Below are 288,358 nucleotides of genomic sequence, written 5' to 3'. Positions count from 1 at the left end.
CTATTTTCCATCTTTCAATCCTACCTGTTGCAGTATAACTTAAAACTAGCAAATGTGTGCAGGATTTTTATTACTTAATAGTTGTAGGATTAATAGTAATGGGTGATGCTTATATTTAATATATGAATGAGGCTGTGATATCCAAGTTAAATAGTTTTAATTCATATTTATTCTATTTGTGAACCTACAAAAACACTTGAACCAGAAAATATTCAAACCAAGATCAGTATTGATTCTGATCCCTGAAAAATGCAGGCATTGTGATAATTAAAAATGAGACATGTCTAAAGAATACTTGCCAATACTGACAGGAAGACAGCTGTCTAGAATCATATGAAAACAAACTATGATGAACAAATATGACATTTTTCTTACATTACTTATAGGATTCAGAGTAAAAACATACCATTGAGAAAAACCTAAAGTACTACTTGCCTGCTACAGCTACTTGGTCTTGAGGGCAGCACTGTGCGAAGGAATTCCATTTGTTTTATATCATAAAAGGATTTATAATAATGTCCTTTTCATTTCTCCTGACAGTTCACTATAAATATATCTCATTCACTTTCAAATGCCACAGCCCACCTGTTGAGAAATGCTACTCTGCTTCTAGAAACTTGCTGGCCACGAGATGGTAAGGACAGCCAGGTTCTCTTGCTTCCACTCTGGGGTGCTCAGGTCTGCTGCTCTGTCCTGTCCTGACAGAGGTACTGCCCATGGCAGAGGATGCTGTCACTGCTGCAGCAATCAGATTCTGGGCCACAGTTTGCATCATCAATCAATAATATCAGTAAGGTGGCAGGTTATCTCTATGGCATAAGTACAAGGTTAATGTTACTATTAACCTTCTCATAAGGACTATATAAGTTTATTTACACAAACATATACAAAAATGTAAGTTTCTATACCCACCTATTTTTAAAAAACAAATGCTAAGAAGCAGTTAGCAAGCTGCCAGTCACTCAAATTGTCCTGCCATGCAGCCACGTCTGGTGTGTGGGGTTTAGGGATGTTTGGAAGTCACTGTGCTTATGGTCCATCTGCTCAAGCAATATCAACAATGTGCCAGGTTTCTAACTGTATTCTTCAGCTACATTGTTTATTGTTCAAGTAGATTGTTTTCCTACCACTCAATACTGATTTGTAAACTGTGTCTCTTTTTAGCATTGTTTTCATGAAAATGAAAGGAAACACAAATGAGTAACAACCTTTTCTTCCTGGTACTGCAGTTTAGGGGAGTGCAGGGGGGAGCCCATTATTGTTGGTTACAGCTAATTTACTGAATAAGAGAAGGCTCTCCATCTAAATTTGAATATGTAAATAATCCAGTCAGAAACACATCTCTCTGCTGTGTATTTAATTTCTACTTGCTATGCTATTCCCCATGCTGCTTTATTCCCCATGCTGCTTTGCATCTCTGTAAGTCTTCAGTTATTATCATTGAATCAGTCACAGAGCGTACATCCTGACTGTCACATGAATCTGCATCAAAGTCACACAAATATTCTCATGCCTATAGTTCAACTTGATTGTTTCTATGGTTATGACAGATATATTAATGCTTTTCCTTAATTATACACCTTGCTATTGACCACTCTGTGAGCCAGCCCCTACATTACACTCTTTACAACAGGGCCTGCTGACATGAAGAACTAATATAGCAATCTATTTTTTCCCCTGAGCTGAGAAAAACTGAAGGCTTGAAGAAACTGTACAATAAAAGTCAATGCAGCCACAGATAGCTATGGACACTGATTTAAAGGAGGCAGTAACATGAGACCTATACTACTGTATGCAACATTTTGTGAGATAAGTGTTTTGATAAGCATGCTTCTGGTTTTAAGCCATTTAATCACCATATCAAACTTCCTGTGGATTTTGCTACATGTCACATGACGCTGTACCCTATTCCTATAGTTGGCACAACAGTAGCTGTTTTCTCTCAGACCTGTTGCATTTTATGCAAACTGCAGCTCTTCAGCAAAAAACATGTGTCTGTTTGGAGAGTTAATAACAATATCCTGCTAATGTCACAGAGGTTTATGCTGCTCCAAACCTAGCTAGCACCATTATCTCATTGTTTACCTAGCATGACTCACAGAGGTTACATCAAGTAATCAGCATAACTCTTACACAATGGCCAAGCTCTTAAGATTCCTTGCTATGATCATCACAGTGCACAACATCAGCATCCGATTCATTCAGCATGTCAATTCAACACAATTATTTTACACCAGGTGCCATCAGCATCTATTCATTGTGACACAGTACATTTTAGAAGAAAACCTTTCTTTAAGAAAAAGAATGGAAGCTCAGAGAAAGAGGGATTTCCACACTATTTCATCTGCCACAGCTCACTAGGCAGTGTGGCACCATCACCCTCCTTACTGAGGCCAATGCACTAACAAAACAGAGGACTGTGCTTCTGATCTTCATCCATGCACTTCTACCCCCAGTCTCCAGAATCTTTTGGGAGCAGGTGGTTAGTACCAACTGCTGGTTCTTACAGCTCATTACAGCACCCATTTCTGCACCAAGACACGTCATTCAGAACAGCATTGCAAAGAACAGGACCGTAAGTGAAATACCATCCCCTCCTCTTTATTGTACAAACTGAATGCTGTGGAGACCCAAGACATTTCCATCTCTTCATCCCTCTGCAGTAATACCACCGTAGATTATACAGACAAACCAAAAAACCAGATGGATCTAACTTTACACCTACTGAAGTCTGCACAGAGCCCTGAGACAGCTTGGTCTGCCTGTGGAGGCACAGGCAGCAGGGAAAGGTATTAAGAATGTAGAATTGTGACGTGAACAGGATGCACATGCACACCATTTACTTGTGAGCAGACCGAGTCCAGAACAGAAAACCTCACTACAAAAAGAGTATTTTAAAGCACAAAGACTGGGGATAACATTGGGGGTGGGGGAGAGGAGATCAATTTCCATGATGGGACACATGTGAGAAAAGGAGAGAAATATGTTGGACAAATACTCCAAGTATTGCAGTAGAGTCCTGCAGAGCAAATAAGACGCTACACCCATTGGAATGGCAGAGAGAAGCACTAAATAAGAACAACCTCTAATTCAGTAAAAGCAAAACATAAAGGAGGGATAGCCTACAAGTTAAAATAATGATAAATAGCATCTTAGACTTCCCCTTTTCCCCAAAGCACATCAGACAGGACAATCTAGCAGGGAAGGTGTGGGCTGAAGCACAGGGACTGCTTAGCAAAGCACACAGTAGTGAGGGGCAGGAACACAGGGATCATCATGTTCAATTCAAAAGGATAAGAAGAACTCAGAAAAACAGAACTAATTACTTAAACTGGAGTCTTGCCTGCTATAAAACCTTCAAGAGGTAGAACATCAGGTACAAAAGAAGACTGGGAAGATCACATATTGGAGTTCTGAGAGCACAAAAAGGAAATGCACCACAGAGAAAGAAAGTAAAGCCACACAAGGGGCTAAGCTAAATAACAAGAAGTTGCAAGTGAATTAAGAACATGAGGTCAGCAAAGGAGACAGTATAACAGTCCTCTAAGAGGTAGGAACTATAATTTATTCACAAGAAGGGGAGGAAAGGCAGTAATTCAAAGTGTGCTAGAGCCAAGAATCTAAGTGTGAGGATCAAAAACCATTCTGTCAAAGGAACTTGAAAGAGAAATAGCACACCAGGTCAAAACATTAGAATGGGGCAAATTACTTGGAAAAGACCAACTAGAACATCACTGGGTTTAACCAAAACCTCAGCTGTAACACAAAGATGCAAAGCAAGTCATGATGGGGATGAGATTTAAATCAAAGTTGTAAATAAAATTTTACGTTCCTAATGGGAAAAAAAGAGAAAAATAAAAAATAAACTATACATAAGTAGCGCAATGAAGGTCGGTGGTCAACAGGAAGCATTTTGCATTATTAAAAGAATTAACTAAAAAAAAAAAAGATGACAGCAAAATGCCAAATCTCTGGGGTAAAGAATATATGGTAAAGCTAAAGTTTCCACCAACTACTGCAGTGTTATATGAGTAGTGAAGAGAAACATGCAATGGCATGACATTTTAAATCATGACCAAAGTCAGGACAGTAAAATGGCCTGAAAATCCAGTCATGGCATCTCTCTGGTATGCAGAAATCTAACACAGTTGGATCCCTCCAGTAATCCTAAACTGTGACCAGATATTCTATAGGAATTCTGGTTCCGGTATGGAATTACAGACTCAGGTCCCTGTGGCTTGATCCATACTTCAATAACGTATTTATTAATGTCCCATCTGCCAAAAGAATCCTTCTACCAGCTTTCCTTTATTTTTAACAAATAAAGCATATAACATCCCCCATGCTTTCATGCCTACCAATAGGAAAAAAATCTGGAAAGGGTTCTTATAGACAAACTAAGTGGCATAATGATTCTATGAGCACTTGCTCATTAAACACTCCTTAGCTCCTCAGGAAAACTCAAGTGTCTTTCAAGCAACAGAAATCCAAATAATAATAATAAATACTTTTTTTCCTCACAAATCTACATTCATAACTAAAATAAGATAATATTATTGAATATTTTGGTATATATTCACAGAGTCACACCCACAAAGAAACCTATCACCTTCCTGATTTAGAAGCCAACTGATTTTGCATAGGATAAAATAAATAAAGACTTAGAAATAAAATGGTGAATCGTTCAATTAGTTTTAGCTTTCCAATGCAGCAGCTAAGGGAAATTCTGATCAATACAGCAAGCATGCAGCTTCCTAAACAAAAAGCACATTTCATACAAAGCTGAACATTTTTCTCCTTGTCACACAGAATTATCTTAATTATTGTTTCAAGGAACAGCTTTACATAGAATCATCTAGGAGTCCAAAATGCTGCTCAGAAACTCATCACTGGAATATTTATGATTTTTTTCTTCCTAACATCTTGGGCTTGTTTGATATGCTTGCCATTTCTCTCTGACAGGGAGGTCGATTAAATCACATTTATATTGTAAACGTATGCATTGCTTTTTACCCTAGGCGGTGGATGAAGAGATACAGAGCCCCATGGGAAACGTGAGCCAATCCACTTTCATATTGCAAACTTCTGCTGCTCCGAAGAAATGAATGGTTGCCAGGGAGAGCTGGGAATTACTCGAGGATGCAAAATGTTATTTTAGAATCCTTTTGAGAGAGATTTTTTTTCTCCCCCACCTCACCATTTTCACATCTCCTGCTAATGCAGCTCACATCAGTTTCTATGAAAACACTGAAGGAATGCACTTCACCAGCATTCTTCAGAGGATCTGTATAAATCAGGCTTTAACTCTGCCTCCATAAAGCAGGCCATTTCTTTACTTTCAAAGGGAGAAGGGAGAAAGGATTTGTAACATTTTCCAAAGCATTATGTCTGCCAAAGATCATTTGAGATGAGGAAGGTCACCACACGTTTTTGAACTAAAAGAAAGTGCTAAAAACAGGGAGGGTAAAGGTCATTGCTTCGGGCCATGAAAAAATGAGGCTGCAGTATCATTAACCTAACAGAACTAATTAGGAAACATTCAGCTTTTATAAATTATGCAAAGCACTCCATTTACACTTTTTCAGATTTTAACCATAACAGAGATAATTAGGAAACATTTACAGCAACAGTGTAACCTAATAAAGCAACCCTTTCATATCAGGATACCTTCCTACTAATACCTGCATATCTACAACAGTCAGAAATAGGTATTATTATCTGAAAAACCTTTATAGAAATCATTTCATTTGTGACCACAGACCAACATAATCATGTTGGTATTTCCCCTTCACTTGAGGCAATAGCAGAAGTCAATCAACCTAGCTAAGTAAATAACTGACTCTTTGTAGTTCTGAGGGCTTCTTGCTAGTTTAATTATAAGAGAAAATTAGTTTGTGTGATTTAACCTTAAGAATATAAACCTTGCCATTCAGGAATTATGTAAACTCAGGGTCAAATCCTACAGTGGAGTCCACTCCCACTTAGAACCCCTGAAAAACTGGAGAGATTTGACATTTTAGTATTAAATTTAACAGCATGAAGTACTCTGAAATATCAGCTTGGTTCTCTGATTAATTTTTACAGGACTTACATTGGCTAAGTGTTTTTAAAATTATGCTCTAATGAAAAATCCTGAAATTAGGAATGCTCAGCAAATAATGACTTCTTTTGCAGATACAAAAATATTCAAGTTTTTTATCTCCATGCATCCTGTGTTTGTTTTCAAAACATAGTTTGTAAAGCTAATCAGATCATTTTCCTCCTCCCAGGGAGAAAGAGACCAAGAACAAAATATAAAACATGGTGAAAAAGAATGGGGGCTGAAATCAAACTGGGGAGGGATGGGTTAGGGGTGGAATTGGATAAGAGGAAAGGGGAGGTAAGGAAAGAAGTCTCATGAAAGTCTAAATTATAAGAATTCAACCACCTCTAGTATTTCAAGAGGTTAAGGAGATAAACAAATACATTCCTCCCTTCAGACCTTCTACTTGTAATGCTCTAAAGGGTGACTTAGAGTGAGACTTAAAGGAGTCAGTGGAAAGATTCCCTGCACTCATCTTTAGATGTTCTGTATGAAATACAGCCTGATTTGGCTATAAGGTTTTGATGACAACACAAAAGACTTAACATATAATCATAGAAATTCAGCTTGTGAGCTGGGGGAGATAAAGTCCAAGGATGAATTTTGGCATACTACAGCTTTCAGAAAAAGTGCAGAACATAACTCAGTGAGTTTTCTTGTCTATCATCCATCATGCTTCCTCCCATGAACTGCACAATGAAAACATATACCATATGACTAGAACATCCACATACATTTCTGATATTTTCCCTCTTCACTAAAAATTAAGTTTTCACAAAAATATTTGGAAAACTTCGATGCTTCTACTACTGACATAACTCTAATACTGACCAGCTCTACAGAAAAATAACTCTGGAAACCTCTTTACAATATCACTGTATAAATCTGCTGCCATGAATCAGATTTAAACCAACATAGCTTTTCTCCATCACCCATGTTTATCTAGTTGTAGCAAAGTCCTCACATTCCAGTGCTCCGGTCTCAAAGCAGTGGATCAGCCCCTCAGCCAGGTACACTGCACTCCTTGATGCATGGGGGAGTTTGCTCAAGTGGTGTGTATAAAAACCAGCCAACATTGAACAATATCTAAGGAGTTTTAAGCCAAACATGAACATTTTCCTTACTAGAACTGTCAACTCTCTAATATTTATATTGGTTTGTATTTATTGTTGTAATTCTATTTATACAAAGTACTGCCGGTGTATGAATCTCTTGCTGTTCATACATTAGAGTTTTGTTCATGATTTTACATAGTTTAGCACTACTTGTACCATAAATGACAGGACAGCAAGAATTTACACTAGCTCATGAAAAACTGTTAAAAGTACACCACAATCAAAATCTACAACAGTATAATTCAGTGTAGTCTGATACTTTTAGTGACATTAGCCCTAAGCAGAAAACAAGAAAACACGAGATTATATCTTTGGTTCTGCCACTCATCTGCTATGTAACCATGGTAAAATAATGATGGCTGCCTACTTCCATTTCTCCTCCTCTTCGCTTCTTAGGTGCATTAGGCAATAATTATTAGGCAATAAGTTTGCTCGAGGGTAATAGGTACAAGCATAATCCTATAATATTACCAAAAGACAACATGGGCCTTGAAAGATTAATTACGTTTCATATTTCTATGCTTTTGATTACATGACTGGAAATTTTCAGCTGAAGACTCACTTACCTGGTGAGTCATGACAGCATTGCACAGACTGACAGCTATACTGGACATCAGGATGTGCAGTAATAGATCTCTGGTACAATTTAGCCAAACTTACTGCAACTATGGTTTAAAAGACAGCCAAGATATTGAAACAAAACACAGAATAAAAAAGAAGCTGTGACAAGTGTTTCATTTTTACTTCCATTTACACTTAACAAAAGACACCTTCCACAGTTGGTATTGAATGCCAGAAAGAAGCATTGCTCCATTTCATAAACAGAGAATTCCAGCAGAGCTGCCGGAGTTGCTGAGTGAACTTTGAGAGCTTCATTATCTTGGGGCTACCATTAAGGCTGAAAGCACAAATTTTTCCATATTATATCCAAATTTACCTTTCTGTAAACTGCAAAGAGATGGAAAAACAAAATAATATTGCAGCTTTGCAAATGGCACACCTTGAAAGCTCAGCTCCAACAGCCACATCTGTGGCTTCAGCCACTCAGCAGAGCCCTACCTACAGATTTTTCAGCTGTTCTCAGATCACCCAAGGGCACTGCTGTGGCTACAGCAGAAATGCTCTGTGTCAATTAATGTGATCTCTCATTGCATCCAAATCCCATCCATGTTTCAGTCCTGATATGATGTGTCATTTGTTTGTTCTTCTCTTGTCTCGTATTCCTTTAAGAGCAGGTGGCTGAGCAAGTTCTCCCTGAACAGCTAACTTTTTCAACTTTAACAACCTACTGCTGTCCCAGGCTTACAGAGACACATAATCCAACCTTACCATCCCATGGCTATTCAGTAATAGAGAGAAATTCCCTCAGCAACTTCTTCATAATATTTAGAAGAACTCTGAAGTTGAAATTTTCTCAAATCTTCCAACACCATCAGTGGTCTTGAAATAATCTTCTCTAAATTCTACAAGAACTCTGTAGCCAGGACCCAAGTTTCATGAATCTAAGCCCATTACCCTAGCTGTTATCATCTTGAGAAAATGTCTTTTTTTAATAATGCAAATTGATAAATTTTTTTTTCAGCCTCAAAAAGCTGAAGACTCAAAACAGTCTTTAAGTAACCCTCCCTTCATTCAAGAGTTCACCTAATAATTCTTTTTCTCTTGAATTCCATATAAGCATAACTATATGAATGAGAAACATTTGCCCACATAAATAAAAGCTGCCTTGCCTGGTCCCTCATTAGTACAACCTGTCCTTTGTTTTCAGCTTCTGGGTGAGAGGAACAGATACACACTGTATTCATTAGAGTCCTCATTATGACTCTCACTACAAGAACAAGACACCCTAATTGTAAGACAGATGAGAAAGACAGCGGCATCCTGTAGTACTGTGACCTTTCCAACACTTCGTATTTTGACTTGCTGACCATTCCATCTGCTTGTTGCACACTGCAGGGAAGAACAGGATAGTCATGCATGACCGCAGCTGGGAGGGAAGTTAACCCTTTACTGTAAACCAATGTAATCTCACTACAAGCTTTAGTTCAGTCCTGTCTCGAGTCCTGCTAAACTGCCAGGGCTTACCCTGCATTTCTGTTAACAGAGGCAATACACATTTCTATTGCATCTCTGAGATCACACTCACAGAGCAAGCTTCTTTTGTGAAAAAGCAATGATGGATTACTATTCCGGGCAACCCTTTACAAAAAGTGACAAATCACTTTTAATTCCTTGGATATTCATTATCATAACACTAATCCATCTGGCATTAAGGAAGGGATAATATTCAGGCCTGTATTCTTTCCTTTGCAATTTAGTACAAGTCTTGAATAGCTTTTGAGATCTTATTATCAGAGATTCCCCAGGTACTTTCATATCACACAAAATACTCCAAAATATTACTGGGACTAATGTCTCAGAATTTTTGTAACTTGACTTGAATATTACAGCGTGAAGTTCTTCAGATAAGACTTGGCCTTTCCAACAGCAGTGGCACTTGGTAACATCATTACTCCCCATTGACTCTAAAAACTGTCAAAATTCCTTGCTGAGCATAAATGTTTGCAAAACTAAAGAAAATAAAAGCCTGAAGCAATAGTCCATACCAGGGGAAATGGGACAGACTGAATCTCTCCAAGTAGACCTGCAGACCCCAATAGCACCTTCCAGCACCTAAAGGTGGTCTAGAAAAATGCCAGAGAGGGATTTCAGAAAAGGGCACATTAAATAAGAGAGAAGGACCTTAAAGCATAAGAGGGCAAGTTTAGATCAAGTGCTAGAAAGAAATGCTTCACCATGTGGATTGTGGGGCACTGGGAGAGGTTGCCCCAAAAAGCTGTGAATGTCCTACTCCTGCAAGTATTCAAGGGCAACTTGGATGAACATCCTCCTGGTCTAGTGGAAGGTGCCTCTAAGGTCCCTTCCAATTGAAATCATTCTCTGTAGGAAGTCATAATATTAAGGCACAAGCTGTGACAAACACTACTCCAAAAATGACCAGAAATATATATATAGATAAAAACATACATATCTTTAAATAAAACTTCAATTTCTTTTAAGATGATGAAGGAAGAACTATGGTAAAATATTACAGATCCAAGATCTACATCCATGTCTTCTTCCCCTGAAGACTGACTGAGCCATGGAAGCAATCTGAAAAGGGTAAACCTCCCCGAGATGTGGCCAAGGGCCAAGGAAGGAGGTGGGTTACAGAATTGTAGGAACAGTTTCAAGGCAACAGTCCAGACTAGAAACAGGAAAAAAAAATACAGCAGAGAAGAAGGTGTCAGATATTTAAAAGAGCAACAAAATGAATAAAAGAGCAATGAATGGAATCAAATTTTCCACAAAATCAAACAGGCAGTCAGCAGAGGGCTGAAAGAATGAGCAGGAGTTGGTTACAGCAGCACAGAAGTTATGCTAAGAAACAGAAAGGGTAGCAGAGCTACAGGAAAGCAATTGAATTTGAGATACTGAATTTAAGACAGCAGTGGTTCAACAGAATATATAAAATACATAGTCAAAACACAAAACTGCTAAAGTGTTACAAGGAGGTCCAGAGGAATATATAAAGCAGGGAATATCAAAGTTAAAATGCTACCTGTTCAAGTGCACATCTAAGAGTACACATATCCACATGGGAAATCTGATGGAAATTTGATTGCCAAAATCACCCAACAAAAACCCAAAGCAAAATCCAACAATAGCAAAAATACAGCATCAAAAAATGGGCAACAGCCTGGTATTCTGGCTTCTTAAAGTTTGATAAAGCTACACCTTTCTAATTGCTCTTTCCCCAAATACTATTCAGTATGTAAATAATCCTAGTCATGAGGAATTAATAATTCATAAATCATGAAGTTAAAATTAATTCTCCCATGTCTGATTTTCTTTAAAAAACACATTATACACAGTGGAAATGAAAATGGCTCAAGCTGTTTCACACTGACTAAATGTATTCATGTTTTCTATAGAGGACTCTTTGTATGAGAACTGTTAAGTCTTATTAATATTATTATTTAATAAGATTAGTAAAAATTAAACTCCATCATTTAAAAACCCAAGAAACATGCTTCCCTTTGTTTACAGGTAATTAGGTAATTTTAAACCCGCAGACAGAGAAAGAAATTAATTAATGGGGGAGGAGGGGATACAATGACTAGAGAGAAGCTGATTGGTACTGTATGAGAACTAAGGCACACTGCTGTTTCATATATTCCAGTTACATAGCAGTATCTAAAGTACAGAGAATTTGAAATGCACAGAAATTTGCAATGCATTAATCACCTTTCCTGTGAAATAAACCATTTAAATCCTTATTACAAATGAGGAAATGGACAGATTGTAAGATTTTCACAGAGATTTTTCATGTGCATTTATAAAACAATACCGTGAGTCAGTGATGTATCCAGTGCTGGAGTGCAGAAACTCCTGGCATTGAAATAAGATGCAGAGTAGTATTTGCAACTATCTAAGGGATAAGTCCTCATGTTGGACATTTTGTTTCTCAAAAAAGTCTTTGATATGCAACCAGTGTTGGAGTATGTGACTTACTGATGCTCAACATGCAGGAAGTTAAATGTATATGTAACTGCTGAGGGCCTCATGCTGCTTACCCCTAAATCACAGAATGGATTCAACATAAGATTTTGTACTTAACCACAATCTGCAAAAGGAGCCTCCAAATTACCCAAATCAGCTACTCCAACACATGCTAAGAAATAGACACACTGAGGGCTGCAGGACAAATGGACAGAACCAATCACAAGCAGAACACACTTCTGTAGTAAGGGTTTGGCAAATACATTAAACACGTGGAAAAGTCACTGAGCTGAAAAAACTGAGTGCCCAAGAAACAATTTTATACCATTCTGAGATAAAGGACTGCAATCATTCATTAGTAACAGCACAGCCATTTATGTACTCATGACTCAGACTGTGTGAAGACCAGATTCCTTCAACACAAACTCCAATTCAGAGAGGCATTTAACCATGTACTTAACACTAAGTGCACACACATGCCAATTCTTATTCATCAAAAGGTCACATGTACACTTCAAGGCGACAGAGGATGGAATACTTTGGCATTTGACCAGGGTGACCAGCCTGGTCCAGCTCTCTCTATTCCAGTTTGTTGCAGCTTGGCAGCCAAGCAGGGCAGGGCCTGCCCTGCACGGGGAGCCGGGGCAGTTGTGCCCAGACCCCTCCCATTTCTCACCTATAATTTTGCTATACTGTACTGAAAGAGTCCTCTCATTAATATGCTTTGTGGGTCAAAGTACAAACAAATATTTTCAACTTGTCCATCACCTGAGTCTTGTAAAGGGAAATCCCTTTCATTCCCTGCAAGAGGCTCTGAGGCAGAGATAGACATTCTTCACCTCTCAGTAATGTGGGGCACACTTGATTTACTCACTGAGTAATGGCCTTGATTCTCGTGTATATGAGCAGCAACTCCTGATCACTGAAAGGTGACTCCTGAGCCTTCAATCTTCACACTGGTTTGTGGGTTGCAGGTTTTGGCTTGGGATTTTTGGTTTCGATTCTTGGTTTGGTTTTTACTGGGTTTTGGGGTTTTGTTTTGGTTTGCATTTTGCTTCCTTTTTCAATACATTTGGTTTGGTGTGGGGGAGGTAACCAAAAGGAAACAGAAAAATATCCCAGGACTTCAGCCCTCAGACATTATTCTCTCATTTTATAAACACAAACAAGCATTGATTAAGTTGTTCCTGAAACTGAACTTCTGAAGTTAACCAACATTAAAGTCTGTTACTAACATATTTGAACAAGATACCAATAGTTCACTGAAAATTCCATTTCAAGTACAGTGTGAAAGGGTGATAAGTTATGTGAAAGTACACCCCTACAGAACATCCAGATGTGGTCAAATTGAACATAAAACCAATGATTATAACTCGTTAGGTTGACATTGAAAGTCTGTGATAGCAATAGATTAGAGTACAAAGCCATGTGACTGCCCAAATTATGTGACAGACACCAGGGTGCAGAGCATAAGCCGCATAACTTGATAACAGTCAAAAATACATCCTTCTTCCATTCTTAGCTTAGTGAAGCAAAAAAAAATCTTAAGAAATAAAATGGATGTGCATCATATCTTGATACTGTGTGTCATACAGTGCCTTTCATGTAATACTTCCCTATTTACCACCATTAACGTGCCATTTGTGCTAGATCATCTTCAGTCAAGAAAATAAATGTCAGGCTATTCTTGAAAGACCTCTACGTTCTTGTTTTGAAATACCAATCGATCACACTGATTTAAAGAAATACCAGTATAGTCATATTATCTTGAAAATTCATTTTTAGTCTTTCTACCTCTACTATCTTAATTCAACTCTATTACCGTGTTTGTCTCAGTAAGAGAAAACTTACTGGTACAAAATCAGAAATGTAATATTCAAACACAGTCAAATAGTACAGGATTACAAATCCAATCTCAGCTATGGTAGAAACACAAACACAGCAGATTTGCAGCATTTTTTAAAAAGATTCTGCTGTATCAGTACTATAAACATAACAGTGTCTGTAAAAAAAACAAACAAATCAGAAGCATCTAGAACATGGTGTATAATTTTTAAGAGAGTGTTTGCTAGCTCCCTAATCCAGAAGGCATTTTTGGAATTTTCATTAGACATTACAGTTTAGGCATGGCCACCTTCTTTTCTAAGGCAACCAAGAGATGCTCTCTCTACTTAACACCTCCAGTGCTGATAGACTGCTCACTGATCTCCTGGCACCATAGTTCCCAAGAGGGACTACGTTCAAATGAAGCGGTATCTGAGGATTCTCACCACAGCTATTATTTCCTAGGTGTACCTGGTGGAAGTCTATCAGCATTAGAAAAGTTAATTAGTCAAGTGAGAGCTGGAATCTCACCAGGCTAATTTTTGCTGTCAGGGATAATGATAGATTTTTCAAGCCTTAAACCAACAATTGGTGCAAAAGATCAACTCACTAATGATTGTCAATTAGTCGTGTGACTGTTGACTTCATTTTTCTGCCTTTGAAAAACATGTCATCCTCATTCAACAACAGCCCACGCCACCTGTATTTTGCAGCTGTGAAAATACAGATATTCCAAATGAATCCCCAGAGACACCAGAGCCAAATGTTTTTCAGTAAACAGTAAAAGCCTTATCATTGTAGTGTTATTAACTATGTTAATTTGTCTAGCAAAGCACAGTGCAGCATTCAAAACTGCAGAATAACACAAACATTTCTGACAATAAACTAAGTCATTCATTGTATTTGCTTATCACTATCTTCACACAGGAACAAAAAACAAGATTCCAGTTAGAAAACTGAAGGTTCCCTCTCAAAGCACTGTCATCTTCAACAGACATGACTGTATCAAGATAGAGAGTTTGCATGTTCAGGTACATAATCTATAATTGTTGCAGCAGCAGAAGGGGTGGAGAGGTTCTATAAAAGAGAGTAACACTTTCCAGAAAGCAATTCAGGTAAGAGACATTTATCTTCAACCCAACTGAACACAGCCTGTACTTTAGCAAGTATTTCCTTTCACATGAAAGAGCACACTTCAGTGAAAGATCTCAAAGCATCACCTCACTGTATAATCTCAGCAACCACAGCCCAGGAAGTAATGGGAACTTCTTGAAGTCTTCCTAATAAATAAGCACGTGCTTATCCAAAGTAAATAGAAGGCTCTACTCCCACAGCAAATTCTCAAATTGGTGTGAAGTTTTCCCCTCATACTAATTCAAGGTGGGCCTCAGACTGAGTTGTTTGATAGAATAGCTCTGCCTCCACTCCACCCCTGCCACTCCCACATGATTAGCAGAAGCCTCAAGTAGTCCTAACAAGCGCAATACTTTTAGCAAAATCTCTGCTATTAGAAATCCAGTCAGAATCAAACTGGACTTTCACCCTTCTTTCACATTTATTAGTGTAGGTTATTAGCAATATAGACACAGAAATAACACCCCAGCATTTAACTGACAATGTTGAACACTGAAAACTTGGTTTTATGTGCAAAAAAACACACTATGGAGCCAGGTTCATGCAGAGAACTGTACAAACCCTCCTTGATTCCTGATCCTTTTAGCCTTTCATCATCCCACCAGGCCCCCAATAAAAAATCTCAACTACAAGTAGTTTAGCACCCTTTACCAAGTTTTTTAGCCTTGCATGGCAAGATCATTCATTTCACATAAAAAAGAACGTGTTCTCTTCCATCTCTCTCCAGCTGTTACTGATGGATAGAGAAGGTCTGGCTGTGTCCTAAAAGCCTTCTACACTGGCTTTCATGGTCACAACCACTCTGCCTCAGCCCTTGTTACTTGAAAAAGGAACAAAAAATGCAAGGATCAGCCCCTGAAGACACAGTATGAGGCTGACACATCTATTTCCCAGATCTTACAGATAGGGGAAGGGACTGCAGGAGGACCAGTGAGACAAAGCCTTAGTGAACAGACACACACACCACACTTAGAAGATGAAGCTCTGAAGGTTATTATAATATATTGCAACATGCCTCTCAGAAGATTTACAGAGACTGCTATCCAGGCTCTACAGAAAGGCAAATATCAATACATGCACAGATCTAACAGGTCTTCCTGAGCTATCTGGAGGAAATTACTTTCCATTATTTTGGAAAGAAGATAGTTCTAAGAAATCTGTTAAAATAAGATCCCTGTGATCTCATTCAAAGACTAAAAATTGATAAATGCTTTCACTGTATTCTAGATATAAAAAAAAGGCCTTGGGAAGCTCAGCAACCAGTTAAGTTCCCCTCATATATCAGTGGTGCTGAGAGGAACTAAGTTGTAACACTAATTTATTTACCATTAAAAACTAACTAATTTATATACATAGAAAAGTGGTTTAGGGCTTATTTTAATAGTTCAATCAGAAGTTCAATTACCACTCAAGTGTTAGGAACTCATTGAAAAAAGATTTTTAAAACTATCCCAGACAATAATAATAATAAAATGTTACTCAGATGCTGGAAAAGGGTGTACTTTTAGCAAATTTAATAATTTTAAATATGCCAGATTTCTCATAAAACTCCATCTGAGTTTTAAGGTCACAACCTAAGCATATCACACACTAAAAAGCCTTCCTTGTAGAGCCACACCAGTCTCAGTGTGTGCTCCTTCTGCTAAAGGGTTTCTTTAATGGCTGCTACTTCCCACTGTCCTTCCTACATATCACAATTGTCTTTCATCCACATTTGTCTCTTCTCCTCTCCTTATGTGTTCATCTGTTCCTTCTATCAGTGGTCTTCAGCTTTTTCCATCTATCTTAAGCCCCTGCTCCAAAGAAAGCAAATGCTAAAGTTTCAGCAATTCAGAATTATGGAGTACCTGATACTCTGAGTAAAAGCTAAAATTTATAAAAGGAAAAAAAGGTGTTCATCTCAATACATAAAACCTGGCATGAGATAACTCCCTCTGAGAAGCTGTGGGCACTCTATGCCATGCATAAGAACATCTAGGAAAAAGAAGAGGTCATCTTAAAGTATAATGCTTGATTCTACCTTTATTGATAACTACTAAGATTCATTCAGAATCAAAGCCTAGATATACAAAATTCATCAAGATATATCATCTCCAAATTATAAGATTTGGAGCTTGGTATTTGATGAGCAGTTTTTGAGCCTCTCCAAATTGCAAGTTTCCCATCAGAAAGGGTTAGGCCTATTTACTTATTTAGTAACAGCAGCTGAATGGATGGTGCAATTTCCTGATTCTGACAGCTGGCACACATAAAAAAACAACAAAACCCATGACAGATCTAATAAAAATCTCAAGAAGTGATACTGCCCCCTCTTACAAAAAGGCTATGAAGGCCAACTCTCCAAAGATGTTGAAAAGACACTGCTCAGTCAGACTGGGAGCTGTGAGTATTTACCAATTCCAAAAGAAAAAAAACCCCAAAACACAAAGTACCCAGGTCCCATCACATATCATGGTCTAGTAATTAATGTACTCTATTTCTGTATGAATCATCACAAGGAAAGCTGATGCTAAAGCAACTTTTTAATTATAATTTTCCTAATTTCCCACATGGAAAAACAACTTTCAGTGATCTTAAAATTAGTATTCAGAATTCGCAGACTGGAGTCTAACTTCTTCTAATTCAGGTCCTAACTTGAGAGCAAAACAGGGAGAACCTTCTACCTGGTACTGCATTCTGTTCACCAGAATTCCCATGTTGATTATTTCCACCAATTTTCATTTTATTATTTATTTTTTAGAAAGCACACTCCTGGGAGTGGAGACTGCATTCTGATTTATGTCCACATGAAAAAACATGATTCCATCTTAGCTAGGGATTTCCGTCCTGCTTGAGGACTGAAACGAAGTAACCTCATTTGTATTTTTAAAAGCAGGCAAACACAGCAAGCTGACCAGTAAATGTAGCAATGCCAGTTCAGTTTTTAACTTCCATAGCTATATTTCAGGAACAGGGAATGCTGTAATGAAGCTTTGTTGGTTTTTTTTGTTGTTTGTTTGTTTTTTGGGGTTTTTTTGGTTTTTTTTTGTTTTTGTTTTTTTTATTGTAGATTAAATCTGGAGCTAGGGTAGACAACACATCATATGGGAAGAGGGAGAAAAAAACTTCATGCCACTGGATTCTGTCTCAGCGGGGGCCGAGAGCTTGACTGTTCTTTGGTTATTGCTATGCTGAGTGCTAAGATGGCTGTTAAATATTTTATCAGCCAAGACTAAAAGCAAGAAATGTGCTGAAAACAAGAGTTGAATGATCTCTGTTTTGAGTCTCACATTGTGTAGATACACAAGCAGGTTTTCTTTCCTTTTTTTTTTCCTCCCCGGCTTCTTCTATTTTCATTTCTCTCAAATGCCTGCCCCCAAAGCAGCTACTCTGAGGGTTTTCTTTTCCACAGCAGCAGCTGTGGTACAGCACACGTTATCAGGGCTGACAGTTAACCGAAGTAAACATAAGGACACAGCAGCATTAGAGTTGTCAGTCTGAAAAGAGAATTTCGTTGTAATTCTCTGCGTGAGGTCTCGGAACAGCCGATGGCTGAATTAAGAACAGTGCTTTTGCAGATTTTATGGGACTGATGCATGTGACTATCCTCCCTCCCTCTGTCACACTCGAGGCTTGGATGATAGAAAATAATGCAATTATCTATGTGTGTATGTATGCATCCACAGCAAAACATTTCTGTTCTCAGGTTCTAGTTTTTCCTTTCTTATGCCAGCTCTTTCCATGACTCCCAAACACCAAATACTCTGTTTTAGTTGTAGTGAACAGGCACAACAACTAAAAAAATGCTCCTTTACCACCTTAGCCCACTTCCCCTTCCCCTCTCCTGCACACACCAAAAAGACCCTCTTAAAATCCGTTCTGCAGCAAACACTAACTTCCAGCTCTGAATTTGTCTTTGCTTTCCATTGTCACCTGCTAATAAGTGTTTTTATCACCATCTGCAACATTGAGCTCTTCCTCTGGTTTCTCTCTGCCATTTCTAAGAATTTGACAAATAAATCACATTTCTTCGGCAGATCAAATGAGAAAAATACGGCCCCCGCATTCCGGCTTTGTTTCAGGGAGTTTAAATGACAGATGTGCGTCTCCTAACACACATGAGCGGAACCAGCGACAGCCCCGGTCAGGCTGAGCACAGTCCAGAGGGGGGAAGGCAGCTGGGACTGGGCTGGAAGCAGAGCGGTGTGACTCGGACAGAGCCCGCCGAACGCGAGAATCCTGCCGAGCCCGAGCTGTGCCTGGAAAGCGTCCATCTTTGTTTCATAAGGTGGAGCCATTTCCTTAAAAGTAGCTGGGTGTCGATAAGCGCAAGAGGAGCTGGCAGTGAGCGCCGCGCTCGGCTGGGTGGTCTGTGCATTTGTCGAGAGCCCTGGGCTGGGAGCGTGTGTGCGGTGGGGCCGCGGTGCGGTTCCCGGGCGATCAGAGGGAATCGATCGTCCCCGGGCAGCCGCTCCCCGCGCGGCGCTGCCGCAGCTGCCGCCGCCGCCGGAGCGCTGGGAACGGCCCCCGCATCTGAGCCCATTAGTCACCAGATGTCACCTTCTGCTGCCAGCGCCTCCAACAACCCGGCACACAATGTCCCCAGCATGCTGAACATGCGAGCGGCGGCTCCGGCAGCCGGGCGGACAGCGGCGAGCGCGGCCCCGAGCCATGTTTACAGTGACACCTACAGCCCGAGGGCACCGCCGCCGCTGCGGCCAGCGCGGGGGGGGCTGTTCGCCTCTCTCCGCCCCGCTTGTTTGGGGGCTTTAATTTATTTTAAAGATACACCTCTTCTGAAGATGTAATTGATTTTATTCACCGGAGGAAATACCAGCTTCTCTATCGATTTCTACATTTGCTGAATTTATTTTGTTTTCTCCTCTGTGTGATACCATAAAATGTTATTAAAAAGGTGGTGTACATCAAACAGAAAATTATTTGTTTTCCCCTGGAAAAACTAATTTTTAAAAACCACCATATTTTAAACATGTCCGCTCGATGGCAGGGAAAGAGATTATTTATCATCCCCAGCCATTACCCGATGCTCGTTAGCAAGTTGTTTATGGGGCTGCAGAGCGCAGGGCAGAGGCTTCTCTGCACCTTCCCTGCATTCACCATTTCTTTTACAGCCTCACCAGCCTCCCAGCATTTCATTGGGAAGGAGCAAAGCATGTATGAGAATAAGATTTTCAGATGTATTTTAAACAGTAAACAAAATCCCATAGAGCAACATCTATGAAAACTACCAGTGCAATAAAAAATAGCATTAATAAGACTGCTGAATTAACTAGGGGAGTGCGTACCTGGGATTGTGTTAAGAGTGTTATACTCCACAATCAAAAACTGATTAGAAATTTGCTCACAGTACAACAGTAGTGTCAGGATACTTGAGTCATTGTTCAAGTATTTCTGAGATGAATCCAACAACATAAAAGCCCAAACAAAATCTATGTCAATTGAAATCTTTAGGTGCTTCTGATTAGACCAAGTAGAAACAAATCGTGCTATCAACTAACATGCATACTGAATATGAAATTTAGAGGACATTTATGGTAAAATCTACCATGGAAGTGTGAGACCTCAGAATTTCCAAGGCAATGAAAAATTTAAGTTAAGCACATGTTTTAACATGATATAACACTGCATAAAGCTTAATTATTTTCAAATGTATAAGAAAAACATTTTCAATTTCTTAGATGGTATACCTTGATGCTGAAATAGACAAGTACACTTTCTACAGATCTTCTGTAAGGTAATTTCCTCTCCTTTCTTTCCACTTTGGGTTTGTGGTGGTCCTGTTTTTTAATCTGATAAAAAATTTTCACATATAATTGTGTTCACACAGCAAATAAAGGATGTTTGGCTACCGTATTGAATGGGCTAATAATCCACTCCTACACTTTGAACAAAATATAGGGAATTAAGCAAAAATGCATTCTGCAGTAAAATAAAGTAGCATTTTGCATCAAACACAAAAATAGCTTTTTTGATACCTTGTACTAATGCTGTTTTTGCAAAACATTAATTTTTGAAAATGCCTTCTTATATTTCAACTATATGTATACATAAAAACAAATACACTTTATCTGTGGGATATTTCACAATGAGGTCTAGATAGTAGGTTTTAGATTTGGATATCCTATGAGATTCCTGCAGCTTCTGCATCTATTGCTGCAGCTAAGGTCAGATACCTTGGGGTACTGAGACACAGAACCCTGTTTCCCATGTTTCACTTTAAAAAAGGGACTGTTCTTATTAATTTCATTTAACTCTCCTACTTCATTTTCTGATATGCATGTAGCAGGGGGTTTAGTTATAGAATATTTGTTTTCTTTTTGGGGGGGAAGGCTTAGTATCCACACCATAACAGAAATGAACTGGTACATTTAAATTTATGCATGACATATTCTAACACAGGTGCAAGAGTATGCAGGTTACACAGTTCAGGAGGTTGTTGATATTTGTTTCCCGTGCATGTTTATCCCATACCAGAGCAATACTGGGGCATCCTTTTTGTGTGCTCAGCCTGAGGTTGGATGCTATTAAATGTAGTCTGCAGTGAAACACCTGAAGTTAATGGAATCTGTCTGAAATAGACCTTAGTATTTTCAAAATTCCCAGAAGATCAAGATTTGTTTCTAAAAACAGCTATTAGCACAAGTGTCTATGAACACAGATCCTTAACCACCACCTACTGGTGCAGGGCACGCACACAGCCAACATATTTGATTCTATGTTGAACTCCAAAGTTATTAATTCAAACAGTCTAAAGTGTTTAGAGAATACTTTCAAACCATTAAGAGCTGCCATTTGTAAGACTTTGGAATCTGCAAATGCTTCATGTAAAAAGCTGTAATGCTTCTATTATCAACACGCCTCAGGACTTAATAAAGCAGGCATTTCAAAACACAGCATGCTGAAATTTGGCATTTTCATTTTAGTGCTTACATGTTATTGAACAGAGGGCAATGTAAGGAAGAAAAAGAGAAAAATCTAGCAGGAAGGTCATTTTCAAAATTACGAATCTGTATTGTTGATGTTGCTGGTCAAAAGGTGCCCCAAACCATGTAAAATTGATTTTCTATTTTAGCACTAATGATCAAAATCTAGGGCACAGGCTCTGAATTAATGATCAGTTGGGTGGAGCTGATTGTATTAACCTCAGGTGCTCATTAATCCCTACAACTACTTCTATCAAGGTCATTAATGCTATTAAAAGCTAAATATTTACCATACAATTATGGGGTTTTGCCTTATGAAAAGGCTTTCAACATAAACTCATTGATTTTTGTTGTGTAGGTGCACTTTCTGGGGTCCCAGTAATATATCTACAACTTGAAAGAACTCACAAAAATTGTTGCCACATTTTCTTACCTTGTTGTGATACAAATGAATTTTAGGGACTGGATCCTGGTATACCTAAATATAGACAAAATGTGCACTTATAGTCAGTACTTGTTATTTACGCTGACATGCAAAGGTAGCAGAGCTGGCAAGGACTCACTCAAAGCCATTCTCAGCTGGGAGGCAGGACTTAAATCCCTTTCCAGCTGAGACAGCCCAGTGCACAATTTTTCTTTTTTTTTTACTTTTATCTCAAGGAGATGGCAGGCTGTGGTTTCCGCTTGTAATGAGCACCTTTTGCTACCACCTCCTAAGAACAGAGGTGAGCACTCCTGCAGTGGGAGCAGCAGTCTGATGTGAAAAGCAGTAACTAGGTGGTGGTCAGGAGGGGTTTTTGGAGTCCCTCAGCTGTGCTTTGTGACACTCGGCCTGTCATGCTCTGTGCTGACAGAACAGCCTGGTGGCAGAGTGTCTGCAGCCTCACTGGGTCACCCCAGGTCAAAGCTTGAGCTCACACCAGGCCAGGCTGACAGTGAGGCCTGGGGAACACAGGAAATGTTTATTAATTTACAAACCCACCCTTCCCTGAACTCTTATGCACTTATTACTAGACTGAGTGGCATAGTCTTTTTATCTGAAAACATAATGGATTCAATATTTATGTAAAAAACATGAGCTAGTTTTGATTTGTGCCATAATATAAATACACCTAATATTTCTTTTTTGCAGCTTTCTTGGTCATTGTCATAAAGTGAGATATAACTAAGTTATCCATTTGGGATAGCACAGCATTGTTTTAGCAGCAAAAGGCCACAGGCTGGTAATGATTTAATAAACTGTTACTCTCATCCCTAAGACCAGTCTACTCTCTGTGGTAGGTCTCAAACCCATAAGATTTTCCTACATCATAGTTTTCACTTTTGTCTTTTGAAAGAGAAACAAGCTTATATTTACCTTCCCAGGAAAGAAAACAAAGCCTGTAGGAAGTGAGCCTGAAATCGACCTCCTTATTATCAATTCCAGTTCTCTATCAGCAGCACCATATAATGTAAACTCCTTGGTAATTTCTTGCCCTTGCTTCTTTAATTAAAAGGCTACTTCAAAGCCTGACTCCTTCCATGACAAGGGTCCTTCTTCTATTTCCAACCTAAAATTTATTCATGACTGACTACTTTATATCCATTTGTTCCTCTGCCTGTCCTTTACATTAGGTAGCTCATCTCTTTTCCCTGTTTAAACTACCTCCACTTTGTTTGATGTCCAGTCAGCTCCATTGTCCAAAGTTAAATGAGCAATTTCTTTTCAGCCTCTTCTCACAAAGGTTTTTCATTAAACTCAGAGTAATTCTGTGTACCTGTTACAGTTTGAGTTCATCTTTCTGGAACATGGATGAACAAACTTGTAGCCTGTAAAGTCTGCCATTATGTTGCACTACTGAGCTAACATTATTCAGTTTCACATGGATATACTTTATTTCCCAAACTCTAGGACCATGTTCCTGCCCTCCTCCAGCTGTCTCTCTCATGGACTGACTGACCAACGTGCAAGTCTTACTCTAACCCTGTAATTTCCAGCTCACGGTCTCAGCAATAGTAAAATCTCTATAAACAGAAAATAAAGAGGAGATACTTACTACAAAATCTCTTTGTGATTAGTCCCCCACTGCGTTGAAACCAGTAACTGGCAAGACACCTCAAATCCCAATAAAAAACTCAAAGCACATCCAATGTTAATAGTCAAATTCTTGATGCATTCATTACCCAATGTTCCACACAATAGCAAATTAATCTATATTTCTGTATTTCTAGTAATAGAATACCAATAGTCTAAGGCTTAGGAGGGTTTATTTTCCAACCAACATGGATGCTTCAGTGCCTCAGGACAAAAAAAAAACCTAACAAAACAACCCACTACAAACAACAAAACACCAAACCAATCTCTTGATTCTGTAAGACACAATATTTTCTTTTATATTGAAGTAATGAAAAAATTTGTCACTGCATACAATGACATTAAGAGTCCTTAATTAGGAGAACCTAATTTTCTCAAAGTTTGTTCCTGGCAAAATTACAGCTCTGAAAGAGTTTTTTGTGTGTCTATTTGCATCATTTTGGTTACCTACTTGCTTAAGTCCAGCTTAGCCGCACTGTCACAGACATTTTACCCAGCAAATTAGCCTGCTAGGGTCAGTGCTTTCCCCAAGCAGGTTTAGAGCTTTATTTACAGTTTTGAGTTTGGCTACATCAAACCTTCAATCAATTCAAGTTTCTTTTCTGTACACAAAATATTTGTATCACTAAAATGAACAATGGGAAAAGAAACCACCACTAAATTGTCACATGCCACCCTTTGTAGACATGTGGGGCATGTGAAGATTTTTGAGGGAAAAGCAAGGGGGTTTTTTTGATCCTTTGTAAGCTAAATGAAGCTTCAGAAGTGGCACACAGAAGCAATTTTATACTAGCAGAAAAACTGCCACAAATTTCTTTCATCTTAGAGGAATGAATAAGAAAAGCAGCAATTTGTACCCACAACTAACATCTGTCAGTCACCATTGATTTCCTGTGCTCCTCAGGTTGCACCACTGTAGCCAGCATGAGACTGCATGGTAAAAACTGACCCCTTTATGTCAAATACAAAATTTAGCTGGTGGGCTGCTCTCAAGTTTTCAGCCCAATCAAACTTCTCAGTATCTCTTTGTACTCATCCTGTTCACTTCTGGCTAACTCAAACATGAGAAAATGCAGCTGATATTTTCAAAAGATAAAGCAATTGTTTAAAACTATAGTTAAGAGTATTAAACCTGTCTGCATGTACAGGCATTTCATTAAAAATAAAATCTCTGAGAAAAAATAACACTACTTTTCCTTTCTTCAAAGATTCACAAAGATCTCAGCAATAAAACCAGAGTTCTATTTAGCAGTGATGTAATTGGGAAATAATTGTTAATATTTCACACATGCTGCAGAACATTCAGTCCTTCTTCATAAACAAATTAAGGATAAGCAAAGTGACTAAACAGAAAAATACAAACATTCATTCTCATTAGGAACTGTAAACAAGGTTTGAACATGAATCTGATGTCTGCTATGAGAACTCCTCCTGTCTCTAGAGACAAGATTGCAAAAGAATTTCTCTCTGACAACTATTCAAAAATATAATGTGCAGAGTACTGTCTTGTTAGAAAAACCTTCCAATATCAAGTTGGTGTTGCTGTAATATCAAAACAATTCTGTCATTTTTCCACAACTAAACACTTGAAAATGAGGGGAAAAGCAAACTGAATAATAACAACAAATTTTTCTGACCAAACACACTCAGCAATGCACGTATTTATAATGATCACCCTTACAGGTATAAAAAAAGAACATAACCTTCTGCAAAATTCTAGTGAAAAAAAATTCAGTCTCACTGATTTTTACATCCCTGAAAAAGCCTTCCTCCACTCCCAGTACACTTTTTGTCTGAGATAGCAGAAACTATTTAGTGCATGAGGTGAGATATAGGCCAGGGTGAAGAAGCACACAGCAATCAGCTTATGGAAGGGCAGTTTGAATAACAGAGTAATTGTCTGCAGTACTGTAGACTGATGGGCTGCTATTCCCCAGCACTTCACCCAATCACATATTGTGGAAGCATCATATGCTAACAGGTATTATTTAACTCTTCATGCTCTTTCTATATTCTTACATCAGGATGTAGCCACCACCACTGGATTGTGGGAGCCCTCATAAATAAAGAAGAAAGCAAATGCCTTCAGTACCTTATCATTGAACTGAGCTAGACAAGCAGGAGGTCAGAAAGAAACACTGAACACAATAAGGCTGTACAGATTCCTTGAATATCTGTACCAGAACAAGTGAAATTGCAAAGAAAACATCTATTTAGATATAGTGAACACAGAACAACATGAGGAGAATATCTGGCAGATAATACGAGGTATCCCTATGTAATTGAGTCACTCACTGCAAAAAAAAAAAAAAAAATGTAGGAACTTGAATCATTCTCTGTCATGACAGCGTCTCTTATCTGTGGGCATTCCACTGCAATTTCAGCAGCTGCCCCCGAAGGAGCAGCAAAGTCTAGCAGCTTTCAGGAGGAGCTACAACACAGAGAGCAAGCAGGAAACAGATTTTCACTTTAAATACCCTGTTCCCCGAGGCACTCCTGAGAGGACAACTACAATTCTGATATTGTAGCCCTCCCTACGCTCCCAGTTACATCCTATTCCCAGTGGAAATTTAATCACTATTTTATGAAGTACAGGATAAGCTACAGAGCATCTCATATCTATGTCATCTAAGAAGGTGCCCTCTAGACAAGTTTTCAAACAAAATGCTTTATGTCCTTGTCAGCAAGAGCCTTATCATTCCAGTAACACCTTACTTCATACATTCCTCCAACAGTGAGACTTCAGGTACTGGTGTGGTACAAACAGTTTCATTCACCTTCAGTAAAGGCTCAATATAATCAAATCATAGATTGGCTGAGGCTGGAGAGAAACCTTTAAGTGTTATGTAGTCCAAGCACACCATGACCTCAGTCAAGAACTGTTTCACAATGACAGCAGCCAGCTCCTCACCCACTGGGGCTGTATCTCAGCAAGTGCCATGGATTTATGAACATCCAGTTAATTTACAAGTCCGTAGCCTGCTCCTCTTCCATTCAAGGGAAGTACCTTCCTCCAGACTTTCTGACTGGTTTGAAAGACCTGTGTCCTGAACATTAGCCTCACCAGTACAGACTGAAGCAGAGAAAACATTGAGTACCACTTCTTTCTCACACCCGTTGAGGTAACAGACATGCTCTGATCCAAGCCCTTTCTCTTGAAACATTTTCTTCACAAGGACAGCTCAATCTCTGAAAAGCAGTCAAGCCATTCAGTAAGGAGGAATTTGTGTAGGACAGCACAAGCTTGTGTCTGTACTTTTAAATGAAGCTCACTAGAGAGTACTTTTCTGTTACATCACTTTCCATTGCAGCATCTTTTCACACTCCTTGCTCAGGTCTTTTCAGCTGCTTTATCCTGACTTCTCAGTGGAGTATCTGCTGCTCACATCCTTGACCTGGCCTCCAGTGATTCCGCAAACCTGCGGGATATTTTCAGTGAGTAATGACTATAGCAGTGCAAGAGGAAAGCTGTAGGGAGAGTAGACATGCTCAAATCACCAGCCAGTCCTGACCAGACAAAAAGAGCCTGTGCTTCAAAGGAAGCAGTTTCTCTGATCCTTCTCCCTGCCAAAATGCTACACCTCTTCAACATAAGGGCCCTAAAATTTCTATTGCTCTGAATATTACCAGCCACTTGCCTGTCACACTTCAGACATGTGGATTTTCTTTTGTGAATCCAGGGGTAGTGATCTGGGCCTGCCAGGTTGCCTAAGAGACTATAATCCCTTCCATTTCAGCTTCTGATTTTTATGTATCTATGACAAAAATGTACAGATACACATGTATAAAAATGTACAGACACACAGAGATATTCTAAACATCAGAATCACATTCCCTGCATCCCAGGGAATCGGTTTACTCATCAGGAGTACTTGGGATGGCATGGGGGGGCCATCTAAGTGTTGCAGTTTTGCATAGAATGCACTACGGCAGTTTATACACTGTTTCCTATCTTAATGCAATCTCTTATCCTTTTCTGTCATAATCTATGGGCTGAATGTGCTCTACAGGAAAGAATTTTTTTTCACTATATATTTTTGTAGAACCTTTACTAAGTCCAACTCTCAAAGTTGGTATTCCCTAGAGCACCTTTCCCAGAAATAATAAAATGCAATGCTTCTCACAAAACAGGATGTCAAAGACAGAGGGAAAATAATCAGTCTTATGGCCCAAAAATTTAATTTTTTCTTCAAATTATGCTGGAGTTCTCTACCTATTCTTCATATGAAGTCTTTCAACATCCTGATACTTCAGCCTCCAATGTCTTTGCTTTTGTTTTTTATCTTTCACGAGATTTTTTCATAGATAAGCTCAGACAATGGAAACCTAACTATTTTAGCCTATTTTATTACCAGAATTAGTCTTAAAAAGGCCTCCCCTTGGCATATAATTCTCCTTGATTACAGTATCACAGATGCAGAGAGAGAGCTGCATATTACAGGTCACAGAACCCACCAGTACTTTCAGCAGTTCATCTTTGCATATATATCCATGTTGCTTTATTACAACACAGTTTTAAATCACAGTTTTCAAACTAAGTCCTCATTTTCACTCCAGGTAATGACCACTAAACCCATAAATCATTTTACAGAACACAGTCCCTTTACAGAACAGTCCCTTTTCCTTAAAATTTTAAACTAATTTCCCATATGAAATTTCACATGTGAAGAATTTCAGTAGTTTAAAAAAATGTTTCTCACATGACTTTACTCATTATCTGAGGTCACGCAAGTCAGTCTCAATACATAACTCTCCCTTTTAGCTTTGAAATTTACCTAATTTTATACATTTCACAAATCAGATTGTTACACTGAATTGATTGTTTTCATTTATTTTACATGTCATCCTCCCATACTTTTCTTCTGTCCTTTCTTGTCATCTCATCCTAAATCAAGCCAGAAATATATTTCCTTGACACAAAATAGGTTCTATTTTATCTCTACATTTAAAATTATTTCTAAGGAAAGGTAAAGCAAATGTAGAATAAGGCACATATTGATGGCGCAGTGCTGCTAAGTCATGTATTGCATGCTGCTAGTTTTCTATAAAGCATCAGACATTAAAGGTGAACTTTTGCTTGGATTCTGTCATTTGATATAATCTATTTCTGCAGGGAGACACATTGGCAGTGTCAGGTAAGGGTCTTTATGGTCTATCTGAACTAACAATCAAGCAAGGCTTTACAGGAAAGCCAAGTATTGACCACAAGGAAAAGGAGAGAAGTAGCAGCTTGTAAGGGCTGACAGGAAGCCTAGCTTCCCTTACCACTTAGTTGTGTGTATGAAAAGGTCAGAACTGCACTGCAGAATTGTTCCAAGCCTTTCAGACTAAATAAATAAATAAATGAAATAAACTAGTCTGGTTTTCTCTCTTCAAGCATTTCAGCTCATTGTTGCGGGTAGATGAAAAATTTACTTGCATTTCTGCAAAGAGAATGTTACACCTAAATGGTCCCTGACAGGGCCACCCATTATGGCATCGCCTTCTGTGGTTGACAACGAAATGGGGCACAGACAAAGTAACTGGACCAAATCCTAATGTAACTTTTTTCCAAACACATTCTTTGTTCTGACCCATTTAAGCACCATCCAGGACCACAACATGGCATGAGGCTCTTCATTTTCCTCTGTGGTGGGGAGTGCCCTACCTATTTTAAGTGACTCTCAGGCTAGGTCATGTTTGTCTATGGGTAAAAAACTGCATCTTGTCATTCCTTCATAACTATTAATAAAACCCCATCTATTAATCAGGGATTATTCTCTGCAGAAAAACGAATTTCCTCTTTTCCCTCCAAGTTATTTTATCCAGCTCAAATATAGTCAATTAAAACAAGTCTATTCATATGAATAGGGCAGATATTGCTCAACAGTGTGCAGGCTCTGTAAGCAAGGGAACCATACACTTGTCTGTAAGAGTTATGGAAAAGAGTAAAGAACTAATACAAAAATGTCTTATACAAGTCAGAAAAAATTCCTTTAATAGAGGTCTTCCTTCTTTTTGGTTTGTTTGAGGCAAGGGTTGTACTTGAAATGCAGTCCATCTCCCTTCAGATTTTTTCCAATTAGCTCTTGTTTAAATGTGTCCCAATCTACTAAGAAATAAATTAGATATGTATGCATAAATTAGTTACAGCAGACATCTATTATGCAATTTGCTTTTTTGTGTGGCAAAATTGCAGCTATTCCATTTGATGCGTGATTTCTTTGTTTCACAACCCAGAGGCAGCAAACATTAGCCAGATTCAGAATACACATCTCAATGCAAGTCCATTAGCCATCATTCCCTTACAGAGAGGGACTGTGTTTACCAGTGGCCTTGTAATCCTCCCAACATTTCCCCAGGTTTTTTATAACTTGGCTTATTTAAAATGTTGCCTACTAGAAAAGTCAGCTTTTATAGTTCACTGTTGCAGATCTTTCAGAGATAAACAGTTCTCTGACACACCTGGTTACTAATTCCCCTAGTAACAAATACCTGTGCAAAAGAGAGTCAGTCAAAACTGGCTGTCTTTGGAGAAACCAACCATCTAATTACACAGGTGCAGAAAGGAATCATTATCATTAGGAAGAACTTCAGTTCACCATAAAACGCACACTACATTTTTTTAGCTGATTTCTTTCTATGCCTTTCACAAGTTTACACATACAATGTCTCGGTTTTTTAAAGGTCAGATAGCACATAACATATTGAGGAAAAAATTGTCCCCTATAAGCACTGTTAAGTGGAGGATCTCTTGTGGAGAGAAAGGCATTTACCTTAACGTTGGGCTGCTGTCCTTAGTCATGCTCTTCTATGTTCTAAAGAATGAAATAAAGCCTAATGATCTTTACCTCTCTCAAAGATCTCAAATTTATTTAAAAAAAAAAAAGACCAAAACAAACTTATTTTGTACACGATCAAATTTTTTTCAGGTTTTGTTTTCATATTTGAATTAAATTCAAATAATTTCAAGAAAGATGTCAAGAAATTACATTCTACTTAAAAGTACATTTAGATGCCTTTATCTGTAAGAAGATACTATAACTTCTCAGCTGCTTGAAATTCATAGAACTTGACTAATTGAATCAAAGTGCTAAAACTGGTGGAGTAAGATCAAAATTTCAATATCAATTTCTACTTCTCATCTGTTAAATTTCACGCATGAGGCAGGTTTTCCACTTTGGGCATTGGGAATATAATTCAAATAATTTACATCATTCATATGCAACAAGAGATGTTACCAACATGCAGTGAAAGAATTAAGTTTAAGGTCAGAGATATAAGATTTTTACATTTGGATCTTTCAAACAGCAGAGGTTTTTATTTTCCTAGGCACATGAAACCAGAAAGTATAGACAGTGTAATTACTACCCCACCCAGAGATTCTCTGCTACACAGTACTGCTCAAGGTACTCAAATACACAGCACAACAAGCACAACACATACTTGGATCAGTTTTATATAGCTTCTTTTCAAAACTCTCCCTGCAGAATTCCTTATCACAGCAGCTGGTTTCCAGCTAATCAAAGGCGCACGGGTGAGAACACCACGTGCAAGCTCACCCTCCAGTGCCGTCCTCGGCCTGGAATTCAGCCACAGCTAAGGGACAGGACTCTGCTCCCATCATAATGCAAAGGCTTCCAGCATGTAGAGAAGGAAATTCTGCTAAACAGCCATTTTTGCTTTTGTCAACCCTCCAAAAAAGGATTTGTCAATATATAAATTACGTACCTTGCTGACTAAAGTGTTTCCTTCAAAACCCTTCCCATACCAGCTTGCTCCAAAACCAACTCGGATCACGCTACCCATTTATACAGTTTTTGCTTCATCCACTCTCTTTTTTTGACCTACTTAGATCTAAAATAACCAACTAGAAGTTTCTTTACTCATTTTAGTGTTTATGCTGTACATTGCCCAAAACTGAGTAAGCAAACATGAATTCATCTTTTCCTTGCTGTTTGTAGAGAATGAAAATGAGATTTCCACTGGAATCTCTCAATCACAAGCTACTTGGGAACCCTACCTCTTTTCACCCAATTTTGCAGAAGTGTGTATGCCATTATAAAGCTAGTGAAAAATAAATATTTGCCTATTGAAAGTAGTGCCCATTTTGCAGGCTTCCTGCACGCACTGACATGGAGTGTTTGAAACTGCATCCCAGGGCTGCATTAATTATGCATTACAACAGCTGCCATGGATCCAGCAGTGCCAGCTCCTTAGGATAGGTAGGCTTTGCTATTTGAGTCATGAATACAGGAGTGACACACTGACAGCACTGTGCCTCCCATCCAAGCTGAGTACAGTCATTAGCTGTGATTCTAGTGCTGCTGCAGAATGCTCTTAAATCTGGATTTAGTCATGTTGGCCCTTCCTCAATGTCAAGAGCTTTGCATTATATTTCATCTTAAATTTTATCAGAAAATTATAATGCTCCTACTTCCACACCTGGGAATTTTCAGGGATGCTACACAGAAAAACAATATCAGAGACGACAAAATCCCTGTCCTTGAAGCACCTTGGATACTGTGAAATGTAGCAGTAGTAGCTGTACAGAAGAGCTTGGTGATAAAGCTGCTTGTACAGAACACAAAGATGCAAGAAAAGGCAGGAAAATACCTGGCAGACCAATAGAATTCTGTAGCAGAATCTTATGAAAGTGGAAAATGCTTCTGGTTTTGACCAAAGAGATAAAAATATTTTGAGTAAGATAGAGGGAACAGGACATGAATGCTAAATACATTTGTTCTGCAGGCAATGCAGCTACTTTTAATGAACTAAATGCAAAATGCTTGAGGTAAAATACATCTTGGAGACCATCAACTACATTTATTATATTTGTCTTTCCTTATGCTTTAATATTTCTGCAAGGTCCTGAGATCTACAGTGACAACAGTCTAGTTAGAGGCCTTTGTACATACCAGCTAGAATATAAAGGTCTAAAAGTAAATTTCTTGAGTTCCAAAGCGCTTCATTTTTGTAATTCACATTAAATTTGTATGTCATACACATAAAAAAAAGGAGAGGTTTAGGAGGAGAAAGAAAAATATCAAGAATAAGCCTGTAAAAACATAAAAGACAACTAATTTGTCCACTGTCTAATCCCTGTAATTCACACAAAATTCTATTCTCAGCTACCACTCTTAGCAGTGCTTTCCTTATTCAGAAATCCCTTTCCAGAGCAGGACACTCACACCTAGCTGTGATAGCATCACACCCACAGCATTGCTTTCAAGAGAGGAAGGGAGTGTTTAATTCTCTATTTTTCATTTCCATTTCATTTTCTAGAATAGCTGCTCATATCCAAGTTGGAAGCATTTTCCTGCAGGAAATGTAAGCACTTAAAGATTTGCTGACTCTTAACTGCAACAAGGTATCAGTCAAAAAAGGAAGGTAAAATAGAAGTTATTCTAAAATTACATGAATTTACCTAAAACTTGTGTTCACACAGTTGATCTGTACTTCTCTTTCTGTCAATGAAAGCAGCCTGTTCTCCCACCAGCACCTGTCTCATGGAGTCATCTTCTCCCCAGACTCTCAGCTCCATCATCCTGTGCTGCTTGACCTAAGACATATGGGTTTAGGCAAGTCCCAGCTCCACAAAGAGCTGGGAGTGGTGACCTCCTCATTTTTATCCACTTACTTAGTTTACAACTTTGATTTTTATGAGCAAGAATATCTAAGAACCAGGAGCTGGACAGCATTTTCTTTCATAATAAAAAATATTTAGGCCCTAATCCAAAAAAAGCTCTTAAGGATGGATGTAACCTCAATTACACTGACTTCAGTGGGATTACATGGAAGTGTTGTGCTGGATTTGAGTATCTGTGGACTAAATTTACATATAGCCAGCACTGTTGAACTGATCTAATTACTATGTGTTAATTACTACAGTAAACATTTCAGCATTTAAATATTCAGGCTAGGATCTGCCAGTACAATAGTTTTTGTTGAGCTATTCAAGAGAAACAGTAAGCCTGCAACAGATTTTCTGATAGCAGATGAGCAGAACTGAGTTGACAACTGTTTTCCGGCATTTGGAGTCTGAAATACACAGAGCTCTCTATACAGATCTTCTCCTGAGATGCTTAAAAAGAAAGTGAGACTGATTTTGAAAGAAAATACTTCTCTGTACCAAGCATACCCCTCCCCCAATATTTTAGAAACAGTCTCTTTTGGTTATTTTACATTTAGAAATTCTCAATGAGCTAACAACATTTCTAGAGGAAAGGAAACATATATAAAAAGAAAATTTTAGAAACCAAAGGATGTACCTAGCAAAAAAGGATCTTGTAAATATTTATACGTTTTGTTTTTCAAAAGAGTATTTTGGGTGAAAAAAGGCAGGTTAATTAAAACTATGAATCAATTCATACAGACAAAGGAATGGAAGAGAAAAAAAAAAACAGTCTTGCTTTTTGGATTTATGAGGTGCCTAGATATTTAGAGCAGATATAATTTTACACAGGACCACACAACAAGCAAATTTCTCCCTAAAATCCTCGGCTGAAACCACTCCAGACCTGGAGGCACTGTTGAGTGAAAATGCAGTGCTGTTACCATCCTCCTGTGTCAGATACCCAAAACTACAGCAACTGAAAACCCGCAGATTTTCCTCAAAATGCAGTATTATGCATTATTAACGCATACTCTGGGAATTGCTTCCATTCATATTATTTGATTGTTTTTCATGCTTCACTCACTATCCCTCCCAGACTTATGTTCAGAAATAAGTTTATATTCTGCTCATTAATTTAAGATCTGAATGAAATTTCAGAAAAGATAATAGAGTATTTTTTCTTCTCCCTAGAATGAGATAAATTAGTTTGAAAAGTCCCAGAAAAGGTGGCAGTAGAGAAATCTGTTCAAGTCACTACTGTAATTTTTGCACCACTGTGATTTTCAGGAGTGACTAGACTGTTTTGGCTCAGGAAAGTGCCAGATATCAAGCATTTTAAATGTTGAACTAGTTGAAGACATATTAACAATACTTTTTAGAGTTGTTACTGATATATTATGACAATTCTTGTAACAACAGAAATTTTAAAATGCTTCCAAAGGTAAATGTTCTTGGAAATACTGCAGGCACTGTTTTTGCTGCAGATTAGCACAGATATGCTTCATTCAGGTTAGTCTCAGGACTAGCTTTACAAGATTCTTGACATTATGACACCACTGTGGATATGTCAAGTGATATAAGTTTCCACATCTTCTTTCAGAAAGAACACTTGCACTACAAAGCTGATGTTCTCCAGGTACAAACTTTCACATTTGAAAGCTTTTTAGGTACTAGAATTGCCTTAAAACCCCCTGGGCTTTAGCACCTCATTGAAACTTTCTCAGTATTTTTAAAAGAGAAGCTGATAATAGCAAAGTAAACAGTAACTTCATCACAACATCAAGCAATCACCAGGAGTCTCAGTTTTAGATATTACTGAAACATACCCCACAGATCACATTGTATTTAACATGAACTCCTACTTGATGTATTACAACATCCACACTAATGGTCACCTTTAATTTTCTGAAATGTGCGACCACTGCCCTGTCCCTGTTACCACATTTGCCTCATTTTAACCACACAGATTTCTTGATGGCACCACGGTAATTTGTTAAAACCTCAGGGCCACTCATTTAGCCACAATTATCCAGTTACAAAATTGCACTTCAGAGGTCTGTCTCCCACAAACGTAAAAGGAATGGGGAAATCTATATACAGGGACAAAGCCGCACTCACTGCATTCCCTTCTGTTACATGGGGAGACATCCAGGCTGAAACCCTGGATTAGGGATTTTATAACTGCAGTTTTTTATGGATGACACCATTGGAAACTTAGGCTAACAAAAGGAACATCACATTTGTTTGCTTTGCATTGCCAAGGAATATGATCTCATTTGAATAGTACAGATTTCCCTTATTTGTCATTATTTTTTATTTTAATAATATGACATTGAACCAATATAGCACAACAGCTAAATACCCATGGCAAACAGCACTGCCGAAATCAAATGTTAGTAGGAATGACCACCTAATACATAGAGGAGTCGTATATTGCATTATAGCTCCTTCAGGATGTGAACTGTGATGACCAAAGAGGGGGGTCCAACCCCCTTATCCAGCCAAAGCCTCTAGAATTACTTAAGCCTTCACACTACTGGTAAGCTTTTCCTTCCTTAGAAACATCATCTAGTGGCTACCAGTAATGCAAGGACATTGGATTGACAACCAGCCATTATTGATGTAGTATTAAATCAACAATGCTACAATTCCTCAAGTAGTTAATTAAACAAGCACTGTTCTAGCACCATGAGCTCAGTCAACTTTGTTATCCACAGTGGTTTATATTATGCATTTTGTGATATAAATTACTTCATACTAAACCACAGTAAAAAAAATAGAAAACACTACAAATTTCCTAAAAACCTGAGCCTAATGTTATTTCTCATTAGTCCATATTATGTACTTACTTACAACTTGGTACTAACAAGGGATTACTTGGTTTCTTGTTTGCATGAACCTCCCTCAGATTTTTAGAGACAACTAGTATAATCACCTTGAAAAGTAAATGACTGATCCACAACTTTTCCTGCCTGGCCTACAGGTTTGATATGAGGACTTATTTCCTATGGAGCAAATATCCCTCCACTGACTCACCCACACAGCCTCATCTCCAGAAGGAGGCCATAGACAAACTGACACAATGCACAACACCTCAAACCCCACTCCTGAAAACACACATAGTTAGTTCACTATTAGCATTCTCTGCTGATAACACAGTGCTTGCTACAGGTCATAATATTTACACTATCTGGCTTTATATAATAAAGTCATGTAAGGCCAGCAGCAGTGAAAACAGGGTAAATCTGGGATATGAAATGGAACAAGTTTATTTCTACTTGGAAGAGACAACAATACAAGCCCTTCTGCCAGCTGTAAAGCAACACCATTACAAAATCATCTCAATCAATTTAAATAAGAAATTAGAGGCAAAATATTTAATTCCCAGTTAAGAAATTTCTAAACCATCAGTGACACACACATCTCCTGTAATGTATCTTGTAGACTTCAACCTGAACCATGATCAGAATGGTCTTGATCTCAGTAAACGCATTTTTAAAGTACTTATAATGTACTGCTTCATCACTGATATTTTTACAAGGTTGTCAAAGAGAAATATAATTTTCATCCTCCTTTATTTCACTTTACTTCAAGATGTAGTAATTAACAAGAGGCTTTAGATGCTGGCAAAACTGTCCCTTTTGAAGTTTCTACATAGCTGTCACCCTGGAGATAAAGGCAGATTATTCAATCTTGACATTATAATGGTGAATTCAAGATAAAAGACTGGATTAGCAACTTCATAACTTCATGCCTAGAAAAAAAATGAGATCACCATGAGGTAATTTTACTTCTAGTTTTGAGGGTTTATGAAGTCTCTTAAGGATGAAGAGAGGAAGAATATAATGTCTTGAAAGGATAAGAAATGAATTATATATCCTTTTAAGCATTCCAGTAAAAATATTAAAGTAGCCTTTTATTTATAAAATCATACAAGAATACTAGGGTAACCACCTGGCAGGCAACTTATTCCTACTTAAATGAGGAGTACTTTTGTATGTTGCAGCTGCATGTCTTGTTATATATTTTTTTTCCTTCCTTTGTACAGGAATAACAGGAAATATGGAACTGAGCACATCAGGAGACTGTCCCAAACCTTTGCACCTAAGACACTGCAAAAAGAAATAGCCTGAACACCAAAGAACTCTGTTCCTATAGGCTATTCTACAACTCTTAGGAGGTGTGTACAGTGGAGTTCATCTCCAACTGAATTCATCATATCTTTGTCATAAAACTGGAAACTCTGAGGCTGAGAATCTGAGTTCTAAATCACGAGGGAAAATTCATTGCTAACTGCCTCTTACGTATCTTTGCAGTATTTTGGTGCATTCTAAAGGAACTGTATAGAATCAAATTCCTTTGCCCTTGGAATACTACTGATCCATTCTGAGGTAAACAGGAAAACACCACAGGAAAATGACCCATCAGGATAGAATTCAGAGATGAAATTTAAGCCTTAAAAAGAAATATTTCATGAGGTCTCCCAAAAAATCAGAGATGCAAACCTCATGTTGTAGCAAACTCAAAAGGCTTAGTGTGGTTCAGAAGCTTATCAATGAAGAGTCTCACTATCAGCAAATCAAAATGACAGAATGAAACCAGCACAGCTCACCAGAAGAGTAAGGAAGCCTCTTTGGAGCAAGATATCATTCAGAAAGCTGGGGCTGTCATCAATTTAAAAACCCTTTCAGAATTAAAAGAAGAAGTTAAACAAAACTCCCCAAGGTACACCAAAAACAAATTCAAATAAAGATTATCAGGACTCATGACTGCAAATAAGTTATTCTCCACATACACCAAGAACATAAATATTATAAGAGAAACTGTAGGAACACAAATAATAACAGATAATCTGAAGGCCAGGTGATGATCACAATACACATGAAGGTTTCAAAGGTGCAGCAAAAAAAACAAAGTGATTTGAATCAGTGCTGATCATGGAAAAGACAAGAGAGATTCCCATGCTGTGGTCCTTCATTTTGGAGGAATTCTAAGGGTCTCTCTAAAATTAAAATGCTCTAAAGAAAATAAGGAAAAACTAGACAAAGTGTCCAATTTCCAGGACTAGGTTATACTCAGCTAAGGATTCAAAAGGAACTCAGAGTGGAGGTTTAATCACTAGCAGTAACAGTTTTGCTATGAACAGTTATAACATTTGAACACCAATCAGTAGCAAATGTGACTCCCAGGCAAAGAGGAACCAGGGAGATCCAACTCAGGGGTAAAACTACACAACTTCAGAGAGGAAAAAAGTACCAAAGTACCAATACAAAATGAACATCCAAACATCTGAACAGGCTGTAAGATCAGAAGTCCCTATAACACAGGACATCCATTTGCCACATTCTTACTCATCCCAGGGCATGCACTTCTGGACACGGTCGGAGATGAGACAGACTGGCTACATAAGCACCCCACTAGTCAGAAACAGTACAAGGTTGTAAGGTCATGTTAATGCACCTAATTAAAAGTCCATCCCCTTATTCATGAATTTTACAAAGTGAAACACAAAGACCAGACCCCACAGACTAGCAGCAATCCTGACATGTAATTGACTGGATTGAGTGAAAAAAACTTAATAATATGCTAGGCATATGTTTAATAAGCTCCTCAACCCTATACAATATTTATGCTGAAGGAGTGAGACAGGGAGCAAAAGTGATCATCCCTATCTCTGTACAAAACACACAGCTTCAGCATCTGATAAAATCCCACAAATTTATCATCTGGTAACAACAGGTGCTATTTCATTCTTAGCTCATTTCGGTAAATGCCTCAGATGTGAAAACCCAGCTAAGTGAATATGTGTGGAACCTTCTCTTAGAACTCTTGAACTATTTGTGTCAGAGGAAGAATTACACAGCTCTTCTTCCTCATGCTCTGCTGGGATACCACAGAGTTTTCCCAGGGGATGAGTGAGAATCCTAGCACACTGCTACCACTTGCATTTGAAGAATTTTGATGGGACTAAAAGTCAAGGTAGAAAGAGCAGGACCTGAATGATATCACTTGGTAAACTGATGTAATAACTCATTACAAATTTCTAAAAGATGTTCATTTGTAACCTTATAGAATAATTCAAAAACCTTCCTGTTCAAAGAAGCTTTGTTTCTATGATGATTACCTATTTTACAGTATTTCTCAAATATGACTGTTTAGCCCAAAAGTAAGGACTTTTCCCTCAAGAAGTCATTTACATCTCTGTTAAACACCATCTTCCAGGTTATGTGCAATCAAAACACTGGTCTGAAATCAGAACTCATTCCTTTTAAATGGATTAATTACATGTGATCGCTGTTCAGCTAAGTGCAGAAGCCTTTTTTTTTTTCAACTGGAAAATATACCAGTAATCTTCAAAGCTATGGAAACCTGGGGAGCAGTGCGCCACTTAAAGAAAAACCTTTTAGATAAAGTGTTTCAAGAGCAAAGCCAGAAAAATCTGCAGTTCTGCTGGAATAGATGGGTATTTGCTAAGCTATGATTGTTAGGAATATTTTTATCGCAGTAAAACAGAATAAACACATTATAAAACTCATTTTGAAGACAATAATTTGCCATGAAATTCACCTGCACTTGTGTTTTCTTCTTTTCCTCCCTACACAGTTCTACAGTTCATTTACATTTGGTAAATAAGATCTTGCAATACTGCACACTTTGACCTCCATTTCCTATAAAAAGGTACTTTTAAACCAAGCCTTTCTCCAATTAATTAATGGAGCAACTGCATTACACTAAACTCTGCTTTTTTCTTTTTGGCTGTTCCCACATGCTAATTGCAGTGACACATCAATAAAGCAGATGCATTTTTCTGTCACGATTGTGTTTAGTGCATATTTAAGGTGACTTTTTTCCCTTAAACATCCCAAAGTAATTTGTAACCCTGAAATATAAAGTCTGAGAAAAACAGGTGTAGAATGCACATTTTTCTTTTTCAAGTTCTTACTCAAAAAAAAAAAAATAAGGGTAAAGACAGCATGAAATGCAGGGTCTAGGAAAAGGAATGCTCAAAATCTGAATTTGATGAACTTAGCTCATTTTAAAGTTAAAAAAACTAACTTGAACCAGCTCTCAGCTGATTCACACCAGATTCATACATTTTGAATTCTCATATCTATATCACTGTGTGAGAATTCACAGAGCACTGAAGTTGCCAGCAGGTCTCAGCTGATTCCAGAACAGAATTGTGAGGGGCAGGTACTTGGGCATACCCACCCAGTCTGTTTAAAGAAATTTTGACTGTTCAACTTTTTTTCCAAATTCAGTATCACATATCTGTTAATTCTTAAGCTCAAGGAACTGATGTCTGTTCAGTGTGATGCAGTATTACTCTACCAGTGCTTAGCTGCAAAGAAACAGCTCTAAGATTTATGATTACTTCAGATTACAAAGATGGAACACCTCTGGAGGCTGCTGGTGTAGGACTTGGAGTGAACTGAGCACAAGTCACACTGCACACAAAACACTGTCAAATTTGCTGCGAGAATTTCTGTACTATCAGCTTCAGCAAAGAGTCTCAACTGAGGGGAGGCTCAGCTACCTCCTTTTCCCCATCAGATCAGGTCAAGGCAAATTTGCCAGGGTTAAAAGAGAATTCTGTACTTCTGATACCTCTGTTTTGCCTGTTCTCACATCCAATGCCATTATTTTGTTGAATTTCTGTGAATCTTGCACATTTCATCAGGAGCCATTTCCTTCCTGAAGTCCTGAAGAGGAAGTTCACCCCCATAACAGGAAGATTAGCAACATGATAAATCACAAATTACTTTTAGAGTACCCTAAAAAGGGAAAGGAAGAAAAGAATACCAGGAAAAAAAGTCCTGTTTAAAGTGTGGGTCCTTATATTCTTTAATTTGAAATGTTAATGAAATTACTGGCAGGCAGTAATCTGTTACTGTCACACGATAGCAGAAATGAAAGAGATGGCTCAGTACTGTCTTTAAATGTTGGAAATAAATTCATAAGAAGCAGGTGTCAAATTATAAAATCAATCAGAAAAAAATTATGTGGTTTTCTGAAGATTTATTAATATAAAAGCAAACACTTAAGAGAACCCTAATATTATTTCAGTGGCATTTAAAAAAATTAAGATATTGTAGAAAATAAAAGATAAGTACTTCCAAATATGGAGGTACTTAGCATTTTAAAGTGCTATACAGCATGTGAAGAACCTCTCATCTCTAAGTGAATCATTCTTACCACTAGGTTAACTTGAGCTGCTGCTATGTCGTCAGTGACTCTACAAGGACAAGGGCAAGTACTTCAGTTAAGGATTCATGCATGAGTTGTTGATAGTTCTGATGAAAGGGTTTGGGTTTCCTTCAGGTTTTTTGTTTGTGCTTGTATTTAATATGTGGGAAGGATACTTTGCAACCTTGGACAATCCTCCAGAGATAACTGAGCGCCAAACACATTATTTACAAAGAAACTCCTTCTGGGAAAGTCTGCCCATGAAGACAAAGTTCCCAATAATTTCCATAAGATCAGGTTTTCATTCTTGCTATTAACTTTAGACTTGAAATAATTCTTAACAAAATAGAAAAAGAAAAAAAAAGGGTGATATCCTAGAAAGCACCAATGTTTCTCTGACTTTCCCTCTAAGATATAAAACGTGAGAACCGGGCAGTAGTCCAAGAGACTCAGCAATATAAAATGGCAAGGAGAAATACAGTTCCTTTCTATAATACATTTCCAAAACAATCTGACAGTCAGGTTTAACTACCAATGAAACCAACTCTGTCCTTGAAATTTTATGCTTGAAGAAAATGCTTCTGTCAAGGCATCCTTATCAAAATGACCAGCATGCAGTTTGCAGCAAATCTGAAACTCCAGACAGCTGAAGTCCTCTACAAGACATATGAGGCAACTCTTACGGAGATGAAATAGAGGATAATGACAGAAGGTAAGTCCACAGGCTCTACTCCCAGCAAAGAAATCACCTGGCACTCCTGTACCTGACCTGAGCAGCAGCTGTGTGGCTGGAGACAAGGGGCTGGGGGTTCATGTGGCACAAATGAGAACAGACACCTATTTCTTCTCACCACTGGTAAATCCTATTATCCTTTAGCTCCTCTGTCCCAACTTACTTCCCATAAGAGCCCGTTTCAGAAATTTAAATAGCCTCTGTGGTTTCCCATAAAAGCAGAAATAATTGGCAAAATCAATTTCCTTCAGTCAGAAGGGGTTTTTTTGGAACACATTGCAAAGAGGGGAGAAGGGAGTTTTCCCATGCTGTCAAAATATTTTGACATATTCCAGATTGAAATAGGCCAAATTTTTAGTTAGCAGTAACCTTTTATTTTTGGTTTGCTTTGAAGCGCTTCTTTCAACAGAAATGCTCTCTGCTGTCCAGCTTTGCCCTCCTGCAGCTTATGGGATGGCACTGGACTCATCTTCTTGTTGTGACCTCCAGCAGCCCTTTATGCGAGCCAAGAAACAGCAGCAAGCTGTCACTTCTACATGGCCATACACTGCAGAGGCTTAGCTAGGAAGAGATTAGTCTGATTGCAATTTGGGGCAGAGGAGAAAACTGGAATCTGCTGTTAGTATTAGAGGCACAGCCACAAAAATGTCAATTCCTTTTTTTCAATTACTTTTTTGTTAATGGGTGTGTTCAATCCCAAGCTCAGCTCTGGTTATTTTGATTTTTTTTAATTGGTAATTTAAAGTATAACTAGGTAGCTGGGTATATGAATACTGCCTCTACCCAGAGAGAATGCCAGTATTCATCTAGGAGCTGTACCTAGCTGCAGTACATTTATATTATATGGAGCTGAAATACTTCAATAGAACTATAGGCAGCTTCTAATTAAACAAAACTGTACAAAGGAAAACTCAACCAACTGTGTCCAGTTCTGGGCCCCTCAGTTTAGGAAGGATGTTGAGATGCTTGAGTGTCCAGAGAAGGGCACTGGTGAGGGGCTTGGAACACAAGCCCTGTGAGGAAGGACTGAGGGAGCTGCGGGTGCTTAGCCTGGAGAAAAGGAGACTCAGAGGTGACCTTATCAGTCTTTACAAGTCCCTGAAAGGTGGCTGTAGCCAGGTAGGGTTGGTCTCCTCCAGGCAGCAGCTGACAGACCCAGAGGACACAGTCTTAAGCTGTGCCAAGGGAAATATGTGTTGGATATTAGGAAAAATTTTTTTACAGAAAGGGTGATAAAGTACTGGAATGGTCTGCTTGGGGAGATGGTGGAGTCACCATCTTTGGATGTGGTTAGGAAAAGATTGGATGTGGCACTTGGTGCCATGGTCTAGTTGAGGTGTTAGGGCTGGGTTGAACTCGATGATCTCTTCCAACCCAGTGATTCTGTGATTACACGCATTCCACCAGTGAAGACATGCAACAGCATAAGTTAGGAGTGTGTTTAAAGTTTAAATCCAATGTAGCCAGATAGATTTGGAAGTCCGTCAGCAAAAACTTGAAAACTAACCCAGTAATGTCATCTAGTACATTAAACGGTCCCATTAGAGAGACCTTATAAGAGCAAAACATGAAACTTGACATCAGCCCAGTAGGGGACAACTTATCCTACACAGCTCAAGGAGAGGAAAGAGCAGGAAGGCTTCCTCTTTGATCTGTCCCCAGCAGAGAAACTAATCAAAACTATTGTCCTCACACTTCACAGGGTAACTTGCACCAGAACTTGTGCAGAAAAGTGTGACAGCAACACACACCAAAAAATCTCCAAGCTCCTGGAATTAATACTGGGATTTATTAATAAAGGCTCTGGAAACAGACACAAAACATACCACTACCTATGGGAAGCAAGGACTAGATTAAGGAAGGGGAGAAAATGGTTCTGCTTCACATAACAAAAATAATTAATAAGGGAAATCAGCCTACACCTTTCTAATGGATTACAGCATGTGTGCCCAGCCTGCCATGACCTGAACAACCCATGAAGAGGCAATTCTGTTCCCCCATACCCTTATGAGACATCATGTTGTCCTCATACTGAAGCTTAACAAAAACTGTTTTTCAGAGACTGCTTGAGGCTAAAGCTTGCAATGATGCAGCCTCACCATGCACAAACAGCACAGGCCCCATGTCTCGTCCTGCTGCAGGCGCAGCTACAGCCCAAAAGGCTGCTCTGAACCCCTCCTGGAGCACCTACTCAAGCACTGGGGCTCTCCCGTGCCCCCTGCCCTGGGGATATTAGCTCAAGTCTAGCCCACCATAGATATGCTAATGCCGCTAAAACTGAGTGCTCCCAAATGAAACTTTTCCACTCACAAGCATATTGTGTGCTTAAATGCCATGAAAAAACATAAATTGTTCTCCTCAAACCCCAGCAGGTTCTTTAATGACTAAGCTCCACTAATTAGTAACAGCTGGTAATGAAGTGAGCAGGTACAAACCTAACCTCTTCAATTAATGCATGAGATTCTTAGACTAAACTAAAATTCAAAGGAAAGCTGTTAAGTTAGAAAAAATAACATTCAATGGTCAATATTTTTTTTGTTGCTGAGACCGTATTATTTCTTCCAAAGCCACAAAAATCAGTGTTTATCAAATGTAGAACCTATTTGTACTAAAACCTTACAATTTCTATACAGCTTAGGCAAACACAGCCTGCCATTACTTTGAAAAAACTAATGCATCCTTTTTGAACAAATAAGTCAAGACACAAATACAACAATCCAAATATGGAACACTGTTAATGGCCAGTTAACTCTATAATTACATCTTACCAAAAGTTATGTTTTCTGAAAGCTTGATTTGTCAGAGAAAGAGTCCTTAAAGAACCTGAGATATTGAAGAGCTCTCCATTTTCCCAAATATTATATGACAGTATTCCAAATACTAGTCCTCTCAATACACCTGTTTTCATTTTAGATAGCATTGGTGAAAACCTCATTTCATGATTATTTACAGAGAATCACTGCACAAAGAGATTTATAGCTATCTTGAAATGTCCTTCTCAAGGATGAAATTAAATTATTTTTCCTGTTATTCCACTAGTGAGGAACCACTACAAGTCTCCTGTTTATCGAGTCCCCAGTGCTAAGAGAAAATTAGATCAGGGACTTCCACTGTCCTCCAATGTAGTAGATTTTCCATCCAAAACATTTAATTGCCAATTAAAATAAAAATATTCAAATGAACACTCAATAGAAAGTTTGCCTTTAACTGCATTCTAAACCTGCTCCACAGAAATACTAAGTGAAAATTCCTTAAATATAAAATGCTACAGAAATCTCCTGTTATCAAAGATGCCATAAAAGAGGGAGGAAAGCAAGTGAGGGAAGGGAAATGCTTTCACTAAGTTACTTGCAAACTGTTTGCCTAACCTTGATTACCACCCTTTGTACTGTAGGCAGATGTGTGCAGATGCCTGATTAGAGCTCTTTAGAGATCCTTTGGGGGCTTCTCCGTGATGAAGTGGCAAGTAGGGAGATATGACTGGGGACTAAGGGTTATGTATTTACATATTGGCCTTAAGGATCCCCACTTTCAAATTCTTTATCCCAAGTGGTATTAGTTCTAAACTAATAATCACTTATTATCTTAGGTAATTAAAACTATAGAAACATCATGAGTTATTTAGCTAACTGTATTAGAACATAAATCTGGGATTACCCAGTAGAGGGATTTTTGCTCAAATGGAATATACCCTAGAAATCCTGAAATGTAAAAGAAGAAAAGAAAAGAAAAGAATCATCTACATGTAATGATTTACAATAATGGGGCAGCTTGGGAGAAAATGTGCAACTCCAAAGAGCAGCATCATAAAAAAAGAAAACAAACCCTCAAACAGATGGTCATCATCTTCTAAAAATAAACATTTGCTTGGTCTTTGCAATTTTTTGGTGTGTGCTTGTATGCCCAGAGCTTCACACAAGTTCTCAAGACCAAATCTGTACAAGCCAGTGGAACACCCCCATTCACATGGCTGCACTTAGATCGCTGCATTGAGATCTGGGTCCAGAACTGTTGTCTGGACACAGTTCCTGTATCAAAGTCTCTGAATTATTTCACTCTTCAGCCCTTGTCCCCTGTGTAGCTGAAGACATATCAGTGCAATCTTGCTTTATACCAGCATATCTTATTCCCATTTCCATTAGAGAATACTTTGCCACCCCCCTGAGTATTCTCTTTACTAAACGATCTGTGGGTTGAACAGGGATCTCATATGCTTTCATGTGCAGATAAACCTCAGACCAAGTACGGAACCTTGCAGTACAAGCCCACATGGTCATGTAAGATTGAAAAAACTCTTGTAACTTCAGAGGGCACGGTGAGCATGAGTTGGGTGCTGAGACTTCTGAATGCCAGCCATGCAATTCAAGTTGTCAAGTACCTGCTGAATAGGCAAAGTGAGGGGAAGCTGGTCTGGAATTGACTGTGAGAGCCAAACAGTGAACTACCAAGCAGCAGTTGTTACAAAAAGTGGTGGCTTATTTCTACATTGGTATGAATATAATTGTGAACTCAATTTGTTTTGTTTCAAACAAAAGATAGCAACAAGATCGTTCTGAAATAAAAGCTTTCATGGTTTTTCCTTTATATTTAGTCTTTCCTTAGGCCATACAAATTTCCTTCCAGTTGATATCTTCAGAGTTAAAAGACAGTTCTGATGGCACACATTCCACACACAAAAATATTGTTAAAATACATTTAGAAACACTATTTACAAGAATAAAAACCAACTTAGTTCCCTTCATTGTCTTGTTCAGCAAGATCTGTCCAGAATAGGCTTTTTTTTCCCTCCAAATCTCAAAACAACAGCAGGAAAAAACCAACCAACCTACTTTGCACAATTTACCAATAGCTGAGTTTGTGCTCAACAGAAGCATTTCAGAATGTTTTGCCAACATTCTGAGGCTCTAGCAAGGGCCTAAAGTCTTCCTCTGGCCTTTAAGATAAGTCACAAAAGTTTGAGGCTCTGCCAGACATCGTCCAGCAAATCTACCTCAAGATGGGTTAACACTGTCACCCTCTATTGTCTACCCTGTCCTTCTGCAAAATGTTACTGATCATAGAGAGTTTCCCCATATAATAAACCCAACCATTAGCCAAATAGCCACCTTGACCACTTGCAAATATGGTACAACATGATTGTCTTTACTAAAAAAATAAAGACTATTTTAAGTTAAGGACAGGAAATTGAGTCAAAAGCTAAACATAAGGCAAAGCTTCCAGATGTTTTTAGTAATGCAAAAATTGACACAACTTCAGTATTGGACAGCAGTACAAACCACGGGCAGTATCATACAGCAAATTTTCCCAGTATAATACACAGTACCAAAAGGACATTATTACATGTCTAGGAACTGGTGTTACTAAACTTGACTAAAACTGACACTGTTGATCTTTCAAATGAGGCATCCAATACACCTGTCTAGGCCATAATTTTTAGTCTGTCTGCTCCCCCTATCCTTGTTTGGTTTTTTTAACCGCCACATTAACTCTGTTGCTGAGCACTTTGGAATTTACCAGCAAATAGTGAAATTTGCAAAAGCACTTGTTCTTTGCTGGTCAGGTTGCAATCTACACAAAACAAATCTTAGTTTCCCTAAAATCATAAAAAAATTAGCTCCAACATATATCAACCATAATAAAGATTAAGATGGTGAGATTTCTTCCAGTTCCTTTTTTTGTCACAGTCCTTCCCAAACACAAATATAAACACAATCCATTTTTTAATATATATATATATGTATGTCTGTGCGTAGATATAATCCATAAATCATTGAATATATGCATTTGAAATTAAATATTGAAACCTTGTTTATTTTGCATGTTTCATCTGTGTGGAGTTTCAAGCTATAACAAGACTCAGTCACATACAGAACTTTAGCATAAAAGAAGCCCAAAAGAGTAATTTAAGTCTGCCTTGAGTGAGTACATTTAATGAGTCTTCTAGATGTTAAGAGGTTTTATACACTTAAAAAAAAAAAAAAATCATTTCCCAAATGCAGCGCCATGCTATTGCCTCTGAGAGCTGAGATAAAGTGATACACATATGCTCAACACATGGATGGGAACGAAGTCGTTACCTTGGCAACAACAACCTTGTAAAAGCTTCCTTCTACTAAATTATAGTAGTGACTATTGGAGAAAATATGTTTTTTCCTCAGTCAGATTTTGAAAATAAGTTATTATATTTCATTTATAGATTTTTCAGAGCCTCGAACTTTTTGCAGTTAAACTACACCTGCTTTATCCCATGTACCTTCAAAGTTCTAATACATAGAACTTTCATAGTATTTGGCTTATATTGATTTCCAAATTCAATAAATTTCTTATTCAAATAAAGCTGCAGATATTTAAATGGACTGAATTTGCCACCATTGTCTGCATCTGCAGATATTCTACATGCAGCAACATATATAAAATAAATACTTTTGCAGGGTTTAACAAATAACTTTGAAAAATAAAGCCACACATAAGAACCTGTTAATAAGAAAAATATATTTCCATTACACAGAACATTTCCAAAGAATTGCCATTTCAAAAACACAGCTTCAACTAAAGGATTCCCATAATTCCAAATTACTTTTCTGCTTATGAAAGTCCTGTGTCACATACAGCTAAAGAATGTATGCCTGGGAGCATTTGCCCAGGCCATCCTTGGCCAAAAGCAAATATGTTCCCTTTTCAGCTAGAAGAGTCTATAGAACATTATTATCACATGTGCTACAATGTGAGACACAAAATAGTTCCAAAAAGTTAGCAAATTTTTGATTTGCTAACAAAAGACAAAAAGTCACAGTTCAGCGTGCCAGAGGAGGAAAGCAAGAAACCTCAAGGATACAGTAAATATATGATCAGGCATCACTGACAAATCCAGCATTCCCAAATTTTGCACAATGCATATAGGCAAAGCCTATAAAGTCTTGTTCATAAGTCATATCTTTCTAGGATCCCACAGGTTTCCCAGTGCCTTCAAGAGATTGGAAGTTTACAATTAATCTCTCAGATACAAAGTACACCTACCAATTTGTATAATATTCAGCCTTATAATGGTGTAAATTACTCATTTTGTTCTTCCTTTCATTCAGTGTAGCCAGCCACTAGGATAATCTTACATTACTTAGTTACCACTTACCCAGAAATACATTAAAACTATATTAGAATGAACATCCAGCCCAGCCCAACTACTTCTTGGACAAAGGGATAGGGGGGTTACCTGTTTATTATATTGAAATTTGTGTTCAACACATTATTAAGCTTTTTATGTGCCTCAGGAAAGACATACTTTCTGAATACTAGTCTAATATGATAATTGCTACCAACTAATAATCACTTGGCTCAAATTATGTTAACAAGTCATGAACCAGACAAGTCTTGGGTACATGAATTTGCCAGTATCCTACCAAAACTAGACAAAGAAAAGGCTGTCATGTCCAGCAGGTCCAGTTACAACTTGATCCCAGTCACATCAGACAAAGTAATGAGCTAGTGAAGACAACAGGAAATTACAATTCTCTACCTCTTCCACCTTCAGTTTCATACACATTGTAACCTAGGAGCAGCAGTACACAGAAGTAGAAATCTTTCTTTAGTTTACAGAAGAACATGGAAATTGCTTGGATGAAAAACTACAGCATCCATTGACATCCACACAAGAAGAAATTTTCCAGTTGTGCCCCATGCCTTTCCATGGGACAGAATCCCACCATGGACTGCACCAATGGGTATAAAGCATGTACATGGGCCATGAGACACATAAGCCAACACAGTCTATAATATACCTTGTTATACCAATAATAAGAGGCACTGGGGACCTGGATGAGGAATGTACCTGCTGGATAAAGCCATCAGAGGAACAGTTTAACATCAGTGTAATCAGGGACACCCTTTGTTGCCTATAATCTACTTAAAGGACACTACACGACCAGAAGACCTCCCTTCTGTATATGCTTTCAGCCTACACGTTTAGAGAAGCCCCTAAATTCAAGTTTCAAGCTTGAAACTTGCATCCCTCCTAAATCCAGCCATCCCCTTTGCTCACTGCTGAAGCCCCACTGGCAGCACATGACACAGCTTTTTCATTTTTTTTTTGTTGCTAAGAGAATGTACGTTTTAGCTCATGACTTGCTTACTCACATTTCCTGGTCATTTGGAAACTACTTCTAAACCTTTCTATGCTGGCATCATTTATTTGAGCAGAAATGCCATTATAGCATCATATAGCATTAACATCTCTCCCACAGAGTTAACTGTTTGTGACCCCACAAGTCAATTACTGTAACTCCTTTCCAGCAGTGATCTGCTGCTTCTGCTTAGAGCCTGGCACACACAGGCCCAAGGAAAGATACACTAAGCAGGATACAAGGACCATATGCTAATAAATGAAAGATGTACTGGGTATCCAAACTGGGGAGAGACAGCTCAAATTAAAACTGCAAGTGCTTCAATAGTTCCTAAAAATTCTTTCTAGTGTTACAGAGGTTTCTTAAAATAATCAATGCAACCAGATTAGAACAGTTTCACATCACAGTGCCATAATTAGCTTCAGCATCCTGGTACAATTACATAAGCAACAGCTGCTGAACTAACCCCTCAACCTTCCAAGGAGCTTCTTGCTTTCTAACTGCCTAGAAAGTGGATGGCCTAAGGCTTCTCAGCCTCTAAGACACTACACAACTTATGTTTTGCACAGTATAAATATTCCAGTCTCATGGCAAAACAGTCATATGGCTGATGGCTTGTATCCATCTTACTCTGTTAGGAAAATAGTCACAAAAGAATGGAGTTAAGTAAAGAGACACTATGTACTTATATTTTTATCCAGAGTTAGCTAAAAAGAGCACAGGATCACCAGATTCCAGACTCTAAATGCTATTTTAAATGCTAATTACTGGACTAGAATCTACTCCCTTCTGTATGACATAAAAGTAAATGGAAGAGAAAGATACATCCATGAGCATTGTTCAAATGCAGTATTAATCAAAGTTGTGCAGTTCAGCAATTAGCATTTATTCCATGTATTTGTGTGTTGCACTCCCCAGCTAGTTCACTTCAACACAATCTTACAGGAAGATACTTGTGATGGATTTTACTGAATCTGGGTGGACATGACAATATGTAAACTTTTGACTAAATTTCTGGTGTAAATCAGTTGCAATAAACTTTGGTGGAAGAGCTTTCTTCTCGAAAATCCAATTAATCTAAGTTACAGTTTCTCTACTATATGTTCAATCTAGTAAGACTTTGATTCCTAACACATCCAGTTCTCTGCTATATGTTGGTTCAACATTTGTGTGCATGTCAGTTCAACATATCAGAACATATGGGATGTGTTGTTTTACACATCTAGTAAGCATACACCAAATTATTTTACATTCTCTTATTTCAGCTATCTGAAGAAGTACAGCGTTTCCAGCTACTGGCGTCCATTAAAAAAAACTTGATGGTATGGATTTCTGGAGCATGATTTTTAAGCAGAAAGGTCATGCCCATGAGCCAGCAAGTAGAAGGACCTATAGCTGTTAATTTAAGATTATGAAAACTGCCATACAAGACTGAAATAAAGCTCTGTCCACTGCAGACACAGGAGCATGCATTGTAAAATTTAAATAATAATAATAGTTTTTAAAACATAATGGCATGTTCCACTTTTAGGTTCAAATGTAACTTATTGATTCATAAATAAACCATTTGAGTAGAAAACTGAATTCTCAATTACTACAGTTAATGCCCAACAAGAGCCAGAGGCCCATCTAGTGAACATACAAGTGGAGCTATTCTTCCTTTCTTACTCTTACCCGGCTCTAAAGAGTCTAAACTGACCAGCTAGGCCACAGTGAGACAGGAAACCAACTATGGTTTCCTGTCTCAAACCTTCCTGAGGTGAACTGATTTGCTCCCTGTCACTTCCCAAATGCATGTCAGAAGTTGTGGGCAGAATCAATGCTCTTGGAAATCCAAATCAGATCGCTTGAGTTTTGTACCACAACTCTGTGAAACTATATAGGGCATTTGAAGATTATCAGGTCTACAGCATTGTTATTTTTACACAGAGGACCTATAAAACAAAGAAACACGTGAAGCAACTTAATTCAGGAAAAATCTGGATGTTGCATTTCATACCAAACAGTTGTTGAAATTAATATGCTGCAGGAAGCAGAAATGGAAGGAAAGAAGAGGTATGAGATAAAGTGATTTATATCACACTTCAGCAACTGTATGTAGCTCCTTGCCACCACAGATCTGCTTTCCAACCGCAAATAATAAAATTATACTTTCTGTGCTGTTAATTATATGCAAATTAAAATTGGGTTCACATCAATGCAAAGAGTTGAATATCCATTTAATCAGATCCTCCCTGCAGGGTCCAATGATAAAAATGACAGAAGACTTGCATTACTAATTCTGAACTTCTCACATTTTGTACCTACTTACCTTGCAAACGAACAGCTACTGTGACACCTGCCTGCTGGGCTGAAGGTTTATGCTGATTAGGTCCTATAGACCTAATGGTAATCCTCCTGAAGGGAAAGTTCAGCTCCCTGAGCTAGGAAATCTAAAGAGCAAATCCCTGCAGTAGCTGCAATCATTTAGCTGCTGAAATCAACAAGTTCCTAATATTCAAGATAATTTGATAAGGATTTAGGCTGTAGCCTATTCTAACATGCTCCATGGTGAGGCCACTGATCTATTGTTTACATTTCACTTCCCTCTCTTAAATCAGCAGGAAAGAGAAGTATCTCTAAACTATCTGATGACATATATCATGTCCATTGAGTTTTCTTTCCTGAAAAAGAGCTGCTGAGTAACTATCCTTTTCTCAAAGTCTATTTTTTTTCTGCTTTCATCTTCACTTCTAACTCTAGCATTGAGAGAATCTTTCCAAGGAATAGAAGGGCAAAAAATCTCCTTGATGTAGATTCTCCACGTTAATAAAAGTGACAAGAGGACCCTTAACCCTGTTTAATAGCTAAAAAGACAAGTGGCAGGGGAAGAAAACAGACATTTTTACGAATGAGACCATATTCTATTATGCTGCCTCACACTGTGACAGAACAGCCTCATGAATTTTCATCTGGCATGACAGTTGAGATCATTCCCTGGGTCCTAGTGCAGGGAATGCAGATTTGCCTTCCTCCCCACCTCACAAGACTGTTCAAATCAGCACCAGGTGGTCTGGCTTCTCATGAAGTCAATTACAGGGAAGAAGGATAAAAATATTCCCACACCACACCCTTCAAATACACTGCTCCATGGAAAAGGTGCAATTCCTTTGGGATAGTAAATACCACCAGCCTCAGGAAAGGCTCCCTTACTGTGCAGATGCACAGCTTTGCCTAAAACCCCCAGGTAGTCCTGTTTAGCAGATAGTAGTGATAAAATTGAGCTGGGGAGAGGGCATTGAGTAGCAGGAGCGATATGTGAAGGGTTAGATAAGTGTCATGGATCAGCTTGCATTCCACCCAAGGCTGCAGAGCTGACAAGGTCAAAGATGCAGACATGATGGGTGACAGCAGGGGGCCCTGATGAAAACCCTTCCTCCTGGGTACAAGTAGGAAGGACTTCTCTTGGAGCCAATTGCTGCAGAAAAAGTACACACGTACTGGAAAACCAGTGCCATCTCAGTGCAACCCTCTCTAGGATCTAGAGCACCTGTGTGTCTAGAAGGAACTCAGTTACTGTTCTCTCATCAAGACCAAAGCAGTAAGAAATTGTTTCTTTTGATGTCATCTAACAAGATCAAAAAAGCATTTCATCACACCATTCAGCCTACCTCATACAGCACCTCTCAGATTCTGCCACTACTTTTCTTCAAAGCTGTGATCTACAGCAAAACTGGGGTTTAAAATCTGTTTCATTTCCTTACTTTAGCGGTTGCTAATCTAACATTGGCTATTAAATAAGCACAGAATATTTTGTTTAAAAGTTTCTACAGTATATTATACATATCTTGAAATTTCCTTAATTAGACATGCAATAAATGCACAAACGTAGACTTCAGAGAGAGTATTCTTTCCTCATTAAAGTACAATCACTGTATATAACTGCCAAGTACATAATTAAACCATGACAATGTTTTAGGTGCCACTGTCTCCCTTGCAAACAGGAATCTTTATGAAACAAATTCTTGATCTAACCTGGTATAGCTCCCCTTAGAAGCTTGTTTACTATATCCATTTGGCTACTGCCATAAGACACACAGCTGTAGAAGAGCTGTTTTCTTGAATGAATGTTTGGGGGTTTTGGTTTTTTTCCAAACACATGCTGTTTTCTTGGTTTTCCTGATTTTATTTTTTTCATAAGCAGGGGTAAATAATTTCAACCTTTTTAATCAGTCATATTAAAGCCAGATTTTTACTTAAAGTCATATTTATTCTCAATGTCTACTAAAAATGGCAATAATGTTTTCTTCACTGGGGTAAACTTATTGAGTAAGTAAAGTTCTCATCCATCTGTAAATTAAGAAAAAGATACAAAAGACTACAAGATTGAAAGCTCTAAAATTCTGAACTATGTGGGGAATGACACTGAAAGTTATTTAGACAACTAAAGATAGGTTGATGGATTTTTCAGTATCTACACCTTTGAAAATACCACGTGTGAGCACAGACATTCACTAGAGCTAATGTACTTTCAGTAGTTACTGAAAAGAGAAACTAAGTTACTGAAAGAGAACTAAGTTACGCTTCTTTAGTGTGTGATTTTTTCAATCATGTACCATCTCCTTATATGTTTTTTCCTTAAGTAACCTAACCAATCACTTAATTTACATTCCATGAACCAAGGTATGCCTCTTGAAAAACCCTACATGAGAAAGTATCCTCATAGCAGACAACAAACAATTCACATTCTCTAATGCCAGAAAATGCAAAAATTAACAATATAAATAAATGCATATTGAGTGATGTAATTACTCACACATGTATTTTAATCTTTCTCTATTAACAAAATATATTATTAATTAATACCATAAGATTGCATCTGTTTGCAAATCAGTGTGTTTTAGTTGTTTATACCTACCAACAGGACTGAAATTTCTTTAAGAAAATAATTAAGTACAGATTAAAATTAATTATCTAAATACAGGGCTCCTGCCTGCTGACTTACATCATGATTAAAATTGGTGATTTAAATCAAGCCACCCTACTGGGACCTACCAAAAAAAGTTTTCTGAATTGTAATGAAATAATATGCAGTATTCAGTATTAATTGGAGTGTTTTATGTTAGTCCTGGTTTCTGGAATAACACATGCAAGGGCTTTTCTAGGACTGAATTCTTAATTTCTCATTTCCCCTTTCATTATAGATGTCAGTTACAAGGTTGTATTGCATAACATGTACAGTTTCCTTCGTACAGAAAGCCACAAAAGATGGAGGGCATGGAACTGCACTGCAGGAGACAGCCTTTCCAAAATCACTGAAATATATCAAATGAGTAACAGGCTGACAGAAAGGCAGGCATGGTCTAGCTGTATCATCAAAATACCTTAAGTACCCTATAGAAACTCATTGGTCAAATTTGTTCGTATCCTTAGATCGTTTGTGACCTTTTATTCTAATTCGGATTTCTAATTACCAACAAAATAAACCCTTCTGAGAGTACCTATGCATGGCTCTTGTCCAACATACATAGAACTTCTAAAGGCTTCTGCATTTACTATCCCAGCAAGCATGCCACATATTCAGTTGCATGGAACTCTAAATATATGTTTTCCCTTATTGTCTTTATATATTGTCTTCCACATTACAAAGAATAATTAAACCTAATGCTGGTCACTAGCAAGTCTGCTTTGGATCTCAGAAAAACCAGCCTTTCTCACAGTTTGTGCATTTTGACTTTCAATCTAGTCATGCTTGCATTTGGCTGTCTTTCATTTGCATAGAGAAATTAATGACAGAAAAGGGGGTTTCTTAGGCAAAATAAGATGCAGCCATATAATCTCAGAACAGGATACAGAGATAGTCTCTACCAAGAAAATTTCCCCATTCCCTAAAAACTCACTCCCTAAAAGTTATATTTGTCAACATCTCAGGAAAATTTTTCACCTCCCACAGGTTACCACAACTATTTAATCATTAGGACATCACTATTACCAGGGCCAGATGATATCTTGAGATCTGTAATTACAACAATAAGGCAGGGAAACTAGTTCAGGAAAAAATGCAATTGCATCATAGAGCTGACATTAGGAGGATGTAGTTTATTAAAATTTTATGCAACTGAAAATTTACTGTTTTGTCATAATGACATACATGGCATTGACCTTTGGAGCTGTAGTACTGCACAGAAAACAGGGACATAGTTGTTTATTAGATGTCCATCAAAATTTAGTTTACCAAGAAAATTAAAAACTGTAAAAATATATCTGCATCTCATGCTATTTCAAACTCCAAAGTCCTGGGAAAGGGACTTGATTACAATTCTGCCAAATCTCCACATTTCCTCTGGTTTCTTCTTGGGGAGCAAAAGAGTAAACATGAGAAAAAAATATTTTGGCATTATATACATCTCTACATTTAAAGTTGCAGCAGACACTATTAGCTAACATATGAACGTACACTTGAGTGACATTGCTGAATCTTCATATTTAATTATTTTCCCATTGCTATGGAAGAAAAAAAATATATATAGCTCCAGTAAAGCTACTCAATTCCATTCACAACTGCAGTGTCTGCTGGAGGCCAAGTGACAAGCTAATATGATAGTCAGCGGTGTGTCGCTTTGAAGTTAATCAAGCCAATACCTACACTTCAGAAATCCTGGGCTGGACTTCAAAAGATTGCAGGAAAAAAAAAAAAATAATCAAGAAATCCTGAGGGGGAAAGTATGATGAAGGACAAAGAGTTGCCCATTTAGATAATTATGCAAATGGTCACAAAACTATGTCTGTGAAACTCCAAGACACTAAAGGGAGAAACATTCATAGCAATGAATTACCTTGATTTGAAATGCAACAAATCATAAAATTTGCACAGAGATCATGTCTTTCATAATTTAATCAAAAGCATCCTTGCTCAACATAATAGTTTTTAAAACTTAGCAGGAACATCCAAGTTAGAGTTACTATTACTTCCTATTATTTCACCTCTGCTTGTGTGCTATCTTAATACAATTACTTTTATCAGCCAAAAATTCACTGCTCAAGATGGTTCTGGGCATCCACCAAAAAGCTCACAAGATAAAAATCCTAACAAGTCCTGAATGAAAAACAAACCAAAACAAAATATGAGTGACAAAGGAGGAAGAAAGCTGTAGTGTGTGCAATTTCCTCCCTTAGTTCTTCCAAGTAAGAACTATCCCAAAATCCTCCAGGGAGGTTTTGAAGGTCGCAGAGGAACCTGAATATCTTAGGACATAGACCCATATGTGTTTGATCTGGCTGTTTGCCAAGAAAGACTTGATGTCAAAAGATACATGATGTTCCTCTGCACCAGTCCTCATCTGTACTTTCCACGAGAGATGGCAACACAGCTGTTGCTTCAGATTTCATTTAGCAATTTTCAGGGAGGGTCTTGAGGCTCTATTTTGGTTCCCACTGCTTGCTACTTTCAGGCGACAAGATGCACTCTTCCTTGCTGTTACTGTCGTTTTTATCACCTCTGGTTTATGTGGCATTTCTCTTCTAGCACTCTGCACTCACCTACTATGGCCTCAATGTATCATCAGATGCTGGAGTTACTCTCAGATACGTGTAGTTCACAAAAGGGCTCCTGTACTTGAAAAACAATTCTAAGTTGTTACAATGCAAATAAAAATAAGTGTTTAATATTAATCTTCTCAGGACTGAATGCTTCCAATGCAGAACTTGCCCTGCAGTGTGAAACCATGTGAGAGGACTACGTGATTTACCAGAATGTCGTGCTGCACCTTGCTAGCATCCTTCCCAAAAAGCTTCACATGCAAAATAAAAGCCTTCAAATAAAGGTAAGTTGCCAGAGCAGGGTCAGGCAGAGGAACAAACACAACTCAGCAACTTATCTGTCCTTATCCTGTGAGCTATAAATCAGGAGGAAAGATGAGAAGGTTCTCAGGTTGGTCATGACAGAAATGGCAAATCCCACAGTTTTCTCACCAGCTAATGGAAAAGAAAATTCTAAAACACAAATATGTCGTATTAATAAAATATTAATTTAGGTGCACAACCATCTCAATAATGACTATTAATAAAATTTTCCTGAAAGTTTATATTAGTCTATAAGCTTTCTTTTTGCAAATAAAGAAACTCACTGAGAATAAAAACAGTTGAGGCTTCAGACACTTGGCCTCTGTTCACTGCTGTAGAGCTGGGAAAATTTTAGTGATTGCGAAGCTAAGAAAATTAGACAGAGAAGGTGCAAGACAGTAGCCTGTCATCAGCCCAGCCCAACACTGCTCTTGCAGGTTTCTTCCTGTTCTCCAACCTCTTCCCTTGCTTGGTTTTACCAGCATGCTCAAAGAACAGGGACACAGATTGTGTTTCACGCTGATCTTATGAGGGGATCTTCCTTCCCTGACTTTGTTGCGCTGTAACTTCAGTGCTTGGGAAGAGACAGCTGCTGAGCACAAAAATCACGGGAAGCAGCTACTCAGGCCCATGTAGTCTTCTACCATTTTTCTTTCCAACTCAGTCAAGACTAATATGTAGGTTTTGGTAGTTGGGTAATCTTTTGAATCTTATTCAATGGTTTAGAAAGCAAGCAGAGGGCAAACTGTTGTATTTCAGACAGATAAAAAGAACTCTGTAAGAAGGATATTTTTCACTGTTTTGCCTAGTTTGCTGATAAACACAAACCGTTGCACTCAGAGGGACCAGGAATTTATAAGGCTTGGCACGTTTGTTGTACTACTAAGGCATTCACATGCACACACACACACAAAAAAAAAAAAAAAAAAAAAAAAAAAAAAAAAAAAAAAAAAAAAAATCAAAGTTTTAATCAGGCCATGAGCAGTAACACAGCCTTCTTCCACTGCACATTTGTCAGATCCACAGAAATTAGGATTGGATTCTACCATTACATGTGTACTGCACACAAAATGTGCTTGACATTGTCCTGGCTCACAAAATTAAAACTGATTGTCACCACTGCCAATCAAGTCAGGACATAAGATAGACATCCCTAAGCAGCTTTCTCAGACATCAAACACTAAATACCAGGAAAAAATATGCCTTTGGAAAAATACCAGGAAAAAATATGCCCTTGGAAAGCTATGTCAGCATGCAAATTTACCTTAAGAAGATGTTCAGAGACTTGTTACAGGAAAATCTGAATTAAAAACCAGCATCAATAAGACTTCCAAAGGACTAGAAAGTCTCACAGAAACTCAATGGCAAACTAATACCAAAATTCCATAGGCTTCCTATATAAATTTGAGCCAAATTATGCAAATCTGCTTTGGATGTTTGGATCAGCATGACACCAAAATGCTTCCAAGTGAAACATCTATTCTATAAACATCCTTCAAGTATCACTGTTTGTTCTCTGACTTACTCGTCTTACTGTCTCTGTGGGCATTTGGAGCTTGAACTCATTTGGATTTTCTGGCTTCATTTTATTATTTTGATGGGGCAATAAATTAAAACTCAGTATAGCAATACAATTGATAATAAACTTAAGTTTCTCCTAATCATTTTGTTAGGAAAGAAAAGTTACATATTTCAAAGTTTCTCTTGTTCCTAAATATTTTCACTTCTGCATTATCCTTTCAATACTTAAGGATCATTTTCTTTGATAGTTCACCTTTAATAGAAATAAGAATATTGTCCCTCTGAATTCATAGTCAAGATAATTTTGACTTGAACGCAGATTCAAACTGCAAAGACATTAATAAGCATTAAAACATAGATGGATGGTTATTGAGTTTCAAAAGCACCTGAAGACACTCAATTCTGAAGATCCCTTGTGGCATCTACTTGTACTTGTGTTGTCAAATACCTTGAAGTCTGACTAGAATTGATTTTCCTGAAAATATAACAATATTTATGGGTAGCTAGAATTTTGATCTTATTTTTAAAACTACTAAACACCCCATTGTTCTCAGATAATTTGGGCTGCAGATTTATTCAGATGATGAAATAGAGCTTTATCAGTCATGAGGAAGATTCTTTTTTTTAAGTACTTAACTGTATTTTGAAAGTAGAGGGGAAACAAACAGTTTCATTGTCCTTTATAATGCTGGACCAGTCACCTTGTTGTTCATGCCAAAACAACTCCCATTTTGAGTATCTAGTCTGGCTAAAATGACATTTCTATTGCCAGGTAGGTTAAAGATGCTGGATGACTCAAGAAAATGAGAGGGACCCTCACTGGCCTCTGAATAGAAAACAGTCAGAACAAACCAGCATGGCCTTGTCTTTAGTCCCCCAAGCTACCACTTAAAACTGTGTTTACCCACAAGGACACAAAAGTTAGCAAGGAAAGGTTCAGTTCAGTGAACATTTTATATCATCACCCTGGTGATTTTTTTCAGCACACTTAATTCCTTCCTCAGATATTTTGCTTACATTTGGAATGCAAAACAACACAGAGTTACAGTTAACAGAGCAGTGAGAGCCTCTTTGAAGACTTGAGTAAATGCTCTGACACACAGAACCATGGTGATTTCCAGACAACACTATGATATCTGCTCCATCATGTAAAAATGAGACTTTACAAAGCCCAACTTCAATTCATGAAAGCCTCATTTGAAGATCCCATTTTAGACCCTCTTGCTGTAGATTTCACTTCCCCAGCTACTTAACATGCACATTGGACCCTCCAACACTGAGCCATATAGATTTGTCTTTGTCTTTTGTGTTAATTATTAGCTGCTGCAGAGCTGTCTCTGTGGGTGAATGCACACAGAAACAAAGGCGGTAAGGTTGTAAAACCTTTTATCTCTATCAGGGCACATTATTTGATAAGGTGCTAAGCTAATAGCAATGCATGTCAAATTGTGTTTAGACAGATCAGTGTGCTGGGAATTGGAGGTTATATTTGTCTCTGCAAACCAGCACCTGCAGAAGCCAAGAGAAATTCATACTAATATTCACAACCCTAGGTAAACCATAAAGCATCTCAAAGTGGTTATTTTACAAATGGCTCTAAGATAACAAAGCTCTGTCAGTTTATTCTTTTGAGCTTTAATCATTCATATTCTCATAAAAGCTGTGAAAATAGGAAACTGAAAAATGGGCAATAAGCAACATTATATGGCCCATGCATTTGGAAGCATACTTGAGCACCCAACTGGAGGCACTAATTTTGCAGTAAGATCTAAAAACCTGTCCTTGAGAAACTGACAAGGATGGGTATTAAGGCATGTAAAGCTGACAAAACAAACCACTTAAATACCCAAAACCTTCTGCATGTTAAAAGCAGTTACACGGTGTCAATTTAAATCCAAAAAATCATTTTCATCTTCTGAGGTTTGAAACTTTTTTTTTTTTTACCTGTATTTACCCACTTCCCTCAAAGGTACTTCTATCCTGATTTTAGTTAACTACACTAAATGTTACGCAGCATCTGGACAAAACCACTAAATAGAAAGGCATCACTTGCCCCAAATGTGAACAAATGATAACGGGACCTAGTCAGCCTGGAAAACACACTGTGGCTCTTGCTCCAGAGACCTGCACCTTTTCAGATGGCTTTGTCAACTTGCACATTTGAAATCTGAGTCTTGTTAATCAAGGCTGTGTAAGTTCATTGCCAGAGTGTCTTTCAAAACCCTTAAGAATTTTTTATGTGAAGATCTTGAGATATCACAAGGAATTACCCCAAATGCTAGGTGTCTAACTTACATAAAGGTTACAACCTTGATTATCTCAGTCACTGGAACCAACAGACACATTTAGAGACTAGATTTCAGATACCCAAGGATGGCTTCAGCACAGTTAATAATTGGACAAAGTTTGAAATAATTAAGGTTCAGATAATCTGAATTATTCTACACACAAAGTCGAGATTAATTCTCTTTCTGTACATACCCTGTGATCCTCTTGAAATTAAAATCTTTCAACAGTTCAGTACTAAAAATTGCACTTGCAGAGCTATGTTAGATTGAGCTTATATGATTTTGTGAGAGTTTCTAAAGGGATACTTAGGCATTTTTGTTCTTGCACTGGTTAATGGGCAAATTTGGGTGCAAAATGCCACACAGACTAAAAAGCACATAAAGCAGATGATTTTTTTGTTCTTCAATCCGTTTTTAAGGAGAACTGTTGATGAAACATCTTTAATGTGAGTAGTGGTAATTAAACTTCAGTCTTCCTCTTAGTTCTGAAGATTAGGCTTCCAGGGGAAAAAAAAAAGAAAAAAATTACTCTTAATGTTGCCTTCAATTACTATTAAAGTTTTCCCTGCTGGAAAACCTTCTGCATCAGTTTTCTAATACTGCATATTGTCTACATCAGCACTGATACCAGCCTGCTTTGCTTATGGTACAAGCCAAGAAGAAAAATACTGACAATATTCAGTATTCAAACCAGGAGTCCATTTTCTACCTCGTAAGAATAACCATAAGAATAGGCTGGAAGACATGTAAATTAATTGAGTGTGAATCAGTAAATGAGGCAAGGAGCTCTATCTGCAACTATGAGGCAACTTCTTCCTTTTTGACCAGAAGACCATAGGAGCTGCAGATGCCACAGACACAGAACTATTCCCTCTCAACTTGCTCTTTACTGTGTGTCTGGAGTAGAGACCTTCTATGTACTCCCTAGTCTTCTGACCACTGCTAATAATACATAATCCTCAGAGAAACTGCTTTCTTCCACCCAAGTTACCCAGTCACAAGTTCATCAACATCATCCAAGCTCTTGATTTTGGACACAGCAAAGAGAAGAAAAAAATTCAGGGTGCAGCCCAGGTCTTTCCATTTGAATAAGCAGGCCAGCAAATAGGCAGATGGCAGGAGCAAAACATATGAGAGTTAATAAACCATTACACAATGTTTTTCATCCAAACACGTGCAAGTGGGTAAACAGAAAGTTCATAATCACTACTCCGATCTTAAAGGTTAAGGCATGCAACTCATACAGAAATGAAAACACTTATCCCAGGAGGCCAGCAGTAGAAATGAGAATAGAGGCAGCAAGGAAATGCACATCTCCAGTCCTCCTTTTCCTGTTCTCTTCCAAATGATTCTGTTCATCCTTAGAAATAAACATGAAGCACCTGCTTTTTTCCCACTCCTACTATAAAGTTATTTTAATACCTTGTAAAATCCATCCTTCTCAGTCTAACTCTGCTATTAGTGTAAGGCTGATAAAATATAACTATTGAGACAAAACGTGAGGAATTACTTCTTACAATATTGATTTTAACAACATCACTGCTTGTATGTTATACCATTTAAATATATTTTCCAGTCATATCAATATGCTTGCATAGGGCTTCTGAGCCACAAATATATGTAATTCATAAGAGCGTGACACTTCAGCGAGAGGATGCAAATGAGAGCAAACAGCACAACCCAGAGAAACCTCATCCACCCACAAAGACGGGTTGTGCAATGTCACATTTTCCAGCCTATTTCTCTTAAACACGTTTTGCACTTTCTAGAGCTAAAAATAACTGTTACATTAGAAAAAAAGCAGTGTCAGAAACCAGTGCTTTGCTGGCTTTCTCTCCCCCAGACACACCATTCTTTATTTTTGATAGAAACGATTTATCTGTAGCTTTTCAGACACATTTAACACAGCTGTTAAATGGCCATATTTAATATGAAATAAGCAGAAAACTGTATTTATTTTGTCTTGTGTAGATCTCATCACATCAATTCTGCTTTTACTGACATCCCTGTTTATCAAGGCGCTGAAAGAAATCTCCCAGCTGCAAAACTAATGAGGGTAGAGTGACTTTAAAAGTGAATACATATGTGCACACACCTAGACACATTTTTTTCATCTGTGAATTTAATAAGAATATCCATTTATTGTATAAGTTACCACACTGGAAAAGCAATGCAACAATGAATCTCCCCTCCCCATAAACAGAGATATCATCTTCACAAGACCATGTTTTGTTTTACCTCTTATGACATGATGAAAAAATTAAAGATTAAAGTGAATGTGAACACAAAGCTATATTTTAAAAACTGATTTTTTTTTTGTAGAGACCTCTAAGCCCTTTAAAAATAATTAATCCTTGATACATACAATTTAAACATGATTACTTCTCCAGAATTTTTCACATGAGTCCAGCACACCTAGTCCAAGCATCAGTTGAAAAATTAGTTCCATAGGTCTTTTTCTTTATTATCGATATAACACAGAACAGCCTTAGACACATTTCATATATATTGAAGTACACAGGAGTTGTTACTATTCCTTAGGAGAAAGGACATATATACCTGCTTCTTCAGACTGGGTACCTTATTTAGTGTTTCCATAAAAACCCAATTGAAAAAATCATCATATATCAACATATACCTGTGCACTGAAATAATTAATGATGTTAAGCATAAGTCACCAAACAGTGCCACCTGCTGTAACCTGCCCAACAGTGCCAGCCAGCAGGCCTGTTCTCTACCTCCTGAAATCAAGTACTGCACAGCCAGACACCTTCATTCAGAGGAGAGACTAAACAGCTATAGAGAGAAAGAAACAAACAAACATCACTTAACAGGGCTCTGCTGGATTCAGAGTGATATAAATAGTCTGTTGTTCCAGTGTCTGTTTTTTAGAGCCACCCAGATCAGTGAATAGGCAGCAATCTGCTTTAAAAAATCCTCATACAAACCCTGATCCTCATAGGGTGATACTGATAGGCTCAAGTGAATGGCTTTAGGGGCTTAATTTATGAACATCTCATTATTAAGTGTGATATGTTACTACTGAGATTCTAACAAGAACCTCCTACAGGTTCCAGATGAATGATTTTGCAGTTGGAGAGACAGAACAAATTGCACTGCCACAACCTGTGTGTCACAGAAATCAACAGCAAAATTCCCAAGATGTTTCTACAGTACTTAAAAACAACTAAGATAAAATTTCACTGTAAACTGTAAGATAGGGCGGTAGGAAACCTTAACCTGGGTATATACATTTTGTGGTGATGAGAATGAGACAAATAATTAGTCAAAACATTACAATACTCAGGAGATACCTGAACCTGAGTGTGTCCAAAAGACAACATGATTAATTCCTAAAATAGCCACAGCTCATGAGAGAGACTTTATTTTTAAGGTGGTCTTCCTACAATTTTCGCAGGATCCTGAGAAACAAGTATAGCAGTTCACACAGCAGAAGATGAACTGATGTAGTTGAATTCACACACAGAGTCAAAACAAAACTAGGTTTCTTCATGCCCACGATGATAAAATCCACCCTAACACAAGTAAAGTGAGCTAAATGTATTGAAACAACATTTTCACCCCACATCTGGATAGAACAAGCTTTCCACACTTTCATAAATGTCTCAGACTTGAAGCTGGCCAAACTGATCAGGCTGGCATCCCATCTTAGAGCAGAGTAGTACTCAGCATTTTCTTTCACCATTTAGATCCTTTACCTGGGGCCAAGAGCTCCACCTCTGCCAAGCTTTACAATTGCTACAAGCCATTTGATCACCACCACCTCAGAAGTGAATCAAGTTGCTCAGTAGAAGCATTTCAACCCAGCAGTTAACCAAACACAATGTGAATGAAATTAGTCAAAATGAATAGAAAATGCTGCATTAATGTAAATTTTTATTAACAGAACCAAGGATATTTCAGTGCTACTTCTATCACTAATGTTTGAAGCACATCTCTACGTGACTTTTAATTTTGAAAAAATATATTAAGTGCGGATTGATTTTTATTTTCTAAATCATGATGAAATTTCAGTTCAAAGTGTCATGTCACAGGTAAAATTGAAAAGCCACAGGAGTAATGACAGTAATGAAAAAGTATCCATTATTTCCTTGTACGCTTATCATGCAATTTATTTTTTTTTAAGGCACTGCTTTTCAGTCTTGTGAACTGGCTTCACTCAATAAAGATAGATCAGGTGAAAATACTGGAGAGACAGATTTTTCATATATCCCTAAGGAGCCCTTCTCCTTGGCTCACTGCAAAGGAACTCTAAATCAAGAAGATACTGAACTGAAGACTGCTACAATATCCCCTGCACAGTTATTCATATTCTGAATAACTAAGCTCTAAGCTCTCATATCTTTTCACTAGGTGAGATCTAAGCCTTCAGGCTTTCCATGTCTCTGCACTCTTTCAAGCCCTATTGCTGTGACAAAGTATAAAACTTCATGCTGCTATGATACAAAAGTGTTTGCACAGAAATTAGCCTTTCCACCAACATCAAAAAATACCAACATACAGCAATTGCAAGTAAACTATTTCCTTGGAAACTCATGTGATAAAAAGTTCATATTGTTCATATTTGGAGTTTAGTACTAGACAGGTTCAGAGCACTTGGGCTTGTTAACACTTGGCACTGATTAGCCCCTTCACATAATGAAGTGGAAGTATTTTTTAGACATTAAAGGAATTAAAACTGAAAATATCCTCGCAAAATAAGAAAGTTCTAATGTCTTAATACAGATGGATGAACTGATGAGGCATTGAAACATTAAGGACAATATCCTTAACTTCAGGTAAGGTAAAGCATACAACTCCTAAATCATGCATTTGAGGAGAGAGGAACTGAACACATGACCTTACAGATCAAAATGTGGCAAAAAAGTTTCTAAATCCAGTGCTAAATCCAAACCCCCAATTAAATAAACAACATTTGAACATTCTGTCTGAAGCATCAATTATATGAAAGAAATAATTAAAAATAATCCAAAAATACAGTTCCATAATTATAGCTTTCAGGTTATCTTGAAAAGACAAATGTCAAGTTTTGGTTTTGTTTTTGATGGCACTAGTGACCCAGAAACCACACAATGCTGTAGTGAAAGACGACTCACTTGGCAATGGCCACAGCCTCCCGTATTCAGGAGTGCTGAAGTGTAATCTAATGCAATTAGTAAAACTGTCCAAGGTAGACACTAGTTTCATATCAGCATATATTATTACATATACCTATATAAGTATGTGTGTCCAAATCCAGCAGAGAAACTTTCAGCATTTTTCTCCTGCTTAGTGTGTGCCAACAGGACTGAAACTGATACAGGTACTTAAACCCTTCCTTATCCCAACTTTATAGAACAAATACAAAATGGTGCTTCAAACATTTGATTGGGGTCTCACCCCCTATATAAAAGTTTATTGGTACCTTCATTGTCACACTCAAGTCACTTCCAGCCAAACACCTAGAAAAAAAGCAAAAAACTTGAAGAGTATTTAGTGAAAAGGCTGCTTTCTATGGCTTGTACAAGGGAATGAAATTTTGTGTGCGTTGAAAACAGTGTTACTTAGAAAACTTAAGTAGACAAACCCTGCAAGTTGAAATGAAAGTTTATTAATTCTTACTATACAAGGTAACTGGATTTCAAGGGAAAAGTTCCAAACTACAATAAATTTTGCAACATCCATTCAAACAAAATTACTGCTGGCATAAGTAGCAGACATTTTTCCTGACTGTTACATGCCTCCAAATTTGAAAAAAAATTGAAAGACCCCTTTGTATAAGCATATGTCAGATACACCCAAGATGAAGAACATGAAAAAATTTCAGCTAAAATTTCTGAATATTTCACTAAGCCATTACCCAGTATCATAAACCACATACTTAACTCCTTTATCAAGACTGTGTCAAGAAAGCAGAGACATAAAAGCTATACAGCTGCATATAATCCACATGGCCACCATCTCTGCACCACTTCTAAAAATATCCATTTGTATTCAACAATTAAATACAAGAGATTCTTGGATGCAACCTAGGATCAATCTTAAAGTATATGTATTCATCTGCAGCCTAGGAATATAAAGATGGCTCAGAGATGTGCAGGTTGATACTCTGGACTTTAGAACCTATTCAATGAGCACTATTTTAAGCATCTTCAGTAAGATGTCACTTAAAACAGTAAATAGCTTTTGTCACATTTATGCACGAAAAACAATTTCAATTGGAACAAATTCAAAGAGGACCTATTACAGTGATTAGGAAAATGGGAGTGTCAGCAAAGTGTAGATAAGAGTGAACAGCTTTATTCTGCTAGAAAAATAAATGCTGAGAAAGAATATCTGACTTCATAGTATAATTATCAAGGAGGGATAAAAACCACTTAGGACAGATTGCAGATCAAATGGCTTTACATTACAAATAGTCACACATATTATCCCAACTAGTCCTACAAGAGTACTCTTTCAGAGTAGCTAGTACAAGAAATATAACACTGTTTTTAAGTTGAAGACAGAAATTATCTCCATATTCGAAGCTGCGTGTATCTGATGTGGTCTCTCAAAGAGAGCACTTAAAATGCAACTAGATTATTATTTCTTTTTCATTATTTTACCTATGAATTCCCTACCTCAGGACAGTAATGGCTACCTACAGAAACCTGGAGAGGAGATACTTTTCCTACAGTCAGCACAGCCTCAATTCTGCATGAAAGAATAAGAGAGGAAGAAAAACACTTCCTCTGAACAAGTGGAAACCGCATGTAGCTCATTAAACAATTTGGGTACTGATGCTTCTAAAGACAGTAACATATTTCTAATACACCTAAAATTTAATTTTTCTAGACTATTCTATCTATAATATTCTTTGTCAAGTTTATATTTCAAGAGATCGTTTGCACTTTGTTTTGGTGTTGAGGATTTTTGAGGTTTGTTTGTTGTTGTTCGGTGCTTTTTATTTTAGTCTTAGTTTTGTAGTGCTGCAAACCAAAGAATCAGCTAGGAACTAAATTAATAAATCCATTGAACCCCATTGTCACTACAGGATCACTGATGTATGCTACTGCCCTTGTATGTCTTACATACACAGACATATTTTAAGTCTTGATAACATATTTCTTACTGTCATATCATAGGGAAACTATGTACTATATACACACATTTATGTGTATGCAGCTACCTATGCATGCAAAAGATACTCTGTGGATTCCTCTAAAGTAGATGCCCACTTCAACATTACTTAAAATTACTAGGCAGCTGCTTGGTGAACCAGTCTGAAAGTCCTTCCCAAAACTTGCTTTATTATTCAATAGTCAGCTTGCAAGAGGAGAGTTGTTATGGAGCATGGTACTTTTAGTGCACTCCTACAAGATATCCATGGTCTAGTAGGGAAACTACCTGGCAGGTAACTTCAAAGGCAACTAGCAAGCTGAAATAATTCCTGCCTCCAGTTGGCAAACTATCTCCAGATTTTTCACAGAAAAAAAAATGTACAGTGTTTGTCCAAGATTGGCCCATTCAATTTGTTTGTGGCTAAGCTTCTTTCTCTCACTGCTGAGGCACTACATGGAAAATAAATTTAAAATCCTATGAGTTTGCAGTTGGGTAATTGGCAGCAAAGGGGCATCACCAACTGCAGTAAACCACTATTTAAGCCATGATTGACATTTATGATTTGTACTACAATTGTTTAAAATGTTAATCTTGACTGTAAATAGCAGTTCAAAGAAAAGAATTTATTAACAAATACAAATATGTTTCCAGATATAAAAATATAGTGTTAGAGTAGTTGATTTTAATTGCAAACTCATATTGTGTTGCTACAAATCAATATTTCTGATTATGGTCTTAAAACCACAAACAAACTGTTAATTTTTATTTCTCTGTTACAACAGTGACAATTACTACACTCGTGAAAACTTTTATGCCTGTTAAAAGGAGCTACTTCAATTCCTGACTCTTTACAAAGCAGCTTGGGAACACATAATCCAACAACTGCTTTCTTCAAAGGACAAGTAAAAAGAAAAAGAATTAAGCAGAAATCATGCTTTAAGAAAAAAATTAAGACCATGAGGGTTTGTGTACCCTTTGCAAGGCTCTATGCTTCTTCAAACTACTTGGAAAACAACTTGCAAGATAACAAACAGAAACAACATCACTCCATAGTGAGTTCTAAAAGCATATTCTGAACACTTACTGTGTTTTAAGACTATGGATATGAAAACTTTAAGAAACAGCATATGGGGCAGTCAGTGTCTGTACCAGAGAAATATAAGACTTAATTTACATCACCACACTGCTGCCTTACTCTCTGCCTGGGGCAGAGACTGGTAGTACTGGGCACAAACATCTTTTTCTTGTCAACCCTCCCTGTCCCTTTGGTACTCTTATCTCAATTCTTCTCTTCCTCTTCCCATTTCAATTTTTTCTCACCTTTAGCAAACTTTCTCACTTAACACCTCTATCTCAATTCATTCACCCATTCTCTCCCTTCCAACCATTCCAAGTTCTTTTTCTTCATGTTTTCCATGCAATGAGCTTTGCGTATCCTCTGAAGGTAGCAATTCACATCAAGATCACGTTCCTCTGTTCAGCTAAGTGATCCAGAAAATAAACGGGGACATCATGTCTCAAGTCTAAATCATTAGCAAACCATTTTACTATCTATGGACCCAGACCAAAAAAAAAACCAAAAAAAACCACACCCATTCCTTGGAAAAAACGTCAGCGTATCTTCAAGCGAGAAGTGCACAGAGACTCAAAGTACAAGTTGTGACTGTAATACATCTGCATTAGCTATGAATGCCTAACCACATGTCTGGTATTCTCCCTCTTGCTCAATAGACAGCAAGAAGGAAAATTATGTTAACCTTATGTGCACTATAAAATAGGATGCAAAAATTAGCATTACATTTCCCATGTTTGTATAAGAGGTTTACACCAACAGGTCAATAAATCTAGGGGCTCACTGGTTTTGCATTAGTAAGTAGCTAGAGTAAATTACCACAAGTGGAAATCCAGTTATCAGCAGCTAGTGGAAATTCAGTTATCAGCCAAGAGCAATGGTAAGCTGAAATTTGCTTCCAATAGTAATATAAGTGACAATTTTTACAGTTTTGCCTTCCTGCTCCTGAAAATACTGAAACTAGCAACTGATGCCAAATGAATATGCCTAAAATAGCAAAGAAAAAAACCAACTGGGGGGTTGGGAGATGGGGGAGGGTGTTTTTCCAGTTGTTTTTTGTTTTGGGGAGGGGGAGTGTGTTTGTGGGTTTGTTTTCAAAGTGCAATAGTATCGAGTCGGGCCCAAGGACCTTTTATAACCACATGCCTTCCAATAAGCTCCAGGAGGTTTTTAATCTTTTTTTTTTTTTCTTTGAAAAGGGCATATTTTTCCCAAAAGCACACATACAACTTTTGATGCCATGAAAGTTCAAGGCAGATGTAAAAGATGCAGGCAGTGGATTCAGGATATTGCCAATTTGGCTCCCATTTCCTGGCTTTATTCTCTCTGCCTATTTTTTGACTAAGCCAGCCAAGTGGAAAATGCTGATAGCAAATAAAATCTACATAGGAATGAGTAGCTTCAGCCTTTAGTTGCACTTTAGAAGAAAATTCAGTACCTGGTAAAAAATTATATCTGGTCTATGTTGTACTTAAAAAACATAATTGTCACAGGACTGATGCTAGAAACAAAACAACGTGGATGCATTATCCTTTTTCAGCCAGACAGAGCAGGTACTCCAAGCCCTTGGCAAGAGCATTGCACCTGCTCCGTCTCCTCTAGTGCATTAAGCAGTCTCTGGCACCGGTGGCAATGTGCCACCTTTGGAAGAAAAGCCATCCATCAGCTAGACTGTTTCAGACCCACTTACAGCTTATGTTAACATGCACATGAAATGAAATCCAATTAGACTACAGCCTCCAAATTCAGAGCCAAACTTCCTATGAAGTTTAACCCCTTGTTTGCAAGGGAAAAACATCTGCAAGCTTGAGATGAATAATAATTCTGTGATAAAGCCACATCTTGTTTTGAAATCGTTACTTCCAATTGCATGAATTCTGGGAAAACATTCTCACCAAACTCCAAGTGTCATGGGCAGGGGGCTGTGATGTGTGGACACAACAGACAAAAAAGCAAAGTCAATTTTTTATCAAATAGTACAGTGTTATCTCCCAGAGCAGCACTTCAGATTCCATATTTGCCCATAGCATTTTGCCTTACAGAAATTCAAATCAAAACCAAAACATCCAAGCTTATTCTCTCCCCAGAGGGCAATTTTTAAGCTGATTCTTTATATATTACAGAACTCTTCTCATTCCAAAAGGATATTCAAAGTGCTAGCTAGGTCTGATCTATAAAGCTTAGGCATATTTTAGCACAAGCTTAATTTTAATATTCTTCAGCATTCCCTTTATTACAGTAATCCTAATTACTGTCAGTTTGAGGCATAGAAAGTTGACTAGAGAAGCAGCACCTTTTGGCAAGAGCGTTGTACACAATAAATATAAAAAATATATTTTCATTCATCTTGGGTTTTCTTTGGTTTATAACATCTCCTAAGACTAAATGGAATGTATCATCCTTTAGCAAAAAATTGCATCCTCCCTCTAACTACTAATGTTTGGGGTATTTTTGTTTCATAAAAAGTTGTTGTGGTTTAACCCCAGTGTCCCCCACAACACTAAACACCACCCAGTCACTCATCTACTCCCTTACACAGTGGAACAGAGAGAAAAATCAAAAGAGTAAAAGTGAGCAAACTTGTGGGTAGAGATAAAGCAAGTCCAATAAAAAGTAAAGCAACAGCCACATGTGTGAGCAAAACAGAACAAGGAAGTGATTCACCACTTCCCATGGGCAGGCAGGTGTTCAGCCATCCCTGTGAAAGCAAGTCTCCATCATACACAAAGAGGACTTGGGAAAACAAACTCCATCACTTTGAATGTCTCTCCTTCCTCCTCTCCTCTCAGCTTCATATGATGAGCATGATGCTATATGATATAGAATATTCCTTTGATCAAGTAGGGTCAGCTGTTGTGGCCTCACAACGTCCTGTGCACCTCCAGCCTTCTTTCTGGTGGGGTAGGGTGAGAAGCTGGAAAGGACTCAGAGGAATTGCTTTTCAGCAGCAGCCAAAAGCCCTCTTATACTATCAACACAATTTCCAGCATAAACCCAAAACACAGTCATACTAATTGCTATGAAGAAAATTAATTCTACCCCAGACAAAACCAGCCCAAATATTAATACAGCCGAAAACTAGTCTAGAAAAATTAAATTTCTTTTCAGAACTGCATGTTCATATAAACCAGCACTTAATCAACTTGTGGACACACCACATAGTTCAAGTGTATCAGACACTAGATGGTGGCAACTGGGAGACACATGACCCTTTTTCCATGAGTGTTCGGCATCATGTCCCCATTTCCTTTGCCATTTATATGGTTTTCATAAGCACATCCAAAACATGTCCTGCAAGGACATCCTTCACATTTTAGTGTTCTCTGCCAAGTTCTACCTTAGCTGGCCTCTAGCATTCCTGTACTTCTCCCAGCTAGCATTCACATCATGCTACAAGTACAGAAAGTATTGGTGCCACCCATCAAGGAGAAAGGGGCCACCTGAGTCTTCTACTTGAAAAATGAGGTTGATGGGCCTAGTTGTGGATTTTTTCAGCTGTGGCCCCAATTCTCTTCTAATATAGGCTTGTCCAGAGCCTAGCAAAGAGAGGCTCCAGCTACGTATCTACTAGCATGCAAATAATAATACAAATTTTCCTGGGATAAACCAAATCTGTACATGTATGGGTAAAGAAGCCTTAAAACAAAGGCAGCCCAAACAGAAATATACTTTTATCCCCTCTAACTGGAGTTATTTGAGGAAAATTCTAACTACATAAACATGTTAAGAAGGTGATGGAGTAGTCTCCTTTGTCTCTGGCATTCTTTATCTAGGGTAGGGTTCACATAAACACGTTCTGTAGAAAGCAGTACTGACAAGGACAGGATTTTTTAAATTATCCTGTATTAAAATAGCTGTGAACAAAATGGTCTCACAAATTATACTCCAACACACTATGGGACTGCTTTCCGTTCATATTTAGATAAGGACAAATTAGTGAGCACTTACATAGAAGACTATTTACTACAGCCCTGGTACATCAGTTGGCAACCTGCATACATAGCTACCCCAAAGTCACTCTGAAATTCAAATGTACAAGCTCAGGCAGGTGTAAATCATGTTAACTTTCTGATGAAAGCATAGAACACCCGTAGCAACAGCGAGACGACTAGATAAGGATGTCTGCATATTAAAATTACACTACAGATCTAAAATCCCTTGAAGCTGGAGCAAAATACCCTGTAACTTTATAGGCTGGGCATTTTCCAAGAAATAATTTCCCAATTCTGCCTCAGTTCTGCTAAAGGAACCCAAACAAACCCAAGTGTGTTACTCAGTTGTATAGTTTTAAAAGATTAGAAAGAGAAGACTGATTCTGTCTGTAGACTGACTTTTTCCTTCCCCATGAAAGAACTGATCCATTTTTTTCTAGTTCTCTGGCTTGGAGCAGGAGAGTCAAAGTATTTATCCAAGTAATAGGAAAGGATTACACATGTAGATGGATTTACGAAACATCAATCCCAGCAGGTTTCTGAAATTAAAAGAGCCTAATGTGTGAGGAGTGATATATTTTACAATAAGGGAAATGTCAAGCTGTGGAAAAACTATTCCAGAAGGTAGCTGTGAGTTAAGTACAGAGTTCACTTCTGTTGTCACTTGATCCTCTCCTTAGAATTAAGAACTGAACTTGCCATTTTGAAACATGTCGAGTAGCAGCTACAAAAATCCACCACGAGAACATTTGTATTTGGAATTTTTTTCTTCTTTTACACAAGTTTAAGGGATTGTCAGAGGTCAAAGAATTGAACATCCCTGCTGAGTCACTTCCATGAAAGGCATGCTGTGGAACGGTGTAGGTGTACTTACTCTTCACAGCTATACAGACAGGACCAAAAGAAAAAAAAAAAGGAGGGGAAAAAAAAAAGACAGACTTCCCCATTATGGAGTCCTTAGGCCTCAGGAGGGACTGATATTTTAAACAGAGAAGCAAGGATTTTCTACTCAAGAAAAAACACATTTTTGAAGATATTTCCAGTAACCACTAACACAATTAATTATGGCTTTTAGGACAAAGTAAGTGGGGTCATTGGGTCACTGTTAGGTTAAATTTGTATCACAAAAGATTTTTTGTCTTTTTGCAAAACAGCAACACAAGACACTTGCAGGTCTCAAAATAGCTTTTAATGAAAAACAGAACCACTTCCTGGCACAGAATGACACATACACCAACTGCCCCTCACCAGCTATCTGTGGTGGCTCCTCTCTCTCCATAGGTGGCAGGGGCCTTTCCCAGGCAGCCAATACCCTGTGTTTGTCTGGCAGGGGGCAGGCTAATGAAGTAGAGCAGGAGCATAACTCCCATTGAAATGCAAGATTGGACTGAATGCTTGTCCAAGCTCTTAGAGATGCAGTGGTTTTATTTAAGAGACTAACAGAACTACTTCTTAACAGCTTTTAAAATCTAAGTGCTGATGAATGAAAGTTTTTCTTGCATTCGGAACACATTAAAGGAAAGATCTACCAGTGTATAACATCATCAAAATCCCTACATAAAACAGTATTTTAATAAATGCTTTCTTAAAAAAACTAACCTTCTACATTCCAGCAGTGCACTTATAGCAGAGGTTGGTGCTAGAAGTAGAACAACTATTGAATTACATTCAGATACACTTCCTTACTGCAGCATCTCCTGCATTTAAAGGAAAGCTGCCCCCTGGTCCTTCCTGAACAAATAACTTTATATACCACCATTAAAAATACACTCCTTGTGACAGATCTGTCCCTTTGGATGTTTAGCAGAAGTGCATCAATAAGTTGATCTCTGTTCAGGAAACATGTTAAACACCTAAGTGCTTAATCTGTGAGTTATCTCATCATCACTACTCCTCTCCATGGTAGGTACAGTGAGCTGTCATTTGCATGTGAATTTTGTCCTGATTTTAACTTTCCGCATTTATCAGCCATAAAACTTCGGCCTGTATAGCTCACTCTTTTAAACAGAGTTCGGATTTAACTGTAATCAGAGCTGTACATCAGATTGAATGCAAACTGTCTGTGTGAAAACCCACACAATGTTTTTTGTTCTAAGAATACCTGTAGAAAAACACCTTAAAAGTGCTAACTAAAGGCCTAATCAGGGGTAAATCAGAAAGAATTAGTACTTTCCCAAGACATTTTCCTATTACTTACAAGAAAATTACTCAGTGTTGCTTCACAACACAGTTATGTATAGACCACAGAAGCTCAGCAGACATTTGCATTTCCCTGAGTGCAAAGAAAGGACGCTCACAAACAGTAAGGTCAAAAGGAAGGCAGAGCCATCCCAAATCTCTGTCCCCTTAAACCTGAGGATTCCATGCTGTCTCGTGGCAACCACCCAACTGAACTGCCAAGAATTAATAACAGCAGATTCATAGCCTCTCCAGCATTATGGCTTACACAGAGAAGGTCCTAAGAAACCTGTCCCTGGTGGAAGGTGGACAGGTGTCTCCCCCTTTTGATTGAGGCTATCCAAATTTCTCTATATTGCTGAGGCCACTGCTGGTGGCAAATATGCCTAGTTGCACATCTGATCCTGTAAGAATATCCAAAGAGTTATTTACTGCTACATCTTAACTCCTTCACACCTTAGGAACTGCAGAGAATACAAAGGCTTGATTACTGGATGGGGAAAACAAATTTTGGCACTAGTCAAAGCTATTGACCACTGGAGTCTGGTACAGAAACATGATGCACAAAAGTCTACCCAAAACCAAGGCATAGTTAATGACAAAGATTTTATAGTATCTGCATCAAAATGGCATAGAGGGACATACATAAGACTGGAGTATAGCACAAATAGGATGGGTGAGTTCTCATAGTGGAAATGCAGCATTAGCAGCAATATCTAATGTGCTGGTAGGCTCCAAGAAAGACTGTTCTCAGACAGCAGCTGTCATAATTGCCTTTAATAGCAAATTATGCTTCAGTGTTTTTTTAAAAACAGCATAATAATAACCTTTAAAGCCTTGAGGCACCCATTGCGAAAATTAATCTGTAGTAAACTGCATTTCCAATATAAGCTAAGAACCAGTGTCCATGCCTTCAGGAGGAAATCAGCCTATGAGAGCACATTCTGATGTTGTGTTTCATCTAAGTGATTGCTGGAGCATGGCATTTCTCTACTCTTACTGTAGAGGTCCAGGGCTAGAGTTCACTCTGAGGTTACAGATTTTTTTCAGCCTGGCTAGAGAGAGGTAATTACATAGGCTGCAAACTCATGCCTGCTATGACAATGGGTTATATTTCATTTTTCTACTACTGCCCTGCACATCCATTGCATGGGTAGAATTTAGACTCCATAGTAAAGAGATATAAGTGCACACGACTATATATTTTTTTAATTAGGGGTTTTTTAACGCAAAATTCTGACAGAATAAAATTACAAACCACTGAAATAACTCACGTGCTTTCTGCTCTAGGTGATTCCACATTAGTAACACAATCTGTGTTCAGGTCATTATACATTTAAAGCCAGAGCTCTAATTGAATAACTGGTGCCTGGTGAGTCTGTAGGTTAAAAAAAAAATCCAGCCCAAGATCCACACTAGACCTGAAGTGCTTCTAGTAATTCTACCTTTGAGCAAGCTTTAAAATTAAAATTAAATGAATTTACAACATGTCATTATTCCTAGACCTTATGGAGAATATACTTTACTGCCAACAGAGACAGCTTCAATCATACCCAGCATTAAGTTGAATTAGTGTCCCAAAGTGCTTACTCCCCTCCTCCTTGTAGCTGGTCTTTGTTTAAGGCACAAGGTCAAAAATGGAGATGGGCTACATGCTGCTTCTGAGTCCCTCATCTGCCTGTTAAGGGGGAATCTTGAGTTTTATGGGTTTATGTCAGCCAACTATTATTAACTTAATTTATTAGGGGAAGTAGGGAATTATATGTTTGAAATAATGTATAATCAAGCTATTCTGGCAATGCCCTATTGACTTATAGGCGAACCTGTTCTACTCAGTACCTCTATACTACAAGTCCAGCTTTCCCTCCAGGCTTACTTAAAATGTTACCTTTCGTATTTATCATCCTTGTGATCAAAACTTGCCATTCTTTTCCCCTAACAAAACTCCCTCGGCATTCTACTCCAAGGTGGCTCTCCTCAACCATTCCTTTTTTTTTTTTCCTCTCTGCATCCTTTGGCAATGTTGTCTTTCCTCCATCTTTAGAAGCATGAGTCATTTGCCTGCATGAGGTCCAGAAGACAATAAGAACTTGAAACAGAGAACAAAGGTAATCCTAATGGAAGATGTGGAGGTAGACTTTGTATTATTTCCAACACTGGGAGCAGCTGTTTTTCCATGTAGAACACACATGTGCTTCTAGGACTTGTTACCAGTTAAGTCAAATGTAAAAATACTATTTCAAGGGATCCCCTAATGGTTCATGAAGCTGGATGAAACCCTGACATTTGTAGAAAAACTTCCTGAAGCTGTACTAGCCTTATTGGTACAACTGCACAGTCCATAAAGAAATGTTAACATGAGTTAAGATAATTTCAGTGCCCCACTGAAGCTTGGAGATGGATCTGAAATGCATAATAGTTCATGTGCCAACAGCTAATACATTCACTTCTCACACTCATCCCAGCATCAGCAGAGCTACTGCAACAGTGACAGATTATCTAAAAGTTTTCTACATGATCCAGACAGCAGGATATGAATGGTACTAATATATAAAGGGTATTAAAGAAAGCACATATTCAAAGCATATTCATTAGGCACTACCAAAAAAAAGTTATATTCCTTCAAATGTTCTCTCATTTTGGTAAAGCACTCAAACTCTGTCTTGTGTTATTCAAATCAGACAATACTTAACAGAACATACAGAGCAATCTGCTATTGTTATCTTCTGCTAATGGTTTCTCAGTGACTTGGTTCCCCCTCTGCCCAGCCATCACCAGAATGCTAATGTTTAGGTAGATTAACAGCTGATTGCCTAAAGAGAACCTAGGAGCACTGAAGATTTATAGCTAAATACTGCATAGGTTTCTTTTAGTTACAAGATGATCTTGGTGTCATTTCTACCCATTTGTCATTAAAGATTACTTTACTCTATCCTAAAGTTATTTTTAGAAAGAAATTGCAGGAGAAAAATCCTTCCATAATAATTTAATTTTAAACTGCATTCTGCTTTTCAAATCTAGACAGCCTTACTATAAACTAAAATAAGAGGTAAAAGGAAAAGGACCTTTTTTTTGTCCCATTATTAGTTTGTCAATTCTGTCATCAAGAGGTTTGATTTAATCACCTCCACAAAACATGTGCCATGTTCACCCTCTTGTCAGTATCTCCCAAGGGCTATGGAACTAGGATGTCAAAGAGTACAGATGTGGTTAAGATCAGCCCCACTTAAACCCTGGCCTCATATCTCCCAGGTATCCTTTCCTCGCTTGGCTCTGGGGATTCATTTTGAAGCAGTAACAGTACTGTTACTGAATTTGAGTGAATGGGATATTCATATTCAAATAGAACTTGCTGAATAAGTTTTTATGTCAAGATTGACATGCTAGTAAGTTTCTTGAGGGTTCAATAGGAATTGGATTGAGTAAACACAGGAAAATGAACAAACAATATTAGCTATATCCTTTGCATTATTAAGACATTAGAACATTGGGAAACAGCCATAATACTGTAATTATTAACCCAAAATTTTAGGTACTGAATTTCTTCATTAACAATTTTCAACATCCAATTATCAAAATTGAGCCTTCAGTGAGAAATGAACAGTCATGGATATTTAACAGTGATTTACAGCTTTGAAATAGCACAATATCATACTTCTGCTGCTTAAAATAGCAGAGACAATTTTCTTTCATACACCCTAGCTCTGGGCTTCACTCTCTCTACCACTAACAGACATAAGAATTCCTTACGGCGTCAAAGTGCAGTGTCCTGGTATTCTCATAAAACACTCAAGAAATGAGCAGCTGGAACATTAAGGTATGGAGAAGACAAACTTTTCCAGAAATTTTTTCAAATAAGCATCCATTCCAAAGACTTGGGTTAACAGAAAGGCTGCGGCTCATGCAAGCATGTTTACAAAGATACTTCATGAGCAGAAGTTGGTCAATCTCTGTTCAAATACCTCACCTGTGTGGGGATTGGTCTCTCGTGCACTGGGTGAAAGAACCCATTCTGGGACAAGTCTTCCAGATGGAAGCTTATGGACAGAAGCAGGGAAGCTCCTATCCAGTATAAAGCAGGGAAGTAGGCATACAATGCTGAGGGTACCCACAAAACCAACTCTGCAGCTAAGTGAGCAGCAGAACCCTAGGCAGTTGCAGCCACAGACCAGCTGACCACACCACAGAAAGCAATGCTGTGCACATCCTGACCGTGCACACCTTGCATTCCCTTCACATATTTGAACAGCTTGAAAGGCTAATATCACATTCACAGTGCCCTTTGTTGTGTATACTCCAGTGAGCTAGGATCAAATTCAAGGGCAAGAAACAGCAGGGTAAATAAATTCCTCTCTAACATGTTCTCATTTTTCTCCAAGTCAGGTTCCACAGCTCAATCCAGCTTCAGTTTTGAAGAGGCTCTCCAAAATGCAGTGGAATATCATGGTGAACAAAATCTTCTGAAAAGCATCTCCAGGTCAGGAACAGAATAGTCTATCAGGCGTAAAGTGCAGATCATGTTAACCAGCACACATGGAGTAAAAAAAAAGTTCCAAGACAAGACTATTTTGCCCAGGACAGTCTTGTAGGGAAAGTTACAAAAAAGCTGAGGAAGGGAAGCTAAAAAACTCACCACGAAGAGTGAGGCATATGAATAAAATGGTCTGCTTTTACTTCACTTCAATCAGCACAAGCCAGGAATTATTTAACTACATTAAGCACAAATATAACGCAATGAAATTAGGTCTAAGGGAAGAAACTCATGTAAATAATGCCAAAGTCAGCTTGTGCATTACCAAGTGGGTACTAGAAAGCAAGAGTAAATTTCAGCAGTCTGTTTATACATGCACATCTCTGTCTGCCATTCTTTAAATAGATATTTTCCCACTCTACCTGTCACATCTAGAAAAACATTTCCCAAAGAAAAAAAGAAGAGCCTCTGCAATCATACTGCCATCTATCTTCTAAATGCTGTCTGGAAACCGATTGTCCTCTCTTTCCTTAAAAAGTCTTAATTTCTGTCTCCTTAACTTGATATCTGGATTATCTAACCACACACAGACTTTGAGATATCATTTTCAACAAAGATGCTATAAAATAAAGTGTTACTACACTATATCATACTACATCACTGTCAGGGCTCTTATCTGAAGTTCACTCTCCTCTGCAGTGAATTATTTGTTCCCCAAGATAAACGATAAAACAACTCCGAAGAATTCTTTATTTCCAGTTCAGTCTGGTGTGCATGTGTCCAAAAAAGCCCAGCTTATTGCTTCAGTGTTTTATCTACAGCATGCAAGAAGGATTTTTGTGTTCTTGTGGTGAAGGACTGACACTCAACAATTTAATGCTTTATATCCTCTATTTAGGGTTATTTACTTCTGCTTCAAGGCAAGCCTACTATCTACCGTAAGGTGCCATAGCCTCAGAAAAAATTCCACCACAAAGACATTTCTCTATGAAAATAAAAGCACTAAAAATCATCTCTATTCAACTCAGGAAAACCTCAGCAAGATATTTGTTGGAAAGATTTGGTGGCCTTTTCTTCAAATGTGCTCACGTATTTTAAGCAATACTTCTTAATGCAACTATAAGCTATTCCTTTAAGTTAGTGTATCTTATGATATCTTTAATACTTTCTAAGACTTTCTCCAACTATGTTGGCTATTTATTTTCATGCATTCACAACCACAAGTAAACAAGTATCTACCACACTTGTTAAGCTCCTATCTCCTGGAGACATCACCTCTATTTACCATGAAATGCTCCTGTCCAAGCAAACAATCTGCTGTTGGCAATTTGAAGAACATTAAAAGAACCAAATGTAGCAGCCTAGAATTAGACAGACACAGCTGATGACATCAAGTCTGAAACCATTAAGTGTCAGAGTTTTCACACCATATTAGCTCACTCTTCAACACTAATTTCAGCAATGAAAGGCTTTTCAAAGGAGGGTACTACAACCATTTTTCTTAACTGACCAGTTACAAGACAGAATCTAGACATCCTGCTGTAAGGTGACACAGAAAGTGTTTCTTGAGTATCTACTTGCAGCCCAAGAAACCTCAGTTACAATATAAGGCATGGGGTTTAACAGCTTGGTCAACAAGCCATGTAGCAATACTGTGAAGAGAAGTTTGGGCCTAGAGCACAGTAATGGAAGTAGTTTATAGAAAAATGAAATCATATTTTGGGTAGTAATTAATATCATAGAATATCCTAGTTTAATACTCCAGTATCTTGAAATAAACATTTTTAATTCATTATCTGATTGTTCTTACTGACCTCAAATATTCTGTAGAAAAAAACCTTACTCTCTGGGATTCCTACTAAATTTTCATCTACAAAGTTAAACTCCCAGTTCACAGACAGCTGCAGAAAGCTTTAATATTTTTATTCAATGCATCTGAGCTCAGCAGTCAGAAACTAATGCTCTGAGACACAGGAACCAGCTGCTGTTTTCTGAGCAAAACCATTTGGAAAATTAATCACTTAGAAATCTAGGAAATATCAGAAACAACCCAACTTTAGCCCTCATTTAGGATGGCAGACATTGCCCAATAGGATAGGTTTTAGAACAAAAAAAAGTCCAAAACTAAACAAAAACAAACCTCTCATCAGAAAAATACAGCACACTGAAGCACAAGTGCTAAACAAGAAACAGAAAAGGCAATAACACACTTTGTTTCTGGTAAGTATAAGAGACAAATTTTGCAAAGGATCTGTTCATTCTTGCAACTGGTCTAAAGAACCTGGTGCTGGCTGCATTCGAGGTCATTACATGACAAAAGGGAATTAAAATGCACAACTTAAGGAAAGGCCAGCAGCTGCAGCATCCAAAAGCACAGCACACCAAAAAGGAAACAGTATTCAAACCAGACAGTGCAGACCAATCCAGATACACCTCACAAATAGCCATGTTATTACTATGTGGAGATAAAAAGAGCAATTTCAAGAAGGTAGAGTTGTGTCAAAATAAGAGCACTGAGTTTCATCAGTACTCCTAGAATTTTTATGCAAGGAAACTGGGTCACAAAAGACCTGAAACCACTAAAACAGATTATGTAGATACTGCTTGACTGAATTACTGTGGTTGCTTCACAAATCTCACCTTGTGTTAATAAAAGACTTTGCACTTGAAAAAAACACACATCTAAGCCACATTTCAGTTGACCCAATTACTTTTTTTGTCCAAAAGAAATAAGGAGCTTTTAAAATCTGGTACAGCCAAATTTAACAAGTTTATTTCTTCATAAACCAGGATGTGTATCTGCCACGATAATTTGCTGTCAAGGTGAGCATCATTTAAAAGCCCAAATCAAGCATGAATGCCACATATGCACACAAAGACAGAATGCTTTCCCAAAAACTAGCTAAGCGCTGCAGAAGGTACTGCTCAATTCAAGGCAAAACACAAGACCACAGTTGGGAGTAGTCTCTCTCTAGTACACTGCCTAAAAGCAAGTGATACAAACCAAGAACTTACACAGTCTCTTTTTGCAGAAATTTGAAACTGTTTTTTCAAACAAAACACAGACAGCTTCATCTCTGTCTCACAGCCAAAAAACAGGCAAAGTAGCAAACAGTCCTTGTTCACTGCAATAGGGAAGATGCATGAGGATGTCTTTACAAACAATTCTATGGGTAAAGGTATGGGTGTTAACATTTTTTAAATGGGGCTTAATGTCTCTACTAAGTTCAAGCAGCAGGTTGTCCCCTGAAACAAGTGGGTCTGCACAAGCCTGAATTTCAGAACTTTGGGGTAAAATGACAGGCTGAAGGGAGACTATATGGTAGGCAGTTTGGGAAGGCTGTATCTTCCTGGTACATCAGCCAAAGGGGAAAGGAAGAGGGCAACATGCAGCCAGGAGTTAAGGAGAAATGGAGGCTGGGCCCTCTGAAATCTCAGGTGAGAAAATCCTAGTGCAATGTGCCCTAGTGGACTCTTTCCCTTTATTCAAATATAATTCCCTTAATGGACACTGGCTTTTCTTAGCCTGTTTTTCCATATACTGCTGTGCTAGGAGCAATGCAGTATAGCACCAAGACACAGGACAACTACCCATGACTTAGCAAAGCTACAGCTGCTTAAAGTATATCTGTAGTGTGATAGCAGACAAATCTGTTCTAATCCCTGTGAGGAGCCAGTACTACTGGTCTTGTTCTGCTGCAACTTGGCTTGCTCTCCCAAACACCCCAACTAACACCCAGATTTGAAATACTACTACTGAGGAGACTGCTTTTCCTACTCTTGGCTTTCCCAATGCAAACAGACCACATCAGTTTAGTTGTAATTCTTGAGGCGTACAACTTGTTACTAACTCTCAAGTAAAAGGATTCATTTTTAGCAGGTACAAACAAAACTACATGACCGACTTGATTTGCTTTCCATTTCACCCTTGGTCTCTTCTTTGTACACGCACTTCATTACCATTGCAAAAGAATTGGTTTTGTTTGGCAAGCTTCTTGTGTCAGCCAGTATTAGGAACACAAAGATCCTTTTGTATATTGTACTTGCTATTTTTCCTTTCTCACTCCTCTTCCTAGCAGACAAAATATACCTCATTAAAAATTACTTTGCAACTGAAAAATGTTTCAGTTACTTAGTGAGTTCTTGCTTTCTGCCTGTCAGTTAACATAGTGAGTTACAGAAAGGTACTTATTATCATGCTAACTAAATAAATAGGAATTTATCTAACTGTACCAATTAAAACATAGGAATGGTAATGTACATTGCAGCAAAGGTAATGTACTCTCAAAAATCTCTGCAAATAACACTGACATTGTAACGTTAGGAATACCATGTGCAAAAGTATCTAACACTGATCAAGAATAGTATTGAATTTCTGAAATATCAGAGCTTTACTCTTACTACAGATAGAAGTTCCCTTTGCATATAAGTTAAGAACAGAGGACGCTAAGTCTACGTTGACAATGCAAAACAATCAATTGCACCTGGTTTCTCATCAGCTATCAGCATGATATACCTACTGATTACCAGATTAATTTAGATCTAAGGTTAAGTCTGTGCCCATGCTTGGGACCACCTTTTGAAAACTTCACTAGACCTGGGTCTATCTTCATCCCGTTTGAAGACATTTCTAAGCTTATTTTTCAACGTTGCCTCATCAGCATAGACAGAAGCATTGAGAACCAGCACAAATAATTTACTAAGTAAAAACTGAGAAAGAGCAAACACCAGGAACAATGTCTGAATGCCCCATCCTACTTTTGAATAAGACTTTCTACTGAAGCATTATCTCTGCAAACTAGATGGTTTTTACAAATAAAATAGGGCTCTTTACAACACAGAGAAATTTAAAATTTCTTCCATTGAATGTGATTTTCTTCATATCCCTAAAACATTGCCATTTCTCTTTTACTAGAATGCAAACTCACATTTTACTACAAAAGCTTCACTTGGTTTTATCCTGCACTTTGTTACTATGAACCTGACAACAGAAGTCCTGGACTTTACAATGCCTCATCCAAGGGGCATGCTGAAATCAAAACATAAATAATTCAGCAAAGAATCAGAGAGTGGCTCACAAAGGACAGTTCAGATAATGGATGATCCAGGGAGCTCGCTATGATAGAGTATCCTCCTACAAGCAGAAAAGGTGTGCTAGTTCTGCACCTGTTCAAAGGAATATAGCTTTGTGTTTTCTACAAACTACTCAAAATGCAGTACAATCAATCATCAGAGGAGTTCAAAAATCTAGCCACTGTAGTCTTACAGAAGTTGCACCTGAAAACAGACCTGAAATTAACTCCTCCAAAATTAAGTGAAGTTTTGTTCAGACTCAAATCTATAGCCCATGGAATTCTAGGGAGAAAAAAAACAAAAACACTAAACAAAAAAAAAAAAAAAAAAAAAACCAAAAAAAAAAAAACCAAAAAAAAAAACCAACAAAACTAAGTCTTTGAGAAAAACCTCTTTCCTAATGCCTATGGATATGGTCTTCTCTGCTCCACCTGTAGAAGTGAAAATTCCAGTTTTATCAGAGAACCAAACTAATGTTAAATACACACTATCAATCGGACCTGCAAACTTTATACCACAGACCAAACCAGTCATTTAGTTTTCATGACAGAAACACCTTGACATGACTGCTTTCTGCTTTTCCTGCTGTAACGCAGGCCAAATACTGTCATATTCATCAAGTGGCAACTACAAAGTCTTCATGAAAATAACAGAATTGGAAACACCAGAGAGCAAACAAGTCTGAGGGAAAAAAAGTCTTGCTTAAAATAATGGTAATAAATTGATTATAAGCCCAACAAGGACCACTTGTAGTGTGACTGCTATAACTTCATAGTCCCGTTTTCATCTCAGTAGAAGGGCTCTGACCAAGTCTTGCTCATTAGCACACATCATCTCCAACACTTACTCTCTTGGACAATGTCTTAACTCATGATCCATGCCATTTGTTGCATATTCTCCTTATGAGCAATTCTGTTTCTCCTTGACATTGCCAGGCTAGCAGGTAAGACACTGCTTTTGGGTCCACAGGCCCAGCACTTTAACATAATGTAAGAAAAAGTTTTAACCAGGCAAAATGGATGAAAACTTGTCACCTATTCTGCTGTACTCAAACAGCAATAAAACTGTGTTAGAGCATATTACTACAAAAGATGCACTTGAATAATTTACAGAAGTCTCAGACAGTAGAAAAAACATTAAAAAGTTTATTTTCTCCCACCAGATGACTCTTCCACATTCTGAATATTTAACATTATTTCTTGTATCAGCTCATACAAGAGATACCAGGGGATTTGCAATGCAAATTTAGCAGCTCAGAGAAATTTTTCAAGTGGTTTGCCACTACAGTGGGGGTTTTTTTGCCCTCCCTCTGCTCAGTGAATGATTTCTGATTTCAATAGGTGTTTGAGGGACCAATTTAGAAGCCAGCAATATCCTTCACTGACTGGCTCCCCCAGGCCAATAGAGCACAGGCAGCACTCCACTATAGTGAGGACTTCTATACGTCTGAGTTTGAGGCATTGCTCTGTTGCAGTACATTTCTGAAGAGCTTCTTCTGCTCTGAATATAAAGGCTATGACATATTTTCTTCTCTTTTTTTTTCTCTACTTATCCAGTTTCTTCATTTCCAAAAGGAAAATGAAGGCAAAGACTTTATGTCAGAATTTTTCTTCTACTAACCCCTAAGTGCTAAAAAAATATGTTTTGGCAATTACATTCAGTTTAGAAAAGTATTTCTCTGAATACCATACTGCTCAGTCTGCAACCACCATGGGCCAGGAATTGCTCCACTGAAAAGACCACAGCGATTTGCCATCAATAAATAGATCAAGATCCTATGTCTGAACAATTTACCACAGCATGTGAAAAATCAGAAGTGTTGTCATAAAATTTTATTGACACAGTTATGCAAGAAATTTTAAAATTTTTGAAAGGAAAAATCATGAAATACCACATTGGAATCCAAAACTGGGACTAATTTAGCCTTGGAATCTCCAAATTTGTCCCAAACTATATAGTAAGTCTCTGTCAGAAGAAAACTTCAATTTCAGAACTACAGCCCTCTACATCCTTCTTCTGCACAGGCTAAACATCTTTGTTAAAACACCTTCTGGGCAAGCTGGTAGTCATCAGAGCTCAAAATCCCAGTAACAACCAAAATCTCACCAAGCAGTTTCATCATGTCCTTACAAAACTTTTCTGCAGTGCTGAGGAGCCTCTGTCCTCATCACAGATTACTATCACACAGCAGCAGCAGCACACACACATTGTTATGCTGCTCACGTCCCAGCCTCCCTCCATCCAGAGACTGCAATCAGGTACCTGATAATAATGCAAGTCACATCAGCCGGACTGCTGCCGCAGTGAGCTGATCCATGCTGCTGCCTTGATGCCAACACAAGGACACCAGGGCCACAAGACACAGGAGCCTGTCTTTGTATTATTACAAATACTGCTCTCCAGATGCAGCATTCCAGGCCTCTTGCTTCTCTTGCAGGTAGGCAGTCTACCTACATTCCCTCTTAGCCTCCAGCTGAGCAATGGCATTGTGCGACACATCAAATAAATAAATCAAAGAGTGCTGCAAAGAGGGAGTTGTGAGAACAAACACCATTGAATCACTAAGTTGCTGCTGCTGTGTTTTCAGTACTGTGGCTCTACTGCTTACTGCAGGTGATATGTTTTCTCATCATCTTTGCCACCATGTGAAAACTTGCCCAATAGCCTTGAAGCACTGAACGTCTAAAAAAAAGATCTGTCAAACACCCTTAAACTGGTTACTGATCAAAAAATACCTTCTTGACCTTGAGGTTGGCACAAATCCCCATCTCCACATGGCCTATGCAATTTCTGTTTGGAGCTTTTCTGTACACAAAGAGGAATAGCAGGTACATAATGAGAACATAAATCTGAGTCTCATTGTTCCAAGTCTGTACCACTAGTACAAGTCTTTTCAAGGTCCCAGAAACAATGTTTTCCATACTCCAATGGTCAAAATTGCATCATGCAGTTTTCTACTCTGTCAGTAGAGCGTGGTAAAGTGGTTCATAGCTGCAAGGAAGCATCAGGGCCTGGCTAAGCCAGCAAACCTGGGGCTGATGCACTGCTTCCTTCCAAGTGAACCTTTGTAAAATTACATACCTCCCTTCAGTATTTGCAGAATTGAAAAAAAACCCTGAAAGCCATGCTCAACAGTACATTTGGATACACCACCTTAACACAGTCCTGAAATTCCTTAGTTGCACAAAATCAAGGTCCTGGGTGAATAAATTAGAAAGAACTGAGATGCAGGGAAGCCTAAGGCCACTGATAGTGTTCCTGCACCCAACATTTCTTGCGAAAGGTGTCTGATAAACTTTTTAATGACTCTGCAGTCACATCTCATTCTGTCCTAAAAGACACTGAATGCTTAATAGTCTACTTTTTGTTTTGTTATGGGATAAAGATAATAACATATTACTGTGATTTTGCCCCAGAGTTTCTGCAGAACTTGAGAGTTTAGTCATTTCATTTGAGTTGCTGCTAATGTGTTATCACAAAAGAAATGGAGCTAAAAACTCTGATACCAATGCACTAAATAGCCACTTCACGAAGTGCAACACCTTAGTAAGGGCTGGTACTGTTCATTGTCCAGTAAATACCTAGCTGGGACTCATGGCACTAAATACAACATACGTTCACATGGACAACTGCAGGATGAAGCTTCACACAACAGTTGCCACGAGACATAGAATCCTGCCAAGCCTTTGCAAAAAACGCTCACATAAACATTCAGAATTTAATTTAAAGTGCTACACTCTCTACAACATGGTTAATACCTATGTGCCTTGTTTTTCTGACAAAAACTACCTTTACATCTGCAGTGGTTGAAACCTGATTCATGAACCATATCTGTGTTAACAACGTCAGGCAAACAATGGCCCATTTTCAATACACATATACGAAGGACTTGAGAACGCTGCCCTCATGCTCATCCTTTCCCAGATGATGGAAAACTCTAGTGAGACAGAGGACATCCTAACAGAGGATTATTCATTAACAAACAGCATAAAAGAAGCATGATCAAACTCACTTGCACAGCTGAAGATAAGTCTGCTTGATGCTCCTCTTTACAGCACAGGAGTCAGTGGAAACCCAAGGACTGCTCCAGCCTCGGTCAGCCGGGCATAGGTGAGGCCGGGCAGGGCTCTGCCACAGTACCAAGCAGCATCAGGCAGCCCAGCCCACCCAGCTCATGGGCACATCACAGTTTGGCCCCCATCTCAATTTTTCAGAACGGCTCAGCCAACTTTTAGCAGCACATCCCCCCGTACACAGCAGACCCTGGCACAGCCCTGAGACTACCAGTGCGCTGTGGGCACACACAGGCCCAGTCGGCCCCCATCAGCCCCACATCTGCTCCAGGCCTCAGCCACCCAAACACTGTATGGAGGAGGGACCCTCAACCTCCCTGCACTGCTCCTGCTGGGGATGGACTCTCACCTGTCCTCCATTGCTCATCTCTGCACCTTTTCATCCTGCCATGGCCCAGACTTGTAGCCCAGTGCGCCCTGCCCAGGCCGGGCGTAGGGTCTGCTGGACACCCGACTGCAGTGACCACTGCTGAGGTGGGAGTGGGACACCGGAGTGCCCATTGCAGCTCAGGGACCCGAGGAGGACACGGGAGTGCCCAGTGCAGCTGAGGGACCCGAGGCCAGGGCAGGACACGAGAGTGCCCAGTGCAGCTGAGGGACCCGAGGAGGACACGGGAGTGCTCAGTGCAGCTGAGGAACCCGAGGAGGACACGAGAGTGCACAGTGCAGCTCAGGGACCCAAGGAGGACACAGGAGTGCCCAGTGCAGCTCAGGAACCCGAGGCCAGAGCAAGACACGGGAGTGCCCAGTGCAGCTCAGGGACCCGAGGCCAGGGCAGGACATGGGAGTGCCCAGTGCAGCTCAGGGACCTGAGGAGGACACGGGAGTGCCCAGTGCAGCTCACAGACCCAAGGCCAGGGCAGGACATGGGAGTGCCCAGCCCACCTCATGGACCAAAGATGATCAGAGTGGAGTGACACACAGTGCCTGACAGACACCTGTGTGAGCCAGCTGGTGGTTCTGTGGTGCTGGGGATTTTTTTTTCTTTGCTTTGAGGGTTCTTTCACATCATTTGCTTGTTCGGTTGAGACATTTTGGTTTTTTTAAAAAACATAGCCCTGTACTGACTTAAGATATCAAAAAGCTAAAACTCCACTCTTCTGGGTTTGTATCTTCCACTCCACACAACACTTCGGTAAGTTTCAGTGTTTCTACTCCAGATCAAGGTTTCCACAATTTTTGCTCATTTGTTTGGGGGTTTGTTGCAGGTTTGTTTGTTTGATTCTTGTGGCTTTTTTTGCCTTTTTTATACCCTTGATGCAGAAAATACTCAGCAAGTTACAAAACAGCACTGATAAACAAGATGGATAAATTGAATTTATCATTTGCCTAAGAGAACACTACAGGAAAATTATTGCACCTACATCCATTTTATTTAGAACGAAGGAAGCAGATCCTTTGTTGCCATCTTTCAGTAATAAAGGCTATAGTAAATAAGATGATCCATGTCTAAAACTGAAGTAATTCAGAAGTTCAGAGACAAATGTTTTTTGAGTAATTTATAATTTTCAAACAGAAATTTACTAAAAAAATGAAATTCAAATTAAATGCAATATATAGCCTCTATGTAACTAAGTCCAGAGTTGAAAAGTGATCTCCAGACTTATTTTTAAACTCAAATGCCCATAATTAACGCTATTTCAATTAGGCAGGAGGTGCCATTAAAGCTGGCACCACACAAGCTATCAGATGATTGTTTGATATTATATTTTCTTTTTAAGAAACAGCTTTTTAATTTCCAATGAGGAACTCCACTGTTGATCTTTAAAACAGGGACTTTTTCTGAAGCAGGAACAGAAAAGCTCCTGAAAGCAGAACTAGCAAGGAAGGAATCACATGTAAGCAGAAGCAGTTTACTCATTGTGTGCTTCAATAAAGACAGAGTCAATAAAAACCTCTAAGGCTAGCAAGATGAAACATGTTACAAATAAAACCTCTGCACAAAGCTGAGGACTTAAGGAAGGACTCTCCAGCAATAAGCAGATGTTATCTAGGAGTTGCATGGGAAAGCATTCCAAGAGGCTCCCAGCACTCTAGTAGCAAGACAGCAGAGTTTCTCAGCATAAGAAGATTTTCTCCAAGCCCAGTTTTCTTCCTAAAAGAATACTTGGGCTGCGAGGTTCTCAGCTGTCTGAATTGCTGTGGATTTCAGATTTTTTTTTATGTTACAAGAGGGAAAGGAAAACACAGAGGAAATTTAACATATTCACCACAACACAGAGAAAAGGCTGACAAGCTCTTGGCTTATTTTGTAAACATCCCTTGAGAATATTCTGCTCACAGATGTGTTTCAAAAGAACAGCAGTAGGTGGTAAACAAACAGCATACACCTTTCACCAAGGAGCTCTCAGTCATCTCTTCCTGATCTTAAGCTATCAGATATGCAACAATCCACTGTACCATATCATTTCTTTAAATGCATTTTCAAAATATAGAGGATGCATGCATGCACAAGATATTTATACTTGGACATTAGCTTTTGATGATATAGGACTGTCTTTGAAGAAATGCAAAAAATCTGTTTTTCTTCAGCAACAAAATGCTACAAGAAAAGCTACAATAATTATTTTATTCTCTAGATCAAATTCTAATGAATTTTAATTTTTCAGTGACAGAGAAAAATGCTCTGTTCTTTTTTCCACCAGCTGATCAGACATATTAAAACCAAAGAATGCCATTACAGAGTAATATAATTTTCTGCTTGAGATAGCACTTAAAATGTTAACCAATTGCCTGTGTGTTTAAGCCAGAAACTTGTTTGATCAAATTATACTTTCTAGTCTCTACCTGAGGGAATTAAGGCAAACAGGTCTCTTGACACTTCGATTCAACAGTTAATCAACTTCACCTAGCAAAAATTTCCCATTTAATTTGAATTTTTCTGGGTTCAGCTTTCAGACATCTACGCTTATTTAGATGAAATAAGTATTTTTCTATAATAATTTCCTTCAACTGGAGGTACCATAGCATCGCCACCAAGGTACTGCTTAACCCTTCTGCCCACCCCAACATATCCTTAAATCAATCACTAAAGAACAGACTTCAAATAAATCTTGGTTTCTTTTTCCTCCTTCCTCCCCTCAGTATATTGCAAATTTGGATTGAGTGCAAAGCATTCCAGTACTGGCAAACTGTGCTTAAAGACACAGGGTCATCCCTTATTTATGTTCTCCCCTATTTGAGGGAAGATTGAACATAAAGGTTCAGATTGGACATCTTCCACTGCAGCACACTTGGAGCTCATACCAAGTCACTAATCCATTACCAAGATCACAGAACCACTGCTGCACAGGACATAGCTCCCAATTCAGTGTCCACAGAACCACTGCTCTACGTGAGACAGCTCCTTATTCACTAACCATGGGTTAGCTCACCCTCAATAACTGACTTTGCCAGCAGCATAAAAAAACAGTTATTTGAACAGACATGGGTCACCACGTGGTGTCAACTACTCTAGAATGCTTTCCTTTCTTCTTGACTGTTCATTATGCTGCTTGTCTCATATGTAAATATACAATTAAGCAGGTGTCTGAGTATTAGTCTAAACAACAAAATGTGCTTGAATGGGGAAACACAAACTTACATTTAAGAAGCCATATTTCAGTTTAGTACCAGAAACAAGGTTGTTCTCCACAGGTCTGATGCTCTGTGCTTCTGTGCCTCAATTGTTTCCAATGCCTGCGCTCACTCATTCAAAACTGTCAGGTTAGCTCTGCTGTCCCCAGCAGCCAGAAGCAATTGAACACAGTAAGATTTAAAGCTCTTTCCCACATAAAAGACACTACTTTGACCTTGGCTGTAGGGAGTCTGGCTGAGGGTTATAGCTGAGCAGTATAACCCTCCTCCCCAGTCCTCAGCCATTTCCCATCTAGCTCTGAGGAAACCCTGTTCCCTTTTCCACATGCTACTGTACTTCATAAGTTCTTAGAGCCATTTCATGTGTTGCCTTGACTCCCTTATACTTACTGCCATACACTTCCCTCCAAGTTTTGTAATATAAGGACAAACACAAGACTGTCTACTGCAAAATGCTCCCTATTATCAAAAAAATTCATCTGAAAAACAAACCACCCGTGTAATCAAAGAGCAACTCTGCAAGCCAGGGATCCTGTTGAACAGATGGCTGAATGCCACCCAGGATAACTCAGATTAATCTCCTCACTTGTTTACTAAACAAAGTCAGAGATAGAGCCTGGAAGTTGGATATGTGGAGCCAGGAAAAGACAGGAACAGGAAAAAAAGTGAGGGAAATTTGAGCAGTTTTGGTGTTAATCCATCATCAAAGTAATTGTGGAAACCTATACACTTACAGATAAAACCATTGCCATTAGCAGTGCAAAAGGCAGGTAACAGCCTATCACTATTGACAAAGAAAACAAAAAGAGCACTCCTCCCCCTCTTCTCAAGTGCTGAAGCATCAAAACATTTCAATAATTTTTTAATTTTTGGTAAAGCTTAAGAATTGCTGCAAGATAATATTATCTCAGTACTATGGTCACAAGCACCTTGAGCTACTTCCCTGGACCTCCTTCCATGAATTTTAACTATCATTTGAGCTTACTGTGCAAAACAGCAATGCACCAAAACAGCAATGCACCAATACCTTCTAAAGCAGCAGCCTGTACTTTTGTAATACAGTTAAATGAACATGGAGCCTTGTCAAGTGCAAGAGAGTACAAATAAGATCCCATGATCTGCTGCATTTAAGTCTGTGGCCAATAAAGGATAAGAATTAAAGCCATGACCTTTTACACAAGCACTGCTCTCCTCCATGACACAAAAGGATCTCAGTAAGGCGCACTGAAGAGAAAAACAACAGTGTATTTCCAATAGGTGTTCAGCACTTGGAAGAAGCACCTGATAGGTCTTCAAAGGTCTTGCATGACATTTTCAACTGTGGAATCTACTGTGCTTTTTTCCAAGCTGGAACCCAGTAAGTTTCAACTGTCAACTGTGCTTCAAAACAACTGTGAGATTGTTCTGCATTCAGACACCTGGGTTCCCATATTAATTGACCCAAATTTACTGCAAAACTTGAAGACTACAGAAAGAGTTAGGTAGGTGGAAACCTGAGCTCATATTCAATACCAAGAAAAACACCTGGAGAAAGCATTTTTCACACTCAAAAGAACTTCTCCTTACAAGAGTTCATAATCTGAGTAATATGCATTAAGAAGTACTGCTCTGTGAGGTGCTGATTTAAATAGGAATTCTCACTTTTTCCATTCTCAACTATAAACTAGACTAGCTCCAAGGATGTATCATAGAGCCTACAACAGATGAGAACAGAGTAGCTATAATCTCCTATAAATCTCTTTCCTGCTTCCATGCACACCCTATTGCATTCCTATGGCCAAACTGTGACAAGGACAGCAGTAGAATTATTGTGCCAAAAAATAAATCCCTTTATAAGAGAAATCAAGTGAAATGTACAGTACAAGGAACTGAATTATTCAGTAATGCACTTGGCACTAGAGATGTAGAACTGCCACTTTTCATTAACATCATCAACCTTATATGTCTACATAGTTTCTATATTCAGGCCATGCAGCACAGAGGTTCCAGTCACTTGAACCAGATGGGTCACATAAGTCATCTTTATTTCCTCCACATTGCTAACTCTCATCCTTTTGGGTCATGTCAGCAATCTGAACCACTCAACAAACTCCGGCCCAGAAGCAGGTAGCTGTATTAAATCCTAGCCTGGATAACTCTGCCCATTCCAGAACACCATAAAAATCCAACAAGTCTTCACACTAACCCAAGGACCTGATGTATCTCAACAATAACCATAAAGTTCTATAAAACCTCACATCCCTAGACCTGGGTCTGAGGAACCATAGCTCCATTTGAACAAGATATGATTTTTCCTGGAAGATGTCTCTGCTGGTTTCAGCTGGGTTACAGTTAATTTTCATCAGCGTCCGGTGTGGGGCTGTGTTTTGGCTTTAACCCTTGTGCAGAGCACAGGGTTAAAAACACAGAGATGCTTCTGTTATTGCTGACCAGGGCTTGAACAGATGCAAGGCCTTTCCACTTTTCATACCGACACACCAGTGATGAAGTTGAGGGTGCATGGGAGCCTGGGAGGAGACACAGCCGGGACAGGTGACCCAGAGTGACATTCCGGACCATGTGACATCTTGCTCTGTAAATAAAGTGGATGGAAGAGGTATGAAGGAGGGGGGACATTTGTGATGATGGTGTTTGTGCAACTTCAATGTGATGTGGCTTTACTCTCCCAGAGATGGCTGAACATTTGCTGGCCCATGGGAAGTAAGAACTGATTATTTTGCTCATGGTTTTGCTTTCCCTGTTAAACTGTCCTTATCTCAACCTATGAGTTCTCTTTTACCCTTCCAATTCTCTCCCAGTCCCACTGGTGGGGAGTGGCAGATTTCCAGTCAGAGGGAATATATCTTCACACACAGTAGATAATTACACCACAAGTGTTTTTCCTGCATGAACCACCTGCTAATCTATCCATCCTTGTTAGCACATTGGAAATCATCTGGTGGTCTAGAGAGAGGAACTTAAAGCCTTTAGCTACTTCTGCCAGACCCTTTCACCACCATGCATTCAAGTTATCAACATTATAAATAAGTTATAAATTGGACTTCTCAAAATATACTGTGTCAAATAACATCCCCAAATAACAGATCAATGAATGCTGTTTGCTGGTACTTGAATCCAGAGCAGTCTGTCACCAGTACACAAACACACCTCCTCAAGGCTCTCAAAAGAGAAATTGTAGAGCTGGCACATGAAAAGACATGAAGAACCAAGAGTTTTCCTACCACCAAACACTTTTGGCCTGATTTGAGTTCTGTGAACTGATCAATTTGTTGGTTGGGGATTTTGTTATGTTTGGGGTTGGTTTTTTTCCTACATAGGTTAAGAAAAAAATTAAATAATAAACCAGTGATGGCTGTAGACTCTTGAAGCATTCATCTCCAACCACAGCATAAGTGGCCAAGTTACTCCAAACTACACTTAGAATCCTCTCATCTCAGGGTCTCTAAATACTCTACAAGCACTTAAATACTAAGACAGCCAACACTGCTTTGATAAGGACAAGGAAATGCATGAACAATCATCACCTGTGTGCAGACAGTTTTAGTCTATTTTCCAATTGGAGACCAATAAAAAAAAAGCATAGGCATTTTTATAGGAAAAAAAATACTAAACCCCAGACGCTTCCTTGAAATGTTTCTACACACATGCACAAAAAAGAAAATTTGCCTTTTTTGAAGGGAGACATGAAATCCAGGTGTCTGAATTCTAAACTGTACCCATGTTCTTGTCTGCTGTGGAGTATTTTGTCTTCATGTTCGGATCAAACGAGTATTGACACTAAGGTTATTTGAATTTTTCTGGGATTCAGGATGTTAGTAATTTTTTTTTTTCATCAGCATAACAGTTGGGAAAGCTTCTCAGTAGTCTAAAAATCAAAGCTAGTATTTTGCCAGAAAATATTTGTTGAAATGTTCAACTGCTTAAATGCTACAAAACATCAGTTTGATTATTAATCAAATTTTTCTGTTTGACCATCACTGTGCAAGCCAGAAGCAGGATTTTGAGAAGGATTACTGAGAAAATTCTGTATATCAGCATTGTTATGAAGAGTATTTAATTTCATCACTGGGCAAACAAGGCTTCAACTCTGCTATTTTGTGTTGTCTTCTAATTTGTCTGTTCGCAGATTTCAAAAAGCTTGACTAACAAAACAAACATTTCACCAGTTGGCCATGTTTCTGCAAATCTAAAACGAAAACCCAAAGACCTTTGTTAGATTATCTTGGCCATCATCACAACAATCACCACAGAACCAGCTTCTTTCTCCTTCTGACATTAAAAGGTCTACAGAGATCAAAAGTACAGTAATAACTAATTTACCAAACATCTATACACAGAGTACACATCTCATAGTGTAGTACAACTTGATTACACAGTTCATCTAGCAAAATTCACTTGAGAATCAGCCAACCATCCTAAAGAATCTAAGCCAAATTATCTGCATTTTCAGTCATGCTTGAATAGCCACTACATTAACATAAAATTCACTTCTAAAATCAAGCAATCTGACCACCACCTATTTATCTATGCATCTATCTCCTCTTCTGGCTTGAAGAAAACAAGTGTGGTGGCCAGTTGAGAGAAGAAAACACCATCCCAAAACCCTGCAGTATGCTGTATCCTGGGCTTGCTCATCCAGCTCTTTGTCCATGTTTCCCAGACCCAGGTGACTGCAAAAGCAGGTAAATGGAGGCAGGACTCACAGAACCCAAACAGGCTACTGAGCCTTATTGCTGGTGTTTGCCAACAACAAACTCAGGTTTTTACTAAAGGGTTTTAGCCAAGCCCCACAGAGTTCAAGGAGTGTTTGAACAACACTCCAGGCATGTGATGAGACTCTTGGACGTGGTCCTGTGCAGGGCCAGGAGCTGAACTCAATCCTTGTAGGTCCCTTCCAAGGCAGCATATTCTGTGATTACCAACCACTGCTCAGAGTTCCTTAGGCATTAAATTAAGTGAGAACCACTGCCTTGGCACACAGCACCTCAGTGTGAGACGTGTCCCTCACATGACCATCACACCCAGCTGTGCAGGGGCACCAAACATGAACTGCCAGCATGGTGCACACAAGTTGGCCAAGCACACATAGATGGTACTTGAGTCTCAGACAGAATCTTTCTGGAACCAAGCAATAGACTGGGTCTAGATCTGGGGTTGACTTCTTATCGGCATTCCTGCAACTCATGAACTTTGCACTTGATCAATATAAGCACGCTGTAAATTCACATATGCACTCTGATTGGTTTTTAAACCTCAGTATGAATACCAAATAAGTCACTTAATTGGAAGCAATAATGTTGAAAAGACTTTGGGCAAAAAGGCTAAAGGTCACCCACCTTGGCCATACACAGTATTTGAGGTACCTTTTTGAGGAGTTTAATGTTAAATTTTACATAACAGAATTTCTCTGTAAAGATAAAGCAGTAAGTTTCAAGAAAAAAAAATTATCCAAATTTAAAGAGATAAAAGTAAGATCTCTCAAAACTTAATTATCCTACTCTGTTCTACTTACCTCATACAGAAACAGACATTTATTTTGCCTGTACAGTATTTAGTTTGCTGGAGACAAAAACATGATCAGTAGTTTTCCAAAATGAACCATGTTTATTTGGGTTGGCAGCAGGGAGAGCTTTTTTTCTGAGTCACATCCATGCCCTGCCACCTGTGGCAAGAAGCTTGTTTTGCAACAGAACAGTGCTAAATTGTGGATGAGTGCTGGAAAATTTAATTAAAACTCACTTCAAAACCAACACATCGTGTAAGCATCTCAGGAAATCTATAGGTTCATCATTAAATTCATTAGCAAGTTTATAAAATCCAAAAACAAAAAATCTGTTCAAATATGCATGAACACACACAGAGAAAGCAGCCACCCCCAGTAATTCAAATTCTCTTGGACCTCGTGTATTGTGGCGAGGCCCCCGGAGTAAGGCAAACACGAACGACCATCTGTTATTTTTGTCTGCAAAGCAGCAACTTCCCCCCGATGAATCTTTGATAGCAGCCAAGCAATGGCAGCAACTGCTGTGGCAGGAACTGACAGCCAGCAGCCCCAGCCTCCATTTCTTTTTTCACTCAACCTGCATGTTAAATGGCTGCTTCAAACCCAGGAGTAGCTCTTTACATATTAAAACCAAATATGCCTTTTCTGCACTTCCATTTAAATTACAGCAAATGAAGGGAAGTGTCAGGGAGCAAGCGAAGGGAAAAAAGAAAGGGGAAAGAATTGGAGAATGAAGAACCCCTCAGGGAGCATTCATGGTGCCAAAGAGATACTCATTTTCAAGCACCATCTGTCAAGAGCTACTTGGAAGCTTTTTCTCTCTTTATCTTAATACCCTCCCCCAGGTTTTACCATCTCACTTACTATATACCAAGTGGCAAAAACCTCTACATCTCACAGAAAAACTGACTGGCCTTCCACTATTTGAGGGGCAAAATCGTTCTCAGACAGATTGAACTATTATGAAACTCAACATGAAGCTCCACTTAGGTGCATCTTGGATGCAGGAGACACGGACTGCAACTGACTTGTAGGGTTTTAGCACTGCTAAAGTACCATGTCAAGACAGCAAAAGAGTCTGAGATCTGCCCTGAAAGCATAGATTATTCTGGCAGCTCAACTACAGCCCCCATCCTACACAGCTTCTGGGCAGCTGCACTCAACCAACCTCTCTGGCAGAGCAGAGGAAATCAAGGTAACTTGTTTGCACCACTGTAATATACTGACAACTTCCCCCATTTTATTTAAATCCATCCATCATCTGAGTTCTCTCTCACAGCAGTTGAGCAGCAGAGACAAGAGAATGATTCTTAACTCATAGGTAAACAAGCACCTTCACAAGTAGATGTTTGTGTAGAAAATGTGCATTGGAAATCAAGCACATAGATTAATGACTTATTAGAATTGGTATGCATATCTAAATCTCTGAAAACACAATGGGGAATGTAATAATCATGAGAGATTGTAAGCTGTTGGCACTCAGGAGCGGTGCATTTATCAGCAGTGATGGGAGCATCAAGTCCAGCATGGTTTTAAACCAGGAAACCCAGTACTGCCAGAAGGGCTGTGATAACAGAGTGCATTTTGCCAAAAATTCTGGACCTCTTTCACCTGATTTCTTCAGTCTTTGATCAGCTCCAGGACCTTCTGAAGTGTTTTTACAGACAGAAACAGGGACAGGCAGAATCATCTGTGGATAACAAACAGATCAGCAACTAGTTTTCTATGGATATAGTATATATACCAGTTCTGGAGTTGAATTCATGTTTTTCCTATATGCCAGGCAAGGTCTTAACCACTAGAACACAGTTTTCCAGCTTTTCTTTGACTAAGATTATAGAATTATTTAACACAATTGGGGTTGGAAAAAAGGTACCTTCCTCAGGCTTCGAATAATTTGACTCAAGCACAGAGCAGAGCTTGAACCTCCAACCCAGAGCAGTGGCCTAAAAAGGTATGGATATGGCAAGGGGGACAAGAGGGCCATGCTCAGTTACATTCTCATCCCAATTCTATTGAGAATATGCATCACAAATAGCATATTTCACTGAAAATGCTTCTATATGCTAAGTGAGCCACCAGTGCATAAAAATATTTCCCTGTCAGGTTTGATTGGAAGATTCCACATTTGAAAACCATCAATCCAGATCAACATCCAAGATTGCCAAGACTGATTTTGACAACATTGTGTTTCAATTTGTCAGCTTACATTTCAGCTTTCAAGATGGACAGTTTTTCGTACTTTGATTACAAAATGTTAGAATCATAAAGCTCATGTTTACCTAAAAAATTCAGTCTCCCAGCTTTTATTTAATTACAAAATAAAGCCAGAACAGTTGGTAGCTGTAAGCATCTAACCTGACATTTCAGAGGCAAGAGTGAACTTCAACTAACAACTATTTTGTCGTTTCCTTTTTAACCAATTCATTTTCTGAGGTATTACAGACTTCTGGCCCTTTAGAATTACCAACATCTTTTTCATAAGGGATTTATTCCTCCTGCAGCTTTGTTGCATACATGGACAACATCAAGACGTGAGACAACTATTTACTATTCACCTTCTAATAACTCTACTATTCACCTTCTAATTTTCTTTGCTTAGTGAATCAGAACCACCTGTGGGAATGAACCAGAATGCCAGGTCAGCAAGACGCTGAACAAGATACTCAAATACACAGAGTTTTAAGCATCTATATTCTCTTGCTGTCTTGCAGAATTCTGCCTGTGAGATCATGAAGTCCATGGTGATGTGTACGCACTCTTCTGGGGCCCACACAATTTCCAAAGCACTGTTAAATCCATAAACAACTTTCCTCCAGAGCCAGTCCTGAGAAGTGGAGACTTGTTTCCAAAGCAAGAGCTCCTAAGCAATTCTGAAGGTAAAAAGGTTCTCTTAGACCTAATGGGAAACAGAAGAAATCTTCAACTATTTTATCAGCAATGTAATGGCCTAGTCAAGAGCTTGATCAATGTGGGAAGTAGTCAAAACAGGTAATACCAACTGGAAATCAGACAAGACTTGTTATTTCTATTTTTCTGCCATCCTACACACACCACACCAAGTAATTCCTTTACTTTGAATTTAATAACTGAAAATAAAACAATTATTAGGCTTTTGTTATTCTAATACCCCAACCATCCTAAATCCTTATTTATAACTAATTTTCTTTAATTTTTTTCTGCCTCAGCAGCTTTCTTATCCTTTTATTGATAAATTTTTCTTGCAGTTCCTATATTCTTCATTGGTGTTTGTTGTTGATGATGGCTCACACCCCATTCTGTTTCCCAGTTCTAACATGCTAACTCTACCTCACTCTACGAAACATGACCCAACCTTCATCTCCACTTGCTTTAACTTAGTAGTGGATTATTTTCCTACAGGGATTTTGACTGAAGATACAGGATTGTCAGTCTCCCAACTACTTCTTGAAATATAAACACCTACTTACTGCTATTTGGCAGAGGAGGAAAAGAGAAAAAAACAAAACACAAATCAGTGGAATTATCATTCAAGTAGAAAGAGATGAGCAAACACACACTAACAATCTTGCTGTTCTGCCACCCAACCACTGCTTTCACTAAAGGGTGCTGCATTTCAAAGTCTTCAGAGTTGTTCCTGATGCACTCTAGTTTAAAAAGTACCATTAATCTAACATATTGCTTTCTCCAAAAGGCACAACCAAGGAATCCAATTACAGTTCATGTTGGAGAGAATGTCTAGAGAGGATATATGATATGGGAATTCAAAGAAAAATTTACATCTTTATGCGTGTTTCACCCCAAATATTTTTCAATCCTGACATCATCTTGTGTAAAGTCCTAGCAAAATCTATTAATTACACTGACAGGGTTTAATTTAATGAAAAATATAGTCACTATCACTAACAGCTCAAATGAGTGCAGATAAACATCTATTCAGACACGTGTCTATGTATATTTGAGTACATAACACACATTATACACAGAAACATTTCTCCACAGAACAGCAAGCTAGATGATAAAAACACCATTCAGTCACATAGCATCTCCAAAGCACTTGGAGTGCTTTAACTTTCCAGAGGATGTTAGTGATTTTTTCCTTGCATTCTGTTTTTCCCAGGTACATAACTAAGTTTGTCTTTCCTCCTACAAGAACATGGATAAAGCACAGATTTCATCAATACAGCAATGAGATATGGGACCCCCAGCTTCTGGGACTTAATAAAGATTGTACACAATCAGTCCCTGCTTTTGAACCTGTACAAGAAAAAGAAAGTCTGAAAGAGGATTTGCAAGAAATAACAAAGAACTGAGTTGCAGATCAGAATCAGACTGATATACTACCTCCAATTGCTCTAACAGGGGTTTTTATTCCTCCCCAGCGTATTTATTTTGCCTCAAAGCACAAAGAGTCCTCATTTCTAGAAGATTTTAATTTTGTTTTCATTGTGCCATAATAAAATGTATCTTACACAAGTGCTATTTACAGTAAGCATTCAAATTAGGTTGAACTCCCTGGACATTTCACCTCTCTTCTAGGATCTGAAATTAGAGGCAAGATATGCTCTGTGTCCACAGCATCCACTGTCTTGGCTGTTGCACCTTTTTCCAACTTGTCTTGTTTCACCTTAATAAATACACCATTTTTATGTAGCTTGAGCATCCTACATCTGGTAGGAAAATCAAGTACTCATGTTTCCCATAAGTGGAAAAACATTTACCAGTTGGTTGCAAGTTTCTCAGGTACTAAAAACAACAGCCACAAATAAAGTGATTCTAAATAATCCTAATACAATTACCTAAACTGATAACTGGCCAAATCCTTGCAAGAGCTTCCACAATCACTTATAAAATCATCATACTTGTAGGATTGCTTTATGTCATTCATTCAACTAGTGACAGAACAAGAGGAAATGTTCCTCTTGTTCTGGAGGAAAAGCTTCATCAAGGGAGGGTTAGATGGAATATGAGGGAACATTTCTTCACCAGATTCATTAAGCAATAGAAGGGAAATGGGAGAATCACCATCCCTGGAGGAGAAAAGGCATAGCTGTGGCACTTAGAAACACGGGTTTGTGCTGAGTTAACAGTTGGGGTCAATACTAAAGACCTTCTCAAATCTAAATTACTCTGTAATTTACAAGACATTATTTAAAAAGACAAATAGTTCATAGGGGTTGTGGGCACATTTTTATACATATATCAGATTTCACAAGCATTTTCAGGTTAAAAAGATCTCAAGAAGTAGGTATTGCTTTTTCTCACGATATATCACAAGGACCAGCAAGCATCACATCTTGTGAGCTTTTGCAAATACAAACGTTTGTATTGCAAACTCCACAAGTGACAGAATGTGTCAAAAACAGGAGCACAGTGTGCTGTGCTTTACCTCCACTAGTCCATCAGTTTTCCAGAGGTACACAATATGAGGCATAAAGAGAAAACTGCTGAAAGTAGGCATTAAAACAACACAGTCTCATCATTCAGGCTTCATACATCCCCACCAGTTTGACATTCAGTTGCCAGTAAAACAAGACCATGATATTGCCACATGCAATACCATCATGTTTTCCTGAAGTGACACTAGCAAGTTTCTATTCTTCCAAAGAAAAAACACAGGACTATAAGTCCATGTACAGTAGCTCGATTTTAACCAAGAGCATAACTCTCATCTCTGAAGTTCCCTCAGAACTACTGCCACTGCCAGTAGGAAAATCCCCAAGACTTGTCTATTTTGTTGAAGCACTTAGATGCTTTAGCCATCTCTTACTGAAATGCAGAATGATACAATGTTTTTACAAAAGAACGAAAAGTGAACCCATAGTAAAACATGTTAGCTCTGCTACAGTATTTCTGCTTGCTGTCCACAAGTTCAGGTGACATCAATGGCCATGGCATCTACTTCTGAGTTATCAAACAGCACAATGACAAACTGCAGTGGAAGAAATGGGATGCTTGTTCTTATCTATCTATGGCTACTTGTAATTGGATATACACATATGTGAAAGGGACAAGGCCTTGTTTCAGTGATAATGGAGACAGTAGCCAATTGTGGCACTTATTACCACTGGCTGCATTAACTTCGCTTGTTCAGCACAGTCATCCCCCAAAAGCATGGAGCATTTCCTCAAAACTCACAGACATACTGCAGGCCTTGATTTAAAAAAAACTTTGTTTTTTACTACTTTGAGTTTATACTCACATCAATGTCACAGATAAACTGAAGCATTATTAAGTGCTTATAGGACTAAGTTTCACATCAGTGTGTCCAGTTTTATGTATGTTTATATTTATTACCTAAATGTGTGTGCATGCAGTCTGTCATTCAGACATACAAATTTAATGCTAATGTTCAGTATGTATTCATAAAACACTTTTTCCACCCACTGCTCAGAAGTAGTCACCTCACAGCTGGCTGCAGTAGCTATTTTAAGGCAGACAGAGAATACCATGACTTAAGCTATTTGGGTCAGAGAACGGAACAAACAACAACACAGTTGCTGGAGAAATACTACAGGCTGAGTACAAGAGACTGAGCAACCATGGATAGCTTTGCTATGAATTCACATATATTTTGGCTTGTTTTTCTGTTCAGAGGTCTGCTAATAACAAGAATTTGCTGAATAGTTTAGGCCTGCACCAATAAGGTTGATCATCACAGCTTTCCTGGAGTGCATCAACTATGATGGCCTGAAGAGTAATTACTTTGGGCTCTCAAGTTCATTGCATGAAAATGTATGAACATTTCATTAGGTTTCAGTTGAGCACTGAAAGATGTGTACAAATAGGTCTGATCTAGGTGTAAACCATAAAACCAGTTCCAATTTCACATATTTTATAATATTAAAACAAGAACAAACACATGGACAAACACAGAACTAGATAAGCCATAAATACATCTGCCTAAGTAGACAAGTTCCCATCACATCCCCAAGTGATGGCACTATCTCACAGCCTGAAACTTCGACTTTTGAAAAGGCAGATTCCCTCACCTCTCATCCCCTGGGCTTGTAATTTGACCCAGTCATGGCAGTAGCTTGCCCTCCACAGCCCCCATGCCAGGGCCAAAGCTGGCACGTGGCTGAGCTCTCGGATCCAAAGGGAGCAGAGCACATTCCTGGGGAAGCTGCACAGGCGGTGACTGAGCGGCAGAGCAAACCGAGCTAACAGCCCTCTGAGGCTATGACACACAAAACCGGGCTCCTGCTTCTTCAGCTGAGGCCAGTCCTGACAATGGCAATTAGAGCAGCTACAGAAGAGAGAGAAACAAAATTCCAAGATGACCAAAGACCTTGTACTTGAATGATACTGAAGGCACTGAGAGAAATGCCTTGAAAAATTGACATATTCACTCAGAAGACATATTGCTGGATTCAGTTATTTCCCAAAGGGAAGGTCAGAGAGAAATTACAGGAAAGACTAATGCCAGTGTGAAGGAGGGAGGAAGCTTCAGGATGTCAAATAGAAGGCCAACTGACAGTGGCATCAAAGACTGGGAGACACGAAGCTTTAGTCAAGTCCAGAAAAACTGAAGAACAGAACACCGGAATACTGTCAGTATCTGAAATTCTTCTGCTCCCTTTTGATGCCTGGGAAATGTGTATATGGGAAGCATTTGACGTTTTGTTGAGGTTTTTTTCAACTGCATTTCATTTGATCCTATCTCCTTTCCAGAGTGTTTGTAAGCCTTGCTTTTCGGATTCGCAAGATTTCTTTTCCCTTCCCAAAAGGAAATGAAATTTCCTTTAGGGAAGAGAAAAGGAATCTTGCGATTTCAATGGGGACCAATAGAAGAATCTTTGGTGCATGTCCCTGCCCTTGAGGGCATGCCATGCCTTTTGATGGCTTTCACTTAGGGAAAGATATTTTTCTCTTTTATTTTTTTTTTCAGTATCCATGCCATGTCCCTCATATCTTCCCCTCCAAGTTTTGTCTTCCTCCTTGACTTTTTCCCCTGCTTTTGCAACATCTGTGAGCTTAATTTTGGCATGTTTTGGTCCTTTGCAACGCAGCTCATTTCCTCACAGACTATTTCTTGAAGACACTAAAACTCCCGATTTTCTGCATACAATTTGATGAAGAAGGTGGCATTGGTAACACAGGGGAGGAAAAGGAAAAAAATTCAAGAAATCGAAGTTTAATTCTTGGAAATGGAAGATGACACTCTTCTGCTCAAGACAGCATTTCCACATCCCTCCCATATCAAAACCATACATTTCAGCTGTGTTTAATACACACTGCTATAGAATATCATGTTCAGGTTCCATGCAATAGAGAGCCATGACCTTCATAGTAGGTTCTTCTCATTCACCATTTTGCCAGAGCTGCCAAATCTTATTAACTTCATGGAGCTAACAAGATAGTAAAATTGTCTCTGACAAGCCAAGTACTTCAGAGTGAGAGGAGTCTGGTACCCCATCTAAGACTTGTGTTTGCTAACAATACTGGACAATTCAAAGATTAATCACCAGACAAGATATTTCTAAATGACCCGTAATGGGTGGAGTTTCAATTTTGAGCACTTTACATAGAACAACTTAGCCAAATGACCCGTCCCAAATCTTATTTGGGATTAAAATCACAGTTTCTCCTACTCATGTGGAAAAAGAAAGGAACCTCACCCTTCTATATTCACAGTCAATAAATTTTTTTTAAGTTTTAGTCCATATAAGTAGATATAGTACACATACATATACACAGAGAGCATAGTTAATTACGCAGTTTAGCATAGTTATTTTTCCAGCATGGGAACTGATTTTACCAGCACACCACAAAAAAAAAAAAAATTAGCAACAAGATAGGAGCACCTCATATCACATTATTTCTGTAGACAGCACTTCAGCTGGGAAAAAAAGAATGGCAGATATTTTAAGTGTACAAATGTACTAAGTGCACAAATGATGTGGTCCTTATCACCTATCAACTCCAATCATCATAGAAGGGGCTTTGACCAATTGTTACATTAAAGCACTTGAATAAACAGAGTTATTAGAGATTTCCTGAGAAAACAACTTCCATGCAGCTTCTTACTGCAAGGATACCAGCAAACATGAACTGATATTTCTGGCAAAAGCTAAGAGCTACAAATGTCTTCAAGTATGTGGATCACCCATAGCCTAGAATCAAAACAATCCAGCACTAAATTGCTGACTTGCCTAAACGTTAGACAGAGTCTTTGGGTAAAGCTAGACAATATTGTGTAATAACTGGCTTGACTACTGCTGATCTTCAAGCTCTTTTACAAGTGCACCTGGCTGCATTTCTGCCATCTTGACATAAAGGAGTCTGAAGGAATAATTTCTCATTAAAATCTTATAGCTTCTCTGTGACAGGATGCTGCTTTCCTTAGCAGCATTCTCACCAGCATATTCCAAACTCATGGATTAACTGAAACACTATCTTGAACAGGTACCTCATTGCACAGTTCAATTATTTCATCCAAACACATTCACAGAACAGAAGATCCCTTTAAGCAATGCACATGTAAAACTGAAAGTGAATACCCACAGCTCTGTCCTACAGGCTAGCAAATTACCTCAAATAACAAAGACAGGCTAAATAACTCTGTTCTGTTTTCTCATTCACTGAAAGGAAGATTTGAAGCTCCTATCAAGTCCTCTGGCATATTTTTTTGCCATATAGAGAACTTGCTAGATGCAAGCAGTAGCTTGATACACCAGAGTTCAGGTGAATCCAATTCTACCCCTATTTCTCCTTGTGAAGCCAGTGGCAAAATTGCTACTGCCTTCAGCAAGCAGAAGTGTCATCACTTCTAAACTGACATGCAATGGAGCTGATCCCGAAAGAAGCATCAATAAACCTCTACATAATCTAGTGCATCCTGCACTTGACTTCAGAGTTTGAGTTCCATGCTCCCAATGCAGTTTGGATATCACCACCAGAAGTGTCTGGACATTGGTATAAGCACTCCTGCATAAGTGGGGAAAATTAGAATTCCACTGTAAAGTGGGTTAATTCTTTGTTTACAAGTGCATTCTTGTTAGGGGAACAGGTGCAACAGCAGCCAGAACACTACCAGTGGGCATCACTGAAGACTGTGGCAGCAAGAAATTAATGCAGATAAAGAGAGAAGAGCAAAAATGGAGGAAATAAGGTAGTCCTGCAACCACCACATGAGCTCCTACAGCTCGCTGTATTAATTGTCATTCAATTCCCCATAGTATTCTAAAACCTAGATGATCAGATAATAAGAGGTTGAGTGGTATGCATAACATCAGGCTGATTAAATTTGTTTACTGATAATTCTTTCAGGTTCCTATGAATATCATGTAATTTTCAAGGTTTATTTCAAACAAATTTTATGTAATGCATTATTGACAACATCTTCATGGACCATTTCTACAATGTCATTCAGGATAATTATTTCACAACAGATTTTCAGAGTCTCTGATTCCTGTTGGGATTCACTTTTGCATAAATTAAAGAGCAGCATATTTAATCAGTGTCTCTATTAGAGCCCTATGGCTTATTTTTAGGAATAAGGAAAGAGAGAATAGAAAGGTTTCAGGAGAGGCAAGGGAAAGAAATATTTGTAAGCATGAATATTTTCTGAAGTAGCAAAGTCAAAGGCTGTCCTGCAGCATCTCTGCCTTTTGCAAAATAAACACTGGCATTAAACTTTTGACTCCATTAAATATTAATTTTACCAAATCATGTAATAGAGAGTTTAAAAAAATTAACATTCACATCACAGTCTCCTTAGGGTTGTTCTAAATAGTGAATTAGCCCCTCCATAATAACACCAAAACAACAATGAATCCAAGAAGTATGACTATGAGAATTCTCTACATTTCTTAACATATACCCAGAGAGATAAATACTGGACAATCATTTGACACCTAAACATGCTGAATCCTTATGATTACAACACATTTATATTTATTTTCTTATGTACCACGCTGTAAAGGTTGAGCATCAGAGCAGCATATCATGTTACTGATTTTTTTTTTAAAGTTAATCAAAAAGACAGACAAATATGGCCCCATAATTTGCCACTATATCAAAAATGAAAACATATTAATTAATTTTTCTAGTAGATTGAAAGTTGTCCACTTCTGTCTGCTCACAACAGAGGATTTTAAAAAGTTAAAAACCTAAGTCTCTCTGACTGGTATCAATCTGGCTTTCCCTGAATAAGGACAAAACAAAGTATTTACCATGATCTACATGTGATACATGCAATAATTTTGTCTGAGCAAGGTAGTGTTTCAGGCCACCAGAATATAGAGACCACAGCCACGGGAAAAAGCAGTGCCACCATTGCCTGGTGTGAGCCAGTAGTGTCATTCTCATGTTTTATGTCTCTGTCACAGAGCCAGAGTGTGCTCCTGCTGCAGGGGAAGGGGCCCAAGTGCAGCATGAGTCCAAAAATAAACAAACAGCTTGAGGAGCAGATGGGGTAGTGATTCTCTCCATAGAGGATTGAGCTAAGAAATCGTGGCTAGCACTGGGACAGGAGGCACAGGAAAGGACACATCTCACTTCTCAAGCTCAAATTGCACCCAAGATACACCAGAAATTCATTGCACAGTGAACTCCAATTTTGGTGGGTAGAGCTTCAACTTGCAGTGTTTAAAGAGTCACTGAAAGCTGGATGCCAGAATATCTCTGGGACCTTTGCTCAGCACAGAGTTCATCTGCAAGGACTCAGAGAGGTACAGTTCTCCTGTGTTGCATGTGAGACTGACTCCTTGAAAGCCCATGGCGCAATCAATGAACATGACACTCTCACACCTTACCAAATGCATTTCTATTTGTGAAGGATGTGTCAAGAGCTTGAGCCTGAACTGTGTGAAGCTCTGCATCCTTCATGGCTTCCCCAGCCACTATCACTCATGCATATTCATAATACCTGATCAAATGCAATGATGTCAACTTATACACATAAATAGTTACTCAAATATAGAAGCTACTTGATGATAACACTTCAATCCCACTAAAAACCACCAGCTTAAACTGCTCCTAAGACTTGACCGTGTTGTAGGGTTTCTACAGAACTCACAGACACATTTTTCTTCCTCAAGACATGACTTCTCCAGAGCCACCTGGATCACAGAGCTAAGCCTTGCTGGAGCATGCAACATAGAGCACCCATGTGCCAGCATCCCACTGACCAGTTAGAGCTCCTAGTTGGTGGCCATCAGGGTCATCATGGCTTGGCCTTTACAAGGAGCCTGGAAAGGCCTACACCCATGCCTTGCTTTTCATGGGAAAAGGCTTTCACTATTTTGGCATTGCGCCTTTCCAGCATCTTATTTAAAAAGTCAAAAGTAAATGAATTCTCTTTTACCGTTACACATGCCTGTACCAAAATAAATAAATCTATAAACTGTTACAATTGCAAGATGTTTGAGCCTGAGGCTACTAGCAGCCTGAGGCTGAAATGTAGTGAATTCTGCACTTACCCAGGTGCCAGACCTTTATTGTATCACTTTCTGATATAAGCTGATATAAGTTGACAGTAGCTAAATACACAAGTCCCTACAGAAGACAATGTGGCCTACCATTCTACAGTGGTCATATTGGTACTTCCACTTTACATACAGGGCAGGAATGGAACTAAAAGGCCAGCATCTAACTCAAGTTAGCAATGGTTTTGAAAGGTATGGCCTTGTGGTAGAAGTCATCATACACTCATTGGTACAAACAAGTTGGGTTTTCTTAAAGCAAAACTTTTCAAGTAATCCCACTGCAATATAGTCATTTCATCCCTTCATGCAAACTCAAAGAAGCAAATCCAAGTAATTTGTTCACATTAAATATGCAATTCAATTATCATTCATCAAGAACAAAAGCTTTAGGAGTTCATTGTTTCTTTTTCCCAAAGCAGCTTTAGGTTGGGACTTGTTTTGTTAGGTCTTTTTGGGTTTTGGTTTGGAGGTTTTTGTTGTTGTTGGATTTTCTTCTTCCTAGAAGTCACCTAGACAATTATAAAAAGTGTAAAGATGGGTAGATCTCTATGATACAAGAAATTAGGACCTGGTAAATATCACCAATAGCAGCAGCTCATGACCCAGCCTGTAAAAGAAGCCCTTTAAACTCTGTGGTGGCTATAAACAGAAGCAGCTCTAGCTTGAAATACAAGTACTAAAAGCAAAGCTGGCCTTCCCCCTCTTCAGTACAAGTCTGGTACCAGAGTATATTGTTGTATGAACTCAGTTTGCAAAAGATGAAGACCACTGCGCTTGAATACCTTGAAAATATTACAGAAATCTCATTTAAAAGCCTTTAAAAAGATACCTTTATTAAGATAATTCTACAGATACTGCCTGGAAAACTCCAATAAAATACATTTTCCCATGTGCATACACATAAATGTCCTTGGTAGATGTTAAATACCAGAAGATGTTTGTTATCACAGTACAGAGTACTGTATGATCTTCACCTGTGTCCTACAGTAGATGGCAGAAGAGCCAAACTGCAGGAACACAGATCCACACAGTCTGACAGTGCTCTGAGGTTTTCTCTCCTGCCTCACAGCAAACCTGTGAGCAGCAGCTGAGCGAGGCAGAGCCCAGGGACAGCAGAGGAGCCCCAAACAGCTGGTTAATGCACCATCTTCTCTGCCCAGGAGAGCAAAGGACACAGCAGCAAAAACACCACGATGATAATTGACTGCCAAAGCTTCAGGCATTGGTGTGTCCTGCTCCCACTACTTAACACCAGCCTGCAGCTGAGAGGCAGGAGCCAGCTGCAATGGGGCCTGGGGCAAGATGAGGGGCCCCACATCATCTACAGCATCTCCATCATCAACAAGACAGGATATACGAAATTGCCAAGTGCGGACCTTTGCTCTTCAACCCAGGCAGGATCGTGGAAGGAAGCTTGGGATGTCAGCTTCCACTGACCAATGGGTACAGGCAAACCCCACTGCCTCAGAGCCTCTCACTATGGGCACCAGCTGTGCCAAGTTCTCCAACACACACAGACCAACACCTGCAGCAAATGCCTCCTTACACAAATCAAAGCACAGGCTTGGTGCTGGGGAACAAACAGGAATTACAAGCTAAAAAGAAGGAGGAAATACTGCCTGACAACCCAGTCCTCTGACATGGAAAACGCCACCAGATGTTAGAGGTCTGCTAACATCTAACGAAGCTCACCAGGAACGAAGGTCAAGACAAAATGAATGGGAAACAAACTTAAGTGGACATAACGCAGTAATCAGTCTTCAACACTTGCTTCCTAAAAGGTAAGGCTTGATTAATCAGGCTCTTCTAACAAGCCAGGCTGGCTGACCTGCATCTTTCAGTTGTATTTTTAACAAGGATTAAAGCTCATTATTCCATGTGTTCCCCATCCTGGTAACTACAGCAATGTTTGCCAAGAGTGATATCAGCCAGCTCGTCCTGCATCTTAATCCACAGCAAATACCTTTAAGGCCAGCAAAGGCTTTCACAGTCATGGTCGCTTACCCTGCTACATCTGAGTGAAAATCTAAACCAAATAAAAAAGAAGTTATTCACCAATGAAGAATCCAACCAACCACTCAGGCTCAATGTTAGAAGTGCAACCATCTTCATTTCATAGTTTACTTCATAGTAAAAGTCTTGGAAAGTCCTTCGTAAGAGAATATTTCAGTTCAGGTCATCAAGAAAAAAAATATGATTCATTCAAATACAAAGCGACCGTAGTAAATAATTGCAAGGGTAAATTATAATTGTATTCACAATTGCATTTTCATACTTGCAATTTCCTTCCATTTTTATTTCCAGCAAGTGAGGATCCTTTTTTGATACTCGAGATAAAAATCTATATAAGTGACTTAATTTGAGTAACAAAAAAAGAAAACCAACAACAATTACAAAGAAATTACCAAGAAATGCGAGAACAAGCAGCATTAGTGTTTATAATGAGGATCTTTGGAGAGGACAACTCTTACCAGACTCTCTCCCATGAAAGTAATGCCATGGAACAGAACTACCCTAATCAAATCCCCTCCTCCTGAACGCTACTATTTGATTGAGGTAGACATCTAAAAGCAAAAAGAAGAAATTCACTGTTCTCCCCACATTCATTAGAGGGTTTTTAAATGCATTTTATGAATCTCTACCAACTTCTATTATTCTCTGTAGGAATATAATAGTAATACCTCATAGCAGATAATTATAAAGCCATGCACACAAAAAATATGATATGTGCAAGCTTCAGTAACTGGAGACAAAGAAGGTGGGACAAAGAATTACTATTAACAATTTAGAAATAGCATGGTATGAAACAAGGTACCTTTCTCCTCCAAATTACTTGAAAATGTTCTACAATATTGTGTTTGTGGCAAGGCTTTGGTCACACAGGGACTCCAGAGGTGGTTTCTGTGAGAAGATGCCTGTGTCTGACAGAGCCAAGGCCAAGAAGCACCTGGTAGCACCTCTGAGTTAGCACATCCAAAAATGGGGACAGGAGAGGGGAAATGGACAGTGCAGCTGAAAAGAGGAGTGAGTATGTGAGAAAAACAATTCATTTCAGAGGCAGAGAAAACCAGCAGTAATGCTGGGCCCAGGAAGATGTCACCAGTGAGGGAAGGCATTTGAATATTTAGGTTTTATTTCCTCATTAACCTACTCTGATTTTACTGGCAATAAATCAGTTTTCCCCAAGCTGGATCTGTTTTTCCACAACAGTAATCAGTGAATTATTATCTCAACCCATGAACTTTTGTTATATTTTCTCTCCTGTCCAGCTGAGAGGGGGAGAGAGAGCAGCTTTGGAGGGCACTTGGCATTCAGCCAAGGTCAATCCACTACAGCATGAAAAAAAACCCCAGAAGCACAGAAGTTACCAATTCTACCATATATATGAAACCCAAGAGATAATTTCCATTCCTAGCAGCAGATTCTGTGGTACACTTTTCCAAGGTGCTGTTTTTCCCCCAAAAGCACCTCTGTTATATCTGATCCTATTTTCATCATTTTTAAACTTTTTAGAGTTGGACAGCATTATCAAGGGTCTTCCAGTGAGAGTGCAGTGTCATAATTTTCAGTAAAGAAACCCCTTTAAATCCTACACCATTATTTTGGGCTCTGTGTCAGTGTGCATCCTGAAAAGATATCAAACCAATAAGTTCTTGCCCACTTTCTTGATATGCATCATTAATAAGGATTTTTCATCTGACCATGAGGGACTGGTAAGCCCAGACTGTGATTTTTGCCTCCTTGGAGATTCAAGTTGTTGAGAGGTTCCCCAAGGATCTGATATCTGGGGCCTGGGAAGGAGGGTTTGCTAGGAAGCGCATCTTAGGAAACAGGGCAGGGCTCACCAAGAACTTGTGTCCCAGTTGACATGGGACACAAGCTGCTGCAGTTATCTGCAGACAGCCATTTTCTTTTTACACCTGGTAAAAAGAATGAGCTGTATTTCTGCTCCACATGAAATGACACACATCAGAATTTGAACTATGGGATTGGACAGGGATAATTGACATTTCTTCCAGATAAAGGCAATTCAGCAGATTTTGGTCTTTCAGCATCATCCCTCTGAGAGGGAATATGGCAGGTAAACCCAATAAAGTGAGAAAACAGGGATGCTGCCTTTCCAAATCACAACCAGCAACAGCAATGAAAACAGGACTGAACACCAGGCTCACCCTCTTTTATGAGGGGAACCTCTACTGCAAGTCAATCCTGAAACCTCAGTGCTTCCAAAATACAAGTTCCTACAGCACACTTATTTATTTGCTTTCCCTGGATGGGTCTTTACAGAAAAAAAAAAAAAATCTTCCCCAACTCCCTTGTCACATTTTTTTCCCCAGCTTATATTTTTTTTAAACACATGAGGTCCAGTGGGTTTACCACTGGAAGTTCACAGCTAATAACTCAGGAAGAAGGCAGAAGTTGATGAAAGGAAGCACATCTTGAAGCAGAAAGGACAGGATCCAAATTAAAGCATTGGATCAGGCACTAGCTTGTCCTGTGGGCCTTCACAAGCCACAGTCTCTTTCTGCCCCTGCTCCCTATCAGCAAGATCATTAGCTGAATAAATGATAGTTAAAAACCCATTAACAAAAGTCAGATTTGCTAGGCTTGATCAATTAGATTTTCCAAGTGTAAGAGGATCCTAATTCACAAGCCTTATGGAGGAACTTGCTTCTGCCAAATGTATTATGCAGTTTTTGATCACTACTGCCCTTTTCCAAACCTTTCTCCATTGCTTCTTTAAAAGCAGAGATTTGGAGCAGGTAAAGATGATAGGTTGTACTTCCTGATACTCACATCCAAGATTTTCTTTCTCTAAAGTTTAATTAATTTTATTCATTTGATTTTTTATTCTTTGCCGATCTCCAACTCTGAGTAGGGAATAGAAAGCAAGATGGATGCTGCTAGATAGATATAACTGGGTTCTTGTTACCAGGATTCACACCAAGGCTGCAGTGGTACTGCTGGCTGTAACCATTCAAGCTCAACAGCCCAGTGGGACCAATTACTGCATTTACAATAAAACATGCAAGGAAATCTATCTCCCCATCTCCATATAACCAGGTTTACTGAAGGATAACCTACTACATTACACAGATTAATACTTCACTGAGTAAATTAATCCTCAGAATTTCACTCACTATTTGTGCCTTATAAATTTTAATTGGCTCTAAACTGCAACATGAATTTATGTGAGCGTATATTGATGAAGTAGAAGGAATCAGAAATTATTCTATTAACACACAGAGACAACATGAAATGTTGGGGCAAACTCATAAACATTTATAAATGTTTACAAAGCAGGATTCAAACTTGGTTTAGAGGTGTATCATTACAGCTGACACAGAACTCCAGGAGGAAAGCACAAGCAGCATTAGCTGAGAATGAAATGCACTGAAAGTGAAAGTTTCAGAAAGAGAAATGCTCCCAACTTTGCCAAAGCCAGATGCAAAGCTGAAGGGTAAGCAGTGCTTGTAGTATATTTGATTGTACCATTATTGATCCCAGTCAGTCAATACTACCAGTGCAGCAATCAGAACAGCTTTCCAACACATTGACATGCTGGCACACCATAAAAATGAGTGCTTATACAAGAATGAAACACAGCACCAGATGTTCAAGTACCTGAGAAGTACCTAACAATACAGACTGTCCACTTAAGGACATCATACAACTTCACAAAGTTTTATCACCAGGATAAAACTTTCCCTTCTATCCATTCACAAATGTTCAGTTCACTGATTGAATTTCCAACTGTGTATCATGACAGAATTAGTTCCCTGAAATATTGCAAGAAAACTTTAAACAGTGGCTTGTTGGTTTTTTTTACCACTTACTATGATATGCTAATTCTGAAACACAGCACTGATATTTGAACACCAGTACCATATCCCTATCCAGAACAGCAGAGCCATTCACTACATATTATCCATTTCTGTGAAATACAGCAGCAGCTAACAGTTTAGGGAATCAGAGACCTGACTTATAATTAATGTCAAGACTTCTCAGACTTGGTCATATGAAAGGCCAGCTCCCTCTCTGGTCTCCTGCCCAAATATAAACATCTTCCCAAAAACAAGGAAGCAACACTGTTCCCTAAGGACTAATTCCCATCTTTACATTTCAGTTATGCATTTTCTCATTTAATGTAGCACAAACAAGTAATTATGACACCATATTAATCAATTTGAAATACTATGAATTTAAATAATATATGAAATAATAAGAGGCTGCTTTTTCTCTCATCTCAATTTACACATCTTCCCGAGGTTTCCACAAACATTTCTGAGAAGCTTCACAAATTGCTTTGACTTCCAGTAGCTAGTTATTGGGATGGCCCATTCAGCATCATTAGCAGGGATGCTGCTGTAGAGCAGAAAAAGGCCCCAAGGACATTGTGTCCATTTCCTCTTGTGGGTGGGTCACTGAACCGCTCCAGCAAATGATTTAACAGGAAAATAGGCAGTGCATCCCATGCTCAGAGCACCTTTCAGACTACCCTTCCAAGCTCTGTGAACAGATCCCTGTACTTATTATAGGGCCTACTCACAGCTTTAGCCCCTATGACCACAATAACTCACTAACAGCAATGTCCTGTGCCCATCTTCAGAAACCTTGATAGCATTTATTGTTTGAGTAAACCAGGAGCAGAAGGCAACAGAAGTTTTCTTCAAGGCAAACTCCTTAAACTAAAAACACTGATATCATATAGCAAACCCTGAGATTGCCCTGGAATTCACAACACCCCTTGTAACACTGACGAAAAATACAGAAATAAAAAGGAAGGAACCAGTACTTTTACAATCATATATGCACTAAGCTATCAATTCTTGCATGCCTTCAGTTTGCACCCTACAGCTGTGGAGGGCATCACCAAGTAAAAGAACTTGAAAGAAGCAAAGCTACACAGCCTCCAAATTGTGAGCTATGTCATACTTGTTCTTACTAAAGAGATTTTACCAGCTCAAATTTTTGTTTTCAATATTGATTGAACCAAATAAGACCTTTATATAAAGTCACCTTTAAGGTTAAAAACTAAGGAGTGAATAATTAGATATAATGACAAAAAGCAGCCTTACTTATAAATAGTTTTTTCCTAATGTAGTCACTTCATCCACTTAACATCATGTCTTTTTTTACTTTACTACCTGCTGATTTACTCACTTTTGATATTGTAAAGAACAACTTCAAGTTTAGAGGCAAGGCAAGCTGCCTCTTGTAGCTTAAAAGGAGAGACACTGCTGTACTCACACATGTAACTTTCTGCTCTTTGTTTTAAGCATTTCCAACATCTGAATAAAAGCAATTAAGCTTCTGCAGTCTTAAACAGAAATCCCAGAGTTCTCCTACCTTTATCTGCACTCAGGACTTCTTAGGGCTGCTCTCCTTGAATTTCAGGATAAGCGATGAATCCCCAGAGCACTCAGAAATATCTTAGTTAAGCAGTCACTCTTGCGCCTTTATGTCCAGAAGAAGTGAACCGCAGATGTTCAGCCTCCCACTCCTGCTCCTGCTTGCTCTGGGCTGCAGGGTCTGAGCAGCCATGGGGGTAGGAAGGCCAGGCCCTCCCCCAGGCAGCAAGAAAAGCTCCCTGGCTCACCTGGCCCTGATGGGCAGCAGCTGTGCTGCATCAGCACCCTGCCAACCCTGGGGCACAGGGAATGGGCATCAGCTGGGCCTGGCACAGCCCCAGCACCTGCAGCTGCCTGGAGTCACCACCCTTCTCCTTAGGGCTGGCACTGGCCAGCCTGTGAGGCTCTTCAGCCTGCTGGCAGGAGGAGGCCTTTATTGATAAAATACTTATGTTTTTTTTTTCATAGAGCAAATAGGGAGGGGAAAAAAAAGGTGTGGTTGAATTTGTTGTTCTACTCGTTAAGACACAGTAGAGGTACTCTAGATTCATATCACTCTTTTTATAATTGTTTCCAACCACACTGCATGTGTCTTGATATGAGCTCCTCTTGGTAAGATCTTGACACTTTCAAGTAAATAATAAGCAATACAACTAACATCCATCAAACATTAATTCTTTTATTCCATTTGGAGAAAGAGGAGCATATAGTAAAGCATTTTATGATACTTGATACATATTTGATGGCGTTGTCCTCCACTTCTGTTGCTGCATGCTGTGTGGAAATCAAAAGATGGCTGTTTATTTTAGTTTCTCTCTCAGGTTGCCCTGAGAAAGGATTCAGAGTTGTCTGGTTGGCAGTTTACAAGGGTAAGAGTATCATCTTTTGTAAGGGAATTTATTGCTTTGACATCCTTTAGGAAAAAAGATGCACAATGTAGCCCATTCTTTATTTTCCAAAAAGTGCTGAGCCAAAATAGAAAAGTCCATCAGAAGAGACTTGGCTAGAGACATTGCACACACAGACCTAGCATGTTACATCTAGGCCAATAAACTAATTAGATAGTAAATATCAGAAGACCTACTTGTTCATTAAACTAATTGAGCTAATACTGTCCAGACATTAAAATATGAAGAGTGAAAGCTATGTGCAAACAAAACAGCTGTAATGACTTTCTGATAAATACTGCCTGGCTGCATAAGGCTGGGGGATATTACTCAAGGGGAGTAAAAAGATTTCCTTTGCACAGCAGCAATAATCTGTATATTCTGAGAGAATTTAAACACATGATTGAGATCTACAGCACACCATGTTCACTGCAGAGGTGAAGATGTTGCAGTTAAGCTTGTATTAGAAACCAGCATCGCTGAATTGACATCTCATCTTCAGGAATATATTTTATATTAAATTTTTGGAGAAATAGACAAGGGATGTTTGAACTAAAAGGTTGGCAAGAATAAGAGAAAGAACTTCTTTTTAAAGAAGAATCATCACAGAATAGTTTGGGTTGGAAGCAACCTGAAACATCATCTTGTTCCAACACCCCTGCCATGGGGAGGGACACCTTCCACTACACCAAGTTGCTTAAATCCCCACCCAACCTGGCCTTGAGCACTTCCAGTGACGGGGCATCCACAGCTTCTCTAAGAAAGTTGTGTTGTTCCAATAAGATTGTGTGACTGACAGAAAAGTTCAGTTCAGCTGTCTCAAGTTAATATTAAGAATCCACATTCTGCCTGGAGTAACTCAAATGGAATGCATAAATCACAGTGCTTCTTCCTTTTGAACAGTTAGAGGAATCAACATTCATATCAATGCCTTCAAACCTCTCAATGGCAGTTGACTGCTTTGGGCTGAAAGGAAACAGGAAACTATTCCAAAGATCATTTTCAAATGGATTGTCCTGAAGTTGACGGTTTCTTATGGTCCTGGCTGTTTATACTCCTCCACCTGTATCCAAGTGGTAGAAATTCAATCACCCATTTATGAGATATCTTCTAATTTGATATGAAACTGTAAAAATGTTTTGAGAAATAGATCTCAGCAGAACTTACTGCAGATGCCCTACAAGTCTCTTACTGTGAAATTATTTATCAAATATGTGAGAACCTGTCAGGAGTGAGGATTTCTGAACCTTGTCCTAGATTGCTTTTTATATATGGATTAATGAATGACATAATAGATCAAGAAAGACTGCTGTGCTCTGATTATTCTCAGTTCCTTGTGTACAGCTTCTTTTAATTTCCTACCTGCAAGGCAATGGGGAGAAATAGCACAGAAGAAGACAGGACTGGAGAGAATCAGCTCTTCTTTTTGTAGTGATTCTACCTAGTGCTGCTTACCCTTTTTTGATTCTATTTGCTCTGTGATGCCTAAAAACTGTGTGGGAAACAGAATTCTTCCTTCCCTCAGAACACCCATGTGATCTGAGGGAATGAGTTTCTTCAGACATAGCAGAATTACTAACAGTATTTCAGAAAACAGTAAAGATTGTACAGCATATTTGTTCTTGTCTACAGTGAAGCATGGAAACACATGTAACAAATTTAGGCATTATTCTCTTTTAGTCTTCAAAAACAGTCAGCTGTAGCCTTACTACTACTGTCAGTTACAGTCCTAAAGGTCACAGTTATTACAGAAAACAGTGTTGATTTAGGTGTCTAATCTAGCTAAGATAACTTGTTAGAAGTTGATGTGAAAGCAAGTGAGAGCACCAACATGAAGGTGTTACACCTCTTTACCAATTTATTTAATTTTTAATAATGTGAATTTGGCATACATAGAAACCCAAATGTCTTGGAAATTAATAAACTTTCACAGTCTACACCAGAGAGTACCTGGCAGGTAGTACACAACAGGGTCCAAGAGTCTTTTCTCAGAAGCAAATTTTCCTTCTGTAGCTTTGTTATGGTTTAAGGCCTGGCAAAGCCAAGGCCCCCATAAATATACCTTTTACCTGATATCTGCTGTGAGATGTGGCCAGGAAATAAGCAAAGCAGGCTCCAACTTAAACATAAAGAGAAGTTTATTAACTAAACTACACACACAATTACTAAACTACACACACAATTACTAACCTACACACACACAGGGAAAAAAACAAGGAGAATGAGAACTACACAGAAACACTTCCTTATCCTCCTCCCACCAAATTCCCAAACACATTTACATTTCCCAAAAAATTATCCACACTCGGTCTGGCACCACCCTTTGGAAAAAAAAATCAAATCTTCAGCTCATAAGGGATAGACGGAGTCCTTCCTTGTGCCACGGACTTCTTGTCACAATCAGCAATCCGCCCGGTATCTTGCTACCTCGTGACATCTCCTTTCCATGCCGAGGTGCTCTCACCACCTGGCATGGGATGGGGCAGGGGCCTGCCTTCAGGGCCTTTTAAGAATGCCTCGTCTCGTTCCAAGCAGAGTACAGTCACAATCCTGGGACCTCTGTCCCCCCCATGTCTTCTATACCCCCTGGGGCCGAGGGGTCTCAAAACCAAACTCTCTTGACGCCGAGCCTCCGCTTCCCCCTGCAATACAGCCTCTGCCTCACCAGGAAACAGTCCATGGAAATACAACAAAAAAGAGTCCAGCAAAAACTGCCACTCCATCTTCCTCCATTCCTTCAACATCTCTCTTCTCCCTTTGCCAGACCCTCCTTACTGGCCTAATTTTCTTCCTTCATCTTCCACTCCTGTCCCTTTCCCAGGAAAGGCAATGTTCTGCGAAGCCTTCATTCCCCAAAGGGTTAAAAGTTCTCCCAGGCGGCCGGACTGCCCGCTGCCCCCCCCCCCTTTCTCCTCCCAGCCGTGCTGCCTGCCGGCACATGATATCAAGTTTCAAGATACACAGTTCGAGCACGGGCTGCATTCTCTGGGGGGGGAATAAACAGGTCGCTCAAGGGTCTGCCACCCTTCCTCCGAACCCGGGCCTACCGTAGATGGCCCACGTGGCTCTCCCCTCCCCCAGCCCAGCCAGAAACTGGGCCGGGGGAGAGACTTCTTCACGCCGGAAATCCCAAGAGGGCTCCGAAGGCCAAGAGCCCTGCTTTTAACCCCTTGAGTTCGTAGTCTCAAGAGGCGGATCCAAATGTCCCACTGGTCAAACTAAGTGCCCATCTTAAATTCCAATTACCCATTGGTAATCACAGCAAAACAAAATATCCCAGATGTCCCATTTCCGGTCAAACCACGACAAGCTTGTAGAATCTGTCTAGATTTATTTTATTTCAGGCATTACATAGTCTTTGGGAAGAAGTGTAAATGAGGAGGAGACATTTCAGGCTCCCAACTGTGGAGGCTATATGACTTGTAATCACAAGTGCTCTGACAGTGTTTGCTATTCTGTTGCTGGAAAATCCCCCTTGCCTATCCTGAAGCTTTTATTTTCTCTTTATCCCTCATTTGCATTCTCTCTTTCATCCAAACAACACCATAAGTTCAGCATTTTGACAGGTTGTCATCAGTACCATCCCTATCCTGAGAGCTAGATCCATGATGTACAATTGTTCTCCACGGCCTCTTTCATCTTTCCTATGGAGCACAGGAGGATGCAGAGAAATTTCAATGTTTTAACATGCAGACTACTATAGAAAGGGGGGATAATGCATTTTAGCATTCAAAGGGGTGGGTGCCAGATTAATGTGACAAACCTGCAAGAAGCTGGATAGATAGCCAGGAAGAGATGACATAAGGTGCAGTAGAAAGAGTTTTAAATTGGTGCTGAAACAAGCCATGTTAGCACTGATGTCATGAAGTCATGGAGTGTTTGCATACCACAGCAAGTGTTTGTTTTCTCCTTAGGGACAGTTTGTGTTTACTATAGCTGACAAGAAGAAAGGTGAGGAAGAAAGAGACAGTCTGTTTTAAAGCAGGATAGGAGAAGAAGAAAAATGAAAGGCAAGTCTTTCATATTTTCCTGGTGTTGGGAGAATATTTTGCTCTGCAATTTTAACAGATTGTAGCTGGTGAAGGGTGGGAGTCCTTCAAAAGAAGGAACATGAAAAAACAAAATGGAAATTGTCAGTTAAATCCTGAATCTGAATTCACCAGGATGGTGTAGGGTAGAGGGGTCCAGAAACTTGAAGTCAAACAGACACTGACAACTTGGCAAGCTATTTGCTAGTGATTTCAGGCCATGTGTACTTCCTGATCCTATCAGTCTAATATAAGATGGCCCAGACTGTATTTATCCTACATACACCTAGACTGTATTTATCTTACAGCTAAAATGAGCAGATCATCTGAAATTTCAGCATGCACACATATACTCACCTGCAGTGCAGTTTGGGTCAGAAAATATCCCAGCATTCTAGGGATTTTTGGTTAGCCCTATGCACATAGAGGGTTTAGAAGATAATAGCTGATGGGAACCACTGAACAGTCCCACTGATAATAAACCTGGGACACTTCATTTCCCTTTGTGGTCCTGGGTTGGCTCCAAAGACAACAACTGCCAAAATCAAAAAGAACTCTTTCAATACAGTGACTCAATATACTCACTGAATATACATAGAAAGACTGTATTAAACATATTTAACATATAGATACATTTTAAAAGTAAGTACTTAGCCTACTTAGCCTAGTACCATATCAAGTTTTTAAATGAAAGAGATATTCTTCTATGTACTTCAGGAGTTCAGAATCGAGATGCTAAATAAAATCAGTTTTTCAAGGTAGAACTGTGTCTCACTGCTTATTGTGTAGTAGCCAGAACAGAGTAATTTCCTGTTGAAATTAGAAATTAAATAGAAATTAAAGTATGGCTCATCTCAGAAACTCTCATTGCAGACAAGTGATGGTATTGTTAACTCCAGTTTTTTGTAATCTGTGTAGAGATTTCTTTTTCTAATTGGAAATCCCCAACAAACACACTAAAAGAGACATGTATATGGTGAATTTTTGTGTACAGACTTGCCCAGAACAGGTTAAATATCTTCAGGTGCCACCTCCTTGGACAGGCAATTTCTTGTTTTCTTTTGCACTAAAGATTAACAGCCCAGCTCAGAGGAGACCTTGGAATTCCTTAGGCTGGGGAAGATGTAGGAAATAACATAATTTTAAAGAATTTGAGAGTTTGTGTATTTATTTTTCTCAGCCTTCATTTAGATTTACAGCATTAAGGAATGTTTTTAAGTATTTTATCCATGTATCAATTATTCTCTGAAGAGGGCTTCACTGTATATCTACAATATTGCACTTGTGCAGTAAAAACAAGCATCTGAAGAACCCTCATGAAAATACATAAAAGCCAATTATTGTGATTTGTGTTTACATTCCAGCTGTCTTCTAATGAGATTTTTTCCATGCCATTATAAAAAGAGGATAGCGCTGTCAATTTCTGGACTCAGAGATAAAGTTCATGAAAACATTTAAGTATCTATTTCACATTTTGTCTTATTGAGAAATTTTCCTGAAAAGATATTAATTTAAACATATCCAGGAGTGCCATCATGAATTAAAAAATCGATTAAATAGAAGCAAATAACTGCACAATGAGAGTGAACTCAGCCACCCCTTTATAGCCATTGTCCCTTCCCAACTCACAGGAACTGCTCACCTTTGATGATAAATGCCCGGTGTATTTTGGGGCAGTCAAAAGGACAGGTCTGGCTTCCAGAGGAATTCTTCCAGACTACTAATATTTCTCCTTGACTTTGGGCAGGGGATAGATGATCCAAGGTGAGAGCTTGTTACTGCCAGCATGGGAACTCCAGGCTTATGGAATGCCTCTATCTAACCTGCCCACCCCAGGCATGGAGACCTGGAGCCCCAAAGCCCCCACACATCAATGTCCCTGCCCAAAATCACTGTGCATCCCAGCACAGCTCAGGCACCTGCCCACACATACAGGAGAAGTTGAATGAAGCCCTGTGGGAAGTGGGAGGGAGTGAATATGCCACAATAACACACCCAAACTGCAGCTGCTGTAATAGCACAGTCAGTGTTCCCGTTTCTTAGAGGGTGCCATGTATACCAAACCATTCTCAGTCTTAATTACAAAACAAAAAAATAATATGATCCTCTTACTGTATGTCTTTCTTCACTCTCTCATCTGCTCTGGTGTTTTAAATACCCAAGTTTTAGTTAGAAACAGATGCCTCAGCTTTAGCATCCTCTTGTAATGGCTTAGTACTCTAGGTAAGACCAAAGACAGAGGAAAAATACGCTACACTGTGCACAACTTCTGAGCAAATGGACTTGAATATTCATTAAACGACATTTAATTTAAACACCCAAACCCTAAAAGCAGCAACATATGGGCCTGTTTTATTTTACATAAGCTGAATAGGAGGTTGTGCCATTAGTTTCTGCAGACATAATGTTCATTACAAATGAAGTATGTTTTCCTTTAGGGAATGCACCACCATTTCTGTAGTGTTGTCATTCCCCCAAAAGGTTCAGTATACTTACCATATGAAGTACTATTCTTGGCAATGTGCTTCCAAAATGTAAACAAAACTCCCATAGATTTTCATCGACAAGGGGAACCTGAGGCAAATTAAATTCCTTAATAAGAAACAAACAATGAAAAGAGCCTTCCCTTTTCAGTATTTTACCATATTTAAAAGACTATCTTGACTTCATAGTTTGGTACATGGGTTTTTCTCCTACTCTTTGTGATGGAACATTTTTGCATAACTGTGTGATACGTGGTTCTACAGTCCTCTGCTGGCTAAAGGATTACTTGCACAATCCCTTTCTGAATCTAGTTGTCTTCTTGTATGTGCCTTTACTAAAAAGCAAGATATTTGCTCTTGAAGTTTGCATAGATTAAAAATGGCTGGATAAAAACATTTTGATTACTCAGCAAGGTCCATGAAAAAATTTTGTACATGCTCCTGCACTTCATATCCTAAGATAGCTACTTAGGTGGTAAAACAATTGAAAAAAAAAAAGAAAAGAAAAAAAAAAGTCTGGGAGAACTAAGCTGAACTAAGCAAGAGAAGATTCACTACAAAAGAAATTATTTTGTATCTTTGCTAAATAATACAGTTATAATGTAGGACTGAAGAAGTGTAGAATCTTGATACACCTGGGAAGTCTATCCCCTTTCATCCACATAACAGCAATATAAAATGCTTTGCAAACTTCCCTTCACCCTGCAGACAGCACCCTCAGGTTTCTGCCAGGTTTTTTTGGCACTTGTACCCACAGGGGTGCCAGTGGAGCACTGATGAACCATTGGGAAAGAGAGTGATAAATAAATTGCTTTGTATGAACTTTGTGATTATTATCATTCTTACAGGGTCTATGGGAACATAATGATAGAAAAAGCACCTGCAGGCAGAACAAATAAAAGAAACAAAAAGCCACTGGGTCCATATGCAACAGGCAGCTTGAACACAGACAAGATATTCTCTTGGCTAAGCAGGCTTGTGGGTTAAAGAAACCTCAGGAGTCTTTAAGGGGACAGTAAAAGATCAAAGAACTAACTAGCTTCCCCACTTCTAAAACATCAAAATCAGTAGTAATCACACCAAGTATTTGAAGGACAAGGTGTTTATGCTATGGGCCAATGAACTTTGCTACTGAACATGGGGATTCTCTAAACCTTAGAGAAAAATGCCCCTAGTTAGGCAGCCAGATATGGCAACAGCTCAGTTGTGAGACTAAAAGGGTACAAAATTATGTTTATCTATCATCACTGACAAGAGTTAATCCCCACACAGTAAGTCTGGAATGTTCCAGTGTTCCCACTTCACACACAGCACAGAGGAATAAAGTAGCAGGATATTTTAAGTACCTCGCTGTTTTAAAGGCATAAGTGCAAATATACTTCTGTACAAATACATAGAATAGACTATTTCAGTTGGAAGGGAACTACAATTATCATTCTGTCCAATGATCTGACTGAGTCAGGGCTGCCCTTAAAGCAGATATGAGGGGCATTGTCCAGGGAATTGTAAGGTCATCCAGTGACATCCTGCCAGGTCTGCAGGAGCGCCTCACTTGTCTTCAGCAGGACAGGATTTTCTCAGGAGGCTCCCCCAGCTCTGTCTGTGCAGCACACCACATTAAAGCTCCTGTAAAAGCATTTTTTACTCCTACACTGAGGCTTTCACCCAGGTCATCAGACACTTCATACCAACAAAATATTGCCAGGAGCCAAAACATGGTCACACCAAATAAAGCATTCACCATGCTGAGGGGACATTTATTTTATTTTTTTCAAAAGCACAAATCAGAGTGACAAAAGGCAATTAACAGGCATTAACACAAATGAAGATTTTCACGTTTAATAAAAATGAAAAATAAAAGGATGCATATTGCATTTAGTGTTTAATGACAGATGTTTATTTTTCAGCATTTCTTTGACTCTGGACAATTCAATTTCACTCTGTTTTCTGTGGTTTATGCATGAGTACAGTCCTTTAGTGCTTTTTTTTACAAGCACCATGCAGTTCAAGGCTAGGAATAATCCTCAGTTTAATTAACTCCTCAAAAACATACAAGTTTAGTATTAGTGTGTGAATAGGAAGCAGCCTCTCCCAGTCCTAGGTCCTTAGATGATTTTTTCCTTTTGTAACGCCCTCAAGTAGGGCCTAAATCAACCTCTCTACAATAACCAGAATTGATCAATTAAAATAAATACTTCAAATATAAAATCTCTCAGTTCTCATATTTTCTGATACCTTTCTACTTGCCTAAAAAAACCAACACAAAACAAAAACTTAATTTCACCTCTTCTCTGTGGCAGAATCCATCACAGTATGAAGAGAACAGGGAAACAAGCTGTGCAAGAACTATTGACCAACATTTAAGGACTTCAACTGTTTCTACTCTTTTAATTTAAAAATATTAAGACGTTTTGATTGTTATTTTTACATTGGCTGTTAAACCAATGTAAACAGAAAACCTTGAAAAAGCAAAATGTCAGTCCCAATTTTCTACTTGCAGCCAACACTGTGCAGGAGATATGGATCTGAGGTCATCTGTCACAGAAAAGTTTTATTATCAGTGATTGAAACCTGTTATCAAATCAACACAAATGATGCCTGGCTTAACAAACAGGCTAGCAAAAATTGACAGAAAATGATAACAGGGCAGCAGCTCCAGTACAATCAAATCAGATCATCATGAAAGGCAGCGAAGCATGTTTCTCCTAATGGGGGTCAGTGTGCAGCCTGGCCAGCTTCATTAAATAACAGCTGTATTTTAACCCAGTGAACACAAGTACAAACTGTTATCACCCACCCCAGTGAAGCACTCCACTCATCATTTTTGCTGGTTGTGCAACAACTACTATGTTAGGAGAAGGCACAGGGGCTCTGAATCCTCTGCCCCAGCACATTGCTGGACTTTACCTAAGATCTGTGCATGAACAGCAGCCACAGAAAGAAGATGGAGCTTTATCAGAAGCACTGGCTGCCAATGGCCAGCTGTAGGAATCATGGTTACCACACAGGATGTCTTTTAGTCACTTCTGCAGCTGCTTCATTAGCCACAGTCCTTACAGAGAGCAATAAATTAAGAGGAAATTTACGGAATTCGAGATGTGGATGAAATTTCCCAGCGCATATTTTTAAGACATAACAAGAATTCAAAAATGTTAGCAGCAAACTCAAGTTTCCATTTAATCCCTTCATAATAAAAGTGTCCAAAGACATGAATATACTTAGATGTGCCTACTCCTGACACCGATTTGTAAAAGTTTACTTATTGGAAAACTTACCTGCTCAGATGAAATTTTGCCAGCATTCATAGAAAAAAATAATTAACTACTTTTATCTCATCTCTTATCAGTACGAAAAAACCCATCCAAAAAAAGGTTCACTAGATCTTGTTTTGCTCAAACAGAAGCACATGAGCAGCAAGCACTAAGAACAGGTATTTCAAAGTTATTATATGAATCTAGTATCATCAACAGCTGTTACTGGACAACATTCTATTTCCTCTGTGTAAGAAACCAATGACATTAAAACTAATTTTTTATAGAAACCGACCAAAATAATATTAACAGGTTAATTTCTTCTGACTGCTGCAAACAGATTTGATAGTGACCTATATACTTCAGTCCCTAAATGACACATTTTCTATCAATAGAAAGAACTCACATTGCCCATTCAGCTGACTGTTGGGACTGTAGTCTTCTCAAAGCATACTATGCCTCATTTATTTCAAGCCACTGTTGGTCAGCTTCATTTCTTCCCTTCAATATTTCTTGTCAAACTTGTTACAAGCTGGTCCCTAGACAAAACCACCTCATTGCACCCAGGTGGTGCCAAATTTTGCCCTTACCAAAGCTCTCTTTTTTTGTGCAGCCAGGACCATAATCTCTGCTGCTATACAGTTTTGATTCCTACCTACAGGAAAACACCAACATTTTTTGTGTGTGCAACTCCAACAAGCCCTGGCCATTGTAAACAGTCATTATTACAAGTCTTTCCACATATATAAATCTGAGATTGCTTGCCACCTGATTAATTTAGAAGTTGTTCTCCAAAATTCCTTCACCTTCTAATCCAGATTCCAGACTGTTGTTAAATAGACAAAATTACTGAAATCCTGAAATATGAGGGCCAGGCCAAGCAGGCAACAGTGACAAAGCTACTATCTCTAAATGATGGGATGTGCCAAGTTCAGCAGGAAATAAAAGGGTTCCTTCAGCACACAGTAGGGAAAAAAGCGAAGATTCCAGTTCCACTTAATTGTTTTACCTCCCACAGGAAAGGGGATTAGCCTAGTGTTCACAGCATGACATGTGCATTAAACCTGTGAGTTACAGAAAACCTGCTACACCTTGCTTAGACTGGAGTGCAGACGCAAACACTGGCAGAGCAAACCCACAACTGCTGAAGCACGATGATTGCAATAATATGGCACCAAGTTGTAACCATTTCAATCCATCTGCTTTGAAGTGTTACTGTACCACCCACATAAACAAATCTGTATTAAATAAAATGTAAGACATTACAAAGCTGAGGAAGAAAACCTTCAGTACTCAAATTCCAGAAACAATTTCTTGTGGAGGCAGACATTCCCCCCAGAACAGTACTGTTAACTACGTAAACTCTAAAACATCAATCCCACACAAGGCACTGTGCCACATACCTTTTGTGCACTTATTTACAGATCCTTTCTTGATTGCATAGCATTAAGGTAAGGAGGCTTCTGAAAAGAGCAACTAGAATTTGTGCCAGCAGACTAGAGCTTTCAAGTAGTAAACATTTGGAAAACACTAACTCTACAGTCTTCACTGAAACAGATGGTTTCCATTGAATTCAAACCAAGAGTGAAACAAGCATATCACTTGACTTCCCAGCTCCTTCACACAACTATTTTTAATGCATGTCTTCAAAGAAATTGACCTCTTTGGCAGGGGACAATTTGGCCTCCTTTCAGCCTATTCTATGAAAAATTGCTGTGTGTCTTCCTCGTATTTGTATTGCTGTGTTCACACCACCCCCTAGTGATTGTTCAATCACACTAAACAGTGTCACTCCTCTCTCCTTTCATGCTGAGCATTATATATGGGAAGTGTTTACTGCATACAGCACCACAGCTGTATGAGCTGTACAGCTAACAGTGTGACACTGCTGAACACAGACAGCAGCAACCCCACCAGCTCAAGACTCGAACTGAAGGTACTACAAGAGGCATTAAGTGCTTCATCTATACTTAGCAGATCCTGTACAACATCCCCTTTCAAACCCTTTAACAACTCTTAGCTGTGGTAGCACTGGTTTTCTCCCTCAAACACTGAAAGCACTTTACCTGTTTTACAATATGCTGCCCAGTAAAAAGGTAGTGCAACTCAAAACCAATGCATTTAGGTAAAAGGTCAGAGCCTTATTCAACACAGTTGCTAGAGCTGCCCAGTCTGTTTCAGTCCTACTTGAAGTACAGAATTTCTGCTTTCCATACTCCTCAAAACACCTGCACACCAGACTGCCCACACTTCCATCTTAAATGGCTCTTATAACACTATCAGATGAAAAGTTAGGCATTATTAGGAGAATTAAGCTGACACACAGCTTGCAGGCCAGAGACAGACACCAGAGCCTGTCCTGATAACTCAGGAACACAAGACAAATCCTTCCTAATGCCTTCATTAGCCAAAATCTTAACTGTGGAAGTAGGCAGCTCTGAGGGTCTCTGTGTGCATGTTTGGTTCTCCCTTGCTCTATGTTCTAGAGGCCTATATACAACAGGCAGCCAAACAAAAGGACTTTGCAAACACAGTTTGAACAATACCATGCCTACCTCCAACACTGCCTGCTTGGAATTAGCTCCTACTACTACCTGTAGGATGCTGTGGTTCACTTTAAATTGACACTCAAAACAAGACTTGATTAATTATGAACAGATTTTAATCCAGTGCAAACCATACACCTATAATGAATTTCTCAAACATTACAAAATGGTAGCATTTGAATCAAAATTAAAGGGCAAACCAGTGTTTTATTGACAGAATTTATTGATGTTAAATTCAGATGAGCATCCTCTGCTTTCCAGAGTTATTCATTCTCTATTTCTTCATAGAATGATGCTGCCTGTAAAGGAAAAAACAGATCACTAACACACAATAAAAACAATTTTTACACTTGTGCTTTTATAAAGCCTGAAAGACTTTCCCAAATAAGTAAGGTGAACCACACTGCTGTTCTTGCAAGAGCATAAAGCTTAAAATTTCCCAGCACTGCCATGGCAATAAATGAGCCTAAATTATAGCAATTTTGCAGAAGAGATCAACAAGCTACAACTGCTTTAACAGATTTCCGTTTAAGACATTACACTCACTATATCAGCTCCCAGACAGACTGTTTAATGTTTAAGTTCCTTCCAACTGAGTCACACAGACCATTTGTAATAAAACCAGTTTTTTCTGGAGCAGTTATTGACCATAGCACTTAGGTTCCTGCAGCAAAGATATAAAAAATGCAGTCTGACTTGTCTGTAAGAGCATCCTGTTTGTAAGTATTTACCTCAAAATGAGTACCTGTAAGAAAACAACATACATCTCTTCCAAACATAAGTATCATGCTACTTCAATCTCTTTTAGACAATAAAACCCAAACATCTATCCTCTTTAGCATATCTAGAAATGAAAAACAATAACACTAAAGAATGAGCAACTGTGGTAACAGTAAATCTGAAGTACCTAATGAACTATTTCAGTCTTTATACTGATCAGGTATTTCATGCAAGTCACATAAGATACCAACTCAGTAGTAAGTGCAAAAGTGGTTTGTAAACATTCTTAGCCTTAAACTCTTGCACTGGGTTCTATGTCTGCACAGGTACCACAGTCTTTGCAAAAAGAAACCTCAGAGTTGTTATCATAATGACTGCACTGCTGAATGGCTACCCTTACAAAGCATTCTGAAGGCATACCTGTTATCTGTTTTCCACCTGAAGAATGATCATTTACTGAAAAAGAGAAAGCATCAATTAGTAAGAATTTTATCTAAATTCTACTACTGTAGAAAACTGAGCTTTGAGGATTTTTACTGACACTCATTTACTTTTTTCAATTAATCACATTAAAATGTGATAGGAAACCCTCGAAGTTGTGACTACTGCAGAGACAGAAGACTTAGATTTCACTCACTGCCTTAAACTCAACAGCTATTTAGAGTTTAACTAATGCTCAGAATGCAACTGCCTGTTCAATTACACCTACAGGCTACAATGGCTTCCAAGTGCTTACCCATCCACAGTTCTGTCTGACAGCCCCACCTGACAAAGGCTGTCACAGCTACAGCTGTGACATTAAAGGGAGGGAGGGGATTATTTTGCATTTCAGTACCACTATTTTGAATGCAAAGACCAGGTGAGGCACATCCACATATTCTTGTTCCCAATTTTAGCAAGCTCAGCCAGCTCTAGAGCCACAGAATGTATTAAGTAACACAAAATATTTGAAAATACTTCTCTTGAAACTGCAGGGAAAATAGAATGGGAATGCTAAAGGAATGAGAAGTGAAAAGAAGCATCAAAGAAAACTTAACAAGACATCAGCATAGTTATGTCTGATTTTTTCATGACTACATCATATGTAACTTTTAGAATATACACTTGCCTAAATATTTCTCAGAATCAAGTACTGACACATTTACAAGGTAAAATAGTTCTCACAGATTCTGTAGGTGGACTCAAAAATGTGTTCCAGGGCTCCTATTAAAAATTGTTCCACGCAGCTGTGATAAGGATGATGAACCATACCACATCATGATCTCTGAACATGCATTTCTGAGGACAAAGCTTAGTGTATTTCACAAATGGTTTTCTATAATGCAGCACAGAATTCTGTTCAAGTACGTTGTTCGGGAAGTGCACAAAATAATTTATCTTAAGTGACAACACAAAGATTAGCAAATCTGGTAAACAAGTCACATCTAACCCATGCATACTCATCAACTGAAAGATCATTTTAAAAGACATCAAAATATCTCTAATCAAAAGCACAGTTTGCCTACTACTAAGACTACACGTTAGTTTGACAAGCACTTGATACAGAAGTCACATCTCCCATGTAACTACTACAAGGCATGATCCTTGCCTTCACTTTCTGAACTGCTGATATGCTTCAGGAGCTTCTATGAACTGGACACCATTAATAATTCAAGTGAGTCATTTGTTCACTTTTCATTAACACTCAAAACTACCTACCTTCAGGTGCAAACATCTTAAAATAAAAAGTTCCTCCATACTACTGGGATTGGTGCAACAAGAAATGGCTCCTTTGGCACTGATAGAAGTGTGTAACATTAGGTTTTACTACTAGTAGTGACATTAGGTGTTACTACTATATCAAATGCTAATCTTGTGCCATAAAACATTGTAGAACTTCATGATTAAAACACCATTAAAGCAAAAAGGAAAAAGGCTCCTAATATTTTCCAGCAGAGTAGTTCCCTGATCTACAAACTGTCAGTAACACTTGTTCCTTTCCACCCAGGGGTAACAAGAACTTCACATCCACTAACTACAAAATGTAATTTCACTGAGATTTCCAATTCCACTGTAATTTGTACGTTAACTTGGAACACTGCTGGGCAATAGTAAATAAAGTTTAATGCTGACAACTGTGCCATTTCCAAGCACCATCTCAAACGTACCAGGTGTGATGTGACTTAGCTTTCACGTACACCACTACTTTCACACAACGGTCAAGTTACACATGCAAGTGCACTGTACTACTTTGAATCAGATCCTGTGGTGACTGATCCAATGTCTCAAGTCAACAACACTGAGTTACTTGGATTTATTCTCACTGGGAATAATTATAAAGGTGATTCACTAATTTCAAAAGGTCTGGTTTGCTAGTAGCCAAATTTTAGTTCCATGTCACACAAATAAAATTCATTATATCATTAAGTGAACCCTCACATGACAGATGTAAGTTCAAATCAAACATGCATATAAGGCAGTACAGTGCTTCCATTAAAAGAATAGACATTTCAGGGATGTGTAATTCAGGCATCAAATCCATGCTCATTTCCAGTACCTGCAGATACTTCATTTCTGATGGAGAGTTCCAAGAAAGTAGGAAAAAAGCAAAAGTGAAGATTACTACAGTTCAAGATATCAAGGTATTTTCACAGCTACAGAACTAAGCATCACAACCCATTACCCTCTCTCCCCTTGCTAAAACACCTGAAAAAACCTCACTTGCCTGCATAGCATATTCAATTTTTATTAGAAGATGGAACACTGTGAGGGAAAGTGACTGGCTTCCCACCCAACCTATTCCTCAGCTTTGGTTTTGTTTCATGATAGAAGAAGCCTGCCCCCCCCTAACCTGCCTTTATCAGATCACAGCCACAGCCCAGGGGGCTCTAGCAGTCTAGCCTCAGCAGAGGAAGACTCCACCACCTTGGGCATCAGTCCCTCCAACCCCAAGGCATTCCACCTTATCTTTCTTTACACACTGTCCTCACTGCCTACACCACACATCCTTAACAAACTTACCTGGGTAAGGAACACCATACCAACAGTAACTTGGTGGAGTAAGCATTAGGGGTTTAGGCAGCCTGATTAACAAGTGTTAAGATTATCTCAAGTGTGTATTGCGAGACTGAGTTATGTGATTAGAGCAACACTGTTAGATTGATGAAGTTTAACAGTGACACAGAGGAAACAGTAATTTAGGAAGCATTGTTTCATGTCATATCAGCTAGGCTGGCAGCAGTGAGGAGCAAAACTAAGCTACTGAGCTGATGACAAGCTATACAACACAGAGTTTACCTTCTGTTATCCAGTAGAACAGGTGAAAAAATGTAAGAAAAACAACGTTATTCTGTTGTAGAACTCATAATCAACATTTCAATGGCATATGTTCACTCTAGTTTAAAAGATATTCTCATCCTACCTTCTTGCCAGCACCAACATTTGCCTTGGCTGTGCCCCTGACTTTCTTCATTCTGTTCTTACGCTCTTTTCGCTGCTTCCTGGAAGTCTTCTTCTTTTCATACAAGCCGTGCTATTAAAAACAGTTGAAAGTTGCTTTTAACATTGTTTCTCTACTAACAACTCTTGGAAAGTTCTACAGTTTCTGAAATGTTCAAATAAAGTTTACATTTGAAATATTAACTAAGTAGTGAGATCATTAACTAACGAATGATTCAACATAGAACATAAACATTGAAGAGGCACATGGATCAGCCCCATTTCTTATGCTTATTTTATACTTCAAATATAGCTTTGTTAAAAGTTACTGCTAAACACCTCTGGTATTACCAGTTCTTGCCTTCCCAATTCCCTAGCAATAGAGAATAAAAACACACTTCGCCTATTTTGCAAAGGCAGAACTTAACATGTGCTATTTTAGGAGCTCTCATACAACTGTACTTCACAAAACCTGAGTTTTTACACATGCAAATCCTGCTTTCAACACATGAGAAAACAACATACCCTGGCAAGCCTGTGCTTGGGTTCGTTTTTCTTTGCATAGTCCAGGGAATCATAGATCATGCCAAAACCAGTTGTCTTGCCGCCACCAAAGTGAGTTCTGAAGCCGAAGACGAAAATTACATCAGGGGTTGTCTTGTACATTTTTGCCAGCTTTTCCCTGATTTCTGTTTTGGGGACTGTGGCCTTTCCAGGATGAAGAACATCAATGACCTAAGAAAGAATTTAAACAACTTGATAAACGGTCAATGTCCAAGACACTTGAGGAGCACAAACTATAATTCATTTGACACAAAAGCATTCTGAAGAATGCTTCACTGAATTATTTCAAATGAAAAATACCTTTAAAATCATTAAATCCAGCAATAGATCCAAACCAGTCTCAATGTCACTAAGCCATGTTCTCAAGTGCTACATCTACATGTCATTTAAATACCTCCAGACAGGATGTTTTAACCACTTCCCAGAGCAGCCTACTCCAATGCTTAATAATCCTTTTGGTGCAGAAATTTTCCTCAACATCCAGTCACAAGCTGGTACAACTCCACCATCACAATTTACCTTGAGCATACATCAACACATTTAAACCCATACGCTCTTACAATTCCTTATTTAAGAACCCCAGAGATTTTAAGGGCCCCATATTTATAGCAGCCAAACCTTCTTCCAGCCCAGAACCACCAAAAAAATAAATGCAATTTTCTGTAGTCTTTTACCATCTGCTTGCGCTGCAGAAGTCTGTTGGTCATGAATTTCCTGGTTCGGATGGTCACTGTGTCATTCTGCAAGAGAAAACATGCAATAAAACAAAACAATAGCTACAAATGCAACAGAAGCTGAATATGAGCACAAATAATGCACAGTACCACAATGTTTAGGAGCCTCAGATATTGACAGTGACCTCACAATGTAAGTGGGCTTGTCCTGAGCCACAGAAAACACCGTTAAGTAATACAGGGAGAAACTGACAAACTCATCCCCAGGGTCCAAACAGCACAGCAACAGACACACCTTCACTACCATGAAAAGCTGACGCAGCTTTTAGTAGAAGACATGGATTTCAATCCCAAGTACTCCAACAATGCAACAGAGGCTTCCTCCTAAGCCCAAACGTTACTGCCTCTATGGCTTCCCACCTCTAAGCACAAGGGAGCACCCAAGATTCCTGGATGTTCTTGGTCAGTAGGTCCAGAAAAGCTTAGCCAGTTTTTTCAGTAAATGACATGCTCAGCATGGCACTTGGTGTGTTAGCACCGGACCTCAAAGTAAGGACATGAAGTGGGTGGGGGTAAAGCACAGGGTGAAAGGGGAGTAAGGATATAGAACAGAATGATTGACCATGCACTGCAACAGTAAAGAAGCTCCTCCTAATCCTCACGTCAAATTACCTGGGCTCGAGTACTACTGCCTGGCACCAATAAGCAGAACCTGGCTGCACCCTCTGATACACCCCTCCAAACACTGATAAGGCGGCCTTTCCATCACCTCTTCCGGAGCTTAAGACGTTCAGGTCTCTCAGCCTTTCCTCGCAAGAGAAATGCTCCAGTCCCCTTCCACTGGAACCACACCAGGAGCTTCATGTCTGTCCTGGGCTGAGGAGCCCAAAACTGGACATTCCTCTCTAGGTACAGCCGCACCACGGCTGAGAAAAGAAATCAGCTCCCTCGAGCTGCCTGCTATGTTCTTCCTGACACAATGTACAAGTCTCTCTAAAAACCCTGCATACCACTGCTTCCACAAGGCTTCCAGAGAAAAGCAAGCTGGATAATCGCGGGTGTGACCCACGGCAGCCCCCAGAGAGTGGCAGCGCACGGGCGCCTCGCTATCAGAGTACGGACACAGAGCGGCCCAACCCGCAGCACCGCCCTCACCCCCCAGCTCGCTGCTGCCGGCAGGCACAGAGGCGCGGCGGCTCAGCCACAGGAGCCGGGGCTCGGTGTCCGCCATACCCCCGCGGGCGGGTGCGGGCGGGCCGGGCCGGCACAGCGCGGCGGTGCGGGGGCGCGGCGAGGCACGGATGGCGCCGGTACAGGGCGGATGGCGCGGCTCAAACCAGGCACTCACCATGGCTGCCACTACCGTTCCTGCGACCGGAAGAGAAAGAGATCGACAACCCCTCCCAGGCCAATTATAAGGAGGCACAGACGTGCTTCCACCAGTAGTGGAACTGAGCGTGGCGCCGCCCTTTTTAGCGTCCGTCCTGGCCCGAAATGGCGATGGGCGTGGCTTTCGTGTGCCCTATAAAAGCGGTCGCAGAAAGCGCGTAATGTCGTGATGGGGAAAGGGTAAACTTCCTGTCTGCCGGCCAGCGCTTTTGGCCGGGCTCAGCCCCGCTGTGTGCTGTCGCTGTTGTTGGGCCGTGCGCGCTGGGGGTCCCGCCGCTGGTGACCTAGGGCTGCTGTGGGGACACGCAGAACCACGGACTGAATGTGGTGGCGCAGCCTGCCTGGGGAGTTGCTTGGGGCTCTGGGAGTTGGGCCTTTTTAGCCTCGGGAAGAGATGGCTGAGAGAAAGCCTCATTCGTGTGTGTAGAAAAGGAGGGATGTCAGAGAGCGGGACTGGGCTTGGCTCCGTGGTGCCGGCTAATAGGCCGAGGGGCGGTGTGCCGGCGATGCTCGGGAAGTTCCTCCTGAACACGGGGAGCAGTTTCTTCGCTGCGCACTGAGCGCCGGAGCGCCTGTGGAGGTTCCCTCCGGGGAGGTGTCCCCCGGTGCCGGCAGGGGGCGCTGCGGGCGGAGGCCGCGCTGACCGCCCCGGCCCAGGCCCCGCGTGCAGCCGCCCGGGCCCCGCTGCAGCCGCCGCGATGGTGAAGGAGCAGTTCAGGGAGACCGATGTGGCCAAGAAAATGTGAGTGGAGTCGTGCGGTGCCCGCGGGCTGAGGCGGGGAGCGGCAGAGTTGTGGGCGACAGAACCGCTGTAGTTGGAGCCGGCAGAGTGTTGGTGTGGAGGGCCGCGGTGAACAGCTCGTGACACGGCTGCTCCGCTCATCGGAGCGCTGCCACAGGCTGGGCTCTCCCACACGGGTGGCTGTGTCTGTGTCCAGCTAGGGGGATGCCCAGGAAAGTCGATAAGTCCCTCAGATAAAAACCACCAACTCACCGTAAAACAGTTTTATTTTTTATAGTTATTTGAAAAGATCCTGATTCAGCAATGTTTTGACTCAACCTAGCTACCTTTGTATTGTTTTAGAATGTTTTGGGGTCCTAAAAAGGGCAGCGAGGCTGCTGAAAGAACACCAGCCCTAGGGGAGAGCGTCTGAGTGAGCTGTGGTATTCAGCTTGGAGAAGAGGAGGCTTAGGGCAGAGTCTATCTCTTTTCTAAAACCACCTGAAAGGAGGCTGTCGCCAGCTAGGAATTGCTTTCTTCTTCCAGGCAACCAGTGACTGGATGAGAGTGCCCTAAGTTGCACTAGGGAAGGTTTAGATTGGGAATGAGGGACAACTTTGTCACAGAAGGGATGTTGGAGCATTGAATGGTCTGCCCAGGGAGGGGTGGAGTCACTGTCCCTGGAAGTGTTTAAGGAAAGCTCAGATGTGGCACTCAGCGCTGTGGTCTAATTGACAAGGTGGTGTTTGGTTATAGGTTGGGTTCAGTGATCTCTGAGGTCTTTTTCAACCCAGTTGTTTCTGTGATCACTTGCATGTAGGTGTGCTTGTCATTATAAGTAGTTTTGCATGTGTGTGTATATATATCTATATGCCTATATGTATGTTCCCATACATATATTTGACATTTCTTATCTTAGAAGCCACATCTGTTTTGGCATGAAGTCTCCGGAAGAGATGCGTCAGCAAGCTCACATTCAAGTGGTCAGCAAGAATTTGTATAGTCAGGACAACCATCACTCTCCGCTGCAGTATGGAGTGCTGGACCATCGCATGGTGAGGACCTTTCTCTTGTTTTCCAATCTCTTTCTGGGGAGTTGCTCAAGTGGTTAAAAAAAGGTTGGGGTCACTGAAACATACTGTTTGTCCAAAGTGAGTTCAAATGAGTCTTTACTTGAATTTCATAGACTATTAGTTGCAATGCCAGTTACTATTTTTACAGTTTTGGTGGGCAGGAATGCACTCTCTTGAGGCAGGAAGTAAGTTACTTTTCTGCCAAACTGCTGGGATACACAGAGGCATGTGTCATCAAAATGCCACAGTGTAGATTTTAGTAATCTGTAAACAATTTCTAAGTAACAGTTTGTGAACAACTTGTAAGAGCTGCCTGAGTCCAGGTCATTGTTGTCAGCAGGGGCTGTGTGTAAAACCCATTTTTCTTAAGCGTCAGAGTGACTGTAGTGCTATTGCTGTGCTTCTGATGCTGGGGAAAAGGAGTGGCTTTGCTACTAGGATTCCTGACCAGTTTTTTAACTGCTGTGTTTTGTATCTATCCTATCAGTTACAGCTAACTTTTTTCTGTGCGTGTGTGTTCTCTTTCTCCCAAAGGGAACCAGTGAAAAAGACCGTCCGTGTGAAACCTGTGGCAAAAGTCTGGCTGACTGCTTAGGGCATTATGGGTACATTGACTTAGAACTACCATGCTTTCACGTTGGGTACTTCAAAGCTGTGATAGGCATCTTACAGGTAAACATGATCATGATTTCCTGTCAGTTTCTGGTCTAAAAAAGGAAATTTTCAGTAAAGACAATGCTTGAAAGTAGTTGAGAAGGCCAAAATAAGGTTCCTTTGTGAACCTATCTGTGTACATTTTCTTTTGTAAAATACATGTATTTAAAGACCAGTCTTAGTGATGTTCTATGTAATCTCAGATTGAAACATTCTGTTGTTTTTCTGCAGTTTGAGTTAAATATATGCAGGATAATTTTCCTTTCAGAACATCCAAGTAAATCAAAGCTCTGTTTGCTTTATATAAATTCAAGGCCCTACAGAGCTTAGCTAATTGTTGGATTTTGGGGCTGTTTAGATGGTCTGGGAAAAGCCCAAGATGGCCTTGGGCCCCCGGGTTCGAAAGGACGAGAGGAAACTTCAGATTTTTTCTCGGTCTCGGTGTTTATTAATTGCTTATCTAAAAGATTTTCTCTTGGCCTGACAGAGTTCTGCTCAGCAGTCAGCCATGGGCACACACTGAGAGCCCCTGGGGCGGCCACCTATCTTTATACCCGGAGTTACGTATACAATATTTATCATTTTTCTCCAATACCCTCTACCCTTATTAACCAGTGCACTTTTAGTAAAGACCAATCCCAAAGTGCCAACATCACCACAGAAAATGGAGGCCTAGAGGAAGAAGAAGAAGGAGAAGGGCACACCCCAATTCCTCCATCTTACCTCTCTAGACCCCCCTGTACAGAAATTTTAAACCCTGTATCTCACACTCCAATTAACTTATCCCTTCACCATTCACCCCGGTGAAATCCTCCTGTCCTCATACTGATGTCATCTCCCCTGTGGGATCAAAGTCCAGCCACCAGACATTTCTGGCAACATTCCAGGACTCCCGAGCCCCCCAGGGGTGGTCTCGTTCACCCTGCACCCCAGTTCTGAGAGACTGAGATCCCACAGCTAATGATTTGCCTTATTGACTGTATTTTTCTCATGTGCTTGTTAGTGTATATTCCAGTATGTGATTTGGTCTTCTAATCAAGACAGTGGTATCTCATTCAAAGAAACGCACTGTGTTGAAGAACTTAAGCTGTAGTTCTGGATGTTACATCTCTGAATGTGTCTCTTAAACAACTTACCTTTAAGATGATCTGCAAAACCTGTTGCCGCATCATGCTGTCAGTGGAAGAAAAAAAGCAGTTTTTAGATTACCTTAAACGACCTGGCCTTACGTATCTTCAGAAGAGAGGGCTGAAAAAGAAAGTGTCTGAGAAGTGCCGAAAGAAAAACACTTGTCCCTACTGTGGGGCCTTTAATGGTGAGTATCAACATGAGCAGTTTGTGATGTTATCTGCTCTGGTGGTTTTCACCTTGTGATAGGATCCAAATCTTGAATATGTTTGTTCATTGTGCAGCTAGTGGGTGTTCTCTCTGGCCTTCATTAAGAAACAGGTAATTGCATTTTTAGAGCCAGGCACATCCTTGTTAAACCTCATTTGTGTGGATACTGACATTTTCCTAGTTGCTTGTAGTATTTCATGTTTCATGTTGTAACCAATATTTGATACTTCAGTCATGACAAAAACACCCCTTTTAATGTGTTTTTAAAAATATTGGGAGCTATTGGCAATGATGAATATGTTCATAGAGAAGTATTGATAGTATTTGTAATTTTCAGTGAGCATCATTTTTCATCACTGAAGTCAATTGTCTTAAGATTATTCCTTCTTCAGGGCAGAGTATTTTTGTAAGAGTTTGTATGTGGTTTTCAAAATAGGTCTTGGTTTTTTTCATTTACACTGATCACATGCTACTGCTGTTTAAGGACTTGGTTTATTGCAGGTTTATAGTAGATGGTTAATCCATAACTTAAGTTCTAACTCTTGAAAATTGTGGGTTCTTTGCTGAAATCTTAAGCAACTCAATAAAAGTAGAGCTGTTTTATCCTAGGTGCCCTGTCTACACATAGGGGCATAAACAGTAGGCATTTAGAAAAGTTACATAATGGGTCAGAATACTTCAGTGAAACAAACTGAGCATTTGGACTTGTCTGTGCAAATTTCATGAATCATGTTAGCTGCATGACATGAAAATATTTCAGATTTTTCTTATAATTCACTTCCAAAATACTTCAGAAGATACTGGTAAGATACATAAATTGCACTTCTTAGTCCTGTTTTTAGTGTGGAAACTTCTACTTTAAAAATATCTGCTGTGAATGAGATGAAGCTGAATTAAAGGTGTGGTCTAAACCACCTACTTTCAGCCTCAGAGGCTGCACCATCATGTAGGTACACCAAGCCATCCATATAAAAAGGTATAACTTGATTGTCCTTTTGTTGTTCTGAGTTTAGGAAGCTGGTTAATAAAGCTGATAAGGTTTTATTTTTTCTTATGTTCACTGAAGGTTTAGCTTGTTTTAGAACTGTAACTTAAGTTTTGGTGGTGTTTTGTGTTTTTGTGTTTTGAAATAAAATCCCAAGGCAATCTATATTTAATTCCTTGCAGGAACGGTGAAGAAGTGTGGTTTGTTGAAGATAATACATGAAAAGTACAAGACAAATAAGAAAGTTGTAGATCCAGTAGTATCTACTTTTCTCCAGTCCTTTGAAACTGCCATTGAATATAACAAAGAAGTGGAGCCCTTACTGGGAAGAGCTCAGGTGAATTTTATTATTTACCTACATTTTTTGCTCTTTTTTTGTGCATGAAATAAAACTCCTTAAAGCCTTGCAATGTATCAGCTCAAGTCTTGTGATGACCCAAGAATTTTGTATCTCAAAAGATGGATGAAGAATGTTTGTATCCAGTGCAATAATGTTAATTTGCTAAAATGAGAAATTTAGTATATTAGCATGTTCTGGTACACGATCATCTGCCTGTAAATAAAGTAATGTTCTCACTGTGCTGTGCTTCTATAAACTAGAACAGGAAGAAGAAACACAGGTCCATATGAAGTTTGCATGTGTATATAGGTTTACTGTAAGACAGGTATTAATTCCAATGCATGCATTTTTTTCTTCAGAAGTTCTTAATGTTGAGAAAGAGCAGACTTAATTTGCTATTTGTTTCATTAGCTGTTCACTGTATTCAGTTTTGTTTCCTTCTGCTCTTAGCAAGCTGGAAAGATCTCCAGGTACATACTTGGATGGAAAAAGTAATGAACACAGCAGTAGATGTACTAACATGAGAGAAATATCTAGGTAGTACTGTAATCATGTGATTTTTTTACTAATGAAATGAATACAATATGCTGTAAGTTTGTTGTAGGATATTAATTGAGTTGCTTTCTCTATTGACAGTGAGATACTCTCCATTAACTCTTGAGACAACAGAGGAACGCACTAGGAAGTAAACATGCAGATATAGGGGAAAAATGGAAGGAAAGGATATATAGCAAGCTAACATTTGAGATGCTAGAAACATTGGTTCAGAATAAATAAACCAAAACATAGTTTTGTTTGCATAAATAGTTCTGTATTTGCCTTTGAAAATGGTTATTTCTGAACATCAATAAAATAAGGGGAGGAGGGAGGCATTGGAACTTGATACGATGGCTTCATGTCCTCATTTTCCCAATGGGTTTTGTAGGAAAACTTGAATCCTTTGGTAGTATTGAACCTCTTTAAAAGAATCCCAGTGGAAGACATCCCTCTACTTCTAATGAACCCACAAGCAGGTAAACCTTCAGATCTGATCCTCACACGGCTCCTGGTGCCTCCACTGTGTATCAGACCCTCTGTGGTGAGCGATTTGAAGTCTGGCACCAATGAGGACGATTTGACAATGAAGCTGACAGAGATCATTTTCCTCAATGATGTGATAAAAAAGGTGAGTCAGCCTTCACCCTCTGAGACTGCTGCCTTCAGAAAGATTTGTGTGGGATTGAATATAGCTAGTGGGTTTAGTGCTTACAATCTGGTGCTGTATTTCTATGTCGTTGGGCATTTTGCTGAGAGACAGGAGCAGCTTACTTCAGATGGGACTGGCTGAGTGGCTGCTTGCAGTGTAGGACCTGCTGAAGGTCTGCTGGGTTCTTATGAGAAATGTTTTTTCATTTCAGCTCCGGTCCGTTTACTCTTTTTTTAATGTTTTCTTTCTTTTCCCTCTCCCATGACTGTCATGCTTTTTGCATAGTTGCTTACAATGAAAATATTACACCTATTGATTTGTGTTGTGTTTTTTTTTTTCTTGTAGATCTTCCTCCTTTCTTACATCTTTGTGCTTTATTTATTCCACTATCTGATCTTGAGAAATCAGGTTTCATTTAGCGTAGCCATCAAATTGAGACTAAAAGATGATTTGATGTTGTGTCTTTTGCTTAGAAGAGCACTTCTACCAGAATAATACTTTTCACACTTTTCAAAACTGTTCCTTTGTCAGGCAGACAAAATGAATTGAATACTAACTCTTCCATGATTGAAAAACTATTAACTGCTCATTTTCCTGTCAGTTAAGTTATATTAGCTTAAGTGGATTGGGAAAAATGTAATTAAAAGAAATACCTAATTTTATGAGCATTTGCTCAAAGCCCATATTAGTCAAAAGATTTTTTTTTGCTGGGTTCCCTTGTGGTGTGCCTTATGCTATAGTAATTTGCATCATCTTACAAAGTTATTTTCCCTTTTTCATTCCAATTGATGGAAGCTTCATGATATTTGCAAAGGAAGAGTTGTAGTCATAGCAGAAAATTTCTTGTCTAGTTAAATATATGTTGTTATATTTATTTTCTGAATTGGATTACTATTTTGTTTAGCATAGGATATCAGGAGCCAAAACACAGATGATTATGGAAGACTGGGATTTTCTTCAGCTGCAGTGTGCCCTGTACATTAATAGTGAGCTCTCTGGCATACCCCTCAACATGGCACCTAAAAAATGGACCAGAGGTTTTGTTCAGAGACTTAAGGGAAAGCAAGGTTTGTCTAAAAAATTGCTTTTAATAATTTTTTTAATAATTGAACCACAAATCTTTGCTATTGCCAAGTCTCCTTCTGCTACTGCTGTGTTCCACCTCAGTGCTGTACCTTAAATGATGCTCTGATGTCCTGTCTTAATATATAACATTTTGAAAGCTATTTATATTTAAAGAGTTTCAACTGTTTTGTTAGGTCGGTTTAGAGGCAATCTGTCTGGAAAGAGAGTGGATTTTTCTGGCAGAACAGTCATTTCACCTGATCCTAACTTGAGAATAGATGAAGTAGCAGTGCCTATTCATGTTGCTAAAATATTGACCTTTCCTGAAAAGGTAAGTAGTATGACTCAAAAACTTCTTCTATTCCATTTTTTTTCCCTAAGTCAGACCTTGATGTTGTTTCTTTACTCACTCTAAAAGGGTATGAATGTACTGCATTATGTTGGAAATGCCATTTATTGATGCTTTGCCAGTTCTCTTGCTGCTGGCAAATAAAGATCTGTGGTATTGGATATAGGCAAGTGCTGGCAAGATGTGGTGAAAGGAGTGACATCTCTACAACTAAGACTTTTGCTTCGTGTTTTTTCAATTCATTCACAGATTTGTATCAAGGAGTGGATGGGTACTTTTATTTCTAAGTTTCCCTCCCAGATTTTTAATTTAATTCCTTCTGATATCCTGCTCTAAGATAGGCTGGTGTTTTTCTCCTCTATTCCTTCCTGTGAGTTCCCCTCAGCAGCTGGAGGCTGTGTAAGAGGATTGTCAGTTGAGCCTAAAATTTGAGAATACAAAAGCCATCAGTAAAAACAAGATGCTGAAATATGTTCTGCTTGTTTCTGATTGAAGTCTTTATGCAACAGGTGAACAAAGCAAATATTAATTTTATGAGGAAACTTGTCTGCAATGGTCCTGATGTTCATCCTGGAGCAAACTTCATACAGCAAAGGCACACCCAAATGAAAAGGTATTTTGCTTATCTGTAATGATTCACTTTTTATTTCTCCCCATCAGTTTGTTCTTGTTGGTATACAAAGGCAGTTATATCTGCAGAGATTAAAATTTATTTTTAGAACCTTTCATACAGGGCAGTAGAAAAAGAATTGTCTTTATGTTCTCAGGTTTATTGTACCAGTTTTTAAAATAGTCTCTTGCATTTAAACTAAAGTGCACGTGTACTAATGATGTTGAACTGCAGTTATATTATTTTATGTTTGAGTTGATCTTAGCTGAAATGGAGGGTATAGTACAGACACAAGTGAAAACAGGTGGTTTTGGGCAAGTTGTACTGGCTGTTTTCATGTGAGAGCTAATCTAAAGTCAGTTTATATGTAGGAAGGAGGGGTAATACATGAATGAAACTTCCTATACTCTGATAGAATTGAAATAAATTCTGTGCACTTAAAAATGGACTTTTTTCTTTCTTAATGCTTAATCACTGTAGCTTTGTTGACTAATGCCAAAATAGGTTCATTGCTTAAAATAGCAGTGATTGATGTTCAGTCCATACCAGTTTTGTTTTCTAGTTATTGTAATACAAATACTCCAGCGTTTAATGGAAAAGTTGGCATTATAAACACAGAATTTATTTTTAGTTGTCTTTGTTTAGTGTCTGTGTATCTTCTGACTGCATGGTTCTCTCTTCCTATGAAGGTTTTTGAAGTACGGGAACCGAGAGAAGATGGCGCAGGAGCTGAAGTTCGGTGACATTGTGGAGCGCCATCTGATCGATGGTGACATCGTCCTGTTCAACAGGCAGCCCTCTCTGCACAAGCTGAGCATCATGGCCCACATTGTGAGTGCCCACAGGCTGGCACAGACAGTGCAGCCTGCAATGCCAGGCACTTGGCCTTTATGGTGTTCCTGTCTTACACAAGCAAAAATCAACAGCTCTTGCTGAAACTGTGTGGAGCGAGGATGAATGCAGTGCAGTTGTGCCTGTGCCTGGGACCTGATGTGTACCCAGGCAGGGTGCTGTATGCACACTTCTTCCAAGAGCCATAGTTGACCTTGCTATGTCTTCTGTGAACATTTCATTTTTGTGGAGTTGAGGTGATCTCTACAAAGCATGTTGTCTTCTGTGCTTTTATAAATATTTCATAATGAAAATTATTAGCTACATTTCTATAATATAATCTGAATACAATTTCTGTCAGTTCCTGCTGAATCAAATCCTATAATCAGGAATTTTGATTCATTTTTGTAATATAAAAAGGAAGCACTTGAGCATGGCTTTTTTTAGCCATGATTGACTGTGTATACCTAATTTTTTTTTTCCTTTTCCAGGCTAGAGTAAAACCTCATAGGACATTCAGGTTCAATGAGTGTGTCTGTACACCATACAATGCAGACTTTGATGGAGATGAGATGAACCTTCACCTTCCTCAGACAGAAGAAGCAAAAGCAGAAGCACTTGTTTTAATGGGGGTGGGTAGATAAAATGCTCATGTTGGAATTTGGCTGGGGACAGATGGGCTGAGTCCTTTAGTTCTTAACTTGCATGTGAAATCTGAAATACTATCAAGATTAGTGGGTGTGGATAATTTCCAGCTTTGAAGCTGAAAACTCTGCAAAAACCACTTTAGAATAAATTAGGACTGTTACACCCTGGTAATCAAATAGCCTTAGGTTAAACATTTGGGGAAATTGCAGTATAGGTAGATGTCATGAGTATGCTTCTGCCTGACTGTCCTTAGAGATGGCTACCAGGGTGGCTCTGTTACCAGCAGATCCATCATTTGCTTCTGGTCTGACAGCCTAATTGCAGGTAGATGGACCAGCTGGAGATGAGGTGGTGATACTGGGCTTGTACTGGAGAGTGCAGCTTCCCAGAGAAGGCAGGAGGGAGTGGGCTCATAGAGCAGGTCAGAAAGGCAGAAGGGAGGGGAGATAATGATCTGATGGTTGCAAGCTTTGATCTGTGGTGTGAGTAAGTAGCAGCTAGCTAAGGGTTTACCTTACCAATCCATTGCTCCTTTAGCATTACCAAATGCTACTCTCAATTCAGGTGTACCCATACAATTGTTGGCTGTGGCCTGTTGGAGCTCACTGAACTGACTTGTGAGCTTAAGAACACCCCCAAGTGATTCAGGTCTATGTGGGAATGGGTTCAGGCAAAACTGCTCCATGGGTGGGGGTGATGAACTGGAACAGTAGTTTGAGTAAAACAGAAGATCATGGGGCTAGAGGTGGCTTTGTTGTTACCCATAGGAGGGATTACATCACTTGCAGTATTGCAGTTGATCCCTGTAGTGAATGTAACACCCCTTGTCCTTTCCCCTGTTCTCATAGCTAGTTTGTCTCCCCTTCCCTGTCCTACCAAAACACATCAAGTTGTTTGCCACTTCTGTTTGGAAACAGAATATGCAATTTCCAGTAACTTTTCTCAGACTATTCCTTAGCTGTCAGTAGAAGTGCATGGATGGAGGTGAACTGAAACCTCTGACTTCTTTTTTCCATCTTTTTGAGGAAAGCTGTAGTTCAATTTAGAATAAGCTTTGACCATTTCACCATAAAATAAATGTCTTAAATGGTAGATTCCATTTTAAATAGCCAATGGAATATCAGTGTCTTCAAATGCATAACATCATTTTGTGTCATGCAGACTAAAGCAAACTTGGTAACACCTAGAAATGGAGAGCCTCTTATTGCTGCTATTCAAGATTTTCTCACAGGTGTGTATGAGCTGGTTTCAGAGCTGTGTTATCTAACAGTCGTTCCTTCAGAATTACTTCCCTTTTTCAGAGATTTTCTATATTAATTAAAAACTTCCATCTTTCACAAGTCAAAGTAACATTATTAAATAGGGCTGTTGCTTTCCTGGAAGATAATGATGCCCTCAGAGTAATTTCTGATGTTGTCTACCTTTGTAGCTGCTGTTATTACTACCTTTGAGTGTGTTTTTCTGCAAATGAATGTTTGACATCTTTGTGTGCATTCAGTAGACAATGTAAACTGCTTATGATTATGGTAGAGGAGTTGATTTCACTCCATAACTATTCGCTTTAACCTCCAGTATGTACCTTAATGTCTTTAATTCTTTAGGAGATGTTCAATGAACATAAGGAAGAAAGTGTACAAAAACAAATGCTGAGGCCTTGTTTAACTTAGGAAATAGTCTGAGATCAAGAGAGTAAGTTATAGAAATAGTTCCTAAATGTTCCTAATTTTTAGATATTTAGTGTGGAGCAATTAAACAAAATTCTGGAAAGGATTTACAACTAAAGCTGCCTAAACTATTGTTGTTTTCCATAGTAAGTAGCTGATTCATATAAGAATGAAATAATTAACACTGAGTATGCAATGGCTTTTAAATTGAATCTAATTTCAGTCTGTCATAATACTTTTTTCATTCCAGGTGCTTACCTTCTTACATTAAAAGATACCTTTTTCGATCGAGCCAAAGCCTGTCAAATTATTGCATCTATCCTGGTTGGCAAGGATGAAAAGGTCAAAGTTCGCCTTCCACCCCCAGCAATTCTGAAGGTGTGTCAAACTATTTTTTTCATGTTACTAAGGTTTTCTTTATTGTGTGTTCTTGACCCACAGTGATGCTACATGAGTCTTTCAACTCCTAAAGTTTGAAATCAAAGGTACTTTATAAAGAAGAATTATGAATGTTGCACCCTCTTTCAGAAATAAAATGACAGCAGCATCTTTGAGATTTTTTGCCTTTTCTAGTTAGGAAGGGGAACATGACAGTTAGAGGGAGCAGTAGGGCATGTTTGTCTGAGTGCATGCTCATACCCTGTTGTAAAGGATAACCATTCAGCACCCAGGAGGTTCAAATATATTAAAGGGGATGTGTTTAAAAGGAATGCTACCATGCATTTCTACAAGTATGATTCTCTGTAGACTTGTTCTGTATGTCAGGCAATTTTACAATTAAATTCTTGCTTGCTCTTTTTCTGTAGTCTTAGCATAAACTTGTAATCTTTATTCTTCTCCTTCTGTTTCTCTCAGCCTGTAACACTCTGGACAGGAAAACAGGTTTTCAGCCTCATCCTCAAACCCAGTGATGATTGTCCTGTGAAAGCCAACCTACGAACCAAGGGCAAACAGTATTGTGGCAAAGGGGAGGACCTGTGCTACAATGATTCTTGTGAGTGACACTTCTAAAGCAGTGTTTTGCAAGTTCTTTGCAAGTCAAAGAAATCTTAGAAATTATTGAGCTTCCTGTAGGCATTGAAGCTGTACTTGACATAAGTGTTCTTGAAATGAAAATAAGATCTTGCAGTTTTTCTCAAGACTTGAAGTGTATTTTCTTAAACTGAAAGAAGAGTTTTGTATGATGCTCAGTTTGTCATGGTGCTAAATACCTTTTGAAGGTGAGAGAGAGGAAAGCGAAGCTTAGGAAGTGCTTCAGAGGGCAAGTGAAATTTAGTCTCTTGATGGGGGGTACTAATGCAGGGATTAGAAGTCAAACACTGTAAGGAGATAGAACATGCAGGGAAGATAAATCCCTGGGATATCAAACCATCCATGTCCTTCCACTTACGGATGTCAGTGGCAGATGGAATGCAAAAAGCACCATGGTTGAAAAGGCTGTAGAGGAAGACTTTTCTTAGAATTAATTTAGTATTCATGTGGTGACTGTTGGAAAGGAACTTGAGCAGGCAGGCTTAGGCTGGTTCCTTGCTGCTCACAAGTGTAAGTTGAGGAAGCATTGATTTACACTAATTCTGTCATGCAGTGTTGCCTCAAGAAAGAATTTCCCAGTTAGCACTGAAGTCCTCTCTACAGATGACGGAGTGGTTTCTGCAGATGAAAGGAACACTGTGCTATGAAGTTGGTTGTAAACATGGTGGAACAAATTTTTTAAGGCTCTAAATATTGTAGGACAGAAGGCCACAAAGCAATCCTGCTCACACTCCTGTGAACAAAAGACATTGACTTTCACAGTCTATTAATTTCATAAAATACGGGAAGAGTCCATTTTCTGAGTTTAACAGGAGCACATGATGTTGAAAACTTGCAGGTTTTTTTGTTGGCTGCTTTCAGTTCTCTGAAAAAAACACATTTCTGCAGACAGAGTAATTCTGAAAGTCCTCTGCAATTTCTCAAAAGTCTCAAGAAAACCTGAATTGTATTTTGATTTGATATTGTAAGTGATAGAGCAGTGACTTGTGCTTCAAGAAGATGATACCTAAATTCACGTTGAAAATTCTGAGCATGGACAGAGCTTCTATTTCAAAATTCTCTCCATAAGTGATTACTAATGGGTGGTGAGTGTTTTAGAAAACTGGTGAATTCTTTTTGCCTTTTCATTTCTAGATGTCACAATTCAAAACAGTGAGTTAATGAGTGGCAGTATGGACAAAGGAACCTTGGGGTCAGGATCCAAGAACAACATCTTCTACATCTTGCTGAGAGACTGGGGCCAGGTGGAAGCTGCAGATGCCATGTCACGTCTGGCCAGACTTGCTCCAGTCTATCTTTGTAAGTACATTTCCCTGTAAAATAATACTTCAATACAGAAATAGAGAGCAAGCAAGATTTTTGCTTCAAATGTGACATCCTGTGCTTTTAAAAAAGTATGCTTGTTTTGAAGGTGGGAGACATTAAAACAATTATTATTGTGTTTATGAAGTGCTTGTGATGGTCACATGATGGGAAGCAAAATTGAAAGTTGCCAATAATATTTCCTGGGTTTAATTTGTTTTCTCTATATGAGATTGAACTATGATTTTTTTTTTCTTTTTAATAATAGCTAATCGTGGCTTTTCAATTGGAATTGGTGATGTAACCCCTGGGCAGGGACTGCTAAAAGCTAAGTATGAGCTTCTGAATGCTGGCTATAAGAAATGTGATGAGTATATTGAAGCTCTGAACACTGGCAAGCTACAGCAGCAGCCTGGTTGTACTGCAGAAGAGACACTAGAGGTAAAATTTTTAATTAAATTCACTCTCCATTTGGAGTAGAGGCTTCACAAATACATTCTTGTACATTGAAAGTCTATGGTTGTCTTCTCAAACCTTGAAATACAAGCAAATACAGTCCCTAGGCATGTAACTTGAGCTGAGTCTGTACAGGCTTTAGATGTTTGTATGCATCTTAAAAAGCTAGCTTAACACAGAACAACAGAAATCCTCCAGGGTGTATTGGGGTGATACTGTAGAATAAAATTACACAGGTAATTGGAATGAGTTAATTACATTGATCAAGATTTTCGTGGTTATCTTCTGTGCAGCACTGTGTGACTTAGAGCTTAGTGCAATGCTCAATTTAGCTGATGTTTCTGATGTTGATAAGAGATTGTCATGTTCTTGGATACCCCTGTCTTATCCAAACCAAGACATTTTCTTCAGCAAACTGTAAGTTAGGCAAGCTGAAATTTAAAATTGTTTTACCTGAAGCAACAAATGGGTTTCTTTGTCTTCACTGTGTTTTGCATTCCCTTTTACTATTGAAGGTGTTGCTGGGAGTGATAGAGTTCTGTTAGTGTAAGTGTTTTTTAGCAAATTCTGAACCTCTGAAATACTGTATTTCAGGCTTTAATCCTTAAAGAACTGTCTGTTATCAGAGATCATGCTGGCAGTGCCTGTCTCAGAGAACTGGACAAGAGCAACAGTCCCCTGATCATGGCTCTCTGTGGTTCTAAAGGTAGGGACAGCTGAACTTGGCGAGTAGGTTGCTCACTCCTTCACTTATGTGGAACTTTGTTCTTCCATCTTTATAGTTGGTTTTATACTGTCAGTTTGCAAGTTCATGTCATAGCTGTTTCAAGTGGTTAAGTACAGTTGGATATAGTTAAAGTCAAGGAGATGTTCTGCTATTCTTGTGTCTTGATTTTTAGTGCAAGTTGCAAAATATCTTGTTCTTAAGACTTACTAATTAATCAGTTAAAAGTTTTCAGTTGTGTTTCTACTTCAAGTATTTATATCACATAGAAAAATCAACAGTAAATGGTACATTCAGAATGGGAACTAACGTTTTGTAGAATCATGGAATTATTTGGAGGGGACTTGAAAGATCATGTAGTTCCAACCCCCCTGCTGCGGGTTAGGATGCCTTCTACCAGACCAGGATGGGGCATCCACAGCTTCTCTCAGTGCCTCACCACCCTTGTAGAAAAGAGTTTCTTCCTCAGGTCTAATCTAAACCTGCCCTCTGACAGTTTGAAGTCATTCCTGACAGTTTGAAGTCATTCCTCCTGTTCTATCCCTACATGCCCTTGTGTAAAATCCCTCTCTGTCTTTCTTGTAGCCCCTCTTAAGGTACTGGAAGGTGCTATAAGGTCTCGAATTCTTGTGTGAGTTTTCATTTGTTTCCTTTAAGAACTTGAAGAAGTCACTTTTGCCTTTTTTAGCTGTCTAATAATTTTTTTTATTTTATCTCTAACAATATGTCACTGTGAGGCTTTTTGTGGGAAGCCTCACAGTGACGTGTTGTACAGAAATACTGAAATCTAATACAAAGAATATATTAAGTGTATAATTTTAGTGGGGATGATGGGAAGGCATTGTTTGCAAACATACTCAGCAAATAAAACTTCTGAGTTAGTGACTTAATTCTCTGGGACTTAATTTGTTCTAGAAGTCCTCAGACACTGAACCCTTTATGAAAAATATTGGTGAAGTATGTTTATTAAAGAAATTGTGAGGCAGAATATGTAGATTAGGATCTTGGGCTGTGTACAACACTGTCTGTGGTACAACCCAGGATAATATAAGGATGGGAGCTGAAGCAAGGCATCAATGTCTATGACTGAAAGGAAAATAAAATGAAAATTGTTGGCTGTATCATAGACTTAAGTGCAGAGATGCTGAAAATTAACAGGACAAGTAACAGAAAAGCTTTTCTAACTCTTGCAGTTTTCTTTTGGTGAGCAGTTATGAGGCTAAATAATTCATATTCATGCAAGTGAAGACAGCCTTCACTCACAAATGAGGAATATACTGCTTCCCTGATGAGCTTTCTTTTCCTTGTGTTTTCAGGCTCCTTCATTAACATATCCCAGATGATAGCTTGTGTAGGGCAGCAGGCTATCAGTGGGTCCCGTGTTCCTGATGGGTTTGAGAACAGATCCTTGCCTCACTTTGAGAAGCATTCTAAGGTAATGCTGGGGGTTTACAACAGACTGTGAAGGAAAGTGGAACAAGTTTCTTGAAACATTTTTGAGGAGACTATGTGATGAAACATGTTGCCATGATATGCTGAAGGAAAAGGATCATATATGGTCAATGTGAAATGTTTTGTGTGATTTGGGAGTTAAAAACAGTGTTTTGAATTGCCGTAGGGTGTCTAGTTAGCTTGACTTTTTACAGCTAATCCTTGCTTTGACCTTTCTAATTTAGTAAAATTAAAGTGAGGTGATGATACAATTTTGGTTCTCTTGATAATCCTAAAAATAATTAGCTAAAGTTTCTCACTGGTGTTACATTTGACTGCACAAATACTTCCCAGGAAAACTGCTGAATGTGTGTTGGTGTCTTTATAAACAGGTGAGAACATGCCAGATCAATCATTCTGGTTTTTCTCTTTTTCCACCAGGATGGCTACCATGGGTTACTCTGTGTTTCATGTTTTGGTCCTACATGAAGCAAGTGACTCTCATGCACTTGTTAATACAAAATTCATCCAGTGGGATGAAATTCTTTTAAGTGCTGTTGGAAAACTAATGAACACTAGTGCAGGTTCTAGGTATGAGCCCATAATCTAGTTTGAGTGTTGGCTAAGTGTCTGATGGTAGCTATGACTCATATGTGACTAATGTCCAAATTGCAACTTCCGAGTTCTGTAACATACTGAATAAGTAGAAAAGGAAACAATATTTAATGCTTTCGATGAGAAGATAAAATGTAGCTCTAGCTATTTTTCTGATTTATAAAGCATTACCTGTTGTTAAATAACAACAAACAGTGATTTTTGACTTGAAGGGATGCCTGTGTAAATTTCATTGGCAAGAGCTTTCCTCAGGGGTCAGGGCAAACCTTTCCAAAAAATTAATTATGTACATATCTCCAGTTGTATTTTTCCTAGCTTCCTTAGTCTTCAGCAAATACCTTTGCACTACTATAGCAAAATGAATATTCTTAATTGCAGTTTCTATTTTTGCAAGTTGAATGGAAGTGTTGGTGTAGTTTTGGGAAGGAATAGCTGGACATGTGGCAAGGAGGAAGGAGCAACTGTGATCAATTAGTTTGGGAGAAGAACAGGCAGGGGTTTCTGAAATCTTTATTCAGGTCTAAAATGCGAATATGGAACTTAAGAGCTAAGCAGAGCTGAGGTCGTTGTTCTGGGTTGGTGGGAATATTGACTAACTTCCAGAAAGCATTTCAAAAATACATGGACCATGTCTTTGTGTAACATACAGAACATGCATTGCATTTTAACTGTGTTTTTCCCACTCTTCCCTGCAGCTCCCTGCAGCAAAAGGCTTTGTTGCCAACAGCTTCTATTCTGGCTTGACTCCCACAGAATTCTTTTTCCACACAATGGCTGGTCGAGAAGGTCTGGTTGATACAGCTGTAAAAACAGCTGAAACTGGGTATATGCAGGTAACTGTCAGCAGATTGAGGGTTTTATCAGTCTGCAAACGTGGATATTTCTCTTGTGCATGTTGAGGTGATGGATCAGGGAGAACTGCAAACCTTGTGTGTTTTCAATGTAAATAGAGTAATTTATACTGTGAAATACATGGCTAGGTCTTCTCCAGGAGGTGTGGAGTTTGTAAACGAGACCTCAGCTAGTGGTACAAGAATATGCTTGTATTAAGCTGTTTCTTCCTGAGTATGGGTAAAAGTCCCTGTTCTGTGCAATTGTTGAGGACTACTTTCTGTGTAGTGTGTTCCTGAACCTGATGTGAGTGATGACAGAAATGCAGCTAAAGCTCCCTTTCAGTGTCTGCCCTCTTGGTAAGAGGGACCTTGGCCATATAGGCTTAGACTGGTTCTGTAACATTTTAGTGTCTTTGGCTGGAAATAAATGTCCTTCCAACAAGGCTTCTTGCTTTTATGTGCAGTCTGAAGATTGCTGTTCCAGCATTTAAGTAGTATGTGAATTATAGCCCTCTTCCCAGTGTAACAGAGAGCAGAAAAGCCAAGATAAATTTGGGCTGGGAACACATTCCAAGATACACAATTAACTGTACAAAGACAGAAAAAAAACACCTTTTGCGGTGGGTGACTGATTAGACCACTTGTCCCCAAAACTAAGGGAATAATCTTGGCATGTCTGCAGGTATTTGCATATATAAAAACATATAAATATAATAAGCAATCTGCAAAATATTTTTACTCTACAACACTCTTCCTATATCAATGAATTGTGACACTTTGACTTTGAAATGTAAAAAAAAAATCTTAACATTTTATCTTACCTTTTTTCCCCACCAGTGAGAAAAAAAGTACCAATTCATTGTCTAGTTTAGGTGATGTAATGTGCTTTCATGGAACATTGAAATCTGTCTTTCAAGTAGAAATGTTTTAACCTAAAATGTTTGATAGCACGCTTTCTTTTGGGGAATGCCAAGGAATATGATAGTTAAGGGATTTCCCAATATAAGGAGTTAATGTAGGAGAAGCAGATAACCCATATAGAAAAATGGCTTTAGCATGTGACCTCTTTGGTTTTTTTCTCAGTGAAAAGAATCATTGAGAGGCTCTGCTTTCATATACAAAAAGTATTGTATCCCTTCAGAAATAAATCTGCTTGGAAGAATATGAGTGTTATGTCAGAAAACCCACCCAAATAAATCCCTCAAACTAGAATAGGTTTTTGCAGCTTAGCCTTAAATCATTAGCTTTTTTATATAATGGAATTGTAAATGTGGAGTATTGTGTTGTTGCATGAAATTTTCTTGACTTGAATGTTCTGTAGAATGTACAGTAAGGCCTGAGGGGTAATACGTGATTTTAAGTAGGTTTTCATGCCTGCTCATCACTGTGTCAGATTTATTTCCCAAGTCTGTTTCTGTGCTTCTTGTATTGCAAATCAACAGCTATTTTTAAAAAGATCCATTTTGCTTTCCTTGTACTTTTTTTTTTCCCTTCAGAGACGTCTGGTAAAATCCCTTGAAGATCTTTGCTCACAATATGATTTAACAGTCAGAAGTTCTACTGGTGACATTATACAGTTTATTTATGGAGGGGATGGCTTGGATCCTGCAGCTATGGAAGGGAAGGATGAACCACTGGAATTCAAGAGAGTTCTAGACAATATCAGGGTAAGGATTGTTGAAATCCTTATTCAAAGTGTGAAAATACTTTTAAGCATGGAGAAGAAAGTAGTAAATAATAGGAAATTTTTTTTTCACTGGAAGTATTTACTTTCAAACTGCCTTTTTTGAATGCTCCTGGTCAGTCTAAGGGTAATAGAGATTTTTTCCAGTGGAAAAGCAGTTTGTGTGCAGAGTCCAAACAGTGTATAAGCTGTGACAAGTAAAATCTTTCTGTGCTTGAAAATAATTTTGTGGCCTAATATCCAGCTCAGTAGATAATTACTACAGGCTTATGTGGGCACTAGTTTGGTACATTGCACAGATTAATTCTCTATTAAATCAAGATATGGATGTTCCTTGAGTTCAGCTGGCAGGCGGTTGGTCAATAATATTGTCATGTTTGAAGACTTGTATTGTTCAGTTTTGCTTTTGTGCTTGGTTGGTGTGTCGTGACCCCTTCCCCCAGAAAAACGCCTTTTGTTGAAGTAACTGTTTAGATTTCTGTAATAGGGGTGTAAAAAATGGGTAGAACTAGAAGTGTCTGGGTGTATACCTTCTGATTTGCCAAAGTAAGGGGGAGTGGATGTGGTCCTTCTTCCCACAGTAATCTGATATATAGTGTAGAAAACCAAAACCAACCAAAAAAACCCGTTAAACTAGCAACAAAAAGACACAACCAGAAATAAAGAATGCTGTTATTCAGTTCTGTCTGTGTTCTGTGTCTTTGCAATGGTGTTTTTGTGCATGTGCTGTCTGTGGATAACTCATGTTTTTTCCTGTGAAGGCTGTCTATCCATGCCGAAGTGAGCCAGCCCTTAGCAAAAATGAATTGGTGTTAACATCTGAGTCCATCATGAAGAAGAATGAATTTCTTTGCTGCCAGGACAGTTTTCTGCAGGTAATTATCTCACTTCCTTATCACACTGTAATTAACTTTTCTTTAGGATTTAAGCACAGGACTTTAGCCTGTCTGGAGACTACTTACATGGCTTTTAAGGGTGAGTGAAGGTTCACCTGGCTGCTTATACTTTGAATTCAAAAATTTAATCTGTTTGAAAGAGCACTGGGCAATTTAAATATTTATGAGAGCAACCACTCTCAAGACTTCCTTGAGAATCACTGATCAAAGCTGTGGAATTAACCTGCCTGTAGAATTAACCTTACATCTATATAAAGCTGTTACCTTGATCAACCTTCTGATTACTGGCAGTGATGAGAAAAAATTCATTTCATGACCTGTGTTTGAAGAGTTTCTTTTTAATAGATCAGAGTGTTTCAGAGCACAAGGTAAACCTGAATTGCGCTTCCATTGATAGAGTCAAATTATATCTGTATTCGAAATATGCTGTAAATCTTAACTGCAAGTCTGAAGGAAAAGAAATCAAATAATTCAATATTAGAGTTTGTGGATAAAGCTGGTTTTTAAGTATACGTATTTTAAATAATATAATGAAAATTTAAATAATTGTTATTAATTTCAGAAGCACAGATATGGCTACATCACCTTAGTGATAATTAGCTTAAGATTTTTTAAGTTTTAGATAGTTACATTTTCTTCTTTGCTTTTTTTTTTTCTTCATCCTTGAAGACATTAACTGAGACAGGTTATGAAAAATATAATGAGGTAATCATAGCATGTGTGTGCCCTGTGTGAGCATTAATGTTAGTGCTTTCTAGCTAGAGATGTGTGTATAGTGCTAAAGTAATTGATTAGCATATATACATTATTGCTTGCTAAATTATGACATAGGTGTTCATCACAATTATTTAACTTAATGTGAATACTGTGACATGTTAATACCCATTGATAAATTCAAGGGTTTTGAGGAAGCTTTCTTTCAGTACTTGACACTTTTTCCTGGAAGCCATTCATTTACTCCCTAGAGATATGAGCATGTTTTTCTGATGTTTTTCTTTCCCTTCCTCCACTTTTCCATTCCAGAACAGAGATGCTTCTTAGTGCTGTTATTTTAGCCAGAGGTTCCTGTAATGGGCTTATCCAATCCAGTCTAGAACACAGTGTGTCTAAAGAGCCAAAAAAGTACTTTTTCTGTGCTTTTTTTGAGATGATGGAATAAAAGTGCTGTGAATGTGGTGCAAACACACCAAAAGCTCAGCACACAGCCAGTCAGTGCTGCCCCATGCAGAGTTGGCCTCCTGGGTGTGCCTGAAGTGGAGCAGATTTTGCTGAGTCTCGTGGCATTGTCTGTGCCACTGTGCATTCCAGTGGCTTCTTCACTGCATGGATTGCCATGCAAGCAATGCTTCTGGTGTGTGAGTGACCCCACTAACCTGGCTGCTGGACACCTGATGCAAACCCTGAACTGCCCTTTGGCCTGGACAGCCAGGAGGAGCTGGCAAGGCCTGTGTTGAGCCACATCTTACTGAGCCCGTTTGGTGCCTCTTCGTTAATCTGGTCCGGACTAAGACTTCATGGATTTAGAAGCTGTGAAAAAAAATCAGGGGTTTTTTGAGTCCACTCTGGAAGTTACATAGCTGTGCTCACAGTGTACAGTGTTGCACTAAAGATAATAAATCCAGAGAGAGACAGAGCTAGGCTCAGCAAAGAGTGAGCTACAGTTTCATTCCATTTGTAGCAAAAATTAATCCATTAACCCACCCAAATACCCAGTTGGGTAAACTGCCAACATATACTTGAAAGCTGAGAAGAATAAGTAATTTCCTCTTTTAGGTCTTCTGCATGAATAAAAATTTGTCAATAAAAAATAAGTTTTCAGATATTTATCTTCTACCTTTTTCTACCTTTTTTGACTCTGGTCTATGGAAATAACATATAATTTGATTACCTTATTCAAAATTATATGTAATAACTGATTTATTGTGTTGGAGTTGTTTGGATTTTTTAAAGCACTTGGGAACTCAGGCACTGTCAAAGAGGACAAGTCTTCTGCAAGTCCTGCAACATTGCTTTTTTTATGCATGTGTAATGAAAAGGTTAACCTGTCTAATTCTGTGTTATTGCCTAAACATTTATTTTAGGAAAAAAAATCACATTATTAATTTTTTGCAAATATGTTGGGGTCAAAAGCCTTTAAAATGTCCAAGTATATTTGTGAATAATGCTACTTACTGCAGGGCAGAAAAAAGGGGCAGAAACATAAGAATACATCCTGTCATCCAAGTGGGGAAGCAACTTTGGAGCATCTGTTCCAGCAGCACTTCTGTTGTCTGTTCTTCCTTGTGAACTTGGTTCTGGTATTCACAGAAAAAAATGTTCTTTCTGGAAGTACCTTGAGTGTCAGTAAGAATGTTATTTTTGAGAGAGAATTCTGGTAGAATGTAATAGAAATGTTTTCATAATGTTTCTATGAACTCAGCTGTGGAAAAAACAAATAGCAGTCCCTCAGATACTTACTCATTTTTGCAAGTATTTGCCAGTGCTTAGCTGACTGTGCTGGTTGCAAGGAGTCCAGTACCTAGTGCAGAAGAGGCAATACTGTGTGACCATCACTCTGTTAGGTAGGACTAATGGGGTAGAAAAGGTTTAAAAGGTCTCCAAAAAATCAAAGTATTTGTTTCTCTATGGAGGCTTTCCTAAATCATGGTTTAAATAGATGGGAAGGATTTCCTCTTGCTTTTTGTTTATATTTTGGTTTTGATAATCTGTGTTAGTGATCATGACTTGCACCAAGTCCACATTTGTGGAAGAGTTTAATCATGGATCTCATATTTCATGACTTCCACTGTACATGTATATGTCCAATGTGTAATGACCAAATAATCTTGTACAGAATAAATGTTGGATATTTTTCTAACAGTATTGTTTCAGTTTGTGCTCCAGTAAAGACTATTAGAACTTGTTTTGGGTAAGCCTGGTAAGAGACTGAAAGGTCTATGTAGTATGACCTGTTAAATGCAATTATCTTCAAGACCTCTCCGCAGCTTGGAGGAGTTATTTGAATCATATTAGGGAATCATATTATATACGTGTGTATATATAATAGTTCTGAGGTTTGAGGTTTCTTCTATCAAAGAAAGTGCACCTCAGATCTCTGATATATATCCAGCGGATATACTTCATATACTTCTTCTCTTGCCACAGTCGTTCCATTTTGACTATTTTGAATAGTGAGGGTTGAGTGAGAATGTATTTGTGTCAGTATTGCCAAGAAATAAGAATTTTGAGGTGGTGTTTGAGTTTTTAAATCACTTTCAGTAAGTGGGGGGTAGGAAGGGTCAGCCCAAGTCAGCTATCTTCCCCTGTCAGTGTGTGCTCAGGAAGGATGCTTTTGTTCAGCATGGACCACAGTCTTCATGTCCTGCTACTGATTTGTGGCTACACCAAAGTGGATCTGGATTGCTAAACTCTAATGTATGTGTTTGTCTGATTTTTGATGCTCTTCTCTTCATACTGTGCATTATAAACTTATTGTAAATATTTGGAGCTTAAAGTAAATAACTTACTATTCAAGACTTCAATATGGACACCACGTCTTTGCTTACTGTGGTTTTCTATGATTTCAGGAAATTAAAAAATTCATCAAAGGTGTTTCTGAGAAGATAAAAAAAACTAGGGACAAGTATGGAATTAATGACAATGGCACAACAGAGGTAAATAATTTCAGTGTGGTAATGATGTCATTCTTTTCCATCTTCATAAGTTGCTGCTTTTCCAACTATTCCATTCTTTTTTCAGCCAAGAGTTTTATATCAGTTGGATAGGATTACTCCAACACAACTAGAGAAGTTTCTAGAGACTTGTAGAGACAAATACATGAGGTGAGTGTTTACCCTGCTGTGTTCTCAGTGCTGCTGTTTTGTTGGTAACATCTGGGTGTATTTTGCTGTCTTACTGTATGAATGTTGGTTCTGTTGTGAATGCAGTACAAAGAATTAGAAACAATTGGCTCCAATGACATAAACATTGCAAGACAAAGGTAGGATGCAAAAAAAAAAAAGCATCACTGTCTGTGGGTGGGCTTGTTGAGACAGTGTCTTGCACAGGAGTTCTAGAGATCTAACAGGTGGGACTTCTACGTTTGTCTTGAGTCAAAATCAGATCTTTCATTAACAAACTTTGGTGTCCTTTTACATTGTAAAAAATGCTTTATGTTTCATTTTATGTTTCTTGAGCATGCAAAGCTACCTGCTTGTGTTTAAGCAGCACCTTCCTTCTGAAGTAATAGTAATCATACCAACAAGCAGTTTTAGCATTTAGCTACTCATTACTTATACCCACAGACTGTGTTTTGACAGCAAATTCTGGTAAAAGCCAAAAGTGATAGGATTCAGAGTAAGGGAGGATATTGTTTAAACACTTCACATTCTTACACCCACTGCCAGACATGCTTCTTTCCTCCCCCTCTTGCAGGAGGTTTTTGAAAACCTTCAATGAGTCCATGCAGAACAAAGTCTAAATAGATGAGTTTCAAATTCAAATGAATCTTGATAGCTATTCTTGATCTACACAGTCTGAGGAGTTATATCACACTTTATTCTTAAAATGTTATTTGTCTTATGCACTCATTGGATCCTTTTGTTTGTTATTCTTGGCTTGTACCAAGATAATGCTGGGGTTGATGTTCTAATCACTTTATCCATTGAGATTAATTTCATTTCCTTAGACTTTTGGATTTGGTGATCTCTCCTTTGTGGCCTACCTGCATCAATTGTTTCCTAATGTTTTATTCTTGTAGAAAATTCATGTATATATTAAGTTCTTAACTATTTTAAAGCAATTACCAGTTTTTTGCTTTCCCTCATTAGGAGTACTGGTTTACATTTGTCTTAAGTGTTTTTATATGCGAATTATCACTTTTACTATAATAAGTAAATGTTAGCATATGGTATTTCCCTGAAGGGAAAATGCTGGATCTAGTGCTTGATGCTTAGGAGGAAGAAGACAAGCATTTTGTAATCTGTAATTGAAGTTATACTGAATCTTAGTATAAGATTCAGTAAGAAGATGTCCTGTCATATATATAAGGAGATCTTCTTGCTTTTTATGAGATCAGTCTTAAAGTATTGGTGGCCTTTTAACTGCTCTTGTTTTTTTTTTTTTTGACTAAACTATGTTAGCAAACTTCTCATATATCTACCAGAATAGTTCCTGTTGCTGTTTGCTTAGGATCTCATACCTTATTCAGTTCCATATCTCTCTTTCTATGTTTTTTTTTTTTTAATCAGGGCACAGATGGAGCCTGGTTCTGCAGTAGGAGCTCTTTGTGCACAGAGCATTGGTGAGCCTGGCACACAGATGACTCTGAAGACTTTCCATTTTGCTGGTGTTGCTTCAATGAACATTACTTTGGGTGTGCCAAGAATCAAAGAAATTATTAATGCTTCAAAGGCTATTAGGTACAAATATTGTCTTGATCTGTTGGGGCTTTTTTTTCCCCTTTGCCCAAGTGAAACCTAATGGGCAAATTTGCAATACATGATAGCATTTCCCTGTCCTGAGCAATATACTAGACACCATTCAATGCAAATACCTAAACAAAAATCTGATGTCTGCCCAACTGTGATATTTAAGCCCACAGAGAAAAATCAAATAAAGGAAAAAGATTATTTGTTAAGTATAATATTTCCTTAGACTTCTTAGCTATTGTGAAGTGCTCTGGTGCTTAGCAGTACTTGAGGCATACCTATTTCTAGGTGTGCATGAAGCCATGCTTAAATAATACTAGAATAACATATGCCATGAAAGCAGTCACTAGTATTTGTGTGTTTGCTTGTTTTTACCAGCCTGAAGTACCTGAACAGTAATTTTTCTTAAATACACCTGAGGAAGCTGTAGATCTCTTTATTTTACTAAATACTACTCTAGATAAGAGAGGAATTCCTTAAGGCAGGCTGTAATTCAAGTTGCCATCTCTACTCTAGCTGAGCAATTTCCTACCTGGGTTTTCATGTGTGTGTTTATTCTTGTAGCACCCCTATTATAACAGCACAGTTGGACAAAGATGATGATCCTGATTTTGCCCGTCTGGTTAAAGGAAGAATTGAGAAAACTTTGTTAGGGGAGGTAAGAAAATTGTATTATTGCTAATGCTTTAAATGTATGCATTAGCCAATTGCAATGCAACTGCCAATGGCAATTTTAGCCATTTATGCATGCTAATTGTTTTGTCCTTGTCTCTTAAAGATTTCTGAATATATTGAGGAAGTGTTTCTTCCAGATGACTGTTTCATCCTAGTGAAGCTGTCTTTAGAGCGCATCAGACTGCTGAGATTAGAGGTGAGTTGTTCAGTTCTTACAGATTATACCTTGGATACATTACAAAGGGTGTCATAATCCTGTGTCAGTAATCACAGCAGGGGAAGCTAAAAAAAAAGAAAGTGAATGTAGATGTTGTGTGGCTACATTACATCTGGAAGGGTCTCTTGTATTTTTTCCTTGCAAAGTGGATCATTTCCCCTTTATTTGGAAGTGAGAGAACATACTCTGGTATGGTGTTTTGCTAAACACAGGGATGCCATTTCTGTCCATTGGTTCATGTACAGGCTGGTACCCTCAGCCTAGGATACTATTTCATGCAATTTATAAGTCTAATTTAGAAGAGAATATTTGGGGATTTTCCCCCTACATTTTTCCTTTTTATAACCTGTTGAAAGATGGCTCCATTTATCTGAGCACGTTGATAGCTGCTGTGATAACCCTGATGTTTGCTGGCTGCCTTTTGGCGCAGGTGAATGCCGAGACCGTGCGCTACTCGATTTGCGTCTCCAAGCTCAGAGTGAAGCCTGGGGATGTTGCTGTGCATGGAGAAGCAGTTGTGTGTGTGACCCCTCGTGAAAATAGCAAGAGTTCCATGTATTATGTATTGCAGTCCCTCAAGGAAGAGCTACCAAAGGTAAAAGCCAAGGCTGTCTCATGCTTTTATAGGAGGTAATCAGTAGTAATAATTAGGTCCATGGTGGCAAGATGAAATAATTCTTGTCAGTATTGACAGTGATGATAGGCCGGGTCAGTAACTCAGATTGTGATGGTACTGCCTTGCTGTTGAAACTAAGCCATCCTTTACTAATATTTGTAAATAAAATGGAAGCTTTGATATTTTCCTTACAACATTTATTGAAGCATTCCAAGTGCAGCAGTTTTATGAAATAGTTACATCTGCTTTCAGCTGTATCTAAAATTGAGCCACATGACACTATCTGGCATTTTTTCAGCTTACTGTGAGGAGACTCTCTACTCTGGGTTTTAAAAACAGAGGTAAGGGAACCTTTATTGTTAGCAGTTTGCCCTTTGGTTTGTATGGGTCTGCCACCATTCAGACATGCAAACCAGGGTGTGGGAATGTCAGACATAAAATATAAAATGTAGCTAGTGAGTAAGGTTTGTACTACAGTGTCAGTTTTGCACTAGAGTATTTAAGAGCAAGAAGTCTTACTCATATGTGTTTTGAGTGAGCCTTTACTCCATGTACTAGATCTTCTCAATAGATTTGAATGCTGCTAAGTGTTACCCTTTTTACTGTGTTACTGCATATATCAGTTACTAGGGCTTTTTTGTTTTGTGAAGGTTGTAGTGCAAGGCATACCAGAGGTTTCCCGAGCTGTCATTCATGTTGATGAACAAAGTGGAAAGGAAAAATACAAGCTTCTGGTTGAAGGTGATAATCTACGAGCTGTTATGGCTACTCATGGAGTGAAAGGAACAAAAACATCCTCTAACAACACTTATGAGGTAATGTCTGAATGAGGTGCTGTGGGGTTTCCCCTGTAGCATCTTTATTACAAGTGCTTGGTTGTGCTCAGATGCAGCAGTTGATATGGAATGAAGCCTGATTCCACTAATACATGTCAGAATGCATTAACACAAGAGACTAATTCACTGGCAGCACTGTTCACCACAAAGAAGCTGTTTCTATAAATATTTTTTAAATGGAGAAGTTTAAAAGAGTAGCCATAGAAATGGAATATCAGCATGCTGTCAGATGGTATTTATTCCAGGAATGTACTTGCTCCAAACAATTGATTCTTCATTCATGTAACATGCAACAATCATGTAACAATCTCTTGTGTAGGTAGAGAAAACTCTGGGGATTGAAGCTGCTCGGACAACGATTATCAATGAGATTCAGTACACAATGGTGAACCATGGCATGAGCATTGACAGGAGACATGTCATGTTGTTGTCTGATCTAATGACTTACAAGGTTGGTACTATGGTTTTTCTAAATCTTACATTGGCCTGTTCAAACAAATTAATTTTGTCATGTTTGAGAATGTTGGGTGAGCTCAGGAGATGGAAATTCATTCTGGGCTTAAGGAATTCCAAGTTGTACTGACTTAATATTATTTGTGTTTTACACAAAATGCTTAATTACTCTAGTTCTTTGGGCAAGGGTGGAACTCTTTTGACTGAAAATTAATTGATATAATGAGTAGGGAATGATAATTTCATAATGGAAAATAAGAATGCTAAACATGATAGTGTGAAAAACAACTGTTTGGGTAGCCATGCATGCAGTTTAAGACTTGCTGTGCAAAAAACCCCACAGGGAGTGGTTTGTAACAGCTGCACCATGTGAGAGGCAAAGGATACAGACATTACACATAGAATCAGATGACATGAACAGTCTTACACAACATGTTAGTACAAAATCATCTGCTCTTTACTGATTGATTTTCTTTCTTTCACATCCAATATGGTTTTTAGGGTTGAGCACAGTTAGTGAAGTGAGATTTTGCAATTTGCCTGCCAGAGTGCAAGGGTTTAATTTGGGTGAAATGGATGGAGTTCTGATTTGTTCCCAAACTGCAGAGCTTTGTACTGAGCAGCAGCAGTCCCCAGGGCTGTGACCCTGTGAAGCTGCAGCACAGCAGTAGAAAAGGGCATCAAAGTGCCATGTTTTAAACTTGGTGGGCTCCTACCATGCATTCTTTTGCCTGTACTTAGGCTTCTATGTGCTATCTGATATAATTAGGATGTTTCTAAGAAATAAGAAACAAACAAGTCAAGTTAGTTTAAAAAGCTGATTACCTTTTTTTCTGGAGAGTGAAAAAAATGAAGATTTAGCATCTTCTGTAGTCTCCTGGCAGCTGAGGTCAGATTTATCTGTAGATAATAGGCAGTAGATTCAGCATAGTGCTCTCAGACCCCACTGCATTTTGTAGTTCAGCAGCCATTTTATAATTGTGGAGTTTTTTCTCATGGCCATTTTTCTTTCAATTTGTTCAATACTCAAGATCTATTCAAGAGCTATTAGCCATTTATACCAGCTTCTATTGTATAGAAAGTGTGGTTTTTGTTTTATGTAAGTATTCATTACAACCAAATGACTAACCTTCAGGATGTTCAACTGTGAATCAGTGTATTATGACAGTACTGTATTGTAGATAGCATATTTATTTATTTACTCAGGCTTACTCTTTGGGTTTTTCCATCAATCAAGGGTGAAGTTCTGGGCATTACCAGGTTTGGACTGGCAAAAATGAAGGAAAGTGTGTTGATGCTGGCTTCTTTTGAAAAGACTGCAGACCATCTCTTTGATGCTGCCTACTTTGGACAGAAGGATTCTGTTTGTGGTAGGTATTGCCAAGTGTGTTACAGTTTTTGGTCCTTACCCAGCATCTGTAAAACCTCTTCAAAGCATCTGTCTTTGTTAAGCTTCCTGTTCAGCTGCTATGTCAAAAACTTCAGGCTAAGTTCAGGCTTGAGGCTAATTCATTCTAGAAGTCCTGGAAGTTTGTTGTGTTCCTCTACTTATCATCTCAGACTGAGATCTTGAAGTCAGTTGGATATTTGTTGGATGTTTCTTGAAGTAGACTTTGAGTAATTCGGTTTTATTTCTCACCCTAGATCTCAGTGAAATACCAGGAAATTTGTCTCACTATCAATAATTCTGGTTTTCCAATTGTGAAAGTTTTTTTATCTTCAACACCTAGAGCTGTTGAATAAATCTAGTACCTCACTCAGTATTTAGGTTTCATTTTCATTCCTGCTAAGTAGGGGGACAGGTACATCTCAGCCTAGCTGAAGATGATACTCTTACCTAGTAGCTTAGGTCATTTAGCACTTGTACCTAGAAATAACCAGAAGGGCCAAGTTCTTCACATCTTCATTTAGTTCTAATCTAATATTGTGGGTCTTTGTTTTTTTCATCAGAAGTCTTGTTTATCAGTATTCACATCATTAACAGCAGACAGGATACTTGTTGTCAGAAATTTCTTTTTAAATATATCTGTTCCTGAGTTTTAAATTTAAGTACATTAGCAGCCACTGAATCATCTTACTGAGTTCATGAAAGAATCTGCTAAATTTTGAAAATATATGGCTGCATATGCTCAAGTGTATGCATGCCCACATACATACAGCAAACAGAAAACCCAGTCAATGGCATTCTGTTTGTCTCTTTCTTTTGTATTTTTGTCATGTGCTCAGATATTTGGAATTGAAATAATTTTGGGGTTTTGTAATGCCTTTGCCCCCATTCTTTTCAGATACTCTTCTCCTTTAAGCTACATGTATTTTGGGACTGAATTATTAAAAAGTTTGTCTAATAGGTTAAATGGAGAAAAGAAGTAAAGCAGGTTTCACTCTTTCCAAGATCTGTTTATGCAATACCTACCCTCCTGGAGCTGAATTGGGAGTTTCTGGGTACTAATGAAATAAAGAAATATGCATGTGTTATGCAAAAGTTAACTAGTTAACTAGATATATCTTGATGGTCTTAGTGTAGCCAGTTGCAAGCAGTGCTCTGTGCACAGTATTTTCTGAATCTTCATTTGTGTACATTCAAGCTGTGAATCAAGTCAGAATTTTAATCCAGTTTATTTCATCCTTTCTGCATTCAAATGTACAGCTATTTATTGTTACCTTCTTAAACATTTATGTGAATAACAGTTGAGTTATACTCCTGAGAATGTGCAAAAATGTCATTTAGATCATAACAGCATGCTTAGAGAGAAACACTGATATCTGAGAGCTTGCTTTGAGTGTGGAACGTTCGTTCTTTGGAAAAGTCGTGCACATTGGTAGATCTGGAATATAAATGTGTCAGCACATTGCACTGGAAATGTTATAACCATCAAAAATCATTGGGACAGACTCAGTCTTTCACTTCAAAACAAGCACTTTTTGAGTGGTGAAAATGCCAGGAGCGTTACAGCTCAAGTAGTTCTGTGCCTTTCTCACTGGGAACTTGGGGAGGTTTCAAGGGAGCCCTGCCAGGTTTGACTGAAGCCTTAGCACTGAGTCAGAGAATGAACATGAAGTAAGTTTGCCTTGCATCTTCTGCTATGAGCACTGCATGGGACATTTCTTCTCTAAAAACAAACCTTCTGAAGGGCTTCATTACTGGGGAAGATGTTTAGGTTAGGTTGAGTTTGTCCTGTAGAATTTAACGCTGTTAAGTAACCTACTGGTCTGATGACCATGACATTTAACTTTGTCTAGTGAAGAGGCCTTGGTCCTCACCTGTGGAGTTCAAGCACTTGCCCATTCTGTTTTGTAGGTATCACAACACAGAATGGGCAAATGAAAGTAGTTTTGTAAATCCTTACTGTTCTAATGTTCACTGTGTTTGTTTTGTTTTTTCCTAGGTGTTTCTGAGTGCATCATCATGGGAATTCCAATGAATATTGGGACAGGTCTCTTTAAACTGTTACACAAAGCAGACAAAGAATCAACCCCTCCCAGGAGGCCTCTGATATTTGATCATAATGAATTTCATATTCCCATTGTTACATAGCACTTGGACAGAAAACAAGATAGCAAACATTATTTAAATTAAGCAAAGTGTATTATTGGTTCTATGTGTCTCATAGGGAACTGGTAAGTGAAATTATATCAAAAGAATTGCCCAAATGTTCACCACCTGTGGTTAGTACTGACCCTGAAAGAGAGAGTGCCCCAGAGAGTGGAAACAAATTTAAAGTGGTTTTCACCTGATAACATTTTCATGTGACAATGTTAGCTTTTGTGGTTACCCACAGTGGGTACAAGCTGTTATTAACTCAATATTTATTTAATGTATGTTCAGATTTTATTAAAAAACAAATGAGATTTGCAAGAGAGTTCTGTGAGCTTGCCCAGAATGCTTTTGGAAGTGTTCTTTCAGCAGGAGCTGCAGAGGTCAGTCTACAGCTTTTAAGAACAGAAACTTCAGAAAGCTGGAACTGAGTCGGTGATTAATTCATCATGAGTTCAGGAGCACTGTTCAAAGTGTTTGAAATCCTTCTCTTTGCTTTTCATAGCTTCAATGAGTTTTTCTTTATCCCAGGTTATTAGCCAGTAAATTATTTTCCTCCCCAGGATTCTGTTTGGGGACCGTATCTACAAGAAGCTGTACTTTATGGATGCTACTAAATTCTGAGAAGACTGTTGTAAGAATATTGCAAGTTATAGATAGTTTTCCATATGACAGCAACTGTATTAACTGCTGGAATCAGTAACTTAGAGCAGTCCTAGTTTTGGGAAGGTTTCCTAATTGAGCAGGATCATTGAGCAACCTACTTGGATTTTATTATATAGAGTACAAACTGAATGGATGCTGTTTTTATGCATTGCCATGAAATAATTTGGAAGTATTTTTAGCTGTAGTTCACTGAAGCAGTTATCAGAATGAATATAGAGCTCAAATCATTTCAGTGTAGTATGTTTAAATTTATTGTGGTGCTATGGAGGGAAAGTACAGTAGTGTTTTCTCAGCAGTGTTTGGATACTCAGTGTGCTCATGACATGGGTCAAGGTTGAAGAGAATAAGTAAAGGAAAAAGCTGAAGTTGTCCCCTCATGAAGAAAAAGCAGGCTGCTGAGTATTCTAGCATTTGAAAATGAACAAGATTTGCTGCAGTTTGTCTTTATGTCCACCAAAAGTGTAAGGCTACATTCAGAGACTGTAAATCTATTGGTCTAAGTCTTCAGGTGCCACTGTGTCTCTTTTTTAATTCATCCTCCATGCAGACAAGATCTCATATGAAGTTCAACACAGCTATTCTCAAATTATTTTGTGTTTTCGGTGTGATGCTAAGATCTACATTTGCCTAGATTTTGGCAGGATGAAAATGGAGAATGCAGTGCATTTACTATCTGCTCTAAAAGTTACATATATTTTGCTATCTCTGTTTTAGCAATAGAAATTTCAGATTAAATTCAAGTTTTCTTTGTGATCTCAGTGAGATTGCCACTTACTCATTTGTCTATTTCTTTGTCAAGATGTAAATTTAACATGGGTAAAGGCTTCATGGAAAGAAAGCCCATAAACCTTTCCTGGGGTTAAGTACTTGGTTTTATCAGGGGAAATTCTACTGATAGTGCTTGACGTTTTTGTGAATAAAGATTCTTTTCAAGGTCTAAATGGGTGGAGTTTGTACTGGAAGAAATAACCACATCTTTTCCTTTTTCCATTTTTTAATTGGTTGGGTTTTTCATTTGGTTGGTTTTGATATTTGGGTTTGGCTGGTTTGGGGGTATTTTTGGTTTGATCTTTTGTAAATATAGAAAAATTAGCTACTTAAAAGCTGGGTTTACTTTCTGGTGTATTTTAAAATTAAGACTAAGATTACATCTTTTATCGTTGTCTTAAATATGACAATAAAAAGAGGCAGAGGTAAAGAATGTGTATCCCTTGTGTTTATTTATGGGTATATTCTATTTGCATAATGTATTTATGAATGAGCTAACCTCTATTTCTTTGTGTAGTTAGTTAGACAGTAGAGAATTATTAAGCTTAAATCTCAGGTGTTTATAACATAAATGAATAAGTAATATGAAACCTATCTTGCATAAAGCCACTATGTCTTGTCCTCAGAGCATGCTCTGAGCCTCATGAGTGTTTCAACCAAAAATAGATTGTTTACAAGAGCACTCTGAATTAGTAATTATTGTTTGAGCTCTCTGTACAGTCAGTAAACAAATTAGCTGTTGGATTTTACTCATAAGCAGCTTTTTTAAGCATCAGTTTTAACAGTCAAGAAATGGAACTTTGGAGTATTAAAATTTGCGTTTTGAATAAAATTTTTAGCCTTAGTTTGGGTTTAATTTTTTTTTAAAAATACTATTTTTACACTTTCCTCTCTTTTCCAATTAATGTGCTAATTAAAATTAGCTAAGTGTAAATTTTCAAGAAATAATTTTGATTTTGAATATCTGTATCCTGCTTTCATTTTTTCCATCTGTTTTAAAACAAATTTAGCCTTTTTAATAAATGAAGCACTTTGTTGGTGTGTTTATCAGGAAACTACTTCAAACACATCTCCTATCTGCAGAGAGAGAAGAAAACAGCTGTGTGTGCTAAATAGGTTTTCTGTTATGACTATTGAAAGTTGGAAGTAAATCCAGAACTGTGCTGCTGTGGTCCATAACTTGAAGAAATTCAGTATAGAGGGCTATTCCCTTTTTTGCTTATCTATGCTTAAAGAAGAAAAGCGAAGGAAAGCAGATGAATGCTGTGTTTTATAAATTAACTGCGAGTAGATAAAATTGGTTGTTTCAGGACAAAGATTCCTTGATGTCTGAGCTTTTGTCACTGTTTCAGTAGAAGTTGAAGGAATCACTGCAGTAGGAATGCCTCAGTTTTGTATCACTGTGCCTGTAGACAGCAATGTCTTTAGAAGCCCATAGCAAACAGGATACAGTTTTTCATAGTTTTTGCATATTTGCCTAAATTATTCTGTGCCAGTAACTAACCTATCTTCAAAGTGGTTGGCTAAGCTTTGAATTCAGACCTAGGAAAGTCTATTGGTAATTCAGTATGTTCAAAAAATCAAAAGCAATTGGCTTATTGTTACATTGTCTAAGAACAGACAGTCTGAAAGGGACCAAATTAAAAGATATGTTAATATTTTAATGCACCACTTCTTGGCAGGTTATTTAGATGTGATTATGGTTCTGATATAAATGCATAGCAAATTTATCTTTAAGAATGAGTACCAAAATCTCACAGGCCAATCCAAAAGAGTCATAGAAAGCAAACAAGCCCTGCTACTTTTGTGTTTCAGTGCTTGTGAAAATGAATCCAAATTTCGTGTGACTGTTAAAATGAGAATTGTGTAACATTCCTTCTAATGGAATTAGGTCACACTATCATCTTCCACTAGAGAGCAGCGTTTTCTTTTGAGGAAAGAGGTATTGGGTAGCTTATTTTTTTCTATTGAAAATGGGGTTTTTGCTATATCAGGACATAACTTTCCCTATCACAGTTACATTTATCTGTTAAGGTGATGTACCTAAGGAAGGAGATGAAGGGACTGTATTTTCATAAGAGGGAGAGAGTGGAGTCCACATATGCTTTTTCATTAATTAGTAGAATTTTCACTTTCATATCACTTGTCTATCTGGCTTAAAAAACAAACACCCAAAAAGCAGTACTTCAGTAAAGGCTATAATCATTCCCAAAAGTGTGTCATGAGCTACTCCTGCAAAGTGACAGCGCAGGAATCTGCAGTGGGTGGGGACATGCCTTTTGCAGCAGCATTTTCCATGCAGCTGAGCTTGTTCCAGTCTGCATTCAGCCTCTCCAGCAGGCACTGAAATGCAGCTGCCAGAGCTGCTCTGAAGTGTGAAGTTCTGGCAGCTGCCTCCAGAGTGTCTCACATCCTTCAGCTGCTGCACAACTCCAAGGCAAGGCTGCATTAAAAACATTTGAAGGTGATGCTATTGATGCAAGAGACCAATGGTTAGGACTGGAAATAACATTAAACAGGTGATCTTTGTGTATAGACAGCTGCAACCAGCAAGATTTCTGGAAGATGACTTCCACATGAATATCTGAAAGCCATAAGGATGCCTGTAGTTTGCTAGTTCCTGTTGGATTTGTGAGAACCTGGCATTGGCTGGCTATGCATAGGAGTTGTGTGGGCCTTGAGCTGCTCTGATACTGCATTGCTTTAACCACCACCTTTACTTCTGTGTGCATCAGATGGTAAAAGGTGTCTCTTCATCCAAGGGGTCTGTCCTGGAGTCCAAGCCTTCAGGATCAGGAATAATTGCATGCTCCTTTCAGAACCTAAGACAGTAGATAGGACTGATGATGTACAAAAAATGGTGGTTTCTGCAGGTGCTGAGGATAGAGGGAAGAAAACTGAAAAGACAGGAGATGCAGAAATAAGCAAGTGTGTGTGGAAATGGAGTAGGAATTCAGGTCTGCTTGGGGAAGAAACAGAGATGGCAGCTGGGTCAAGTGACACACAGATACTCATAATCTCTTTATGGAGTCCTAGTGAAGTATTGGAAATAGCTGGGAAAAGGGCAGGTATTTATTCATTCCTGAGAACTACAATTTTGTCATTTGTCCTGGGGATTGCTTTTAGTGGCTGTGACAAATGGTAGTTAAATCATCACTAATTTTGTAGATGACTGTTAATAATGAGCAGTAACCCTGAATTAAATCCTTCAGGTATTGTATCTGTTTAGTTATAAAGCTCTTTCAACCAACTGTGCATAATTACAGCTGCTGAACTACAGTGATTGCTACTGTTAAGTGTAAAAACTGCTGTTCCTGATGGGTTCTGGTACAGCTCATGTGGAAAATTGTAACTATAATTAGCAGGCAAATAGCAATCTTTTAAAATGTGTTAATACCTGCAGTTAGATCAGAAATATTCCTAGAAAATCCTTAGCTGAGGTGTTTTTAATAAGATGTAAGTTGTGCTACTGGGACAAGAGACAGAAATTACATCAATTACTTTCAATTACAAATTACATCAGTTCCTTTTGTGTGTCTCTTCCTAGAAGAGAGGTGACAATATATATGAAGAACAGACAGGTAATTCAAGGAAATCTGTGAAGGAAAGCTGTTCTATGTATTCTGTGTTGCTGTTGATCATGGCCCTGTGGTGGCAGACACTCACTGCAAGCTGTCTTAATTTTAATGTTGGTTTTAGAACCAGATAGGCACCCACATGTCCTTTTTTACCCATTCCTCTGCACTTCCTCACTGTGGCTTTTAGGATCCACAGAAAGCTGGGGTACCCCTCCAGATTTTATACCAATTTCTTCTCCATGACAGAGGTGTTTTGACTGGTGGAGACAGTGTCTGAAATGAAGCTGTTGCAAAAGCAGCAGGTACCTGGATTATTCACCACAGACATATTTTTCTCCATTTTGTGAAAGTGTAGGTTGGTTGCTTAATCTTTTGATACATATGACAGTTTTCTCAGTGGGCATCTCTTTTATATGTTAAATTATATAGATTTTTAGAAGCAAAATAAAGAAAATTAACTGCCAAGAAATGCAAAAGAAATAATGAAATTGTGCTGGTAAACTTCATGAGTTCCAGAAAATGCCAGAATTAGTTGTGAGACTTTGAAGTTACTTTTCTTGATTTATGATTCCAGGTTCACTGGTTTCTGGGAGTTAATTAGTGTGGTGTGATTCATCCTGATGTGTCACAGGGAGGGGATTCTTTGGCTCAGGCTGACTGACAGCACCCCCATGGTAAACTGCTGATGGTGTTTGGAGTGATGAGGATGGCTCTGGCCATGCCATGGTGCAGGCTTGAGGCAGGGACAGTGTGTGACTCCTTTCTCTAGGGCACAGTGGGTAGGGGATCTCCTTCATGGGTAGGAAGGACACACCTCACCCCTTACTCTGCCCTGATCCCTGCACTTTTCCAATTCAGTGATGCTGAAATATCTGCTGTATTTCTAGGTACCTTGACAAGCCCACACAGTAACTTGCTCCCTTTCCCATATGCCATTCTTCCGGATTTTCCACTGATGCAAATATTTTTCAGTTACATCAGAGACTTTCTTTAAACTTTTATTTTTCAGAAGATACATAGTTCTTCTGACTAATGCTACTGCTGTGCATTTTCTAGTTCCCTTTGCATTTATTTCTGTCTCCTTGTCCTTGTTTCTCCCACAGATTCCTCCCTTCTGGACCCGTAGTGAGTGTCACTGCTGGTGACACTGCTTCCCTGCAGCAGTGCTATGTCAACCATACTGTGCCACTGGCTGGATTCAGCTCAGCCATGCAAGGTTACTGTGAACACTTGCCTGGAGGATAATTAAACCACTCAAGGAAGAAACATCTCCTCAGCACATCTGGATGTGAAATCTACTGCCATCAAAATTACAGCTATGGTCAAATAACTTTTGAAAAAAAAAAAGACCTTATTTTATAAGGTAATATATTTGTACTTTGAAATGAAAGGCATCCCTGCTTCATGTGGCTCTTTATAAGCACTAAAAACTGTATTCAGGCCTTTAGATCTCCATTTACTTTTGTCTTTAGCCTGTTTCTGCTTTCTTCTTCAGCCTTCCTACTTAGCTGGCACAAATATCTTCTGCCTTGCGTGTTTGTATGTGTTCTGTTGAAAATAAATGGGGGGAAGGATGAGCAGCACAGCAGCTTGGGAAGTAGCTGGCAAATGCAGAATCAGTGAACTCTTGCTGCTACAGACTTATGAAGATGTGGGGAAATCTTTAGACTCTGTACTTTAGATTCAGTCTGTGAAAGACTGTTAAATTAGAAGAGTCTTGCCTGAGCATTATGGTTGTGAGAGGAGATGAGAGAATCATCAAGGTGAGTGAAGGGACTATGCTTGTGAAAACATACATGTTATAAGGAGTACTTACTTGACAGGATGTGGGGATTAAAGAATGTGATTAGCATCTGCTGTGTGTAGTTCTTTTCATTCTTTCATCTTCCAAAGAAAGTCAAAAAGGTTAATAGTTGGTGCTGTTGCAGTCAGCTGCAAGGCAGACACTGACTTCAGCTGAAAAGGAGAGGGCAAAGCAGTGAAGCTCTAGGCTGCCATTAATGGTCTTGGAAGGGGAGGGTGGCAGCTCTGAAGGTGAGTTAAGGGGGAAAAAATTCTAGGAGTACAAATAGCCCATGGTAAAAAGGATGATATTTGGCTTGCCTTGCTGATGAAGTGTATTTGTGCTTTATGAAATATCCCTAGCAGATCTGGAGACTTCTTATTTTGGTTATTCTTTTGCATAGTCTTTTTATTACCAAACTGGGGCTTAATCCAAGTCCCCTGGAAACCAATTAGAGAGCTCAGCAGAACTGGATGAGCTTTGATATATGCATTATATTAAATATTTCTATCCATCAAACTCCCACCAGTTAATCCATCTTTGTAAGTTTCAAACAGTTGAACAACATTTCTCTAAATTGCTGCAGACTTGATTCAAAAAGAATAATTTTAACCTAAATTCTTTTTAAGGCTTCTATGCCACTCAGGCCTTTGTCTCAGATGTTTCTCCTTATTCTGGGCTGTGCTGAATATGCTCTTTTCCATTTTGTATGGAGGTGTGCATTTTCTGTTTGTTTGGGGAGTTGTTTTTGTTGTTCAATTTTGACAAATCTTGGTATTTATAAAATTTTAAGTTCTAAATTATTTTTGTGCTATTTTTCTTTTTAAAAAACTAATTTGAATTGCTGAATGCTTAATTTTTACATTTGTCTTATGTGTGGGAAAAATACAAGACAGGTTGAAGATCTGTAGTTTGTTTTAAGCCGGATGATCAAACCTAGTGGAAGCTGGTAATGCAGCTGCCGCTGTGCCAAGCTGAGACATTATTTCATTCTGGAACTCTCTGATGGTTTTCCCATCCCTCCAAGGCATGTAGGCTGAAGCAGAGACTGGAGTACTTTTGCCTTTCAAATGAGAGTGTAATTTAGGCGTTACTTCATTTCACATTTGTTACTGTTTGCAGAACTGATTTCAGTTAAGTCCAGTACTTTTGTCATTTTAACCACCCTTCAGTCTTTAATTTTCATCTTGGTCCATGGTCTGCTTTGACTGAGCAAATTGACTACAGCAAGTTGTACAAGGGTTTCTCTTTGACTTTATTCTCACTGTCATCCCAATGTTTTGTTTTCCTCCTACAAAAATCTTTTCCCTCTCCTGCCCAAGGAATATCCTGCAATATTAAAAGTAAAAATTTCTTCTCCAATCAGAAGCATATCAAATTTATGTGGTATTTCTGTAAACAGAAATCCATGTGTCACTGTCAAGTAGCAGTTCAAGTCTTAGCATGAGTATGACACACAATTTGATGCAAATTTTTCAATGTTCTGACCATCTACCTTTGTCTGGCTTTCACAAGCATTTGTAAAACTCTACAAAATCCATTAAAGTACACTAGAAATGCTTCTCCTGTATCATAAACCAAGTGAATTCACAATGCTAGAGCATTTATTATGAAGCAATAATAATAAATCCCCTCCAGCTCCCTACAATCCTGTTTCTCTTTTTCCACACATGAGGAGCTTTTGCAGTTCAACCCCATCTGAGTATTGGTCTGTTCCCAAATGTGGATATGCTGGGTTCTGGGGTTTTTTAAGAAATGGGCTGCCACCTCTGTTATTCCCTTGGCCTAAGCATTGCAAAATAGATGAGCTGTGGGATGGGCTCTTCAGGCATGTGTGGATAGACAGGTGTTGCACAGCATCTAGAGAGAATCACACTTGCATGCACACCTGTCTCCATTGTCTCAGGGAGCTCTTTGGGCTTGGACTAGAGATACTTGGACTACCCTGGAATTTTGGAGGCATATTGACTTTTCTGGAGCCATTTTGTTTGAGTTCAGTTATGCCATGATCAAAGCCCTGCCCCTGGAGTCCCTGGAAAACTTACCTTGTATTTGACATGGATTCAACTCTTAAACCCTTGTACGTCAGTGAGCAGGGCAGCTATTGCTGTGAAAAATACAAATGTCATTATTAGAGCTAAGAGATGGAACATAAGCAAATGCTTTTGCTTCTTCAAGAGTCTTTAGATTGAAATTGCATTTGAAAATACTCATTGCTGACAAAACCAATGCAGATGGTGAAAATGCACTGAGGCATTCTCTGGAATCTTTACTATTATATTTGACTATCTTCTTCAACTGCAGTTTGGGTTTTCTTCCTACAAGCTCCCAGTTTTTGCATGGCTTGTTTATAGAAGTTGCCCATGGATGTTCAGGGCACCCATTTGCTTTTATCTCCCTCTTAGTGCTAAAAGAAGTAAAAGCAAATGATTGGTATAAATAATCTTTTGCCTTGACTTCAAAAGTGACCTAGAAACTGAACCAATAACAAGCTGCAAGCAACAGCTTTCAAAGGAGCTGTTTAACATCTGCTTGCTTATAGAAGTTAACCACATCACAAGCCAGCCCAGTCTCCCAAAGAAAATTAAATCATGCCCCTGGTCTGTTCTAAGCAGATGGGTACTGGGGATTTGCTTGCAGAGTGTCTTCCCTATAAAAGCTGAAATCCTTTCACCCCTGCAGGACTGCCACCACAGGGTTTCTGGTTTTCTTTTGCTGCCTGTTTTTGGAAGCAGTTGTCTGAGAAACAGAAGTGATTGCATGTGTTCACAGCTCCAGGAGGAGACGATTTACCTACCATTTTCTTCTCCCCCTCCTCACCCCAAACAAACAAATACCCTTCCTGCCAGCTATTCTGCCCTTGAGGAAGGCCTTTTCTTTCTCTTTTAACAAGTTGATTAAGTAAAACAAGTTTATTTGCTTTTTGAGCAGCCCAGGGGGGAATCTAAAACCTTCAGCAAACAGAGTTTGCTTTCTGTTGAAGCTTGTTGAAGCTGACTCAAATAACTGTCTCATCTTCATTTTCATTTGCCCAGAGTGGGAAAAGACCATAATAATTTCTATCTGAAAATTGCCTAGTGCAGTACAAGATGAAGTGACTAGTAGGTTTTATGGCTACAAAAAAACAAAAAACAAAAAAAAAAACCAAACCAAAACCAAAAAAAAGGCAAAAAGTGACAACATAATCCTCTGGTCTGCTTTCCTTCATATGGTATGTCACGGATGTTCAGTGAAGAAAGAGCTAAACCATTTCCTGAAGTTCACAGTTACACATTTTTGGGAAGATAAATGATCCTTGTGCTTCTGTGAGTGTCCAACACAGCTCCCTCAGTCTGCAGCTGCAGCAGGAGCTCTGAGGAGCTCAGAATTTATGGGCATAGCCCATTCCTGGATATGATACTGCCAGGTGAAATATTTTCCCTGGGCACTGCTCAGACTGCTCACATTATGGTTTGGGGTTTTTTTCATGGCTAAATGAGATCCTTTGATCTGCTGGCACATTCAACCAGCACCTTACTATCCTGCAAGTGCTAATTAATTGTCTATCAGTTACATTAATATGAAAAAACAAGCTGCTGTTGAGAGCTGCTTAGCTGCTAGTGTTTTGTGTTACACCCATGACCAAGTCTCTGTGGTGTTCACGTTGTACCTAAAGAGCTCTAATCTTGGTGGTTTCTTGAATTTTTCATATGCCTGTCTTGGAGATTGCATAACCTTCCTTCCATTAACTTATGGTAAATTTCTCAATATTTTTCTCTAAACCTTCATCTGATGGTTTGAATCACATGATGACATGTGTGACTTTTGTAACAAAGCCATTTCTGAGATGCACAACTGCCACTGGAGCCTGAAGACCTGTATCCTAAGGGCTCCAATACCAAAAAGCAACTGAAATGTCTGCCATGTATTTAAACTAAATTTTAAAATCCTCTAATCTTGAAGAAAATCCTCTGGTTTTGGCCATTAGAATGTGTGATTGGTTCAAACTAAGGATTTTGAGGAGGGGATTTACCAGGAAACCTACAGCAGCAGAACTGGGCAGCAGTAAGCAGGCAGAGGAGGGAATGTTTGAGGAGTGACAACTAATTTTGCACAGAAGACTATTGTCCAATGAAAAGTTCCATTAGAATGAGTATAATAAGCCTGTTTTAAAGCCTACATAAATCTAAAGGGTGTCCTATCAGAAAATATCAGCATTCTGGGATACTGTAGTGATCTGAATTTGGGTCACTGTATAACTTTTGGCATAATAAATTTGCCTCCATTTCATAACTTGAGTCTTCAAAATATACCCATGTTTTATGAAAACTTTGCCTGCACTTGCTAGAGAAGGTCTACACTGAGTTAGGTAACCGAGGTAACAGCAAGGTCCCTCTCTTAGGCAAGGCTCTGACAGCTGGACCCATGGAAGAGATATTTATGCAATGAGAAATTTATCTGCATTTTTCTGAGAGCAGACTTACCATTTGCAAGACAAATAGAATGTTAGAGACTCAGATATGACAAAAAGGTAGAAACTGCATTTCCAAAAAGAAAGAAAGAAACCTGGTACAACAGAGATCTACCTGCTACCTGGCACTGCCTGAGAAGGGCAACAGGCCATATGCATCTGCAGGCAATAGCTGGGGCAGGCAAGCCTTGAGGAAAAGATGAATGTTTTATTTTGAAGAGAAGGCAAAGGAATAAGACACTTCTGGGAGAGGCAGGAGCAGCAGTACCTAGAGCCACCACTTCCCTCTAGGTTTTGAAATGAGACTCAAATAGCCAAGTCATGCCCTGCCTGAACACTGCCATTCCTGTGTTACTGCAAGCCCTGGTGAAAGGTGCTCTTCAGCGCCCAGTCAGGAAGAGGAGGGAACTCAAGATTGTCTTCATTACTTCAAGTAGCAGAGAACAGCTGCATCGACCTAGAGCAGGGCTCTTAACATAATGCCTCTTAATGAAATTTGAAGGCATGTTTCCTTTCCTTTACAGGAAACTGTTTAAGCACATACACAGTACAATAATATTGTTAAAGGAGATTAGCTGAGATTAGAAAGTCTTTTAAAAAGGACATATTTGAATGACTTGTGCAATCTTTCTTCAGTCTCCCTGTGCATGTGCCTTCCCAAAGCTTTGCATTGCACAGTGTCCTGAGGCAAGCACAGAGGGCCCTGCCGTGGCACTGGCCAAGGGAGGTGTGCTCGAGTGGGTGACACCAGGCAGCTTTCACTTCTCACCCGTGCTGTGAGGCCAGCAATTAATGCACTCTGGTTACCTAGCACTTGTGGATTCTGCAATTACTTGACCTGCAAAACTGCCCAACTTTAACTAGAGAGAAATAGGCAGATTTTCTTATAAATTCAAATAGACTAGAACTAACATAGTTTGCAGGAATTTGTAGCATTAGTCATTAGACAACAAAGGTAATCTCTGTGTATTTTGTATAGCAAAGAAAGCTGTTGAAAAAAAACATGGATGCAAAATTATAAAAAATTAATTTACAAGAGCATTAAATAAAAATAAATGGACCAAAAAATAAAAATGAATAGGCCAAAAGTGAAGATACTTATTTCAAAATCACTCCATAGTTTCAAGTATTGTTGTAAATAATGACTTAAGGTTGAAAACAATCCCTAACTCCTCTTATTCTCTGTCTGCCTTTGCCAGAAGTAGAATGCCTAGCACAATTGCATTTCTCTCACGTTTTCACATGAGAGAAATCATCATCTACTGAGCTATATAAAGTGGCTTGAAACTCAGTTCAGGACCTGAATTCTCCTACCAGGTGTGTTAACAGGAAATTTTAGGCAACAAAGGCTGTCCCTTGTACTTCACTGAGTCCAGGTCTCTGGACATTAAATAAACCATGGGGTTGGCTGGACTGGAGACTGTCAGATAATTGCAGTTCTTTCTTGATATAATTGGGTTACCACCACAACCAGTAAAGCCCTTTCAGTTTAACTGAAATGTATGAAATGTGAATTTAAGATGAGGACTGCTTGTGGTCATTTCTGCAGTCTGTTTGCAAATTAAGCTAACATATGGTGCAAGTGATGTTGGCAGCCCGTTTACTCTCAGACAGAAAAGTTGTTACTCTCCTATTTCTTTGACAAACAATTGCGTCCTCCTGCTACGGCTGACTACGGACACATCTGTACACTATTCGTCAATTACCTGGTCTCTGGTCATTCATAAAACGCTGAGGAAATTTACAAGGGAGATGAGCCAGCAGCTATTAATAGTGTTTAGATCTCCTTTGCAAACTTTTGTTTTTGCCAATTCTGATGGACAAAGCCCGTAAGCAGTCTGTTACTATGTTGACGTTTAGCTTTTCCCGGTTTAGGACGAAATAAACCTTGCCGCCCGGAGCTGCCGCCCGGTGCCGACTCCGGCAGCCTCAACAGGCGGCCGCTCCCGCCTTGGGAGAGGGCAGCGGCACGGCCCGCCCGGCCCCGGCCCGGCCCGTCAGCAGCGCCGCCTTTGTCTCGCCGCCGAGACACCCGGCCCGGGCACCCCGTCCTGGCCCGGCGGAGCTCCGGAGGGAGGAGCGGCGGAACCTCGGGCAGGCCGCGCCGCGGGTCCCTCCCCGGCCCGCCCCGCTCGGCGCCGCACGGGGGCCGGGGGCGCCCCTGACTGACGGCCGGGGGCGGGCGGGCCGGGCTGGAGCGGGCCGGGGGAGCGGCGGCCGCTGCGGCGGGCGGGCGGCGCGATGCCGCAGCCCCGTCTCGGCGCAGGCGGCAGCTTTGTGTAGCCAATATGGCTGCGTGCGCCCGCCGATGAAAGGAGGTGCCTGGAGCTGAGCCCGTCTCCCCGCACCCCCTCCCGGCCGTGTGGCTGCGGCGAGCGGCGGAGAGAAGTTATCCCGACTGCCCCGCGGGGGTGCGGGGTGCCGGGAAGCGGCGGCGCTCCCCGCGGCTCCTGCTCCCGGCGGTCCCCTCCCGCGGACAGGCGACAGGAGGAGGAGGAGAAGTTGTTTCGCCGCCCGGGGGGGCGGAAAGGAGGCGAGCGGGGCGCCAGACGGAGGAGGAAGAGGAGCAGCAGCCCCTGACGGCGGCTCGCCCCTCGCCTGCTGGAAGAGGAGGAGGAAGAAGAAGAGGAAGCAAAGCCGCCCTCGGCCCAGGTCCTGTCCCGGCTCCGCTCCTCCTCTCCGGACGAAGTTTCGCCGGGGGCCGCTGCGGGGGCGCCGGGTGCCGGAGGAGGGCGGCCGGCGGCGCCCGCCCCGCCTCGGCCCGCGCCTCCCCGGGGGCGGCGGTGGCGGAGCGGCGGGGCCGGGGGCGGGCGAAGTTTGGCCGGCGGCGGCGGCGGCCCTGCAGCGGCCATGGAGCCCAAGCACAAGGAGCTGCTCGCCCAGTGCCGGCAGAGCCTGGCGCAGGCCATGACCGAGGTGGACAAGGTGGTGGAGCTGCTGGAGGCCGCCGGCGCCCTCGGCCCCCGCGACCTGCGCGACCTGGAGGCGGCGGGCGGCGGGAAGGCCGAGCTGCTCATCGCCCTGCTGCTGGGCAAGGAACGGGACCACTTCCAGGACCTGCGGGTGGCCCTGGAGAAGACGCAGCCCCACCTGCTCTCCATCCTCTACCTGAACGGCGTGGCGGGGACGCCGGCCGCGGCCGAGACGGGCGGTGAGTGGGGCCGGGGGCGCGGGGCGGGAGCGGGAGGAGGCGGCGGCTGCCCCCGCCCACCCCCGCCGGGGCAGCGCGGGCCCCTCGGGCCCCCCGCCCGAAGGTGGGAAGGGAGCGGGCGGGGGTCCTCCTTTTCCGGTGGAGAATAAAACTCTCCCGTGTTTGCTCTTGGGCTCTCGATGCTTGTTTTCTGCTTCCGACCCTTTCGCTTTCTGTCCTGGCGGGAGCGCTGGTACTGGTCCCCGAGAGGTGCCGCGGATGCTGCTCCTTGCCCTTTGGAGAGGCCAGGCTAGCCCGGTTCTTGCGGCTGGTGCCGTTCCCCTAAGTCGGCTGTCGGCTGGGGACTCGGGAAACCCGAACCCCGAGGGGCTTTTCTCCCCTAGCACCGACGCCGGTGCTGTTCCACAGCCGCTTCTCGGCCGGGCAGAGCCGAAACTCCCCCGTGCAGCCACTCTGCCGGAGCTGGCCGGCGGGCAGGGCTCCAGCAGATGTGCCTTGGAGTAAACCTTGTAACTCTTTCTCTGGACAGCCATGTGTTTGTTTGAGGCTATATTGTTGTAATTCTTCTTGGCGGTTATAACAAGGAAGAACATTGGTTATAACAGGTTAGAACATTGATTTAACTGCAAATCCAGACGAGAAGATTTTGGGTGTAAAACATCTCCTTAAGTAAGTTGGGCTTTGATCCCCAGGTCTTTCCCTGTTCTCCTCCCTCCAAAACAAGTCACAGCCTACTTTCATGTGTACAAACCAAAGCTTTAAAATTACAATAGTTGACAGTATATAAGGTCTTGCAAGTGCAGCTCTGTTTCTAAATGAAAAATTGGAGTAGATGGTAATTCTGTATTAAAGTGATGTGTAGGTATCTTTATCCAGCGTGACCGAGTTGACTGATTCAGAAATGTGGGGTCTTTCCACTGTTGTTACTGGGTTCAGGATTTACAGTGTCACTACCTATTTTACATAAAGAAATGCTTTCAAAGGGCTTCCTGGCTCTTACAAATTATACAATTTCTTCAAGAAAACAAAGCCCTTTAAGAGCTGCATGTGTCTGGAAAGTAGTCCTTGCATGTGTGGCTGCCCTGTGTACTCTGCCCTTGCTTGAATGATGCTGTGGATGGTAAGAGTTCTGTAAATGCCAATGCTTGGGGGTCTTAAGTTTTGCTTTATTTCAGTGTAGTGTAGTGTATGGCCTTTTCTAATGAATATATGGCAGGACCTCACAAGATGGGGGAGAAATGGACTGAACAATAGACCTCAATACTTGAAACATTATGTGGTCTGACATCAATGGGAGATGAGGGCACTCTCTGCCTTCCAGAATGGCACCCATGATGGCTTTGTATGGTTAGAGTAAAGCTCATTCTTGTCTTGTTGAGAAGATGAATTGATGGTACTGTGCTACCAGCACTCCCCAGGCTTAAAATCAAAGGTGTAAAATATGAAAAGCAGAAAAAAAATAAAGTGTATGTTGGACTCAGTAATAGTCTTAATTTTTAAAATGCAAGTTGGAATCGAAGAATGCCTCACAACACAGAGTTCTCCAGGGAAAAGTAGTTTGATTGTCAAAGTGAGCTATACCCTGTTTGACTGACTGTGTTCAGGAGGCTTAATCTCAGTTAAACTAACGTGTGTGGGGAAGAGTGTTTCCTAATGTGATGAGTTTTAAAATGTTATTGCTTTCATTTATCAGTGGTAATAAAAGCTAACTTTGAGAGTTTTCTTGTGATAAACATGTTTAAAAATTAGTTCACAGGAGATTGATGACAGCGAGCTTAATTACTAGTAGACCATAGAAAGGTAGTGGACCTGAGCCTTCAAATATTGGTGTATATATTCCAGCACCCCCCTGAAGAGGTGTTATGGCAATTAGTCATGAGACTGCTTCTGTGTCCACTGAAAATCTCTGGTAATTCCTGGTCTTTTTGTGAGTTTGTCCTGGACGTGTTTTACAAAGAGTTCATGTTTGAGGGTAACTGTGATAGAAAGGTTCTTGTTGAACATGTAATCAGTTTTATTCCAATATTTCCCTCTAGGAAGTTTGACCACCCCTCTGCTCTTCTTGTGACATATGGGAGTTCTACTCCTTTTCACTGGAGAGATTGTAGGTGGATGAGTCAAGTCACTTTTTGTTTTTTGGCAAGAAGTAAGATGTACATGTGGCAGTGAGAAGTGCTGGATTATGTATTTAAAATACCAAAGTGAAACAGTCCATGTCACGTAAAATGCCTTTATTCTTAAAAGTAAAAATATATATATCTCAAACATCCCTTCGATTAAACCTGTAGAGTTGAATAAGTTTGAGTTGAATAAGTTTTTTACATACATTAGTGTATGTAGAAATGATAGATTACAGTGGTAGATGTAATTTTATTATTGTTTAGAAGAGGAGGCTAATAAAATGCATATCACCTGAATGCTTGTTGGAGATGAAAACTATTTGTAATCAATAATGTCTTGTGGTGGTGCTTGCTAATTTCTTTTTTCCAGTATGCTGCTATTGTGAGAGAAGTGAGAAAGTAATTTAGCAACATAATTTTGTTCAAAGTTTCAGAAATCAGCTTACACACCACTCACTACAGTAGGATGAGTGTTTCTTCATCCATTTTGATGTAGGTAACATGTACCATTACTTTGTGTTTTCTTTCTTCTCAGTTTAAATATTGCCTCCTTTTGTTCTTTAAAGGTGATATGTGAACTCTGATGGGAACTCTGGTTGTTATTTATACCAGCAGTTCTTGTGACTGGCTGGACAATGTAGAGCTGACACTTTTATAAGTATTTATCTGTGCCACACAGAGGGAGGTAAACAGCTGGGCAGACTGCTCAAGGGAAATAACTGGGGTCCTGGTAGCTGCTGAAAGATTTTTTCACTCTTTCTCTACTTTACAAAGAGCTTTTTTATCTTTATAGAGTTTCCCCCTGTTCAGTCACCATTTAAAGAGATTTGTCTTCTATGGGGACTTCTAATTGCTGATTTTAAACCTTAAACTGTATAGTTTCTTCAATAAAATGCATGTTTTTAAAGTTTTCTCAATTTTGAAATAAAACATAGTATGCGAAACTAATGTTAGTTAAGAGTGCAAGATCAAACAGGAAATTACCTTCTGTAAAGCAGAAGCTAAAACCAAGTGGGATTTTCTGTTTCATTTAATCATGTTTGGAGACTTTAGTTCTTCCTTAAGTAAAACCTTTGATTACTACATTGTACTTCTTTGTAAACATTTGAGAGAAATTGACTCTACACACGTGAGAATGGTTGCTTGGCTGTTTTGAAATCTCCTAGTGTTTTGCACGTGGATGAATTCTTTAAGTAGTGTGCTATGTTTTTTGTTTATTTACTTGGGGGTTAACTTATAGATTACCATTAAATACTTCATTTGGCAAATGGCCTCCATCATGCATCTGGGAAATCCTCATCCTGATAGAAGTACACATCCTTTATAATATGAAAATATTTCTGAGCATTCAGTTGTCTCTTAGATATCTTGGTTACCAGAAAATGTTTCTTTCTTACTGTTGCTTTATGTGAATTTTATGTCATATAAAGAGTCCATGACAATAATGCAATGGGAGATACTTTATTGTGACAAGTGCTATGAAAATATATTTTCATGTGTAATTGAAAGACCAGAATGGAAATCTGAGGAACCTATGTAAGTCTTCAAATTGCTTCAGATAACATAGAGCTTTCCACTTACATTTTTGTGGTACCACAAAGATGGGAAAAGGCAGGTTTGGTTGTTGAGCTTGGCATTTGTTTCCAAGATGAACACGTGGGGCTACAGAGATGCACTTTATCTTGAAGCAGAGTCAATTGCTGAACTCAAAAGCTTCATTATGGCTTGCACAGTTAATAAAATTCTAGGTTCAGAGTTTTCTTTCCTATTAGCAGTTGGTCTTCTGTATTCCTCCAGCTGCAGACTGACTGTGTTAGGCTTTAAAGGTGTTTTCTTAAACAGTTTCAAGATGAGAATTTAAGTTTTAGAACTCAAAATTGATTGCATATTTAAAAATATCTTTAAAGGGGCAGAAAAGAAAGAAGATGGTTGTAGATTGACTTTGAAAATTTTTCTTCTCTTGTTTATTAACTTATTTTTTTCTAATTGTGTTTGGTCAGACATAAAATGTTAATTCCCAGTCAGAAAGTAAATGTGGACATGTTTAAGAGTAGGGAAAAAAGGAGGGATTATCTCAACTTCCTCTGTCTGCTTTGTATATGAAAAAATAAACCAAGTTGTTTTGGACAATATGGGATTTGAAAACACAAAGTTTTAGATATTTCAAAGCCTTTCAGCATATTTAAAACCAAACACAAAAGGCAAGCTCTGTAAGTATAAATTTAGGAGATAGGCAGCTGGGACCCACTTCTCTGACAGCATTGCAGGAGACCCACAGGAAATGCAGTAATTCCAGGGTTGATCTTGAAGAGCTGGAATCATGGCTGCTTGGACCTGGTGCTGGGACATCCACATTTTGTTTCTTCTTTCCCATCTCTCACAAAGTCTTGTCTGATCCCCTCAAAGCATTGGCTGGTGACTGGCTAAAGGAGCAGGATTGAGAATTTGTGCTAGCGAGGAGCTGAGAGACTCTGGAGGAAGGGTGTGAGATGGGGAGGCAGGATGTGTTCTCCATGCAGGCACACAGTTTGTGGTGATTGGGGTGGGGCTGGGCTGAGCCTCATCCCCAGTGGGCACAGCTGTGAGAGGCAGGTGAGCAGCATTGACAGCAGTGAGCCACGGGGGCTGACCAACCACCAGAGGGAACAGAGGGCACACAGGTGTAGAGATGCAGGGTGAGGAATATAAAAGGTTGGGCTGAAAAACAAGAAGGGTAGAAGCTTAAAGCCTTCTGAAGTGGTATGGTCTTGTTCTGTATGGGGATGCTTAAAGCTTTCTGGTACTGTGTGGTGACACTGTGTATTGAGGCTGACTCAACTGTTGACACTCCTGTAGGAGCAAGGTGGAAGAAAGGGGAGCAGACACCCTTCTCCAGGAGATGAGAATTAGTGCTGTAAGTGTGCGTTCCCGGAGAGAGGGGAGAATGAGGAGAAATTGTAAAAACATGATTTACTGACTCAAGGACTGAACTGACAATTTTTTAATTAAGTACAATTTATACTCCCTTCTGTCACTGAAAATTGAAGAGTGGGAGAAGTAGAGCAGTGTGTTTGGGTTTTTCCAGACCTGTTATTAGTTCCCAGGGTAGCTACGCAAGTCGTGTTGCAGGATTTCTTAAATCGTGTTGATGAAAAAGCAGGCAGCGTTCAGAAGTCACCTTTGGAGCAGTGCAGCTCCTCAGCAGCACTGAGCAGCAATTAACCTTGATAAAACACCTGGCAGTAGTTTAGCAGTACCTGTGTCTTTTGGTGATCTCAGATTTTTGGTATCTCATGGAATTGCCAGGCTGAAGAAATGCAGGGAGATTCTGGCAAGTGTCCGGATGGGTATTCCCAATGAAATGTCTAATAGTGGTAAGTTCATGGAAGTAGGCTCTCAATTCCAAAGAAGGAAATGCATCTTGTAGTAGTTCATAAATCCCAAGGGTGGTAGTTCTCAATTACATTTTTGCTGTGCTCAGGGAGGGAGTGGAAAGAAAGCTGCCCACAGTAAACTCCCAGGGACATTGTTTTCGTCAGAGTAAAGGGAATAATAACCATTTTTGTGGTGCTGGTGCGTCCAGCTATCAAGTTGCTTTGGACACACACAGGACTTGGTGTCTTAAAAAATTAGGCATGATCATTAAGGAAAGCCAACAGCTTTCTGTAACTTGCTTCTTACTTTTTAAAGCTTAAAGATTGCCTGTTTCAGAGGTTTCACATCTTTAGCTTGTTTTAACTACCGCTCTCAGTCTCATTGTTCTCTTGCAGCTGTAACCAATCCTAGTTTGTCAGATTTTTTTGGACCCCTTGTCTAGCTAGTGAAAATCAATCCACCACACAGATACTGACTTTGGGCTTTCCAGTTCTCTCAGCAGTCTCTAATATGAGCTAAGTATTTTTTTTTCTCCCATTTGCTGCTTGCTGTTGCCACTTTCTGGTTTTTTACTTTCATTTCTTTATTTTTGCTTCTTATTTTTCCTTGCTCCTATCAATTGTTACTTTAATTATTATTTTATAGCATTAAAATTCCTTATTCAGAATTCCAGTCATTAGAAAGATATGTTGATAAACTGCTTGTAAGGATTCCTTACTCTGTAAAACCCCAAGGACAGAGCTGGTCAGTCCTATCATGGTTTTGGCTGGGGTTAAACCATGATAAGCCACCAGCACATATTGGTTGTTAGTGTGAAGCAGTTAGTTCCTGTTGTGTGTTCTTTTCATAAGAAGAATTGAGAAATGCTGTATGTATAGTAATGCTAAAACGTTTCTTTATGTAAGCTGTTCATAGTGTTGATGGAGACAGAAAAACATGTTCTTAGTGGATGTAACTTTTTGTGAAAAGAGCGGTAGTCACGTAGGTGAGACATCTAGGTTATGGAGCTATATTGAGTAGTTCATGGTAAAACATTGTTTGTGACCTTCAAGATGAAAGTTGTTGGTTGCTTTTTTGGGAACAGTGGCAATTTAGAACTGAATCATTCTGATGGAGGAGCTGGCAAGTTTGCAGTGGCTGAGCTTTGGCTTGAGGCCAGTAATGCTTTTCTAGTAGAAGCAGACAAGAAGAAGGTGCTGTCCTCTGAAGAGACCGGTGTTGTTAGTCTGTCTCAAATGTTGGAGCCTGGCTCTTCCAAAAGAGCCATTTTTTTTGAGTTCTCAGTGATACTCTGGTATATCAATTCTTGTCAATGAGAGACAGAATTACTAAAATATTGAACGAGGTCCATAGTGGTGTTACTTAGAAACTAATTCAAAAAAGCCAGTGCACAGTGTGACGTGCAATATATGCCCGTCACAGGTTGTGGTGTACTAGCAGGTATGTTGATGCTGATGGGGTAGTACCAGCATCCACTCCTCTTGTAGCTAACAATAAGGTTAACTCTGGGAACTCCTGCTGCCAGCTGTTGTGCAAGAGTGTGATCTCCATGGGACACCCTTTCCAGGCTTCAGGAGCTGGTGATAGCAAGAACTGATGGCCCTGGAAGTTGATGGAAGTACTTGGCCACTTGGGGTGAACACTGAATGACATTTTTCTAGACAGTTACTGGGTGTACAGAATAACATCCTACAACTGGAAAGCCCTTCTTACCCAAACTGGTGTCAGAGGAAGTTAAAGGCAGCCTGTTTCAAATATATAACACCACTTTCTTCCTCACAGCTTTCAAAACCTCTAATTTCACAGTTCATGGGTTGAGCTGCTCAGCAGTTTGCTTGTTCACAGCATTAATATGTTTGTTCTGGTGAGCTGGTCTTTGTATTTTTGAAAATCATAAATTTTTTTCTAGCTGGCTGATGAAGGCATTGTATTTTAAATAGCCTGTATCATCCTGATTAAGATTTGCTGACCTGCAGCTGGAGAGAAGAAGCGAGAATGTAAAACCATTAAGTGTTTCAACTGGAGAGTTGAGGGGTTGGATTTTTGGAGACTTTTTATGTAGTTGACAATTTATTATGTATCAGATATGAACCAAAAAATTTCTTCCCCACCTTCAAACCCTCAAAGCCCATGTTCTTTAAACTAATTTCAAAATCAGTTTTCCTAAAAAAATGTCCTTTTGCTCTAGCTTTTTATTCTACCTGCACATAATTGCTGTTTCACAAACATGTTTATTATTCATGTACTTACCTTCCAGCATGTGAGTAATCCCCATTTATATGTATCAGGTTGGCCATGTGCAAATGTTGGCGGAATCCAGGCCTTGCATGCTGAGCTTTCTGGGTTGAACAATGTCATCAGTAAAGTACCTCTTGTACCTTAGAAAGTGAGGCTGATGGTTGTTTGCTGCTCCGTAGTGCTCAAAATGGAGTTTGTGTGGGAAGAGATAGCTGGGGTGTAGGTAGGAAGGTATTTTCCTTGAGGATGGATGTAAAATCTAGTGGGAATTGTGAACTCACTTTTGGTGTAAGTGAACTGTGTTCTTATGATGTTGGTGCACCAAAATCCCCTTTCAACTCTGTTCTCTTTTTCTGAGACTGACCAACTGACAAGTATAAGTATGGTTTTCTGTAGAAGAATCAGAAATTGTGGGTTGGGGAAATAAAGCTGGTGTAGACAATTACCAATCTGTCTGAATTGTTACATAGGTGTTCATGGGGGTTTTTAATAAGCACAAAACTATATTTATTATCTTTATTGTTTGTTTTTCTTGTTTGTATTTGGTTTTCTTGTGGCTAGCTTTCCTCTGTTGCATGCTTTTGTGGAAAAATCATTGTAGGGGGAATTTTAAGACTTGGGTAACCATGTGATCTAGCTCTTTTTGGAGCACTTATATAATGTGAGTTTGCCTTCCAGAGTTATGATCCTCTTGCAGAAAGAGGGGTTGATTGAGTTGTTGGGAGTTCTTCAACTAGAAAGTGACACAAGATTGACAGATGTTGTTTTAATAACTTCTTTCAGGGAATCTTGATACTTAATTTTAAAGTTCTCTTAAACACTTCATGCATAATCTTGTGATTGCAGTGATTTTTAAGAAGGTCTCATTCGCATTTAGGTCACGATGATGTGTTCTCCAGGTGGTGAGCAAGTGTGTGTGTTTAATGGTGGTGAAATCAGGTTATCTAAAGGTTTTATTTGGGGCTAAATACATCAGCACAACAAAAATACCCAGTTATTAACTTCACTTCTCAATATTTAAAGTAGTCATGAATTTCCAGTCTGGTTTTTCTTTTCTGAACACTTTGATGAGAAAGAGCAATGTTATTTGAGAGCTTGCTTAAGCTTTAATTGAATGTAGGATGTGTTTTTACTCTTTCAGTTTAAAGGCCATTTGACTTAAGTAGGTGTGGTTAAAAAGAATATAAAATGCTAAAGCCTTAAAGAAAAACAAAACAAACAAAAAACTCCCCACCAAACAACAAGTCATAACAGTAGGCTTCCCTTTGTAATTGATTAACTGGTTTGTTATTGTCATCAGCTGTTCCATCATGTGCTTCTGATGTAAGACTGGACTCTGAACAAACTCTGTAGGTGTACCTGAATTTTAGTAATACTGAAAGCACAAAAAGCACTACTAAACTCTCTCAAGATCACAAAAGAGGTAGTCTCAAGAGGGCATTCACTTTCAGTTCTATTATTTTCACCCTGAGGTATTGGTATTTTTCTCTTCTTTTAATAAAGGGTATTCTGAAAATCTGACTTGTTCAATCTTTTTTCTGCTTTCTGTGGCAATCAACCATAGGCTGCTCAGGCTGCCTGTTTTCCTCTCTCTATTTAGGTATTCTCCCACAGCTTTCCTTTGCTGTGCACAAGCAATCTTTGCTTTTCTGATGGGGAAATTTAAAGTTTTGAGGCTTCTAGTTACCTTTAGGGCATATTGGGAAAGGACACTTTCTGTAAGATGCATTGACTACTTTTGGTTAAGGGTCTGATTAGTTTGCCTCAAGGCTTTAACCCTGCTTCCCTCCCTGTTGAATAACCCAAGGCTGACTTAATATAGACTGAAGACATGAACTTTGAGAGACATGTAGTGAGATATTTTTCTGAACTGCTGCCCTTGAACATGTGTAGGCCAGCACTTTAAAGTATGCTGTATTTCAGATATATTCATTTGTTATCCTGGTTCATGAACCTTTCCTATTTTCCTGGCACCTTTGAGGTAATCAGGAGTATTTCGGGGCTGCATGCTGCAAGTGTCAGAGCAGTGTTTTGGCTGAAAAGAACGATCCTTGATAACACAGAGTCCTAGTTTCAGATCCTAGGGTCAGAGGTATTTTCTGCCTCAGAATTTTAGGACTTGGTAGGGTATCAGGAGCATGGGTATTAATATGAAAATCAGTAAAAACATACAAGAAAAACTTGTCTGTCAAGGCTGGTGGCAATCCTGCTCTGTACAACAATGTTTGGCTGAAACCTGTGTGTGGTGTGTGCTGGACTGGAAGGAAACACAGTGTAAATGCTGAGCTGTTTTTCTGTCCCTGGCTGAGCTGATCTTCAGTGATATGCTGTGCATACATGACTTGCATAAAATTACATTTGTCAGGGAGTACCTCATTATATTGTCTAGAATATCAAATCTCAATTTAATTTTAGAGCCAACTATAGCAAATTTCTCCAGTGCTGCAAGATGCCAAGTTGTTAGTGTGGTTTTGATTCTGAGCTTGTCTTTTGGGGCCCATGATTTCTTCCATACCAGTGATAAGCAGAAGGTAAAGGCAGACTGGAGCTGGAAGGATTGTAGTGACTATTGCTTGGCTGCAGTAATGAGCATTTTGTTGCACTGTGTTCTCTTGTTAGGAATTTCAGGGTGCTACTCTGAAAAGTTCTTTTTCTTCTGCAGCTCTGCATTGCAACAATACAGTGTGGAGTTGATTTGTTTTGCCCTGTATCTGTTTAGCTTTCTCGTGGGCACATGAGCCAGATCCTTTCTGAGGGTTGTAGGTGCTGATGGAGGAAATCCACATTATAAGTTCTAAGCATTCATCTCATCAATTGCATTATATGGGTACATTTGTGTATGGAAATTTTTAGTACATGCTTTTTTAGTGAGAAATACTTTAAAAAAACATATGTATTGAAAGTAGATAATATTTTTAAAGACTAATTTTCCCCTATCAAAATATTTTGACTTGTTCCTACAATGCACCCCTAAATTAAGCTTTGCTGAAGTGTGGTTGCATGCATTTTTGTTACCGTGCAAGACACAAATGCACAAAAATAGCTAAAGCCATTTTATTGCACATTGTAGTGAAATAATAGCTTTTGAGAGATAATAAATATTCAGAATAATTCCCATGTCTTCTGACAGGAAGAGGAGGTGAATTTGGATCACTGAGGCTGTAGGATTTCTGACCTTATGGAATAGATCATGAAGCCTTGGCCTTGATTTAATTCTAAGTAGTGCCTAATGTAGATAGTGTCTGCATTTTGTATGACCTGTTTCAGAAAATAACCAAAAGCGTGCTTCATTTGCTTGATTTCAACAGAACATTGTTAGCTTATGGAGTGGAATCTCATTTGGCTGGCTAATCTCTGTTCTCGATTTTCTGCTGTCCTCATGTGTTTTTCAGTTCACATGTGGTGTGTTGTGAAGACAGGCTTCTCAGCTTTCCCACTGAGTACTCAGTGTCTGTTCATGGTGGTTGTGGTAGAGGACCTGTTCTCTCCGTTACCCATGTGCTTTGTGGAAGATAAACATGAGAAAGAGCCTAATAGGAGAAATAACTCTTAAGAGAGATCCTTATGATAAGCACAGCTTCTTCAGTGAGACTCAAAAGTTATAATTACCTAAAACACGAATTTCTGATGTTCATGTTACAAACTTATTTTGGTTAATGCAGTTTTTCTGAACATTTATAAATAAAGCTAATACATGAGGTGACATGTTGGAAAGGGGAAACAAATTGTCTGTGTCTGATGATTGGATTGCAGGGTACACCAGGGGCTAGGCATTTCCTGAAAGGTTTTTGAAAGTCCTTGAAGAAACAAAATTTCTCTTGAGTTCTCTTATTCAAGTACAGAAGTGAATTATGGAAGGTAGCCTTTCTCTGCTCCAACAGTTTTTTCTTGTTGTGTGGGTGTTTTAATAAGTGCATCTTAAATATGTATATCTGCAGCATTCTGAATGTAAAATCTGGATTTGCCAAAGTGTTTATTCCTATCAGAGATCTTGCTGAACTTTCAGGGGTTTTTTCCTTCTTTTTTAAACGCATCAAAGAAAATGCTTTGTGGTGCTTTTCTTGTCTTAATTTTATATCAGCCTCAAGAAATTTAGAGACTTCTGTCTAAACAGGAATTACCCAAAGGCTAGTTTGCAGTAAGCATAGGCTAGTTATCATAATGAAAACAATGAAATGTATATAGTTCCCCCTGTAATTTTTTTTCAGATCAAGATTAGGATTTAAATAAAGTAACATGGGGTCTTAGACAGTTTCATTCTGTACACACTACAAAATATAGTGTGTATCTTCATTTTTGTCTGGAAGTGGCATCATGGGGAAATGATGCCATTCTCAGTATTCCAAGCAGGTCTAGGACTGTGTTCATTAAGAGCTTCATTAAGAGTGAACCTGCTGATGCTTAAGTTAAAAATGCTCATTTCATCTCATCATAAAAAACAATTTCAACTTCAAATAATGCTCTTTAAAAATGGCACTTCAGAGAGAAGCTTTTTTTGCCAGCTGCCCTCTGATGGTTTTTTTCAGCCATTTTCTGGATGTCTGAGCTGAACATTCAGCATTACTGGTGGTAATTGCTCTGCATTAATTTCCTAGTGCAAAAGTAAAGAAGGAACATCATGTAGGTAAGTGTGAGAATGTTGGTCATGGAAGGATCATCTCTGAAGGACTTCTCTGCTGTGGAGAAGAGGGAAAGGATGTGTATTCAGAGCATGATGAGAATAATGTGTTGTAAATGAAGCATGAGGCAACTGATCACAAGGACTGCTTTAATGATAAAAATCAGGTGGAGTTCTCTAAGAGCAAAAAAATATATAGTGGGAAATTATGTGTGCTTGCTTAAGCTCTGAATTTGTTGGCAGACCTAAGTGACCTTTGATGGGCTCAGGCTGGGGTGGCATTTAAGTGTTTTCAACTTGCCTTGCAAATCAGGTGTTTTGTGAGCTTGGGGTCAGAGGAGAGCACACCAGCCAGCCTGGGCTCAGGGTCTCTCAGCTTTGTGGCAGGAGTGGAGTGATCATGATCTTTCTCGGGATTCAGGGCTGACATGTGTAGAAGGTGGCTGAGAGAAGTGAGAGCACCTCAGCCACCTCTGCTGTGGTGGCTGTGAGCTTTTCCTGGGTGCTTTGTTATGAAGTCAGTTAAAATAGCTGAGATTGTCCTCACTTAAGGTTAGAGTTTGCACAAAGAATTCCTTGCCACACATAATAAATGTTTAAAAGCTTTTTGCTCACTGCTGCTGTTATAGTTGCCACTCTAGTGAAGTACATCTGGTTTTGACGTATCATTTTGAACATAAAGGTCAGGATATTTGTTGCCCAGGTCCTTGGCATGGTCAGATACTCAGTGATCCATAATTAGAAATGTGCATGAATACCCTTAATTCTTCTGTTCTTAAATGTGTCACTTCATGACCCTAGAGTTAAGAGTTGGAGTCTGAACGTTTTACCATTACATCCGTCTATTTTGTAATTCCGTTCTCAATTCCTGTGTAAAACTCCTCAAGAAAGCCCTTTGCAGTGCATGGGAGGTGTAGCTGATTTCCCCAGCTTGGATGGGATAACTGGTAAAATGGTTAATGCAAATTTAATCTTTGCTGCTGCCTTCAGATAAACAAATGGTTCATGTATTAAGGTGGGATGTGAATTTTCTGCATTATGCGAGGATGAAGTATTCTTTTTTTTGCTATGCTTAAGCGCTACTTGCATATCTTAAATGGAAACTTAGTAACATTGTGCAATATCACTACTGTTTTCAGACTTTAAGCAGAAACTGTTTGTAGGTTTGTGATTAGTGGAAAATGCCCAACTGTATGTTTTAGGCCTTGCTATTGGATATTCCTCTTCAATACTCTTGGTATAAGAAACTATAGAATGATAGTTGAGTTCTAGTTGCTATACCATGTTTAGATGTAGGATTACAAAATTCATGTGAAAAGTTGATTCTTAGATGATTGTTAAATGGATCATGATATTGCTGGCTCTTATCTCAAAAGTGACAAGAATTGTGAATTTCCATGAATGCATGGCTTTAGTGACAATGATGGAAACCTCTCCACAAGCCTTCAACTCATTATTTGGAGGAAATCAAGATGTGCATCCAGGCACCATGGTGGAGCAGAGCATGCATCACAAAACCAGAAATGATGTGCCAAGGTCCAACTTCAACCTTTTTTTTTTTTTTTTTTTTTTAGAATTTAGGTTCAAAATCATGTATTTTATGCAGTTAATCTCACTTTAGAGATTCAGAATGGTGGTAAAAAAGAGTTTTACAATTGGAGAGGTTTGAAGCAGAGAAGGGAGGAATTGATCCTGAAAGGTAGAAATGAAGCTGGGAGTGCAATACCTTCTCCAGTGCTCTGTGAGACGTGCAGCCTGCAGAAATGAGAGTGCAGCTGTAATTTTTTTCAAAGTTAGTGCCTTAAAGTATATGATGCAAGCCTAAGCTAATATAAAAGTGCTGTGAGTATATCACAGTAGCTGTGTCTTCCTGGCATATTTTGATAAAAGTAGCCTACCAAATACAAAGTAGAAATACAGGAAAGCCTGTAACCTCTCCCAGTGGCTTACTGCTGATGGACTTTGTAATTACATCTGTCTATCTCCATCTGCACCCTGCTTGTCTAGAGGCTGGATTTAAGGTTAATTGTATGATGGAGGATCCTGGCTTAAAGCTATATCTTAATTAGAATTCACAATCCTCTTTACATAAAAATATCTGAAAACTCTTTTAAAAAAACACTGATTATAGGGCAAATGAAAAGATTTTGATATTTCTTTTTTCCTAATTTGTGAATAGCTTAAGTATATATAAATATATTCCTATGCCATCTGGTTTATTTCTCTCTTCATCTTACTCTTGGCTTCTGTCATCTTGCTTATTGCTCTTTGGCTTTTTAATTAAAGGAAATTTAATTTAATTTTTAATTAAAAAAGCAGTAGAAATAACTTTTGTGATCACAGTAACATTTCAAAGGTTATTGAATGCTATGAAAAACAGTGCTGTTCTATGTTTTGAGGTTTACTGCTATTGAACATAGCTCTGACATGAACATACCAAATCCCTTTGACTTGGGTGTATAATATTCTAATTAGTGTAATTAATCAAATTTTATTCTGTAAAATAGAGTGTTTTTCAGAAATATATGGTTCAGTTCTTGAACTACCATACAGGGATTGCACTATCCTTGGTAAGATTGTTACATTTAACTCTTATGTTCCGATGGTGTCCTGACTGAAATAGATCTGTTCCTAAAAGTTGTGGTTTGGAAGTATTTAATTAATTGTATAGGAATTAACGATTACAACATTCTGAGAGCTCTCGGGATGCAATTTGGTGAAAACAGAGAAAATTCTGTCTGTTCAATGAGTTGTGTAAGAGAAAAAGCAGGAAAATACATGCTTATGTTTCATTTTGATTAATTTCATGTCAAGTGCTACAATGTAACTTTGGTGTTGGATATTTTTGTTTGTTCTGTTTGCTTCATTTTTTTCAACTTGTAAAATCAGTTGTTTGGTCCTTAGAGATTTTTCTTCAGCTGAAGTGAGTTTCTATAAATTAATCTTTTAGGTCTTAAAAAAAAAAAAAAAAGGAGGGGGAAGAAAAAAAAGGAGGGAGTTCTAAAGATGTTCCTTAAACAGCATCACTTGAAAAATTCAGTTTAACGAGGTGCATAAGCATATGCTCCTCTTTAGCAAGAGAACGCTTTGTCTCTTGGGTTGTATTCAGATATTGCTGCTTGCATGAGTTAAGATGATTAAGTATGACCCTAATGTTGTTAAACCAGTGCCTGAGTTCCTGATATGATAATTTGCAAACAAAATTTGCTTTCTCATAGTGTCAGTTGCATTCCAGTTTGGCAGCATTTGGAAGTTAAATGCCCTGGCTTGGTGATTCCTTGCTGCTGTTGGATATCATCTTAAATGGGAAAGGAGATGCTGGACTGAAGCAAAAGCATAAAGATATTTTTTCAAACCTCAGGATTTCACTGCTTTTATTTAACACTTTTTGTTAAGCACCTGAATCATGGGATAATAATTTTTAAGATCGTTTAAAAATTGAGAAAATGAAGTCGATTTTTAACCCAAACATAATGTATTTTGAAAATACAAAAATATGCAGATTTGTGTACTGATTGTTGTCACTGTGAATCCCAAGTACAGGATTGCATGAAGGTTTGCCACAAGGCTGTGTAACTGTTCAGAGTACCTGACTCAAACTCATCTCTGATTAGCAAGTGATCTTTTTTAGCCATACTGCTGGAGCCATACTAAGAGTGAAGAAGGAAAGCATCTGTTCTTATATTTTTATTACTGCATCATCTAGGAACTTTTCGACTTTATGTGACGTTTCATGATTAAATTACTGGCATGGTATAGATATGTTGTGATTTTTGCCACAATTTTTTCTTGTTTCAAGTCTGTCTTTATTAGTTTGGCATGCATGTTTGGAACTGGTGGTTAAATGAGGAGAGTTGTGTTTGGGGGAGCAGCAGAACTGAGAGGAGAAATAGTCCTGTGACAGCACCTTGGGATGGAGGTGGTGAGAAGGGCAGCGCAGTGTGGTGGGATAGATGGTGTTAATGCTGGTGGTGTCCTCTGCAGAGAACAAACCATGCCTGCGTTTCTTTGTGAGGAAGTATCTCTTGAGTTTATGTTTGTGCCATGTGTACAGAACTGACAAGCCTCTGTTTGTGCTGGAGTGTTGTGCCTTATTGCTGTGCCTGAGTGTGTGGCGATGGGGTGTGATTGTTGTCCTTGCTAATTGCTCTGCAGCTGTTCCCTCCTTCCCTCATCAGTGCCTTGGCTAACTTGGTTACATGGTTCTTTAAGAGGAGGTAACGCAGTATCTTTGCAAACCAAAATTGTTATACATATGTTTAAGGTACTTAGCTCATCTCAGGATTTGCACTTTAATTTTGCAGTAAACTTTATGCAGAAAGAAAAATCAAGCGGCGTTGCAGTCCCTTGCCTAGATCTGGGGTCAGCCCGAAGGCTGGTTGCGCAAAGCCAGTAATACTGCTTTATAAAGGGGTTGTACCGCGGCGCTAAAATTCATCCGTGAGTGACCTCTTGGAACTCTGTAACTCTACACCCACACATCCTAATTGTCTGCTTAGGTCGCAGCCAGCCTTTGATGTGCCACAGAGCGCGGTAGGGTACTGGGCCAACTGGTTCAGCCGCCGCCTGCCGCTGCCGCGGAACAAGAGCCCTTTGTTGTGCGCGGGGACCGAGCCGCGGCGGCCCTGCCACGGCCGGCACCGGGGCCGGGCCGTGTTTGCGGGGTGCTCTGCTGGGCTGTGGCCGGGAAGGTGTCTGCTCCGTGCCCTGTGCGCGGCTGTAGCGCCTGAAATGTGGCTGTAGGTTCTGGGGGACTTAGCCGACTTCCCAGTTCGTGCTATTGCAGGAAATCTGCTTATGTTTCAGTTTATACCAGTGGGGTTTCTTGTAAAAGCTTACTAGAAAGTGGTTTGGGTTTCTTTGGTTAGTTACTTGGGGTGGGGTTTTTGTTGTTTTTGTTGTTGTTGTTGGTTTGGTTTTTTTTTCCTGCTGCTTCTCTTCAGCCGCTCTTGGGCAAAGGCTTCTACTCATTTACAGTTAAAACTAATGCTGGAATGTCTTCTCCAGACCTATGCTGACAAATGTTCTGTTATCAAGAATAAAATTTTAAACAGAAAAATGGTGATACATGCACACTGTCTCATGATTCCAAGTGTTTGGAAAACCAAAAATCTGAGTGATTACAGAGACGTTGCTTTAAAAGAATCTTGCCATGCCAGGATGCCCATGAAGTATTTTGAACCTGTATCTAAACTGATTGGCATGCAGACATGAATTCGTGTTTTATCTATCCAGATACTGCTCTTAGGATTGTTAGTGCTGATTTTATAGCTTCTTGCCACTTTAATATAAATTCATTCTGAAGCTTGACTTGCAGTGTTCCAGTAATTCTTGGTTGTTGGGCATACAGAACTGTAATTTCTTTAGGCCCCCACACCACAGCATTAACTTATATTTTTAAATCACAGAGACTGAGCTCAATTGTTTGATCATAGTTATAGTATATATGTTGGTACATATGCAGTGCTTGGCAAAAGTAACATGCTTGCTTGTAGTAATGCTTCCTGTGTGCTTTTTACCTAGTTTCTTATTCCAACTTTTTGTTTTCCAGCTTGCATTAACTTAAGCTTAAGGCTTATTTCATGTTATGGGCTTGCTTGCTGATCTCATTCATCCCGAAAGCAATGTTGAAGAGGGCAACAAATACAATTATAGCTATAACATAGTAGAAATAAGGAAAATGAAATGTTATGCAGGCAGCACCTGAAACCAGGTGATAATGACTATGGTTATTAAGCAGACTTGACTGTCTTTAATCAGAGACCTGTTTGTGGAACACGGACTTGATGAGGAAGACAATAACAACGTGATAATGACAAAGCTTAGCCGGGTTGGGAGGATTTAGGAGCAGCATATATGAGATACTGTCTGTACAATCAACCTGTAATCTTTGGAGTTGAGAAGGAAGATGAGTTGGAAGAGAGCAGAAGCAGAAATGCATTACTGTAAAGCTTCACTGAAAGGTATGGGAAAGTTGAGTGGTTGCATTGGTGTTGAGAATCTTTATGGGCTCTTTGTTAGTATTCCTCTGGCTTTCTGCTTGGTTTTGGAAAGGAAATGGTTGAAGGTTGTGAAAAATTTAGAGTAATGTTTCTTTTTTCCTTTTATAATTCCTTTATGTTACTCTTCTCCTTTTCTGAAGGATTTGATTTTTCATAGCATTTATCTGTGGTTAGATGAACAGTGAATACATTTATTTCAGCCATTCTTTTGAGTAAGTTGGCTGTAAAATACAGCTAATTGCTGTTTACAAGCAGAAACTAATGGAAATAAATTGCCAAAATTCCTTTAAAGAAGGAAAAATATTTTGACTGAGAAATCCAAATCGAATATTCAATACATCTTTTGCTTTATAAGGTTCATATTAAGAATTGTGCAGCATGAAGAAGTGAAACATTCTGTGGCCAAAATCAGAGTTTTTTAGTGGTTTGGTTGTGGTAGTCTCAAAACCTACTTCCCTCTTTCAGTGTTCAGCAGCATGGGAGGTTCTTCAGCTCAAGTCCCCACAACCTCGACTTCCTGTGTTTGTGGGGAGACTGATTAAAAGCAAAATGTGGGAGAAAACAATTATTTTTTTTCCTTCCAAGACAAGTGTGTGTCTTTGTTGTGTCCCTCCCGACCCAGGATGGATGTTCCATAGCCATGTATGTGCTGTGAAGTAATTTCTCCTTGAACCACATTGCCTTCTTAGTTTTGTATAGAACCTGGAGCAGTTGGGTAGCTTTTCAGGTCCTATGTGGCTTCCCAGGCAGTCAGCTTTTCTAGAGACAAACTAAGGGATTTCTGGTAACAGGTTGCCAGGAGCTAAAATGGCGTGTCAAAAAAATTTGAAGCAAGTTATTGGTCCACATGTGTCATGTAGAATTTGGTAGAAGGGAAGGGTCCTTGTAAGTGTGATGTTGAAGTAATGAGCGTGCAAGTGTGATGTGTCCATTTATAACTTCCTCCATTTATCATCATGTACAGAGGATATAGTCTTACTACCAGGTGAGGCTGGAAAATGGAAGCATTGCGAACCTGGCTTTGCCATCAGGGTTTTCTGCAAGTGACTTGTATGTGAACAGAGGTTTTGGGAGTCACGGTACTCAGACATGGTTTTTTCATTTCTGTATCATCCTTCCCACACCCTCCATTATTTTATTCCTTGTCCTAAAATCTTGTGGAACTTCTCCTGGAAATCCCATGGCAGAGTTTGTATTGGCTGTGTATGTAAGTCTTGAGCTGGCAGCTGCAGAATCAGGGGGAAGTTGCTGTGTTTTGGACATTCTGCAGCCTGTATTTTAGATGAAGTGACTGCCATAGCTTCTGCTGTAGAAGTTTATTGGCACAATGTTGGTTCTGCACAGTTTGTGTCAAATGGGGCATGGCTGAAATCATCAATTCTGAAGCTTTCCTGGCTCTTCCAGAAGACCTGGTGTACTGAAGGCATAAGTGGGGCTGCAGTTCAGAGCTGTTGTTTTTTTATGAAACTGTCATTCATAGTTAAACTTATTTTTTAAACAATACATTTAATTAGAAGAGTGAGATGTGTAGTTGATGTTGAAATATTTTCCAGAGTTTTTTGTACTTATATATACACACACAGGTTCCTAGACATCTGTAATGTACACCACTGCAAGACATTCTGACATTATGGGCATTATGCTTTTAGTGGCTGTATGAAGCTGAAATATTACCCATCCTCAGTTCTTTAACTGGTGCAATAATTACTGTAGTATTTCAGTTGTGAGAACAGATTTCAAAATGAGCAAATTGCAATAAAGTAACAAGGTTCAAAGTTTTGGAAACATGAGTGGCATTTCATCCTGCATATTACCTTCTCATTCCACACCACAAAAAATACCACTAAGGACAAAAATAAGCATTAGATGGTGCACAGCAGTTGTCTTCTCCTGGTGCTGTGCTGAGGCTCAGCTTCTGAGGAGCCTATGTCTCCTGCAAGTTATAAAGAGATTTTCTGTCTGTTTTGATGAAAAGTAAACAGAATGGGGATCTCTGTCAGCTTGCTGTGAAGACTAAGATTTGAGGTCAGCAGCTTTTTCAGTCTGCAGGGAAATACAGGGATAGAGATAATGTGCCTTTACTGTTTGCTTCACTGACATAGAACTTAATTTATGTGAGACATAGAATTTATGTGGGAAGTAATTTTTTTCTTTTGCTGTGTTTCACAATAGAGCATTCGTTGTTTGAGCAGAAACAGGAGTATTGAGACAAATGAGCATTGGCTCCAGCTGTAGATCAGGTTTCTCCAGGTTTTCAATTTCATCCCTTTGTCCAGCAATTTAAAAGTGCTCTTCAGCATCCCTCTCAGAAAATTTTTGCGACATTGCTCTTTAGTATTTCCATTCAGACAATAAGCAGAATCTTATTGGCCTGCCTTTTTAACAACCACAATACTGCCATACTGGAGCTTCTGTCTTGGTAATAAGGGTGGGTTGTGTCATTCTAGTTTTCTTTGTGTGTACAAGCCATGCTGACAGATATTCTGCTGTTGACAGCTAAACACAGGACAGAAGGAACAGGACTTCTTAAAACAAAAGTTGTGATTTGTTGTTTAGGGCTTCTGGGTCATCAATCTTATTCCTCTTAAAACGCACTTTTAGAGCTTTAGTGTTGCTTGACTAGTCCCATAGAGAACATATACACACTACATTGTAACTGTAGGCAGTTCTAGCCAGGATATTCTTTTGGTTTGAGTTTGCTGGAAGTTTTTAGTAGAAAAAAGTCAATGTGCTAGCATTAATTTTTGGTTTTGAAATTGGTTTTTTTTTGTCTAGGTGTTAACATAATTTGGCTTAATACCAAACTTCGTGAAAAAGGTGTCAACTTTTTAAAGATTTATCATATTTTACATGACTGTGATTTGGTTTCTGGATTTTTCTTATACTATACCTGCTTCTTGTTGTAGGTGTATGAAGCTGGGAGCTGTGTTTCAGGCTGAGCTGTCACAATGAGATCACAGAGGCAGGAGAGCTTGGGTGCCACAGCACAGTTCAAAGTGCAATCGAGAAAACTTCCCTACTTATCCCTCCTGCCCTTGTTCTTGGCATTATTTTCCCTTCATGCCATCTGTGCTTAGACCTTCTATTCACAGGGACACAGGAGGTGTCAAGTGCCCTGGAAGTTTGGAATAGGAAGCAAAACACTAAAGCATGTGTTAACATGGGTGTTACTCCTTGATAGGTGAACATTTCCTTTCACACCACAGCATTTTGTCCAAACCTATTCCTGCTGTTAATTAGCATGGTAGTATTGTGTATGCCCTATTCCCCATTCTTTATCCTCTTTTTTCTATGCCTGTGCCACTCACTAAAATGCAGTGCTTTATGGATGGCCACTAGAGAACAGACTGAGCTACTATGAGTCTTCTGTTTCTCAGAAAGCTTTCTGCTTCCTATTAATGATGGGGAAAATAAACAGTAATTTAACAGTTGTTAAGGTTGATTTCTGGTTTTTTTCATGTTGAATATTGCTGGCTAAAATGTCTGGCTGTTGAAACCCCATCTGTTATCTTTCTTCTTTATTTTCATTTTTTGTGGGAAGAACAATACATGTACAGTTTATGGACATGGTGTGTTTTAACGAATTTTAATCGGAAATTAAAATTGAATTAATTTCCGATTATTAATTTTAATTAAATTAATTAAAATTATTTAATTAAATATTAATTAATAATGCTTTCAGTCATCACTAGATCTGTATTCATGCTCTTATAAATGTAGGCCAGAGCACTTAGCATAAGATACTGTTGATCTTGACCTCAGGTATAGACATTGGATTTTTTTTTTTTTAATAGATCATAGTTTTGGGAAGGTAAGCCTAAATATAATCTTGCTTCTGTGTATTAACAGTGACATTGTTAATTTTTAAAAAAATCTAGTTTTAAAGAAATTAATCAAGCCACCTTACTGTTCTGTGCCAAGGCTTGCAACAGAAAATTGTTGTCATTTGTTCCAAGTGACAGCTGTTTGTTTAACTCATAACACAGAAAGCCCACCTTGGTAAATTGACTTAAATATGCAATCCACCTGTCTTTGTGCACCTCTTGTTGCCAATTAAGACTTCAGTTTTTTCTGCTTAATGAACATACATCCTTCAGGTACAGTATTCTATATTTAAAAAAAAAAAACAAACAAAGCCAAACCAAAAGTATGCAAGTGTTTTCCTTACCTCATTTCTTGAAAAGTATAAGAGATAGACATGATTTCTGGTTTTGAAAATTGAATACTAGATTTCCAGTAGGAGACAGGGATGTTGATGAGGTGATGTGTGTTTTGAAAGATTATCATCTGTGTGTTTGGAGCCAAGGTCGTGGTAAGGTGTTTCTGGCCCTGTAAATGTTGGTCTGTTTGCTTTCAGAATACAGCTTTTCATTCTCTTCCCCAAAAATACAAATCATAAGAGCTCCCTCTCCCCACAATAATGAAATTTTTAATCTTTTTCATGCTAAGACAAAAAATTAGAAGTAGGAAAATTATAGAGGTTGGTTTCAGTAAGAAGATCAAGAGTGTCTCAGAAAGCTGTGAAAGATGATAAAAAGATAGGAGACCTCTGTTTAGTACAGGAGTCAGCAGATTGCTTAGGGCCCTGACTTCTACTACTTGGGGGAGCATCTTGTGTGTTTGTTGCTTTCCATTGCCCTAATGGACCAAGAATAACTTCACTGGTGCAGTGTGGATTTCCTTATCCTGTTTCTACTGATTTTAGTAGTGGTTTTTTTTGTTTTGTTTTCCCCATCCGGTGGAAGGGGAATACTTGCTGAGATCCACTCTATTTTGAAAACACAAAGCAAATTCTAGTGCCTCAAGAGGTGTGCCAGTAAAACATAATGGTTGTTTTGTGTATAGTCTTTCAATTTGAATGTTTATCTCCGCAATTTCTTTGAATCATTTTGTGTCTTGTGATCTCTTTAGCTGTCCATTATCACTGCTATTTATTTGCTGTATATTGCTTTTATTTGTATCTGCTCTTACTTTGTGTAGGTGATAAATGTGCAGTTGTGTTTCTGCGTGTGACAAAGCATCCCAATTCCCAATCTGCCAGCACTTTGTTTCTGATGAGTTCTGCCCAGGGAGCACGACTTGCCAGGCGGGCATGAATCAGTGAATGATCATTTAATCTGTGCAAATACTTGTCCTTTTTTGCTCGAGCTGAGGAACCGGGGAGGTGACATTTTAAAAACACTTAAGTTGTGACTAGAATCATCCTGCCTTGAAAACCAGGTGATGCTGGTCTGCTGTGCCTAAATGTCAAGTGATTAATAGTCATGGTTAGTATTTGCACTTCTAGGGATGATTACAGGGGTTCAGCCTGACAGTAGCAGGAAGGAGGTAAGTTCTGTAACCAGGCAGGGCTTGTTCTGACTTGTTCAGAACAACATACTTCCCTGATGCAGATTTTTAGTGAAGGGGTGTTGCTCATCTCTTCAAAGGGCCATGGTAGCTCAGATATTCTGGGATTAGTTTTTCAAAACTTTCCTGATGGCTTCTCTTTATGTGTGATAGTTGCTGTCTGATGGTGTCACCAATGAGCACTTCAAGTTGTGCTTTTTGATGGGCCAACTTCTTAATGTAGAAAGAACAGGTTCTAGGTGATCTTATATACAAACCGAGCTCAATTTTAAATTGTAAAGTTCTTTGTATTCCTGGGAGGGTGTTTCTGCATGGTGCATCTTGGGTAGTTGCAAATATTGATCAGCTCCTTGGTTTTGTGTTTTGTTGTGGTTTTTTTTCCCTATTAGCCTACCTGAAGGTAACAACTTTGTTGTATTGCCTATTATATTATAGAACTCTGATGCTTGGACTTGTTAATTGTGCAGGGGGCTGAGACAGGAGCTCTGTTTGGGTGGATGAATAGGACTTGTTGGGTTTTATTTGTTTTCTCAAACAATATACATTTATGCATTGAGATTCTTCCCTCTGATAATCTGTCCAGGGAATGGAGAGAAGCATGCTTTATGAAGCTGAAGGATAAATAAATATGACCAACCTCAAAGTCTCACCTGTCAGGAGATGTAACTGGATACATACAGAGAACATGCCAAAAAATTAAGAGTGCTCATGGGATTAAATCTTTCTGGTTCATCCCATTGTCCTCATATTGAAGATAGTAGCAGCATGTAGGTAATCTGACTTTGCTCTTGATCAAAAAAAGTCTGAGCCTCTGTGAAAGTCTGTGAAGTCATAAATGTTTCCTCTAGTTGGGAACAAGTTGCTGGGTGTTTGGCTTTTTTGTTTGGTTGATTTTTTTTTTTTTTTTTTTTTTTTTACCTTCAGGATCTCTTCAGTGGCTTGGATTTCTTTCCTCTCACTTATTTCAATTATCTTAATTCTGTACTTTTTTTAAAGTAATGATTTATTAAGTATTTTGGAGGATCTCTGCATTTTAAATAAAACAGAATCAGCACAAGCATCTTTAATTAAAAAGCAAATTTAGCCCTTATGTGAAAAGTTGCAGGATTTATTTTCCCATCAGGGTAAAGGGTAGCAGGGAAGGGAAAGCAATGATTTAAAGAGCTACATGCTTTCAATCCTCTTTTTAGTTGAAGAATTTAAATTTTCTTTGAAGTTTTCCTGTGATGTTATTTGTGAAAGAAAGAGATAGTTATATGCTTTTGTACAAATTAAAACCCTTTTGAGATTTGTTGCAGTGTGGATTTTGAAATGTGAACTGCTTTCTAATGGATCCAAACTAATATTCACAGTTGTTTTTTACATATCTTCTAATGTACTCAAAATGTTGATTTTTGGAAGATATTATCCAAGCAGAGAGAAGATGTAGGGCTGAATATTCCCATGAGGAATTTGTGGTTTATAGCACTCCTAGGAAAGATGAAACTGTTGAGCTGAGCTCCAGTCGCCTGTTTGCTTTTACATACTTCTGTTTACACAATTAGACTTCCTTTTTTTTTTTTTTTTTTTACTACTTTGTATTCTTAACAGTAAAATCATGCAGCAACATAAGGTGGATTTGGGAAAATTGTGATTGAATGTAATCCACTTGTTTGTAATTTGAATGTCTTGAATATTCTTGTTTTATCTAATGGCAATGTAGAATAAGAATATCTCTAACAGCAGCAGTACTATGAGAGGATCAAGAAAAAAGTGGTGAAAATGTCTTGTAGAGAAGAGTCGCTCTAACAAAGATGGCTGTAGTTCATGATGGAAGATTTAATACTGTGATAAATGGTGATGGTTCTGAACCTGTGTCTTCTTTGTTATTTCCTAAGCAGTTTCTCATGTTACAGAGTAGTTGAATTTGGTCTTCGTTGTAATGTCTTTCAAATATTTGGTGTTTGTGGGTGCAGTAGCACTGTAATTCATCCCACTTCAGGCTTTAGGAGGGGTTTTTTAGAGGGAAACCTTTTCTTAGTTTATAGGACTTGGTTTTGATTATAGTTTAGTTAGTGCTTAACTGTATGTCAGTGTTTCATGCTGGAAGCTGTATGTGAGGAAAACACTCGATGCAATGAATGTTTACCTTTTTTTCCTTAAACCCACTAACATTCTCATGTTTTTTTTCTGTCCTCTGCACCCTTAACATCACTATTCTCATAACTATTGTTGAAATGGGAAGCACAGTGGAACACTTGATCCTGGTGGCAGCTAGTTTTATTGATGCCATCTCCTTTAGAAAAACCTCCAATATCTGCAGAACCTGTTCAAGGAAAAAAGATCTAACGAAAGCCAGTAGAAGACAAGTGTCTGAGCCAGCCATGAAGCCTGCACAGGAAAGCCTGTTCAAGGCTACCTTTGGAGACAGAACATTTACTGGCTCTTCTGTTACTGATGTGGAATCAATGAAATGTGGGTGTATATTTGGTTAAATGAAGAGGTTGCACAGTGTTGCAGTTTGCTATGCCCAACCACGTGGCATGTGTGAGGGCATGTTTGTGCTGTCATCAGTAGGTGAACCTGAATGTTAAAACTGTCCCCCCTCCATCTTCATGCCTGACAAGTGGTGCTGATGGGGAGGTAGCCTCTTTATTTGCTCCTCTGCTCCAAAATGAAGATGCGAGATGGTTAAGGAGAAACCAGACCTTTCTTTCAGGCAGGTGACTTCCCAGTCATGACAAGCCTTGACTTGTTTATTGTCTGAGTCACCTCTCTTGGGGGAGAGGCCACTCTTTCTCCCCTCAACAGCTCTGACTTCTGCTGTCCAATATGCCATGTTCTACTTCTTCTGTGTTGTAGTCTTGTTTTCTTTCTTTCTTCTTTTCTTCTGTCACTTCTGTCTTAGTGGACTAGGGTATTATACTTGCATTTGGAGTAGCATGCTGGACATCAAGTGCATGTGCTGACTTTTTAGCCTGTGTCTCTTCCACAGACCCCAGGGAAGTCAGCTGCACTCCTTACAGCTTAGTGTGTGGTGTCAAGTAATGCTAATGCTATTGCTTCCTGTCAGAGTGTGATTTCAGGCTTTTATCAGTACACTGTTAAGCTTTAAAACTTTTTCTAGAATTGATAGAGCCAATAGCATTTGGCTGCCTGTATTGCAGGCATTGCCACCCCTTTCCCCCCTGTGCCCTTAAAGTTGCTCTTACAGTGAAAATTTGGGTTCTAGAAATCCTCCCCTTAGTAAGATCTGCCTGCCTCTCACTAGGGCCTCAAGTTCCCACCTATTGCTGTGTACACACACAGTAACTGATCGCTTGGTAACCCAGACCTGTTGGTTTAAAAGGTCCTAACTAAGTCATTAGGCACTAGGTGACTTGCTACACTTGCAGCAGTTGCATTTCTCCCAAAATAATAACTACAAAAAAGCTCGAAGGCCAATTTAGTATGTTGATACCTTTGCTATGTAGGAAACATCCTCTCTAGACACTCAAATGGTTTTAGTCTCCATACAGGGTGTTGTTGTTAAGAAGCCACTAGGAACATCTGTGTATAAGCAAGGAAACTCCTTTGATGGTGAAAAGCACTGTGTGGCTGCCTCCCCACTCTATCAAGCCATAGCAGAGGCTGGGAGCATTGTCTCCTCCTTGTCCTGCCATGACTGAGAGATAAGGAAAAGTAGCAGCACTGGTGTCCTCCAGAGAAGAGGCAATGCAGGAGTTGGAGCTATAATTGCTTCCAGATGAGTTCCTATTTTTCCAGCAGTCTCAGCTCCTAGGTAGAGTGAGCATGTGTATGCATGAGCACTCTGTTACTTGGAGGAAGATGGCTTTTAGTTCTGTTTAGTTACATGTGTTACTTTTGCCTTTAGGAAGCTTAAGCACTGTTTTTCTGTGTATTCCCTGTGTGTGTCAGGGAGAGATGTGCTCACAGAGGACCAGTGGCTGAGGTTATCGGGCTGTCACTGCCCCATCACAGCCGAAGGTTACCTCCGGTGAGGGATGGGCAGTTCTGGTGGGTGGTGCAGTTTTACCCGAAGAGGCATGAAGTTCATGCCTGGGGATTTTTGCAACAAGCTATTTTTGTAAATAGCTCATAGGTAATAGACTCCTGTAATAATCACTCAGTACAGCAGAGCAATTAAGGACATGCTTCGTTGTGTTGTTTGAATGAGAGTGTAGGTGTGGTTTCTTTTTTATATCTGTGTGTTTGTCTTTGGAAAAAATACTGTCTGTGGATCAAATATATTCTTAATTGATATTGTTACTTTCTCTGCCCCTTCTGAGGTCACAGCCGTGCTTGGAACTTGCAAGAGTTGTCTGGTGAAGCTATTAGCTTTGTGAAAACTGATAGATTTCTGGAAAGATCCTGTATAGATGCACACAGAATGATTGCTCCAATCTGTCTGGGTTTTGAGAAGGGTCTTGGTCACTTAGCCATGGATTTGACTTTTCCTTTGTCTGTGGTACTTGGTGTGTGCAAGTAGCTTCACACAGTTCTGATGACCTTCCTGTAACTGCAGATGTCCTGAAAAGGACTTGGGCCTGAAGTCTCTAGGTGACAAGGACTGACCTCTCTTTTACTGAGCAGAGTTTTGTACTCTATGCCTACAGAATAAATATGTATGTGTTTAATATGGAATTACTGCTGGCAGTAGGATTTCCTTATCTACAGCACTGGGAGGGGAAAAAGCTGTGGTTTTTGTTCTTCTTTACTTTTGCTATCTTAAATGAAATTGAGTGTCAAGGAATAAAATTAACTTGCCAAGGCGACAAGAAGATTCAAATCAAATTGTTTAGCTTAGATATATCTTTTCTCTTAGCATTTTAAGTAAAAACTGCTATAAACAGAAACAGACGAAGCTTGGATCTAAGTGCTCTTCTGTATGAAAGTGTGTATAGTTTTTTCCATTGTAACAACACAAAAAAATTGAGTTTAAAACCCTTCTGTAACATAGCTTAAAGGAACCATCTGGGGCCTGTTTTTTCCCCTGTGTTTTTCTGAGTAAGGGCTGAAGCATGCTATGAAGAGCTATATAGAGAGAATTCGTTTTTTTAGGGCTTAGCTGGGGAGTATGCATCTCCTTTCAAGGTTGCAAGGAAGCTTCTTGAGAATTATGCCAGATGTCACACAAGTAACATGAACCACTCTTTTGAGAGATGCATGGCTTGGAAAAGTCAAATCTCCCAACATGACTCTTAATTTCAGAGGAGGCACATTTAGTAGTGACTCCCACATAGTCCAGGTTTGGTTGTGTTGATAGTCTCTTGCAGTCCTAAGAGCAGTAGATGTGAACTGGTTTGTAACTTGTAGCAAAATGAGGATTCCAGACTAGATACATGAGGCTCATATGAGGAGGTATTGTGTAAGTAACTTCTTCAGTCAGTTGCTGGTTTGGTTCTTCAGTAGTAGTGGGCTGCTTTCTAAGAGCATTCCATCTACTTTGTTCTGGCTCTTGTTAGAAAAAGAAGTTTGGCCCATGTCAGTGTGCTAGGGTTATAAAAATCAGGATATTCAGAGAAAATAGGTAGTGTTGTAAGATTGTATTGTACTTAATGGGTTTAAAAAGGTAGATAGTATCAGGAGATGCTATCATAGATAATCCAGCATATCGTACATAATCCAGCAAGGTTTATCATACATGATCCAGCAGACAACTGAAATGTTCCTGATAGCTAGAAGGAAGAAAAAATGGATACCTTTGCCTTTTTGCCATTGAAGTGGAATGGATTCCACAGAATATATTAATAGGAATTGTTAAAGCATCTATGTTAAAAACAAAAATTAAAATAATTAATAAGAAATTTGTAGTTGTTTGATAAGATAGTTGTAGTGCCACATCATGCTTTAGAACAGAAGACAGCACTGCTGCATTGATAATAATCAGCTCATGTGCAATCCACAAGCTGAAATATAAGATAATTTGCTTCACCTACCTGCACTGCATTTTTACTAAAACTTGATTTTAAATTCAAATTTTTTGCCATCTGCACTAAATACTGAGGTTGAAGAATTCATAATCAGTTACTCTTTTCTCTGCCTTTTGTGCATAAGCCTATGGAAGTAAATATTTCTCTTGTTCAGATGTTGCTAAGAAAATTACAATTTTACAGATATTTGTCTAGCATTGTTTTTGATAGCTGAAGATCTGGTGCTGTACTGACTGACAGCTAGGAACTGAATTCAGGGCATCTTCATTGATGTTTCTGGCTTCTGGCAACTTTTTGAATCTAGGCCTTAACATAAATTGTCATATTAAATCATGATTATTACTTAAATCTGACTTTAGGTTCATCTTGATTAAATGTTTCAGAGAAAGGTGCCTCAGTCCTTTTTCATGTGTGAAGTGTTCTGTCCTTAACAAGAGAGTATTTGTAATCACTTAGAATTCCAGATTGACTTAAACAGTAAAGCAGCTATGTTTTCCCAAACAGCTCTTTTAATATTAACATCTAAATATCTCATTAATACCTTGTTATAAAAAGTTTTTTCTATTGAAAAGAAAAATAAACTTTTTGAACCTCACCACTTCTGTAAAACTATTACAGACCAAGCTTTTTGGGAAATAAAAAAAATGTGGAGTTTTAGCTGCTTAATTATTTAAAAAGCCATTTCATGTTCATTTAGTTTTCATGGTGTCCTAAAAATAGATATACAGAATAAACAACAAAGCTGTGCCTGAAAGCAGACAAGGAAGAAATAGCAAACTTTTGGTGAAATAGCATCTACTTCTGTTTGACCTTTACTGCTAAGTTTGTACCTTTTGTTCTTGGAGTTGCTCATATCCTTCTGGGTAAATGGCTGTGAAACATCTGAAATAAGTGTGACACAAGTGGAAGCAAATATTTCATTGAAGGTTTTGTATGAGATCAGAATTTAGTGTCTGAATTTCACACAGCTTGCAAGCAGTGACCATGTCCTGTGGTTTGTGACAAACCTGGGTGCACAGGCTGCCATGGAAAGAATAGCTTCAGACACAGAGCAGGGCAGATCCATGTAGTCTTGAGCTCCTTGGGCAGTTTTGTTTTTGTAAAGGCAAAGGGAACATTGAATTTTGTGTTGTTTCCAGTTGTAATCAAACAACTGCTCCCCCAGCATGTGGGAGTCCTGCCAATGTCTGTTTGGTTTGGTGCATGGAGATGTGCATAAGGCAATGTTTGTTGTGCTGCCCTCTCATCCGGTGCATTGGATTTCCGTCAGAAAAATCATTTGCTGACAATAAGTTGAATCAGCTGGCAGTCACTGCACTGCAAAGGGAGGTGGGAGGAGGAGCAGAATTCAATTAACAATGGAAATTTGTAGCTGAGGAGCATGGAGGGTTGTTTAACATTATCCTTAAACACAGAGAAGTAGCAAAAGAAATTTGTATGGGCAAAGGCTCCTTCCAGTCTCAGTCCTACATTAACTTAAGTGTTCCTGGTTAGAAATTGTGCCTAATTTAGGAGTCAGCCATACTGCAGGTGTAAATGCCATCCCTAAAGATGGATGACCTACCCAGAGCTGTGCAGCCAAGATCTGAGCACTCCCCATCATGTGGGATAAAACACCTCATGCTCCTTGAATAAACCCCCTTGTTCTTCACACACTGAAGCAGGTTCAGTATACTTGTCTCTTTGGCCCTGTGCTGAGGGTGTTTGTCGGAGAGAGGAACTGTTGTGACACAGTTTAGTTCATATAATGAAGCTTGGAAGATGAAATAGCCTTCTTTGAGTCGAGTTTGTAAGATAAGGGTGGGAGGGAATAATTAAAGGATTGAAGGTATATGTGCAATGAATTTTGCAAAGGTGAATCCCTGTCCCTTCTTTGGCCACTGCAGTCCCCTGGGATACGCTGTGCTTTAGAGCTGTGAGCAGAGCCTGTGTATTTGTGTGGAGGAGGATGAGAAGTTTCTGTGTAGTGCTGCCAGTTGACAGCTTAGTTCTCTTAATCTGAACACTGTATTTTTTCTCACAAGTCATTCAGATATCATACTTGATCCTTTGTACTACTTTCTTAAAGAAAGTACCAAGTTCAAGCTTGTTTTGGAGACATTATTTGGAGACAGCTGACTTGGCTTTTTGTAGTTTCTCCTTTAAGAACAGGTGATGTCCAGTGTTACATGGTGTTTCACAATTCAGAAGTTAGAAAGAAGAGAGAAAAGTTCTGTTTTCATTTTGTATGACTGGTTTAATTCCACCAGTCTTGATTTGATACTCCTGATGAGGATATTGCTGGCTTAGACAATTGCAGTCTTCTCAGGGTGTGTAACTCTTCTCTAGGTTTTTTCTTTCTGTTTTTTTTTTTTCCTGTTTCCACCATCATTTTCTTTCTTGTCAAATAAAATACATATCACTCTTTCTGTGTGGCTGTTGTGTGAAAGATGAAGGCAAACTGGAACACAGTTCTTTGTTGTCCCTGGAGGTGGCTTCCACACTTAAGCAACAAGTTCCTTTCCTGAATCTGTGCGTTCTTAAGTGGCCTTCCTGTAATCTGATTAATAAAGACAGTAATAACTTAAAGAAATTTGACTTGCTCTAGTTGTTGAAAATAGAAGGAAATGAGATTCTTAAGGTTCTCAAGTATATAGTGTAGCAGTTTCTAAATCCCTGTGCTCTGCCAAAGCTGTTTAATACAGCCAGGAGTTGATCCAAAGCTTATGTCTGGATAAGTAAAAGAGAAAGCAAGTCTGCCATGTCAGGACAGGATGGTCATGTATTTTCCCTCACCATGTGAATGTAAATCTGTAGAAGATGTGCTTGGGTTTTGGTTTGCTTGTGCTTCTTGGGGTTTTCTTTTTGATGTAGTGTTTGGTTTAGAGTTTTTTCTTATTTCTATTTTTAAGTAGGTATAGGTTCTACTGTGTTTCTCAGAATCCTGTCATTGCAAGTGTAGTCTTAAACTTTAGAAACATGTCAGCAAATCAGTGAATTGAAATCAAATGTAGCAAGTTTTACCACTGGGGGATTTCAGTATGCAAAGTGAATACTAACAGAAAAATATTAAAGTGAGCTATTTGGAAAAGTGTGGTGAAATGCCTGTGAACTAGGTGTGAAGCACTTTCAGCCTTTATCTAAAAAAGTGTTTGACTTCTTACTGGGTTTAATGTTCAGATCTTCTTTTCTTTTGGTGCAATTTGACAAGATGGACAGTCAGAAAACAGTAAGAACAGGAAATAAAGTGGAAGATTCTTTTGGGGGAAGGTGAATTTTCAACAAGTTAATTAGAATACCATGGCTGTGCAGCTTACAAATAATCAGGGTGTTCTAGTGCCTTTGGTTGTAGAAACTGATGTGTGCCTTTTTCTTTTATTTTTTTTTTTTAAACCTGTATCTAAATTGTTGTTGGGATGATTTTGAGTGTTTTCATTTATGTGAGGAGGCATTCTAATGAGTGGGGAAATATTGCTTGAAGCATTTGCAGGTACCAATGATATATTGCTAGCTTGATCAAGCAAAATATGCCAAGCACAATGCCACTTTAGCCTGGATTTAATACAAAGATGTATGTCAGTACAGTACCTCAAGATGAATTTTAATATTGTGACAGCTGTGTAGGGACCTGGTTGTTGTTTCTGATACTTACTAATACTAATGCTTCTGATGACAAAGGTGGCACTTGTTACAGATAATGAACTTGTACCCTGTGTAATTTAAAAACAAAATGAAACCAGACAATGTGACTAGATTGTTGTTGTTGTTATTGTAAGTGAGGAATTATGAACGGGTCAGATAATTCCTCCCCTCTTCACAATTGTAGGTTTTCTTGATAGCATGCCATGCATACCGGATCTTGTGTCTACAAATATGAGCTAATGTTTTAAGAACATGGCTTTGGAGAGTCATATTTCTCCATTGATGAAGTCAGCTTCACAAAACCTTTCTGTCCATTCCAGAGAGCAGAACTTAACTCATCTTCAGTCCTGTCTCTGGCTTGTAATGCAGGACAAGAAGACAGAGAGGATTAGTTTCTTGAAGATAAGTAAAATGAAGATCAGTTAAGATGATGAGATTTTTGAGTGTTTTAATTCTTCACTCTTAAAAGCAAAAGCAGCTAATAATTGCTACAAGTTTCTTTAGGTGTGGAACTCCTGTGTAATCTTTTAGAGGAACTGGGCGATTTTGCCTTCAATTGCTGAGCATAATTAAATATCACTTCCTGGTACAAGATTTTGTTGTGCTTGAGTCCCACATGGTTTTGATACAATCTCAGTACGTGTGGTCTATCATAAAGATGTCCTACTCTGTTTAATATATTGATTTGTTTTTTTAACTTGTGATTCTAGTCAGTCTAAGTCCAGACTGCAAGAAATACTGCAAGGCATATGAGTTTAGAATATGCAAGGAGGTTAAGTATAACTAATGTGGAAATTATTTAGCTTTTAATAAGCTTTAAATAAATAGGAATGCAGCTTAAATTTCTATTATTTGAAAATGTCTGAAATAGAAGCAAAAAGGTGCAGCAGATTTTTTCTGAAGCCAGTGTGTCAGTGATGTACTTATTGTATTTTGTTTAAGAATTTGAACAAAACAAAAAAATTAGGTCCTGTACAATTGAATAGAATTATTGTACCAAATATATTTAAAATCATTTTTCATAGAGATTTTTCAGTTTAAACAGTCTACTTCAAGATGCAATTTCTTGCTTATTTTCAATTTTTTTCTTTTTTGAATTGATTTTTTCCATTATTACTTGTGTTACTAAAATTATTTTATCAAATCTTGCCTTTCATTCATCTAACATCATAGTTAGTTACATGTAGTTACAGATGTCATGCTTTTCTCTAGTAAGAAGCAGAGGAGATGAACAAAAACTAATTTCTTTTTTATTTTCTAGCCTATCCTTCCTTCAGTCTATTCCGTGCAGTTATTCCTGCTGCTTCTCAGTTTTTATTTCTTCATTTCAAAGAAACTGGAAGAGAGAAATATTGAAATATAAGGAGGGACTCTAGCAAAGGGAGCTCCTGAATTTTTTGAAGCAGCCTTAGGGCTTGGATGTTGTGAGCACAGCTCTCTCATCCTGGCAAGTGCTGAAAATAGCCTAGATTTAATGGCTTTTGTACATAATCATTGCCTGTCTTTCTACCATGGTGTGTTTATCCTGTCTGTGAGGGATGGTGGAGCTGTTTGGTTAATGTTTTGAAGTAGGACCTGTCCTTCTAGTTCTTCTGGTAAATAAAATCTGGCATACTTCTAAAATAGCTAAAATAAAGGGCTTCTCTGTCTGTTGATTTATTAATACATGAGTAAACTTGCTGCTTTGTGGGTCCTTGCTCTTAAGACCAGATACTGAAAGTTGCAAATGGATGCAAGCAAATTTTATTTACAAATTAAATGAAATTTTTAACTCTGAATGAAGTTTGAGAAGAAGAATACCAAGTAATTACACAATGAATTAGGAGCTGGTACATGTAGACAGGAGAAACCAAAATAGATTGCCACTGTTGTCACAAGTATCACTCCTAATCTTCTATTATAGACTTGAAACTCTGTGTTTTCAGTCTGTCTGAAATAACTGAAATACTTCATATTTTGCTGAACTCATTTTTACCATGTTATCCAAAATGGTGTTCTACCACAAAAAGTGCACAGTGAAGTGTTCATTTACAAGTTATGCTTTGCCTGTTAGATTTTTGTTTCAGTGATGTGTCTTCTCTCTGATTTAGTAATTTGAATAATTTTAGTAATTTTAGTTAATTTATTTGGCATCTACAGTATCAAGGAAATGAATCATAGCTTTGTTTGTAGAGAGGAAAAGGGGAGAAAAAGTTAATACTATTTTTATTTTCCTGATTCTAGGGTCCACTTACAGTGTGCTGTCCATAATGCCTTCTGACTCGGAAAGCAGCAGTTCTCTGAGCAGCATTGGTGAGTAAAGCACTAATATTAGAACTTGATGAGTGTGTCTTTTGGGAACTGGGAGAACAACTTTTTAAGGTTGCCTCTGGGAAGAGTAGAGAGATATCCTGGTCATAAAATCAAACAAGTTGGCCTATAAGATGTAACCATCCATCTTCACCAGGAGCAAGTGTACTTTCCTGCAGTGCAAGCTCAGCCTTGTCATGGCTGGCTGCAGTTGTTGCATGTAAAATCTGTTGCATTTGGATATATTAAATGGTGTAACTATGCTTTGTGTTACTTAGTAAAAGGGTGTAAAAGTGGCAACATTGTGTTTACACAAATCTGGATTTATGAGAATATATTTAAGCGTGTGTGTGTATGAATTTCTGTAGATCTGAAAATTATGATCAGAGTCAAAAGCATCATGGAAGTTATAAATAATGTTAGCCAAGGCCATAGCCTTCTAAACCTTTGACAGTGGCTGCAAGCTTTAGCATTTTTTCCCCTGTGTTCAATGAATTGCTTCATTTTCTCTGTTTTTAAAATCATTGGGGAAGATAAAATTGGAGGTATAAAATAGGAAAAAAATTGGAGGTATGAGAAACATTATTAGAGGTGTTTTGTCCACAAGATGCTCTTTGAGCAGCTCTATTATTTTCCTCTATTATTATTGTAAAATAAAAATATTTTACAAATATTTTCTATTGTGAAGTCTGTGTAGAAGTCATTTGCCCTGGATAGGGAATGCAGGCTCTTGCATATTTAAAGTTCCAATGTTGTGTCAGGCATCTGTTGACTTCCCTGACAGCACCAGGCAAGTCAGTTGTCTTTTTAAGGATGTGGGTAGACATCTGTTGCAGTCATTGAGTTGAACTTTTAACTCCAGCAAGCAGGAACAAGATTTTAGGCCTGAATGAACTATTTACTGAAAATACTGGAAGCTGTGACATGTTAGTTTGATTTTAATCAAGACCACACTTGTGTGCTACTGCCTGAAGGAAGGGTAGATTTCATTTGCTGCAAGTAAATTGGGGACTGGAAATAGAAAGAAAAAAGTTCCTAAATTTTTAGGACTATCAGAAAGGCACCTTCCAAAGAAGGTAGTTATTCTAAAACAAAATCCAGTAAGTTTGTGGGATAATTGTATGAAGTGATGGCTGAGACAGGAGAAATGTGGGCGGTACTGTCTACTTCCATGCTCTTCATTTTAAAAAGGAGTGGCACATTTAAATCTTAATTTTGTTTAATTTTTTTTATGTTACTTCCCACAAACTATGTGTTGTTCATATTTTAGGATCCTGAAGTTCACACTGAATTTGGATCTATGGATTTGACATAAGAGAGTGTCCTCAGAATTAGTTTGTCTTTGAAGTTTGCAGTGATTGAAGTTGTTTTATGACCTGAAAATTAAATGCTACTATTGTCCATTATTTTGTTTTATTCAAATTATTAATGAATGGTGGGTATTTAATATTTAAGAGGTTAACAGCCAGATGTGTTCTTTGTTTGAAACTGTTTATTTTATGGTGTGATTATAGACTTGTTAATGAGTCTGATTTTTGCTCCAACTGTTTGGTCATCCTCATGTCTTGTTCTACAAGAGACAGTATTTTTTATGATCCAATATCAATAGAAAAATTGCTTAATAACTGACATACACTAATAGCCATCTTTGCAAGTCACTTCAAAGATTAGTTTAATACTGATGGATTTATAGAATGACAAACCATCATAACTAAATCTGCCTGCATGCCAGCTCCCCTAAGGCTTCATATGACTAGTTTGAATGGAATCCTAACAGATACTGAGGTGCTGTAGCATTTGAGGAATTTCCTATACATCTTGCCCCCACTGTGTCCCAGTAATTTTCACAAGGGTAGTTCTGTGCAGTAGAAATAGTAAGTTTAAACTGAAATGAATGCATCAGTGAAAAGAGGTAAATATGTCATAGTTTGGAGATAGTGCAAGGTTTTGAATCTGTTCAGTTTGACATTGGTAGTTATATGTGCACACACATGTATATAAAGGAGTATTTTTAGTTCCCCGCTCACACAGACCTTCCTCACGGGAAAGATAAGGGATCTATTCTATTATAGCTGTGTTCAAAATGCTGGTTTAAAATTTATACCTTGATTCTGTTTGTTGAGTAGCTCAGAAACAGATGGGCACGTTTGACTTTTTAGGGGAGATGCTAAAGGTTTTGGGGCCACTAAGTACACCCAGATAAATCTTCAGATAATTAAGCTTAGCATCATATAATTAGGAGAGATAATTCCATCTTTCATACGTAGTCGTTAGACTCCATAGTTCATAAGTGTAACTGGAGACTCATACGTCCATGTGCTTCTTCTTTTCTTCCCAAGTCTTAATTACCCTAGCTATTGTTAGAGATGGTTCTGCTGCCAGCATTTTTAATTGCATGATCTTTTTCTGAAATACTTCCAAGTAAGTCAGGAAGTTGTGAAATGGAGATGCTGCTATACATTTTACAGCTATCCTGGGTTTGAGTTAATTTATGAAGCTATAGTATATAACAATGGGCTTATTTTCCAGAAAAAGACTCTGATCTATGAACTAATCTTAAATAGAACTAAGATTGTTGTTAGTTCTGAGAACTTGAGCTCAGTCTCAGTCCAATAAATAAAGCCTAGTGTTAGTATTTTGAAAGGAGAGAAAGATAAGACTACATCATTTGATCACTATGTAAAACCATGGTGTACTGAAGTCTTGGGTGTATTTGCAGTTCTGATTCTCTCATTGAAAGCCAAGAGTGCAATCAGCATGGAGAGCAGCAACATAGATGAATGAACAGTTATCCAGCAGCTTCTTTACGGGGAGCAAATGGCTATTTTTGAGTTTTCTCAGTCTTCAGTTATGTCAATATAAAAGTAGAGCAGGGAGTGATGCAATTTGCACAATGTGACTCAGGGATAAGCTTAGGGCTAGTCTATTCTGAGTACTGTGTTGTCATCCAAGCTTTTTTTCTCTTCTCCTGCCTCTGTGGGGCTTGCAGAGCATGAGGGAAGCAAGAATGAACTTCCATCCTCATGTACATGTGGTAGCATAAGCAGTTGAGTGGAAGCCAGTTTCCCTCCCTGTGTAATGGCAGGTTAGCAGTCTTGAACAAGAAACTCTGCCTATTTATTCATTTGTATCTGTATGTAAATAAAAATGCTGAGTGATAGCAGTTTTTTCTTGTCTATTTTCTTCATTGTTCAAAATTATTTAAATGGCAATATTTTTTTTTTCCTCTTTTGCTTTCCTCCGTTTCTTCCTGATGTTTTAATAAAATTCATTCTGTGCCTGTGAAACAGGTGGTTTTGGTGGTGTGGTGAGCAAATACTCCCAGTTTATTTCCAAAAGAGGTACCATATAAACTGCTCTAATGGTGTAATACCGGCACTGGCTGTCAGCCCCAGCTTTGTCCCCTCGAAGGAACAAATCCTCGTTAAATTGTCGTGGTCTTTCTCTGTATATCTTTTCCCTTTGTTCTAGGTCAATGACAAAGATTTTTGTGTGTAAATAAAAGCATCCTTCATTTGCCCACTCGCTGTGACCAGCAAACTCTCTGAACAGAACTGTAGTCCTGTGTCTCTGATATCAGAACAATTATTTATGGAGATTCAGTGCCTGTCGTGCCAAGCACGGAACAACAGTGTCACTTGGGAACTGGATAGAGCTCTGTGTGACAGTCCCTGGCAAGCCTCCACTTGACCAGTCATGATAACAGAGAGGAATAGAACAAAAAAATCAAGACCCCTTTTAAAAAACAAAGATTTTAAAAAGTGTCAGTTTGTATAGTGCACTTAATAATTTGGCATTTGATGCCATGACAGGATCATGGTTTCTAGAATCAAGCCATTTTTCACCTATCCTAGTACCATAATGAAGCTTCAGAGTTTTTCTTTAGTGCTATAAAAATGGTTTTTTTCGTCCTGTCCTCAATGCTCAGATGTTTGAGGTTTGTTCTGCTTTGGTTTTAGGAAATGTTTTTTAATGGAACACAGCAGTTTGCATGCAGGTGACAGGCTGTGACTGGGAAGATCCTCCATACTAGTTTTTATTATTAAAATAGTTTTTACCAGAGAGGCATTGCATACTCTTCCATTCTTTTAAAGTATACTGAGTTCCTAATTAGATGAATTTTGGAATGGAAAAGACCTTCTGTCTTTTCACATGTATAAATTTCTTCTTTCCACAGCCGGACCTCTTTGCATTGTTTTGATTACAGCTGTCAATCTTGTAGCCTCTTCATTCCACATTGCATATTAGCACCTTTCTCTTTTAACAGGCTATTACTTTTCTAGCTGTTCAGTTCTTTGCAAATGGTATCTCATCTTTTTCATCACAAGTGTTTCTTCTTATTCTCAGTTCATATCACTGTGCTGCATTTTGCTGTGAGAGCTTACATAGATATAGGGCTTTGTGATATAGGGGTCTGAGGCTATATATAATGTTGCAAATTGTAGGATAGATCATGATACGAACAGTGCAATGGGGAAGAAGGTAAGGAAGTAGAAATCTATTTTTAGACTGATGGGGATTTTGGAGTTTATAATGAATTTTTATTCTCAGAAGGAGGTGAGGCTCTCTGTTCCAGAGTAGATGTAGATTGTTATGGGGATTAACATTGGTGGTGGCTCTACATTAAACTGTAGAGCCACCACCACTGGCTCTACAGTTTTATGCCTTTCCTTGCAGCCATCAGGTGGTCATATGTCTGTCTGCACCAACTTGTCCAACTTTGACTTCAACTGACAGTATTTCTTTGCTTAACACTTGTTTAGCTTATCAGCCTGACAGGCTATTTACAAATTGGGTTTTTTCACTAATTGCGCTTCAAGTTGCTTAATCTGAGAGCCTTAATTCTTACTCCAAAACAAACATTCCTACCCTCCCATCAGATTCCTTCCCAACAATTTTAGTCTTTCACTCCTCATTTTCATGTTGGCCATTTTGGCAAGTGTCCTTTCATGTTGTTGTGATTTCAGTTTATTGCTTCATACTTTCTACAGCTGGATGTAACAAAGTAATTGTTTTCACTATTCACAGGAATGGTTCAGTTGCAGGTGTGGCTTATGATGCACTTTTAGTCTAAAATAAACACTCTATCCTTGTCTGAAAGAGTTATTTCTTTTCCCTGACAGCCTATAGTAGTCTCTCCTTGAATTTCTTGCTTTTTTTTTTTTTTACCGACACAAAGTTCATATTTGTTAAAGACTCCTCAACAGCTAACACCAAGGAAAAAGTGACGACATTGCACTTGCTGAAAGGCCATGAATGAGTAAGGAGGGGTACTAGGGACACTACCAGGATGTCACATCATACTGCTTTTCTGTACAGCAGTAATTACCTTTGATGTTCTGCCTCCTCACCCATCCCTTTTTCTGTTCAGAAGTCATTTTCCTGTAATATTTCATCTCAATGACTGAATTAAAACTCTTTATCTAGGTTTATTTCCTTTGTAGTAAACTACCCATTTAGTTTGCTGGAAACAAGACTTTCAACTTGGAAATTAACACTTCCACACACTTAAAGTAAACTTCACTCTTTGGTTTTACTGTTTGCAAATCATGTAACTGTCTCTAGGATTGATGCTTAATTTCTAGGTGATTTTTAGTGTGCTTATTAATAAATATCTCCTGTAAATAATAAGCATTATGAGTAGCTTTAGTGTGTTATTGCTATGTTCTTTGGTGTCTGTTTGGTGACTGCAGCTGCAGTCTGATATTAGTAATGAACAAGGTTCTCTCAACTTCTTTCTCTCCAAAGGTACTTGAGTGTGCTTCATGGACATCATGCCCTGTTTTTAAAAATGCAACATAACAATACAAAGGTTGACTTTACTCATTTACTGATACAGTATAAATCCCTTCAAAAAGGGACAGTGGGGTTTTTGTGGTGAGAGAGCAACTAATAATAGAGCTGTCCACTTGCTGGTGTTTGGCTTATTATAGCATCTTAACATTTGGCAGCTCCATGTAGGAATTTTTGAAGATTTGGTTGGTCTGCAATGATTTCAATGGAAGTAGTGTATGTGAATACCCATCTCCTGCACTCCAGACAGCAGCTCTGGAGCATGGTGTCTTTCACTGCTCCTTGAGACCATTTATCAGTCTGTGCATTCAGGAAATCCTTTTGGTGACTGTGGTTTTCTTTTGGAGCTGAGAAGTTGATGTGGTGAGGCAGTGATCACAACTCCTACAGGAGAAGATGTGGAGGATGGAGTGCTGGAGGAGCCTCATCCCCTGGGTTGGTGTGCAGCTGGTGTCCATTGTCACTGTCCCCTTTGGGTTCAGTGTGCAAACTTCAATGTAGGCTGTATTTTCAGTACACAGTTTTAAGCCTGACAAAGGTGGGAATTGAGCCAGGGAGTTCCTGTAAATTCAAACTCAGAAACTCCCAGCTGTACATGCCTTGGTCATGGTAACAGATTTTACTCTCAGTTGTATTTCAGCTCAGCAAAATTCTGCAAGGGCTTCTCAAACTGATGTGTCTGCCTTTCCCCCACTGTCCCCATCACTGCTGTTTTTTAGTATTAAGTTGTAGATTTTTTTTCATGTTGACTTTCCTAGAACCACTGCTCAGTTCTTTCTATAGTCTTAAACGTATTGAGGCTGAAAGTTTATTTTAGATGCTGCTGGCTTTGTTTAGGTTTTTATATTCTGAATTAAAACTATATACTGAAATGCTACCCATCCTTTTTCCTTGCATGTTACATGATTGTCACTGCTTTCATAATCTGTTAGGTTTTCTGTCTGTCAGATGAAACTGTTTCTGCAGTTCATTATTCTACCTTTCATTTTTCTTTCCTCAATGTACTGCTGCTTGTGTTTTCTCAAGTTTTATTTACGTGCATGCAATTCTGTTCTGTGCTCTCTGCTGTTCCGTGTTCACTTCAAAAGGTACATCTGAATAAATATATCTAAATGATAAGTAGAATGTAGTTTAGATTTTAACCCTTTTCTAGTGCTCAGAGATTATTGAAAGAAAGTAAATATTTTAGAATGCAATTTTCCTACACAAGTCTTTACTCTCAGTACCTTCCCTAGCTTGGAGAGAAACCCCATTGATCATGCTTTGCAATGCCTCTTGCAAGTAATTTTTAGCACTTTCTATCATGATTTAGAAGACCATGAAGAAATAATATCCTGAATATCTCTGTTCATTTTCTTTTTTTATGAAAGAAAACAATGCAAAAGGCTTGACTGTACAATGAGTAGTCTCCTGTTTGTTTTCAAGCGGGAAGGAGCACAAATTTATGAGTTTAAGAAAAATCATTGTAAAAATAAGCCATTCTGTTAGCTTGTGATAGATTGCCTTCTGAATTAGTTGAATCTGTTGTACAAGTTTATTTCTCAAAGACCAAAGATTTTATTATAACTCAAAATATGTTAATGTTATTTCTTAAAATTGGCTGTTTATGCATTGGTACCCATTTTCTTATCACAACTTACTCATTTGGCATTATGGTACACTCTGGTCAGGGTAAGTTTTTCAGCCCTGTTTCTGTTAAAATGTTCTCTTATTCTTCAAAAAATATGCTACCCTTTCCTCATGTATGAAGTTAACTTCTTAAGCTGTAGTTTCTGTGTGGATATATCATCTCTTCAGTCATTGTTGATTAATCATCAAGAGTTATATTCAGTATGTCCTACAGTAAGGGATCTCTGTGGTTTCTGTGGAGTCCAGCATTTGGGCTGTAACAGGGAAGATAGGATTGCTCCAGCTTCTGTTTTTAAGGCTTTTCTTTTATGCAACCTGTGATGGAAATCCTGCAAAATCTCACTTTGGATGAAGTCAGTGCATAGTCAGGACTTACGGTACTGCATTGTGGGTGAAGTGTGTTCTCTCCACACCACACATCCCTGCTGCCAGCTGCTCCAGGACTTGGTGAGTGCTGCTCACTGGAGACTGGCCAGGGTGTGACTTCCAGGGAGCTGAGTCCTCAGAACCCAAGTGCAGCTCCTGTCAGGAATGAGTGGTGAGGCTCATCGAAGCAGATGAATGAGTTACACTTGGCAGGACATGCAGTAAATGCCTTTTCAGAAATCCAGGTTGTCTGAGAAAGGAGGCGAGTTGCTGAAAGGTGGCATAATTTGGATAATGGAGGTTTAGCCTTCAGGCTTGTGCATTTTAAGATCTGTGTGACGGGTTGAAGTACAAAAAGGAAGTACTTTTGTGTAAAATATGCAGTCAGATGGAAAAATAATATGAAGCTGGAAGCACAGGTTACTTTTCTTCTGCTGCATCAAGACGTCTGATGCAATAAAAGGATTTTAGCATTCAGCTCTAAAAGCTCGTTTAAAAGAAACCAAGACTGGTGAAAAAGGATTTTACTGAATGTGTGTGCTTATTTTTTAAGCATTCAGAAATCTGATTTAAGTTTTATAAGACCTTTTGTACAACTATTGAAAATGTCAGGAAATAAAGCAGAGGTAAGTTTTGAGTCTCCTTCTAAGGATAGGATTGGGAAGAACTGCATTATATTGATCCATGTTTTTACAGCACTTAAGAGGTATACATCTTGTGGCTGATATTTTGTGTCAAAAATATCATTGCATTAGAGATGAAAGTATCTGTTGATGTACTTGTAAAAATTGACAAGTTAATGAAAAATAACCCCTTTTGGTACTAAGACAAATGGTTTCACAATTGTGAAAAAAAGCTTCTTTCCTAAGGCTAATTAGCCCATCTTTATTTAAAGCAGACTTTTCTTTCTTGGCACAGTTTTGGGTCTGTGCACAAATGTTCTTGCCTGAAGAAGATTGTCACTTGGATGCTGTTAAAGCTGTCAGGGGAGGCTGAGGAGCAGAGGTAGATCTCTGGCTTGCTTTATTGTGCTGAAAGGTCCCCAGGGCAGCCCTTGGGTGCCTGTCTAGGCCCTGTGTAGCAGACATTGTCCATGGGACTGCTATGGGGTAGCAGTGATAGTAGTGATGGACATTGTTCCTCCAGTGCCCTTTCCTCCCTGGATAGCACAGCAACCTTCCTGATTCATTTCCTCCTTTCTCTTGACCTCCTGCATCCTGTTCATCTGTTTTGCTTGCAAACAGCCCCAGGATGACATAAGCTTTTGAACCTCTCTGTAAGGATGAGAAGGGGATTTTTTCCATGTTACACATCCTCTGATGTGTCAGCTCAATTGAGATGATGTGCAGGTTGCTGCTGAATTTATCAAAGACCATGCAGCTTCTCAGTACCTGAATTTGATTTGTCTGCCTTCACCTTTTAGTTTGTTTATGAAATTCCTTTTTCATTGATGCGTCCCAACTTTTTCAAATGAATACATCTTCTGCCTTTTTGTATCTACTTAGTTATTTCCTTCTTTTATTCTCTATATCCCCTGTATCATGTGTATTATTACTGGTTTCTTGCCATAAAAATATGTAGAATATTTCTCATCTAAAAGAAAGGCTAACTTCATTTTGGAAGTCAAAATCCTTAGTCCTTATGGACGAAGGGGCTTTGTCTGGATGCAGGAATGAAACAAAATAGTAAGAAAAGCAGCCTGCATTGAGAGTTCTTCAGAGTGATGTGAGTTTGTCTTTTTCCAGAATGTACCTTCTTTCTGCTCTTTTTTTTATTTCTTCAGTTTGCTATTAGTGTGTTTGCATGTATTATTAGGAAATAGATTAAAAGAACAGCCTGTGCTCATAAATTGTCATTACAGTAGCTGCTGGAAGGTATAAAACCAGAGATCTTGTTATTGCAGATGCTGTACATATGATAGTCCTGACACTGCAGTTATTTTGGTGTGGGAACTTCAAAGCACAGGTAGTTTTGCTGAAAAGAGCGAGGGGGTTTTTTACATTCTGCAGTACCTTCATGAACTGGATTTAGGGATAAAAAACCAGTCCTTGCAATTCATTAGCATTTGATCCAGTGAAATAATTTTGAGTTTCTTTCTTTGAAAGGACAATGAGTGGAGAGCATTGTTTTTCTATTCTGTTGTTGCTTAATTAACTAAAAAAAGGCCTAATAAAGGTACATCTTGACAAGTTAATACATATGTCAGCAACTTGTTTGAATTGTATAATTTTGCAAACTATTTCTAAAATTTCTCTTTTGGGTAGAAAATAATTACCTGTATCTGTTTAAGCCTTTAACTTTCAGATCTGTGACCTGTATCTTTGAGTCTGCTCTCATGTGTCTGAGAGATACATGAGCAAAACTACATTTACAACTTAATTTTAAATGAGCAGAACTAAAATTAGAGTCGAATTACTTGTCAGCAGTTGTTAGGACGTGATATACCAGACTCTCTTCTCTTGGGAAGGAGACAACCTTGTGCTCTCACAGTTGTCTGAGAGGACAGTAGCCATCATTGTTCAACTCTGATATTAGGAAAGCTGAGAATTAAAAAGTCCGACAAAACACTTAAAGTATGACTGCCCCTTAGAGGAAATTTAATGTGTAGTCCAGCTGCAGTGATTGTAATATGCTTGTGTTAGCCAGTGTTGTTAAAAATGAAGCCCAGTTTTCATGAATTGTTAAGTGAAATCCTTAACTTCACATACTAGACTGAGAAATTGTGAACTATGAAGACATAGAATTGCATTAAAAGTAAATGTTTTCTGTAGCCCATGGCAGAATGGTATTTCTGTGCTACTAGAAAAAGAAAGGGGAGAAGAGCCCCTGTGTTGTAGCAGTTTCTTTGCTATCTCTGGAATAAGTTGATATGGGTCAATTTTACTGTTTTGTGGGTTTTTTAAAGCTTGGGGATTGTTCTTTATTTCAAAGAACTTGACTTCTGTCAGTATGTCAGTTTCTGAGGTCTTTGCAATTGTTACTGCTGACTTGTCTTGCCTTTTAAGCTGCGTGTAAGTTCCTGAGTAAGCAAGGAACCTACCCATGCAAACTGAACTCACAACACAGGGCCTTTCTGCTAGCAAAGAATCTGACTGGAGTTATTCTTCTTTCAACTCACTGATAGGAGCTTATATCAATTGCTTCATTTTTGACCAGGATTCTGCAGACAGAAATACAGGATTTTTTAACATTAGTGTTTACTTCTTTAGTGAAGTTTTATTGTTCTTTTGAGGTGTTTGCTCACTGCCAAGTATTTCTCTCATCATCAGGTACGACTGGTAAAGCATCATCTCCACCACCCGTGATAGACACGAGACAGATGAGTGAGAAGCTGGAGACGATTTTGTATCAGCTCCGCCAGGTGACTCGGGAGAGGGACGAGCTGCGCAAGCAACTTGCGCTTTCATCTCCTGGCTCAACCTTCGATGACTGCAGGTAAACGGGGAGGAAATGCAGCATTTGCATTTAGGCTTTAGTGGTGCTTTCAAGTGCCTTGGCACCTGGTTGTCTGGAAAGCATTAAGGAGCTTGCAATGTGTACATGTTGCTTATAACCTCCTTGCATCCTGGTGAAGTGGCTACGTCCATGTTTCACAGCTTCCTGTTGAGTGCCTATCCCACTTTGTGCAGCAATTTTTCTGTGGGACTGAGGGGAGAAGGTTTCATCTCTATTTGAGAAAAGAAAGAAAAAAAGTTGCTTAGACTTCATGGGCTTTGTTGTAGGAAGAGAAAAAGGACAGTGGATGAAGTATTTGGTGTTTTGAAAACAAGAGTGAAGAAAGGGAAATAGCTCAGAATACTTGGCTGGAGAACAGAAATGAGGAGAGGAAAAAAATCTCAGCTATTCCTATGCTTCTGCAAAGAGAGAGGTTTGGATTTCTGCTGAGTGGAGTAAGTATTTTTTAGAAGATCAGCTTTCTGGTATACATATGTTGGGGAACTTGTAGCAGAAATATGTTGAGAATAAGGAATTCTCCTCCATTGAACATGCTTTTTAAGTCATTTAACAGCCAGCAGGCTTGTCAAGCTCATTCTAATTTGGGGCCTGACGTTATGAGGAAGACAGTAGTCCGAGTAGGAATTAATTATAAAGAAAGGTTTTATTGGATAGGCAATATAATTAGTTTATTTTGAATGGTTAAGGATCTGCTAATGTTTAAATGTGTCTGGGTACACTGAGAACTTTTTGCCTGTACATGTATAGAACCTTGGAAAAAAATTGTGTATCACTGAATCTGAAATAAGAGCAAAGAACAAATTTTCTGGGAGTTGTTGCCATCCTGTGTAACTTTTCTGTACCTTAATGTTGTTGTTGCTTGTTACTTAATCAGCTGGGTCTGTATGCAGTCAGGTGGTTAATTAGATTTTTTGTCTGTATGAGAAGGTTACGATTTGAACCAGTGAACTGGCATAGAGAGAATATGGAGGTTTTATAAACTCGATAGCTTCTTATCTTAATGCCCCCTTCCTCCCTCCTTGAGTTCTGAGGGCTCCTTTAAGAGCATCATCTTCTTTGTAACCATCTCAAAGCATTGTGGGGATGGGAAGGGAAAAGATTGTCAAATGTCAACATCTTCTGCTCAGCTTCCAGTTAGTTAAATAGAAGGATTTCTTCTTTGAAGTTACTGGAGCTTAGGCATAGAGGATTTTATAGCTCACAATAATCTTCTGCATAATCCAGGATGCTATTAATAAAGTTCTGATGAGCTGTCCTCTAGCCTGCCCTAGTTTTCCTTTCTCAAATCAATCCTTTACTTTCAGTATAGGATTTGTATATTGTATAAAACATGAACGTTTACAGTTTCCAGAACAGCCCATCAAAGTAAACCTTGTATTTGGGCAGTCCCTGGACAGAGTACGTATTAGATGGAGAATGTTGGCTTCCAAATAATCAAACATTTCAAGAGTGGGAAATGAATGAAGATTTTTATTGACATACTTTTTCTTCAGTGTAAAAGCAGCTACTGCTCCCACCTGCGTACACATTTCTGTTTTTTGAAATCTTACTGGTATTTGTTTTGCTTTTTGAATTCCTTCCTCTTATAAAATTAATCTTCATCCCTCCAGGAGTCCAAGCTCAGACTTGGTAAAATGTTAATACTGAAGTGTGAAAGCTGAGAGATGATGATGTGGGTGGTGACTTTTACTACCCTGGCTTTATTTTCCTGGCTGTGTGTGCTGCTGTAACTATGGCTGTACCAAACACAGGTGGTGCAGAGGCAGACCTTGGCACGTCACCTTGGATGCCTCACAATAGCTCACAGCACATTTGAGTCTGGACTGTGCTGGCTGAGGAGGTTGCAAAACAGAGAGCTGTTTTCCAAAGCAAATGTTGACTAAGTCTAGAGCAGTGGCAGAGGTGCCACAGCAGTGGATTGTGATGTGCTGAATCAGAACAGCATGTGCCATCCTGCTGGCCAGGAGTAGGATTGCTCATACTGTGCCTGTGGATTGACAGTGACTGTATGTGCGCATGTGTGCTGGAGATTAGGTGAAGGTTTGACCAAGTAATTTAGCATGCTTAAGTTGCACTTTATAGACTTTAACCTGCTGTTATTACTCACATAATAGTAACAGTAGAAGAGAACCACAACACGAATAAATGCCCTGAAAATTGTGTTTCATAAGAGACTGTTTTGTGTGTTATCTGTAATAATTGTTGCAGTTACATTAGTAAATGATAACTCCTTAGAAGGTGTTAGGTAGGAGTGCCCACAAAATTGGACCTGTGGTTGGCATTAGCTTTTATGTGAGCATCAGTTATATGTAAATGTCAGTCTGGCTGTGGCCTTGTTTTACAGCCAGGGTAATTCCACTATAGCATGAAGGATTTTGGGCCTTTGACACTAGCATTTTAAGTTTTGTTAATGTTTGAACAAGTACTTCCAAAGTAGTAACTGATACTTCTCCTTTATTGAAATTGTAACTTTTAGTATTTTCTGGGGCATTTTAGCATAAAACTCTGGTGGTCTTGCTTAAACAAGAGTCAGCCACTACATGCAGTTGAATTGACTGCTGTCTTGGAACAGTTTTGATTTTTAACTTCTCACCAATATTCCTTCTTCTCTTATTCCTGTTTTTCTTGCTGAGACATAAAGCCTTGGAACAGCAGTGTGGAACATATGGCCTAGGATATCCATGTGGTTTTTATTTCTTGTATGTGAGGTAGAATGCAGAATGTTGTTGGTGGCGTTGTTGGTCTTTCCTCACTGTGTGGGTTGGCTAACTTGTGTAGTTACCTTCATGGTCTGCATATGTTCATAGGTGGTTTGTTGGGTTTTTAATGTTGGTTTGGGGGTTGGTTGGTTGGTTTTGGTTGTGGATTTTTGTTTGGTTGGTTTTTTTTAAAAATAATGTTAGTGTTACTTCAACAACATATAAAACACACATGATGGATGTTAGACTTGTAGAACAAGTTTCACCGTAGCTTTCAGACTGGCCTAATAGTTTAATATGAACATCAACAGTTAATAGGTTGCAGTAAGCTTGATGTCACAGCTGAGAGTAAAACTGTCCTCCAATTAATGCTGTCATTTAAGACTGTGGTGGACAGATGGTATCTACTTTCAATAATTTCACCCTGAGGTCTAATTTAAATCAATAACTTGGGTTTTAATGATTCTGTCAAGGGTGTAAACTTGATTTGAAATGTTTAACTTATGCTAACTACATCTGTATTTTAAAAGAATAACCCTTCACTAGTTGCAGTGATATCTGTAATACTGTATGAGTAAGATACAGTTTTTGATACCCATCAAGAATGAATTTAAAAATACCATAAAAGACACCCCTGTGGGCAAGACTTGAACATTTGATTTATGTGATTTTGGATTTTAATTGTTGGTCAAGATTTTAATCAAGGAGGGAGTTTTTGTTTTGTTTCTCCCCAGAAGCACTTCTCTAGAGAAAGGAGAAAAGGAGGAATTACATTCGAAGGCCTCAGTATTCAACAACCCATATGCAGCTGAGTTGCCAAGAAGTACCTTATATCATACACACACTCTCAGAAAATCTGTGAACCAGATGTGGCTGGCATTTCTTTTTTTAGGTTTTAGTTTTTTATTATTATTATTTTTCTAACAACTGTTACCACTTCAGTAGTGCAAAACCATTTTCATTTTGATTCAATTGCCAGCTGCATTTCAGTTCCAGAATCCATGTTGCTGGTTTTTGTATGAGGCAAAGAAAATTCTGATTGCTTTTCAGGCTATGCTTACAGAGAAGCCATTTGGAGGAGTTTGAGGTTTGAGGGAGGAAGAGTGATCTGTGCAGCAATGGAGCAAATCTGATATGCGAACAAGCAGAGTTGAATTAGAAAGCAATTGTTTTCTTTTGGAGTTTCCTCTTTTGATGGTTTGCTTGGTTTTTTTTCTCATTGCCTGTGGGCTTATAAGAGACTCAGGAGATGATACAGGGACAGATGTCAGAAGCTTCATTTTGAAACTAGGAAATTCAATGGTGTGAAAAATCCTGTGACTGTACAGAGGAGGAACAATTCAATTCAGTCTCTTAGAAGCTTAGTGCTACAAAGCAAGAAGATATAATCCTGCTAATTTAGTTTCTAGCATATATACAAATCTAATTAATTCTAATCTACAAAAAAGGTATCATGTACAAGTACTGTACATTCTAGACATAATCTATGCTGTCAATTGCTTGACCATGTAGATTGTTTTAGAAAATTGCTCTCCCAATCATCCAAAAGAAATTTGAGTAAAAAAATTTATTTTGATAGATTTTGGCATTTATTTTGAAAAATGCTTGTTGGAGATTATATTGAGTAGGAGATTACTAATAACCCAAATTTTGTTCAAATAATTATCTTATAGAAATGTGTGGTAGACACTGACATGTTTTCCCATTATTTATCGTAGCTTAAAATAATATGGTAGCACACAAACAGGTGTGTAATTCAGCACAATGACTTGGTCAAACTCTGCCAGCACAGATGTCTGTGTTTGATACTCCATTGGAAGTCTTTGTCTCAAGTCTAACTGTCCTTCCTAGGGAGTTAAAGACAAGGTCCTCTAGATGCTGCCTTTGAGAAGCTTTGTTTAGCCCAGGTCTCCATTCATGCCCAGCTGACCTTGGCAGCCTCTTCCATCCCTGCCCTCACTGCAGGTCTGGGCTTTGTCACTGCCACTTGAGTGTGGTGGCCCAGGAAAGCCAAGTGTGCTGTGTTGGACTCGTTCTTGTATCAGTGGGAGTTCTGTTCTGTGCTCGTGTTGCTCCTCAGAAGAGAGGAACATGCAGGTTCAGTATTTTTGGCCATGTTAGTGATAATTAGACAGAATCATCCCATTATGGGATGTTACATTGCAATATAAAATTAATGTAAGTTCAACTCAGTGACTTTGTATTAGTAGCTGCATCTTAATTTAAATATTGACCAATTCCCTTTAACGCATATTGTAACCTAAGTGTCAACAGTTGTGTGATAACGCTTGTATTGGATAGTAATTCCCCAGGCTTTCCATTCAATTTAGTACCTGGTGTTTGACCTCATACTCTTTTTCTATGCTAGGCCTAGTCCAAAACCAAATCATGATTATGAAAGGCTGAAGATTCAGTGTATGAAGGCCATGTCAGACCTACAGTCCCTGCAGAACCAGCACACAAAGACACTGAAAAGGTGTGAAGAAGCAGCAAAAGAGGCAGATTTTTATCAGTAAGTATTAGTAAAGCTGTGCAAGGTAAGAGTTTACCAGTCTGTGCCCTATCAAACAGTATTAGAATGTGGTAATCAATTTTTTTAATGCTGTTTTTCCACTTAAATTGCAAGATAGATAAAATCCATCAGATAAAACATTTCTGGCCTGTTTGAAATGATCAAGTATGGCCTGCCTGTTTTACTTTTAGGAGTTTGAGATAGGATCATGGGATCAAAAAAGGAAGCCTGATTGCTGATTTGAAGTTGCAATCTAACAGTTTTACTGTCAAACTAGAGAGCAGAATATAATCCAAGAGAATGGAATTTCTTACTCTTTTAATAGATTGTGGTAGTTCTTGTGACAATCTGTGTAAATTATAACACAGGTTTAATTCAACTGTTCTTTTTTCCTGCAGTAGTTGTTAAAACTTTGTGTTCCTTTAAAAAAAAGTTTGCCTTCTACAGACTTTATCATTTGCACTGCAATCTGAATGACAGCAGATTAGTAATCTGCATGCAAAGATTAGATATGCTTGATTGTGGGAATATAATTGGGAATATAATTTGTGAAAATGCCTTTCATTTTCTTTTTAGCAGGGTGTTCTAATTTTAAGGAAGTTTTTTTAATGCTTTGGTCATTCTATGCAGGGAGCATTAGTATTTCAATTCATAAGAAAGAAATGCAACATATCTTAGAACACAAATTTTTATATATAAATACATATTTAAATATTTACCAGCAAGTATGGGAGTTTAAGTAGAATCATTCTGTTTGAACAATAGAAATACTTGTCAGTATTCAAAACGTAGGTTTTGATCTGTAGTAGTAAAATACATTCAGTTGACTTATCTGCTGTTTTTCAGCATTGCTTTAGCTTGAATTTTAATCTGGATGATAGCCTCCTCATGTGGCTCTCAGCTGTTTAAATGAAAGTGTATTTATTTCAATAATTATAGCTGCCATAATGAACTTTGGAGGAAATTTTTATCTTGAGTGTAGTTGAAACATACACATTATGGTTTTCTTGGTTGTGGAGTTTTTTTTGATAACTTGATGGGTTTTTTGTTTTTGAAACAGTAGCACACAAGGAGATTTTTGTCATTTTTATCTGTGCTTTGTTTAGCTGCTGTTCAGCTGAGGAGCTCAAGACAAAGTGGAAATGATTGGTGGGATAATGGCTATTATCTCAAGAATCATCATATTAGGATATTTGTGTTTGGCTGCCTGATTTTAATGGCTATTAAATGGCATTGACAGGTGGCATAAATCCATCTTCTCTTCTGATGAGGTTTAAGGATGCTGTGTATGTCTGTGTATTTTCCCACTTAAGCCCCTGTTGGTTTCTGTTGTTTTTTTGGTTTTTTTTTTTTTTTTTTTTTTTTGTTGTTGTTGTTGTTGTTGTTTGTTTGATTTTTTTTGTTTTTTTTTTTCCTGGTGCTTGGAATACACAAATATGCAGAACTGAGTTAGTTTGACCTGCTTTCTTGGTAGGAAACTCATGCTTGAAATGAATTCCTCCAGGACTTTGTCCTTGCAAGCTGGCCTCTCAGAGTGTGTTTTGTGTGCCCTGACAGCACGCTGCACAGCCGGCTGCTGAGCGACCAGTCCCAGCTGAAGGAGGACATGGACACCCTGAAGAGGAAGAACACGCAGCTGGTGAGGGAGCACAACCACCTGCAGCAGTCCTGTGAGGAGATGAAGAGGCTGCACGACGAGGATCAGAAGGAGATAACAGACCTGCGCAGCCAGCAGCAGCAGGTGAGCCACGGCCGGTGCTGGAAGAGATCCTGGCTTCTTCCTTCCATAGAGAAATGGGGTTGTGCAGCATTGCTGCCTTTAGAGTGTCTTAATGGGTCCCAAACAGCCTCCTTGCCTTGTACAGTATTGGAGAGACAATGACATCTTGATTGCTAGTTGATTTTCTTTGTCTAACTGGAAAAAAATGTGTATTTAAATGCAGAGATGAAAAAGTGTACATGAAGATGGTATTTGCATGATTTTTTTTTTTAATGGGTAGAAAGGCATCAGAAATCTAACTGGAAGTTGCAAAGTGATTAAAAAGATTACTGTTTTCCTAAGGTATTTTTATGGGACAGGGTTTACTTTAAACTTGCATGCAATGTTTGTTGTTGATTTTTTGGGAAGAATCACAAAAGGTTGATTCATGTTTTTGAACTTGAAACAAAAAGAGACAAAATTTTCAGGACTGGAAGAGTTGGACATTTCAGATATTTGTATCACACACTCCAGGTCAGTGTTGTTCACATATTCTAGAAATTTAAAAAACAGTAATGCTAAGGAGCAACTGGTTGTATGAGATCCACTGTTACCTAGGAAAAGGTCTGTTCATTTAGTTAGAATTGTTACAGTAGCATGTGGAATGGTTAAACAGAGTATCTGGGTTCACTGTGTCTAGGCTGATTCACAGGGCAAACTTGCAAGTCAAACATTAGGCTTCAGAAGCAAAATCTATGCAAGCCAAAATAATTATTTGCTAGGGCAGGAGGGACAAAGGTCAAAGCAAGCTGGGTGTGCTGAATGGTACTTTAGGAGGTGCTTGAAGATGTGCAAGGAGGAGTGAAGATTGGTTCTTCCTTTTTATCCATTTTTCTAACACTGGCTTGTGACTTCTGGTGTGAAACTGTTTAGTGGATCAGTTCAGAAGACAGCAGAAATTATTTACTGTGTCATCCTGGGCAAATAGCATAATTAGTCTGTGCCTCAGTTTCCCAGTCTGCAAAGCAAGGATGCAAAACCTCTGAGAGAAGGCTGTTCTTCTTTGCCATTCTGTCCTGAAGCTTGGAATTGTCTGGAAGCACAGAAGGAGGCTGATGTATCATTGTCAGGGTTGATTTAAAGAAATCCAGTCTTATGTCAACATCATGATTAAACCTTTAAAGAAAATGATGTATGTGACTCTTAGTGGGAAAATCGTCTAACTCCATTTCTCAGCTTGTCAGAGTGATTCATGGTGTCTTGAAGGGGTGCCAAAGTCTTATCTTGTCCCTGTAATTTCTCATATGAATTAGTCTAACTCTCCGTTGATCCCTCTGACGTGTTGTTTCATTGTCAGGCCATAACAAAATGCATCTTGGTGGCCTCAGAGAGCACAAGCTTTTGATCAAATTACTCTTTGTGTGGGATTGTCATGGATTTGCTGTGTAGCAGCTGACCAGCTTAAGTTTCTGCTGCTCACATGTGGAGTTTCATGTTGCCATGGCTGTGTTCCTTGGGCCAGCTGGGACTATTTACTTTCTTTCACTGCAATTTTGAATGGGAGATGTTTATTGCAGTGGTGCCTCCATCTTCCTTTGGTAGGTCTGTGTTAGCCAGTTTATGCTGAATTCCATCAAATTTCTTGTGTATTAAGTCTTCTTTAATTATTTAGTGTGTTTTCAACATAAAGACATTCTATATATGCTTTGGACAGTGAAAAGTGGTTTATTTGAATTGCTAAATCATTTGTTGCCAAAGCTGTTCTTAAACTCATTTGGGAAGTGGTCTTGAGGAAAATGGCTTTCTTGGGTTTAAGTCTATGTATGTGCGTTTTACATATGCCTGCAGTTTACCATGTGTTCAGCTTATCTGAAGTGGTTCACTGAAGCATGCTGGCTAATCATGCGTCCAGCTCTGTGTGGGTTGTGCTGCTGAATCCATTGAGGATTTTGATACGTGTGGAAATAGCCCAAGTGCAGTCTTGTTCCAGGGCCACTTTTATATATCCTGGCTGGTTAAAGGAGACCAGTGTCAGGCTGCAGAACTTTTGTTCTGTTATCTTGCCTGTGTAGCCAAGTGGTTTATTAGCAGTGACAGTTGTTAGCCTTCACCTCTGGGCAGTGAAGAGGGGGCAGCCTCTTGCTCTCCCCTTCCCTTCTGGTCTGCAGGCATCCAGGTTCCTGCATGTTCAGGAACTGGTCCTTACTCAAATATAAGTTACAAAAGATGAGGAGCCCATTTGTGCAGCATAGCTGCTGCATGTTGGGTTTCAAATTTTTACAGTGCTCATGTTTTCTTCTGTCTTCCTTCTAGTTCTTCAATCCTATTTTATTTTCAGATAGTTAGGGATACCTCTGTAGGCTAATTGTCAGTATTATATAATTCTTGGCACCTCTCTATATAGAGTATTCCTGTTTCTTCGCACTGCTCCATCAGGGCCAGATTTCAATTTAAAAGACAAAACCAGAAAAAAGAAGCATAGAACAACAACAAAAAAGCTTACTGCTTTATTTCAGGCATATTTTTTGCCTTTTGAGAATGAACAAGAACTAGATTTGCTGACACTCATTAGGACTTTGTTGCTGCTGGTCATGTATCATCAGTGTTGCAATTTACAGCAAGATTCCTACGTTGATGTAAATTAATTTAAAACTAAGATTCAGGTCAGGCTTTATTCATGTTTAAATGGATTTTTCTCTTCCTAGTCATCTTTTATGTATGCTTTTTGAAACCCAGACCTCTGTGGGAAGTTCTCAGATGAAATATTGTATGAATATTAAAATAATATGCCCGAGTGTATAACATATTTTGGGTAGATCTTATTTTCATTATGCTTTAAATTATTTAATTAAGTCAGAGGGTACAGGCAACCTATCATGAATGCCACCTCGTGGGCATCTCCTGAATTGCCACTGTCATCTTGTTGATCAAGTAGTGATTGCCTCTTTTTAAAACTACAAGTTCTTCAAAAACAACTTGGTTTTAATAGGTGTTCATAACAATTGCCATAAGAGAGACATTTTCATACACTTGTGCTCTTGTGATAAAGCAGATGTTTAACTCAACAGAAAGCAGATGTAATAATGCTTAGAATAACAGTGGCACTTGAAAGAAGTTCAGTATTTCCTTAGTCATTAAAAAAAAGATTAGTGAAATTGGTCTATATATTTTTGTTCTAATTCTGTTTGTTATGTATACATTTTAAATCAAATTTCTTGAACTGATTAACAGTAAAGGTTATTGATTCCTGGCATTTTTTTAAGGTTATGAAGCAAAATGGATCATCAGAGATACTAAATAAACTTTACGACACGGCCATGGACAAGCTGGAGGGCGTGAAGAAGGACTACGACGCCTTGAGGAAACGGTACAACGAGAAGATCGCGAGCCACAACACGGACCTGAGCCGCCTGGAGCAGGCTGAGGAGGAGAACCGGCGTCTGCAGAAACAGATTGACATGCTCATGAAGCAAAGGGACACAGCAATTCATTTCCAGCAGCAATATTCATCCTCTCTTAGGAGGTATAACTGAATTTTCATACCTTTGACTTATCAATGCTAATGTAGCATCTTACTTCCATTGTGCTAGAATCATGAATACCTTTCTAATATTTTTTCTAAAATTTTCCTCTAGTGTATGTAATCTTGCTGTGATGAGTAAGCATGCGTATTTATATAAAATTTTCTGGAAGATTCTAGAATGTGTGATGGGGTTGCTAATTTGGAGAAATGGTGGAGAAATTTTCTTACGAAAAGGATTTCCTATTTACAGTTTTGGCATTGTATGAGGAGTTTTAACCATTGTTTAGCTTGTGTGAGGAAGGCATACTCTACTTTTCAACCTGTGTTTATTTTTAGTTGTAGATACATGAGTCAAATATAACCAGAAGTTTGTTAAACCTCAGGCTTTGTTCTAAACAAATTCTTTAACTCATGGCAAGCCTGTGTATACATGTCCTTATTTAAATACTAAAAGCAAATCAGTAAGGGAATATAATTTCTACAGATGTTTTGCAAATGAAGATCATCTCAAGCCTAAGTTAACTTTTCATGGTGTTAGAATTGCAGACTATGGAGGACTGTAAGACAGGGCTTTAGGGAGGAGCAGAGTTCTCTGGCTGCAGATGTTTGGGAGTCTTGCTTCACTGAGAAGGTGCTGCTCTGAGCAACACACATGTTAAAATACAAGGGCACAGACACTCATAGCACACTTACCCCCTCTTTGCTCCTTGGTACCAAGCCTGCACAGTTAACCATATGGGGTGGGAAGGACATCAGCACGCATGAGGACTGCAGAGAGCATCCATGGGTGTGTTAGGAATGGTTTCATTGACTATTAGGGATGATACACAACTCCCACAGACCAAAGCCAAAAATGGTTTTCTCCACTTTTGTAAATGGTTCCTTATAATTGTTATAGTTCAGTCCTTAAATAGGTTCTGTAATATTCCTTAAGGTTCACTAACATTCCTAAAGCAGTGGTTATTTTGCAGCATAGAGAATACATTTTCTAACAAGTCCTCTGGCATTATGTTTTATCCATGGATTCATGTGGTTACCCAGCCAAATCCTTAATGTATGAAAATGAGTAACAAGTGTCTTACTGATGTTTCTGCTTGTTTTCAGGTTTGAATCAGTACAGCAGGAACTAAGCAATGCCACAGCACAGAACAAAGAGTTGCAGAGAGAGATGGAGAGATTACAGTCAGAGGTGACAAGGTTCAAAACAATGCAGCTGAAAGCAGCCAAGGATGCAGAAAAATACAAGGAAGAGAGGGATTCAGTTTTCAATGAGTACCGCCTCATCATGAGTGAGAGGGATCAAGTAATCAAAGAGGTAGATAAGCTGCAAACAGAACTGGAGCTTGCTGAGTCCAAGCTGAAGAACACTTCTTCTGAGAAGCGAGTGGCCAGTGAAGAGATGGAAGCTTTGAGACAGGTACTAAGCTATTGTCTTAGTGGGGAAGGGAAATGAGTGTATGCTGTTGATGCTGGAACCAGGAATGTATAACTGATTAATGGAAAACAGGATCCACTGCAAAGAGGGAATTGTGTTCTGATGTTTTCCTATACAATACCTTTTTACTGTCAATTTCCATGTTTGAACAGAGTACCTGCCTGCTGAAATTTCCTATACATTTAATTCTGTCCTGCATATTATAAATCCTTTCCTTTGCTATGTTAGTCTTTTAAATCTTCTTAAGTAATACTTCCTATAATAATATAGCTCTGAATATCCATTATTTTAAACCTTTAACCTCTACAGGAACGACTGGGTACTCTCTGCTGTGACTTAAGACAGTACATGATCAAGTAGTCTTTAATGCTTAGGCAAAGCCTGTGCTGACATGCATGTTCTTACTCATTTGCCATTCTACTGCCTCTAAGTTAAAGGGGATATTTTCAAGATTTTTTTCTTTAGAATTTAGGCATGCCTTAGTGTGTAAAACCGGAACTTTCCAATATGTTCTTGAAATGCTTGTTCAACAGCCATGTCAGAATGAAGCTGTTATGATTTGCAGAACAGTTTGCTGCTGAGTTTCATTTCTGCTGACATGCATTCACTTTACTATTTGGTTTACAAATACTTAATTCAGCATGAAATACATACAAACAAATGTATTCCGTTGCCTATAAATCTTATTTTAGTCTTTTCATAGCATTACATCTGAACAAAATATTCTTACAAAAAATTAAAGGTGGAGCTTTCTTTTAAACAAATAACACTATTTTTCGAGGAACACAAGTGAACTGTGACATGTGGCATCAGAGCTTCTAAGTATGACTAAATTCTGATGTTTAGAAGTCATATTTTCCACCCCTGCATATTTGTCAGCTCAGTAATTCAGCTCTGCAGTGAGTGAGGTTTTAATATGTTTCATACCTCTTCTACTTTCATCAAAGCATTTAAGCCAATCAAAACATCTCTTGATTTCAGTGGGATCTGGGTAGGTTAGGAATATTCACAGAAATAGCCACAATTAGTTGTTCTGTTGCAATTTGTTTTATCTGTCATTGTGGCACTATGAGTAATTTGCCAAAGTGCCTTAAGGGATAGGGAATTAAAGTTTTAAATGCATGGGTATTGACTTAAATGGGTGTTTGAACAAGAACCAGCAAGAGCCTAGGACTGGGGAGTGTGGTGCTGGCAAGGCAGAGACACGTACTTTTCTTCACTCCCAGAAGCAGCCCTTCAGAAATCAGAAATAACTGCTGCTGTAATATTCTGAAAGGTGTAAAATAGCCATACTTGAGTTGTCTTGTTGTTCCTGTTTTTCTTTCCTGTAGCCACGACTCTTCCCAGGAAAAGGTTTGAAATATTAAAAAAATGTGTCAATCCATGCATCAATTGACTTGAAATAGTATCCTGAAATGTGTCCCCTGTAAGTGGGATTGCCCTCTCCGTGCATAGTTGTTCTGGTGCTCGTTGAAAAGGCAACATAGTGGCTTTCACTTTGCCTGTGATACATGGCACCTCTAAGTGCTCTATAATATAGTGCTCATTGATTGTTTAAAACAGCACCGAACTCATTTAGGTAATTTTAAATGTAGTTTCTCCCCTGAAGCTTGTATTTTCTAGTGCATCTTTGGTATCCTAGAGAAATTGTAAAGCAACTGAAATGGAGAAGAGATTGATTTTTTTTTTTTTAACATTATATCTGAGCAGCTACTGCTGAGATCACACAGTTAATTTCCAAGTTAGACATGTAAGCTTTTATTAATAAGACATGCCCAAACTTATTGGTTTAATAGACATCTAAAATGTACAAATTTGGTATTTATAAATTATAGGAGAAATCTCAGTATTTTTCCACTAATGGACAATTTAGGATTAAGGTCTAATGAACTCACCCAATCCAAGCCAGTGATTGGATGTTACAGATTTTCCCCTCTCTTTTCTCCAATGGTGTTTTTTTGTTTAGCATAGTTTTTTAATCTGGGAAATACTTAGAATGTTATGTTTCATTTCAGTGGTAGTCAATTTTCCCCACAGTTTAACAGACCTGTTGTAGTTTGTCCTTACGTTATATTCAGATGTGAGAACTTCCTTAAAATATGGAAATAATTCAAAAATTCAGAATCATTCAACTCAAACTGCTCTACTGTTATCAAACAGAAGCTGTTCTAGTCAGTGCTAAATGGAGCATTCCCCTGTGCTGTGTAGTTGTAATTTTGTGCAAATATCCTAGGAAAAAGACAGAAGTGAAATTTTATCACTGACCACCAGAGGCAATGCCTGCTCCTATTCAGATGGTTTATATTGAGCATGCTGAATTAAACTGTGGTAGTGTGTATTTTTTCCAAACACTTGAAAGGACTGTAAATTCTTGTTTAGTGAAGGTGTTGCTGAGAGCTTTCCCTCAGCCTTGGTGACTTTGATCTCAGCTGCTTGTGGAAAAAGGCTTAATATTATCATGTAAATTTTATACACACATTTGAATGCAGATTTTATGCAATCTCTAGTTAAACTCTGCAAAATGCTGGTTCAGTACTAAAACTAGCCTGCAACAACAGACAGTTCAGGGATTTTTCTCTCTTCAGGAGTACTGAGCAAGGAAGGTCTCACTGGTGTTATGGTAATTGAGATTCACCTACAGAGTGAGTCATTAATTCAATGCTCATCTACACTACAGCAGAAATGGTACTCTTTATGTCATTGTTAAAAGTCTGACTAGCCTTACTGAAAAGCACGTCTCAAAAACAATTCTCTTAGTATGGCAAAATGCAATTGTCAACTGTGCTTTAAATATTCAGTTTTATTCTTTGCAAAATGTAAAAGAAAATAAAATGTAAATCAGTTTATGACATAATGTTTTTCTATCCTTAAGCACTTCAACTGTTTCTTTTGCTTTTGAGATGCCAGCTGTCTCTGGTGAGCTCTTAGCAATCAAAACATCAGTAGTTTCCAGCTAGGAGTGCCTATGTGTAGGAGGACTGCTTTGTAGCCATTGACTGAATGCTTCTAGAGACCTGAGCCATCTTGAAAATATAGTGGCCTTAAATTGGATTGTTTAAATGACCCATTCTTCTAATGGGAAGTCTAATTTAAATAATTTCAGATGGGCAGATATTATTTTAGAACACTGCTGCATTTGCCTTATATTTTTTATTACAATGCAGTTGAATTCCACACTTAAGATGTACTGTCATTCCACTTTAGAATAGAATATTGTAGTTTTATCTTCAGCCTTCTGTAGCACATTGCTATCTTAATGGCATGTAACTTTATTGTTCCTTTAAAATTTATAGAGAAACTGTAAGATGCTTATGTAGCTAAGTTGTCTAAATTATTTCAGTCCTGTAAAACTGAAGCAGTTGTTTAAAATTGTGATATATTCTTACCCTTTGATATATTTAACAACAGATTTTTTTAAAAAACACCAAGTCTGTCTGATTAATGACCTTTTCTCATTTAGGTTCCTCAAAGCTATCAGTGCTCCCAGAATCTTGCTTACTTCTGACAAAGCACTGTGCTCATTTGATGGTGTGATATTTTTAATACCACATTTAATATTCTTTGCTAGTTACTTACTTGTATGTAATGTGATCTGCCCCCATTATTCAGAACATTAGTGGTAAATCTCTAGACTTTCAAGGTGTCATGACATGTATTCAATTGGAAAGATGAACTATTTCCTTCTGAACTTAACCTACTACAAACAATGGATCTTGTTTTAGGAGCTAAACTCTGCTCTAGTGGAAAGAGATCGAGCGATTTGTGAGAGGAATGAGTTACTGGAAAAATACTGTCATGAAGTGAAGGACAAAGCTGAGGCCCAGAAGGAACTTGATCAAGCTTGCAAGGATATAGAGACAGTGAAGGAAGAAAGAGATGTTGCCAGGAAAGAGAGAACAGAAGCTATCATCCAGAGAGACCATCTGCTGAGGGAATATTATCAAGCCCGTCAGGTATTGCAAGTGATGCCTTTAATGATGCCTTTTTCTTTCTTAGCTTAGTTAGGTCAGTAACTTGCAAGACATTAAAGGTCTGGGCACATTGGGAGTCCTCCCTCTTTTTCTCAAGTCACTCTAAAATACAAACATGTGCATGTATGTTCTTCAAGACATACTGGCAGAAATTCTTGTTAGGAAAAAATGTGGTTGTGCTTTGTGTTAAGATTGTTTGTAAATATGAAAAGAAAAAGTTTACATTTGAACCAAATTGTAAGTCAATACGTCTAGATTGATTAGTTTCATTTACATTCTTGAAATTAACCACACGCAGTGGTTTGCAAGCCCACAGCTTCTGATGAGCTGTACTGTTGTAGTTGGCTTGTGTTATTGTGCTGCAAGCTTGGGGTTTTCTTTGTGTATTTGTCTTACTGTTGTCACCATCTCTCTTATTCAAAATAGGGAGTTTTGGGAGGGACAAGTTGACTTAAGAATAAAGTAATTCTTATCTAAAACAAGAAGCATTAAAAAAAAACTTTCTTTCAATTCTATAGCTCTTTAGTTTCATTGCTTTGGAATTAAGGGATCTGTATGGATCCCAAGTATTGGGATTGTTGTCTCAGGGTAAATAATAGGTGTTAATGAGGGAAAGATGTGTTATCTGTCTATACTATGTATATATACTATATGCAGTTGCATATGGTAGTGTATCTTGATTTCTAAGCATACTTGAAGGTTTCTCCTGTCTGCTAAGCAGATCAAGACTGAAGCACAGAATGCCATCTCTGAAATATGACACATTCACTGATGTTATTTTCAAGTGAGGATTCTTATTCATGTAGTTGTACCAATTTGTGTGCTGCTGGATGAAATGCATTACAGCAGGTTTTATCTTTCCTCTCAACCCTTCCAAAGTTGTTGCTGAAATAAATTAATATTTTTCATTAAATCATAAGAATTTAATACATCCAGCAACATAAAGATAGCAAAAGCTGTTTGTGCATATGTATCTAAAAATTGTGCCTAAAATACTTATCTGTGTTTCTTAATTCCTAGATACAAGATTCTGCTACCCTAGACATAGAAAGAGCAAACAAAGAAATTGAAATGCTTCGGAAGCAATATGAGGCAATGTCACAAGAACTAAAGGAAGCTGTCCAGGAAGCAGAAGTAGCCAAGTGTAGGAGGGATTGGGCCTTTCAAGAGCGGGATAAGATTGTTGCAGAAAGGGAAAGCATACGGTAAACAACTGCTAGATGATACCTGAGTGATCTCTGTAACACCGGCTGTACAGCTGATGCAGTTCTAGGATGGCTGGATTTTGCCAGCACTTCCTCTGCATTAGCTGTCCCATGGTGATTTTTTAAAAAATGTTGAGGGCATCTTACAAGAGCTTTGTCATTTTCTGTGCTTTCATAACCAAAATGTCTCTAGTAAATACCCTTCAGTCTAACAGCCCTGCTGTGTAGGACCAGCCAATCATGCAATCTTTTAGGCATGCTATACTAATAATCCTGTTGTAGCTCTTGTCCTGCACATAATTCTTTGCCTGTGGGGACATACATCAAAAGTATCCAACAAATTTGCTACTAAATATATCTAAGGGACTAAGAAAAATACTTAAATAAGGTTTTTTTCTGCTAGTTTAAAGAAGATAAATAGAAATAAGATTCTGAAAGGGATGAAGAATTAACACCTAGCATATGTCATTTTTTCTTCCTTATCATTTTTTATTTTGCAGATAGAAACCTTTTGAAACTGCTCTTTGAAATTTTACATTAACTATACAATGTGGTAAAGCCATTTACTTCAGTAAGATTTTAAGTAACTAGATTGAAACCTTTTTCTTTTGAAGAACTTTGTGTGACAACTTAAGGAGGGAGAGAGACCGAGCTGTGAGTGACTTGGCTGAAGCTCTGCGCAACCTGGATGACATGAGAAAGCAGAAAAACGATGCTGTTCGTGAACTGAAGGAACTGAAGTATGTTAGAGAAATGACCAAACTGCATTAAAGTTGGTGATGAAAACTTTGGTTTGTTAGCTGTGTTCTTAAGAGAGCCATATGTTGTTGCAGCTATGTGCAGCAGGCATTCATGTTATTGTGTATGGACACAATGCCTATATTTTTAGTTATCATGGAAATTATTATGCTGGGCATTATCTGGTTTATCTTATTAATGAGACTCCTAGTGTAAACTTCCTGCTGTGGAGATGCACTTAAGCAATATTTGTATCCTTTCACTGAAGTCTTATTAACTGCAGCCTAGTTCCTCTCAACTGTTTACTCACTGGTTTATGGGAGATGTTTTGCCATTGGTATTTATCATGCCCTACATACTAATGAATCTCATCTGAGGGTAAATTAAATGCATTTTGGAAGATGTGATAAACCTAGTTGTGCACTTATTCATGTAAAAATATTGCAAAAAATGTAAGACTATGTTAAGACAGTATTTAGAAATGGAAAGTCAGTTTGAGAGCAGACCAAAAATATTGGAAAGACAGAAGCCGAAAGAAATTTTTGACAGCTTGGATTTGTGATTTAGAAAACCAAATATAATATCCATCACAATCTTACCATTATTTTTCAGTTTATTGAAAAGGGGGTTGTCTGTGTCTGCAAGTAATAATTTTCTTTGCCTAGGGAAAAGATGGAAAATCAATTGGAAAAGGAGGCCAGATTTCGTCAACTGATGGCCCACAGTTCCCATGACTCAGCCATAGATACAGATTCTCTGGAATGGGAAACAGAAGTGGTAGAATTTGAAAAAGACAGAGTAAGTAAAAATCATACACTGCATTGTCTTGTGTATTGGATAGCTCTGAAGCCAGTTATAATCTTTAAATACTAGTTAAGATTAAAAATATGGTTTTGGTTGTTTTAGTTCTTTATTGTTTGACAAAAAACCGTATAGGTGCATGTGGAGGCAACAAGTGCAGTTGTAGCTACATGAAAGTAGTTGATAAAATCATGCCGTTATATACAAGCTTTATAATTTTCTTCATATGCATGATAAATAAAAATAGTTCCTGCATCTAACGTTGCAGGGTACCCAGGTCCATGTCATGTAATATAGTGGTCTTTAAGTTTGTGATTCAGTGCAGACATGGTATTGCTATGGCAGACAAAACTTAAAATGTGAAGGAAACAGTGATATTAGAGGCTAATCTTTTACTGGCAGCAACCCTTAAAATCTATGCATAAAATAGTTAATGTTTTACATTAAGCTATTTATCCTACTTTTGCTCATATCTGCTGATTAGAAATTTTAAAGTATTAAAAGTACTTATTCATGGTGAACATGTATTTTAGGGCAACATTACTGTTGAGTTTGAAAATCTGAGATGAAAGGAGATGCTTGTCTAAACTCTTGCTTGTCTGTAGAGGAAATTTAATCTCTTTTCTATATTGGCATATTAAGTAAGGTGCTTAAGTTTAGCAATCCAGATAACCTCTACTTCTTATTATACTAGTAGTATTTTTTCCATATAATTTTGCTTTTTTTGATTGTAGTCTAAAATTTTTAATTTGCCTCAATGTATGTAATTCTTTTATGCTCTTCTCTGTGAAATGCTTGGTTAGTACATCCCACTGTTAATGGAACCTTTTTTTAACATGTAAAATATGCAGTGGTCTTCCAGATTGTGATTAATTTATAATAGCTTCTGTATGGACCACAATTTCTTTGTCATTCCTGAATGACAAACTTTAGTGATTAAATTCTGTCCAATTAATTCCCTTTTATTCTACTGCGGCATTCAGGGGTCATCTTTTCTTATGCTGTTCCAATCTGTCTATGTTCTGACAGTGCATGTCTACAAAATCATTGGTATGTTTCTTTTTTGACATAAAAATATCATTTAGTATTATTATATTTTGAAATACATATTGGAAAGATAAGATGAACTGAGTACCAGTGTTGATCTAGCAGAATGACCATCTTTAAATTGTTTCTGAAATAATAATTCCCCTTTGACCAGGCTGTTTCAGCACTTCTGATCAGCTCCATCAGTTTTGTTCCTTGCCATCTCCTCAGTTTTAACTGATAACTAGTAGTTTTGCTTTTCCATTGTCTGTTTAATTAATTAGTAAGTCAAGCATATGATGTCCCTGTGCTAACAACATTGCAGCGTGATGAATTTTCCCTTCATGTGTAGTTATTTAGTTTTTCTTTATCTCAAAGATTGCTCTACATGTTTGCATCACTGAAACCAAATATATGCACTTTGTCATTTGAATGTGTTTCCCTTTTTTAAACATAGGGATTACACTTGCAGCTATCAAATTATAGTAATAATACTGTGCCAACCTTGATCAACTATAGGGAAAAATCTTTGCTGACCTACCAGCATTTGAATTCCAGAGACAAGACTATAGAGTTTAATACATTTCAGTCATTTTATTTTTGCTTAAACTTCACCTATCTGATTAAACTTGTGTTATACATAATCATTCAGCTCAAAACTGAAATAGTACTCACTTTTCAGCCCTGATGCTGCGTAATGATACTGTGATCTCTACTTGATCCTTATTTTATGGCAGCCTCATGGTCTTCTCTATGAAATTTTTGTCCTACATGGGACATTTTGAAGAATCATAAGGATTTTTTTTCAAATTAGATTTTAAACTTAAAGTACCATCACCCTTCATTATGCTGAGATGGTTAATCCCGTAGACAGCTTCAAGTAGAGTTCTCTAATTTTTAGAAGTGCATTATTTAACAGTGAAAAAAGCAATAATAATTCAGTTTGTGGTCAGTTGATACCAATGTGCTATTTTTTGGATCAGTTTTTTTCCTTACAGTGACCTGATTATCTACCAAAGCAAGAACTACATGAAAATTTCCCTGATTTGTTCAATGACCAATCTTTTAAAGATTTTTGTAATTTTTCGCATCAAGAATGATCTAGTTTGGGTCAGGCTAGGTAGAATATCATCTCTAAATCTGTATTTAGAAATGGTCCCCCATAATGTTAGAGCTGTTTTTCTTGTTTATTTCTGGTCTCTAGTCATACCACAGAAGAGATCTGCCTGAGTTCACCACTAACACACAATGCTGTTTGCTTACCTTGCCAGTTGTTTTTTCCCCCATTCTTAGGAAACATGTCCTTGTTTTCTTACTACACAACCAATATTGTACCTTACAATAGGTTATATGAGTCTGAATGGGCTTTTTCTCATGCTCAGCTGCTTTTCTGTTCCTCCTTGACGAAGTTCCCATTTGTATTATTTAAGCCTTAATCTGAGAAAGAGGGATCATTCTAATGCCAGAAGACTAATGGAAATGGGAGTTTATATATTCATATATAAAAAAATAAAACCTTACCTGATGCAGCAATCTTGTAAATAGAAGTACATAGTGCAAACATGCAGTAATGCCTCTTGGTAACAGTGCAGTGGTATCACTTGTTATTAATATTTTCCAGGATGATATGGACTTGAAAGCACTTGGTTTTGATGTGGCAGAAGGTGTGAACGAGCCGTACCTCCCTGGAGACTGCGGGATCTTTGTTACCAAAGTAGACAAAGGAAGTATTGCTGATGGTCGGTTAAGGTAGGCTCTGACTTTAGGCTCTGGTCTTTTGTTGCACTGTGCCCTGTTCACTCCATTATTATAATCTCCTCAAACCTGTATTTATTTAAATATTGGGAAAGACATGAGGGTAAGTTATTGAGGGAGGACAAGAGAAAAGGGAAGTAGAGCAAGGGGTCGTTTGGAACCATCTGTTATTCTTGGTGTTGATAGAAGCTTTTTACTAACTCCTCTCAGTGCAAAGCATTTCTTTTAAACAAGAAGTAGTCATTAGTGATTTAAGGATATTCTTTTCCTGGTGAAGAGCAAACTAGTAGTTCTGGTTTTCATCTAGCTGCTGTTTAATGCTTTTTCAGGAATGGATAACTCCAGATAATGAAGGATGATTTTATTGAGATCAGCTCTGTTGCATGCCTTTTCATGGAATATTATTCATGTGCTGTGTCCAGCAAAGTGTGCTTATAACTGACCTGCCTAATTCTATATATCTACCAGAGTGAATGATTGGCTGCTGAAGATAAATGATGTGGATCTTACCAATAAGGATAAAAAGCAAGTTATAAAAGCTGTTCTGAATGGAGGAGGTGTTATTAATATGGTGGTTCGAAGAAGGAAGTCTTTAGGTGGGCGAGTAATAACACCTCTTCACATCAATGTTTCTGGACATAAAGGTAATGACTAAAAAGGGTGGATGTAAATGGCACATGTTTGTTCAGCAAATAAGGCTTGACATAAAGGTACATGTTCTCTGAGCTTTTGCTTAAATCACATTTACATGTTAATGGCCTCCTAGAAGGCAGTTTTCATTATTTTTTTAAGAAAACCAAGAATACTGTTATTGATAATAGCTTCATCTTGTACGTACAGGTTTTCTTTTTGTCCTTGGGTGGATTTTAGTTGATTCTTTTTTTAAATACTTGTCTCTAGTTGGCTGCCTGTTTGGAATGTTTGTGGGAGTGTAAACAAGTTGTTAAACCCAGCTACCCCATGTTTGTGTGATGATATTAATTTCTGGGATATTCAAAGTCCTTGTTTTCCTTGTCTTGTTATTTCTTTGAAATGGTTTTCAGAAATTGAAATTCAGCTAGATTGGAAGTCATATTTCTTTCTTGTGCAGACAGGTCAGACATGCCATTTGAGCAATATATTTGAATTGCAGAATCAAATTCTTCTTTATCTATTTCAGATAGTGGGCTCAGTCTAGAAAATGGAGTATTTGTTGCTGCTGTTGTGCCCGGAAGCCCAGCTGCCAAAGAGGGTTCCCTTACTGTGGGAGATAGAATAATTGCTGTAAGTCTTAAAAATCCATTTGCCTTGTTAAACTTTTATTTATTTTGTAGTGTTATCATTGGTGCTACTCTTTAAGATGCCAAACGTTCCAATTAATTTTTACTTTTGCAATATTAAATCCTTTTTGTAAATTCACTGGATATTTATTCTAAATTAATGTTTTTGTATGCTGAGGGATGAATATAAAGTGCAGCTTATTTCCTGAGTTCATATGAGAATTTTTGTCGGCAGCATTAGCTTATTCTTTATGCTTGGCTTTTATAGATGTACATATACATATATATGTGTATATATACACATACACACACACACATTATATATATACACATATATATGTATCTGTCATTCTTACACTGACTAGGAAGGGTCAGTTCCAAAAAGGCATCCCTTCATTGAATGAGAGGTTCCTTGTTGGTGCCACAGCTGTCATCTGTTCTGGGGAGGGATTCTGTCTCTGCAGCCTTTGCAGCCTTACAGGATTGGTGTGGTTTGTGCACTATGAAAGGGGAGGTGGTTGCTGCTGGTACAACTGCACAGAGGGTGTAGTGAACTGGTGGTGTCACCCTGTGTCCCTGCAGGAGTAGCAGACTAGATTTAGGAGTTGCCATTTTCCACTTGTGACAATGCACAAACATCAACCAGACTTCAGTCACATATACATATGTAGACTAGTGTTTTCTCTGTCTCAGAGATCATCTACCTGAAATCCTCCCTACTTATTACCTTTGATTTACAGATGTCTGTTGTGGTGTTTCTTTTTTCTTCAGATCAATGGCATTGCACTAGATAATAAGTCACTTACTGAATGTGAAGCTCTGCTACGAAACTGTAGGGATTCCCTTACTTTGTCACTCATGAAGGTGAGTAGCAGAAGCTAAATTTGCAGAATTCTCTTGAACTTGTGCAGAATTATTGTAGTTGTTCAAGGAAGAGTACATGCAAGGAATGAGTATATCAAAATGGGAACAAGACAACCATCTGGATGCATTTCTCTGGTGGCACACTTCCTCAACAGTTATTTCCAAAGTAAGGTTCTTGTGCCATCTGGTAGGAAGTTAGACTAACTTGCTGTCTTCTTTGCCATTTATTTGGTGGTTGCATGAAATGAGTGCTACCACAATTGCTTGCTGCTTCTTGGGTTTTGCCTTAGAGCTGCAGCACTTTTGTACATGAAAGATAAACTGCCTGCTAACTAAAGAACCTTTTAGTCAGGAGAGAGCTGTGCACAAAGCTCAACTCTTGCTATCATGATGATTAAGTACAAGGCTTTGATTTTCAGTCTTATTTCTATAAAATAGTTATTCTGTTTTGCTTTTTGAGTTTGAAATCCCATTATTCTGGCCCTGTTGCATGGATTTTGAGTTGTAATTTCAGATCTGGAGAGCTTGAGGTTTTAAGAAAGTAAGAAGATGAAATGTTTGAGGGGAAGTGGGCAATGAAATTTCTTATTGGCAGCACTTATCAGAGGCAGAAGTAGAATGCAAGGCCCTTCACTTTCAACTGAGTACTTTTGCCACCATGTGCCCTTTTGGAATTGTTCTGAAAATGTTACAATAATTTTTCTTGCTTCATTTCATCTGATGTTCTGTGCTTTGAATTGTAAGATACTATGTGTATATTTAGATAAGATATTAAGTGTATATTCAGCCAAGGAGTCTAGGCTATGACTCATACTAAACAGAAATGAAACACAATAATAAGGTGATCACATGTGGTTTTTGTTTTAGGTTTTTCCTCAGAGTTCATCTTGGAGTGGTCAAAATATATTTGAAAATTTGAAGGATTCAGAAAAAATGTCAAACTGTAGAGTTCATGCATCAGAGATACAAGCACAAAATAAAAGAAATCTGAAACTCAACAGCTCAACCCAAACTGACATTTTCAATCCAGACATCATGGATGGCAAGAAGGAGCAGAGCGATCAGGGCAGCACTTCATTTTGTGATCACAAACCTTTCCCTAGTAACACATTACGAGTTGACTCTCGTAGGAACACAGTGCACAGTTGCCATAGTAATTCAGAGCACAGTCTCAGCTCCTTCAGCCCAGAGACTTATGGGGACCAAGGCTATGGAGCTGTTGACCTTGACAACAGGAGGCTGCCTTACGAACCAACAGGAACTGACTGTGTGATGGTTGAGACAGCATTTGACAAAGGACATGGAACCAAGCATAGTGGTGGCACCTGGCCAAAAGTCATGGTTAATATCTCAGCAACAGAAACAGAGAAGTTCTCTGTGTATAAAAAGCCAAAACAAAGGAAATCTATCTTTGATCCTGATACTTTCAAAAGGCCACCAACTCCTCCCAAACTGGACTACCTTTCCCCTAATCAGGTGACAGGCCATTCACCTCAGCCATCAAAAGCTGAAGTGGCTTCAACTCCTCCAACTCCCCCTAAGAGAAGTGACTCCATCAAATTTAAACATAAACAGCAGGCAAGCTCTGCATCAGAGTCTACGGTAACAACGGGATCACCACCCACCAGCCCAGCCACTGCCCAAGCTCCAGTTTCCTTGGCACTTAAACAGGACTCTGCTACTCTCAAGGGGCGCAGCAGGAATGCTGGGCATTATTATCGGGAGGAGGGAATTGAATGCACTCACCTGGCTTCAAGGAAATCCTGTGAAGATGACATTGGCTTTCAGAGAGTTGAAGAGCCAGAGATCAAAAGACCACGGCCAAAATCGGCTCCTGCTCTGAGGCATAAAATGACCCCTGTGCCCATTCCTAATCCTGCACTTCAGGTAGCATCTTGGTATATTGAAGCACAAAACTAGAAACCTTGAAGTGTACTAGCAGTGTGGTTTTGGGTGCCCAGTTATGTACCCGAGCAGGAGAAGCATAGCCCATCCTCAGAATTCAGGTCCTCTGAACTCAGGCTCAGTTGGCCCTTGGCAGTAGCACGAAATACAAAAGTAATATGTGGAGGTCCAGTATTTAACTGTGGCCACCACACAGAAAGATGGTGTTCTGCTTGGCTGCCATATCTGGAGTTTTAATGCTGCTTGTTGGAACATTTGGGCTCTTGTATACTTTTGACAATATGGAAAGATATAAATAAAACCACAAAGTATCAGGTTTAGAAAAACTGAAAATAGGGTTTCTGAAGTTTTACTAAGTCATATTGGTTGTCCAGATCACTGTACAATTTAATGGACTAAGGTGTGCCACCCATGATATTGGTTTTTTCAAATTCTTTTGATGTGTCAAAATAATTTTGTACATCTTATCTGAAATTCAAAGGATGCTAGGCCCATTACACTATAAAGGTGAACTGTTTATTAGGCTATGATGCACATTCAAAATCAGCATATAATTTGTTAGAATAAAGAACCCTGCTGAGAAAATGGTGGGCCATGTCTTGACAGAATGGATGGAAGAAAAAATTTTTGTGCTCTGGGAAGGTCCTATTTAGATGAGTGCATTATATAAACTGACATAATCAATAATGCTGTTTCAGGTCCACTGCCTCAGATTTGCTCAGCTGGCAGATAGAGATTTTTTTTTTTAATTTTTCCAACTGAAAACAGAAGTTTATAGAAGTGTTATTTTTTTTAAGTGTAACTACATCATAATGACTAAGAATTTCATATTCTTTTCCCTTACTTGTTTATACCTGGGTAATCCCACCCAGTTCACAGAGTTTTAGAAGCAATACAGATGGCAGAGCTCAATTGGAAGTAGTGCAGGATAAGAGCCATATCCTGCAAAAATGCAGGATAAGAGCCAAATCCTGCAAAAATACTGGTGTAAGAGAACACCTGGCAGGTTTTTATGCCTTTTTTTTTGGTCTGCTTCCATTTTGTTTTGTCTACTTCCATTCCTTATGCATTCCCAAACATTTTTAGGGAAAAATAGTTATGGAGAGTTTTAGGCCCCTGTGTCAGCACTGCTCAGCAAAAAATGAAACATACCTCTATTACACAATCAAAAACCCTGTAGTCCATAATAGCTACTATGAAGAACATTAATCTGTCCCAGCCAAAACCAGCACAACAAATAACTGAAAAGCATAAGAGTTTAATTTTGTAGCTGTAATCAGCAGATTTGGTCTGAAGAGCATTATGGCTAAGAGAAGGGTCACAAGAACTGCACTGCACGAAGCAAATGAGGGCATATTGTGATCTCGTATTCTAGCATGTGTGTAACAACAAAACAAGATCAAGATACTGAACACATTTGAGTAGGGGGTGTTTGCTTTATATAGAATATCAGGTCGATCCATTAGCACTGATGGGCCCATTCTTCATTGTAGTGCATTGTCATGGGCATATGCACAGCCCTGGTTATAATTGTAGTAATGTTTGTATAATGAGTAAAGAGTTGCCAGTTGTGACAAGGACGCATGTAGGTGGGGACTGATGCCCAGGAGATTTGTTAGCTGGAACAGAGTGGGTGGTTTTGGCACTCAGTGTTGAAGAGACCCAAAGGGTACATGGGGACATATTGAATTTGCTTCAATGTGCTGCCCAAGCTGTGTTTCAGGTGGCAAGGTAGGTGTTGGTTTGAGGTAAAAAAGAAAATTATATAATAGAATTACAATGACTTTTTTTTTTGGTTTTTTTTTTTTTTTCTTAAGGTTATGTCTTTGTTAATTTTTGGTTTTAGGATTAAGTTAAAACTAGATTCTATGATTCTTTTTAATTTTTCTTCTCTTTCCCCTGTCCACTCAGAAAATAGGCAGAGCTTTGTAACTCTGAAGTTGTTGGCCAGAGAGCACAAGTGATATTGTGCCTCAAAATGTGGGCATCAGTCACTCTGAAAATTTTTTTTCTGGTGGAATTGCCCTTGTCTGTGGTAACTACATCACACTGTGACAGTGGTGCCCAGTCAGCATGCATTCACTCCTGAAGTAGTATTTGTAATGGCAAAATTTGTGGCCATAGTGGGTGTTGTAATTTTGCTTAGATGTGTATATACATAGCTAATTTTGTGTACTTTCATAAGTTGATAAATTTAGGTGTGCTTTAATTCCTGAATAGTAGGTGGAACAATTACTAGTGAAGACATGAAAATGATCAAGTACTGTTCTAAGAAGGCCCCTCTGCCTTTTTGAGTCTTGGTGTTCTCAGTAATTCTTCATTTAATTAAAATACTGTTATCATAAAAACTTCAAGTACATTTTCAATAATTATTTTTCACTTTTTTCATGCATCAGTCCCATATTTTGTATTATACATGTCAAATGTGTGAACACCCTGTGCTGAGCCCTGCGTTTGCAGTTCTCCTGCATCTCTGTCAATGTCTGAGCTATTCTTGTATATGTTCTTAACTCACCAGTGTCTACTTGCTATATACAGAACAGAAGTTGTGAAGAAGAACTTGTTGTTCAATAACAAGTTGAATTGCTTGTTGAAGAGAGGTTACTCCACATGTATCTGGAAATGCAGGCTTAGAGGAAAATGCTTTCTGGCTTTTTAGCCAGATTTTCTGTAGCAACCATGAGTGACAATAGCAGCTGAAATATCCTGTGAAAGCAGAAAAATGTAACTGTATGCTGGGTGTTTCATTGATGCAAAAGGTATTTGTTAAATTGCAAATATTGGCCTAAGAAGATTACAAAATAATAAAAAATAGTAACAAAGTAGGATGGAGGAAAAATTGATAGAATGACATCATTGAAAGACAAATGTCTAAGAAGCACTCTGGTGGCACATTCTGGAACCGTTACTTGGAAGTTTGATGTTGCTTATAGTCCCACAGTTTGGCTCTTTTTACTCTTTTAAATCTCTAACTTTCTGTAATCCAATTTCTCTGTTCTTGTAGGTGCAGAAATATGCTCCAGCTAGTGAGGAGCATCTGTCTCCAGAGCTACAGGAGTGGGCACCATATTCCCCCAAACGTTCTGCTAGGCACAGCGATGGCTTTGTGCCTCCTGCCTTATACCCTGGCAGCATGTCAGCAGGTGAGTGGCAGAACTCCAGACTGCTTTCTAGGAATGCCCCAAGACACTTGTCCACATGGGACAACATTGGGGATTAGTCGTGTTGAGTACAGAAGAAACTCGACTCACCAAACCTGTTTCCATGGTCTGTTGTAGTCTGAACATGGTGTGCTCAGCTTTTGGACTGTAAAGAAGTGAAGCCTGGTTAAGAATCACTAAGGAAGCTGAGCAACTTCTGGCAGAAGGATTTGTGTTTCGTCAGTTTCTGTGCAGAGGAGTTCTCAATACATTAGTGCAGAACAAGGTGTAGCCTGTCCTTTAGGAGGAAAAGTAAGATTTTTAGTATTTTTGAAAGTAAATGAAGGTATCCCAGGGTTTAGCTGCTTTATTTCTGAAACTCTTCCAAGATAAAAATCTGATATTCAGGCATTGAAACATATTAAGTTGTACCTGTTTGAAGCATTTGGGGTATCTAATGTTGAGTGCCCAGACTGGCTCTGATCTTTATCAAAGTGAAAAGTTAAATGTGAGTACGTTTGAGATATTAAGATACTGAAAAGGGGACTCACAAGAAGCTCAATATATATCAGTATAATCAGGTGGAACAGAAAACAGCATTTTGTCTCAGTTGATAGAACAGTTTTCAGTATTGAAGTTCATGTTAGCAGGTTTTGATTTGGCACTGACTAAATGGAGTGCTTAAGAAGGTAATTAGGATATTATAGCCAAGCATTTGGTAAATGTGTTTTTTTAGATAGATTGCTCAGTCTTTAGTGTCTAGTTTCAGTTTTCAGCAGTAGTATATTAAATTTCCAGTCAGGTGATACTGATTTTTATGAGTTTATCCTCTCTTCTTGTAAAGCCCCAAACTCCTCCTCTAAGTTCTAGAAGTTGTGGAAGATTTTATTCTTACTGGAGAACATGAAGGTAATAATCTGTGTATCTGGAACAATGGACAGCTTCAAGCAATGGTGCCCCAATCAGTTGAAAAGACATTCTCAAAGAGTAGCTCAGACAAAGAAGCTTTTGCTCTTCTGTGCTTTCTTTTACTCTTCTCTCACTTTGTCTCTTAATTGCAGTAGCAATAGTATTAAAAGTATTATGTCTAACCTTGTAGTTAACTTTTATCTTAGCATGATACTTTTGCACAATAACTGAGTCAAGTCAAGCCTACTATAGACAATATTAGATAATATCAGTCTGTCTTGAAATTTTTGCTACTGTGTTCTATGCTACCAACTCATTTAAGAGGAAATTTTAAGTTAGATTTCTGTTTAGTACTGAAGGATGAATGTACTTAAAGCAGCTTGAATAATAAATTCCAGTAATAAATATTAGATTTTAAAGTCACAATAGAAGTGGGACTCTTTGAGGCAACAAAAGAGAGGAAGCAGAATAACTATAGCTGCAGTCAGTTCAAGTGCCAAATAAAATCTTGCATGCTGGTTGGATGACTAAATTCTGCATTTCTATTCCTCGCTGAAAAACTTCTGTACTTGAAAACAGAAAATCTTTTATTTACTAGCACATATTAAAATCCTATTCCGTGAGTGCATTCATTTTTGGTAATACAATCCACTTTATTACTGACTCATTGCAGAGTTATAAAGAAGATTTTAAACATGCATGTATTATCAAAAAGGTGTCATATGGTGCATAATAATGTATTTGTATACTAATATTTTTATCATACGTGTAAATGTTAAAATATATAATTATAAAATATTAAGGTATGTTTTAAATCTGGACTTTATATGCTAATAATGTTGATAAGAATATGCTTCTATCATTGAAGCAGGGACAGTACCAAGAAGCTTAGCACCGTGTCCTGCAGTGACTGCTGTCATGAGAAATCCAATCTATACTGCCTGGAGCCATAGAGTTCACACCAGCAATTGCCCATCAGTTGCCAGCCAAATATGTCATCAGCATCTGCATCCCAGGTGTTTTAAAATTTATGTCTCCCTAAAATTTTGTTTTCATTAGGGTAAAATTGCTTCTAGCAGTTAGGTAGAGTGCAGAGTGAAACAGAGTGCTGTTGTGTGTTATTTTGATCCATTGGTCTCAAAACCATTATGGCATATAAACGATGTGCCAGGTGCTTTTATGTCTTTCAGTAACTGATGGATTAGGTTTTCCTTTGCCCCACTAACTGATACTGACAAAGAAATTAATTTTTTTAGTTAACTAATTTCTAATTTTTTTTTCTTGTCACTGCCAAAACAAACAAAGCTTTCTTCTGTTTTATAGTACTTCAGGCTATTTTTCTTCTGGCTTCTAATAGTTCATAAAATGGTGGGACAATGTGGAAGTGGAAATGAAAGAAGCATTCATTTTATTCCATACATGGGCTAAGCAAAATTTTTTGTTGGCCAGTTTCTGTTTGCTGAGGTTCTTTGCCCAGTTCTAACTGTTGCACTATTTTGCTTTTCTTTTGATGCAGTTCCCAGCATCAAGGTCGCCTGAGTTTGGACCTAAGTCATAAACACTCCAATGACTACCCTGAAAATTCACGTACAAGAGCATCTCATGGCTCAAATTCATTGCCCTCTAGTGCCAGACTTGGTAACCAACTTTTCTGATTTAGTTTCTGTAGGATTTCTGTATACTGGAGAAAATGATAAATGGAAACCTCCTTAAGTATCCTCGTTACGGGATTGTCATGGTTGGCAAAGCTTGAAGCAAGGCTTCCGGTGTTCCTTTGCTTCATTTCTTTATGAAGAAAATAATATTCTTTATTTATTTTATGTGGGTTTATGACTAAAGGTGTTCCCTAGAAGTTGCTGTGTTTAATTTGCTCTTTACAGTCTCTTTGCAATGGTCTCTGTGTGTGAGGGATTCTCCTTTCCATGCCTGTTACTCTTTAAAAGTATCCCTAGAGAGTTGGGACACAGGGCCAAAGGCTGAGGTTCAATGAGCTGGTGAGAAGGAAAGGAGAGAGCCCCTTGAACAAAATGTCAAGGATGACTAATGGCCAAATGTAAATTGTATTCTTGTAAAATAAAGTATACTTATGTCTAGTTGATTGACATGTAAATATTTTGTTATGCCTAGCCTAATGATACCAAAGCAAATGCATGCTTTATAGCAGTAGCATTTTAATATTTTAGATTCATTTAATTTTTTAGTTATGTATTAACTGGGGGTTTTATCTGTGTTTGTGTTCCTGTGTTCCATCAAATATTGAGTAGAGCACGGTAGCTTTATAAGCACAGCAAAAAGGGATGTAACCATTTGCAACCAGTATCAGTGGTCCTGTATTCATCCAAGCAGAATGTAATCAAAATACTTTAAATGCCCTTTGCAAAGTCCCATGGATTCTTAGTGAACAGACATTTTAGATTCTTGCTTGGACTTGGAATGAAGTTTAATTTGGTAGGAAAATACTAAAAATATTTTTTTGTACAAGAATGTGTAGTGCCTATATACTGTGTACCTGCATTGTGTTCTGTTTATGCTGACTGTGTAATCAAGATAATTTGCTATAATTGAGGTATTCACATTTATGAGGGTATCATCAAAGTTTTTGCCTTGATCCTTTAGAGGTCACTTTAATGCTCATCGAAAAAGTACAATCTAAATGTACTTTTTTGTTAATTGTAGTTGCTTTTACTTTTGTCTTTTTAATTTTTCCTTGTTTTAAAAATAGGTTCTTCGACTAACTTGCAGTACAGAACTGAACGAATTAAGATCCCTTTAACACCAAGATATCCAAGGTCCATGATGGGCTCTGACAGAGGTGAATTATTTTAGTAATTTTAGTTATACTGTTTTCAGAATAACCAAAACAAAGCCCTTGCAGTTACTAAATCAGGTTGTGCCACAGTCTAAGTAGGACAATTTTATTAAGGTTACAAAATCTACATTTTGCCAGGGAAATGTTAAAAAAGAAAAGAAACTTTCTAGTGAAAGTTGTTTTTTCTGGTGGTTGACTCGAGTACTGGCACAGTGAGTAAAAGTGCAGACAGAAGTAAGAATAAGCATTGCTGAATCTTTTGTAGTTCTTCTAGAATGATGCCTTGAAAATTTTAACAGTGAGCTGACATGGGTTTTTTTTTTGCTTGTTTCTTTAAGTATATGATTTGCTTGCTGTTGTATCACTGGTTGTAAATTATACTTTGAAATGCAGTGAAAATATTTCAGTACTTCACTCAAAATTGCCTAGTGGACGATGGTTCAAGACAAGCAGTAGTTGGAGTGCTGTAGAATCAGGAGTTTGCTGACAGCAATCAGCAACTCTTTGCTGCCATCATTGCTCAAATTTTCTGCAGCCTTAATGTGTTGTGTGCAGTGCTTTTGCTAACTGAGCCAAGAGAGTTCTGAAAAATCACTTTCATTTGTGATTAATAATTTGAGGTTTATTTTCTGTAGCTTTTCAAAGGGAGCAAAATGTCAGGGCAGTTGTTCTATAGATTACTTAGGAAGGCTACAACCAGGGTAAAGATGCAATCTAAGTCATGTCAAGCTTGTTTGAAATTTCAGAGCTTTCCTGTCTCTGTGTAGGATGCATGCTTGACTTCTGTTATCTTTTTCAGGTGTCACATAATGTACCTCCTATGTAAAGGGAAGGGCTGTACATAAATATTTTGTTTGAAAACAAACCTACATATTAGGTTTTTGTTTTACTTCTTTTCTGTCTTTTGTTTTTCTTTAAAATGCTTTTCAGACACGCTCATGTTGTAGCTTGTCTGTAAGCTTGTCTCCTGATGAAAATGGCTGTAGTTGTTTGCACTTGGAGAGGACAGGTTTAACACAGAGTCATTGACAGTGAGTTTGCACTGTCTGAAATGAGTTACCTGGTCTTCCTAAGCCATGACTAATAGATAGTGAACAGTCTCTCCTCTTTCACGTCTCAGATGTGTGTGTGTGGTGTGTTTCACTGTGTCTGCGTAGATCTGCCAACCAGGACAGATGCAGAGCACTAACACTCAACTGTTGCCTCTTCCTAGGCTCCTTGTCACACTCAGAATGCAGCAGTCCCAGCTTGATAACTCCTCCCCAGTCACCTCTGAACTTGGAAACGTCCTCCTTCACCAGCAGCCAGTCTCAGAACTCCCTTTCCACATTACCTAGGATTTCCATTAGCCCCGTATCTGTCGGAGAACGTAGAAAAGATAGGTAAGGCCCCCACATTTTTTGTTTATAATACTAATGTATCTGATGAAATTTTGTGTGTTTGTTTATTAGTCTGAAGGAATGTGAACATTTAATTTAAATGAAAAACACAGAGATGTAGAAGTGCATCTCAGGTCCTGTTATTCCATGGTTTTTTTCTTTAGAAAGTATGTAAGAGATCTTTTTGTGGTTTTTAAGAATAGGTGATTTCATAAAGGTTTTGTTTCTTCCATGTTAGACCAATGATAACACCAAGTAAGAGCAGTTTAAATTGGAATATACCCTTTCAGTTCAACTACCTCACATGCTTATTTATGATAGCCTTGTTCTATATTCTAGAAATCTAAACAAAATTAAGATCTAGTAACATTTGATAGCTAAATATCAAGTGCCTTAGCATGGCAGAATACATGCTCCAACCATTGTGCCTTGTTTCCATGTAACCAGATAACATGAAAAATTGAGCACATAACTGAGGAAGAAGAGTACAGATGCAGTTTTACTGCAAACAGTACAGAACTTATACAGATGCAATTTCACTGCTCTGACTGATCCCTTTGGCTGTACCTGGACCACTGCTAGTAGTAGCATTTAGTATATGTGTATGTGCTTGCAGAATTGAAATTTAACATGATAGCTTTCTTAAAAACATGTGCTTTGTGTTTAATGACTTTATATCTCACAATGAATATTTCAAAGTTACATTGCTTATAGTATCAGTCTTGGACATCTGTTTTCCTTTTATCTTAATCTGGCTAGACTGAATATATGAAAAGGTTTACACAAATTTGAAGCATAGAATAGTAAGACACAAATTTGAATCAGACTTTATTTCCAGTAAGACAGCTAAGTGCCATTCTGGCGGTGTAAAAGAGCTCTGATGTGTTGAAATCAGATTTATGTCAACTTCGAGACACTTTTGTATGCCTAATTTATGTAAAAACACTGACCATAAAAATGTGAATGATAATATTGTGAGGATATTCTGTATTTTAACTTTTCTGGTGGTAATAAAAAGTTGTTCATAAAATACTACCTGAAACTTTTGTCTTGTTTGAAGAATTTGTGACTAAGTTATTGCAGCATTTATAAAATGTCTTGTATACAAAGAACAGCTTTATTTGAGAGGAAACATAAAGAGATTTTTGTGAATTTACATTCTTACTTCAGTGTGACACTTGTAGTACATGTACTCAGCTTCTGTTCTCGTATAAATGTTTCTCTGATTGTCACTTGCAAATTCCGAGTGTCTTTTTTCTTTCTCGTGACTAATGATGTGAGTGTTCAGCTGAACAAGCTGGGGTTTTGGCAGTCTGTATCTCTGTGTCTTAGAGCACAAGATACATGTTCTGATCTCTGGGAAATAACAATTTTTGTTACTCTTGATCATATTATTGAAGTACATCCGGGTTCCAGACCCATTGCTCTTGCTGTGCTTATGTGTAAACCATAGTCTGAATTGATTTTCTAAAAATAGTATAATTCTAAAGTATGGTGGTAGGTTTTTAAAACAAAACAAACTATTAAACAGTTCTCAGTTTAGCAAAGTAGCTACTTAAATCTATCTTAAGAAATTTTTGAATTTTGGGGGGTTGTAATAAGCTTTCCGTTTCCCACAAAATACAAATAATTCATTTGGCCTTTCCCCAGATAAAATTAATAATTAAATAGATTTTTAAAAAATCAATGTTTCTATCTGTTTATTTTAATTTAAACGAAAATTACAAGATCTCATCAATAAGGACTTTTTACTCCGTGTCTACTGATTCTGACAGGCAGTCTGAATATTATGGGGAAGTGCTTCACTTGATTTTGATAAAACTGCTTTTCAAATAAAATACCTTTTTAATGTTATCCTTTTTTACTTTATTAGTGCTTTGCTGTACAGGCATAATTATCTGTCATTCTGCTCTTACTAGAGTTCTCAGATACATTTGTATAGGTTTGATTCCTTCTTACTCCAATCCAAAACAAATTAAAAATGGGTGTGGTAGATGAAAAAGCAGAAAGGTACAATAAACAAAGCTCCAAAAGATGCAATTTTAGTTTTTAATGTAGAAATAGACCTTGGTAAAGAGGAAACTTCATATAATATTGCTTACACACTCATAAATGAATGAAAAAATAATCAGCTTTCTGCAAGTTATCAGAATTTAGTTAATTTAGGTTACATGCAAAAAATGTGAGCATCAGTGATAAGTGCACTCCATGGGTAAGCAATTGCTGGGGGCATTACCGCTAATGGTGATGTAGATGGCTGAGTTCCAGGCTTGCATCGTGTCAGCAGCCAACAGTTTTTATCTCATATGCATCAATAAGCTGGCAAACTATTGTGCCTCTGCTGCAGAAGGCTACCAAAAAGATCCCTTCAAAGACTGGCAATATGCGTGGTTATGAAACAATGTCCCCTTCCCTCTGTCCCCAGCCCCAAATCCTACTTTTCCCAAAAATACCCTTCCTCAGCCTCGTGCACTTTGGTGGTAGTCAGCGAAGTCCAGTTAACTCTTCTTGTTTCTGAAAAGCACAATAAAATAGTTTAAGCAGTTGGCACAATTTAGCTAACATCTATGTGGCATAATGAAATGCTAGGAAAGAAAGCACTCAAATTAATGCATGTCAAATGCAGTATAGTGTTATTAAAATAAAAAATACACCACACCTGGTGGCCAAGCTGTTTCATTTGCACTGAGCTAAACTGTTAATGCCTGGTGGTGCTTCTTGCTGTGTAGACGTTTTAAAGTTTATAATAGTGTAAACCAGGACTTTTTAGAAGGCTACTCTTGGTTTATGCACATCATGGATGGACAAGCCTCATTTGTACAGGTGGATACATCCCAAATATGGGGGTAGGAAAGGGGAAGGTATCAGGGTATTTGTTTGTATAAGCCTTTTTCTTGTTATACTTAGTAGTGTCTTACTTCTGTTTGTCTTGTTCTAAGTGTTCTTGTCTTCTCAAATCTTCTGCATCTTTCAGATATCTGTTCCGTAATAGGTCTTTTCTGAGAATCCCTGTGGCTCCTAGGCCTAGGTTCTCATCACTAAGGAGTTTGAGGTTGGCCTGATCTAAGGTTGTCCTTCTCGAGCAGTATTGCGCACTTTGTGCTTTTTTTACGTTTGGATAATTGCCCTGAGGAGAATTTGCATGGTAATTGTAATGCTACCATGCAAACTGCTGTCCTAATGGCTTGAGTTCGTAACTGCTTAATTTTCATTACTAATTTGTGTTTCCCAGCATACAAATATGAAATATTATATTTGTGCTTTGTTGTCCTTTGGTTTACCACCTTACTATTCATTTTGTTTATTTTCACTGGCAATGAAGACTCCCAGCATTTGTATTTGTAACATATCCTTCTGGAATATGGTTTTACAATGACATATTATATACAGTGGTTCAATTACTTTCATATAATATGCATTTGGAAGCTTCTTTCCTATCAACTTCATGACCATTCTATTTATAATTCATATTTACCATCATTTTTGGAGCAGTCATGTACCTGGTGTACACTTACTTCTGCCACTGTACATTGCATGGTGATAAAGGAATGCATTTAAGACTGTTGGCAATTGGTGGGGCTTTTTAAGTAACTGTTCAAAGCTGTTGTATTATTACAGTTCAGACAGGCATAAATATTGCATGTAACTTTGGTATTGTGGTGTTTCAAGTGCAATTTTTTCCAACTCAGTTTTAAATTTCTTTTTGAAAGGCCCTACATGGAAGAGCCACGCCATGTTAAAGTGCAGAAGGGTTCTGAGCCACTCGGGATTTCCATTGTGAGCGGAGAAAATGGTGGAATATTTGTTTCTAAAGTAACAGGTGGGAGCATTGCCCATCAAGCTGGCCTTGAATATGGTGATCAGTTACTGGAGGTAATTGTTTGCTTCCTATTGCTAAGGTTTGATAAATCTGCTTGTATGACTGCAGCCATATCTGCCTTGCCCAAAACAACTATGTTGTGAAACCTTGTGCACTGTGAGATGTAGCAAAGGGTACACTCTATTGTAATTGTCCATAATTGTGATTGTTGTGACATTTTCAGGGTTAATGATAAAAATCATGTCTTTTGATGGTATATCTTCATCTTGTCTTATACAGATGTAATTAAGTTTTAAGCTAGTTAGTTTCCATCCTTAATCTTAACCTTCAGTCCAAATCCCATGCTCTGCCTGGTAAGGGGAGTACATCTTCAAGCAGCTGGCTTTTACCAAGTTTCATGCTGTTGTTGCTGTGCCATATTCTTAGCTAAGATACCTTGTTAACAATTATTTATGTAGGCTCAATGATGTTTCTGCATACTGTGTTAGATAAACACAGGGAGTAGCCTTTTTTAAAGTACAGAACTGCTTTGTAAGTGTAACGTCGTGTTAAAGCACCTTCTGTTGCACAGTGTGTTTCTGATACTAAAATAGACCTGAATAGAACTGAATATATCTTTAAATTCTGAATTTACTCATATTAGTGATCTGAATCAATTTGTATGAAATCATAGCTTAGCTCAGAATATATATGTCTTTTAAGAGTGAAAGTATTGTTAAGCTCCTTGTCAAGTTACAAAATATTTGAAAATTATGGTTATTCCTTCCAAGGAGTAAACCCTAGAACTCACTGTATAGCAACATTTTCTTTCTCCTGTTTTCTCCAGTGGGAATAAGTGAGCATTTAGACATTACTCTAGTTAGGACACTGAAAGAATGAGCTTGCTGGTTTCCATTTGCAAACTTGACATTCTGGTTTGTGCAATTTTCCCATAGTTTAATGGAATTAATTTGAGAAATGCTACAGAGCAACAAGCTCGACTAATCATTGGGCAGCAGTGCGACACCATCACTATTCTGGCTCAGTATAACCCACACATGTATCAGCTTGGCAATCACTCACGGTCAAGGTAAGGCTGGCTAGACCTGGGAAAAGACAGCTCTCCTGTCCACACAATTATTTAGCTGATAGCTAACTTCTGTACACTTAATATGTTTGCAAATGCGAGCACGCGTGTGCTGATAAGTGTGATTGCTTTGAAAAATAATGGGTGAATGCATGTTTGTCAAAAGAAGAATGCTGGATGCATCAAAATATATTTTCTCTTCTATTTGGGCATAATCCCTAAATATACTAACATAAAATCCAAGATGACTTCTTCCTAGGATTATGAAATTTTAATACTTCAAGTATTTTTTACTTTTTTCTTTTTCCCAAAATCAGAATTTCCAATGTTAATTAGAGAAGGCAAATGACCTGGTGAAATTAGCCATCCGATTTTGATGCATGATCACACTTCAAAACAGAGCTTTGTCTTTCTCATAGACTTATGGTGAACATATGTTTTTTGTCATGCCCATTTGAGTTATAGGGTTTGGGTTTTATCTCTGTTACTCTAAAATTGACTTACAGCCAAATTAAAAATTTTCAGTGGAAAATATTTGGCATTAACCCACCAGTCTTTTCTTCTGTTTTTTTTCCCCTGTCTTAGTTCTCGCTTGGAACCTGTGAGTAATCATTCCACCCCCCAAGGCAGTGGAGCTGCAACGCCTGACAATCATTCCGTGATTGACACTGTGAGTGAGCAGGACGAAGGGACAATGACACCCCCATCCAAACAAACCACTCCAACTACAAGTCCCCGGAATTCCTTAAGGTAGAGAGGGAAACTTCTGTCTTAAAGGAAAATAAATGGTCATGATTAGGATATGAAGGGTATTAAATCCGGAAGTGTACTCCTGTGAATGCTGTGTCTGGTTGAAATAAGTCAGCAGAAAAGTTAAGTGGGCCCCAGGATAGAAATGTACATGTTTTCAGACTGTTTCTGACACATGAGATCTGCAAGGAATGAAGAAAGCTTTCTGCAAGATTGGCTTAGTTGGAAAGGTGCTGTTTGTTGTTGAAGACTCTGTCTGTAGGTGACCTATTCTGAGTAATATTTTTAAAAATATATATTCTTCAGATGGCAAGTTGATTTTATGCATGGCAAGTTTTTCAAATCTAGTACATGTGTTATTTCTTTCTGTTCAAAGGGGCCCTGTGGACACAAACAAAAGGACCCCTGAACCTAGAATTGTTGTTGTTAAAAAATCCCAAGTTGATCTTGGGATCCAGATATGTGGTGGAAACCTGTATGGAATCTTTGTCTCAGATGTAGATGATGACAGCCCAGCAAAAGGACCTGATGGACTGGTCTTGGGTGACATGATACTTGAGGTAAGCAGTGCACTGTCTGCAGTGCACTGACTAATGGCTGGGATGGCATAAAGAGGGAGGTGCCAAGTGCTGTGCTGTCCCACAGTGTGGAATGTTCTGTGAGTGTGGAGTTCCTGCCCCAAAACCTAGGTAAGAATGGTCAGAAAACAAACTTGAATTTTGGCTCTGCAGCACATGAGGAGCTTGATGATGTGAGCCTGGAGTACTATCACTGTTGATGGCACAGGATGCCTCAAAGTTGGAAGGACTCACATATGTCTGCCTGTGATTACTAACAACTGCTCCCTTCATCTAAATGGGAAGCTTTGAATCCCATGGCTGCATGTAGGAGAGAGGCAAGGATGTAAAAGACACTGTGAAACAGAGAACAATATTGGTCTTACTACTATGAAATTCTAAAGAGATTTTAGGGAAAACCATGTATTGTGTCTTTGACTCTGCTTTCTGTATCTGAAATGACAATATTTATCTACTTGTCAAGACTGTTAAATCTTTATGAGCTTTTCAGATACAAGTGAGCACCGAGACTCTCCCTTTGAACTTCTAGTGTCCAGATTTTGCTTTGTAATCATGTTTGACTTCCTTCCTTCCTTCCTGCTATCCCTAAAAATAATAATTTTTTTCAGTGTGAATTTTATGATTCTCAGCTTACACTTGGGAAAACTTTCTCAAGAAGTGCTCTCTCACAGTACCTGTCTGCTGTTTGCTGTTTGAGTTTTTTGTTTTCCACTATAATGTCTCAGTCTCTTGCTAGACATCTGAAGGTGCAAACTGTAGTTGAGTTTTAAGTGACAAGACAAATATAGAAACTACAAGTGAGAAAAACAAACTAATTGTGCGTGTTTTACAAGCTCACTTACTTCTATGGCTTGTTGAATGCAATTTCACATCTAAAGGTTTATTTTTGTGTTTTGCAGTACGGGTCCATTGACATGCGAAATAAAACAGCTGAGGAAGCTTATCTTGAAATGTTGAAGCCTGGAGAAAATATCAAAATAAAGACTCAATATAGGATAGAAGAGTTTAATAAGATAAAAGACCTTCCTGGAGATGGATTCTACATCAGGTATTTGAGCATGACTGGTAATGACAGCATAAGGCTGTTAGGAAATACTGCCATGTTTTTTTAAATTTGAAATTTACTGATTTATCCAACTATTTCCTCACAGCAAGTACACAGTCTAGTATAGCAAGTCTCTCTCTCACTTTTCACTCATGTATTCCTGAGATGTAGAGAATGCCACTAATCTGTTAACTTTTTTCAGAAAAGGGGTGTTCTTCCCTTGAGTTGATAGAGACCAGTTGCAGAGCCTGTTTGTCTTCCTTTCCAGAGCACTTTATGACCGTGTGGCAGAGATGGAGCAGGATTTAAGCTTTAAGAAAGATGACATTTTGTATGTGGATGACACTCTACCACAGGGAAATTTTGGTTGTTGGATGGCTTGGCAGCTAGATGAGAATGCTCAGAAGCTGGAAAGAGGACAGATTCCCAGTAAATATATGTAAGTGACCTCAGTTACAGGATTCATCTTTAAAAAGTATTTGTCTTTACAAGTCTGACTAGTGAGATGCATAAAAGACTTGCTTGCTTCTGTTCTTTCTGGAAGATTGTAATACTTAGATATGTCATTTTAAGGATGGCATTCTTTAATATACATTGAATTATATATATTGCTGTATCAAGTTGGTTTTAATGCTGCTAAATAGTAAACTAGAAATGACAATGTCCTGGGGCACATCAGGCACAGCATCACCAGCTGTGATACTGTCAAAAGTATTAAAAATATAACTTTAAATACCAGCCATTTTGTGTGTTTTTTTCTAGGATGGATCAGGAATTCTACAGGAGACACAGCATGTCTGAGGCTAAAGATGAAAACAGTTCATCTAAGACATTGTCAGCAGCCGCAAGGAGGTCATTCTTCAGAAGAAAGCATAAACATAAGCGAAGTGGTTCCAAAGATGGAAAAGATTTATTGGCTCTGGATACAATCAGTACAGACTCGATTCCTTTCTTGGATGGCAAGTACCTTTGTTATACATGGGAGGGTTTTGCCTTTACTTCTCTTTCATTTTTAATCAAGTGTAGCACAGCACAACAAATAATGTTACTTTCTAATTGCTCTAAATACAAATGGTGGTCATTATCTCTAATAAGAAAAATACAAATTTTTTTTGTATTAAATTACAGGCCAGTGTGTTTCAAAATATTTTCCTCATTTCTTCCTGAACCTATTAGCATTATTATTTCATTTGGAGAGAGAGATTCTTTTTGATGCATGGTTTTGATCTTCCTTTCAACTATTTAATTTCAGTCCAGGTTGCTTAGTCTAGACAGAAATCCTGTGCACCACTCAAAATCTTCTCTTTTATTTCTTCACTCCTTCAGAAAAATCACATTGGTTGTAATGCTTATTACCTTGTACGAGCTCAACAAATCAAGCCAGATATATCAAATACTGTGTTTTGTTTATGCTTTTAGGGATGATTGGGGAAGGTGAGGAATTCAGTTTTTTTAATTGAACAACAGGTTCAGTTAGAAAAATCTCTAGTTTCAGCTGTCAAGTGGAAAAACTTCAATAATGACCGTATTTTGTATTTTGCTATCCCTTTGCCATCCCTTGCAGAGGAGGTCTTCTCATTATTCCTATCATGATGCTTCTGCTTGTTTGATGAATGCCTGGAAATGTAAGCTTTTACAAATAAATATCTTCTGTGTGTGTAGATTCTGCAAGTTTGGCTTATCAGCGTGTCCAGAAAGTGGACTGTACCTCCCCTAGGCCTGTTCTGATTCTAGGACCTTTACTTGATGCTGTGAAAGACATGCTGGTCAAAGAATCCCCTGGAAAATTTTGCAGGTGTCCCCTTGGTAAGTATGCCAATACAGCTGTTTTACCCATGCTTAGAATACACAGTAGTAACATCTGTATAAATCAACAAAATGTCAACACAAAGACGGATAACGCTCCAAGAATCTGGCTTTGCAGACATTGTCGTCTCAGCCTTGTTCTGTGCCTAAGGAACAGTAATGAAAGGGGCTCTCTTCTGTGCAACAGAGGTTATGAAAGCTTCCCAGCAAGCCATAGAGCGGGGTGTGAAGGATTGTCTGTTCATCGATTACAAACGGAGGAGTGGACATTTCGATGTGACAACTGTAGCTTCAATAAAAGAGATAACAGAAAAGGTGAGTCAATTTTAATGCTGTAGTTCTTTGAACAATTTACATACTTATGTTGGGGAGTGGAAATTATGTTAGCAGTGTCATCCTTTAAGATATTCAGGGAACTGTTCCGCAGGTTGCTAAATAAAATAAAACTTAGCTTACTTTTGCATGTGACTATTTAAAATGAGCTCACCTTTATAGAAGCTAGAAATGTTCCTATTCTTTTACAGTATTACTAAATAAAGTTAGAAATAATGTTCTTAAATTCCATGCTCTATCACCTCCAAAAAAAGGATTTAATTTTTTAAACTATTCCATTTAATGCAGTCATGTAGAATATAGACATCATCATAATCCTGGAGATGGATGTTTACCTGAAGTCTGTTCACTGCTTACAGTTTTCAATCAAACCACATAGAAAGTCCTACTAACACTTGTGTTTGCTCATGATTTCTGAAAGAGAAAATTAATAGGAATATTTAAACTTTGAAAAACTGTAATGCATATATTTCAATCTAAGTTTTCATGCTATAAGTTCTTCAAGTATGTTTTTTTCTATCAATGCATGCTTTTGGTATTGTGAATGCTATTTCTTGCAATTTTTCATCTATTATCTTTTGTTATAAATCCTTTGGGTACAATTTGCTCAGTAGTCCCAAAATGCTATATGTATGGCAAAATTGTTGGGTTATGATTTAAGTAGGGGAAGAAATGGGGGATTTGCATGTGTGCTTGTGCTTTTTAACTGAATGAGTGTTTTGCATTTACATTTGATCTTAGGATTGTCATTGTCTGCTTGACATCGCTCCTCATGCCATCGAACGGCTCCACAGTGTTCATATCTACCCTATTGTAATTTTTATTCGCTACAAAAATGCTAAACAAATCAAGTAAGTCTGCAAGGGGTATAGTTCAGGGATGTTTATTCTATCTTAAAATAAGTCTAAGTTTACCTTTATTGTTTATTTCATCCTAGCCATTTTAAATCTCTTAGGACAGCCAGGGAGATTGGCTCACTTGGTCAGAGCCTGGTGCTAATAACACCAAGGATGTGGGTTCTATCCCTGTATGGGCCACTCACTCAAGAGCTGGGCTCAGTGATCCTTCTGGGTCCCTCCCAACTCAGAACATTCTGAGATTCTGTAAAATGGGGAAAATAGTCCTTATAAAACCCACTATGAGGTAGAGGGTCTTAACTTCATTTGGGTTGCATGACAATTAAGTGAGTCTATCAAAGAAATCCATGGAGATGAAACTCAATTTCCTCTAGGAGGATCTTTCCTGCTAACCTTTGTGGTACATTGCAAGACTGATATGGGTGAGATCCATTGACATGTTGACCATGAGAAAGAGCTGTTCTTCATCTTCTTAGAAGGGCCAAGAGTATGGGTGCAGTGCCAATTGATTCATAGCCTCAGCTTTCTCACCTTCATTCTCCAGTAAACAAAGCAAGGGAAGTCCCCTTTTGCCACAGTGCATATACTGTGGTCTTCTCAGGCTGCGTTCTTTCAGTAATTGTGAAATTCCTGTTTGAATATAGCCAGGAACAGAGCACAGGACGTGCAAATGCTAGTCTCTCCCCTGATGCTTGAAAAAGCCTTCACATATTTTGATAGATTGATTTGGCAAGAAGGGAAATCATCTCCCAACGTGAATATTGAGGAACATTTTGCTAAAAAATCTTATACTTGTGCTGTCTTTGTATCTAAAGTTGAAGACTTCTTACATTCTTAATCTGTAGGTTAATTTGACTACTATCTATTTCATAAAGAAGATAAGTAGCACTACTTTAAAGTACAAACAGGACATAGAGCAATGAGGTGTATTTCATTACAACTATAAGATTGTGATAAATGGAACTGTCATGTCTTGACCACCTTTGGAAGTGAAATTGTGACCATTACAGCTGTTTCCTTTTTTTGGAAAGGGACAATGGTCAAACTAGTCAAGCAAGGATTTCTGACAGTCATCGGTATAAGTCGCACATTTTGTCTGCCTGTTGTGTGCACCAAAAGTTTGTCTAAACACCCTTTTTGATGTAGCACAAGCTCTATTGGCATTCTCTGAAATGCACCACAGCAATGATAGGTTAGTTTAGTAATTATGTTTTCAAATAATTATTTTGGCATTTGTATTTCTCTGTGTTTTCATCTTTTATTTTCAAGAGCTTGTATAATAGAAAAGAGGCATCTCAAAAATGTGTCATAGATAGGATAACATGAAAATACTAACTTTGGTGCTTTGGTGCTTGATACTTCACAAGCCCTTAGAAGAGTGATACTTGTGCCCAGCTTTGTGTAAGGAGTACTGGCATGTATATGAGATGATGATCCAATTTATATGAACTGGATAAACTTAGATTCTTTCTTCATCCACTGCCTCCCAGTCTCTGAAACTTTAAAGAAATACCACCTTAGTCTGAGAGCAAATAAATTTGTTAGCACTGAAATGATCCTGATGACTGTTGATGCTGCTGAGACACAGTAGATGGCACTCTGGGCCTAGGAGTCTGCTTGCATGTGAATTAGCCTTTCCTGTTTGCCCAACTAGAGGCGCTCTTTTCAAGTCCATAAAAAAAATTACTCTTATACAAGGTGTTTCTTTTTTTTTTTCCTCTTTTGTTTGTTTATTTTTTCAGAGAGCAAAAAGACCCAATCTTCCTGAGGGACAAAGTTACACAAAAGCATTCCAAAGAACAATTTGAGACAGCTCAAAAAATAGAACAGGAGTATAGCAAGTACTTTACAGGTTAGTATTTAATAAAACTTTCAGTAGGATCACAGTGGTAATTTAATCCATTTGCATTTTAATTCAAGAGATCAATGCCCTTTCAATGAGCACCTTGGTTTTTTCATTCTGCCTTCCCTTTTGACTAACTTTTGTTCTCTTATTTTATTTTACTGGAAGAGGAAATGTCAAGATAGAAATCTCCTTTGTTCTGAATATTAGAATCTTATGATCTAAAGAGATTCTGAAAAGGTTTTATTACTAGCCAGTAGTATAGAAAGTATGGTCAGGATTTGATGATTTCACATAGTGTTGTCAGTGTTATACCACGTAAGGAGTAGAAGAGTTTTCTAAATTGTAAAAATCAATCAAAACAACAGAAACTCCTGGTAGTTTAAACTAACAAATTATGATTTCTAAAGGTCCTTTCCAAAATCAACCTCCCTTCTGTAATTGTGTGATTTTGATTTGTGAGACATACTTTAAATGTTTCAACAATGGAAAAAACATTGTCCAAGCCTTCTTGAGCATGCATTGGAATTTGGAATAATTAAATTCAACTTTAGAAGCCTTTTTAACTTCATAAAATTATGAAATCAGTCTTGGATTGTAGTATTTTTACTGGAGAAAAAAAAAATCAAACAGTGTTTGGAGATTCTCTGTTCATTTCAGAGTATATTTCCCTGTGTTTCCACATAGCTAGAATTTTATCCCCACTCTTTTGAATGTATCTTGATGTTCGTGGCAACAAAATTTAAAAAGAAGAACAAATACCCTATTAGCCAAAACCTAACTTTTCATCTCCTGAACAATGGGATTCTTACAAAAATATTTTGAGGCATAGCTGCCAATGCGGAGAGACAAAAGGGTGTGTTTAGTTTAGAGCTCTCTCAGTGGATCCTGAGAGAAGCCATGTGTTCTCAACAAAATGTTATATAATAGCCATACAAATGTTTTTTACATGGTGCATACTAAACCTACAGAGAACTTGACATGCACATGGCCAAATTACATCACCACATGTTATTTCTGCTTCTTGTTTAGGCATTTGTGGCATTTTATTCTGAGAGAGTCTTACGTGTGTCTTCTCTCTGCCCTGTGGGAAGGGCCTCTTTCTGTTGGTGCCTCTGTGCTGTGGGCTCCAGCTGTCATCAACACTTCCAGATGCTGGTAGTCAGAGAGGGTTGGTGTTCAAATTGCACTGACATTTAAGTTTGTTGAAGTTATAATACTGCACATGAAATAAGCCTGTAGATAGTATCTAGATAGATATAGGCATGGTTTATCTGTGAGGTTAGTCATGGGGCCACAGGTCATACTCTTTAACTGCTTCACGGAGTTCAGTTTTTGACTAATGACTTTCAAGTTGGCTTTGTTTCCTCTACTAAGTTGTGAATACAGTGTGTAATCTGAATCACTTCTTTTGCCATTTGTCATTTTTCACAGACCTTTTCAGTTACTGTGTTCTGTATCTGTAGTCACCTGACATGATTAACTGTAGTATATATTGCAGAGCCAGATATTATATGTTTGTGTGACATCGTATTTTCTCTTCTCAAAAAGAAAAATTATGCCTTAAGCTGTGTAAGACTTTCCATAATTTTTCAGCATTAGTGTTAGCTGTAGCCAGAGGCTTTGCTGGCTGACATATTTCTTAAGTCAAAAAGTTCCTCCGTTTTTAAGTATTGAGGACAGTGTGTTGTCCTCTCATATGTCAGTGGTGGCATTTTACTTTTTATGTTTAGCAAGGGTAGAATAAAAGGTTTTCATTTATCTTGTGAATTGATTTTCAGGGAGTTGCTTGCTGTTGGCATTTTGTTCCTTGAATCTGGTTGATGATAAAAATTGGAGTAGGAACTACTGCTGTTTTATTTAGCTCAGCGATCTGTGAGCTGCTCATAATTTACTTCTAATATTTGTAAATAGTGTCTAGTTGCTACAGCTATAGTCTCTATGTATATTATCCCGTAAATATAAAACTCTTAGCACCACATGTTGAACAGAGGTTTATTATAGCAGGTTCTGACCATCTTTAGACTTAAACTTTGCCACCTGATGCCTCTGAAAATAGTACATGGAGGCTACTTACAAAACAGTTGTCTTAGCTGATTATAGCCATCAGTTCCTTGACTTCCCTGGATTGTTTTAGGAGCTAGCAGAAGAAACTGTGTATTGAATGCTTGACCTCTTTGCTCTGTTTATTTTTTTTTAAATAGAGACATGCATCTGTCAGATGCTGAGTTGACTTGCTTAATTCTGATCTGTTGATAAACACTTTGGAGATAAATGCAGAAGACTGTTCTTGGTAATTACTCATAACTGTTTGCTCTCATCTCATTTGTGTGTGGGGTTTCCTTTTCTGCAGGCATTGTCCAGGGAGGAGCCCTTTCAAGCATTTGCACTCAGATTATGACAACTGTCGACCAAGAACAAAACAAGGTCCTGTGGATCCCAGCTGGCCCACTGTAGATTTATTTTGCTGTGAAACTACTTTCCAGATGTAAATAACCAACTAACTTTCTACCCAATGGACTCAGTTCATTTCTGTCTTTATAAAGATATCCATAAGTGATTTCTGTTTTGTGAAGGGGAATGATAACACCGAACACATGAGGACCTGACGAGGCATGTGGGAAGGGTAGATCATCACTTCACCGAGCTTGTCTCTCACATTGTGCGTGTACACATGACAGGTCGTCACGAGGGTGGTGACCTGTGTGTACTTGTCCATGAGTAATGAATTTAACAATGCTGCAAAACCCTGTAGAATGACACGTTTACAAAAACCTTTTCAAAGTATTTGGTTCTTGCTGTTTACTTGAATGTCTTTTTGTTTTGTTTTGTTCTTTTTTAATTCTGTGTCCTTTCACTTAATGAGGTAACTCTCCAAAATGGAGTGAAATTTCTTAGAACGAGCGGACGGTTTATGCGCAATGTGACTCTTAGTTACAATTTTGACCATTTCTAAGCACATTGTTGACTTGACAACCAGGTAATAATGTGGGATTGAATCGGTACGTCTTGGGAGTAAGCTCAAGAGGAAGTACACTCCTACACAGGGCAGACCACTGTTTGTATACTGTCAATGCTTGTCTGTCAAAGATATCGTTTCTTGTTTTATGCATGAAGCTAATATTTAAACATCATAATGTATCTAAGCAATCCAAGTTTAACATGTGTTGGTAAGTAATAATTTTTGGTTGTTGGGCCTGGATTAAGTACAGGTGGGGTAGAGTTATAAACTAGGCCTAGCATGCTGTGTTCTGTCACTTTTAGGTACTGTAAATATGGAAAGCTTATGTTGGTGCAATTTTGCAGGGTAATTCTTAAGCTTTGTACTTCAGTGTGTAGCATTCACATAGACTGTTTTTATTTAAGAGCAGACACAGTTTTAGGGCTTTGGTTAAAAGCCTTTAGAAAGGTACTAAATTGTTAGTGTTTTCACTGTCAAAAAATAAGTGATGGTTTAGTTTTGGTTGCAATACTTATTTACCTGTTGTACCAAACTCTATTATATCGGTTCCCTTTTTGGTTTTTTGCACTTCTGACTCTGTGTTCCTAACACAGGTTTTGTACCTGTTTCTTCTGTCTCTTGTGCCATGTTTCCTGGGTACTGTATTTTAATTGTTTTTAAAATATTATTTGAGTAGACTTGTTTCTTAGTCACTGTTTCTAACATTTCATTATGTAGGGTTTCTAATTTTACACTACAGGCTGTAATTTTGCTTCTGTTTGCAGCTTTTATAATTAAAAAAAGGGATTCTTCTTGCACAGTTCTTCAAGAAAGATCTGGTACTAAATTTAAATTCTGTTTTACAGTTGGTATTTTATAGTTCAAAATACTTTTTATTGTATTTATGTAGTTATACACTATATACAGTATTCTGAACTATAAAAACATCTAAAATATATATAGTATTATACCATACTATTATAATACTGTATATATAAATTAAAAAATATTAAATTGAATGGGTTAATTAGTAGTTGAAGTACTTCTCATGGTGAGGGACAGAAGTTGTTTTTTGTTTATCTCAATTTTTTGTTTGTTTTGTTTGTTTTTTAAAGTTCGAGATCATAGTAGACTCCAGTGGTACAACTGAAACAGACAGGTACTGTTCTGACATGGATTTTTATGTACTAAATGAAAATGTCACTTTGTATCAAAAAAAAGTTAAAGAAACTGATTGCTAAATAAAGGTCAAGTTCTGTAACTTCACTTGTGTATAACGGGTGCATAGAGCTCATGCTCTTCTTAACTCTGTTTAGTTGATTCCTCATATGAGGTTTGAATTTCTGACTAAAATTGGTATACCCACCTGATAGTTTCAAATACCCACCTTGAGAAGAACAAGTTTGTTTTCTGCTGTTGCCTTTCCTGGGATGTATAAATACCAGAGATGTTCACAGACTGTAGGACACGAGAAGTTAAAAAATGTTAACACAAACCAACATGTATGTTCTGGCCCATTGGTGTTAAGGATTTCAAATGGAAATGCAGCTGATTTGGATGGAGGCTTTAACTGAAGAATGAGTCTATCACTGATATTTTCGGGGGAGTGTCTCTGGGGAAAAGTGAGAATATTTGCTCAAAGGCACATTGTAGAATGCTCTCAGTTTTTACACGTGTGACAGTCCAGTCTCTTTTGTTCACTGAGTTATCCAAAAGCCTAGGGAAGATAATTATGTACTAACTTTTCTGCTTCATCAGTTTCTTTATTCTCAGATGCCAGATAGTCAGCTTCAGCATGAACCCAGTTTGTGGATGGACAAGTCTTGTAATCTGCATAACTAGTAATAGCCTTTAGTCATAAGGACTTGCACCTTACCTGTTCTTGAAAAAGCCACACCACGGTAACAGCATCTAATAGAGGATGAAGAAAATGAGAACAGGCAGGTTCTGGCAGGTAGGTGACAGCCATACATTGCATATCTTCTGATCACAACCAAGTAGAAGTGAAGTCATGAGTGAACACTAGGAGGAGATGCCTTTAGCTCCGATCAGGAGTTTCCTGATATACCGTTTTCTTTTATAATAACATGCCAGACATAGATTTAGCCCTTGTTCTGGAAAGAGTGTTTAAATAAAGAATGTAGTTAGGTGGATATTTTTAAAGGAGTTGCAAAATAGTAACATTAGAAACAAAAAGTCTGAAAATTTCACCCTTATTCTTACAAGCCACAGTTGGGCATTTGTGGCTGCAGGTAGAATTAACTAGAAATAAAAATCTTTGAACTTTATTTTTCCACAGCTAAACTGACACAAAATGGCTGAAGATACTGCAGCCCATATATATGATTTGTTGTTGACAAACATCTACTTCCTTTCAAATCTCTACATTCTGTTCACATTGACCTGAATTGCAGGGCAAGTGTTTGCCTGATCCAAAATTACCCTGTGACAGCTGCCAACCTCTCTGCCTCAGACAAGGGTTCTTTTTCAGTGCCTGATGAAGTTGGAGGCCATATCCTAATCCTTTGTTGTGAATGCAAACATTGCCTTAAGCAGTCTTGAACAGCTCTCCTAGGTCTATCTCTGGTGGATGTATTCATGGTTAAAATACCATCTTGTAATCTTTTCTAGATTTAGGTTCAAGGCTCCATGTAATTTCTACAATTCTGTGCCTGCACTTCACATGGACAGCTTCTGTTAAAGTAGACTGACACTAGAGAAATATGCAGTGGCTTGGAAATTAAAGAGAATACTATGAGAAATACAGATAGCCACTAGAGCAGACTTTGGTCTTGTGCAACAGCTAGTGAAGGCTCCAGAATTGCAGCAGAAGCTGAATGGCAGAAAAAGGGTGCTTGGCCTCTTGTAGATTTTCTTAGGCTGCTCTGCCCATGAGTGTGAGAGTTTCTTACTCATTCGATTGGGTTTTTTTCCAATGTAAACTTGTGTGTTGTTTTGCTTAGAAAATGGCTGAAAAAGTACATTTTTGATAACATCTGGTAGTAAACTTTTTAGCTGTTCAGTTTATCATTTCTCTTTGAATACAAAGATATGCTTTTGCTAACACAACACAGATGATGTGAGCATGAATCCAAAAACCAGGTGAACAGGAGATCCTATTACTTAAGTGTGAAAGTACCAGCTTAATCTGGGATTGGTCAGCTCTGTTTTCACAAACAATTCATTACAAGTTTTTGTAAGAGTAGTTGTTTTTTACAGTGTCTATAATTTTAGATGAGGACTGGAACTTTATATTTAGACAACTTCATCAGTTGTCTGTCTACATGGATCCTTTTCTTGTGGCAAACTTTCCAGTGTGGAAGATGTTTTGGATGATTTAATTTTTTTAAAAATATTTATTTAATCTTATTACTTAACTCACTTGAAAAACAGTGAGAAGAGGTACATTAAAGTTTTTTCAGATTTCCTTAGATCTCATTTAATTAAGCAATTTTAATTAATTTTCCTCTACAAAATGCACCTGCTAAAGATGAAGAGGTTTTATCCTCCTGTGTGAAGTGTGAATTTCTAGGTGATTTTTTTAACACACATGTACACACAGGTTTTTAAAATATGAGTCTTTGTTCTAAAAATTTTCAGATTCTAAAAATGTAGGAGGGAAAATGGAAGAGATATAATAACTGTTTCAAGAATTAAATCATAAAAATCTTAGTACTATATAGCCTAGTTACTTCATATTATGGTGAATTATCTCTCATTGATATGTTTTATTAACAGTACATCATATGCTGAATGTGTGTGTTCACCAAGATATTTTCTGTGTCTGCCATATTGAAGAATATAGCACCAAGGGCTGAGGAAGCTTTCAAAGATGCAGTATCTTCATTTATGACCCTTTTCCTTCACTGGCTCACACTTTCAAGTGTCCAACAGTGCTGCTGCTGCTAGTTAAGAAAAAGAAACTACCCAAACCTGAAACAACAACGCCCTCCCAGCCCGGCCAAACCCAATGCACAAAACAAAACAACTTCTTTCCCACCAAAGACACGTCCAAAGTGTCCAATTCGGCTTTTTTATGACTTCACGTCCTTCCTGTCTTCCTGAAGATATGTGAAAATTTCATATAAAAAGAAAGACAGTGGTTTACTCTTAATTCACAAACATTATATTTCTCCAGAATTAGAAACAGGTCTGTCAAAATGTTTAATTCCTTCAGCAGCTTGAAAAAAATCTGTTTCTTGATAAAATGACTCTTGTATTGGCAATAGCTTTTTTTAATTTAAAGTTTTTTTCAGTGCAAATGTTAATGACATTCCTTATGTAATATTCCCTATGCCCTTCCTCTGAAGGCAGGGTATGATCAGCTTTCTGAAGATGATGACTTTGATCTTCAGAGTAAGTGACCTTTTTTTTTTTTTCAACTTTTGTACCTCATTTTGCTGCAGATTAATCTTATCTTGTTAGCAATAACAGCAATCAGTTAAAATTATCTTTATTCCTTCATTTGACAAATCTGTTTGGTCCACAAATGCTTACCATTTGAGTTCAGTAGTTAGCTCAATCATTAGATTTTTTTTAACCAAGTTGAGATGATATTTGTAGCCCACTGGGATAAATTTAAGGTATTAGGTTTCAAGCTTGTCTTTTTGGCTGGTATAAGAAATAAAAGGCTGAAAATGCTGCTTTGGGTTTTTTATCTAAATACGTGCAAAGAGTTTAAATGTGATTGTAAGTTTCATAGTTTTGTGATGAAAATAACTGTTAGTTATAAAATTTTGAGAGGATAATTCCAGCAAAGTCAGCCAAAAGAACCTAAGGTAAGAGAGAGAAAATTGTCCTCTGCTGTGAAAATAGGATTTAAGAGTGCCAGCAATTGCTTGTATCATTATAGTAACAAGTAGGTTTGTGATGCAAAGATGAGTAAGTGCAATTGCTGAAGAAACCAAACACATGGAGCTGAATTCTAGAAAGGTGATGAAAACTGCATGTCCTCAGCAACTGCCAGGGTTGGTCCCGTGGTGGCAAATGTGTATCACTTTTATCTGGGGTTGGCTGAACTGTATGGCCTTGGAAGAGCTTCTGGCTGAGAATATATTTCTAGCATTCAGATGAATTCTCATACTTTTATACCCTAACTTGTGCTATATTAAAAAATGTGTTGTTAATAGCTGCAATTATAATGTGATCTGTTGAAACCTGCTCTGACTGATTTTCAGTTCAATTATTTAGAACTCATTTGTCAGGGTGGCACCACATATTTCATGCTAGAGTGACTGTTTTACAGCTGCAAAATAATTCAAGTGAAGTTGTAAAAATCAATTGGACATCCTCCCCTCCTCCTGGTCTTTACATGGCAATTTCCCTCAGAGCTGCAAGTCTTGAACTGCCATGAGTTCACTTGAGTTGCTGTCTGATGTTGACACTACTCTACTGTCCTGCACAGTGATCAGAGCTGTTCCCTGACAGTGTGGGGTGAGGAAGCATTGAGTCTTTGCCTGGGTTAAATCTAGCAAAATGCTTCCAGTTCTGGCTCCATAGGGCAGTTCTGTGCCTTCCAGAGCCAAAATGGGATTTCTGATGGGCAATTGCTGTGTTTTCCTTTCAGCGGTCCCTTTTCTGCTATGTAACCATACACAGACATTGAGTTTTATCAAGTGTTCCATGAAATTTTTCTCAGATTAGGAGTGAGGTTGTAGTTTGTGAGAGCTGTGTTACGGATGCATCACAAACTTTCCCCTTCTTTTACTGTTACACATGGCTTTAGTTTCCCTTTGCTTTCTAGTCTTTCTATCTCTAGTAGATAAATCTTCTTTCAAGGTGGGTCCCTTATCCAGTGCAGCCTTTTCTGTTTGCCCTATTCCTTGCTTTATGCTTCGCTTACACATCTAAACTCTCAAAGATTTTTTCCATTGCTGATGCAACCTAATCCCTCCCTTCCTCGCCCTGTTATCTAATGCTGAAGTATTTTGGGACATTATGCAAAGTCTGTTTGTTTCACAAAGCATACTATGTGGTTGTGTATTAATCACTGGTTTGATTTTAAACACTTCTTGTCCTCGCTGTTGATGATCTCATGAGCAGGAGTGGCTGATCCACTCCAGCATTCAACAGGCAGCAGTTTCAGGTAATGTTTTAGCAAGGTCTGCATGTCTGCACTTTCTGAAAGTGATGCCTTGCTATGTTTCTAGCAGTGTCAGCAGTACATTTGTAGCAGGACATACTTGGTAAGCCACAGAAGACAGCTTGAGAAAGTCCAAAAACCTGCCTTAAGATTGTGTGACCTCTGCTGGCTTACAGAGACTTCAGTCTTTAGATTGATTGGTATTTCTCCCTTCACTATTCAGATTCTGTGATTAGCCAGCACTGACTGGTAAGGCATGTGGAGGTACAGCTGAATTGATTTGCTGCAAATTACTGAGATCCACAAATGGTGCCTGACCTTCACTAGAAATGAATTAATATTAGTCTAATTTTAACCTGTTTTGCTATCACATAGAATATTACTGGAGTTAAAAGAGGACAGTTTATAAAAGAGTTCTGAAACACTGAAATTTGCCAGAAGTAGCCATTTTTATCTTATTTCTTTTCCACCCTACTCTTGCCCTAGAGCCCAGCTTTTAGATTACACCCTCTGTAATGTCAGCCATTTCAAGATGCACGTAGTCTGTAATACACAATCTAGTGGAAAGAACAAAAGCTGCAACAAACCACTGTTATATGTTGCAAGTCATGGGCCCTTAAAATGGTTTTTCAGTTCTCTTAGTTGTAGAAGGAGCCACTCAGAAAGAGAAATCCTTTCTTGAAACAATTAAGACAGAGTTTTGAAAGTTCTTTTCTTTCTTGTTCTCAGCGTTCTGATAATGAGACTTTCAATATCTGGCTCCCTTATTTTTAAAAATCTGATGTCCAAACCAAAAGCATCTGTGGCACCTTAATACTTGTTCCTGTGAAAATACTATTTTAGCTTCTCTGCCTCAGGGTATGTACTTCATTATGTAGACTACTTTCAGCTTCTGTTTTATCAGATGTAAGCCTCATCTATTTCCATTATTTTGGATTTACGACTTTTTGTTACCCCCTGCTATTTATGGGATGTGTTTTTTTGTTTAAATAAAGGGTTTTTTCCATCATACCCCATCATCCAGATTGATGGTGTGAATCCATGGTTGTACAGTCACTCTAAACTGAAGCGTCCTGTTTCTCAGTGGGGAAAAAAGTTGGGCCAGCTAAGCTATCCAATGTGGGACTGCCCATGTAATGTATTTATGTCCCTGTGTTTTGTGAGTGGAGCGTTTTTCTCTCCTTTTTTTTTTTCTTTTTGGATAAGTTTTAAAAATCTAATTCTGCAGATACCACACGCCTCAAGAATGTGTCTTGAAAATCAACGGTGCTATGGATAAGTAATTGACCAGTATAGGGATTTTTAGTCATTGTGAAAAAAAATATGGCAAAATAGTTTAGAGTGAAGCTGATGAGTCACATAAAATCCACAAATCCCTGATGCTCTGTTTTCAATTATTTAGCCTTGTGTTTAATTGTAATATACCTGCCTTAAATGGGTGTTATTAGCCTGAAAGTTACATTTGGAAAATAAAAGCTTTGGAATGGGATACTTCGTTTAATAAGCATTGAAATGAGACATTCCTGAAAAGGAAAGCTGTTCTGTTCCATCTAGGTATTTACTATTTTCCTGAAAAAAGATCAGTAATTTCTGAAAAAGAAAGTACCCTTTAAAAGGTGCCTCAAGCAG

The 288,358-nt window shown here is 38.6% G+C and overlaps 3 protein-coding genes across 6 annotated transcripts; 2 read left to right on the top strand and 1 right to left on the bottom strand.

Annotated features, from left to right (window-relative positions):
- Nucleotides 1–131,993: 131,993 nt before the first annotated feature.
- RPS24 (ribosomal protein S24) lies at nt 131,994–138,657 on the bottom strand. Its single transcript, XM_054276596.1, has 7 exons — nt 138,619–138,657; nt 137,271–137,336; nt 136,558–136,767; nt 136,016–136,126; nt 135,152–135,168; nt 133,036–133,071; nt 131,994–132,194 (listed from the first exon to the last, which is right to left on the bottom strand). The coding sequence occupies exons 1-5, from the start codon at nt 138,619–138,621 to the stop codon at nt 135,163–135,165; spliced, it is 396 nt and encodes a 131-aa protein (XP_054132571.1). The 5' UTR covers nt 138,622–138,657; the 3' UTR covers nt 131,994–132,194; nt 133,036–133,071; nt 135,152–135,162.
- A 625-nt stretch (nt 138,658–139,282) lies between these two features.
- POLR3A (RNA polymerase III subunit A) lies at nt 139,283–170,858 on the top strand. The gene is made up of 31 exons (XM_054276595.1): nt 139,283–139,401; nt 140,300–140,435; nt 140,988–141,125; nt 142,251–142,422; nt 143,613–143,767; nt 144,696–144,935; nt 145,861–146,023; nt 146,216–146,352; nt 146,880–146,983; nt 147,670–147,811; nt 148,303–148,443; nt 149,621–149,690; nt 150,374–150,501; nt 150,979–151,117; nt 152,290–152,454; nt 152,726–152,898; nt 153,508–153,619; nt 154,954–155,072; nt 156,379–156,516; nt 158,013–158,183; nt 158,962–159,075; nt 162,663–162,749; nt 162,835–162,917; nt 164,325–164,495; nt 165,069–165,162; nt 165,283–165,375; nt 165,827–165,991; nt 166,663–166,827; nt 167,168–167,299; nt 168,539–168,671; nt 170,688–170,858. The coding sequence occupies exons 1-31, from the start codon at nt 139,358–139,360 to the stop codon at nt 170,834–170,836; spliced, it is 4,173 nt and encodes a 1,390-aa protein (XP_054132570.1). The 5' UTR covers nt 139,283–139,357; the 3' UTR covers nt 170,837–170,858.
- Nucleotides 170,859–184,906: 14,048 nt separating this feature from the next.
- DLG5 (discs large MAGUK scaffold protein 5) lies at nt 184,907–281,913 on the top strand. 4 transcript variants are annotated; one of them, XM_054276949.1, is made up of 34 exons: nt 184,907–185,232; nt 220,670–220,738; nt 231,793–231,958; nt 237,047–237,190; nt 238,748–238,931; nt 242,153–242,412; nt 243,517–243,829; nt 247,570–247,800; nt 248,839–249,023; nt 249,638–249,763; nt 250,427–250,559; nt 253,210–253,337; nt 253,812–253,987; nt 254,503–254,606; nt 255,374–255,466; nt 256,334–257,353; nt 260,376–260,514; nt 262,292–262,436; nt 262,937–263,058; nt 264,143–264,232; nt 265,443–265,611; nt 268,583–268,660; nt 269,319–269,481; nt 270,364–270,497; nt 271,080–271,244; nt 271,621–271,804; nt 272,722–272,870; nt 273,136–273,306; nt 273,630–273,826; nt 274,530–274,673; nt 274,861–274,988; nt 275,748–275,857; nt 277,606–277,715; nt 280,060–281,913. In XM_054276949.1, exons 1-34 carry the CDS (start codon nt 184,932–184,934, stop codon nt 280,161–280,163), a joined length of 6,135 nt encoding a protein of 2,044 aa, XP_054132924.1. In that variant the 5' UTR covers nt 184,907–184,931; the 3' UTR covers nt 280,164–281,913. The 4 variants fall into 4 exon arrangements, with proteins under 4 accessions (XP_054132924.1, XP_054132922.1, XP_054132926.1 ...); XM_054276947.1 differs by having other exon boundaries at nt 262,289–262,436; XM_054276951.1 differs by lacking the exon at nt 268,583–268,660.
- The last annotated feature ends 6,445 nt before the right edge of the window (nt 281,914–288,358 follow it).

This window comes from Melozone crissalis, unplaced genomic scaffold (genome assembly GCF_028551555.1).
Source record: "Melozone crissalis strain CALT ecotype California unplaced genomic scaffold, PUWL_Pcris_2 ptg000019l_1, whole genome shotgun sequence".
Taxonomy (NCBI): Eukaryota; Metazoa; Chordata; class Aves; order Passeriformes; family Passerellidae; genus Melozone; species Melozone crissalis.
The sequence above is the reverse complement of the archived record's forward strand: the minus strand, read 5'-3'. Positions and strand labels throughout refer to the sequence as shown.

What these genes read in the sequence shown, in the direction of transcription:
- RPS24 (XM_054276596.1), bottom strand. An exon ending in TTCTGCAGCGCAAGCAGATG is followed by an intron (nt 136,768 to 137,270) that starts GTAAAAGACTAC and finishes ATTCTTTCTTAG; the next exon opens with GTCATTGATGTTCTTCATCC. An exon ending in CCAAGCACAGGCTTGCCAGG is followed by an intron (nt 136,127 to 136,557) that starts GTATGTTGTTTT and finishes TGTTTTTAATAG; the next exon opens with CACGGCTTGTATGAAAAGAA.
- POLR3A (XM_054276595.1), top strand. Translation starts at nt 139,358, where the DNA reads ATGGTGAAGGAGCAGTTCAGGGAGACCGATGTGGCCAAGAAAAT. An exon ending in TATTCAAGATTTTCTCACAG is followed by an intron (nt 149,691 to 150,373) that starts GTGTGTATGAGC and finishes TTTTCATTCCAG; the next exon opens with GTGCTTACCTTCTTACATTA. An exon ending in CCTGTGCTACAATGATTCTT is followed by an intron (nt 151,118 to 152,289) that starts GTGAGTGACACT and finishes TTTCATTTCTAG; the next exon opens with ATGTCACAATTCAAAACAGT.
- DLG5 (XM_054276947.1), top strand. Translation starts at nt 184,932, where the DNA reads ATGGAGCCCAAGCACAAGGAGCTGCTCGCCCAGTGCCGGCAGAGCCTG. An exon ending in TAGAATTTGAAAAAGACAGA is followed by an intron (nt 250,560 to 253,209) that starts GTAAGTAAAAAT and finishes AATATTTTCCAG; the next exon opens with GATGATATGGACTTGAAAGC. An exon ending in TAAAAGAGATAACAGAAAAG is followed by an intron (nt 274,989 to 275,747) that starts GTGAGTCAATTT and finishes ATTTGATCTTAG; the next exon opens with GATTGTCATTGTCTGCTTGA.